At 44.1% G+C, this 288358-nt stretch overlaps 1 protein-coding gene and 1 long non-coding RNA gene across 2 annotated transcripts; one reads left to right on the plus strand and one right to left on the minus strand.

Annotated features, from left to right (window-relative positions):
* Window positions 1-59704: 59704 nt before the first annotated feature.
* On the minus strand, window positions 59705-163155 carry ENPEP (glutamyl aminopeptidase). Its single transcript, XM_073602347.1, has 20 exons — window positions 161680-163155; window positions 142833-142974; window positions 138952-139083; window positions 136132-136252; window positions 132365-132519; window positions 129396-129509; window positions 128011-128145; window positions 124587-124652; window positions 122821-122886; window positions 115720-115871; window positions 110522-110601; window positions 102061-102203; window positions 100169-100224; window positions 88649-88799; window positions 86103-86176; window positions 85772-85873; window positions 82010-82180; window positions 72478-72621; window positions 66985-67066; window positions 59705-62828 (listed from the first exon to the last, which is right to left on the minus strand). Exons 1-20 carry the CDS (start codon window positions 162324-162326, stop codon window positions 62679-62681), a joined length of 2883 nt encoding a protein of 960 aa, XP_073458448.1. The 5' UTR covers window positions 162327-163155; the 3' UTR covers window positions 59705-62678.
* Window positions 163156-168818: 5663 nt separating this feature from the next.
* On the plus strand, window positions 168819-199599 carry LOC141114511 (uncharacterized). The gene is made up of 3 exons (XR_012236919.1): window positions 168819-168892; window positions 190850-190931; window positions 199373-199599. It is a non-coding gene; the product is annotated as an uncharacterized lncRNA (long non-coding RNA).
* The last annotated feature ends 88759 nt before the right edge of the window (window positions 199600-288358 follow it).

Raw genomic sequence — 288358 nt, forward strand, 5'->3', positions numbered from 1 at the left:
GGTCAGTTTTTTCTCCATCTAAAGATAGAGGAAAAAACAGAAAAGACATGGATGTCGCATTTGTGTAGCACCCTCCTAGATAGGTGCTAGGAAGTGTATATAGTTTTTGGTGTTTCTGCTTAACAGAGAAGTAGACAGGCAAATCTATGTGCTGTTTGCTTAACAGAGAGCAGTGATTGATGAGTGAGGTCTGCTCAGTGTGCACTGGGTGCGGTTTAATGCTGGCTTGATATTTTACACTGATCCAATAGCAAGAAGTATTGAACAGTGGGAGGAAACCTAGCAGATGAGAGCATGGATGCAGATACAGCCCTGGCCAATTAGAAGGGGATGTGCCCCATGGAATGATAGGTGTCTGTATTTAAGTCTGAGGGGCTCAGGGTTCCAGTCCAGCCCTCCTCTGAGGAGAGAGGTTCTGTTGGGGAGGAGGCGGCTGCCTCTCCCCAGTGTGGAATTCCATGAGGCCTCAGATAGGAGATCTGAGGGCCTGAAGCCTGCAAGCTGCAACTCAGGGTTCCTGTGAAAGCTGACTGAGGAAGAAAGTCTATGGATCTGGTTGTTTGTCACTGGTATTGAGTGTCTCTTGGACGTTAGGAGGCTACCAGCTGTCCCTGGACATTATGTGAGTACAGACCGCTGAGGGGATCCCTGAGACTGAGTGTGTTGTTGAAATCACCCTCTGGTCCTAGAAGTCAGCATACTGTGTGTGAGCAAAATGAGACAATGGCTAGTGTCTTGAAGACTTCAGTCTGATTGAGTTCTTTCTGCTTTAGAGGGACATATTATTCCATACAGACCCTGTATGGTTCAGCAGATCATCTGCTTCCACATTTCTACAGAGAGAGTTGTCCTCACCTGTGAATAGTTCATTTGGAGTATCCTAATAATCCCCTTCTCCTATCTAAGTTCTCCAAATAAAACATAAAAACAAATCCCCCAGACTGGTCATTGGAGACAACAAGCAGAAGAGTGTGTGCACCTGGCTGTGTGAAATACCGTGTAACTGAAGGCAGGATAATCAGTGGGAAGCCCTGGGGACAAGTATTTCAGCAGTTCCTCTGGGAGCAGTGCTACATATGTGTAGCAAAGTCCCGGGGCCCCTGAAGCCCAATGGTGACCTCCAGAGTTAAGGACAGCTGACATCCTTCAGTGTAGGGTGGGTTACAAGGCATGGTGGGTGTAATGCAAGATAAACAGGTGGGCGCCAGACACTTATTGAATGCAAAGAGAAATATATTGTCTCTTAAACAGAACTGTGGGAGAGAGGATTAGGGCCAGGACACCCTTAGGTAGATACAATGTTAATTGGCAGACTCCGAGACTTCTATAGGTAGACAGCTATACAGGTGAAGGCCTCCAGCAGGACACCACTTCTGTATAGGTAGGACCGGTGTCTCATATGGCAACAATCTTGTAGCTGTTACTAACGATAAAGGTATTCAACTTCCTGCAATACAAACAGTTCTCTTTACCCCACACTCACTCACTGTGGGTCTTCGCTCAACGAGCTCCCAGTCTCTCTCACTAAACTTCAGATCCACTAGCCACTGGATCCCCTGAGCTCTTTCACTGTAGCACTCAGTATATTCCTCAAACATCACCCCTGCATCACTCCTGGGTCCCTGGCTTGGCACTCACAGATACTCCTCAAGCTTCACCCCTGCTGACATGTTAGGTCCCTGGCTTGGCACTCCACATCTGCTGTCCTGCTGGGTCCCTTACTTGGCATTTGCTGCAGCTTCCCCACTTCTTTACCGCCCCCAGTTGGCGAGAAGTCTGCACTGGTACTGGCCTCAGCTTACTCACAATGGTCTCCGGTAGCAAGGTGGATGGTCCCTTTGTGGCGACAGCTTCCCCTCTACCTCCGACCACGACAGGTTCCCCGGCCGGTGGAACCGTTACTTTTGGTTGGACTACAAGCCCGCAGTCCCATCCCTGCACTACTTCTGGATATGCTCTCAAATAGCCTAGCAGCCAGATGTCCCCGGGATAGGCCTTAGGTTTCAGGCCTAGCAGCCTGGGGCAATACGACACACGTCCATCCAGATAGCCGTCCAGGTGGCACAGAACCCCGATCACCTGACTCCACCCAAATAAACAGGCTCTCCCAGCAGGCCAAGGGACCCAAGAAAATTCCTGCCCATTAGCTGAGACACCCCATACATTCCTAATATGTTCTTGCAATGCCCTTGTCCTGTCTAATGCCTCCAGATACTGGCCATCTAGTGACAGAAGAGAGAAGTGCAGCAATTTCAGACTTAGGGTGAAATCAATTGACCTCCTATCAACTGTCCAAGGCAACTATCACTTGGCAAATAAATTTAATAGCAACCCTGCCTAAACATCATTGTGTTACATATGTAAGATCCATTTCTGTTCTGATCTGAGTCAGCAGGGTATCAGTCTAGGATTGCCCATATGAAAGGGTCTTTATCTTATGGACTATAGAAAGAACACAGTGGTGTCCCCCTCCACAGCCAGCCTATTCATTGGACAGTGAAGCTCCACCAGAAGATTGATGAGGTCATCCCTCTGCTCTCTGCTCATCAACACGTTCCTTGTTAGTACTTTTACCTGCAATACACCCTGAGTGCTGTTATATGGGGAACTGCAAGAGGCTGATACCCAGGCCAATGTAGGTATTTATGGTTGCAGTTAATGATAAGTACATTTAACAATGTACTGATTTAAAACTGAATTCCAGTCAGCTGTAAAAATAAATTCTTACAGTAGGGCCCCCAGCCTACAAGGATTAAAAGCTCATTTGCCTGGAGGATTGCAATAGGCAGTAATACTTGCCTTACCCATTGTTCCACAGCAGCCCACACTTAGATGTATGGTTCCCTTCAAGTGCAGTTTTCTTTCTAGGTCTTCTCTCCACAGGCCATCTGTTTTCCACTCCCTTCCACTCATCAAATGCATGCAAACCTTTCACTTCCTGATTATTATGATTGGAACATTTACATTTTTTCAAGTCAGCTCAGCAAAGACATACAGTATCTCACAAAAGTGAGTACACCTCTAACATTTTTGTAAATATTTTATTATATCTTTTCATGTGACAACACTGAAGAAATGACACTTTGCAACAATGTAAAGTCGTGAGTGTACAGCTTGTATAACAGTGTAAATTTGCTGTCCCCTCAAAATAACTCAAAACACAGCCATTAATGTCTAAACCACTGGAAACAAAAGTGAGTACACCCCTAAGTGAAAATGCCCAAATTGGGTCCAATTAGCCATTTTCTCTCCCCGGTGTTATGTGACTCATTAGTGTTACAAGGTCTTAGGTGTGAATGGGGAGCAGGTGTGTTAAATTTGGTGTTATTGCTCTCACTCTCTCAAACGGGTCACTGGAAGTTCAACATGGCACCTTGTGGCAAAGAACTCTCTGAGGATCTGAAAAAAAAGAATTGTTGCTCTACATAAAGATGGCCTAAGCTATAAGAAGATTGCCAAGACCCTGAAACTGAGCTGCAGCACAGTGGCCAAGACTATACAGCAGTTCAACAGGAAGGGTTCCACTCAGAACAGGCCTCGCCATGGTCAACCAAAGAAGTTGAGTGCACGTGCTCAGTGTCAAATCCAGAGGTTGTCTTTGGGAAATAGACATATGAGTGCTGCCAGCATTGCTGCAGAGGTTGAAGGGGTGGGGGGTCAGCCTGTCAGTGCTCAGACAATATGCTGCACACTGCATCAAATTGGTCTACATGGCTGTCATCCCAGAATGAAGACTCTTCTAAAGATGATGCTCAAGAAAGCCCACAAACAGTTTGCTGTAGACAAGCAGACTAAGGACATGGATTACTGGAACTATGTCCTGTGGTCTGATGAGACCAAGATAAACTTATTTGGTTCAGATGGTGTGAAGCGTGTGTGGCGGCAACAAGGTGAGGAGTACAAAAACAAGTCTGTCTTGCCTACAGTCAAGCATGGTGATAGGAGTGTCATGGTCTGTGGCTGCATGAGTGCTGCCGGAACTGGGGAGTGACTCGGTTGAATTGATGATAGGCAACTCCTATCCTCATATTGATTAGTGGTTCCAAATTAATAATAACTACTGCAGTAGGGAACAGACACAAAAGATACGCTCAGCATCTTTCCAAATTACTGTTCTGCTTTATTATGACGCAATTGAAGGTTTTTATGCACATGATTACGTAGGTATCACATTAATATTACAATTGTACGTTTATGGTAACAAGGGGCGTTACATAGGCAGGCTTATTCTAATCAGGACTCAAAAGAATGTAAACATTTACTGAAAACATTATTAGTGCCGTGTGCACAGTGAGGGCAGAGTGCAATACATACAAAATACAATACAATTATATACAGAACTTACAAATTTCCATTACAGTCTCCCCTCTTTTGATCAATATTTTGATCACTAACCATACCTGCTATAACCTTTAACCTGGAACCTCCACACGCTTAGGTGGAGGTAGTCCTGGCCAAAGAGGCAAAAAACTCCATTGTGGAGAAAATAATAGCTGAGCAACTTTTTCATTACCAAATGACTTTTCATTGTGAAAAACAAATGATTGATAAGACATATTTACAGAGTACTGGCTGTACACTCCTGTGGCCAGAATGGCCTTCTAGCTTAATTGTTGGCATGCTGACTTATCAGCATATGTAAACACAGACAATTCTACATAAAATGGAAGACGTACAAAAGACAAATATGACTTCAACATGGCTAAACTATTTTTCAAATATATATATATCCCTTACAATTAAAGTAACTGAATCAAAAAGTACCCTAGACTGTGATCACAAGAGGGAAACAAATCAAACAGAGATTTCTTTAATTTAGTCATTTTTGCAGTGTCTGGTGTGGATCCAGGTGACTTCCTTCAAGATTTGCAAAAACTGTACATGAAATAGATGCTGTATTGAGTCTCCAAACATTTCCTTATATATAAATGTCTCTTAACAATCCACAAGTCACCTGGCTTTAGTTTTAGATCCTTCCAAACTTTTAGGATCTGGAATTGGGGAGAAAACACATAAATGAGTTTGTCAAAAACCTTAAAAGATCAGCAACATTCTCTATGAGATCCGAATGAAGGACTTCAGCTGCTGAGACAAAATATAAGCAAGTGAGTAACACACTCCCAAACCAAATCTCATAGGGAGAGAGTCCAACATCCCCCTTAGGGGCTTCATAAAATATAAGAAAACATTCAGGCAAAAGTTTTCTAGTTTCTTACTCTACTTTGTCCGCTACATTGTAGACAGTAGGGGGTGTAAAAATAAAACCTCAAAACTTCTAGTAAGGACTCTCCTATAAAAATGATTTCTTTTGTTACTCTCTGTACTTTCTGCACTCTATATTTACAAACTACTTCTGATAACACTTTTTACTGTGGCCTTTGCAGTAGCATTTGCCACTAGACATCCAAAAAACATGTCCATACAGACAAAATGCATACTCGTAAGATCCTGACTTGGGCATCTGGATATATCTTTTTGTAATCTCTGGGAGGGATGTTCAGCTTTTGGTAACACCTTTGGTAACAGGTAAAACAAGAAGTGGTGTGTTATAAAAACAACTGTGGAGAACCCTGGCTCTATCCCATGCTCATTTACTAAGGCAGCCATAACTGCTTGTGACTCATGACACGGTCCATGTGTCAAGCTGAAGGGAAAAGAGTGGCTGGCAGACATAAATGATCACCTTTTCCAAAGTCCTGTTTCATAAGAAGTTGCCCCCTGTGGACCACTTGTTCTTCTCGTTCTGGGGTCCTTAAAGTTGAATTATTAATCCCAGCTATACTGGGCCAGAACTAGGGTGGAATCTGTGAGTTGCACAGACCCATCAAGTGTCCGGGACTGTAAATGCAGCATCCTTAGTCACCTGGTCTGCTTCCATGTGTGAAAGTTAATATGGCTACCTCAGCAAGAAGCTGGAAGGCTGAAAACAGCCGATCAAATTAACTTAGCATGCTTTATTGGTTTACCTGCCGAAGTAAAAACAAACTTCTGGCCCTTTAAATGGAACCAAAAGCTCTCTATATCTCGACTATCTATATAAATATACACTCTTTTTACAGCTCACAGGCTTTGCTAAAACATGGAGCTCTGTTTCTTGAGCTGGGGAAAAAGGATCCAATGACTTTGAATACAGAGTATCCTTCTGGGTGATAAACTGCATACTCAAATCTACAAAAAATTAAATATCTGGGTCTTCAGGGAGTGTGTCCCGCACTGGGCTCACAGCAGCTGATTCCTACACCATCAATTTAACACATGTGTCTTTTCCTTTCTTTTGAATAAATGTACGCATTTTTCATTGTTAGATTTGTACATAAACAAACTCATATTTTAAACCTTTCATTAAACAAACATTTAGTTAGCTGTATATTTGCTGCACAGAATGTCGGACCATTAAAAATTAAATGTTTGACCAAAACAATATCTAACTTTGTCTAATAGCACCTTTGCATAAAAGCTGCAGCTCTGATATATCGGGATGAACCCTTCATTACTGGGTCCAGCTTGCATAAATATATTACAATGGCTTGTTTTCTATCACGCTATTTGTGTAAGAACTCCAGTCTCATGTTTCAAAAGACAACTTTTTCCTGGCAATATTATAATAAATGATAACAATACCCTGCGGTCATGGAGAGATGCCCATAAATCCAAAATATTCTTCTGCTTATACCACTGTACTTACAAGAAAAAGGGGCACATCATTTCACAATCCACACTTTCTGCTTTGGATTTCAAAAATAAAAATAAATAAAAACAAAAGGACCAACAATCTGTATGATGGACCAGAAAGCATCAAAAACTATAAAACAACTGGCTGCAGGTGGCATCTATCCTAACAGGGTGTGTGGACTTGATGTGATGGGTCTGTTATATTTAAATTTTATTTATAACAACTCTCACATCATGGACTGACATCAAGTTATTATCAAGAACCTTGAAATTTCATTTTTGTAGAAAAACTTCTTATGTATTCCATCCATCTTGGCTTTGTTAAATATTATGGCAGCTGTATTCCAAATAACAACCTCATCTTAATCTTTTTTTCTCTCAATAAGGGCTTATTGAATAAATGTAAAATTACAAAATTGTTATCTTAATCTAAACTAATCTCATTCATTACAAATTTCCCCATTAACCTCGACTTCATTTCCAACCAAAGGTTGTCTAAACCAGTTTCAATATATCTATATTATTAATAAAATTGTTAAACTCATATTAGAAATTAATACTCATTATTACTTAATTTTACTTAATTTCCCTTTTTTAAATGCACTGTTTCCACTATCAAAGGATATTCAATTTGTGTAATACACGGTTAAATGTAACCTTCATTTTACCATGTTTGGAAAACAGATTCAAAATAATTGTGATCACATTGTTTACCATTAGATTCGTTAACCCGGCACATTTTGTTATAAATGTTTTGTCTAAAAAACAGAAATTGGCATGGTGTCCTTCCAGCTTATCACTGACCACATTCTTTCAGGAGAGCACAAAGGAGGGGGTCACATCTGTGTACATGACACACACAAGCAATAGAACTAAAGGTCCCAGCATTCGCACACACATACACCAATATCTCTCTAAAATCGCTTACATTTTTCCCATTTGTACACAACACATGCATATCATTCTCTCAATTTCTTTTAACTCTCATTTCTCTGTTTCTGACTCTAATAGATGTAGTGCCTGACCCCAAATTCATCCCACAACTTAACATGAAAATGTCCCTTTCTGTCTAGTGTTATTTGTCACCCTTGATCCATCCTGCTCACATAGATAGCTGTTTCTCTAGCTGTTTACTCTGCATGATTCTTAGTCCCTGTGGACTTTTGTGGTAACCCAGTTACCCAATGTGGATCCCTGTCCACTCTAACCATTAATCTAGGGGCTCAGTATAGGCGGAACCGCACCTTTGGTTCATATATAGCGCTCCTCTTGCGCTGGGCATTTTTGAGGGTCTCTTACCCTTCATTCCCTTACTTAATTTAATGCCCATAATGACTGGCCAGTCTTCTCTCTTCTCTACATGTGCCTATACCCTCTTGCCTCTAAACTACTTTATCTAGCAGATTTAGTACATATACCTGTGAGCAGCACTATTCTTCCCTTTCTTATCTATAACACTCCGATGGACAATAGACAGGGACAACATAACATATAACCACCAATCAATACAGTTCGATTAAGGGGAGTAAAATAGGTACCCTTTGTCCCGAAAATGCCTTACCGATCAAGGAAGTCTGATAACTCAAATGTAAGCAAAAGGCTTACCTCAGCCGGCTGATTATCAGAAATTCCCGGATCGTCTCAAGCTCCTCGTTTCGGATACTCAGGGTCACCTGGAATCCCCTCCTAAGGCAAAGCTCGCCATGCTGACTCGGTTGAATTGATGATAGGCAACTCCTATCCTCATATTGATTAGTGGTTCCAAATTAATAATAACTACTGCAGTAGGGAACAGACACAAAAGATACGCTCAGCATCTTTCCAAATTACTGTTCTGCTTTATTATGACGCAATTGAAGGTTTTTATGCACATGATTACGTAGGTATCACATTAATATTACAATTGTACGTTTATGGTAACAAGGGGCGTTACATAGGCAGGCTTATTCTAATCAGGACTCAAAAGAATGTAAACATTTACTGAAAACATTATTAGTGCCGTGTGCACAGTGAGGGCAGAGTGCAATACATACAAAATACAATACAATTATATACAGAACTTACAAATTTCCATTACAGGAGTTACAGTTGATTGAAGGAACCATGAATGCCAACACATACTGTGACATACTGAAGCAGAGCATGATCCCCTCACTTCGGAGACTTGGCTGCAGGGCAGTATTCCTACATGATATCGACCCCAAACACACCTCCAAGATGACCACTGCCTTGCTAAAAAGCTGAGGGTAAAGGTGATGGACTGGCTAAGCATTTCTCCAGACCTAAACCCTATTAAACATCTGTGGGGCATCCTCAAATGGAAGGTGGAGGAGCGCAAGGTCTCTAACAGCTCTGTGATGTTGTCATGGAGGAGTGGAAGAGGACTTTTTTTTTTTTTTTTTAATGTATTATTCCCATCCTTTTTAATTTAAGACAAAGATTTATCCAACCAAACAGGTAGTATAAACAACACATAAAAACCTTCCTTGGTATCCTCATACATTTTACCCTCTATCTCCCCTCCATACCTCCCCTCCCCCCATCACCTCATTCCCTCCACCCTCCCTCCACCTCATACACACACCACCCAAACTACCTAATGCTCTTGTACCTATTCAACCTATTCATACTCCAGCCATAACTTCCATATGTTCTTATATTTCTTCAAACTACCTCTCCTTCTATACCAGAATTCCTCTTTTATAATCATGTCTTTAACCTCTTTTCTCCATTCTGCTACTGTTGGGGGGTCTTTAGCCTGCCACTTCTGTGCTATAATCTTCCTTCCCTGAAACAGGCATCTTATAATTGCGGTCTGGGTATCTTTCAGCATGCCGTTTTCCTCCATCAGACTCAAAAGACAAGTTCTAGCCTCCCTGTCCAGCGAGGACCCAAATACTGCGTTCATTTCCTTCACTATTTTTTCCCAATACCTATATAACTTTGGACATCGCCAGAACATGTGTATCAGGTCTCCTCTCCCATCTCTACAATGCTGATATTTCGCATCCTGCCTCCTACCAAACCTGAATAATTTTTCTGGTGTATAATAAAGTCTATATATCAGGTACAAGTGAGAAACCCCCTGTGACGGTGACAAAGAAATCCTTGGCCCTAGTGCCAGAACGTACTTCCACTGTTCCTCCGTTATTGTGCCTAACTCTACCTCCCATTTAGTTCTCTTTTTAGACTCCACTTCCCCCTCCTGCCCCGCCTTGTTTATACTCCTGTACATTTCTGAAATCAGCCCTTTAGAGCCCCTCGTGTCTACCCATTTCCTTAGCAAGGGCATTTCACTCCACTCTATCTCCTTTCCTCTGAATTGTACCTCCAGGCCATGCCTCACTTGCAAATAGCCAAAAAATAATCTATTGGGCACTGCAAACTCCTCTCTTATCTCTTGAAATGATTTCAACCTCCCTGCCCTATACAGTTTCACCAAGAAGTGGATACCTCTCCTGTCCCATTCCTCTATTTTCCCCATCACATTAAAGCGGGGTTCCACCCAAATTTTGAACAATATCTGTATGTATTCTCTTCCTTGCCTAGATGCTGACATGCCGTTTAAAAAAATTTAAATCGCCATAATTACCTTTTATTTTTCTATTCTTCTTTGCACTTCCTGGTTCTCCTCCCATGGGAGTAGGCGTGTTTCTAGCCTCTCCCAGACTCCTGGGAGCTAGTCTCAGGCTTCCCAGGATGCCACTGAGCATGTGCGGGAATGAGCGGTGAATGCTGGGAGCACAGCATTCACCACATCCAGGAAATAAATGCTTGTGGGCTTCAAATGCCCACAATGAAGATGGAAACCGCCTGCAGTGAATAATATAAGTTATTCTTTCTGACGAAATCTGACACAGGCGGACATATTACATACAATATGTGAATATGTAATGCTGAGAAGAAAAGTTTGTGAATGAACTCAAAAAATAAAAAACGATAGATAGGTGGACCCCCCGCTTTAAGCTCTTCAAAATTTTTGTTGTTCCATATTGGAGAAAACTCAGAAAACCCCGTATATCCCAATACAGCTTTTACCACCTTCCAGCATCTAATCATTAGCTGAGTTGTGGGACAGCTATACCCAAAAAATTCTGCCTCCACTGCTTCCACCACTGTATCGTGGCTGATACTAGTCATCCATATACTATTTCCTCCTACCCTTTCTTCAGACAGATTACTGCCTCTCATAAACTGCATTTGGGCTGCCAGAAAGTAACTCCAGGGGTCCGGTAGAGCCAGGCCTCCCGCCTCCCTCGGCCGCCGTAACGCCTTCAGACTAATCCTTGCCGCCCCGTTTTTACAAATTAGTTCCCTGAACAAACTGTCCATTTTTTTAAACCAATGTTTTGGGATCCAGACGGGGGAATTGTGTATTACGAATAAAATTTGCGGCATCCATATCATCTTGATGAGGTTACACCTACCGGCGACCGAGAGAGGAAAACTGCCCCATACCTGACTCTTCTGTTTTAACTTCACCATTAGTGGTACTACATTGCCTGTTATATACTGCCCCGGGTCTTTTGTTATATTTACCCCTAAGTATCTCATTTGGTTTACAACTTTTATTGAATTTACCTGTCTCGGGAGCGGGTTTACCAGGGGGTCTATTGGCAAGAGAGCCAATTTTTCACAATTAATTCTTAGACCCGAAAAGCGCCCAAATTCTTTAATCAGTTTCATGGCGGGTAACAATGAGGCCTGTGTATATTCCAAAAACAACAGGATATCGTCCGCATACATTGTGACTTTCTCCTCTACACCCCTTCTTTTAAAGCCCTGGAATTCCTGCAACGTTCTTAGAGCCACTGCCAAGGGCTCCAGTGCGAGGGCGAAGAGCAGGGGCGATAATGGACAGTCCTGTCTCGTCCCCCTCCCCAACTGGAACCATTCGGAGCACTCCCCATTGACCCTAACTTTGGCTCTTGGTTTGTCATATAGAAGTCTCAACCATTTCACAAAATTAGGGCCAAATTTAAACTCTGCCAGTACTTTCCACAGATAATGCCACTCAAGGCTATCAAATGTCTTGACCGCATCTAGTGATAGGATAGCTCTATTCCCCCCTTTCTCCGTAGGTATTTGTACATTACCATAGACTTGCCTGATATTCATGCTCACCGATCTATCTGGTATAAAACCGGTTTGGTCTGGATGTATTACTTTAGAGATTATCTTTTTTAGCCTGCCTGCTAGGGCTTTTGCCAAAATCTTGACATCTGTACATAGAAGTGAGATCGGTCTGTATGAGGCTACCTCTAACGGATTCTTCCCTTCTTTTAACAAAATTATGATAGTGGCTTCTGTCATGGACAAGGGCAATCTACCCTCCACCACGGCTCCATTCAGTACTTCCAATAGTTTTGGGAGCAAAACATCCCCATATCTCTTATAGATTTCTATAGGCAAATCATCGGGTCTTGGCGCTTTCTGATTCGCCATTTCCATCACCACTCTTTGCAACTCCGCCAGTGTCAATGGAGATTCCAAAGCATCCCTCTCCTCACTAGATAACGGAACTATTTTCAGTTTTTCAAAGAAATCCCACATTTCTCCCTCTACATCCAACTGTGGGGCCTTGTACAAACCTTCATAGTACTCCTTAAATATCTCTATTATGCCCGGGGTGGATCTTATAATGCTCCCTTCCCTATCCCATATTTCTGATATAGTGGATGAGGGGCCATTTGCCCTAGCTATCAATGCCAAAGTTTTTCCCACTAATTCCCCTTCACCAAAAAGGTTCTGCTTCTGAAACATTTTCCTCTTTTCCTCTTTCTCCAGAGATAGTTTCCTATATTCCTCCTGACCCTCTACCCAAACCTCATATCTAGCTGGAGTTGGTTCCTCCACGTATCTAGCTTCCGCCTCCCTCACCTTTTCCCTTATTCTATGTTCCCTGGCCTGTGATTTCTTTTTAACATAGGAGATTTTCTGTATAAAGACCCCCATAAGGAACGCCTTCAGGGCATCCCAAGTTATACCTAGCGGGGCGGATCCTAAATTCAGTTTTATAAATTCTTTTAGGTTGCCTACAATCCCCCCATCATCCTCGATTACCTTGAGCCAAAAGGGGTTCAATTTCCACTCCCCCCCTCCGCTATTTAGCCCAGTTCTCACTGAAAAAACTACCGGGGAATGGTCCGAGAGCCCCCTTGGCTCGTAGTCCACCCCTACCACTATCCCCAGGGCTTCCTCATTGCAGAGCACTAAATCGATCCTGGATAAGGTGGCGTACGTCCTAGAGTGACATGAATATTGCTTCACGCCCGGATGCCACTTCCTCCAGATGTCCACCCATCCTACCTCTTCACAAAATTGGAGGAGCGAACCCCTAGATACCCCTCCAGAAACCACCCTTGCCGGGAACCTGTCCAAACAGTTGTCCATGGCCACATTAAAGTCCCCCGTCACTATAACCGGCACCCCAGGTTTATCCGCTATAAAGCTTGTCAATTCGCTGAGTATCTCTGTGTTAAATGGTGGAGGCATATATACACTTGCAAGAATGCAGTTCCGACCCTCAATATTACCGTAGAGAAAAACATACCAACCTTTCTTATCCAGTTTACTCTGTCTGCAGGAGAAAACCAAGCCAGTATTTATCAGCACACTTACCCCCCTCGAAAACGAGGTGTGAGTCGAGTGATGCTGTTCCTGATAATTCCTATTCCTCAAAACTCCAACTGTACCTTTATCCAAGTGGGTCTCCTGGAGACAGAGTATCCTGACATCCCTTGTTCTGGCCATAGAAAAAATTGCTTGTTTTTTACACACCTCTTTCACCCCTCACACATTCCATGAGCATATCTTCATACACCTAACTGTGCCTGAGGTTTCCCTCCTACCAATTTTTGTGCCTACCATTCACCTGTTCCTATGTCTTGACTTCACTCAAAATAATTCTCAATCCTAAAACCATTGTGACTGATTTTTGAAATTTTTGTGCTTTTGCTTTTTGTGTGTATTCAATACTTCTTACTTCACTCCAATCCACACCTTTGCCCCCCCCATGCAACCTTGTACATACCCCCTCCCCCCCCCTTCCCACCCTCCCCCCCATCCCATCTCCCCCCCACCAGCCCAACCTCGGGCTCATCTCCCCGGGCTTCTAAAGTGACCGTGTTACCCTCTAACCGTGGGTGTTCCTCCTTCCCCCTTTTACGTTGCTACCCGAACCTTTATAAGAGGGGAATTACCCCCAGCATAACCAATGTGAAAAGGATTAATATCTACTACCCCCCTAAACCCACACCCCTATGAATGTGTCAGTGAAAAAAAAAGAAAAAAAAAGGGGAGGGAAGAGATGGAGGAAAAGAAAAAAAAAAGGGGAAAATAAAAGGAAAAAAAAAGTCCAATCCCCAAATGTCCGTCAGTCCACTGGACAAGGATCCCAAATTCTGTCCTCCTCCTCCCTCCTGATTTTCCTCTAGGACCCTTCACCATGCCGTGACCTTCCCTCATTCTTCTCCAACCATGAGAAAACTTCTGCAGGAGCATTAAAGAATTTCACCTCCCCATTTGCTGTTACCCGTAAACGGGCTGGGTATAATCGCGCATAACCCATTTTGTGCTGCTGTAGACTCCGTTTACATTCTGTGAACTTTGCCCTCCGTCTCTGCAGCTCAGGGGAGAAGTCTGGATATAGGGAAATTCTTGTACCATTGTACTGTATATTTTTCATCTCCCTTGCTCTCTGGAGAATGGTAACTTTATCTCTGAAAAACAGGAGTTTAACAATGAGAGGCCTTGGCTGACCCCCTTAAGATGGAATCCTAGGGGCAACTCTGTGTGCACGTTCAATTGCAAATAGATTGGAAAACGAGTCCTTGCCAAACATAACCCTAAACTATCCCTCCATGAATTCTATAGGGTTATTGCCATCGCTCTTTTCGGGGAGACCCAGAACCCTCACATTCTTCCTGCGTGCCCTGTTCTCATATTCATCCATTTTTCGTAAACACGTATCCAATTGCTCCTTTATCCTTTTGACTTCATGTCTCAATGGGTTCACATCATCCTCCACCTGACTGAGTCTCCCCTCGAGAGCGGTAGTCCGAGCGCATACCTCCTGCATATCCCGTTTCATCATGACTAAATCATCTCTAATACCTCTGAGCTGATCCGATAGGTCCGACAGAGAGATCTTACAGACATTGATTGCTAGAAGAATGTCCTTTAAAGATGGTTCCTGCTTTAATGTCCCCTTGTCCTCTATTATTGCATTGCTCGATCCACTCTCCCTTTCCAGATATGACTGTAATGCAGATTCCGTGACTATGGGAACACGTACTTCGGCTGAGCCTTGACTTTTCCTTCCCCCAGGATGGTTGGTCTGCGCTCCTTGATGTTGCACACCCCCCACCTGGCTACCTTTCTTAGGTGTGCCGTTTGGCGTATGGGCAAAACGCTCCAACTTCACGGCTGCTCCCTGACCTGCTTTATCCTTGGGGCCACGCAGATTGTGCGCCCCAGATCCTTCCTGTACTGTAGTTTCCTCTGACCCTTTCTTTCTAGTCATCTTGCCTCTTCTCACCCCTTGGGTCTTCAAGAATAGCCGGTTATACAGTCTCTGCTAATTATTTCTTCCCACGGGGTGTGCTATTAACTCCAAGGGAGAGCCACCTCCAACCAAACAACCAAACAGACTGTGCAAATGAAGCACCAAACAGTGCACTCGCTCCCCCCTCGCAACAGCCTTTCCAGCCTTCAGCGTCCTCCTCCCCACACTTCACAATAGGGACTCACCAGAGGACGCCCCAAGGGGAAGTTTCCAGGAATCTTATCCAGGGGGACCACAAGCAGGCTTTCCCACAGCACACAGCGCGCAGCACACAGCGTACCTGGGCGATCTTCTTCACACAGCCATCCGGTCAGCCGCTCTGCCCAACAGCGTCCTCCTCCCTGCTCTCTGCCAGCACAGCCGCTCCAATGAATGATCCTGTAGGATGTAGGTTCCTGTCCCCAGGGAGGCGTGTGCCACAGCTCCAGTCAGGTCAGAGCAAAACTGCTGGCTAGTTATCTCCCCTACATCCACGATGTCCGGCCGTCACATACATGGGGGATAGCTATAAGAACGGCCGCTATAGCGTCTGAGCTTCCCGGAAGAGGACTCTAGTGGCAACCTGTGAAGCTCTGGTGAACTCTGTGCCCAAGAGGGTTAAGGCAGTGCTGGAAAACAGTGGTGGCTACACAAAATATTGACACTCTGGGCCCAATTTGAACATTTTCACTTAGGGGTGTACTCACTTTTTTGCCAGCGCTTTAGACATTAATGGCTGTGTGTTGAGTTATTTTGAGGGGACGGCAAATGTACACTGTTATACAAGCTGTACACTCACTACTAGTGTAATTTCTTCAGTGTTGTCACATGAAAAGATATAATAAAATATTTACAAAAATGTGAGGGGTGTACTCACTTTTGTGAGATACTGTAGCTATTAGAAACTCAATTAGCATTACAAATGGACCTATAGTCAAAATGTAAAATTGTATATTTATTTCCACATTATATTTCAATTATTTCTAGCCTACTCCTAACAATCTTAACAATCTTGAAGATTGTAACCTTGGTTTGTGAAGATATCCACACATTTACTTCCTTGAATTCTGTGACATATTCACTATTCCCTGTGAGTAGGTACTGCTGTGTCACACATTAAACAGAGTCTGCCTTCTGCACTACAGAGGTGCTAAGGAGGAGGAGTTTCAGGATTCAGAGTCAGTACAGGAATCGCTGCTTGCAGATAGCAATGTACCATGGGATATGTAGTCCTTAGAAATTGAAAGTGAACAGCAGAGGAGAATCTGCAAAGCATGGAATGCAGGAAGTTGTGCAAAGAGATGACCAGCAGACAGGCAGCACTCACAACATGAAAGGGAATTCCAAGTAAACTTATACTGGATTGTCAAATATATTTGTGTTGCTATTACAGTGGCGATATTATAAAAGGAGTGTATACTCTGATCATAGATTTAAGCCTACATTTTTCATTGAAACACAGTAACCGTTTTAGGCTGGCCATACACATAGAACATTTCTACTACTTCCTGATTAGGGATGAGCTTCGCGTTCGAGTCGAACCCATGTTTGACTCGAACATTGGCTGTTCGATCATTCGCCGAATTGCGAACGTTATGGCCCGCTCGCGCCAAATTCGTGTGGCGCGTCACGGCCCATAATTCACTGCGGCATCGCAGTGCATTGCTGGCTGATGATTGGCCAAGCATGCACTATGACCCGCATGCTTGGCCAATCACAGCGCCATCAGTAGAGAGAGCTGTAATTGGCTAAAGGCAGGTTGGCTTTGGCCAATTATGGCTCAGGGGGTTTAGAACATGCCCCACACTATATAAGGCCGCCTGCACGGCGGCCCTGTTTGGTGTGTTCCAGCGTGCTTAGATAGACAGAGAGACAGTGTCATTTCATTTGTGTTAGCTAGATTAGGCAGGACAGTCAGTGAGTTAGCTGCACTTACAGTGTATTGTGTATATATACATCCCAGGTGTTGTGTGTGTGTGTGTGTGTGTGTGTGTGTGTGTATGTACATATATATATATATATATATATATATATATATATATATATACACACTGTATTCAGTTTAGCTAGATCCGTTCCTGTTATCTTCCTACTGACAGGCAGGCTTGTCTTGTTACAGTATTTACAGCTACCTGAAGAAAATTGGTGGTGTTCTTTTGATCCTATTAGTACCACAGTCAGGCAGCTAGACTATTTACAATTAGTGTAGTGCGTCCTCCTCACAGTGTTCAGTTAAAGCTACAAGTTAGTTTAGTGTGACCTCTGCACAGTGTTCAGCTAAAGCTACAAGTTAGGGTAGTGCGTCCTCCTCACAGTGTTCAGCTAAAGCTACAAGTTAGTGTAGTGCGACCTCTGCACAGTGTTCAGCTAAAGCTACAAGTTAGTGTAGTGCGTCCTCCTCACAGTGTTCAGCTAAAACTACAAGTTAGTGTAGTGCGTCCTCCTCACAGTGTTCAGCTAAAACTACAAGTTAGTGTAGTGCGTCCTACTCACAGTGTTCAGCTAAAGCTACAAGTTAGTTTAGTGTGACCTCTGCACAGTGTTCAGCTAAAGCTACAAGTTAGGGTAGTGCGTCCTCCTCACAGTGTTCAGCTAAAGCTACAAGTTAGTTTAGTGTGACCTCTGCACAGTGTTCAGCTAAAGCTACAAGTTAGGGTAGTGCGTCCTCCTCACAGTGTTCAGTTAAAGCTACAAGTTAGTTTAGTGTGACTTCTGCACAGTGTTCAGCTAAAGCTACAAGTTAGGGTAGTGCGTCCTCCTCATAGTGTTCAGCTAAAGCTACAAGTTAGTGTAGTGCGTCCTCCTCACAGTGTTCAGCTAAAACTACAAGTTAGTGTAGTGTGACCTCTGCACAGTGTTCAGCTAAAGCTACAAGTTAGTGTAGTGCGTCCTCCTCACAGTGTTCAGCTAAAACTACAAGTTAGTGTAGTGCGACCTCTGCACAGTGTTCAGCTAAAGCTACAAGTTAGTGTAGTGCGTCCTCCTCACAGTGTTCAGCTAAAGCTACAAGTTAGTGTAGTGTGACCTCTGCACAGTGTTCAGCTAAAGCTACAAGTTAGGGTAGTGCGTCCTCCTCACAGTGTTCAGTTAAAGCTACAAGTTAGTTTAGTGTGACCTCTGCACAGTGTTCAGCTAAAGCTACAAGTTGGTGTAGTGCGTCCTCCTCACAGTGTTCAGCTAAAACTACAAGTTGGTGTAGTGCAACCTCTGCACAGTGTTCAGCTAAAGCTACAAGTTAGGGTAGTGCGTCCTCCTCACAGTGTTCAGCTAAAGCTACAAGTTAGTGTAGTGCGTCCTCCTCACAGTGTTCAGCTAAAACTACAAGTTAGTGTAGTGCGACCTCTGCACAGTGTTCAGCTAAAGCTACAAGTTAGTGTAGTGCCTCCTCCTCACAGTGTTCAGCTAAAACTACAAGTTAGTTTTTTGCGAGCTCTGCACAGTGTTCACCTAAAGCTACCTGTCGAAGGTTGGTGGTGTTTTCCTGATCCTATCACTACTGCAGGCAGCTAAATAAGCTACAAGTTAGTTTTTTGCGAGCTCTGCACAGTGTTCACCTAAAGCTACCTGTAGAAGATTGGTGGTGTTTTCCTGATCCTATCACTACCGCAAGCAGCTAAATAAGCTACAAGTTAGTTTTTTGCGAGCTCTGCACAGTGTTCACCTAAAGCTACCTGTAGAAGGTTGGTGGTTCGTGATCCTATCACTACTGCAGGCAGCTAAATAAGCTACATCCTATCACTACTTTGCAGCAGGGCTCGTTTCTGCATTCCAACTAGAGTATCTGTGAGGGGTTGCAGTGTTCTGGCACCAGCACCAGTGCCTAAGGCCCAATTTTTCAGCCCCTGTTTAACAGGGGCGTGTAATTACAATTTTTGATGCAATACTTTGCAGCAGGGCTCGTCTCTGCGTTCCAACTAGAGTATCTGTGAGGGGTTGCAGTGTTGTGGCACCAGCACCAGTGCCTAAGGCCCAATTTTTCAGCCCCTGTTCAACAGCGGCATGTAATTACAATTCTTGATCTAATATTTCACAACAGGGCCCGTTTCTGTGCCCACCAAGAGCGAGTGAGGACTTACAGTGTTGTGGCACTAGCACCACCACACCAAAGGCCCAATTTTTCTGCCCCTGTTCAACAGGGGCATGTAATTACAATTCTTGATCTAATATTTCACAGCAGGGCCCTGTGAGGGCTTATAGTGTTGTGGCCACAACAACACCTAAGGCCCAAATTTCTGCTGAGAATATAGGGCAGGCCCCTACTTTCAAACATCCAACTTACAAACGATTCCTACTTGCAAACGGAAGGAGACAACAGGAAGTGAGATGAAATCTACCCCTAGGAAGGGAAATTCTCTCCTGTAAGAGTTAATATGGGAAAAACGTTTCTCCTTTCCACTGATGCTTTATCACCAATCCTTGTTTCACAAAAAAACCCAAATTTTCAAAAAACATTTGTCATTGGGACAAAAAGTGAGGTGAAATCTTCTGAAGAGGAGCACAGACAGCAAAACAAATGTCACAGGGGTGATAACCCTTCCCTATGCTTTCCAAAAAGCTTAAAATAGATTTTTTGGCTGGAGCTAAACACGTTAAAAATGTACCAGTTCAAAATTACAAACAGATTCTACTTAACAACAAACCTACAGTCCCTGTCTTGTTTGCACCACCTGTATACTGCTGTTCAGAGTATATAGGGCCTGGTGGCCCCACGCTGTTCTAAGCATGGGAAACATGCACCACTTTACAGGCATACTATAGACACCCCCAGGTACGATATTTAAAGGAATATTTCACTTTTTTTTTTTTTTTTAACTTTAATCATCATTAAAATCACTGCTCCCGAAAAAACGGCCATTTTTAAAAGTTTTTTTGCATTGATACATGTCCCCTGGGGCAGGACCCGGGTCCCCAAACCCTTTTTAGGACAATACCATGCAAATTAGCCTTTAAAATGAGCACTTTTGATTTTGAACATTCGAGTCCCATAGACGTCAATGGGGTTCTAACGTTTGTGCGAATTTTCGGTCCGTTCGCAGGTTCTGGTGCGAACCGAACCGGGGGCTGTTCGGCTCATTCCTATTCCTGATGATGCAGTTGATTTTTATTGTGTGGGTGCCCCCTGCCCGTAATAGAATAATCAAAGAAGCTGGACAAAAAATTGTACCAGCATTACAGATTCTTCCATCTTGTAGAACATGCAGGATAAAGGAAAAAAATCTGTCAGTTTATGGCCAACTTTACTCTCAATTGGTAGCTACTAATTCTTCCATAACATGCAACAAAATAATTTAAAATGAAAATATGGTCATGGCCATACACAGGGAGACTGCAAGCCTTGTGTAAGCTCTATGTGAGTAAGGTAAGTACGGTATTTAACCACTTACCGACCGTCTCACTCAGATATACTGCGGCAGAATGGCACGGGCAGGCAAAGTAACGTATGGGTAAGTTACTTGCCTCCCGCGGGCGGGGGGTCCGATCGGACCCCCCCGGTGTCCGAGGCGGTCAGCATCTTTCCCCAAGCGATCAGAGGTGAGGGGGAGGCCTTCCATTCGTGGCTACTCCTTCGCGATCGCTCCCAGACAATGACATTCTTCCTCTGCCTCTGAAATGTAAACAGCGGCAGAGGAAGTGATGTCATCTCTCCTCAAGTCGGTCTTTTCCATTCTCGCGCTGAGGAGAGAAGACATCAAGTAAGTGCACCAAACACTACACTAAGAGTAGAACACTCTAGGCACACATTTCACCCCCCATCACCCCCTGATCACCCCCCCCTGTACCCCCTGTCACAGTGACATCAATAGCAGTTTTTATTTTCTGATTATTGCATTGGTGTCAGTTTGTGACAGTTATAAGTGGTAGGACAGTTAGGGTTAGCCCCCTTTAGGTCTAGGATACCCCCCTAACCCCCCTAATAAAGGTTAACCCCTTGATCACCCTCCTTCACCAGTGTCACTAAACGATCATTTTTCTGATCGCTGTATTAGCGGCACTGGTGACGCTAGTTAGGGAGGTAAGTATATAGGTTTGCCGTCAGCTTTTTATAGCGTCAGGGACCCCCATATACTACCTAATAAAGGTTTTAACCCCCTGATTGCCCCCTAGTTAACCCTTTCACCAGCGATCACTGTATAAGTGTTACGGGTGACGCTGGTTAGTTAGTTTATTTTTTATAGTTTCAGGGCACCCGCCGTTTATTACCTAATAAAGGTTTAACCCCCTGATCACCCGGTGGTGATATAAGTTAGGTTTTAGGGTCAGATAGGGTCTGCGTTGCCCCAGGCAGTGTCAGGTTAGCGCCAGTACCGCTAACACCCACGCACACAGCATACATCTCCCTTAGTGGTATAGTATCTGAACGGATCAATATCTGATCCGATCAGATCTATACTAGCGTCCCCAGCAGTTTAGGTTTCCCAAAAATGCAGTGTTAGCGGGATCAGCCCAGATACCCACCCAAGTGCAGTATCGATTGATCACTGTCACTTACAAAACAATAAACACACATAACTGCAGAGTTCGCAGAGTCAGGCCTGATCCCTGCGATCGCTAACAGTTTTTTTGCTAGCGTTTTGATACAGTTGCTAACAGTCAGGAGCTTTTTTACCTGTGAGTCTCACTAGTGTACCACTAAATTTAGAGCCCAAAATGGCAAATCGAAGGTACACTGGTGAAGAGGCCTACACGTTTCTGAGCATGACAGATAGTGAAGAGGAAGTCACTCATCTGTCAGATTCAGGCTCAGAATACGATCCTGTAGAGGACAGGGGCTCCATGACAGATAGCTCTGACGACAAAGTTGTGGTCCCTGCCAAGGTCAGGCGTACCAGACCCCGATCTTCTGCTGTTGTTGAGGTGCAAGAATCGCAGGTCCCTTGTATGGAGCAGAGCAGTACTAGCGCTGCTATTCCTTCTGGTGAACTGGCAAGCACCAGCGGCCTAGTACACCCTGGTCATACATCCAGCACTGCAGTAACACTTGGTGACGTGGCGAGTCCCATAAGTGCAGTTAAAGCTGGTGAGGTGGCAAGCACAAGTAGTGCCCCGCAAGCACCAGCGGCCTAGTACACCCTGGTCGTACATCCAGCACTGCAGTAACATTTGGTGATGTGGCGAGTCCCATAAGTGCAGTTCAAGCTGGTGAGGTGGCAAGCACAATTAGTGCCCGCTGCCACCAAGAAGAAGATGAACACGGGCCCGTCGTGCCCATAGTGCCCTTCCTGTTGCATTCACTAATCCTAATTGGGAACCCACCACTTCTCCAGCACCCGTACTTCCCCCATTCACTAGCCAACCCGGCATTCAGGTGGAAACAGTTGATTTTACATCACTTGATTTTTATTCGCTGCTTTTCACCGAAGATCTCTATAGATCTATTGTGGACCAAAGCAATTTGTACGCTGGTCAACACATCGCCACTATTCCCCAGTCCTCCCTTGCCAGAGATTGGAAACCAATTACGGTTTCCGAATTTAAGATCTTTCTGGGCCTTTCCCTCAACATGGGCATAACTAAAAAGAGTGAGTTGCGGTCATATTGGTCCACTGACCCAATTCAACATATGCCCTTGTTCTCTGCCTCCATGACCAGGGCACGATACGAGCAGATTTTGCAGTTCATGCACTTCAACAACAATGAACTCTGTCATCCTTGTGGAGACCCTGGATACGATCAGCTCTACAAAATTCGGCCCCTTGTAAACCACTTCAACCAACGTTTTGCAGACTTGTTTACGCCCCATCAAGTTGTCTGCGTTGATGAGTCCCTGATTATGTTTTCTGGCCGCTTGTCATTCAAACAGTACCTTCCCAGCAAGTGTGCCAGATACGGGGTCAAGATGTATAAGCTCTGTGACAGGGCCACAGGCTATACATGTAGTTTTATGGTTTACGAGGGCAAAGATAGTCATGTAGAGCCGACAAACTGCTCTGACTACATAGGAAGCGCTGGCAAGATTGTGTGGGACTTGGTGTCACCCTTATTCAGAAAGGGGTACCACTTAGACGTAGACAATTATTACACGAGCGTGCCACTTTTTAGTCACCTTTTTGATCATCAGATTGGAGCATGTGGCACTGTGCAACCTAATCGCCGGGGCTTTCCCCAGTGGCTTGTAGATTCCCATCTTAGGCTGGGGGAGAGAGTCTGCTTCAAGTGTAATAATTTACTCTCTATGAAGTGGAGGGATAATAAGAATGTTTTCGTTCTTACCTCCCTTCATGCAGACACGACGGTCCAAATTCCTACGGCGACTGGTGTTGTGGAGAAACCCCTCTGTGTCCACGAATATAACCTTAACATGGGAGGGGTGGACCTCAACGACCAGTTGTTGGCGCCGTACCTAGTTGCCCATAAGGCCAGACGCTGGTACAAAAAAGTGTCTGTTTATTTATTTCCATTGGCTTTGCTGAACACTCATGTGCTATACAGAGCTTCAGGACAGACTGGATCCTTCCTTATATTCCAGGAAGAGATCATCAGAGCCCTTCTGTTTCCAGACGGTGCTCCACCTCACCTTCCCAACCAAATGCAGTAAGCCGGCTGCATGAGAGGCATTTTCCATATGTCCTCCCGAGTACCCCTACCCAACGAGCCCCCCCAAAAAGATGTCGTGTCTGCAGCAAGCGCGGATATAGGCATGACACCCGGTATTATTGTCCCTCCTGTCCTGACAATCCTGGTCTTTGCATTGGTGAATGTTTTGAACGCTACCATTCACTAGTTGAGTATTAGCGTAGGGTACAGCACTGCACAGACTAGGCACACTAACACAGGGTCTCCCAAGATGCCATCGCATTTTGAGAGACACGAACCTGGTACCAGTTACAAAAGTTATAGTTACAAAAAAAAGTGTAAAAAAAAAAAGTAAAAAAAATAAAAACACAAAAAAATATAAAATAAAAAAAACAAAAATAGTTGTCGTTTTATTGTTCTCTCTCTCTCTATTCTCTCTCTATTGTTCTGCTCTTTTTTACTGTATTCTATTCTGCAATGTTTTATTGTTTTTATGTTTTACCATGTTTGCTTTTCAGATATGCAATTTTTTTATACTTTACTGTTTACTGTGTTTTATTGTTAATTTTTTTGTTTTGAGGTACGCAATTCAGCTGCAGCGCGGATTTATTTATCTTGATAGCAACAGCATTTGCTCCCACGATACATAAAGCCGTGTCGGAGGAGATTTCACCACCACAGTTACATACTTCAGCATATATGCCGAAGCATGGGGGCAGCAGAGGGCGGAGGAACGATTTGCTCCTACCTTATGCGGGAGGATGCCCCCATGCTTCGGCATATATATATATTAGGCACAGGTTGTGTTAAATGTTTTATTTTTTACTATAAAAAATACCCAAGACACTGCGCTTACTCAGTATGATAGCAGCTCACACAACAAACAAGGAGATTTGTAAATAGTGCAGGTGTAAATAGTGTAGCGCTAGTTACAATACAAGGATTTTAAATTGCAAGCAATATACAGACCAAACAATCGTTCATAACCACATATATCGCAAATGATACTATGGAAAACTCCTAATAAGCATCTATTGCGTAGAAAATCTGAAATCAAATAAAAGTCCCAAAAAGATGGTAGTGTTATACACCACATGGATAGCAGGTTGAGAGAAGTGACACAGATATATTGGGTCCCCCGTGTAGAAGCAATGCAGGCTTACCGAAACCGTTGGACTCATAGAAACATATGTCCCAAGAGTCAGTAATGCTTGTATTGCCAACAGGCAATGAAGTGGGGTCTCCCAGCAAAACGATATGGAATCCAGGTGCTGTTCTAGGACTCTAGGCAGAGTTCTTCCATATGTAACTCGATCTCGTGGTGGCCTTCTGAAGAACTGTGTCCAGGTCCCAGTGGTACAGTAAGAGCTGACTGACTGATTTTCACGCCTCTCCCTTCAGGATCATCATCTCCAGTAATCACTTGCACAGCATATACTGCATGTTTTCCTGATGATGGCTCTATTCCTTCTGTTTCAGTTACCTCACCCTGGCTTCGTGATCCACTACCTCCAGGTACAGCAGGGAGCTGACAAAATCTTCCTGTGAATTCAGATGGGCACAGGCAGTGATTGTTGGAAGAGCACTGGCCACCATTCATGCAGGGTATTGGGCAAACCACATATCTGTGCTTCTACCTGTACATCCGCCCAGCGTGGAGACGAAGTTCAGTGTGAAAGCCCGAGGGCTTTCAAACTGAATCGGTGCGCTGGCAGGACAGTAAAAAAAGTCCTGTCAGCCGCATCTTTGGAGCGGTGAAGGAGCGGTGTGTTCACCGCTCCTTCACCGCTCCTGCCCATTGAAATCAATGGGACAACGCGGCTATACCGCGGCAATACCCGCGCTGTACAAACGGTTTTAACCCTTTTTCGGCCACCAGAGGGGGTTAAAACCGCACCGCTAGCGGCCGAATACCGCCGCAAAAACGACGGTAAAACAGCGCTAAAAATAGCGCTGTTTTACCGCCGACGCCCACACCGCCCCAGTGTGAAAGGGGCCTTATAGCGCAAAAAATAAAAACCGCAGAGGTGATCAAATACCATCAAAAGAAAGCTCTATTTGTGGGAAGAAATGGAAGCAAATTTCGTTTTGGTACAGCATTGCATGACCACGCAATTAGCAGTTAAAGTGACACAGTGCCAAATTGTAAAAAGTGCTCTGGTCAGGAAGGGGGTAAATCCTTCCGGGGCTGAAGTGTTTAATAAACCTGTTGTATGAACAAAACACTGGTTCTTCACTTTAACTAAGCTAACTATGGAAGTCTCTTATATCTGCTTTTTTTCCTGGTATTTATGCTACCATTTATGTTTTTTTGATTAGAAGCAATGTTGATGGGCAAATCCAGCTTTCATTTAGGTGCACATGCAGCACCTGTCAGTTTCAGCCACGTAAACAAATGGCCTTTACACAATGTACAGACTTCATCGCTCATGTGAATGACACCTAAATGAGGAGGAAGCAAGACTTGCTCACCTTTTTTTCCAAACGGATTATTAAAAGTGGTTCTGAAGACTGAAGGTTTTTTACCTTCGTGCATGCTACGCATGAAGTTAAAAAAACTTCTGTGTGCAGCTCCCTCCCAGCTCTCCTAATACTTATCTGAGCCTGATCCAGGGGCGGATCCAGAGTCTAGTCTCGGGAGGGGCACTGCCAGAAAATATATTTTTTTGGGGTACATCTATCGGGGAAATGGCTGATGTTGGTGCTTCAATCATCACGGCACCATGGTTGTTATGGTGTCAGGATGATTGAAGCGCATTATTACTATTATTACATTGTTATAAAAAATTAAATAGTTTAACTCACCATAATGCGGAATCAGTGGGAGCCCCGAGTGTGTCACTTGCCACGTCACCTGTCACCAGATGCAGATTGTCACTTGCCACATCGCCTGCCACATGTTGCAGATTGTCTCTTGCCACGTCGCCTGCCACCAGATGAAGATTGTCACTTGCCACCTGCTAAGGTGGTCTCTTGTGTCCCAGAGACAGGCAGCAGAGAGATGTTGTAATCCCCATTAGTATAGAATCCCCCCTCAGTGCAGAGCCCCCATTAGTATAGAATCCCCCCTCAGTGCAGAGCCCCCATTAGTATAGAATCCCCCTCAGTACAGAGCCCCCCATTAGTATAGAATCCCCCCTCAGTGCAGAGCCCCCCATTAGTATAGAATCCTCTCTCAGTGCAGAGCCCCCCATTAGTATAGAACCCCCCCTCAGTGCAGAACCCCCATTAATATAGAATCCCCCCTCAGTGCAGAGCCCCCATTAATATAGAATCTCCCCTCAGTGCAGAGCCCCCCATTAGTATAGAATCCCCCCTCAGTGCAGAGCCCCCATTAGTATAGAATCCCCCTCAGTGCAGAGCCCCCATTAGCATAGAATCCCCCCTCAGTGTAGAGCCCCCCATTGGTATAGAATCCCCCTCAGTGCAGAGCCCCCATTAGCATAGAATCCCCCCCTCAGTGCAGAGCCCCCATTAGCATAGAATCCCCCCTCAGTGCAGAGCCCCCCATTGGTATAGAATCCCCCTCAGTGCAGAGCCCCCCATTAGTATAGAATCCCCCTCAGTGCAGACCCCCCATTAGTATAGAATCCCCCCTCAGTGCAGAGCCCCCCATTGGTATAGAATCCCCCTCAGTGCAGAGCCCCCATTAGCATAGAATCCCCCCTCAGTGCAGAGCCCCCCATTGGTATAGAATCCCCCTCAGTGCACAGCCCCCCATTACTATAGAATCCTACATGTGTCAAGCCACATATACATACATTTTACAGACCTCAGAACAGCGCGGACGATACACACAGCCGTGTGTGTCCCTCGGGCTCTTCCTCCTCCTGTGTGGATGTAAACAGAGAGGAGGGGGAGGCGGCTTCAGCCCGCTGCGCTGAGGGATACAGCGCAAGACCTGAGGAGCAGATCAGGTCAGCGGGCGGTGTTAGCGGTGCGTGCCGCTACCTACGGGTGTCACCCCTCTAGCGGGTGTCACCCGGGTGCGGACCGCACCCCCCCCGCACCCACCTAACAATGCCACTGCCGCTGTCTCTCTCTGCAGAGCCGCCCGGTGGCTCTTTCACCTATTGAGCCACCCGGCGGCTATCTCACTTACGGAGCCGCCCGCCGGCTCACTCACCCGCATTTCTCGGAGGGGGCAATTGCCCCGTTGCCCCCCCCCGGATCCGCCCCTGGCCTGATCTGGATCCAGCGATGTGCACGAGAGCAGAGGCTTTCCTGGATCTCTGCATTCTCATTGGCTCAAAGACAGTAGCAGGAGCCATTGGTTTCAGCCGCTGTCAATCACAGCCAGTGAGGAGGGAGCAGGGGGCGGGGCTGAGCTCTATTCTGTGTGTCAATGGACACACAAAGCAGGACTTGGCAGTGGGCACGCTGGAGTATCCCCATAGCAAGAGGCAATATCTCCACCGGCTGCCATTTTACAGAAGACCAGAAAGCCGAGAACAAACAAGAAGGCGGATGGGTGACAATAGATATTGAGCTGCGGCGCTGCCCACCCCCCACCCCACTGCCGGTCTGTCTGTGACCTGTTGTGGGAAGGGCCGCGGGGCGTAAGGTTGCCACATCATCCCTTTAATCCAGGACACACATTAATTACACAGATTCTGAGGCTGATTTAATGCAGATAAGGCACCACGTGAGTTTAATTACCACCTTAATCACTAAGCCACCGCCCACCGTCATATGACGGCGGGACAAGGCTTCTCTTGTTCTGGGCGGACGTCATATGACGTGATCGCCCTCCCGAGCCACTAGGGGGCGCGCGCGTGCCCGCTGTGTCGCTTGGGACCTGGGCCGGGCACCCGCGATTGCCGGGTAACAGAGCAGGACCGTGGATCTGTGCATGTAAACACATATCCACGTCCTGTCAGACAGGAGAGGAGACCGATGGCGTGTCCCTTGTACATAGGGACACTGATCGGTCACCTCCCCTAGTGAGTCCCCTCCCCCCACAGTTAGAATCACCTCCCTAGGTCATACATTAACCCCTCGATCGCCCCCTAGTGGTTAACCCCTTCCCTGCCAGTCACATTTACACAGTAATCAATGCAATTTTATAGCATGGATCGCTGTATAAATGTGAATGGTCCCAAAAATGTGTCAAAAGTGTCCGATATGTCCGCCGTCCGCAGTCACAATAAAATTCGCAGATCGCCGCCATTACTAGTAAAAAATAAATAAATAAATAAAAATGCCATAAATCTATCCCCTATTTTGTAGACGCTATAACTTTTGCGCAAACCAATCAATATACGCTTATCGCGATTTTTTTTTACCAAAAATATGTAGAAGAATACGTATCGGCCTAAACTGAGGAAAAAATTTGTTAAAAAAAAAAAAAAATTGGATATTTATTATAGCAAAAAGTAAAAAATATTGTGTTTTTTCAAAATTGTCCCTCTTCTTTTGTTTATAGCGCAATAAATAAAAACCGCAGAGGTGATCAAATACCACCAAAAGAAAGCTCTATTTGTGGGGAAAAAATGATAAAAATTTCATTAGGGTGCAGTGTAACATGACCGCGCAATTGTCATTCAAAGTGCGACAGCGCTGAAAACTGAAAAATGGTTTGGGCAGGAAGGGGGTGAAAGTGCCCTGTATTGAGGTGGTTAATTAGCCACAGAACCTGTGTAATTAAAGTGTGTTCTGGATTAAAGGGATGATGTGGCAACCCTAGCGGGGCGGGGGGTGGGCAGCAGCTCAATTTCTATTGGCAGCCACCCGGCCGGCTCCGCCTATTTTGTTCCACTCTGCCTGTTACTTCATTCTGGTGTTCTGTAATGGCGGTGGAGAGGGTCTCCGCTGCTGGGGGGGGAACCTGATGTAAGGGGGGATGCTTCACTGGGGAATACCTGATGTAAGGGGGGCTGCTTCACTGGGGGATACCTGATGTAAGGGGGGCTGCTCCACTGGGGGATACCTGATGTAAGGGGGGGTGCTCCACTGGGGGATACCTGATGCAAGGGGAGCTGCTCCACTGGGGAATACCTGATGAAAAGGGGGGCTGCTCCAATTGGGTATACCTAATGTAAGGGGGGGGCTGCTCCACTGGGGGTTACCTGATGTAAGGGGGGGCTGCTCCACTGGGGGATACCTGATGTAAGGGGGCTGCTCCACTGGGGGATACCTGATGTAAAGGGGGGCTGCTCCACTGGGGGATACCTGATGTAAGGGGGGCTGCTCCACTGGGGGATATCTGATGTAAGGGGGGGCTGCTCCACTGAGGGATACCTGATGTAAGGGGGGATGCTCCATTTGGGGATACCTGATGTAAGGGGGGCTGCTCCACTGGGGGATACCTAATGTAAGGGGGGCTCTACTGGGGGATACCTGATGTAAGAGGGACACCGCTGGGGTACACCTGATGTAAAGGGGGCTCCACTGGGGGACACCTGATGTAAGGGAGACACTGCTGGGGGATACCTGATGTAAGGGGGGCTCCACTGGGGGATACCTGATATAAGGGGGACACTGCTGGGGGATACCTGATGTAAGGGGGGCTCCACTGGGGGATACCTGATGTAAGGGGGACACTCCTGGGTATACCTAATGTAAGGGGGACGCAACTGGGGATGCCTGATGTAAGGGGGACACCGCTGGGGGATAGCTGATGTAAGGGGGGCTCCACTGGGGGATACCTGATGTGGGCGGGCTCCACTGGGGGATACCTGATGTAAGGGGGACACCACTGGGGATGCCTGATGTAAGGGGGACACCGCTGGGGGATAGCTGATGTAAGAGGGGCTCCACTGGGGGATACCTGATATAGGAGGGACACCACTGGAGGATACCTGATGTAGGGGGGACACAGCTGGGGAATAACTGATGTAAGGGGGGCTCCACTGGGGGATAGCTGATGTAAGGGGGTCTCCACTGGGGGATACCTGATGTAAGGGAGGCTCCACTGGGGGATACCTGATGTAAGGGGGACACTGCTGGGGATACCTGATTTAAGGGGGACGCCGCTGGGGGATACCTGATGTAAGGGGGGCTCCACTGGGGATCCATGATGTAAGGGGGAGCTGCTCCACTGGGGGATACCTGATGTAAGGGGGACACCGCTGTGGGATACCTTATGTAAAGGGGACACCGCTTGGGGATACCTGATATAAGGGGAGGGCTCCACTGGGGGATACCTGATGTAAGGGGGGCTTCACTGGGGGATACCTGATGTAAGGGGGGCTCCACTGGGGGATACCTGATGTAAGGGGGGCTCCACTGGGGGATACCTGATGTAAGGTGGGCTCCACTGGGGGATACCTGATGTAAGGGGGACACTGCTGGGGATGCCTGATGTAAGGGGGACACCACTGGGGGAAACCTGATGTAAGGGGGCTCTGCTGGGGGATACCTGATGTAAGGGGGGACACCGCTGGGGGATACCTGATGTATGGGGGGCTCCACTGGGGGATACCTGAAGTAAGATGGACACTGCTGGGGATGCCTGATGTAAGGGGGACACAGCTTGGGGATACCTGATGTAAGGGGGGCTCCACTGGGGGGATACCTGATGTAAGGGGGGGCTTCACTGGGGGATACCTGATGTAAGGGGGGCTCCACTGGGAGATACCTGATGTAAGGGGGACACCGCTGGGGGATAGCTGATGTAGGGGGGACACAGCTGGGGAGTACCTGATTTAAGGGGAGGCTCCACTGGGGGATAGCTGATGTAAGGGGGACTCCACTGGGGGATACCTGATGTAAGGGGGCTCCACTGGGGGGATACCAGATGTAAGGGGAGGCTCCACTGGGGGATACCTGTTGTAAGGGGGGCTCCACTGGGGGATACCTGATGTAAGGGGGACACTGCTGGGGATGCCTGATGTAAGGGGGACACCGCTGGGGGATACCTGATGTATGGGGAGGCTCCACTGGGGGATACCTGATGTAAAGGGCACACCACTGGGGGACACCTTATGTAAAGGGGCTCCACTAGGGGACACTTGATGTAAAGGGGGCTTCGCTGGGGGACACCTGATGTAAAGGGGGCTTCACTGGGGGACACCGCTGGGGGATACCTGATGTAAGGGGGGCTCCGCTGGGGGCACCTGATGTAAGGGAGACTCTGCTGGGGACACCTGATGTAAGGAGAGACTCTGCTGGGAATGCCTTATGTAAAGAGGGACTCTAGTGGGAATGCCTGGTGTAAGGAGGTACTCTACTGGGAATGCCTGATGTAAAGAAGGACGCTACTGGGAATGCCTGATGTAAAGAGGGACTCTACTGGGAATGCCTGGTGTAAGGAGGGACTCTACTGGGAATGCCTGGTGTAAAGAGGGACTCTACTGGGAATGCCTGGTGTAAGGAGGGACTCTGCTGGGGACATCTGATGTAAGGAGAGACTCTGCTGGGAATGCCTGGTGTATGGAGGGACTCTGCTGGGAATGCCTGGTGTAAAGAGGGACTCCTGATGGCATCTAGTGGCAGGTGATGTGGCAAGTGACACGCTCAGGGATTCCACTGATTCTACATTATGGTGAGCTGAAATATTTAATTTTATATTACAATGTAATAATAGTAATAATGCGCTTCAATCATCCTGACACCATAACAACCATGTTGCCGGGATGATTGAAGCGCTAACACCAGGTGTTTGGAGTATCTTTATCTGCTGATTGTTAAACTTTCTGAAATACACATATTTCTATTGTAGTGTAGGATCTGGGCCTGCTGTCCCTCCATCCCTTTCTTTCTTTCTCTCTCTCTTTCTCCCTTTGTTTCTCCCTCCATCCCTCGTTCATCTCAGACTCTAACCAGACCCCCTTTGAGTCACGCCCCTTTAAGCTACACCCCCATTTGCACTTACTTCCAGTAGTAGCCAAAATGGCACTGAGGCCTGCGGTTCACGCCTCACTCTGAATTGTGTTAATATCAGTGGTATAAGACTCGCACCTCATTCTGAGAGATGGCGCAGAAGCGTGCACTTCACGCCTTGTTCTGAGATGTGTTGGTATCAGCCGTGTGAGGTTCAGACCTTGTTCTGAGGAAAGGTTCGGCGAAAATTACAACATCACGTTTGTCATGATGCCATTCACTAAGAATAAGTGCCTACTTCAAGTCTCTGACAAAATGGTACGAGAAAGTAAGAACCAAGCCTTTACTTACAGTCGCCAGCAAAATGGAGCGAAGATTTGCAGACCAAACTGAATAAAAATGAGTACGGTTCAAACCTCACTTTTAGGGCCGTAGGATTAACAAAGCAATAAACGGAACATCACCGTATATATATTAAAATTGGGATAACTGATCAAAATAAGATAACGGGGGCAATACTCGTATCTCATGGAATATAATTCTACTAATATTAATCATGTAAAAGAAATGAACACAGGGTAAATGTTAACCTATCTGATTTAGTAATGGGCCGCAAAATTAACACCTGACATTGAAACCGATTAAGAATAAATGGTCGGTTATCAAATTATGTAATTAAATAAAATGTAAATTAGTACGCGTAAGTGTTTTTACATTTTATATACCTAAGGAGCTGACACTCGAGTCAGGGTTTACATCAATTGAACATATAACCGAAACAAATATGACAAAAATATATAAATTAAATAGAGATAGAACAAGCATCCACCCTGGAACAATAAATATGGAAATCCAGACTGACAATTTAAAATTACATATACACCCAAAATCTCAAATACATTGGAACCAACCAGTTCCTCTAGGCTTTATTTAGAAATGCGTTAATGTCCCACTCCACATTCATTCTGAGTGGATAGTGGGACTGCAACTTGTATATCCAATACGCTTCAAGACATGAAACACCCCTTGTCATTGCTCCACCTCTCCAAGGGGGGATATACCTGTCAATGACAAAAAACTCTGTACCTTTAGGATCACAGTTGTGATGTTCCTTATAGTGTCTCGGTACAATATGTTTGGTGTCACCATTCTTTATTTTGGCAATATGTTTACCTACTCAGGATGTAAAGGTGCAAATTGTACGACCTACATATCGTTTGCCACAAGGGCACGTTATCATGTAGACAGCGTGTCTAGTGGCACATGTGTAGAATCCCCTAACTGGATATATTATGAAAAAAAGAGGGGCGAACAGGTGGGTTTCTTAAAGGTCTCAATATCAGTGCAGTTCCTGCGTAAACGCAGGAATTGGCTTTGTGGGACTGAACAAAGCCAAGATTTGTGATGACAACTGTCTATGGGGATGAAACCATTATGAACAGTTGGTTTGAAATAGGTTTGGAATTTAAATTGGCGTGAGCTGTTCTCAATCTCTAAGTCCAAAAAATGAATCTTAGTATAGCTAAATTCATAAGTCAGAGAAATCCCTAGATCATTGGTGTTTAAAACCGAGAAGAATGATTCCAAGGATTCTGGACTGCCATCCCATAGGAGGAGGATGTCGTCTATGTATCTGGCCCACAAGACCAAGGATGGTCTGTCTTCCGAATAGACGACATCCTCCTCCCACTTGGCCATAAATAGATTGGTGAGGCTAGGGGCAAATTTTGCCCCCATAGCCACACCCTTCTGTTGAATAAAGAATTTTTGGTCAAACCAAAAATAGTTGTGTTTTGTGGCGAACTCCAGCAGCTCGACAACATAATTGCCCTGCATTTCTGTGATTGAGTCATCCCTGTTTAAAAAATGATTGACAGCTTCAATCCCCAAATTATGGGGAATGCAAGTGTACAAAGAGGCAATGTCCGCTGTGGCCAATATGTAATCACCACATATATCTATACTTTCTAGTAATCTGATGGTGTCTCTAGTATCCTTAAGGTAGGAAGGGGTCCGTCTGACTAATGGTTGGAGATAGAAGTCAATATATCGGCCTATCCGCGAAGTGACTGAATCGATGCCGCTTACAATAGGACGTCCTGGAGGGTGGACAGGGTCCTTGTGTACCTTAGGCAAAAAATACATGGTTGGAATTCTGGGTGCAATGGGTATCAAAAATGCTCTCTCTTTCTTGTTTAGAATATTTGATTCGTAACCTTTAGTAATTAATTTCTCTAGTTTAGTGATTTATAGTGATTTAAGACCCACCTTGAATGGAGGGGGACTATAAATCTTCTTAGGTGGTAGTTGTGCCAAATCTCTGAGGACCAAGTCCCTGAAGATACTAATGGCTGGAGCCATGGGAACAGGTGGATTGAATAAGGAAGGATTAGACAATCTCGAATGTACTGTGCCCGAAGCTGCAGCCTGTATAAATCTCTCACAGGGATTAGACACAAGATAACGTTAAATGTTAATCTTTCTTATAAATTTATGGACATCTATAAATGTATTAAACTTATCCAATTTTTTTGGAGGGGCAAACTTGAGGCCCTTGTCCAAAATGGAGAGTTCCTCTTTAGTCAATTATTTAGTGCTGAGATTGAATACTCCTTGGCCCATTGCATTCTTCTTTTTTCTCTGAATTCTCGGAACCTCTCTTGGATCCTTTTTCTCCCCTGAATGTCCTGATTAAAAACCTGATTTGCATAGGCATTATGCTCCTATTAGTTATGTCTATATGGGGGTTGTTCATACTCCTCTTCCATATACGACTGATAGATATCATTGTGTGTATCTTGAAGAGGCGAAAATCTGTTGTATGTGGTTACTGGGGGGGTCATTATATTGGCAAAAATTTGTATTACAAGGGGCTGGGTGGTCATTGTATTGAGGCGTGGAACTATATTGCGAATAGTTACCCTGTTCTCTCTGATAATACGCTTTAGAATCTCGTTGATTTCCTCTAAAGTGACCCCTCCCACCCCTTCTATTAGAGTTGTTACCTCTACTTCTTTGTGGTTGAGATGGAGTATGAAAACTTGTATTTCTACCCCTGTGTTGAGAGGGGTTATTCTTATTATCACGCCCTCTTCCTCTAGGGGTCTGTAAAGATCTTAAATTGGCAATATTGGGTTGATTAGACCCAATCAAACCATTATTAAGATGGTCATAGGGAGGAAGTTGTCCCTGGGGTTGTGCTACAAATACTGTACAAGCAGGGGGGCATTTTCTTTGAGATCTTCTTCATGGCCAGATCTTTCTTAAGGCAGGGGTCGGTAACCTGCGGCCTGTGGGCCGTAACCGGCCCACCTCCGCTAAATGTCTGGCCTGTCAGTGCACGTGATGAATTTACGGGCACCCGGCTACTGGACATTTTAACCCCTTCACGCCGACGGTATGCAAATATGTGGCTTTGGCTTGAAGGGGTTGTACCAGGGTGATGCCTGCAGCTGTATTTAAAATATGAAAAAGTGTTCCTCAGGGCACTATGGCTCCGGGGAACACTTAAGTTAGCTTAGAAAACAACACAGCAGTGGCAGTCTGCCTAATGGGTGGTTTTGACTGAATGAAACTTCAGACTGAGCCATCTAACAGTTGAGTCATTCAGTTCTATGTGTAAGGCAGGCCATAGATTATGTGATTTTCTTTCCTGCAAGGACGAATGAGGGAATCACTCCCACGGAGCTATTGTGTTCTCTCGGTGGGGAGGGCATGGGGAGCCATCCCAGCCAGGAAGAGAACAGTTATTATTGCTAGTGACTATAGTTGCTGGCAATAATCGCATGTTGAAAATCTGACATGCTGGCAGTACCTAGGTCGATCAATGGAGCCTACCCATATATGGTTTGAATCTCGGCAGGTCCCTGCTAAACTAGCTGAGATTCGAACCATCTATGGCTGGCTTAGGTTGCAGTGGTCACTAGAAGACATTGTCGACTAAGACTAATGTAGCGCACCCCCTAAGATGCCGCAAGTAACTGGGATTCCCCAGTCTCTCTTCCTACAGTCTCCCAGTCAGTCCAGTATTTTGTTTTTTTGGGGTTAGGGAATTATGGGATGCCCATTTGACTTCAAAATAATTCCAGGGATAACTTCTCCTATATACAGTCTATATGCAGGCCTCTGCTTCCTCCAGCACCCACTTGCTTGCAGTGCTCTGCTGGCACACTGATGGTGGATCTGACACAGCATTTTGAGCAACAGCCTGTTATATGCAGGAACCCAAGGACCCTTTGGTGTGTAGATGAAAAAAAGTCAGTGTCCAGCATACATGCCTGTTGCTACTGATCCCAGCACCACCTCTTTAGGCACTGCTAGTCTGCCTGGCTGTAACTGCCTCTTTCACTAGCCCTCCTGGCTAAGTTCTCCATAGTCCTCCCAGACTGACACTCTCTCCACAGTCTTCCCAGACTGAACACTCACCAGCCCACCCAGCTGACTTCTCAGGAGATCTCCCAGACATGCTGGCCTGTTCCTGCTGTCCTCTCCTTGCTCCCGTGCCTCCAGGAAGGGGTTCCTTCATTTGTTGTGGGGGATCCTTCCATCACCTGAGCTCTAGGCGCAAGGTCACCACCCCCAGACTAGGGGGCACCCTCAAGGGCGACCGACGGCCTCCTCAGCACTACATCTTCCATCTGACTGCCCCTGCTGGCATGACTCATGCCTATTTATGAAGTTGCCTGTTGGAGATTGGCTGCGGCCCTCATAAATATGCCAAACAGTTCCTCCTAGCTTTTTTTAAGTTTTGGATGCTGTAGGAAACCCTTTATCAAGTGTTTATTATTATTTGTGTTTCCATTGTGAAGATTCACCTTTCTATGGTGTACATTCAATAAACTGTGAAAAGCCAGTAATAAGTGGTGCTAAAACCTTTCACCACTTACCAGGTGATTATCCCCAGTGAGGTGTTTACTAAACGGTGATAAGTCAGGTAGGAACTAAAAATCGGGGGATTTCTTGTTCCTTCTCTTCAACATAAATTCTTGGTGATAAGTACAGAGAAAGTAATCGGAATGGACCTGTTAAATAAATGGTGCAAGGCACAAAAATGTCTTATCATTGTGATAATATGGAGAAAAGTCCCATAGATTTATGACCAAGCCAACATTAGTGATAAAAACTTTTTGGGTGAAAAAACTGAGAAAAAAAACAGGAAGGTAATAATTTAATTTTATGTGCCATAGCAGTGACTGGCATTCTTTCAGTGTGGAAAAATGGCAGCCATCGCTCTAGGGTGTGTAGCCACTAAGGGACCGTGTAAAGATATGTAGCGCTAACATGATGTATGCTCTGTGGTGCAGTGCAAGAAAAAGAAAAGAAGATGACAAATCAAACCCAAAACATATGGGAAAAAAACAACGCGACAGTCAATCACAAAGTGAGAAGCCACTAAGGGACCATCCACCTTATTACCGGAGACTACAGTGAGTAAGCTTGAGCAAGAACCAGAGCAGTCTTATCACCAGCCGGGCATGGTGAAGAAGTGGGAAAGCTTCAGCGAGTGCCAAGCCAGGGACCCAGCAGGTTAGCGGGGATGACGCTTGAGGAGTATACAGCAGGATAGCTGTGGAAGAGCTCAGGAGATCCGATGATGACTGGGATTTGGAAGTCTAGTGAGAGACTGGGAGTTCAGTGATTGAAGACCTACAGTGGGATACTGTTAAGAAATAAGAAACGGACTGTTCTGTTTTACCAAGAGTTATGTACAACTACCTTTAGTGACTGTTACAAGTTCAGTGCCATAGGAGACAGCAGTCCTACCTATACAGACGTGGCATTCGGCTGGAGGCCTTTCCCTGTATAGCTGTCTTCCTATAGTCTTTTGGAGTCTGCCAATTAACATTGCATCTACCAAGGGTGTCCTGGCCCTAACTCGCTCCCCCACAGTTCTTGTTAAGAGACAATAAATCTCTTGTTCGCATTCAAAAAAGTGACTGGCGCCCATCATTTCATCTTGCATTACACCCACTATGCTTGGTAACCCACCTTACAAGGAAGGATGTCAACTAACTCTGGAGGTCACCATTAGGCCTCTGGGGGCCTGGGATTCTGCTACACGTGAATGAGCCCATAAAGGCAGCAACTGAAGATTTGAAAAGCTGTCTGGAGAGTCTGGGCTCAGCAGATTTACAGTGCCTGCTTCAGAGCCCAAAAGCCAATGATCTCCCCTGACAGCTGCTTCTGTACAGAAAGTTTGTGATACATAGCATGCCAGCAGAACAGGAACCTGTGATGTTTTTATGTGGTATTTTTTGACCTTCTTTCTGGGGAATAACCTATGATCCTTCAATGTGGAGGCAAGTGTTACTTGGTTGCCCTTTTAAGGAAGGTTTCTTCTTTAAATACTTCCAGGAAGGGGGATGATTTCACATTTTTTCTGGCAGGATATTATATAAGCTTGGGTTAGAGCTTATCTCAGGGAGTCCAGAGGAGTCCAGCTTGGCTGATGGGAAAAAAAGAGCCAAGAGAGAGTGTGAGGAATTAATCCTTTCTTTGCTATCCTCGGGATCTCTGCTACTGCGCACAAAAAGTACAGTATATAATTTGCTTGAGTGATTAATCGACTATCTCAATTAAAATCTAGTTGGGTTAAGCCTGTGACTGGTTCAAGTGTCTGGAGTGAATCCTTAGTACCCTTGTCGCTGTGAAGTGGGCTAGTGCCCTGTTACGCCTATGCATCCCATGAGAAACACACACTGAGTGGTAGAATCCCGGTGGAACCAACTCTGTGCAAACTTGGTTGGGCTTGGGAACTGTGGTGGATAGGGACCTAGGAGCCCTATCCTGTAACCACATCCAAGACATCAGGCCTGATACAAGAAGTTGCCCCAACTGGAAGAGTGTCGAGGCTACAGGTGACCAGGAGTATGGTGTGTGGGTGTACAGGGCACTTCATGTGTCAGACACATCATACATGCAAAGGAGTACCGAGAGGGATGTGTGTGTCCTGTGAGGTAAGCCTTAATATGCCCTGTTCCAGGCGGGTCCCAAAGGTGAGAATGTGGGTGACTCAGTGTTGCAGTGGGTTTTGCCCACAACCTGGTGTAGTTAACAGGATCACCCTATCAGCTGCTGGTGGCAATTGAGTGAGGTGGGGAAGATCCTGGAATGTTCCAGAATGTTCTAGGAGCTTCAAAAAGCTTTGAGAAGTTGAGCAGGCTTCTTTCAGCACATAAAAGGTTGGGGAAGCGGGGAAGAGCCTGGAATGTTCCAGAATGTTCTAGGAGCTTCAGAAAGCTTTGAGAAGTTAAGTAGGCTTCTTTCAGCACATAAAAGGTTGGGGAGGCGGGGCTCAACACATCCACATGTGAGAAGCAGAGGAGTGTGTTGGCTTGTCTGCTTAGTGAACACTGGACAATGAGGATGTTTAGTCTGCAACCATGTAAATTTGGAGATCTGACCATGGGCAAGTAGTCAGAAATGTGACGCCTTCCTTTTTGACATTGTGCATAGTGCACAGAGAAGGATACACCAAGGGACCTGAGTGCGTCCTGGAAGGAAGGCTCCGCGTGAGAGCAGGTGACTGTGCAGAAAATTTCATCACTGATCAAGGCTCTAACTTGGCAGAGGCTGGATTCCCCATCAGGGCAAGGGTCGAGCCGCAAGAACCCACCAACTGGGAGACAGACAAAACATCTGATGCTGTTCCAGATACAGATCTACCTGAGGCAGCAGTGGCCAGTGATGTGCCTGTAACTGAGGAGCAGGCACAATTATCTGCATTGGAGCCATCGCCTGCAGCAGCAGGCAAGAATCAAGTTACAGAGGACTGTTTGAAGCCCGAGTTGAAGAATGAAATCTCTGAGGAGGTAAAGACTTCTTTTGTACTTTTTGCTAAGACTGAGCTGTCACCTGTGCAGCCTGCTTCAAGGCCCATGAGCTAAACAGAGCCCGTCTTTGTAAAGGTTTCCTCATGTGAAGTGGAACTTGCTCCTGAGAACACAAAGCATCCTGTTATTCCGACGCCTGGAGCCATGGCACAGGAGGAGTGTGAGAGTTGGGACTTGGACAGTTCTGGCTCTGCTCTGGTGGCTACTTTACCGGCATATAATGTGCCTAACCAGGTACCTAATTCTTATCTTCCCCTGGGAGAGGGTCATGCTAGGAAACTGACCAATGTTTTCTGCTTACACCGCTACCTGATGAACATGATCTGGGAAGAATATGGATAGAAGAGGAGAGAGGTGCTAAGGAGCCCAATATAGTGTAGTACAAATTTATTAAAACTGTATGATTATGCACTCACATGGGTGAAGCAATGAAAGGCAAGTCATGGTAGAACAAGTCCATGTCCGCAGGCAGATGGATGTCTCGAGTCAATGGAGGCTTAGTGGAGAGGAGGCCGCTGGAGGTACGGGAAGGGAAGCTGCCGCTGAGAGCAGAATGTGAAGCTATAGGCGAGATGGGAGATAACAGAGCTGCAGCCACAGTTGTTCATAGTCGGATCCAGAGAGCTGAAACTTTGCTGGGAGAAACTGCCGTGCAGCATCCCCCCTCCCCCCTTATACTTACCTGAGCCCAATCGTGATCCAGTGATGTGATCAGGACTGCAGCTCTCTCTTCTCTCTCCCTCCTCATTGGCTCAGGGACAGCATGGAGAGCCATTGGCTCTCACTCTTGCCAATCACAGTGAGTGAGGAGGGAGCAGGGGGCAGGGCCAAGCTGCTTTTTTTGTGTCAATGCACACACAGAGCTGGCTCGGGAGAGAGCCCGCATGAGTGCCCCTCCTTATAGCAAGTGGCTTGCTATGGAGGGCATTCAGTGGGGTTGAGGGCAGGGGACCAAGAAAAGGAGGATCCAGGCTGCTCTGTGCAAAGCCATTGAAATCACTTTAAAAAGGGGGGGGGGGGGGGGAATGTAGGCAGGAGAAACTTGGTTGCTCCTTTAAGGAGGGTATCTTCTTGAAATCCTTCCTGCCAGCAGGACAGGAACCTGTGACGCTTTTATGTGTTTTTTTCTACCTTCTTTCTGAGGAATAACCTATGATCCTTCAATGTGGAGGCAGGTGTTACTTGATTGCCCCTTTTAAGGAAGGTTTCTTCTTTAAATCCTTTTAGGAAGGGGGGTGATTTCATATCCTTCCTGGTAGGATCTTATATAAGCTTGGGTTAGAGCTTATCTCAGGAAGTCTAGAGGAGTCCAGGCTGGCTGATGAATAGAGAAGAGCCAAGAGAAAGCGATGATGTAAGAACTTAATCCTTTCTTTTTTTACCCCTAAGATGAGCATCCATGCTGCTGGGAACAGAAGGTACACTTTCACAAGAGCCTTCCTATTGCTGAATGACAAGGAAATCATTTAACTAAAATGTTATGTAACTACCTCAGTCAGGGCTAGTGCAAGGATTTTTGACACCCTAGGCAAAAACTCATTTTGCCGCCCCCTTGGCTCCACCCCTGACTCCACCCCCTTTGCCCTACCTATGTATACCCCACCTTTTTAATGAAGCACCCATCAAATGCAGCCCACCAAGCCCATCAAATTCAGCCTACCAGTGTCCATTAATGCAGCCGACCAGTGCCTATTAGGGATGAGCCGAACACCCCCCGGTTCGGTTCGCACCAGAACCTGCGAACGGACCGAAAGTTCGCACGAACGTTAGAACCCCATTGACGTCTATGGGACTCGAACGTTCGAAATCAAAAGTGCTCATTTTAAAGGCTAATTTGCATGGTATTGTCCTAAAAAGGGTTTGGGGACCCGGGTCCTACCCCAGGGGACATGTATCAATGCAAAAAAAACTTTTAAAAACGGCCGTTTTTTCGGGAGCAGTGATTTTAATGATGCTTAAAGTAAAAAAAAAAAAAGTGAAATATTCCTTTAAATATCGTACCTGAGGGGTGTCTATAGTATGCCTGTAAAGTGACGCGTGTTTCCCGTGTTTAGAACAGTCCCTGCACCAAATGTCATTTTTAAAGGAAAAAATCTCATTTAAAACTGCTTGTGGGTTTAATGTAATGTCGGGTCCTGGCAATATGGATGAAAATCAGTGACACAAATGGCATGGGTACCCCCCAGTCCATTACCAGGCCCTTTGGGTCTTGTATGGATATTAAGGGGAACCCCGCACCCAAATTAAAATAAGGAAAGGTGTGGGGCCACCAGGCCCTATATACTCTGAACAGCAGTATACAGGCTGTAGGTTTGTTGTTAAGTAGAATCTCTTTGTAATTTTGAACGGGTACATTTTTAACGTGTTTAGCTCCAGCCAAAAAATCTTTTTTAAGCTTTTTGGAAAACATAGGAAAGGGTTATCACCCCTGTGACATTTGTTTTGCTGTCTTTCCTCCTCTTCAGAAGATTTCACCTCACTTTTTGTCCCAATGGATTGGAAAGCATCAGTGGAAAGGAGAAATGTTTTTCCCATATTAACTCTTACAGGAGAGAATTTCCCTTCCTAGGGGTAGATTTCACTTCCTGTTGTCTCCTTCCGTTTGCAAGTAGGAGTTGTTTGTAAGTTAGTTGTTTGAAAGTAGGGTCCTGCCCTATATACTCAGCAGAAATTTGGGCCTTAGGTGTTGCTGTGGCCACAACACTGTAAGCCCTCACAGGGCTCTGCTGTGAAATATTAGATCAAGAATTGTAATTACATGCCCCTGTTGAACAGGAGCTGAAAAATTAGGCCTTAGGCACTGGTGCTGGTGCCACAACACTGCAACCCCTCACAGACACTCTAGTTGGAATGCAGGAACGAGCCCTGCTGCAAAGTATTGCATCAAAAATTGTAATTACACGCCCCTGTTAAACAAGGGCTGAAAAATTGGGCCTTAGGCACTGGTGCTGGTGCCACAACACTGCAACCCCTCACAGACACTCTAGTTGGAATGCAGGAACGAGCCCTGCTGCAAAGTATTACATCAAAAATCGTAATTACACGCCCCTGTTAAACAGGGGCTGAAAAATTGTGCCTTAGGCACTGGTGGTGGCACCCAGAACCAAAAATGTTCTTACAAGCTATCAGCATGATGATTGAGGAGGAAGAGGATAATTACTCAGGGATAGTCACTCAGCATCAGCATAGGCAGTCTTTGAAGGGATCTGAGATTTCAAAAAAAATTATTCGGTTACATCAGCATCAGGTGCTTGGTAGCTGGTGGTGATCCAAGACTCATTCATTTTTATGAAGGTCAGTCGATCGACCGAGTCAGTGGACAGACGCACCCTGTGATCGGTTACCACGCCTCCAGCAGCACTGAATGTGCGTTCCGAAAGAACGCTGGATGCAGGACAGGCCAGTAGCTCAATTGCATACTGTGCAAGCTCTGGCCAGTGATCCATCCTCAAGACCCAGTAACCCAGAGGATTTTCGGTGGGAAAGGTGTCCAAGTCTGATCTTGCCCCTAGGTATTCCTGCACCATGTAAAACAGACGCTGGCGATGGTTGCTGGAACCGATCATACCTTGGGGCTGCGGACCAAAAAATTGTCTGAACGCATCGGTCAGACGGCCACCTTCTCCACCGCTCCTTCTTTGACTGACCGAAACCTCAGCAACACGTTGTCCAGAAACAGGAGTTTGTAACCTCCCAGTCTCTGGGAACGCGTTGCACAGACCTTTCTGCAAGGCCTCCCGAAGATGTTTCATCCTCTGCTCCCTCTGCGATGGCAAGATAAGGTCCGCAACCTTACCCTTGTAACGTGGATCAAGGAGGGTTGCCAGCCAGTATTGGTCCTTCTCCTTGATACCACGAATACGAGGATCCTTATGCAGGCTTTGCAGGATCAGGGAGGCCATGCAGCGTAGGTTTGCTGAGGCATTCGGTCCGGAGTCCTCTGGGTCACTAAGGACAACAACGTCCGCAGCCACCTCCTCCCAGCCACGTACAAGTCCATGTGTTTCTTGGGACTGATCCCTGATGCTGAGTGCCAGGCTCCACCTCCATACTGACACAATCTTCCTCCTCCTCCTCCTCCTCTTCCTCCTCGTCCTCTTCCTGTGTGATCGGCGGGCACGCAGGAACACTGTCTGGATAAAGGGGGCCTTGAGAGCTAAGGAAGTCCTCCTCTTCCTGCCTCTGTTATGCCTCAAGTGCCCTGTCCATTATTCCACGCAGCGTGTGCTCCAACAGGTGGACAAGGGGGACAGTGTCACTGATGCATGCACTGTCACTGCTCACCATCCTCGTGGCCTCCTCAAATGGTGACAGGACAGTGCATGCATCCCTGATCATGGCCCACTGGCGTGGGGAAAAAAAACCAAGCTCCCCTGACCCTGTCCTGGTGCCATAGTCGCACAGGTACTCATTGATGGCCCTCTGCTGCGTGTGCAGCCGCTGCAGCATGGCCAACGTTGAGTTCCACCTGGTGGGCATGTCACAGATTAGGCGGTTCTTGGGCAGGTTAAACTCCTTTTGGAGGTCCGTCAGCCGAGCACTGGCATTATATGACCGACGGAAATGCACACAGACTTTCCTGGCCTGCCTCAGGACATCCTGTAACCCCGGGTACCTGCCCAAGAACCGCTGCACCACCAAGTTAAGGACATGAGCCAAACAGGGCACATGGGTCATTTGTCCCTGTCGGAGGGCAGAGAGGAGGTTGGTGCCATTGTCGCAAACCACCATTCCTGCCTTAAGTTGGCGTGGCGTCAACCACCTCTGAACCTGCCCCTGCAGAGCTGACAGAACCTCTGCCCCAGTGTGGCTCCTGTCCCCCAAGCACACCAGCTCAAGCACCGCATGGCATCTTTTGGCCTGCGTACTTGCGTAGCCCCTTGAACGCCTACGGAGCACCGCTGGTTCCGAGGAAGAGGCCATGGAGGAAGAAGAAGAGGAGGGGGTGGAGGAGAGAGGTGTGTCACAATCAGCATTTTGGAGGCGTGGTGGCGGAACAACCTCCAACACTACTGCACCTTGTCCTGCATCCTTCCCAGCTGCCAGCAGAGTCACCCAATGCGCCGTGAAACTTAGGTAATGTCCCTGTCCATGCCTGCTGGACCATGAGTCAGCGGTAATATGCACCTTACCGCTGACCGCCCTGTCCAGCGAGGCATGGACATTGCCTTCCACATGCCGGTAGAGAGCCGGAATCGCCTTCCGTGAGAAAAAGTGGCGTTTGGGTACCTGCCACTGAGGAACCGCACATTCCACAAACTCACGGAAGGGGGCAGAGTCTACCAACTGAAAAGGCAGCAGTTGAAGTGCTAGCAATTTTGCCAAGCTAGCATTCAACCGCTGGGCATGTGGATGGCTGGGAGCAAACTTCTTTCGGCGGTGCAGCAGCTGGGGCAGGGAAATTTGCCTGGTACAATCTGACGTCGGTGTACCAAAAGCAGATTGCCCACAAGTACTTGGCTGTGACACACCTAATTCTACACCTTCATTCCTCTCACTGCAGGTCTCAGAGAGGACTGAAGGTCTAGTGGGGTTGGAAATCTCAGCTGATGAGGAGCAAGGAGAAATCCTCTTTGTTCTTTGGTGTGGGTCTTTTAGATACGCTTGCCAACGAACTGCATGGCAGGTCAACATAGGTCTGGTCAAGCATGTGGTACCCAAGCGGGAGATGTTTTGGCCACGCGAGATACACTTGAGACATATGTTGCAAATAGCAGCGGTGCGATCTGATGCACTCGTCTCAAAAAAGGCCCACACCAAAGAACTTTTTGAATAACGCGCAGAGACTGCAGCGCCCTGCACATGTGGAGCTTTGGGGTGTGATGCAGTCAATGTGCTGCCCTTAGGCTGGCCCCTGGAGGGCATCCTGCCTCGTTGGTGATGTGCCGCCGCCTCCTCCTCCTCCTCCTCCTCCTCCTCTCTCCTATCAGGCACCCACGTTGAGTCAGTGACCTCATCATCCCCTCCCTCCTCATCACTGGAACAAACCTGGCAGTATGCTGCAGCAGGGGAGCATGACTGCCAGATTGCTGTCCTTCTTGGGCACCCCCTCTGTCCGTGCTCGTGTTACTGCCTTCATCGAGCTCAGTATCATCATCAGAGCCTTTCAAACGCTGGCCATCCTCCTGGAGCATGTACCCAACACTGTGGTCAAACAGTTCGAGGGACTCCTCAGGAGGACATGGTGGGGCTAGGGAAGGAGTCACTGATGACATTGAGCCAAGGGAAGAGGCCGCTGCTTTGCCAGACAAAGTACCCTGGACATGGGTGAGAGAGGATGAGGAGGATGAGGACGGCTTGGTCATCCACTCGACCAAGTCTTCCGCATGTTGCGGCTCAACATGGCCAGCTGCCGAAAAAAAGGCCAAGCGTGTCCCATGGCCACGTGCTGATGAGGATGCACCGTCTCCACGACCAGCACTAGACACAGAGCCTGCTTGCCCTCTCTTATTGGCTTGTGACTGTCTGCCTCTCCTTCTTGGCCTTCCAGACATACTAATGGCCTGTAGCTGCACTAAGCTGGGATATATATATATATATATATATATATATATATATATATATATATATATATATATATATATATATATATATATATATATATATATATATATGTACTGATACTGCAGCTAGCAAAATCAACTGCCTGCCTGTAGTATGAGAACACCACCAACCTTCTACAGGTAGCTTTAGCTGAACACTGTGAGGTGGACGCACCCCACTAACTTGTAGGTTTAGCTGAACACTGTGAGCAGGGCGCACCCCACTAACTTGTAGGTTTAGCAGAACACTGTGAGCAAGACGCACTGCACTAACTGTAAATAGTCTAGCTGCCTGACTGTGGTACTAATAGGATCAAAAGAACACCAGCAATTTTCTTTAAAATACTGTAACAAGACAAGCCTGCCTGTCAGTAAGAAGATAACAGGAACGGATCTAGCTGAACACTGTGAGCAGGACGCACCCCACTAGCTTGTAGGTTTAGCTGAACACTGTGAGGTGGACGCACCCCACTAACTTGTAGGTTTAGCTGAACACTGTGAGCAGGACGCACCCCACTAACTTGTAGGTTTAGCAGAACACTGTGAGCAGGACGCACTGCACTAACTGTAAATAGTCTAGCTGCCTGACTGTGGTACTAATAGGATCAAAAGAACACCAGTAATTTTCTTTAAAATACTGTAACAAGACAAGTCTGCCTGTCAGTAAGAAGATAACAGGAACGGATCTAGCTGAACACTGAGCAGGACGCACTGCACTAAATGTAAATAGTCTAGAAGATAACAGGAACGGATCTAGCTAACCTGAATACAGTGTATATATATATATGCAACACCTGGGATGCATATATATACACAATACACTTTAAGTGCAGCTAACTGACTGACTGTCCTGCCTAATCTAGCTAACTCAAATGAAATGACACTGTCTCTCTCTCTCTCTCTCTAAGCACACCGGAACACACTGCACAGGGCCGCCATGCAGGCGGCCTTATATAGTGTGGGGCGTGTACTAAATCCCCTGAGCCATAATTGGCCAAAGCCTCCTTGGCTTTGGCCAATTATGGCTCTCTGTTAAGGCAGCGCTGTGATTGGCCAAGCATGCGGGTCATAGTGCATGCTTGGCCAATCATCAGCAAGCAATGCACTGCAATGCCGCAGTGAATTATGGGCCGTGACGCGCCACACGAATTTGTCGCGAACGGCCCATATCGTTCGCAATTCGGCGAACGATCGAACAGCCGATGTTAACACGAAGCTCATCCCTAGTGCCCATCAATGAATGTTTGCTTGCTTCCATTCATTCGGGAGTCAGGACACAGACACAGTCCTCTGCCGCTGCTGCGCCTCTGACACTATGTGCGAATGGAGCAACGGCTGCCTGCAGATGCTGAGACTTAGTTGCTTGCTGCAGAGAGAAGAGAGTAGGAACACCAGTGACCGGGCGCCCTAGGCAGCAGTATGCCCTAGGTGGCTGCCTAGTTTGGCTAGTGGTAGCACCGGCCCTGTCCTCAATAACATTGAGTAGGACTGAGCCTGTAGCTGATTCAAGTGTCTGGAGTGGATCCTTTGTATCTTTGCTGCTGTGAAGAAAGATAGTGTCCTGTTAAGCCTATGCTAGATCGTGCATCTCATGACACACACATTGAGAGGTAGGATCCCAGTAGAATCAACTCTGTGCAAACCTGGTCGAGCTAGGGTATGGTGGTGGATAGGGGGGTAGGAGCTCTATCCTGTAAGCACATGCAAGACATCAGGCCTGATGCAACAAGTATCCCCAGCTGAAAAAGGGTTGCTGCTACAGGTCACCACAAGTATGATGAGTGGGTGTGCAGGACACTCCATGTTTCAGACACACCAAACCTGCATGTGTGAGAGTGCAATGGACTACTGGGAAGGCTGTGGACTGTGTGCAATCTGTGAGTTAGGCCTTAGTCTGCCCTGTTCCAGGCAGGTCTCAGAGGAAAACATGTGGGTGCTCAGTCACACAGTAGGACCTGCTGTGCAGTTTCAAAAGCATTCCCCGCATTCTTTTCTTTGCCTATCATGGTGATGTCTCACTGCTGTTTATAACAGCTCTTCACTGAGCTCAAGTTCCAAACTGCTGTTTATTAAACAGCCTCATTACAATGGTAAGACACCACCATGATATGCAGGAAAAAAAAGATAAATTGTGATAATACTAGAATTATCACGGTTTTTCTTTAAGTGGACTTCCACCCAAAAGTGGAACTTCTACTCATTTGTCTCTTCTCCACCTCCAGTGCCACAATTGGCACCTTACGGGGGGAGGGGGGACAGGATACCTGTCTTTGACAGGTATCCTGTTTCCACTTCCGGGAGTCCGGGCCATGGCACGTGACAGCACTGCAGCGCTCCCTCTTCCTCTCCCTGTCGCCGGGCCAGTAGGGCAGAGGAGCGGGGCCCCGTGCATGCGCAGTAGGGTTCCCGGCGTGAAGCCGTAAGGCTACACTGCCGGTTACACTTACCCGCAATGGCGGCGACGGCAGCACCCGACAGCTGATGGAAACATCAGCCGCTGTGCCGACATCACGAGACTCCAGGACAGTTAAGTGTCCTATTATTAAAAGCCAGAAGCTGCAGTATGTGTAGCTGCTGGCTTTTAATTTTTTTTTTTTTTTTGGGCACAACACCGCTTTAAATAGACACCTATTTGTAAAAGTGAGCATTGTCCCTGAGCCAGAAAGTGAAAATGTCAGAGGAAGAAATTAGGGAAAATCCTCCAATGTGGACACCTGTCCTCCCAAAGATGGAACCTTCATTCACATTGGAGACATTTCTTCCCATTTCCTGTTGGATTTCCAGGACACAAAGGGAAATCTCCTAAGTGAAAAACTGCCAGCAAATGATGCAAGTCTATGGGAGTAAAGAGGGGACAGAGGACACTGCTGGGTGGAAGGGGGTCACAGGTCACTGCTATGTGGTAAAGGGGGGGTGCAGAGGACACTACTGTGTGCAGGGGGTGATGTGAAGGGTGGTAGTGGGTACTTCTATGGGGGTAGCCTTGTCCAGAGCAGTGTCCTCTGCCCCTTAACATCACATCCCCCCACACTAGTGCCCTCTACCACACACACACACACACACACACACACACTAGTGTCCTCTGCCCCCCCCCTCCCCTTGCACCACAGCAGTGACCTCTGGCTCCACTTTCCTCCCCTCAGCAGTGTCCTCTGCGACCCCTTCCCTCCGAAAGCAGTGTTGCAAAGCAATGTCACCTACATTCTTAACATCACCCCCCACACATATGCAATGTGTAGGCTGGGTACACAGAGGAGAGAGTGGAAGGCAGCACAGTTCTGGACGGAGGGCGGGAGCAGGAACTTCCAGAATGACTTTTCATATTAACAAACTGGTAAATGGTTGCTTAGGACTGCCCTGTGTTCAAGCAGTTAATCATCTGTGGGTTAACTTAAAAAGTTAAATTTGGCCAGCTCCTCCTCCCTCCCTCCCTCCCTCCCTACCTCTATCCTAAGCTGTGCTGCCTCCCGCTCTCTGCTGTGCACTGATGACAGCAGCAGAGGAGGCACGGTGGAGGAGAATGGGGGGTGGGGGAGAAGCGCCAGCACCTAGAAGGCAGGGGTCAGCAGTGCAGGGACCTGTTCGCAGTTTACCAGTCACCTTTGTGTTGTCGACAGGTAGACCACGATTAATGGGTTGCTGGCCCCCAGTTTAAAAGATGCTGTAAATGAGAGAGTAACTCAAACAGTGTGTACCACATCCAGACAGTGGAGAGAAAACCCCTTGGGACATTTTGGAACAGGTTATAGATAAGAAAGAACAATGGTGAAGGTGAAAAGTGGAAACTACCAAGGCAGAAAAAAGGCATGACTGTTGTATAACAGAGGTAACTCTACCACCACTTATATACCCCAACCTCTTAACCTTACCTTATTAATTGAGACCACACCAAGGTTGGAGTTAACAAGGCCGTAGCAGCCTAATTTATTTAAACAAATATATATATTCAAATTAACATAAAACATTGAAACATCTGTTAATCAACCCATCAATCTCCTAGCGTTGGTCTTTGCAGGAACTTCATAACCATCTGTGGAAAAACAATACTGCACTGCGGTACCTCTCCAAGTGTATTAATAGGCCTCAAGCCGACATGCTGGCTCAGAGACAACCACTAACCGCAGTGCCCCCATTAACACTTTCCAGCTAATCTCCATTAGCTGGAAACCACCATCAGGACCCATAGCAACGATAGTTCCTGAACTCTTCCTTCTGAAATATCTTTCTTCCCCTGCAAAGACCAACACCCGCCACTGCCACGACATTGCAGGATTCAACGAACCTGTCCGAAATGAAAAGCAAGAAATACAAAACAGCCAAAAACAATGAAGCCAAAGGGAGGGTGGGCGGGAACTTTTCCCAAAACTGTGATGACTCATAGGGAGGGGCCTCCCTTTTATCTCCTCTCCAACCCCTCCCCCCCAGCACCAACCTGATACACTCCCTCTCCTGATACTATTACCCTGTTTCCCCAGTCATGTAAGCCCTCCGCCTATGTCATTTCATTTGCTTTGCTCCGGGCTTTTCTTGACTGTTGTATAACAGAGGTAACTCTACCACCACTTATATACCCCAACCTCTTAACCTTACCTTATTAATTGAGACCACACCAAGGTTGGAGTTAACAAGGCCGTAGCAGCCTAATTTATTTAAACAAATATATATATTCAAATTAACATAAAACATTGAAACATCTGTTAATCAACCCATCAATCTCCTAGCGTTGGTCTTTGCAGGAACTTCATAACCATCTGTGGAAAAACAATACTGCACTGCGGTACCTCTCCAAGTGTATTAATAGGCCTCAAGCCGACATGCTGGCTCAGAGACAACCACTAACCGCAGTGCCCCCATTAACACTTTCCAGCTAATCTCCATTAGCTGGAAACCACCATCAGGACCCATAGCAACGATAGTTCCTGAACTCTTCCTTCTGAAATATCTTCCTTCCCCTGCAAAGACCAACACCCGCCACAGCACCCAAAGGAAACACCTTACCTATGGGTGCCCCTCCACACCCGAAGTGCTCTCTAAATACCCTCTTGTAATCCGAACACCCACATGTCAATACCCACCTCATGCAAATACACCCCATCTGCCCTCAGGTATCTCCATTTCTCAAACTCCAATTCCACGTGCCTAATAGCCAATCCCCCATGCCTAACCATGAACTTGCTCACATCCCTATTAATCTTTCTCCTGGCCCTACTAACCCTTTCCACCGACCTGGCCATCCGCCATGTTGTACGAGCCCCCATGTCCGACCAAAACAATGACCATGCCAGGAAAGTCCCTCAATAACCGCCGCACATCGAATTTGATGTCCCGCGTAATGTCCAACATGGACCTAACCCCCAAACCGTTGCCGCCCACGTGCAAAAACGTCGGGCAGCCTGTCCCTTTTTTGCATACCGATACACTTCAGTAACAATCCTACCCCATAACATCCCAGGGACTCCCAACCACGAATACAGCCTACCGTCTATAAAAACCCATATGCCTGCCTTCTTACCCAACCTCACCCCTCCTGGCCCCCCAGAACACCTAGGAATGACCCATTATCCAGACCATTCCTGCCACCGATTCTGAAATTATAAGAGAGCAAACCCAACACCATGACCAAATAGTATTCCATACCACGCAGGGCCTAACATCAAACTCCTCCCCACCCTAATACTTCACAACCCAACCACAAGTTGAGGCCGAACTGCTGTCTGGGACCTCCTTGATTCCCACCACCCAATGCGCTTTTACCGAATCCACATCCAGTCCACTTCTGGCTGCCTCCGTAGCAGCCCCTATCCAAAATGAATGAGAGGAAAACTCCTTCTCTACCCACCCCAATGCCCGTAAACATTTTCTTACAAAAATCATCAACAATATGAAAGCGCGATACAGTAGATCCATCTACATGAGGCACAGCAGTGATCCTGGCACTGGAGCACCTGTACTGACCTCCCTTTTACCCATTTGATCGGTCTTCGATCTACGCAAAAATAAAGCCAACCCATCATCTCCACATATAACCTCGTGACCCCCAATTCCCCCATGAACCTTTTTAAGGACTGACCAACTCCTCTATCCGAAACACCCCAAAGAACGCTAACAAAAAGGGCCACCTTGAACAAGATGGCCTGGTATTCAGATCAACACACTCCCCCAAATATGCTACCATACCCCGCATCATGACAAAGGTTACTGGTCTCCTGGCATCCCTGCGGGCCACCGATCGCCGGTAACTCTTAATCGCCCGTCTCACCCCAAAATCTTGTGTGAAATCAGGTTGACCTTGCAATTTGAATAGGAAAGCTAAACCAGCTAACTTCATATTCACAGCAGGAGTGGACACCCCCTCTTCCCTATGCCTCACCTGAAATACAACACCAGTAAACGAACTGCCAGGCCAGCTGACCCTTCACCAGCCTTTTGAACGAACGCCAGCCCTTCCTTCCATCCCCTTCAGATCCCTGAACGAAGCACCCCACAATTTCACCGCCAGCCCCACCGGAAACAATTCCAGCAACACTAAATTCTTCTTAACTCCCGCTTCAAGCCATGACCACGGCCATGGTCCAGCACTCCACTGACCCTGGAATAAAAAACCCCAAAACCCGTAGAGCCAACAGTATCTGTAATAATTTCCATGTCAAAATTGCTAACGGGCCCTAAAATCCATAGAGCCTGTCCGTGAAAGGATTCCCAAACAAAAAAGGCATGCCATACCCTCAAGTTCTCCCTGTGCGCTTTAACCAAGCGCACAACGCTCGTGGGAAACCTGATCCCGGCTGTACTTGCCAAAAACCAATGATAGAAAAACCCGCCCCCATTGGCCGAATGTGACATGCCAAATTCCGCTTACCCCCGAACGATTGCAGTACTCGCAGCTGACTTTGCGTAAACTAATCACACCTGCAATTTCCCCTTTTAAATTCGCCAGCTTATCTACCGACAACCTGCGTTCCATTGCACCCGAGTCCAAGACAATGCCCAGGAACGTGATGACCGTGCTAGGCCCCCCCGTCTTCTCAGGTGCCACCGGAATTCCAAACCGGTCCGCTCTGTGTTCCCACGTAGCCAGGAGCCCCGCGCAGATTCTGGAAGAAGCTGGTACCATGCAAATGAAATCGTCCAGGTAATGGATGATCGAATTCCCGCCCGACACATCCCTTACAACCCCTCCCACAACTGAGCTAAATTGCTCAAATAGTGCATAGGAATACATAGCAACACATCGGTGGGCATTGGACGACGCAAAATTACTCATTCCAATGACACCCCCAGCAACCGGAAGCTATCCGGGTGAACTGGGGGTAGCCGAAAAACTGATTCCACCTCCACCTTCGCCATCAATGCCCCCTTGCCGTAATGACGCACCCAACCCACCGCAGCAGCGAACGATGTACTACTCACCGAACATGTCTCCTGGTCAATGGCATCATTAACCGACCCCCTTTTGGAAAAGAAAGTGGTGAATCAACCTAAATTTGTTGGGCTCCTACTTTGGCACTACTCCAAAGAGGAAACTACCAAATCAGCGAAACAGTGCAGACGGAAAGGGGCCCTCCATGCGACTTCCCTACTAAGTTCCTCAGAAACTACATCTGGCTGTCGCATGGCCGATCACAAAGTGCAAGACACCGTGGAATCACCTCTAAAATACATGGAATCCTAACGCCAGCTGTGAAACCTGAATCCCGCAACTGAGCCACTTTCCAATCCGGATACCTACCGAGAAAACGGCCACATCCTTTTCACCATCACTGTGGTCCTCCCTCTTGTGTCCAGCCTCTCCAGCACGACCTATTCCTTGCTTGCAACCTCTGGACGACTGATGAGACCATCTACCCCTGAACACTAGTGCTTGTACCGGCACATCCCTCTGAACGTGCAGGTCCTAGCATTGTACTGCCAGCATACCCCTTTTTTGTTGCCGGCCGCCTGTCCCTGAGCCGAAAGTCCACCGGCCTCCCCTGAAAATTAACTGGTGCGGAGCCCACGCAGCCGTCCTCAAGCACAGTCACAGGCTGATGTCCTTATGGTCCCATCTCAACGCCGGCCGGATAACTCTCCACTGACGAAAATGCTCAACATACCTCAGCCACTCCGTGCCCCCGTAAGCTCTATCCGCCTCCCCTATCAAATCCTAGTAACAAAAGAGTGCCGAACAGTGTTCGGGGTTCTTTTTCCCCACTCACCCTTGCACTGATGGTAAAACTCCTGCAGCCAGTTGGCAAATGTCGTCGGGATCAACCGGTATCCCCTCTTCTCTCCGTCCTCCTTTGAATGATCCGGTTTAACCCTATCCAGGTTAAATTTTTGCTAACTGCAGCAGGGAAAAAATCTCCGCATACTCACCCTACCACATCTTTTCTCATACTTCAGGCTTCAAGTGTGCACCCAATGGCCCCTCATAGTAAACATAGACCTCGCATTTTGCAGAACCAGCTAGTCTGATGACTTCCTGTCTGCCCGCAGCTTCCCCCGCCACCACCACCTTGGTCGTCCCCTGCGTAACCCCACCTGTGTTACCTGTGACGGGCATGTTGTCAAGGCCGGAACTACCGGAGCTACCGCACCCCCCAGCAAAATGGCTTGGCCGACTACTCTTGCTGGTGGGACCCAGGCTGACAGCGGGGGCTCTATCCGCATGCCCCAACTTTTGCATCAATTCCTATGTCCCATCAAGAAAACCCAGTAACCCCGCAGCCCCCCCAGCTGCCTCAGCCACTGCCGTCCTTCCCGCCGGACCCATCTGTCCTGCCCTCTTGCCCTATGCTAACAGACAATCCCTCATGATATAAGTGTAAAGGTGACTTACTGGGCTGCACAGGAGTTGCCCCATCAGCCGACCATCTGCTTTCCAACGACGTTGCACTGCACTGCTGGAGGGGGGAGCAGCCTCTTCTTCCGACTCCCAGTTCTCCTGCCGACCTCTGTCCAGACCCCTCTTCCTCTTCTGATGAGAGCCCGCCAGGCATAACAGCACCAGCTGCCGATGGTTCCGCTGACCTCCGAACCCCCCCGCATTGGGTACCCGCTCACCGGCTTCTGGACGGCCTTACCAAGACCAGTGTGTGGGGCCTCAGTCCTGCTGGCCTCCGCTTGCCTGGAAGTCCTCCCCGGCTGTCCCCCACTGCTCCTCCCAAGGTCCCTTGGCGGTGCATAAGAAAGCCCGGGAACCCCTTTTGCTTTGTTCCTCAATGGTAGGCCTCAGGCCGACTGACGTAGCGCTAGGGGCGGGGCCCATGCCCTCCTGTTTCCACCGCCTAGTAGGCCGCAATGCCGCCCCGGAGCCCCCAGACTGTCCTCCTGGTGACCTCCTGTGCTGGAGGGGAGACCGCACAGGACTCCCCCCATCCCGCGCTGCTGCCCACTAGGCCGGGGGTCCCGTCGGGAGTCCCTGACAGGGTACCCCCCAACTGACGCTGTGGCCTAGAGTGACAGTCCGGTGAGAAAATCGCTCCAGCGGCCTGGGCCTACACGCCCGATTGCCCTACCTCCCCCCTGTAATATCACCTGCTGCTGTTCGTGTTAGAATAAGCCCCAAAGTGTCCTGCATCCAACAGGAGACCCTGAAACGCTGCTTCCTCCCTGAGCTGGGCCAAGAGCTGCTCCACCTCTGACATGCTTCTGCTGAACTTTTCCCAAAACTGTGATGACTCATAGGGAGGGGCCTCCCTTTTATCTCCTCTCCAACCCCTCCCCCCCAGCACCAACCTGATACACTCCCTCTCCTGATACTATTACCCTGTTTCCCCAGTCATGTAAGCCCTCCGCCTATGTCATTTCATTTGCTTTGCTCCGGGCTTTTCTTTAGGCCTCAACACAGCCTTGTGTTTGTGTAGCATAAGAACTTGCTACTTATGAGCTAAATCCACTAACTCAGAAACATGCCTCAAAATGATGATGGCAACAATCACTGTTTAAGCATAGACAAAGGAATATCTCAAACAGGTTCAAAGGGCGTTTTGTAAAGAACCAATAGAACTTGATTGGGGTGATTGGCATTGGGAAAACAATGTGGGCAACATTTTGAACAAGCATCTTCTCTAAGGAGTGAGAAGCAAGCAGTCTTTGACCGAGAAGCAAAATGCGATCCTTGATCTGGGGACAAACTTGAACCTGGAGGCCTGGAAATCCACATCCAGAGTCTCCTACCTGTGACAGAGGTTTAGAACCACCTCCTGGTGTTGTTGACTGAGAAATCCACTTACCAGTTTTGAGTTCCGATGATCCAGAGTGGAATTGGGCAAATGGAACTGCCTTGAATGAGGCCACAATCAAGCCCAAAACCTTCATTCAAAAATGGGGTAGTTGGTTGGCTCCTAGACTGTAGAGTCCTAATGTCCTAAAGAGTTTGCTGTGCCGTAAAAGTGTGTATCACCCTATAAAAGGCATGTGTGACAAATTAAAAGAAAAATGGAGTGTCCATATCACAATTCAATGTGCCACAGCATTCAAGTTAACCCATGAAGGGTATGAACAAAAAAGTACATGTTTTGGTACCTAAAAAGGCAGGGTAGTTAATCACCAGTGGTAGTCTGAATGGGCAGAAATAGCCCTTGCAGGGCATTAAACCAGAAAGACTTTGCCACTGCGGCGGGCATACTCCTGCTGGAGTCTTTAAAGACAGTATTGTACCAGACCAGTGTATAATACCACTGGATATGTAAAACACTCTGCTGCTTACATGGAACAAGTGTCTAGAGAGTGTTGCAACAGAGCCCAGTGCCCGCAGGTCACATCACAAGATGACCCTGCGTCTTTCTTTATGCAGTGTTCAGTTGTGGCCTACACAATTATACCAACATTAGTACAAAAACTTCTCACAGTACATTCAATGACATGATAAATGTCATTCAAAACTTTGAATTTTCAAAAGTTTGCTTTCAACATCTGGTTTTGGAGTGAATAAACTTTCCCAAGCAAAACCCACATTCACTGTTAGGAAAAAAATTCCATCTTGCTCCTTGAACTCAAACATTGATTTGCCCCTATTAACAATTAGAAAGTAAATAAACATTTTCAAATAATATTCTAGTAGTGTATGATCAGCTTTTACAGGTTGCCTCCCTATTCCCAGCCTTTGGCTGGACAGTGAAAAAGACGCAACATACTGATGACCTCTGTCATTTTGCTCTCTCCTCCTATCAGCATTTCCCTTGTTAGTACATACACCCTTAAAACTGCATCTCCTTCCAGTCTGAGCTCTGCTGTACAGGGACTGCAATAAGCCAATACCAAATCATATTTAAACAGTACTTGCACTATTTGAGGTATTAGGGCCCTTTAAACACTAGAACGCAGTGCTGGAGACCCGCGTTCCCTGCCGGTTTCCTGCACCGCATTCCAATCACACTGCCCTTGTGATCTGCAGTAGGTGTCAGTACAAAGAAACCTGTGCATTTTTGTGCAATTCACATGCAGTTTCTGATGTGAATGGGCCCTAAATGAATACGGAGCTGCATTTAATTTGTGTATTTTATATCTGCCATTTTTTCAGCTTTAATCAACCCTATAACATGCATGTCCCTTGCCTAGCAAACCAATAGCAATAATTATCAGATTCAAAACGCATAAAAAAATGGCCAACACATACAAAGGAATGTTTTCTTTTAGAAATATTACTTGGCAGAAACAGGTACAAAGCTCACACTGATTTGTTTGAATTTCTGATTTATGCTGATAAGAACAAGATGATTCTTGAAACTGTGCTACACAAGTCAGCATCTGAAGTAGGAAGTCTCTGCAGATGTCTAGTTGTCTAGTAGTTTTTCTCACCACAGACACCTGAATTAAAGGATATTTTTGGATTCCATGAATTTGGATTTCCGTGAATTTGGTTTTATAAACTGATTGGGATCCCATCATCTGCATTAGTATGTGTTATCATCACTTATACCTGGGGTTGATTTAATCAGAGGAACCATTCACTGTACCAAGACCCACTTTTGGAATAGGGAGTGGAAATAGGAGAAGAATTTTACCACTTTTGTGAGGTCTGTAAAGACGACATTTCAGTAGGAATTGCCTTGCTTAAAGATTATTTAATATAGGAGAAATTTTTCCATCCATAGTCCTCAGGAGACTAGAGTCCACTCTTTGGTTTTTTCCACAACAGACTGTCAAAGCCCTCCATTTGGAGTCAACAGAAATATGCCCTCCTAGCCAGGGCCGGGACAAGGGGTGGGCAGGAGTGGGGGGGGGGGGGCTGCCCTGGGCACTGTAGTATCATGTGAAGTGGGGTGGGGCACAAGGAGATTTAGAGGAGGAGATTTGTGTTGGAATGGAGAATATGGGGGGCTGCAGTGGATAGGTATTGTTCTAGGAGGAGATATTTGAGGGGTGCCAAGAGTGGGGATTTAGGGGAATTTGTGTTGGGAGGGGAATGGAGGAAGAAGATGTGTGTTAGGTGGGGTGATTTGGGAGCAATTTGTGCTGGGAGAGGAGGAAGAAGATGTGTGTTAGGTGGGGTGATTTGGGAGCAATTTGTGCTGGGAGAGATGTGTAGGAGGAGGAGGGGGGGGGGATTTTTTTTCTTTAGTGCTCAGTGTTTTTGTGGTGAGATTTTTACTGACACACAATGCTCATACATCTTGGGGGGGGGGGGGTACAGTTTGGCATGTTCGCCCTGGGCTGTAGATTACCTTATTCCAGCACTGGTCTTAGCCACCGCTCTCCAAGTAACCTTTTACATATACTTTATACAGTATTATACAAGACATACCATACAATCACTTAAATAAATGAGTACAAATGCCCTGGAATTTATTAACAATTGTCATCATTTGTGGTCATTATGCTTTTAATCAATGTAATTACAAGAATCTAACAAGTAACATCAAAAGGTTATTTCTTAAGTACAGCTTGATTGTTATACAAAGAAAATTACAGGTTGGAAATATCCAATCATTTTATAATAAACATACCTTGGTTCTTCTCCCTGAATTAATTCAGAATGAATTAATACCATCGCTATTCTTAAAAATTAACATTTTGCATATAATAGGGAAGATTGCTTTAACAAAAAGGACAATGCATTTTAGGAAAAAAAAAAGTTTAAAATTTTTTTTCATTTAGCTTGGTTTCGTGTTTTCCTCTTTGGTTAGGCTATGCAGTCAATACTACTATTGGTTAAGAATTTTGGATGCTGGTTTTAAGAGATAACTTCATTAAAGTGTATGTAAACCATATTATTGATTTCTTAATACATTTCTTTGAAAGTAATAAATCTTGTACATGTGCCTTCTTTTTTAGTGACATTGAGATTTTGCTGTAAATATTTATATCCCTGCCTGTCCGTCTGCACCCCTCAGCTTCTAAACTGAACTACAGGACACTGTGCCTATATATATATATATATATATATATATATATATATATATATATATATATATATATATATATATATATAGTCAGCTTGGCTAAAAAATACAGGTGATAGCCACTTTTTCAGATGAATGCACTATTTAAAAATTAAAAATAACGTTTAAATGTCATAGGGTAATTTGCATTGTATGACTACAAATATGCTTTGTAAGAAGCAAATAGGCTTTCTCAACCATGGTTCCATGGTACCCTAAGGTTCCTTCAGAGGCTGCTAGGGGTTCCTTTAACAATGAGCAATTTCTGCCTTCAATAATTAACCACTGATGCCAATGGTCTTTTTAGCTATCCGTAAGGGGGAAATGTTCCCAGTGACCATGAAATTATTTACTACAGGTACTTATATAGTGCTGTCAATTTACGAAGCGCTTTATATACATATTGTACATTCACATCAGTCCCTGCCCTCAAGGAGCTTGCAGTCTAAGGTCCCCAACTCACATTCATACATACATGTACTAGAGCCAAACTAAAAAAAAAATCGGGTGCAGCTGTGCATGGTAGCCGTACAGCTTCTATCTTCAGCTTGTTCAGTTAAGCTTTGATAAAAAAAAAAAAAAAACTAGAAGCTGATTGGTTTCTATGCAGAGCTGCACCAGATTATGCACTCTCCAGGTTTTAGGAAATCAACCCCAAGGTGACAGCTACAAAACTAACTGGTGCATGATCAAAGTAAGCGCTTACAAGAATATATACAACTTTACAGACATTTCAATTGAGAAAAGGGGCTTGGAAAAATATTGTTTGAAACTGTACCGTTTGAGTCTTGAACATTTATTGACAGCAGTTTATTAAAATGTAAAAAACACAGTCTTGCAAAAAAAAGTGGTGAAAAATTGGCAAAGTTGGGTGAAACCAAATGAAATATTATGCCATATTGTAAAAAGTTAATTTGTTAGTTTTCATATATTGAGGATAATGGACTATGTCTTGATCTTTTAGACTAAAAAAAAATGTAAGTTTTTTAGCAATGGTTTAAGCCTGTACTGGTTCTTGTAAGTGTCTAGTATTGCCTTGAGACTTGTAGCTGGCTTTGCTTTAAAGAAATAAACAGATAGATAGGGGTGGGGGGTGGCTGAACTAGGACATATGGAACATTAAATGGAGAATAAACAAAATCATGAATGAAAATATTGATTAAAAAAAATACAGAAACGGAATAAAAGAAAACAGGAAGAAAAAAAAAAAAAAAACTGATCAAGGAACAAAACAATGAAGAAAATGAGGAAGGAGATAAAACCCAAACAAGACCTGAACTAAAATAAGAGTATAACATAAAAACACTAAAAAAACGGTAATCTCAGCATCCCCCGGCAGCTCCGCCCCCCCCCTCGCACGGGAGGACGGTCGGTCAGACATCAAAGCCCCGCACTTACCCCACCTAGGTAGTGGGCGGGCAGCGTGTCCTATGTGCAATGGTGGCTTCCATCAAGTCTCTTCCTCCGTTGGATCACGGCGGCTTCCGCCGTGCTTCTCCTCCCTCCTCCTCCTAGGCATCCAATAGGATCGCCTGTCCTTTTATCTAGTCGAGTGACAGGCCTGACTGGCCGGGAAGAGGATCAGTGTAACAATAGCGAATACACATTCGCTATTGTCACACAACTGGGCGGGCTCGGAGCGCAGTACTCTGAGCCCCGAGCCCACCTTTTTTTGAAGCCTATTAGAGCTCTAATCACGTGCTTAAAAAAAAACAAAAAAACACGCACCCCCCCCCCATTGGAATCCATGCATCCAGTGCCCGCATATAGATTAGGGTGGCTGGATGCATGGATAGGGGGGCGGTGCCTGTGCGCCCCTAATGGATCGGCCGCCACTGCTCAGCACCCATATAAAAATGGGTTGAATGGATTATGGGAGAAAAACAAAATGATGGAATGAAAGTAATATAAAGGTTTACATTTGTCAGAAATGTAACACAAGTCAGTATAGCTTTTCTTAAGAAGATAAAAAAAAAAAAAAATAGGATTGATTTATTTAAGATGTGTTATGTTCACTTTGCAATTATCCCTAAAGCTTGGTGAATAAGGGGAGACTCTACTGACTTCCTTCATCCAGTGGAATGCTGTTTATTCTTTTCCTTGCACATTCTTTGCAAAGTAAAATTTCACCACATTCACTAAGCTCTGGAGGAAAAATTTCATTGCACAGTCCAACTTCCCTTGCAAAATGAACAGCCTACTTGCATTTAGCAACCCCATTGTGTGTACATTTTAGAAACATAATAAATACAAATATAAGCAGGACACCCTCTCCACTTTTTTTCTGAGACATTCTCTTCTTTAAGACAAAATGGACCTTGGATATGTTTCCCTTCTATAATATTTGATATGTACATTATGCCCCCTCTTTTTTATTTTAAAATAGACAATGCTGACAAATTTTTGAAACATTAGTGATCTTGAAACATTGCTATTAACTATGTTCCTAAGGAACCACATTCTGATCCAACCAGGATTTGATGCCATCTTTGTTATTTTTGACCCACTTAATGTTAGTTGTGACTGTTTCCAGTGCTTGCTGCCTAGGGGTTGCTCCAGCCCCAGCATTTGGGTATCTTTCAAAGAAATTTTTCATCTAGAAAGAAAACACAAATTAAGGATCAGTTAAACTCTTTGGCAATTTATATTCATAAGGAAAGCAAATAGGTGACAATGGAAGGTCATGATGTTCAAGTCAAAGAAGAATCTCAGATGGTTGTGTCCACTGAGAGATATAACCAGTTGGTATTTTTCATGAATTACCAAATATAAGCTAAAAAATATATCCATATAACATATCACAATTTAAAGCTGTATTATGTGATGGCTGCATTCGTTTTTTTTTTTTTTTAACTTTCTCTTTTATTTTTACCTGGTGATTCTGCCAATAACATACTTCCAGTCCCAAGGTAAAAATGATCAGTCGTTGTACTTTATCTATGGGGGAGCTGTGTTGTCACCCTAGGTTTTTGTCCTAAATGGACTACAAACACCTCATCTTCCCTGAATCTACAGTGCATAGAGATTAGGTTTTTTTGTAGTCCGCTAAATTTACCTGAGAATGCCTAAACATTTTTTAAGATTTAAGTTCAGTCTACAGAAAGTTACAAGGACATTTATTTAATGTAAAGGAAGTTACAAGGACAATCATTTTAACAGGTATTTTTCTATACTTTAGGAAAATGTATTTAGTCTGAAAAAAGAAAACAGATGCAGCTATTATATCTAAGGACTGGCAAGCTGCAATATATTATATGTTTGTTTTTGGGTTCAGATATAATTTAAACTACCTCCCTCATTTCAAATGCTGTCTTCTTTTCATTCACCTACCTAATTCCATGCCCCTCCCCCACTCATTCTTTAGCTTTCAATAATTCCTTTTGGTAGAGAAAATAAAGAGCCACAATGTTAAGCAGTTAATTATATGCATGTGTGTAGGGTATGTGATGAAGACTCATGTTGTCTTTTTTGCAGTAGTGTCCCCCGGGACTTGCAGCTGCTTCAATAGATTTTCTCACACAAAGCTTTTAATAAGGGAATCCAGATATTATCAAACTTTGGCTTTCCTCAAGGCCCGTACACATGATGAGAATATCGGACAAAAAAAAAAAAAGCATTCAGAGCGATCGTCTCAAAATCTACTCGTTAGTACACAGCTTTTGAAAGCCAATCACAACAGTTCATGTGAAAATGTCCGAAGGGATGAGCATACATTTTTTTTCTCATACAATAACAGAACAAATGATTTTCATGCAATTAGTATAGTATTTGTACGAAAAAAATGACCATGCTCGGAAAAACGGAAAAATACATTTTAATACAATACAATATATTGCATATCTTCCGAAGTTGTATTCTGTCTTATGAGAATTTTGGTAACTTTAGTAACACCAAAAGTTACAATCACACTTGCTACAAAAATTAGGTTATAAATCACACATGTCAAAAATGCAGGCCAGGAACATTACCATTTTTTTGCATAATGCCAAGAGAATCTCATGCTCATTGGCTAATAAGAACAAATTGTTCTGTAAAATCAATTCTTTAAATCGTTCTACTTAGGTGCCAATTTTAAATGGAGAGTTTGCTGGGTGAAAAACAAGGTTTTGTGTGTAGAAATTTGCTTCTCGTTTGGACTAGAATTTTATCCTAAATAGATGAATTTCTGTAAAGACTTCTGAACTTTTGAAAACGTGTTTGCCAATGGTATTAACAGTGTATATACAGTAACTTCCAAATTTTTGTTTACGATTTAAATTTAACATTTTTAAAAATTCAGCAATATTATCATTGAAAATGATGAAGATGAGTTTGAATGTACAGTGCCTTGCAAAAGTATTCACCCCCTTGGCATTTTTCGTGTTTTGTTGCCTCACAACGTGGAATTAACATGGATTGTTTGAGGATTTGCATCATTTCATTTACAGAACATGCCCACGTCTTTTAAGATTTTTTTGTTTATTATGAAGCAAACAACAAATAGGACAAAATAACAGAAAAAGTCAATGTGCATAACTATTTACCCCCCTGAAGTCAATACTTTGTAGAGCCACCTTTTGCAGCTATCACAGCTCCAAGTCCCTTTGGATAAGTCTGTTTGAGCTTGCCACATCTTACCACTGGGATTTTTGCCAATTCCTCCTTGCAAAACTGCTCCAGCGCCTTCAAGTTGGATGGTTTGTGATTGTGAACAGCAATCTTTAAGTCTGACCACAGATTTTCTATTGGATTGAGGTCTGGGCTTTGACTAAGCCATTCCAACACATTTACATGTTTCTCCCTAAACCACTCAAGTGTTGCTTCAGCAGTGTGTTTGGGGTCATTGTCCTGCTGGAAGGTGAACCTCCATTCTAGCCTCAAATCACACACAGAGTGGTACAGGTTTTGCTCAAGAATATCCCTGTATTTAGCACCATCCACCTTTTCCTCAACTCCGACCAGTTTCCTAGTCCCGACTTCTGAAAAACATCCCCACAGCATGAGGCTGCCACCACCATGTTTCACTGTGGGGATGGTGTGCTTTGGGTGATGTAATGTGTTGGGATTGTGCCAGACATAGCGTTTTCTTTGATGGCCAAAAAGTTCAATTTTAGTCTCATCAGACCAGAGCACCTTCCTCCATACATTCTGGGAGTCTCCCACATGACTTTTCGCAAACTCAAAACGTGCCATTTTGTTTTTTGCTGATAGTAATGGCTTTCTTTTGGCCACTCTGCCATAAAGCCCAACTCTGTGGAGCGTACGGCTTATTGTCGTCCTATGTAAAGATACTCCAGTCTCTGCTGTGGAACTTTGCAGCTCCTTCAGGGTTACCTTAGGTCTCTGTGCTACCTCTCTGATTAATGCCCTCCTTGCCCGGTCCATGAGTTTTGGTGTGCGGCCGTCTCTTGGCAGGTTTGCTGTTGTGCCATGTTCTTTCCATTTGGTTATGATAGATTTGATGGTGCTCCTAGGGATCATCAAAAATTTGGATATTTTTTTTTATAACCTAACCCTGACTTGTGCTTCTCAACAACATTGTCCCTTACTTGTTTGGAGAGTTCCTTGGTCTTCATGGCAGTGTGTGGTTAGTGGTGCCTCTTGTTTAGGTGTTGCAGCCTCTGGGGCCTTTCAAAAAGGTGTGTATATGTAATGACAGATCATGTGACACTTAGATGTCAGGACCCACCAGGTGCGAGCCACTGAGAGCCTGAGACGGCCGCTCCCCACCCCCCCCCACAGCTCAGCGCTCCAGTGAGTGAGGAGGGAGAAGAGCAGAGAGTTGTGACTGGCTACAGCTCTCTGCTCACGGAGCTCTGAAAACCGAGTAATTGGCGATGTTCGATCGCTCGATTTTCAGTGCAGAGGCTCTAGAGGACAGATGGAGCATTGGACCAATGCTGCATCCACCTAGTTAAGAATGAAACTGAAGAAAAAAAGAGAAACCCAAAATGTATGTACCTGTATTTTTCAGGATTTAGCACAGGGTATACCCCAACAGATGCTACCTTAGTATTTATTTGCAGGCCATGCTTATAGAATCCTTAAGTCTTATCCAGTCATATTTCTGCTAACATGGCCCTAACACCTGAACTTATTCCATTTCGAATACTTGAGCACACAGGTTTTATTTCTGTGTCACCCAAACTTACATCTTCTCTTCAAAAACAGGAGGAAGTTGACAGGAAATTAGAACTCAATAGAGTAAATATAAAGGAGAGACAATGAGATGAAGATGAGAGTGTCAACAACTTCTATTATAATCTAGTTTTGTGTGTAAAGGGAAAGAACAATGTATTTTCAATGAGACAATACCATTTTTTTTACCTAGTATGTAAGTGTTTATAAAACATAAGGGCTCATTTGGAAGTGCATTTAGGGGTCAGTAAAAGCAGGCGGTTGAGCCACTTTTTTAAAATCCCCCCAAACCCAAAAGGTAGCCAGACAAAGGTGTAAAAATGGACACACACAACCCAGCTTGGAAACAGGCCCGAACGCCTGCCCTCATAGCAAGCCGCTTGATAAGGGGGCATACACAGAAGAGGAGGAGCCAAGATCGCTGCCAGGGGACCCCAGAGGAGGAGGTTCGGGTCCACCCCGTGCAATACTTTTGCACAGAACAGGTAAGTACAGAATATCATGTTTACCATTTTAATTAAAAAAAAAAAAAAAAAAAAAAAAAGGGCTTTTCAACCACTTTAAGCTTAGTGTGACAGATAAGGTGCAGTGTACAAAAATATAGCATATTTATTTGTACAAAGAAATAAACTTACTTGCCACAGCTGTTCCTCTGTATTAAATGTACCTGAGACTCTTGTAACTATACGACCAAGGTTTCGATCATTGATTGTATATCTATAAGAAAATACAAAGTGTATGTTCATTAATTATTAAAAGTACATATTTTTGGTAATCCTATAAATTACAAATACACAGTGTTTGCTGCAAAAAACACATTGAGTGGTCAAACCCAAATTTTTGAATGTTCCATTTCTGATGTATGTACTTTTTGTGCGTATACTTCTATATAAGCAGGAAGGACTGGGCTGGGGGGAATTTGCCCCCAGGGACAGTACTAATAAGATATGTTTGACTACCGGTTTTCCCTGAAAATAAGACCTACGCCTAAAATAAGACCTATCATGATTTTCTAGGATGGCTGCAATATAAACCCAAAAAAAAGCCTAGTTAACCACTTCAGCCCCGAAAGGATTTACCCCCTTAATGACCACGCCATTTTTTGAGATATGGCACTGCGTCACTTTAACTGACAATTGCGCGATCGTGCAACGTTTTACCCAAACAAAATTTATGTCCTTTTTTCCCCACAAATAGAGCTTTCTTTTGATATTTGATCACCTTTGTGGTTTTTATTTTTTGCGCTATAAACAGAAAAAGACTGACAATTTTGAAAAAAAAAAAAAAACATTTTTTTTTACTTTTTTGCTATAATAAATACCCCCCCCCCCAAAAAAAACCTAAATTTTTTTCATCAGTTTCATCAGCCAATATGTATAATTCTACATATTTTTGTTAAAAAAAAAAAAACGCAATGAGAGTATATTGATTGGTTTGCGCAAAAGTTATAGCGTCTACAAAATAGGGGATAGATTTATAGCATTTTTATTATTATTATTATTTTTTTTACTAGTAATGGTGGTGATCGGCGATTTTTAGGGGGGCTGCAACATTGCAGCGGACAGATGGGACACTTTTGACACTTTTTTTGGGACCAGTGACATATATACAGCGAAAAACAAGGGGTGGGTGCAGCGCTAGACAGTGTATAAATCTGATATTAAAAACAAAAAATGTAGATTTACTTTCAAATTTTCGGAAATGGTGAAAAATCTAAAAAGTGAAAAACTAAGGCAGAGTTCAAATACATTAAAATTGAAAAACTGCATAGAAATAGCATCTATATTAGTATCAAATCCAATATGACAATGGTGAACTCTGATAACAACAGAATAATGTGCTCACATACCAAAATTGATTAATAGTAAACACCAAAAATAAAATTATGTGAAACCTGAAAGGTGCTTATATAAGTTAACTCGGTATTCTATTACTAAGTAAATAGAGAAAATTCACAAAACCATTGAAGAAAAAAAAAATCTGTAATAAAACGACAAAGGCAAAATCCCCAAAAAAATATAAAAAGAATAAAAAAAATAAAAAATAAAAATAAACAGTAAAAATAAACTGAAACACAGTCCCAAATGAGTTGGAAGGTGAACAAAGAAATGTCCGTGTAGGTGTGGAGACAAGATGTTAACACAAAACCATGAAGAAAAAGATCCCTTCCTCCAAAAGGCTTTGCACCCAAAGTGAGTATGTAGTCTCCTTACTCGCAAAAATGACCACCAAAGCTGTCTCACCAAGCTCAGGGAATTTGGTCTCCCAAACATCAATCTCCGAACCTCTCTCTTTTCGGAGATTGATGGTACAGCAAGCAGTAGGCGGAGGAAGCCCGAGGAGATGCCGCTACTCTGATCCATTGTGTTACACCGCGCATTCAAGATCTTTGTCCTGTAAGTGCAATCTATTTGAGCATATTAAATTATTCTTTTAAATACTACACTATGGGCGCATTTCTTGTTTATGTTTCTGAGTGACACGGATCCAGCAGTTTGGGACATCCACAGGTTTTTGGGAGACGAATTCCCTGAGCTTGGTGAGACTGCTTTGGTGGTCATTTTTGTGGGTAAGGAGACTACATACTCACTTTGGGGGCAAAGCCTTTTGGAGGAAGGGATCTTTTTCTTCACGGACATTTCTTGGTTCACCTTTCAATTCATTTGGGACATTTTTTTTACTTTCTATTTTTATTTTTTAATATTTTTTGGGGGATTTTGCCTTTGAGTTTTGTATTTAGGACTTCTGGTGTCAGCAGCTTTTTTATTTGATTTATTTCAAATTTTTTATTTTTATCTCTAGCGCAGCGTTAACTGTTTAGGTTCTTTTATTATTACATTTATACAGCGATCGGTGCTATAAAAATCTCGCAATAGAGCTGTCCTGCTGCAGTATAACTGCGGCGGCTGGTCGGCAAGTGGTTAAAGTCCTTGTAAAATCATGTAATCTGTGCTGTAAAAGATTATCCACATATATAATATCCAATGTGTGTCTTTATATAACATTATTGTGGAAAATACCTTACTTATCCACCGTTGGCTTAGTCCCACTCCGAGCACTGCAGAGGGAGGGCCGCTGATGTCAGCCGGGAGGAGAGGAGGAGAGCTCCGGTGGGTCACGTGACCCACCGGAGCTCTCCTCCTCTCCTCCCGGCTGACATCAGCAGCCCTCCCCCCTGCAGTGCTCAGAGTGGGACTGACATCAGCAGGGATCTCAGCCCATCCCTCTGCAGTGCGGGGAGCAGGTAAGGAGACTCCAGCGGGTCAAGTGAGCGCCCATCGGTACTGTAAATAAGGTATAAGGTATTTTCCACAATAATGTTACATAAAGACACACACTGCACATTATATAATCCTTTTACAGCACATGATTTTACAAGGTCTTTAACTATGCAATTTTGAGATTACAGGATTTTTATAATGCTGACTCCTGAGCTGACAGGGAGAGAGGGGGAGAGGGGAGAGAAGACAGGTGACACAGGAACTTTTTTACATGCCGTTATTACATACGGCAGGGCTCAAAATTTCAATTTTCCTGAGCTACTAGCCAGGTCTCAAGGTTTACGCGCCACCAATTTCCCGACCCAACCCTTACCCTGTCCCGCCCCTAATCATGCCATCATAAATTATCTCATGAAATGGTACCTAAATGTTTTATGCAGAATTAAGTTACAAAAATAAATGTTAACAACAACTTTATCAGTTCCCCTCAGCACAGCCTCACCAGTGCCCATCAATGCAGGCTCACCGTGCCCATCATTGCCGCCTCACCGTGCCCCACATTGCCGCCTCACCGTGCCCCACATTGCCGCCTCACCGTGCCCCACATTGCCGCCTCACCGTGCCCCACATTGCCGCCTCACCGTGCCCCACATTGCCGCCTCACCGTGCCCCACATTGCCGCCTCACCGTGCCCCAAATAGCAGCCTCACAGTGCCCCCATTGCAGCCTTGCCAGGGCGGAGGAAGTGAGAGGGCGGCTGGATCATGACGAGTTAGAGGAAAGCCAGGATCGCAGAGCGGTAAAACACATGACATTGAAACTGTCTCCGCTCATTCTCACACAGCCGCGCCTCCTCCTAACCCCATGCCTGTGATAGACAGAATGCATCCCCACATTGGACTCGCGTTCTGTCTATCACAGGTGCAGGGTTAGGAGGAGGCAGGGCTGTGCGAGAATGAGCAGAGCGGAGACAGTTTCAATGTCAGCTGTTACGGCGTGTTTTACCGCTCGGTGATCCCGCGGCTCTCCTCTAACTCCATGGCACTCTTCCACCGGGAGAACGGCTCCCGATCAACTCCGCCTGCCGGCGGTGCTCGCCCCCCCACTCCCAGGCAGCCCAGCTCCTCGCCAGCCCTCATTTTCCACAAAATGCGAGTAGGCGAGTGGAAAACTTGAGGGCTGACATACGGCATTATGTACATACCGTAAATAAATAAGACATCCCCTGAAAATAAGCCCTAATGTGTCTTTTGTAGCCAAAATTAATATAAGACCTGGTCTTATTTTTGGAAAGATGTGGTAGTAGCCCTGACAGAGAATACTGCACTATTCAGTGGACACACAGTCAGTGACAAATGGTGAGCTTTATATAGCTACCTGCTCCACATGCAGATCTATGAGTACAGCATCTTTGCATGTTTTTCAAAATTTTTTACAAATAAAAGTGCATTTGTGTTCAGCCCCCTTTACTCTGATACCCCTAACTAAAATCTAGTGAAACCAATTGCCTTCAGAAGTCACCTAATTAGTAAATAGAGTCCACCTGTTTGTAATTAAATCTAAGTAAAAAAATAAAATAAAGCTGTTCTTTGAAGCCTTCAAAGGTTTGTTAGCAAAACTTAGTGAAGAAACAGAATCATGAAGGCCAAGGAACACACCAGACAGGTCAGGGATAAAGTTGTGGAGAAGTTTAAAGCAGGGTTAGGTTATAAAAAAATATCCCAAGATTTGAACATCTCACGTAGTACTGTTTAATCCATCATCCGAAACCAGTAAGAGTAACTGCAAACCTACCAAGCCATGGCCATCCACCTAAACTGAAAGGCTGGGCAAGGAGAGTATTAATCAGAGAAGCAGCCAAGGGTTACCCATGGTAACTCTGGAGGAGCTGCAGAAATCCACAGCTCAGGTGGGAGAATCTGTCCACAGGACAACTATTAGTCATGCACTCCACAAAGCTGGCCTTTATGGAAGAGTGGCAAGAAGAAAGCCATAAGAAATCCTTCTTGCAGTTTGCGAGAAGCCATGTGGGGGACACAGCAAACATGTGGAAGAAGGTGCTCTGGTCAGATGAGACCAAAATTGAACTTTTTGGCCTAAAAGCAAAATGTTATGTGTGGCGGGAAAACTAACACTGCACATCACCCTAAACACACCATCCCCACCATGAAACATGGTGGTGGCAACATCATGTTAAGGGGATGTTTTTCTTCAGTAGGGACAGGGAAGCTGGTCAGAATTGATGGGAAGATGCATGGAGCCAAATACAGGGAAATCTTAGAAGAAAACCTGTTAGAGTCTGCAAAAGACTTGGGGAGGAGGTTCACCTTCCAGCAGGACAACGACCCTAAACATACAGCCAGAGCTACAATGGAATGGTTTAGATCAAAGAATATTCATGTGTTAGAACGGCCCAGTCAAAGTCCAGTCCTAAATCCAACTGAGAATCTGTGGCAAGACTTGAAAATTGCTGTTCACAGATGCTTTCCATCCAATCTGACAGAGCTTAACCTATTTTGCAAAGAAGAATGTGCAAAAATGTCACGCTCTAGATATGCAAAGCTGGTAGAGACATACCGTACCCAAATAGACTTGCAGCTGTAATTGCAGCAAAAGGTGGTTCTACAAAGTATTAACTTGAGGGGGCTGAATACAAATGCACGCCACTTTTCACATATTTATTTGTAAAAAATGTTGAAAACCATTTATCATTTTCCTTCCACTTTACAATTATGTGCCACTTTGAGTTGGTCTATCACATAAAATCCCAATAAAATACATTCATGTTTTTGATTGTAACATGACAAAATGTTGACAATGTCAAGAAGTAGTAATACTTTTTCAAGGCACTGTATACATATAAAGGAACTATTAAGTAATTAATGAAAGAAGAAGAAACAAAGTTACCTGTCGACCAAATAGTCCCAGTTGATCCGTACCCAGTCCCATGCCATTTGTTTTCCAAGCTTACTATATACAGCTATGTAATATATCACATTTAGTGCATCTTGGCTTTTAATAAGACTGGTATTATAAATGTACTTCAGGTATCTGTAACAGAGAATGACATTTTGAAATATTTCACTTTTGAGATGTAGGTTTAAAAAGGGAATAACAAATTAGAAAAGTAACAATGAACAAACATTACAGAAATCCAAAACACAGTCCACTATTAACATTTCTGTATTAAGAGTGCCTTTCTTGATTGAGGCCACAGTGATAGTTATCCCTAAAAAAGGGGAAGGACCCCAGTCTGCTCCATTCTTATACACCAAACTCCCTACTGAGCTCCAACATTATAATTCTTACCCATGTACTGGTTGACCACCTGAATAAATTTATAGCCAAAAGCAGGGGCGTCGCTAGGGGGTGGCTTTTGGGGCTATAGCCCCGAGTCTCTGCAGGGGTCCCCAAGGGGAGGGGAGGCTCTCTGGGGACCTAGATTTAAGGAGGAGGCCCTCTGGGGACCCTGATAAAAGGAGGAGGCCCTCTGGGGACCCTGATAAAAGGAGGAGGCCCTCTGGGGACCCTGATAAAAGGAGGAGGCCCTCTGGGGACCCTGATAAAAGGAGGAGGCCCTCTGGGGACCCTGATAAAAGGAGGAGGCCCTCTGGGGACCCTGATAAAAGGAGGAGGCCCTCTGGGGACCCTGATAAAAGGAGGAGGCCCTCTGGGGACCCTGATAAAAGGAGGAGGCCCTCTGGGGACCCTGATAAAAGGAGGAGGCCCTCTGGGGACCCTGATAAAAGGAGGAGGCCCTCTGGGGACCCTGATAAAAGGAGGAGGCCCTCTGGGGACCCTGATAAAAGGAGGAGGCCCTCTGGGGACCCTGATAAAAGGAGGAGGCCCTCTGGGGACCCTGATAAAAGGAGGAGGCCCTCTGGGGACCCTGATAAAAGGAGGAGGCCCTCTGGGGACCCTGATAAAAGGAGGAGGCTCTCTGGGGACCCTGATAAAAGGAGGAGGCCCTCTGGGGACCCTGATAAAAGGAGGAGGCCCTCTGGGGACCCTGATAAAAGGAGGAGGCCCTCTGGGGACCCTGATAAAAGGAGGAGGCCCTCTGGGGACCCTGATAAAAGGAGGAGGCCCTCTGGGGACCCTGATAAAAGGAGGAGGCCCTCTGGGGACCCTGATAAAAGGAGGAGGCCCTCTGGGGACCCTGATAAAAGGAGGAGGCCCTCTGGGGACCCTGATAAAAGGAGGAGGCCCTCTGGGGACCCTGATAAAAGGAGGAGGCCCTCTGGGGACCCTGATCTAAGGGGGGGCTCTCTGGGGACCCTGATCTAAGGGGGGGCTCTCTGGGGACCCTGATCTAAGGGGGGGCTCTCTGGGGACCCTGATCTAAGGGGGGGCTCTCTGGGGACCCTGATCTAAGGGGGGGCTCTCTGGGGACCCTGATCTAAGGGGGGGGCTCTCTGGGGACCCTGATCTAAGGGGGGGCTCTCTGGGGACCCTGATCTAAGGGGGGGCTCTCTGGGGACCCTGATCTAAGGGGGGGCTCTCTGGGGACACTGATGTAAGGGGGGGCTCTCTGGGGACACTGATGTAAGGGGGGGCTCTCTGGGGATCCTGATGTAAGGGGGGCTCTCTGGGGACCCTGATGTAAGGGGGGCTCTCTGGGGACCCTGATGTAAGGGGGGGCTCTCTGGGGACCCTGATGTAAGGGGGGGCTCTCTGGGGACCCTGATGTAAGGGGGGGCTCTCTGGGGATATATATATATACACACACACACACACACACACACACACACACACACACACACACACATATATTACTGTATATACATGTGTATGCCCGCCCAAGCGTATGACTTTCTTTACTACGCTGCTATGGGCTCTAGCCCCAGATCTTTTGTAGACCTAGCAACGCCCCTGGCCAAAAGTATCCATCCAGGTCAATTAGGATTTATTTCTAATAGATCCACTAGTACCAATATAAGAAGAACATCCAGGTTCCTACAGATAGTGGAAGTAAGAGTGCAATCCTTTCTCTTGACGCTCTGGAGTATTCTAGATGAATTTGAGCTAATCTTAAATAATTCATACAACTGTTACATGCATCTCCTCATGCATGTGCCAAATTAACTCTGCGTCCTCATAGATATTCATATAATCATTGGATCAGCTTGGGTACAACCAACCTGTTGGATTTGTCATGCAATTATTGCCGGCAGCTATAGCCGCTGGCAATAATCACTGTGTTCTCCCAACATGGATGGCTTCCTGTGCCAATCCCCCCCCCCCCGTTGGGACAACACAAAAGCTCAGTGTGAGGGATTCCCCCATCAATACTGACCCATGGCTGAAAGAAAATTGCACCATCTATGGCTCGCTTTAGTTATAGCCTACAAGAGTTCACATCTGCCTCACATGTACAGTGCATCCGGAAAGTATTCACAGCGCTTCATTTTTTCCACATTTTGTTATGTTACAGCCATCTTCCAAAATGGATTCAATTCATTCTTTTCCTCAAAATTCCCAATAATGGCAAGGTCAAAAGGTGTTTGTTTGAAATCTTTGCAAATTTATTAAAAGTAAAAAAAAAAAAAAAAAAAAAACACATGTACATAAGTAGTCACAGCCTTTGCCATGACACTCACAATTGAGCTCAGGTGCATCCTGTTTCCACTGATCATCCTTCAGATGTTTTTACAACTTGATTGGAGTCCACCTGTGGTAAATTCAGTTGATTGGACATGATTTGGAAAGGCACACACCTGTCTATACAAGGTCCCAGAGTTAACATTAAATGTCAGAGCACAAACCAAGCCATGAATTTCAAGGAATTGTCTGTAGACCTCCTAGACAGAATTGTATCAATGCACATATCTGGGGAAGGGTACAGAAACATTTCTGCAGAAATCCCAATGAGCAGAGTGACCTAAGCACACAGCCAAGATAACAAAGGTGTGGCTACGGGACAACTCTGTGAATGTCCTTGTCCCAGCCAAAGCCCAGACTTGAACCCGATTGAACATCTCTGAAGATATCTGAAAATGGCTGTACACCAACACTCACATCCAACCTGATGGGGCTTGAGAGGTCCTGCAAAGAAGAATGGGAGAAACTGCCCAAAAATAGGTGTGCCAAGCTTGTAGCATCATACTCAAAAAGACTTGATGCTGTAATTGGTGCCAAAGGTGCGTCAACAAAGTATTAAGCAAAGGCTGTGAATACTTATGCACATGTGATTTCTTTTCCTTTTTTTATTTTTGTTAAATAAACAAAGATTTCAAACAAACTTTTTTACATTGTCATTATGGGATATTGTTTGAAGAATTTTGAGGAAAATAATGAATTGAATCCATTTTGGAATAAGGCTGTAACATAACAAAATGTGGAAAAAGTGAAGCGCTGTGAATACTTTCCGGATGCACAGTATATGTAGAAAGAAAACACACACACACACACACACACACACACACACACACACACACACAGGTGCAAACAGGTAAGAACAACTGGAAACCTGACTCCAGCCTTACTCAATAGTGTAAGCAGAAAACCGTTAGGAAAGAAAAGCTATTGCTAAAAAGAAATCGGTAAAAAAAAAAGGTAATTATATGAACTAAAACAATGTAAACTCGAATCATGAAACAGTAACAAACCCACAAAGATGAAAAAAAAAAAAAAAACAGATCCACAAATATGCATCTTAAATGGCACAGTGTGTGAAACATGTACTGTATATGCATGTGCATATTCATTATAAATTTTTATCAAAAAATATATGATGTCAACAGCAACACCGGATGAAAATAGGAGAGGGGAGGATGCTACTCAAATATCATAACTAATATCCCATTCAAAACTGAGTTCCACCGGTATCCTAGTTTGGAGATCCAATAAACTTCCCATTTACAAAGGAGTCTAAAGAGACAATCTTTTCTATAGCTAGAATTTTTATAGCAGAGAGATTGTCATCAATCATGGCAGTTGTTAAAATGTTTGTAGAATGATTTTGTTCATATATGTTATTTATATGGTTATGGAGGTGATATCGTAATCATCTAGTGGTTCTGCCGACATATTGTATCAAGCCATTACCACAAGTAATCAGATATATTGCATACCTGGTGTTGTAATAAAAAAATGATGGACTCTTGAAAGACCTGGCAATAACAGTAGATTGAAATGTGTCTCCCCTAATAAGATGGTTATAACAAGTGCATTTATTGTCACCACATCTACAATTTCCCTTAAAATGTAGCCAGTTCCCAGCCCCTTGTTTCTTACTTGTAAACCGGCTAGCTGACAAATGGCTTCCTAAATTAGGTGCTCTGGGGGACACAGTTCTTTATCCAAAATCTGTGCGTATATAGTATATATAATAATTTAGGGAGTATTGGTAAATAACACGCCACGGTGGATTTAACTTATTATATTCTGCACTATATACAGGGCTTTTTTCTCAGAGAAAAGGTACAGGAACTCACCCTCTCTGTCCAACTCGCCGCCCCAACCATGCCCAAACTCCGCCCCAACCACACCCAAACCCCACCCTCAGCCACACCTTCCTTAGAGGAGAGATTTACAGCGGCACCAAATAATTGTAATGGAGTTAAGGCTTAGAACTGTGTATCACATAAGGAAAATTCTCCAAAATCCCTCCCAGCTCTCCTCTCATCACAAATCTCCCCCCAGCTCCCCTCACTGCTGACCTCCTCCTCCACACACATACTTTCTTAGCTCACCTTTCATCACAGCAGGGTCCCCAGTGATCCCCCTCACAGCAGGGTCCCCAGTGATCCCCCTCACAGCAGGGTCCCCAGAGACCCCCATCACAGCAGGGTCCCCAGAGACCCCCATCACAGCAGGGTCCCCAGAGATCCCCATCACAGCAGGGTCCCCAGAGATCCCCATCACAGCAGGGTCCCCAGAAATCCTACTTACATTATGGTCCCTGTCTTCTTAGGGCAGCTACAGGATATACACCAGGAAGCTGGGTCACTGAAACCAGGCAAGTTTGAAGGAGAAAGTTCCGTTCTTCTCCTACAATGAAGGACCATGGCCTGGGGGCAGGGCGAACACCTGATTGGTTGATGGGACGCTGGTGATCCTACCAACCAGACACAAGCATTGACAGGGTGAGCAGTGGCGCGGGAGCTGGATGCTGTCACACAGCAGATTTGCACAGACAAGGGCGCTGTTGATTAGGAATCAGCCGCAGCAGCAGAGATAATGAATGGGCATTTGTAAATGGAAGCCCCTAATCTACGCTGATGGTACTAAGCAGAGGCGGACTCAGGCACTGTGACAGCAGGGATTTGGTGAAACTTGCAATCTGACGCCCCCTTTCAGCCTCAAAAGACTCCGCAGAGGGCAAGTGCCTTGTACCGGCCCTGGGCTTCAGTATTATAGGACAGGTTGGAGAGGAGAGGAAAGGAGAGGGCTGCCAGAGGTCCCGAAACGCAGTTCCGGTGAGTTCCGGCTGAAAAAAAGCCCTGACTATATAAAAGGCACCCCTAGTCCTAGACTTAGCAATACCAACAGTTCTGTGTAATGCCGTCGAACAGATGCGATGTAGCCTTAAAATTTTTCCAACCGCTATACCCCAGATGGTAAGCTTGGGGTATTGAGGAATGGGCTCTTAACATAGAGTTGTCTGACAATGGTTTTCTATATAAATCTGATACAATCTAGTGGCCTGATCCTGAAAGGGTCACATCCAAGAAAAAAAAAAAAAAAAAAAGAAGGATGATGTGTCCATAAACTTTTACTTATTATCATTAGGGTATTACAATAGACCATCCAAACCACCAACATTCCTAGAACAAATGAGTAACGAGTCATCAATATAGGGAAGAAATTGATAACAGAATGATATGGATGTGGGCCTGCTCCCACCAACCCAAGGACAGTGGCTAAGGACAGTGAAAATATGGCGCTCATCACCGCCCGGCACTCTCCATCAAAACAAAAGAAACTGTATGAGCAAATACTCCAAACTAAGTAGAAATAATTCCCTGTGGGGCTGATAATAGCTACTATATCATTCTAAATATAACGACATGGCACAAAGTCCTAAATGATGTGGACTAGAAGGACCATAGATTACACACGTCACAGGTGACCCAAACACAATCCTCACTCCACTCAGAATGCTGTCATTTATTAGGGAGGTGCTTTAGGTCCCTCAAATAACCAAGCAAGCTCACATCAAGAGGTTATAGTTGGTGGTCCACTCATTGGCTGAGACGTTCATTAAGCAAACCAGTGCCCGCCACTATAGGTCTTCGAAAAATGGATCGAGTTTCTTATGGGTTTTAGGCAAATGATGAAAAACTGGCATTATCAGGACACTGGGAATGAACATGCCACCCCCTGATGACTAAAGATACCCACTTTAACCTCCCTATCAATAAGGGGATGAAAGAATTTCTAAAAGCCTTTGGTGGAAGCACTCCTAAATTTAATGTGTGTCGACATCTGATAATGGACATGGGGCTTCCTGGCGATAGGTCTCAGAATCAAGGATCACCACCAAGACACCCTTATCTGAATTCCTAATGATACTTATATCCCCACTCAAAGATTTAACAGCAATTTGTTCTTGTGAGTTTAAGTTGTCATTGGTGATACCACCAGCAGATGAAACCTTACAGGCCAGGCGTGGGAATTCTGCTTAACAAGTGTAGCACCCTGGTTGTAAGTAGGGTTGTTAACAAATTTAGCTTGCTAGGGGGTAACTAGCCTGGCTAATTATTAGGGGGGATTCCCTGACTTTTCCCCCAACTCTGGATTTGATGCACCTTTCTCTTTTGTCACTAGGTGGCACTGTATGGTGTATGTGTGTATTTTCATACATACACAACACTCATGAAAATATACACATACCAAATATATTTTTTATATATTTTTTTCTCACACACTCATGTTTTTTTAACTTTTCACATTTTTTCACTTTTTTTCACTGTTTTTACACATATTTTTCTTATTTTCACACATTTTTTTCAGAACACCACACTTACAATCATCCCCACACATGTGGAATGTGTTCCAGCAATCGGGCAAGCTATGTGGAGGTTTTCTTGGCTGGGGTGGGGTTCTTGGCCCCAGCTCCAGAACAGACAACCATTTGGGGTCCCATGCTCCTTGATGCCAGCCAAGCATAGTGCTCCAGCCGACCTGTGAGTATAGATCTTTCCCCACAAGGTCTTTTCTCCCTTTAAAAGGGGTAGAACATATTTGCTAACATTACATATTTATTTATATTTACAGTTTACTTCTGTACTCAACCCCTGATGAATGGCATGTAGCCATTCATCAGGAGGGGTGCTTAGACAAGTCTGGCTTTCATCCATGGGGTGCTTAGACAAGTCTGACTTATTACTTACTTACTGGCCCATATATACTTTTTATACATCCAAAATTCATTGAGTACTATGTAATTACCAATGTGTATGTGTACCTATCTTATAGCAGCTCTTTTGCATATGATGTACGAATGCCTGCCAATAAGAAACCTCTTGTAGTATACTTATTAACATTTGCTATCTTTTATGTGTTGCCAAGCTAATGTATATGTATCCATTATGTTTATGCCATTGTGCATATATATATATATATATATATATATATATAAAAATAATCAGAAGGGTGAGGTGCACTACAGTCTCAGATGGCCGTGCTTAGCAATCAAGCCCTCCCACAGGCTTTGACATAGAAAAAAATCCAAAAACAAGGGATTGCTGCACAAACCGTATTTATTTTGAAATCTTCAAAAGGATAGCACCACAACATCCAGCCGGTGAAGGGCTATTGTAGATAACGCCCTTCACCGGCATGATCTTCTGATGAAGGGCGTTATCTACAATAGCCGAAAACGTTTATTATGGATGCCTGATTTTATGGATGTCGTGGTGATGTCCTTTTGAAGATTTCAAAATAAATACGGGATTGTGCAGCAATTGTGTGTATATATATATATATATATATATATATATATATATATATATATATATATATATATACACACACACACACACACACACACACACACACACACACACACACACACATATATATATATATATACATATATACACACACACACACACTTTTTTTACTATTGTTACAAATAAAAAATGATTACTATATACTCTACCTCCACAAGTCAATTGCCTCATTTAAAGTCCCACACTCCCTTTTTATGTACTTGAACCCGGGATAGAGGCACAAATATTGTGCCTCATTTAAAGTCCCACACTCCCCTCCTCCCCACCTTTTTTGGCTATGAACAAATTAATGGGGTGGCCAACTACATGGCAAATGGAGGTTCAATTTAGAAAAATGTAAAATAATGCATTTGGGTTGCAAAAATATGAATGCAGTCTACTTACTAGGGGGTGGACCTCTGGGGTAATCTAGAATGGAAAAGGACCTGGGGGTCCTAGTAGATGATAGCCTGAGCAATGGCAGGCAATGCCAAGCTGCTGCTAACAAAGCAAACAGAATATTGGCATGCATTAAAAAGGGGATCAACTCCAGAGATAAAACGATAATTCTCCCACAGTACAAGACTCTGGTCTGGCCTCACCTAGAGTATGCTATCCATTTCTGGACACCAGTCCTCAGGAAGGATGTGCTGGAAATGGAGAGAGTACAAAGAAGGGCAACAGAGCTAATAAAGGGTCTGGGGGATATTCATTATGAAAAAAGTTTGTGAGCACTGAACTTATTCTCTCTGGAGAAGAGACACTTGAGAGGGGATATGATTTCTATTTACAAATACCATACTGCTGGCCCCACTAAAGGGATAAAACTTTTTCGCGGAAGGGAGTTAACTAAGACATGTGGCCACTCACTAAAATTAGAAGAAAAAGTAAATGAGGGTAGATGTATTGATTATTAATAGCTTAATTTGTTATCTGAACTTTTACAGTAGGTGATTAAACACATCTGTGTCTACCCTCATTTAAAAAATAAAAATAAAATATTAGGGTACACCTACCCTTTAATGGGAAACCTTTTAATTCAATCTTTTAAGTCACCTTTTCTTTAAATGTATTATTCTAATTTGGAAAGAAAAAATTAATACAGGTTCCATGACACTGCATTTGCAGACTATCCATGTCTACTGACAAGACACCTCCACAGTAGCAGTATTACTCTCTAGACTCACTCTCTTTCTCATCTAGGCTTCATACAGAACCCTATGAACTAGGGGGGGTTCAGCTCAGCTGTGTATTTTTATAAGAGATGAACAGCAGCGGATCAAAGTATGCCCGGTTTCTGCAATGAGCAGATGCTAAGGCTGTGCCTGCTGGCTGAACATGACAACTATGAAATGCAATTGCCATAGTTCACCTTTTCAGTTGACTTAAAAAACTAAAAATTTATTTTTTTCTACTCTCTGGATAACAAAATACATTAATAAAGTACGTGAAAACAGATCTCATTTAGGAAATAAAAAAAAGTGTAAATATTCAAGACTAACTTATCCAGAATTGGAATGTTGTTTGCTGCTGCTAGTCCTTGAAGCAACTTTTCCTTTTCTTGAGCCAATGGCGTTTCAAGGTATTTCTGAAACATGAAATCCCAGGACTGTTCATCATTAGCCTGCTTCATCCCATAGCGGTACACCAATTGCCTGAGATTTACTGCAATGCTGCAAAAAAGAATGTATAGCAATGTAAATCAACCTAAATTCACTCTTAAATATCAAAATAGGGATTTGTACATAAAAAGGATTACATTTATTATAATTAAAGATACACATTGGGGTTAATTTGTTTTGCTGGAGCTGAGAATCTTTACTCTTACCATTTACAATAAATTGTACCTATGTTCACTTTCATTCAAGTACAGATGAAATAAATAAACGTGAATTTGCTTTTCACATGGTTGGAAATTTCAAGAGAATCTTCTTCTATTAGTACAACACTGTAAATCAGGCACATAATAATGTTCTTTGAAGGTCAATAATGAATCAAGAAATTTCTAGATATCCTGGAGAGCCTACAAGACATTTCACTTTACTGTAAAAGTCAGATATGAAGGTATAAAATGTCCTAGAATATTATTTTTTATGGGAAGAGCAGTATACCATGCACATATTTGTTTTTCCCACACAAACGCAAATGTGTTTATTTTGTGAGATAAATACACAGATATATCTATATGTAGAATATTTCTATAATGCAAGTATATATAAACTATACAATTATAAATTATATTCTGCATAATATTATTTATTTTATCTATTGTTTCTGTTTTAAATGACTGCTATGCACTAACAATATTAAATTCTTTAATGTTATATTCCACAAAAAAATAAATCTGCTAATAACACAATTTTACACTTCTGTTCGATGATCTGGTGTTGTTATACTATATTATGCTATTGTAATCTATTCATAAAACAGTTATTGAATGTTATCTCTATAAACAGAGGATTAAAAGGCAGCAGAAAGTCTGTACCCCCAAAATGTAAGAGGCTGATACCAGTTGAAAGGCCACACGATACATAAAGTTGTAGAACACAGTATATTGTAAGGAACATTGTGAAACTCAATGATACAACACATAGTTAAATTAGAACTATAGGAAAAACGTATTTGTTTTCATTTTGGATAGAACAAGGGAGGTTTATAAACGCCGTAAGATTTTTTCTTACATCTGTGTCCCATCGCATCACTTCCTGCCCCCTAGCCAAATAGGAAGTGCAAGGATATCCCTGCAAATTGAGGGAATTCCATTGGGGCCCAGGTCACCAGAACTATTGTCCCCATTAGAAGAGTTCCCCTCCATTACTTTTCTGGGGACAACCCAAAAGTTGGGATTTCTTTTACTTTCACTTTCATTGATAATGGTAAACAGGACATATAGAGGTGAATCTCCCTAACGGGGGGGGGGCACAAACAGCAATAAAATCTGACAGGTGTTCTAATCCCTTGCCACTATCGAAAACTAAAAAAAAGTTTTACCTTTAGTTATACTTTAACATTTCCTTTTTAGGTACATCAAAACCGAACATTTCAAACGCTTAAAATATCACTACTCTTTTGTTAAAAAATGAAATAACATATACAAATGCTAAATAATTAATATGGGGTAGAAAACGAATGTCACTAGTTTATTAGCATTGACTTGAATCCAAAATTATTGTAGAACAACATAGGAACTTTATTGGATACCTTCAAATTATCACACAAAAAAAAAAAAACACACAAAAAAATAAAAGAAAAAGATCATTTTCTGAACAGAAAGTTACTCATACAAAAACACTTCATGATGGAACCATCTACACTCAGCTGATCCAGGGACAGTTGTACAGTGGACATGGGAACCTCAGTGGTACTTTTCAATTTTTTTTTTGATGTGATATACTTTCAGGGTATCCAGAAGTAGCTAAGGATAGTAGCAAAAGCAGGAATACCTTTCTATTTCTCATTTACATGGGCTTCAAGGGAAGGTGTTAGGGAAGGAGTTAGATGAGCATATTTCTAGTTTTTAGGAATGATCACCAAATGTCCCATTCCACCCCCCCCCCCCCCCCCCCGGCTTTATTACTGTGATAAATGCGTTAGTACACATTGGAGTTTAGGGTGGCGGTCTGAGTAGCTTTGAGTTAAAAACAGTGTTTCTTCCACCCCTTCCCAGACATTGTCACTTACAAATGCTTTACAAAGTCGCCAACAGAGTTCAACTCAAACTCCCTGCAACGTCCTTTGAGCTTGCATGTATGGTGTTTGAAAGAAATCTGTAAAGTAATGTGTACAGACACCAATTGGACTTACTATCCCCTTGGAAATTGAATTCTATGATAAAACTGTCCCACAATGCTCAAAGAGAATGACAGAGAGGGCATAGTGGCCAGTTTCCAGTATTGTGAGCTAAATACTTAAAGTGGTTATAAACCCACTTTTTTTTTTTTTTCAAACTAACACCTGCAAGACAAAGGCATAATGAGCTAGTATGCATAGCATACTAGCTCATTATGTAATACTCACCTGAGATCGAAGCCCTCACTGCAGTGGCTGTAGCAGCCAACATCAATCCCGGGGGTTACTTCTGGGTATTGTGGCTCCGATGCTGTGATTGGCCAGAGCTGCAATGACGCCAGTAACAGCACACTCACTGAAGCAAACGGCACGTACGTGCCATTGCTTCAGTGCGCATGTGCCGATGACGTTGGCACATGCAAATACAGGGGATATCTCCTAAACTGTGCAGGTTTAGGAGATATCCTGGGTAGCTACAGGTAAGCCTTGTTATAGGCTTACCTGTAGCAAAAAGTGGTCTGTAAGGGTTTACAACCATGGTAAAGTGATATTAAAGGTTAATTTGTTTATTGTTAAAAAAAAACTAAAAAAAAAAAAATATGTTACCTGTTCTGTGCAATGATCTTGCACATAGTAGTCTTTTACCTCCTCTTTTGGTGGTTCCCCACCAGCACTGTTTGCTCCTTTTTCCTATGAGTGTCCACTTAGCAAGCTGGGTGCTAAGGGAGCACCCATGCGCATGTGCTCCCAAGCCAAGCTGTGTGCATCCATAGACACAGACAGCCCGGCAAGCCACACCCCTGCTATCTCCTCACAAGGGTTTGACTGACAGCAGCTGGAGCCTATGGCTCACGAGCTCTCTCTGGGTGTCTCCTGTGACACCAGGAAGTGAAAGAAACAGTACTGCATCAGTGGGAGTAGTCAGGTAAGTGTTTAGAGATGGAGGGTAGGATAGGAAGTTGGTTTAATTTTTACCGTAATGCAGAGAATGCATTAAGGTAAAAAAAATGACTCTAGAACCATTTAAAAATGGGTGAACTCCTACTTACTGTTGAATCTTACGCTTTGCTGCCTTACTCTAACTGGTCCAGTAATAGAGATTCATACATGCTGTTGAGCTGTATGACTCTACCTAGTCCAGCTACAGCGATTCTTGCAAAAAGGAGGCCCGGCAAGATGTTTACAGGCAGTAATGGTTGAATAGGAGTTATAATTAGGAAAATTAAAGACAAAGGATGATGAACCTTTGTTACATCTATTTCAGTCCCCTATGATGCTGAGAAGTGTTTGCAAAGTTTTGGGGAAAGTTGTGCAAATGCTTTAAGAACACATCGTAAATGTTCTCAAAATGAAAATGATTTCTGCCTGTGTTTTTAGAAGCCTCAAATAAGCATATGATTGGTAATCCACATGTAAAACTAAGTTCGGGTTTCATCTACTTGGTCTAAAAAGCTTAGAAAAAAATTCTACATTACCTTCTACCATTTTTCCAATCCTTAAAAAGTGTGGATGCATTGTTCAGCGCATCAGGATCTTCCATCTTGCATGCAAGTGCCAGAACTAGAGATCGAAGGAGCCTGAAAAGTAGTCAGACCAGATTAAAATCACATGTCATGCAGATATAGGGCTCAGCTACACAAGTGATTTTCATTTGCTTAGTGGCATGAGATTAACTTCCTGTCATTATACAGTATTTGCAACACCTTGATTTGAATGTGTTGCAAATGAGCTAAACAATTAGGATTATATAAGGAAGTAATGCTCTACTGCTTTACCAGTGTCAGTTCCATATTATTTCATACTTACTTGTCTATATCAGTGCCATCATCATTCCAACCAAGTTTGTCTGTGATTGGTTTTACTTGTTTGCGCCAATAATCCTAAAAGATAACATACATGGTACAATTGTTTTAGGCTGAAATTCACAATCTTAATCCGTGAAAAAACAAAACAAAAAAAACTTTAGGTTTTTTATTATTATAGGAAGATTGCAAATTCTATTCATTTGTTAAAGAAAATGCTATTGACACTTGAGGGCCTTAATCCCTTGCGGCTAAAGAAGAATTGTAACTATAAAGTTTGGCACAAATAGCACAATTTCTCATCTCCTCTGGCTTGTTTTAAAGGCTAAGTTCACTTTTTTTTTCCTTCTAAATTCCAGCTCCCCTATGTACCAGTATAGCATTAATGTACTTATTTTGCAAGTATAAAACAGCTTTCCATTAATTCTACACTGGTTGGTTACCTTACTCTCTTCGTAGCCGTTTAAACACACTGCTTCATTACTTCTGCCTTACTTCATGGACAGACTTTAGGTCATGACACAAGAAGTAGTTGACCAGCTGAGGGTGGAAGATGCAGGGTGTGTGCTAATGAGATCAGCTGGTCAACTCCTTCCTGTGTCATGACCTAAAGTCTGTCCAGGAAGTAAGGCAGAAGTAATGAAGCAGTGTGTTTAACCACTTCAGCCCTGGAAGGATTTACCCACTTAATGACCACGTCATTTTTTGCGATACGGCACTACGTTAGTATATCTGACAATTACATGGGCATTCAACGCTGTACCCAAATAAAAGTGATGTCCGTTTTTTTCCCCACAAACAGAGCTTTCGTTTGGTGGTATTTGATCACCTCCGGGGTGTTATTTTTTGCGCTATAAACAAAAAAGAAAGATCGACAATTTTGAAAAAAAATAATATTTTTTACTTTCTGCTATAATACATGTAAAACATAAATATAAAAAAACTACATTTCTTCATCAATTTAGGCCAATATGTATTCTTCTACATATTTTTGGTAAAAAAAATCCCAATAAGCCTATATTGATTGGTTTGCGCAAAAGTTATAGCATCTACAAACTATGGGATAGATTTATGTACTTTTAATTTTTTTAATTGTTTTTACTGGTAATGGCAGCAATCAGCAATTTTTAGTGTGACTGCGACATTGCGGCGGATAATTTTGACCTTAAGTGATACTTTTTAGGGACCAGTGACACCAATACAGTGATCGGTGCGCTAAAAAAAATGCACTGATCACTGTATAAATGACACTGGCAGGGAAGGGGTTAACACCAGGGGTGCTCAAAGACTTAGAAAACACACTTAACTGTGTGGGGGATGGACTGACAGGAAGAACACAGAGATCGCTGTTCCTGATTACTAGGAACAGAAGATCTCTGTATACTTCCCTGTCAGAACGGGGATCTGCCTTGTTTACATAGGCAGACCCCAGTTCTGCCTCTCTGTGGAGCGATCGCGGCTGGCCGTCGGACATCGGGCCCGCCAGACCCACCGATTGGCTCCCCCTCCATACAGTGGGAGCGCGCGCCCACAGTATTTATTGCATGAAACAATGTACAGGCAGGGCTGGTGCAAGGATTTTTGAGACCCTAGGTGAAACCTAATTTTGCTGCCCTCCCCTTGCCTCCACCCCTGACTCCACCCCCTTTGCCCTGCACATGTATACCCCACAAAATGCAGCCTACCAGCGCCCATCAATGCAGCCAACCAGCGCCCATCAATGCAGCCTACCAGCGCCCATCAATGCAGCCTACCAGCGCCCATCAATGCAGCCTACCAGCGCCCATCAATGCAGCCTACCAGCGCCCATCAATGCAGCCTACCAGCGCCCATCAATGCAGCCTACCAGCGCCCATCAATGCAGCCTACCAGCGCCCATCAATGCAGCCTACCAGCGCCCATCAATGCAGCCTACCAGCGCCCATCAATGCAGCCTACCAGCGTCCATCAATGCAGCCTACCAGCGCCCATCAATGCAGCCTACCAGCGCCCATCAAATGCAGCCTCACCAGCGCCCATCAAATGTAGCCTCACCAGCGCCCATCAAATGCAGCCTACCAGTGCCTATCAATGAATTTTTGCTTGCTTCCATTCATTCAGAGGTCGGGAAAAAGAGACACAGTCCTCGGTCGCTGCTGTGCCTCTGACACTACGTGTGGGCCTGCTGATGCTGAGACTTAGTGGTAGCACCGGCCCTGTGTACAGGTACGTTGTTTTGCGCAATAGAGCCGCTCACCATAGTATATATGTGGTGAGCAGTCTTTAAGTGGTTAAACAGCTATAAAGATTGTGAGGTAAGCCGGTGTAGAATTAATAGAAAGCGGTTTTATTTTTGCAAAAGAAGTACATTAATGCTATATTGTTACATAGGGAAGCTGGAATTTAGAAAACAAAAAAAACAAAAAGGTGAACTTAGCCTTTAAGAGTATGTGCAGGCACCCTGCACCTCTATTAGGTATAATGACTGCATTGAACAAGTATCATGCTCAAGTTCTAGTAGAATTCTGTATAGTATTATATTTATACAGGAATGCATAGTTAAACACGTACCTGAAATTTTGGGTAGATGGTAGCGTCGTTTTCCAGCATGTCATTTAGGTAGGAAAGGGCAGAGTTCATTCTTTGCCAAGGCAGATAATCTCCCTCTTTCTGAAGATATTTCGTCAGGTCGAGTGAGATGTTATAGTCTAGCCTTTCAGAACTGTGTAAACAAATGCAAAATGGAATTATATTATACTGTAAAATATGTAATTTGTTCGTTATTAACCAATGCTCATTCTGGAGCACAAATTGACACGTGTTTTTTCAACAGCAGAGCCAGACTAGTTAATATCTACAAGAGAGTCCTCTGATGAACGGTGTAATATTAAAGTGTATCCTAGGCCATTTCTATATAATTTTGAATAGAATGTGAACAGGTTAGAATCACTGTCAGGTTATTATTGTTTATTATTATTTGTTGGTTATTGTTATTATTTGCGTCTCAAGACAGAAAGCAAAAGCACATTTCCTTAAAGTGGGATTTTACTCAAAAAGTGAAGTACTGCTCATTCTCTCCCTACCACCCCAGTCTGTAACTCATGAATGAAATTGTAACTCAGTTGCAGTAAGTTTTTTTTTTTTGGGGGGGGGGGCGCAGTACCTTTTTTTATTGCTACCCGCTTCCACTTTCTCACTCCCCACCTAACCTACACTGTATTGTCAAAAGTATTGTGACAGATGCCTTTACACGCACATGAACTTTAATGACATCCCAGTCTTAGTCCATAGGATTCAATAATGAGTTGGCCCACCCTTTGCAGCTATGACAGCCTCAACTCTTCAGGGAAGGCTTTCCACAAGGTTTAGGAGTGTGCCTATGGGAATGTTTGACCATTCTTCCAGAAGTGCATTTGTGAGATCAGGCACTGATGTTGGATGAGAAGGCCTGGCTCGCAGTCTCTGCTCTAATTTACCACAAAGGGTTGAGGTCAGCAATATGGGCAGGCTAGTCAAGTTCCTCCACTCCAAACTTGCTCATCCACACTATATTGCCAAAAGTATTGGACCACCCCTCCAATCATTTAATGGAGGGGAGATTACGGTGTGGGGTTGTTTATCAGGGGTTGGGCTTGGCCCCTTAGTTCCAGTGAAGGGAACTCTAAAGGCATCAGCATACCAAGACATTTTGGACAATTTCATGCTCCCAACTTTGTGATAACAGTTTGTGGATGGCCCCTTCCTGATCCAACATGACTGTACACCAGTTCACAAAACAAGGTCCACAAAGACATGGATGAGCGAGTTTGGGGTGGAGGAACTTGAATGACCTGCACAGAGTCCTGACCTCAACCTGATAGAACACCTTTACACCATTCGCGGGGCCCTTTATAAGCCCTGGTTCACAGTGACACAAAGTCATGGCAAGTCAAAACACATTAATTTCAATCGGTGCTGTCTTAATCAATGTGACTCAAATAGCAGCGACAAAAAAAGGTTCCTGCACTACTTTTCTGTGACTTTGGTGCGATTTGACTGTATAGGCTGCAATGTTAAATCACAAAACTTGCAAGTAAGTCACGAAGGAAGTTGCATGACTTTGGGGCCGCAGCAGTGTGAACCAAGCCTTACTGTTTCACAATGGGGTCCCCGCCCCATTGTGGTGGAATGCCAGGGCCCAGTGCGACCTTTGTGACCCTGGTAGTTCCGTCACTGGTACATGGATATATCACACATCCTAGGAGGCTGCAGGACCAGTTTCCATGCAGTACTCGATCTTGCTCATGCGATGTGGGGAGCCAGCTGTGATTCATCAGGAAGCCACAGCCAGCTCCCAAATCCAAGATGGTGGTGTGGAGTATCCAGCAGAAGTGAGAAGAATCATCTGCAGGAAGACAGTGCTGGACTCCATGGGCTGATAAGTACCTACAGTCATTTTAGCAGCTGATTTTACTTCTTCAAATACCAGGTGAAGTTCCTCTTTACTGTGACAAAGACAGAAAAACTTGACAAGGGTTTTAACTATTCCCCACTCTTTTCAAAGTTGAAAAAATATTGGTGTTGGATATAGTTTAAGTCCTAATTATTGCCACAAAAAGTCCCAACCACTGCTGCACTACTGCTGTCTTAACCCAGCTGCTGTATGTGAGTCTGTGTCTGCCAGCTTGTATTCATGTCTTATGTCTTATACTCTACTTCTGCCAGTATTTGTCAAAATCTGTCCTTTATAGGCTGCACCTAACAGTGTATTTGTGGTTAATTTACTAAAGGAGAATAGACTGTTGACTTTGCAAGAGAATTTTCTTTTAAGTTACTGAATGAGATGAAGCTCTGCTGATGTGCAGGATCCAATCATGTCCAAAAAAGAAATCCTATTGTTTAAAGTTTCTTTGCACATGATTGGGTATGCCAAAGTGATTTTTGCCCTTTAGGCTGGGTTCACACGATTGCAAATTGGATGCGGGTTTATTCGCATGACAGGAGAGTGTGACCGGCTCTCAATGGAGCCGGTTCACACATCTCCAGGGCGGCCAAGGAGCGCACAGCAGAAGAGTCCTGTGCACTTTGGCTCCATTTCAGGTCCGAAATTCGGACCCAATTCAGACCTGAAACGTTGAGCAGGGATGCACCGGACCCCCTGCTGTGCCCCGCGCCCACCCATAGCGCGAACCCAGCCAAAATGTGCATCTGAACATACAGTATATACAGTGGGGATGGAAAGTATTCAGACCCCCTTAAATGTTTCACTCTGTTATATTGCAGCCATTTGCTAAAATTTTTAAGTTCATTTTTTTCCTCATTAATGTACACATAGCACCCCATATTGACAGAAAAACACAGAATTGTTGACATTTTTGCAGATTTATTAAAAAACAAACCTGAAATATCACATGGTCCTAAGTATTCAGACCCTTTGCTCAGTATTTAGTAGAAGCATCCTTTTGATCTAATATAGCCATGAGTCTTTTTGGGAAAGATGCAAAAAGTTTTTCACACCTGGATTTGGGGATCCTCGGTCATTCCTCCTTGCAGATCCTCTCCAGTTCTGTCAGGTTGGATGGTAAACGTTGGTGGACAGCCATTTTTAGGTCTCTCCAGAGATGCTCAATTGGGTTTAAGACAGGGGTCTGGCTGGGCCATTCAAGAACAGTCACAGAGTTGTTGTGAAGCCACTCCATTATTTTAGCTGTGTGCTTAGGGTCATTGTCTTGCTGGAAGGTAAACCTTCGGCCCAGTCTGAGGTCCTGAGCACTCTGGAGAAGGTTTTCGTCCAGGATATCCCTGTACTTGGCTGCATTCATCTTTCCCTCGATTGCAACCAGTCGTCCTGTCCCTGCAGCTGAAAAACACCACCACAGCATGATGCTGCCACCACCATGCTTCACTGTTGGGACTGTATTGGACAGGTGATGAGCAGTGCCTGGTTTTCTCCACACATACCGCTTAGAATTAAGGCCAAAAAGTTCTATCTTGGTCTCAGACCAGAGAATCTTATTTCTCACCATCTTGGAGTCCTTCAGGTGTTTTTTAGCAAACTCCAAGTGGGCTTTCATTTGTCTTGCACTGAGGAGAGGCTTCAGTCAGGCCACTCTGCCATAGAGCCCCAACTGGTGGAGGACTGCAGTGATGGTTGACTTTCTCCCATCTCCCGACTGCATCTTTGGAGCTCAGCCACAGTGATCTTTGGGTTCTTCTTTACCTCTCTCACCAAGGCTCTTCTCCCCCAATAGCTCAGTTTGGCTGGACGGCCAGCTCTAGGAAGGGTTCTGGTCAACCCAAACGTCTTCCATTTCAAGATTATGGACTCCACTGTGCTCTTAGGAACCTTAAGTGCAGCAGAAATTTTTTTGTAACCTTGGCCAGATCTGTACCTTGCCACAATTCTGTCTCTGAGCTCTTCAGGCAGTTCCTGAGTTAAATATATGAGTTTCACAGCAAAGGGTCTGAATACTTAGGACCATGTGATATTTCAGTTTTTCTTTTTTAATAAATCTGCAAAAATGTCAACAATTCTGTGTTTTTCTGTCAATATGGGGTGCTGTGTGTACATTAATGAGGAAAAAAAATGAACTTAAATGATTTTAGAAAATGGCTGCAATATAACAAAGAGTGAAAAATTTAAGGGGGTCTGAATACTTTCCGTCCCCATTATCTGTAAAAGAACATAATATATAATAAAAAACATCCAAAGTAAATCCCTGCCTCTCCCGACTCGAACAGTATAACGGATATTGCACATATTGGATTAGATGCTACTATGGTATTTTTGTTGTCTAATAGAATACACCATGGGCATTTTTATAGCCACTTTTATGAAGTAACTAGCTATTAATATCTCACCTCACTAGTATTTGTGTAGGGATTATATATTGAGTTATATCTGGCTTTCCTACCTTCTGATAAGAGCTACCTACTAGTTAATTACCAATTTCTTAATGTCAGTATTCTTAAATCCATAGACCATCGGTATCACGCAAATCCCCGGGTAATTAACACGATCCGATATCTCCACTGACCAACCCTGGTGGATCTGACCTCCACCAGGAAGTTGCTGTAGGTGGTTTTTCAGTGATGTTTGATCCTTGCAATAGGGATGAGCTGAACACCCCCCCGGTTCGGTTCGCACCAGAACCTGCGAAATCAAAAGTGCTAATTTTAAAGGCTAATATGCAAGTTATTGTCCTAAAAAGGGTTTGGGGACCCGGGTCCTGCCCCAGGGGACATGCATCAATGCAAAAAAAAGTTTAAAAACGTCAGTTTTTTCGGGAGCAGTGATTTTAATGATGCTTAAAGTGAAAAAAAAGTGAAATATTCCTTTAAATATCGTACCTGGGGGGTGTCTATAGTATGCCTGTAAAGTGGCATGTGTTTCCCATGCTTGGAACAGTCCCTGCACAAAATGACATTTGTAAAGGAATAAAAAAGTAATTTAAAACTGCTTGCAGCTTTAATGTAATGTCGGGTCCCGGCAAAATGGATGAAAATCAGTGAGACAAACGGCATGGGTACCCCCCCCCCCCCCCACAGTCCATTACCAGGCCCTTTGGGTCTTACATGGATATTAAGGGGAACCCAGCACCCAAATTAAAAAAAGGAAAGGCGTGGCCCATCCACGCATATTCTGAACAGCTGTATACAGGCGGTGCAAACAAGACAGGGACTGTAGGTTTGTTGTTTGTAATTTTGTTGAATCTGTTTGTAATTTTGAACTGGTACATTTTTAAAGTGTAGCTCCAGCCAAAAAATCTATTTTTAAGCTTTTTGGAAAACATAGGGAAGGGTTATCACCCCTGTAACATTTGTTTTGCTGTCTGTGCACCTCTTCAGAAGATTTCACCTCACTTTCTGTCCCAATGACAAATGTTTTTTGAAAATTTGGGGTTTTTAGTGAAACAAGGATTGGTGATAAAGCATCAGTGGAGAGGAGACACGTTTTTCCCATATTAACTCTTACAGGAGAGAATTTTCTTTCCTAAGGGTGGATTTCATCTCACTTCCTGTTGTCTCCTTGGGTTTGCAATTAGGAGTCGTTTGTAAGTTGGATGTTTGAAAGTAGAGGCCTGCCCTATATACTCTGCAGAAATTGGGGCCTTAGGTGTTTCCACAACACTGTAAGCCCTCACAGTTACTCTTGGTGGGCACAGGAATGGGCCCTGCTGTGAAATAGTAGATCAAGAATTGTAATTACATGTCCCTGTTGAACAGGGGCAGAAAAATTGTGCCTTAGGCACTGGTGCCACAACACTGCAACCCCTCACAGATGCTATAGTTGGAGCGCAGGAATGAGCCCTGCTGCAAAGTATTGCATCAAATATTGTAATTATACACCCCTGTTAAACAGGGGCTGAAAAATTGGGTCTTGGGCACTAGTACTGGTGCTGCAACCCCTCACAGATACTATAGCTGGAGCGCAGGAAGGAGCCCTGCTGCAAAGTATTGCATCAAAAATTGTAATTACATGCCCCGGTTCAACAGGGGCAGAAAAATTGGGCCTTAGCCACTGGTGGCGGTGCCCAGAACCAAAAATGTTCTTACAAGCTATCAGCATGAAAATTGAGGAGGAAGAGGATTGTCACTCAGCATAACAGGATAGTCACTCAGCATCAGCATAGGCAGTCTTGAAGGGATCTCACATTAAAAAAAAAATATTCGGTTACATCAGCATCAGGTGCTTGGTAGCTGGTGACCAAGACTGATTCATTTTTATGAAGGTCAGCCGATCGACCTATTCGGTGGACAGGCGCACCCTGTGATCGGTTACAAAGTCTCCAGCAGCACTGAATGTGCGTTCCAACTGGTGGACAAGAGTGACAGTGTCACTGATGCATGCACTGTCACTGCTCACCATCCTCGTGGCCTCCTCAAATGGTGACAGGACAACGCATGCATCCCTGAGCATAGCCCACTGGCGTGGGGGAAAAAAAAATGCAGGCTCCCCTGACCCTGTCCTGGTGCCATAGTCGCATAGGTACTCATTGATGGCTCTCTGCTGCGTGTGCAGCTGCTGCAGCATGGCCAACGTTGAGTTCTACCTGGTGGGCATGTCACAGATTAAGCGGTTCTTGGGCAGGATAAATTCCTTTTGGAGGTCAGCCAGCCGAGCACTGGCATTATATGACCTGCAGAAATGCACACAGACTTTCCTGACCTGCCTCAGGACATCCTGTAGGCCCTGGTACCTGCCCAAGAACAGCTGCATCACAAAGTTAAGGACGTGAGCCAAACAGGGCACATGGTGCCATTGTCGCAAACCACCATACCTGGCGTCAACCACCTCTGAACCTGCCCCTGCAGAGCTGACAGAATCTCTGCCCCAGTGTGGCCCCTGTCCCCAAAGCACACCAGCTCAAGCACCGCATGGCATCTTTTTACCTGCATGCTTGCTTAGCCCCTTGAACGCCTACGGAGCACCGTTGGTTCCGAGGACAAATCAGCACAGGAAGAGGCCATGGAGGAAGAAGAAGAGGAGGGGGTGGAGGAGTCACCCAGTGCACGGTGAAAGATGGGTAACGTCCCTGTCCATGCCTGCTGGACCATGAGTCAGTGGTAATATGCACAATACCGCTTACCGCCCTGTCCAGCGAGGCCAAGACATTGCCTTCCACATGCCGGTAGAGACACGGAATCGCCTTCCGTGAGAAAAAGTGGCGTTTGGGAACCTGCCACCGAGGAACCGCACATTCCACAAACTCACGGAAGGGGGCATAGTCTACCAACTGAAAAGGCAGCAGTTAAAGTGCTAGCAATTTAGCCAAGCTAGCATTCAACCACTGGGCATGTGGATGGCTGGGAGCGAACTTCTTTCGGCGGTGCAGCAGCTGGGGCAGGGAAATTTGCCTGGTACAATCTGACATCGGTGTACGGATAGCAGATTGCCACAAGTATTTGGCTGTGACACACTTAATTTTAAACCTTCATTCCTCTCAGTGCAGGTTTCAGAGCGGACTGAAGGTATAGTGGGGTTGGAGATCCCAGCTGATGAGCAGCAAGGAGAGGTCCGCTTTGTTCTTTGGTGCGGGTCTTTTAGGTATGCTTGCCAACGAACTGCAAGGCAGGTCGACATATGTCTGATCAAGCATGTGGTGCCCAAGCGGGTGATGTTTTGGCCACGCGAGATACGCTTGAGACATATGTTGCAAATAGCAGCGGTGCGATCTGATGCACTCATCTCAAAAAAGGCCCACACCAAAGAACTTTTGGAATAACTTGCAGAGACAGCTGCACCCTGCACATGCGGAGCTCTGTGGTGTGATGCAGTCGGTGTGCTGCCCTTAAGCTGGTCCCTGGAGGGCATCCTGCCTCATTGGAGATGTGCCTCCTCCTCCTCCTCCTCCTCCCTCCTATCAGGCACCCACCTGGAATCATTGACTTCTTCATCATCCCCTCCCTCCTCATCACTGGAGCAAACCTGGCAGTATGCTGCATCTGGGGGAACATGACTGCCAGATTGCTGTCGTTCTTGGGCACCCCCTCTCTCTGGGCTCACGTTACTGCCTTCCTCTAGCTGGGTACCATCATTGGAGCCTTCAAAACTCTGGGCATCCTCCTGGAGCATGTACCCAACACTGTGGTCAAACAGTTCGGGGGATCCTCAGGAGGACATGGTGGGGCTAGGGAAGGAGAGACTGATGCCATTGAGCCGAGGGAAGAGGCCGCGTTGGCAGCTGCTTTGCCAGACAAAGTACCCTGAGCATGGGTGAGAGGATGAGGATGGCTTGGTCATCCACTCTACCAAGTCTTCGGCATGTTGCAGCTCAACACGGCCAGCTGCCGAAAAAAAGGACAAGCGTGTCCCGCGGCCACGTGCTGATGAGCATGCACCGTGTCCATGACCAGCACTGTTGCCTCTAGACACAAGGCCTGCTTGCCCTCTTTTATTGGCTTGTGACTGTCTGCCTCTCCTTGTTGGCCTTCCAGACATACTCATGGCCTGCAGTGAGATGTAGCTGCACAAAGCTGGGATGTATAATAATATTATAGATAGAGATATATATATATATATATATATATCTCTATCTCTATCTCTATCTATATCTATATATCTATCTATCTATCTATCTATCTATATACATATACACACACACACACACACACACACACACATATACATTGATTATACTACAGCTAGCAGAATCATCTGCCTGCCTGTAGTACAAGTATTATTAGTATGAGAACACCAGCAATTGTCTTCAGGTAGCTTTAGGTGCACACTGTGCAGAGGACACAGTACACTAACTGTAAATACTACAGCTGCCTGCGGTATTAATAGGATCAGAACACCAGCAATTGTCTTCAGGTAGCTTTAGGTGGACACTGTGCAGATGACACCGTACACTAACTGTAAATACTGTAAAAACACCTGCCTGCATATTAGGAAGAGAATAACAGGAACGGATATAGCTAAACTGAATACAGTGTATATATGTATATATATATATATATATATATATATATATATATATATATATATATATATATATATATATATATATATATATTTTACACAAACACACACAACACCTAGGATGCATATATAATATATATATATATATATATATATATATATATATATATATATATATATATATATATATATATATATATATATATATATATATATATATATATATATATATATAAATATATATACATATATATACACATACACATACACACACACATACACACACACACACATACATACATACACACACAATACACTGTAAGTGCAGCTAACTGACTTGCCTGCCTACTCTAACTTAAATCAACACTGTCTCTCTGTCTATGTCTCCCCGCAGCCGCAACACACTACACAAGGCTGCCATGCAGGCGGCCTTATATAGTGTGGGGCGTGTACTAAACCCCCTGAGCCATAATTGGCCAAAGCCACCCTGACAATTAATAAATTACTAGCCAATCCATTCTTTGTCGGAGTACAAATTTTTCCTGATAATGAAATATTTGCACTTTGAAAATAATGATGCATTTGACGAAACTACTCATCCAGCCCCCAAACTCAAGAAGATTTGGGAGGTATATTAGATGATTATGAAAAATTTCCAACAGAGCTATGTGCCAGATAGAGACATCAGCATAGACAAAAGTCTAATGGCCTACAAGGGAAGGCTCGGCTGTATACAATATATAGCGTCAAAGAGGGCACGATTTGGCGTAAAATCTTTCATGCTATGTGAATTGAGCACTGGTTATATTTTGAATTCTGTCCTATACACCGGTAAAGGAACCATATTTAACCAAAAATACAGTCATTATGGAATGGCAACCTCTTCAGTTCTTTCATTGATTGAGCCATTGCTGAATCAGGGCTATTGTGTAACCACAGACAATTTTTACACATCTCCTGAACTCTAGGAGTTCCTTCTACAGAACAAAATGGATGCCTATGGAACCGTTAGGGCTAACCGGAGTGACATGCCGCCAACCTTTGGCAATAAGAAGCTCAAGATGGGAGAAATGGTTGCCTGGCAGAAAGGCAAAATGATGGCACTGCGATGGCGTGACAAAAAAGATGTGTGCCTAATGAGTACAATCCATAACACCTCTGCTGTCATGGTACACACAAAAGGTGGGAAAGACATCATGAAACCACAAGTGGTTATAGACTACAACACCATCATGGGAGGTGTTGACAGAGCCGACCAGGCAATCACATTTTATCCAGCCATGAGAAAACAAAAAAAAAAAAAAAAAAAAAAATTATAAAAGAAGATCTTCGGGCACCTTCTTGAACAATGCCTATGGAATGCCTTCATTCTTTTTTTTTTTTTTTTTTTTAGTAGAAGTGTGACAAGCCTGCGGTTCATGCTGACTGTTTGGAAAGTTGCACAACGTATCTTTCTGGACCACCAAACACCAATGGCTGCAAACAGAGCTGGATGTCGTGCTGCTGGTGTTGTCAACCCGGAACGCCTGACTGGTTATCACTTTATGGACCACATTCCACCAACTGAAAAAAAGGCAGCACCCACAAGGATGTGCGTAGTTTGTTGCTCAAAGCGTGATGACACTGGAAGGAAAATCCGAAAAGAAACCAGGTTCTATTGTCCATTGTGACTTTGTGCAGTCCCATGTTTCAAAATTTACCATACCCAGGAAGTTTACTGAAGCAATATGACTAGTAATATTGCATCCTTGTTTGCCCCCAAAAAAATGTCAGTGTTTTTGATTTGATTATATTATTGACTAAAATGTATTGAATAAAATGTATTATTATATATTATTTGTTATTATTTTTAGTTATTTATTATATTATAATTTATGATTTTGTGTTTCAAAGTTTATCATACCCGGGATGTCTACTAGACTCTGGTTTGGACAGATTTAAGTGAGTTATTCCTAGGATTTACAGGCCTACAATATAAAAAGCCAAATTTCCATGCAAAATAATTGTACCGCTTTCAGCACCTAAAATCCAACATAATCATACCGCCAGGGAGGTTAATACTGGTTTAAGTAGTCAACCAGAATAGTTGCCTCACTGCTGAATTTTACTAGTAAAAATGGTCGCTGGTGTGGTTATTCTGGCAGCTACATTGCTGGTCTGTCTGACTGTCAAACAGAGTTATCATTTTAATGATAACCCTATACAATGGACTTTTACAAGCAGACTGGTATCCTATTTATGTGAATAATTATCAAAATTCTGAAAAGAAATTCCAGGACCGCGGTGGAATCTGTACTTTGTAACTTCTGACATGCAATTGTGAAACTAATCTGTCACGGTGACTCTCTGGGGCTTTTATCTAAACATTGACTTTGGCAGTTTAAAAATTTGTTTGCATCAGCCAGTGTAGTGAGGTTTCAAGTAATAGCCTTCTTGTGATGAATACTGAATGCGGAAATAATATCATAACTGAGTATATATATGTATTATCTATAGTTAGTTTTGGAGCTGCATGGATAAACAAGTTAAATGCCTAAATCAGTAGGCTACACATTTGACAAGAGATTTATTTCAGTGCTGTGTTATATTTGATTGGAGAATCAATGACAGATGAAGTCTAATGTTTAACGCTTTTGCATGCTAAGGAAAAACAAAACAGGAGGAATAAAGGTCAGCTGTAAAATCACCTTGCTAATGCAAAGACATCATCAATTAATCCAGCTCGGTCTCCAGCACTTAAGTCCTAAAACAAAAATAAGCATTTAGAAAATCAAAAGGGAAAGGGTGACAGCAAAAACACACTCACTTTTTAATGGTGACACAGACATCAGGCATGTTATATGCAAATAAAATTGTGGGCCAAAATAAGTTCAATCAACCTTCAGTGAGCATAGCTCCCAACGGTCCCTGATTTTGAGGGACTGTCCCTGATTTGGAACAATGTCCCTCTGTCCCTCTTTCCTCCTCATTTGTCCCTCATTTTGGTCTGATCTATATAGTTGTATATAAAATGCACTTTTTATCTTTCAAAAAGTGCTTCCCAGTGCTAAACCTTTCATCCAAAGCCAATATAAAGGAATAAAAAAAACACACAACAACACTAGTGGGTTTAACTAATCATTTTTGTTTGTATATTTCTCCTTTGAGGGGGCATGGCAGGGGGTGTGTCCTATGACTACATTCTTTGGCTAATAGGTGTCCCTCGTTCCCATCTCAAAAGTTGGGAGGTATGAGCTACATTGGGTCTACTGAGAACCACATCTATAGAAAGGCCCATTGAAGATCCTTACAGATCCGTATCTTTTTTAGTTCTGTTCCTTCCACATGATATGATTATTAACTTATTTTGCTTGGAAATGCATCTCCCTGCCCTTCCACTTCGGTGCTCTATGCTGGCAAAGCTGAATACTATCCACCCCAAACATTACAAGTGACCTAACACAGATTTTTACTGCAAAAATGGGGGGAGTGTCACATCAGTTCTGTTAGTAAGGGACGATCATTGAAAGCATTCAATCTAGCTCTAGTACCTTTTTGACGGAATTGTAATATTAAGATATTGTGCACAACTGCTGTAACAGGAGAGTGGAGTAAGTTTGATGAAAATGGAGGTTGTGACTGCATATTTATTTGCATAATTTCAATTGAGCTTTAACTCCAGACCAAGAATAAAGCATACTGGTTAAGAAAAATGCCCTAAGGCCTGGTTCACACTTCTGCGGCAGCCCATTCATTTAAAAACACAGGGAAAAGGTTCCTGCTCCATTTTTGAAATCACAGCCCGCATGGAAACTGCAAGTGCAGTGTTGTTACCAATGTGGGAAGCAACTGCTGCAACTTCCAGTGCATGCATCTTCTGCGTTTCTCTGTACAGGTGGTTGCAGCTGTGGCAACAAGTACAGCGGGAAGCACCCGCAAATGTATGAACCAGGCCTAAAACTTTTGGTAGAGTAGTCAGCTGCAAAATGATGTAAGGAAGTGTAGCCTTTAACAACTGCAGAACAGCTACACGTTTTGCACGGGCACAGCAGCCTATTTGAAAATGCAGAGAAAAGATCCCTGATCCATTTTGAAATCTTAGCCCGCACAGAAACTGCAAGCGCAGTGTGGTTACCAGTGTTGGAAACAGCTGCAGCATTTCCTGTGCATGCAGGTGCCATTAGGATCAATAGCACCTGCACGTATCTCCTGCATTTTTCTGTGCGGGTGGTTGTGGCTGGGGGAACAGATGCAGACCCACAGCGGGAACCACCAGCACAAGTGTGAATCAGGCCCAAAACCTTTGGTAAAGTATTCCGCTGCAAAATTATGTAAGGAAGTGTAGCCCTTATCAACTGTAGAACAGTTTAATTCTTCAATTTTTTGGTTTGGGATGTAAACACAAGGGAGTGAGAGCCACAAGTAGCTCAAAAAGCCTAGCTTTGGCATGCTTGCTCTGCATGATTACTACATTTTAAAAGGCATAGAAATAATTAAACAAAACATGAGAATATCCTTCCACAATATAAATGTCAATATGCATACCAATTAACCATTCATAACACATTCTTAAAATCCAACTCTAGTTCACGTAACATACCGTATGGCTTCTCACTAACAGTGCAGCTAGGTCCTGCCAAGTTTGAGTTTCATAATTTACTCGAAAAAATCCTGAGTGTTTATAGTTGATTTTGAAGAACTGTGCATTACTGCTGTTATATGGATTTAAAGTTATCGATGCATCTAAAATACAAATATGTATGTCAGTATGGTATTTATGATAATATGCTAGACTTAAACACTATAATAGGTAAAAAATGGATAGTATATACAATATTCAATCTTTATTCCAATCAATCCTTATCCACCTTCATGGTAAAAAATTCCCACAGTGTTAATACACTGCTCAAAAAAATTAAAGGAACACATTGAAAACAGATCTGAATGGGGAAAAAGATCATGCCGGATATCTATACTGATATGGACTGAGTACTGTGCTAGGAACAAAAGGATGCCACATCGATTGATGGAAACTAAAATTATCAACCTACAGAAGGCTGAATTCAAAGACATGCCGAAAAAAAGGGAAAAAACTGTGCAGCAGGCTAGTCCATTTTGATGAAATTTCATTGCAGCAACTTAAAATGGTACTCATTAGTTTGTATGGCCCCCATGTGCTTGTATGCATGCCTGACAACGTTGGGGCATGCTCCTAATGAGACGACGGATGGTGTCTTGCGATATTTCTTCCCAGATCTGGACTAGGGCATCACTAAGCTTCTGAACAGACTGAGTTGCAACCTGGTGGTATCAGATGGACCAAAACAATGTCCCAGAGGTGTTCTATTGGATTTAGGTCAGGCGAGCGTGGGGGCTATTCAGTGGTATTAATTCCTTCATCCTCCAGAAACTGGCTGCATACTCTCGCCACATGAGGACGGCATTGCCGTGCACCAGGAGGAACCCAGGATCCATTGCTCCAGCCTAGGGTCTGACAATGGGTCCAGGGATTTCATCCCGATACCCGAACCGGGCAGTCAGGGTGCGATTGTCTAGTCTGTAGAGGTCTGTGCATCTCTCCATGGATATGCCTCCCCAAACCATCACTGACCCACCACCAAACCGGTCATGTTGCTGAATGATGTTACAGGCAGCATAATGTTTTCCACGACTTCTCAAGACCCTTTCACGTCTGTGTGCTCAGGGTGAACATTCCTGTTCCTCCTTGCACAAAAGGAGCAGATACTGATCCTGCTGATGGGTTAAGGACCTTTTACGGCCCGGTCCAGCTCACCTAGAGTAACTGTCTCCTAGAATCTCCTCCATGCTCTTGAGACTGTTCTAGGAGACACAGCAAACCTTCTGGCAATGGCACGTATTGATGTGCCATCCTGGAGGGGTTGCAATGTCTATGAAAACTCTACTGTATAGGGTCCAGGTATTGCCCCATACTACCAGTAGTGACATTGACCCTATCCAAATGCAAAAATAGTGAAAAACACTCCAAAAAGAGTAGGGGAAAAAAATGGCAATGGCCTCCACCTGTAAAAGCTATTCCTGTTTTGGAGTTCGTCTATTTGTTGCCCATCTAGTGTACCTGTTGGGAATTTCACCTGTTGGGGGTGATGGCTCTGATGGTGGCACAGTTGAGGGGGAGGGGAGTGATGACTCTGATGAGGGAACAGTTGAGGGGGAAAGGGTGATGGCTCTGATGGGGAAAAAGTTGAGGGGGAGATGGTGATGGCTCATGATGGGAACAGTTGAGGGGGGGTGATGGCTCTGATGGGGGAACTGTGACAGACTCACCCAGGACAGAGGCTTTTGGAGGGGACTGAATGCCAGCCTCTTGCCTACAAATTGTGGGCCCTGGCATTTGGGGGACCCTTGAGGTATTGTTACTTTGGATTTGAGTCCTTGTCCCCCAGGACACACAGACTCTGGGGACCCTGTATATGCCATATTAGAATAGTGACCGATTCATACTGCTGGAACTCATACTGTTAGATGCTAATGTCATCAATTCCAGCTACCTGTCTGTTATCTGCTATAATGTGTTTATTGTAAATAAGTTGAGTGATGGCTCTGATGGGGGAACAATTGTGGGGGAGGGGAGTGATGGCTCTTAAGGAGGCACAGTTGAGGGGGAGGGGGTGATAGCTCTGATGGGGGAACAGTTGAGGGGGAAGGGAGTGATGGCTCTGATGAGGGAACAGTTGAGGGGGAGGTGGTGATGGCTCTGATTGGGGAACAGTTGAGTGCTACACCATTTTTCTCCACATTTTTGTATTGCCAGCATTGGTTTGAAAGCTTGCAGCCGGGAAAATCTATTTAAATATCTTTTTTTTTAAGTTATATATATATATATATATATATATATATATATATATATATATATATATGTCAGTTTTGCTGCAGCAGGTTCTATACACGGTACAGATGAGACTAAGGGGACCCCCAAGGCATTATATTCAAAGGAATTTTTCATTTTTATTGTTTCACATTAAGCATCATTAAAATCGGGGGGGCGTGGCCAACGACCGGGATGTGAGGACGTGCAAAGCCTGAGCTCCGTCCGCCTCACTCAGATCCTTCAACCATCCTGCTAGCCCGGCCGCCATCCACAACCATCCTCACACTTACTAAACTCCCAGGACTCCAGAGCACCTCGGGCCATGGTGAAATACGGTCCGGCCATGGAGGAAACCTCAGGATTCGGTCCGCCATCGCAGCCATGCCCGCCGCAGCAAAATGGCGCCGGCCGGCGCCACGCTCAGAAGCAAGGTCAGCCATCCACCTCCCTGACAATCCAGCAGCATCGAGGGAAGGGTGAGTCACAATATATCCCTGGCAGCAGCCCTGAAAACCCCCTTCTATCCTCCTCCCCGGATGACATAGACTCAGTATCTGATCCTAATGCTGATGTGGCTGCAGGCCCTGCAGAGCCCTCTCTCTCCCAAATTATGGAGGCCATACAGCACAGCCATGCTTCCCTCACCACACAGATGGATTCAATTAAAACTGATTTATCATTCCTGAAGCATGATGTACAAAACCTAAGACATAGAGTGCAAAATGCGGAACAGCGCATAGGAGATTTAGAGGATGACACGCGCCCTTTGCAGGGATCTGTAAGGGAGCTGCGCCAGGCCCAAGATTATATGGCTGATAAGCTTACAGATATGGAAGACCGTCTAAGACGTAATAATCTCCGCTTTCTAGGCTTCCCGGAAGGGGCAGAGGGCAAGGCCCCAGAAAAATTTATGGAACAATGGCTGATGTCAGTATTTGGCGCCAATGTTTTTTCCACCATGTTTGCCATCGAGAGAGCACACAGGGTCCCACTACGCCCCCTGCCCCCTGGGGCTCCCCCACGTGCTATGCTTATTAAGATGCTGCATTTCAGGGACAGAGAAGCCATCATTAGAGCAGCCAGGGAAAAAGGGAACATACTCTTCAATGGTAACGGTATTACTATCTTCCCTGACTTCTCGGTGGCCACACAGAAACAACGTGCCACTTTCCTAGCAGTCAAGAGGCGTTTGCGTGATCTGCAACTACCATACAGCATGCTATATCCTGCACGCCTTCGGGTCATTTATCAGGGTAAAGCCCATTTCTTTTCTGATCCGAAAGAAGCGGCTCACTGGGCAGACACGCTGGGACCTTTAGATCAAAGGAACCTACCACGGAGATCACCCCCCCGATGACCAATATAACCCCTTATTGTTCCAACATAAGCAAAGCTCTTTGTTCACTGATATTCTTGAACTATTGATCTTTAATATCCACAATGAAGATTGCAAATAAGCTCCAGGACATTGGCATTTCCATATTAGCTCCTACTGAACGGTAGAAAGGCAGAGAAGACCAATGCTGTACGTCCCATGATGGAACTGTTCATATCCTTCCACTGGCTGACCAAACTGGTTACAACTAGGGGGGCTGGAACTGGAACTTTTCTATCATCATCCAGCTGAATATTTTGCTAAGGCCGGGCTGAGGAATACTTTGATACACGGGTGGTAGCTTGTGTTTATAATCTCCATTTGTTTAGTGCTACCCCAGGTTGTTGACTACGGGACTGTTCTAAACACCCCCTGCTACGCAGGTTCAAGTTAGGGTATAAAGCTCTCATGAGTTGGGGTATGGGAGCCGGGAGGGTTAGGGTGGGTTGGGAAGGTGGGAAAACCTTTTGGGTGTTGGCATCGTTTATGCCTTGGTTACATGTTTATTACTATTTTATGATATATATTTGCAGGTTCATGGATCAGACCAACCATCAAGGTGCTCAGGTATATGTACTAGATGACATACAAATTTTTCAGACAAATATCCGGAATTGCGCCGCCGCTTCTCGAGGAGCCCGGGGACCCACAGGATGGCTGACCCTGGGGTGTCTCGGGAGGCGGTCGTGCAACCTTTTGTATTACACCCAGAAATGAATAATTTACGTCTGATATCATGGAATGTTAGGGGGCTTAATTCCAAGATAAAGCGTTCAGTGATGTTTGATTATTTAGCACGCCACAAGCCGCATGTGATCCTCCTCCAGGAGACCCATCTCCAGGGCTCCAGAGTTATGGCCCTTAAAAGAGCTAAAATAGCTTATGCCCTACACTCCACCTATTCTTCATTTGCCAGGGGGACGTCTATTCTCATTGCCAAATCAGCACCAATCTCCATTAAACACATTAAACTTGACCCAAATGGCTGCTTTGTCATCTTGGTAATGGAACTTCTAGGTAAACCATATACGGTGGTAAATATTTACATCCCACCACCCTTTACGAGGAAATTCTTTGAAAGGGTGATGGGAACAATACTCGAAATCGCTGAAGGCCCACTAATCATAGCAGGGGATTATAATACGGTGCTAGACAACTCTATAGACAGATTCCGATGTTCTATAATGCCCCCAACGCCCTTAGGATCATATCTCACTCAATTTGACCTGGTGGAGGCCTGGAGGTGGAGACATGCGGGGGTAAAAGAGTATTCATGTCAATCTGACTCCCATAATACTCTATCACGAATTGATCTCTGTTTGGTCTCTTCTAGCATTCTTCATTTAATAACAAGAATTAAGTATCTGCCCAGAGCACTATCGGACCACTCACCTCTGATGGTGGATCTGGCCCTTGACACGCCCTCCTCGTACAGAGTGTGGAGGCTGAGCCCGCTCTGGTTAGAGGATCAGGCCGTGGTGGACCAGAGTTCTGCTGATATGAAAATTTACTGGATAAATAACAAACATAGTGCAGACACCCTGACGGTCTGGGATGCCTTTAAGGCCACCACTCGTGGCTCCTTTACAGCAGCGATTGGGCAAGCCCGCAAGGCATCACAGTCCAGACTAATGGACGCAGAGGATGGGCTCAGGGACGCGGAGATTGCGTATTCTGACAACCCTACCTCTGCGACACACGCCACTTGGCGACATAGGGCAAGAGAGCTGGACTTGGTACTGGTGGAACGTACACAAAAAAAACTCCTATATCAAAGCCAGCGGATATTTGAATTTGGAGATAAAAATAGTAGGTTATTAGCATACATAGCCAGACCAGAATATCAACCATGCAATATTCCCAGAATCAAAAACTCGGCGGGCATAATAGTGGAACAGAGTAGTGATATTGTAGAAGCGTTTGTTGAGTTCTATTCCAACCTATATACAACCAGAGCTCACTATACGATAGTGGAACTAGATGACTACCTCTCCGAAATTTCACTCCCCAAACTAACAGAACTTCAGACAATCACACTTGACGCCCCGTTGATGGTTGACGAAATAGGAGACGCAATTAAATCTTTTGCTAGACACAAAACTCCAGGCCTTGATGGATTTCCTATTGAGTGGTACATGCACTTTAGGGACCTGCTAATACCTCATTTATTAAAGATGTATAACTTTGCCATTAAAACAGGTCGGTTGCCACCCTCCATGTCAGAAGCATTGATAGTGTTAATCCCCAAGCCTCATAAGGATCACCTCTTATGCGAGTCATACCGACCAATCTCACTTATTAACACTGATGTGAAGATTTTAGCTAAAATACTTGCTAAACGATTAAATGCAGTGATTACGACTATTGTGGGGGCGGATCAAACAGGGTTCATACCTGGAAGGTCAACCTCTATTAATTTACGTAGGCTATATACTAATCTGCAGGCAATCCATGACAAAACTGGTACCCGTGCTGTCCTGGCTTTAGATGCTCACAAGGCCTTCGATTCAGTCGAATGGCCATATCTGTTTGAAGTTTTAGCCAAATTTGGGTTTGGCTCTACTTTTATACAGTGGGTACGCCTCCTTTATTTCAATCCTACTGCTAGACTGAGAGTGAACGCATCTGTATCAAGGGCCTTCCAGATAAAGAGAGGTACAAGACAGGGGTGTCCATTGTCGCCACTCCTGTTTGCAATAGCAATAGAACCCCTGGCAGCATTGGTGAGAACCAGTGGGGAAATTAGGGGACTGACGACTGGGGGCCTGGAAGAAAAGGTGTCCTTGTATGCGGATGACATGTTGATATATTTGGAGGACCCCCAGTCGTCACTCCCAACCCTGCTGGAGATCATCCGACGGTTTGGCCATTTCTCAGGCTTTCAGGTCAACTGGGATAAATCTTTATTGTTCCAGATTGACCGAGAGACTCAAGTAGAACTACCTCAAGATTGCCCACTACAAATAGTTCACAGCTTTAGATACCTGGGGGTATTAATTGAACAACCTATCTCTTCCTATGCCAAGATTAATTTAGACCCTCTCATTAGTAGACTGAAAAATACATTGAAAACCTGGAATAACCTCCCGCTTACACTCCTAGGAGGAATAAATATCTTTAAAATGATATACCTCCCGAGATTCCTTTACATTCTGGGCAACTCACCAATTTATGTAACAAAAGCCAAATTTAAGGAAATAGATTCTATAATCACCCAATTTATATGGAGGGGTGGTGTAGTGAGGATTGCCAAGCATACCTTGCAATTGCCCACCCTAGAGGGGGGACTGGCGCTACCGTGTCTTCAAACGTATTATATTGCTTCACAACTAGCACATGCCCATTGGTGGTTCTTCCCAGAGGCCAACAATGCAGCTACTGCTCTGGAGGCAGCCATCCTCACCTCATACGAATCCCTCCAAAACCTAATACATCGCATGTCACTAAGGGGGAGAGAGGGAGTAAAGGTTCTAGCCATGACAATACAGATCTTTAAAATATCTAAACTGCTACCCCCTAGCTCTAGAGCTGTCTTGTCTCCTAATGCTCCATTATGGGGAAATCCAAACTTACCTGAATTTAATCAGAGAACTGACGGGGGATATTGGGCAAAAAAAGGGGTTAAAACTATAGCACACCTGTTTTTAGACAATACATTCCGATCTTTTACAGAATTTCAGAGGGATTATGGGCTTCCACACACGGCATACTTCCAGTATTTACAGATAAGACATACTGCAGCGGCACAATTTGGGCTTCGCAATACAGAGATGCAGCCTTCTCAACTTGAACTCCTACTGACTGACCCCTCACACGACAAACTTATATCGTTTTATTATAAGACTCTGCTACACTCTACTACTTCTAGGCTCACTGCTATTCAACATAAATGGAAATTGGACATACCCGAGCTGACGGAGGAGATTTGGGGGGAAATTTTACCCGTACAGGTCCCCTCTGTCATCTCTTCTAGAGATAAAGTGATCCAGACCAAATTATTGTACAGAGCATATTTCACACCACGACTACTATTTAAACTAAAGAGAGCACCCGACTCTCTATGTCCTAGATGCGGGATGGCTGAGGGCACGTTCTTCCATTTACTATGGGAATGCACGCCGATACGGCAATTTTGGTCAGAGGTTACGGCCCTTATCAGCACTGTAGCCAATATACCAAATATCTGTAATCCTCTTAGATGTCTGCTAGGATATATCGATGATGAAGAGTTATCCAAACATGTTCAATCATTCATACGTATAGTGATGTTTTACGCCAAAAAAACAATAACCATGCATTGGAAATCTAGTACGACCCCGACCGTGAAACTTTGGCTAACTATTGTCAACCAAGCTATACCATTATATAAGCTGACATACGAGGCAAGGGGATGCCCCAAAAAATTCACAAAAATCTGGAACTCATGGGTGAGTTCAGAGAGTACCATACCCCCTGCTTAATTAGTGAACACAACACTGGTTTAAAGATATTGCAACTCCCCATACCTACCTCTTGATAGAGACAATGTAATATAATGCAAGATGTACTGTGTGTATTACTATATAAGGTCAATCTGTATACTTGTCCACTGTACTGAACCTTGAATAATGCAATATTTGATGTGCCTTGTGAACCTGCTTAACAATTATTGTTACTGTTTATAAAACAATAAAAAATTACCCTTTAAAAAAAAAAAAAAAGCATCATTAAAATCACTTCTCCTTCAAAATGTAGCTTTAAAAACTTTTTTGCATTGATACCTGTCCCCAGAACAGTAAAAGCTCTGTAATAAAATCATATTCTAAGCTGAAAATAACACCTCTTACACTGATTTACCTGCCATTTTGTACATTAAAATATTCTTCCCATCTTCATTGGAGGTTGAATAAAACGTCACTGGGATATTCCACCTGTAACTGAATTAGTACAGAAAGAACTATAATTTATGTTGTATTTAGAATTTACATATTCTTCTTTTTCAGACCTAATTTATTTTTGGATTTACATATTTTGTTACCGTTATTATATTTGTCCTTATAGGGTAAATTTATCTTTGGATTAATCATTTGTAGAAAATAGATTAGGCTGTAGTAACCACTGAGATCTTAGTTTAGGAGATCAGACATACAGTATGTGATAAGTGAATTCTAGTTTCTTTGGAATAATGTAGATTTAACTTTACGTAAAAGACATGCTTAAAATTCTAAAACCAAGATAAAGAATAATAATATATTGCAGCTTATCAGTGTTTGGATCTGGTGACTATATTGGCTTTATTTTTCAGGCTTTTTATCTATTTATTTTTACCTGGTGATCCTGCCAGTAACACACTTCCTTTCTTAAGGTGAAAAATGCTCACTTTTTTTTTCTGTATCTATGGATGAGCATCCTCATCTCCCTAGCATATACTTCCTAGTCTAATTCTGCTAGACTAGTACTAGTCATAATGCATTTTTACACTCATCTGTTTTGCTACCCTCTTAGATGCTTAGCGTGATTATGTGCATTTATACATACTCATGATGACAGGAATATATAAATGTTATGATTTGACATAGCCAAGCAACAATCTGACAGTATAGGAAAGAAACAGTTGCAACCTGGCAATGAATAATTAGACCGGTTGGAAAAAAAAAATTCTGATTATCTTTTGGTCTTCATCAATATCAAATAAGCCAAAGCCAACCGTGTAAAGGTATCCTAACATGCTGAAAGCTGAATTTGTAAAAACATAATCTTTGAGCAGTGGTCTCCAAACTTCCAAACTGCAGCCTGGAGGCCGGATGTGGCCCTTTGCTTGCCTTTATCAGGCCCTTGGGACACTATTCCTCCCACTGATACGAGGCACTATTTCTTCTACACCAACAATGGGGCATAATTCCTACCACTGACCCCAACAATGGGGCACTATTCTTCCCACTGACACCAATGATAGGACACTTTTCCTCCCAGTGACACCAACTGCAGGCCCCTATTCCTCCCAATGATAGGGCAGTATTTCTTCCCCTAATACCAACAATGGAGCAATACTCCTCAAACTTCTACCAATGATGGGGCATTCTTTACTCCCCATTGACACCAGGGAATATTTTTCACTCCCACTGGCCACAGTCCGGTCCCCTCAAAGTCTACAGTAAACTGGCCCTTTGTTCAGTTTGGAAACCCCTGCTTTAGTCTTATTGTTCCCTAAAGGAATAGTGTAGTAGTTTTGTATAACATTTCTTTCTTTATTATTGTAAAGCAAAAAACGAATAAAAATATAAGAGTATTTACTGCTTGTTGTTTACAGGCTACATAGCTCAATTTACACAGAGAAGTGGATGATTAATCAGCAGTGACCCATCCAAGTGACTTAACCCATACGGTAGGGCTCAGCCAGAGGTATCAATAACTTATACAGTGTCACAAGGTGAGCATCCACTGCTGTATCGTTTCTTTAGCTAACCCATAGGCTCTGTGAATCCATTGTCATGTACAATATGTTTATTTGCAAAACCACGATCGTGTATACTGTAAAAATTGTAACATGGGGGACCATTAGCTGTCGTGGTAGATGCGTTTGTCAGTGATTCAAGCCAGTCAGGAACTATATTTTAGGGCACGGTAGCCCCTTTTTTTTATCAAAAAGGCAAATGAAAGCTAGCCCACCTGGCTCTCTTTAGCAGCACGTCTGCTCTTTTTCCTGGTCACACAGACCACAGGATTCTTCAATGTGGACGGCTTCACTTTAGCACCCACAGCTCCGCTCTGGCCTTAGTCCTCAGGCCGTTTCACTGCCTCTTGCAGTCACACATGTTCTGGCTGCCTCTTGCCGCCCCTCTGACTCCTGGAGACCTCCTGTCTCTTTTGGGGGTGGCGTAGTCTCCAACTGTGAGCCAAGTGGTCTTCCCATACCCCCATTATAAGGGCTGTGCTCACCTGAGCACACACCCTGCTGTCATCTACAAAATTTGGACACAGGATTGGAGATCCCAAGACACTATGGAATCTCCAAACTACAGAGCCCCATGACGGAATACCAAAACCTGGAGAAAGCTCTGAAAGCAGTTCACATCTATGCTCTGCAGTTTTGCACCAAGCAAATGTGCACACCCTGTGTTCCCCAAACTACCAATTTTACCGTGACAGCATCTCCTACTGTCACAATATGTAATTGTTATACATGTTTCTTTACACAATTATAGTTTGCCTTTAACAAAGTAAGTCATGATTGTTCCTAAACAATCAATCCAATACCCTTTTGTCTGGCTAGCTTTCCATAACCCCTGCAATGGCAGTGTAGTCATTTATTTATCTTGATCGGCTGGGAACACTTCATTGTAGACAATTTGAATACATGCTTTTGGATTGTGCAATGATTGATGTAGGTCACATTATTTTGCCTAAAAATAATTCAAAGCTTTTTGCACTGGATTACATGAATCGTGCCAAACATATGGCTGAACAGAACCTTCTACAATAACTGAAAAATGTGGCAATTTAGAACTGTTGAACTGCAACAGTCTTTAAGAGCCTTTTCAGACGATATTGCACTGCAGTAATGCACGCCCTGCAATGTACTTGAATTAAGAAGCAATGCATTACCACAGCTCATTTTTAATTAGAATCCTGCTTTTTTATCTTTTTGCCTTGAAAGCATTAGGGTGCGTTGCAATTCGTTATAGCATGGGTGTATCATTTTTTTGGGGGGGGGGGGCAGCCATTCAAATAGCAACAGAAATACATAATGTATTCCAGTAAGCTCAAGTAAAGCGTGTGCATTGTGATAATAAAACACAGTCAGAGCCTGCAAGCTACCCCCCACCCCCTTCCCCTAATACATTCCTATTAGCCCATCACTATGAACAAGCTAATTCACTGCCCAGCAATATGTAGGAGGCAGAAGAGGCACCAAGCTTTGTCACAATCAGAAATGCCAGAGCTTTGCCTGTCAGGATGTCCTAAGATTCAACTGTCCTAAAATTCAACTGTAGGACCTGCTCCAGGAATGAGTAAACACCTGATAGCAGATTTTTTCAAAATACCATGGATATGGAATTGCTTTTGGTTATTGGAATGTAAGGGAATAATTGTCACGCCACTGCCCACTTTCCTAAAGTAAATAACCCATTTATTTTTGAGATGTGTTGGAATAAGACGTGAATACTTTTTCGTTTTTACTCTTCTACTTATTGATTCTGTAGGAGGGAATATTGATTTCTTTAGTCCCTTATCACCATATCCTTAATGGTTCAATTTCTTGCTGGGTCCCAAGCTCTACCCCATTAAAGCCATGGTTTCTACACACTGTATTGATAATGGCCAAAAATGCCTTAAACAATGGTATGACGTTTGGATTAAATGGCTCTATATTATTAGACTACATTTGCAATATACACCAGTGGATCTGGATGTGCCCAGGGCATTAGGGCATAAAGAAATAATTTGCATGGCCTCACTCATTGTTTTGAATTAGGAACAATCCTCTTATATTTGGGATATGTGACTTTATATTCTAGTTCACTATGTGCTTAAGGCGTTACTAAACCCAGGATCTTGCATTCACTATATCTGGTCTCCCACAGTACACAGAACATATAAATGCAATTATTTTAGTAAATATAAACTTCTAAATGCCTTTTCTCATTAGCAGTATATAGCAGTCTTGTGACTTCTATCAGTCCAGCCTAGCACTGGTTAAAGCTTGTAGGAGTAGTTTTGTTTCTCCTCTGACTGTCCTATGAGGCTGCAGGACCCCTGATCCCCTGTCTGGACAGTGCTGATTGGCCCTGTGCTGATCACATGCACTATCCCCAAAAAAAAAAAAAAAAAAACGAACCTCTCTAGCAATACACTCCAAAGTGAGCATGATTGCCCCCTAAGGCTCTGTATTTACAGCAGATGGATTGGAGACAGTAAAAGAAAGGAAGGATCAGATAAGACAGGATCAAACAGCCTTCTTACACAGTGCAGAGGATTAACCTCTTAGGTTCAATAGTGAGTATAACAAGCATGCTATGCTGCATATACAGACTGGGTTTAGTAACACTTTAACCGCTTGCTGACTGGCTCACGCCGATATACGTTGGCAGAAGGGCACGTACAGGAAGATTAATGTACCTGTTCGTTGCCCTTTAAGAAGTGGTTTGCGGGCGCGCGTGCTCCGCCACGTCCTCCGTGAGTGTGATCGCGGGTCCCGCCCGCAATCGTCTCACGGAGAGGAAGAACGGGGAAATGCTGATGTAAATCCAGCATTTCCCTCTTTTGCCTAGTGACACTGACCACGGCTCCCTGTAATTGGGAGCCGTGATCAGTGTCGTGTCACACATAGCCCCTCCCCCCCCACAGTTAGAATCACTCCCTAGGACACACTTAACCCCTACAGCGCCAACTAGTGGTTAACCCCTTCACTGCCACTCACATTTACACAGTAATCAATGCATTTTTAATTGCACTGATTGCTGTATAAATGTGAATGGTCCCAAAATCGCACCAAAAGTGTCCGATCTGTCCGCCATAATGTTGCAGCCACGATAAAAAAAAAAAAAAAAAAAAAAAAAAAAAAAAATCACTGATCGCCACCATTACTAGTAAAAAAAAAAAAAAAAAAAAAATTAATAAAAATGCCAAAATGCCAAAATAATAATGCGTTTTTTTCAAAATTGACGCTATTTTTTTGTTTATAGCGCAAAAAATAAAGACTGCAGAGGTGATCAAATACCACCAAAAGAAAGGTCTATTTGTGGGGAAAAAAAAAAGGACGTCAATTTTGTTTGGGAGCCACGTCGCACGACCGCGCAATTGTCAGTTAAAGCGAAGCAGTGCCGAATCGCAAAAAGTGCTCTGTTTTTTGGGCAGCCAAATGGTCTGGGGCTTAAGTGGTTAAGTAGTAGGGGGTTCTTTTTGATTCCTCCAGTCCCTTCCTAGCCCTTTAATGATTGTATTTTCTTGATTTTCAGAAAGAAACCCTTTATTTCTTTATCTAGATGCCCTGATTCTCATCTACCCACGAGTGAAAATAGAAATAGAAATAGAAATTCAAATATAATACTCACTTAAAACTTGAAGGGGGCTCTAATGGATTTGCTTCATAATCCAAAAGAAACCTTTCCTGTGTAACAGTATTTCCTGATGAAACATTAAGCACGGGATAACCCATCTGTCTAGTCCAGGTATCCATTACTTCTTTTACTGGCTCACCACTTGCCTAAAAGAAAATGGTATTTTGTTATGTAATGTAATATATTACAGGCTACCAGTCCTTACACGTGGTGGCTGCATTCATTTTTTTTTCAGGCCTGTGTTCTCTTATTTTTACCAGATGACCCTGCAAGTAACACACCTTCTGTCCTAGGTGAAATGCTTACCTAATGTACTGAATCTCTGGATGAACAGCATTGTCTCCCTGGCATAGGTAATATGTTAGGACTACAGAACAACCTTCCTCTTCTCACCTCAATTACATGAGGTCGTGGGGGGGGGGGGGGGGGGGGGAGGTTGTTCTGTAGTTCACTAGAAAGAACTGGGAAATCAGATAACATTATTTGGGATTTCAGTTCAGTGCATGGGAAGTTACAAGCAGGGGCGTATCTACCACGAGGCAAACAAGGTGTTTGCTTTGGGCGCCATTTTTCAGGGGGGGCGCTGCCTGTACAGGGATGATACCTGCAACTGCAGCTGGGATGATGCCTGCACTGGTTACAAGGACATTGGATTTATGGCAGGTTCAACAGATAGGTGTGTACTTGTTGATAATGTATTTAACTTGAAAAAAAAAAGCAAATGCAACCACCACATCTAAGGAATGGTAAAGCAGCAGAATAATACATTTTTGTTCTTGGGTTTAAATTTACTTTATTTAAGATTACAAAACCGATCTTAAGGCAGATATAGAAGAATCCCAGAAACAAATGCAATCATATGTTCATTAAAAATATATTAAATATATTTTTTTAATGCAAATAGTGTATGTAGTAATTGTGAGTTAGTATCAGTGTCTTGTAATCCCCCTGCTTAGCATCACTCAGACTAGGAGAGGAGCCTGAGTGCTGCATAAAGTCAAAATGGAGTCCATAGCTGTGTGTAAAGCTGTGGGTTTTGCTCCTCCTCAATCAACAATGGGAGGTAGGGAGAAGAGAAGTAGCTAAAGAGCTGCCAGTTGACTATTAAGAACAATGACAGTTTTTTTTCCTCTGAAGACAGGGAATCAGGAGTAGCATAAATATATTAAAACAGTTAAAGTGTATTTGAAAAAATAGGATTTTTTATTACAGCTTACCTGTAAAATCCTTTTCTTTCGACGGACATCACGGGACACAGAGCCACAGTAATTACTGATGGGTTATAGGGTATCACTAGGTATTGGACACTGGTCACACCCTAATCAGGAAGTTCAACCCCCTATATAACCCCTCCCCTTCCAGGGATACCTCAGTTTTGTAGCAAAGCAGTATAGGTGTATTAGAAGAGGGGCGGGACCTCTGTGTCCCGTGATGTCCGTCGAAAGAAAAGGATTTTACAGGTAAGCTGTAATAAAAAATAATATTTTCTTTTCTCGGACATCACGGGACACAGAGCCACAGTAATTACTGATGGGATGTCCCAAAGCAATGCCAACTGAGGGGGGGGGAATCACAACCAAGTAGGGTGCTATCAGACCTGAGGACCTTGTACCGCTGTCTGCAGCACACTACGCCCAAAGGTGATATCCTCATGCCTTCTCACATCCACCTGATAGAATCTGGTGAATGTATGAACTGAAGACCAGATTGCGGCCTTGCAGATCTGAGCCATAGAGGCCTGGTGATGCACTGCCCAAGAAGCACCAATAGCCCTTGTGGAATGTGCCTTGATCTGAAACGGGGGAACCTTCCGTTTCAAACCGTAAGCTTGAATAATCAACTGTCGAATCCATTTAGAAATGGTCGCTTTTGACGCTGCCTGTCCTCTATTGGGACCCTCCGGCAGCACGAACAAGACATCCGTCTTGCGAATCTGAGCAGTTGCCTCCAGATAGGTCTTGACTGCTCTTACTACATCCAAAGAATGTAATGACCTTTCTTCCGAAGAACAAGGTTCTGGAAAAAAGGAAGGTAGCACAATGTCTTGGTTTAGAGGAAAATCTGAAACCACCTTCGGTAAAAAACTAGGATGAGGGCGCAGTACCACTCTATCCTTGTGTATAATCAAGTAAGGCTCTTTACAGGAAAGAGCTGCTATTTCTGATACTCTTCTAGCAGAAGAGATAGCTACCAGGAAAATTAGTTTCCTCGTCAGTAAGACCAAAGGAATCTGACGTATTGGTTCAAAAGGTTGTTTTTGTAACACCGATAGAACCAAGTTCAAGTCCCAGGGGTTTAGGGGCGCCTTAACCGGAGGATTAAGATGCATCACCCCCTGTATAAAGTTTCGGATCAGAAAATGCGAAGCAAGCGGCCGTTGAAACAACACTGATAAGGCCGACACCTGGCCCTTGATGGTACTCAAGGCCAGCTTCATCTCTAATCCTAATTGTAGAAAATTCAGAATTCTACCTATGACATATTTCCTGGGATGCCAACCCCTGGATTCACACCAGGATACATAAGCTTTCCAGACTCTATGATAAATCATTCTGGAAGCTGGCTTCCTTGCATTGATCAAGGTAGATATGACAGGACCTGAAAGCCCACGATTTTTCAGAACGTGGGATTCAATAGCCCACCCGTCAAATCTAGCATTTGTAAGGCAGGCTGGAACACCGGACCTTGAGCTAACAGGTCTGGGTGTATTGGTAGGGTCCACCGGGAACCCACCATCATCCCTGCTATTTCTGCTTATCAGGTTCTTCTGGACCAAACGGGGGCCACCAGAAGTGCCGACTTCCCTTCTTGCCTGAGTCTGCGAAGGAGCCGTGGCAGTAGCAGAATGGGAGGGAATGCATAAATCGGTGAGAACCGATGCCACGGAATCACCAACGCATCCGTCCTGCCTGCAAGAGGATCCCAGGCAACCGGTAGGAAGGATTTCCCCTTCTGTAGGTTTTCTGGTATGAGCCATCAACTGAGGCTCTAACGCATCGCATGCGATAGGTGCATTGGAAAGTTTAATGCCTGCACCTTCCTGTTCCAGGTCAACAGAGTACTGTGTTGCAACAGTTCTGCTTGGAACTGGGCATAGGGAACTGCTTCGAATGAAGCCACCATCTTCCCCTGCAGCCTCATATAAAGGCGGACAGAAAGACCCTTCTTGGCCCTGACTGTCAGAATCAGCTCCCTTAGAGCAGTGATCTTTGCCTGCAGACACTTCAGTTAAGCAGGAAAACTGGGCACATATAGGCCTGCATCTCTGATGCCTATTGATATCAGAAATTCTCCTCCCTGCAGGACGGAGATTACTGTCTGAATTGATTCCAAACGAAAGGACTGCATCCTTGGGAATCGTTTCAGATCTCTCAAATCCAAAATGGGTCTGTCGTCCCCATTTGGTTTTCGGACCATAGAAAGATTGGAACAGAGTCTCAATCCTTGATCCTTTGTGGGAACCACCACAATGACCTCTTGCGACAAAAGTCGCTTTATCGTTAGAAGGAGCGACTGCTTCTCTTCTGGCTTTCTGGGAACACCTGATCTGAGGAAACGAGGAGAGGGACATTCTTGGAACTCCAGTCTGTACCCTAAGGTTACCGTGGAGATCACCCATCTGTCCTGGAAGTCCTTCTGCCAGGGCCCTGAGAGCTGCAGCAGTCTTTCCCCCCACTCGAGCGAGCGGGGCGCCCCTTCATGAAGAGGTCTTAGTGTCTTGCTTAGAAGACCTTTTCCCCCAGGATTTCTTGTGTCCCTGGGGTTGACTCTTGTTTCTTGCCCCAGACGGAGGAGACCATCGTGACTGCCTGGAGGCTGATGCCCCTGGTGCTGGGGAAAGAGTCCGTTTAAAAGAGGGACGCTTACTCTTCTTCTTATCAGGTAAGAGAGTGCTTTTCCCACAGGAGATCGTCTTGATATAATTATCCAAGTCCTCTCCAAACAACCTTTCACCACGGAAGGGAAACCCAGCTAGAAGCTTCTTACATGGTGCTTCGGCTGACCAGTTTTTCAACCATAAGATTCTACGTATATGCACCAACCCAAGCAAGAGGCGAGAGGTTTGCACGATAGAATCTCTAATGGCGTCAACTGCATAACATAAAGCCGCAGGAAGGTTAGCAAACCCCTGGGCCTGCTGTTCAGGTAATACTTTGATGACCTGTTTAACATGGTCTCTTAAGTATTGACAGACTCCAATCGCTGCTACTGCAGGTTGGGCCACTGATCCTGCTAAAGAGAACATATCTTTCAATAAGAAGTCCATCTTTTTATCCACAGGATCTTTGAGCATCTGAGCGTTGTCTACAGGACAAGTCAGATTACTATTTACAGAGGAAATGGCCGCATCAATGGCCGGTATTCCCCACCTCTTAATAAACTTTTCTTCCATAGGATAAAGTGTAGAAAACTTTCTCGGCGGAAGAAATCGCTTATCTGGGTGATCCCACTCAGAATAAAGCAGCTTTTCAAGTAAATTATGAACAGGAAAAGCATGTGCTGCTTGGAAAGGTTTCAGTGACCCCAAAGCAGAAGAGGTTTCTGTAGTAGTTTCAGGTATGGGCAACTTAAATGTGGAACGGACCAAACCAGTGAGGATCTGCACTAAGACTTTCTCCTCTTGGGAAGTCGCAGAGGGTCGCTCTCCACCTGAATCCTCCGAAGAGGAATCATCTGTCCCATCCCGATCCTCTGAAAGGGATTCATCTCCTTTATCCCAGAGCTCCTCTGACTGAGGGTCTTGGGGAGCAGAGGAAGGCCTTGTGCGTTTTCTTTCACTGAGTGAAGATGTAATCGCGGCCATTAGTTTTTTCTCTAATCCAGAAATGGTTGAGGAAAAAACTTCTTGTGTAATATACACAGGGGCTGAAGTGCCGGCAGCAGATGTAGCCCCTAACCCCAATGGCTCTCCCTGTCCAGCTGCCCCTGGTCCCTCAGGAGGGGATGGTGTAGCAGACAGGGGGTCCTCAGAACCTGAACGAGACCCCCTAGTGCCTCTGGTTCTTGGGGTGCTTGAACCTCTTCTACCCATAGTGCAAAGCAACAAGGTGTGAGGTATCAAAAACGAACACTGACTGCTGAGCGATGTAGTCTGGCTAAAGGCCTTGCTACCAAATGCCCAATCCAGTGTTCTTTAGTGAATGCAGCCTAGGGGAATGCCTGTGTCCCACCTTACATGTGACTGTCAGCTCTGTGTCCCTCCAAGGCTCAGAGCACCTGTACAGTGTGCTTTAAATAGCCATGCTTTCTGGCACTGTGGGCGTCTGGGCACGCTGTACTGACGCCCCGCCCCCCCCTTCCCCCCCCTCGTTTTTGAAAAACGAGCGCTTCCCGCGCGAGCCGACCCTTTCTGACAATCCTGAAGGGAGGCTGGGGTTGGGGGAATAAGGCGGAGGCCAGCAGTGATGGGCCCTGAATCGCAATGCGGCTTCGGTGGCGGTAGCGGCTGTGACAGTGCGGTCTCACCCGCCTTACAGCATACCTGAGCCTTTCCCTAGCCTGGGGGGACCATCCCAGCAGAGAAAACCCCCCACCATCTACCTTTGGAGCTGGAGGAAGAGCCAGTGCAGCGGACGCTGAGACAGATCAAACATGAGAAGGTTTTTGCTCTTGGCCGCCCCCGGTGGTCACAATAGGCACAGCATGCATTCACCTTAAAGGAGAAAAGCCACTAGAATTAAAATTCTGTGGAATCTCCTCTTACCTTAACCAGGCCGCAGGGTTCAGTTTACACAGACCCAGCCTTTGCCTCTCACGGTGGGCTCCGTTTGTGAAAAACCGTCAGAGACTGGGGCCCCCATCAGTAGGGGGATCCTTCAGTTCTGGGCCTGTAAAGCACCTCGCCAGAAATTAGGAAGTTTAAAGCCATTTTCTGATCCGCGGGTCCAGCTCTCTAAAAAGAGAAGCGTTACAGGTAAAACCTCGTTTCTTCGGACACGAGGCCCGGGTACCATCCAATTCGGCCATGAAAAGACACTTTGAATGGATCCGGTCGCCTGGCTTGCCCCAGTATAGGATCTTAGAATATTCCTTTTGGAGCTTCAGCACAGGACATCTTTGCACGTCCAACACCTAAGACACTGGTGTAAAAACTGAGGTATCCCTGGAAGGGGAGGGGTTATATAGGGGGTTGAACTTCCTGATTAGGGTGTGACCAGTGTCCAATACCTAGTGATACCCTATAACCCATCAGTAATTACTGTGGCTCTGTGTCCCGTGATGTCCGAGAAAAGAAAGGTATATTAACAAAGGTTCCATTTTCAGATGAATTTGAACACTGGATTGCCAGTGGTTCAAGAATATATGCAGATACTAAGCTATAGATTGTGGGGCCTGTTTACAGGCTCCTTATTACATATATTTATTTATAATAGGAATTTATATAGTGCTGCCAATTTACATTGTGCTTTAAACACTATTCATTGACATCAATCCAGTGGACCACCAATGCTTAAAGCGGAGTTCCGCCTACTTTTAAAGTCTGCACCCCCACATTCATGGTCACATGTAAATGACTCATTCGACCCTTTTTTTTTCCTTTAAGCTTTTTACCTTATTTGAGAAGCTGAAGGTTGTGCTTCCGCTGTACCACGCCACGGCGAGGTACGTCATTTCCACCCACCCATTGGCTCCTGCGATATAAGTGTCATCAATCCCAGGAGTCAATGGGCATCCTCCACTTCAAGGAGTGCGCCGTGTTTTTTTACACACTGTGCAAGCGCGAGATCGGGAGCCAGCAACACTATATCCTGGAAAGGAGCAACGAGTGGGCTTCAGATGCCCACAATGAAGATGGAAGTCCGTGCAATGAGGAGAGCAGAGAGAGTTTTTTTGTATATAGAAAACCTGCTATTAATATTAATTCCATAAAGTTTTGGATTAGTTGCAACCATCGCTGGGGTGTTTTAAAAAACAAAAAAACAAGCTGGAACTACACTTACACTTTCAACCCCTTACAACCCCCCCCCCCCCCCCAACTTTGAAGCATGTCAGTCACAGCACAGGCCATCCTACAGGGAGACTACCCTGCAAAAAAGTTTACACTTGTCAACTATGCAATGGTGTTCACATGTAACATGTTCATGTGGTTTTTACCTGTGCCAGAGAATTCCAGAAGTCATCTGTTTTCGCATTATCATAATGGTAGTTTTTAAGGTAATTCTAAGGAATAAAAATCAATAGAATATTTTAAAGTGTAACTCCGCTTTCATGGGAAAAAAATAGCAAAAAAAAAAAAAAAAAACATATACAATTGCAACACAAGTCATATTGTATTTGAATGTTATTAAAAATTACATTTCCTTTTCAATCTGCAGTGCTGTAATTTTCTGTAAAATGCAATGCAATATGGCTACCTGGAGGTGTTCTGTATACTATCTGTGTACAGAACGCCCCCCAGATATGTCATTTCCTGCTTGTGTGATTGACTCACTGATTTTCCCAGAAGTCTGCACTAAGATACAAATCAGATTTTTGGCACCCCCTGCAAAATTCATTTTTTGTAAGATACGCTCAAAGGTAAAACAAAGGGATGCAGACCCTGCAGCTATCTTCATTGGACCCCTGCTGGTGCAGCAGCTGATTGATAATTATAAAACCACTCCCACACAGAACATGGATACAGAAAAACAAACAGCTATTCCTTCAGAATAAAAAAAAAAAGTGTAGGAATCTGCATTATAGTTTCTCAAAATCCTTGCAACTGTAGCAGTACCCCCGGAGGACTGCTGAGAATTGTGGTCTGTCTGTCATTCTGCAAAGCCCTGCATTCACTCTCAGGCACTCCGAGACATAAGGCAGTCAGTGAACTTTGTTTTTTTTTTGTTTGTTTGTTTTATTAAGAGGTATAACTTGGATGGGGATGGGAAATATGGGATGTCCAGCATGAATACCAACAATCGGTTTCTTTGAGACAACAGACTTGCTTGAAGCTTATTACTCCTTATACCCCCAGCACATCATTTGCTGTAAACTGTTACTCCTAGTCACCCCCAGCACATCACTTCCCTAGGGACAGCTAGCGCTATTTGTTGGATAGGCCTGACACTGACTCAGCCAGGCCTCAGCAAATGCCCTTTGCAGGCTGGGACCTCAGGCCCCACAGGTGTAGCAGAAAAGTCCTTGGGATAGCCACCCTAACTATGGCTACTGACCCCAGTTAGCCCTCTTCAGGTCCTACCAGCCCTCCAGGCTGCAGCTGCCTCTTTCCACTGCCCCTTCCACCACAGTTAGAGGTGGATACCTGGCGTTATCTTCGTGATGATGGCGTACACCTTAATGACATGGGGATAGACATGTGGGCCCTAGGCATTCAGGATGGCATTGAAAGAGCACTAAGGGTGTGGAAGCGCGCTCAAGGGTAGGTTGTACCCTTGCTTGCTGTGGCGGGTGTTGGTCGTTGCAGGTAAAGGAAGAAACCCCCCCCCCAGATAAGGTAAATGCGGGACTCATCGTTAGTATGGGCCCGTTGGTGTATTCCAGCTGATGTTATTTAGCCGGAATTTTGATAAATGGGTGCACTGCGGGCTGTGTTCGGGTTGTCTCTGAGCTAGCTTGTCAGCTGGAGGCCTATTTTCAGTTGAAGATACCGCAGTGCATGGTGGATGATCTTGATGTGATGCTGGGGGGGGGGGGGGGGATGTCCTGCATAGACCAACATTACCAGTTGAGGTTTAACAGATGTTGTTGTTTCAAATATGTTATTTTATAGAAATTTAATAAAGGGGCTGCTGCGGCCAATAAATACTCCAGAAATGGTGTCCTTTAATGGATGAAAAGGGGAGTAATATAAAGTTGGAGTGGGTTGGCGGGGATAGCCTCTGCATTTAACATCTGTTATACTAAAGTAATGTAAACCATACCTGACATCCTAACTGGAATTTTTGTGGAGTAATCCAGTCTTCAAGCATTCTCAAAATGGATGCACCCTAGACAAAAATGTAAGTTAGGCTTTTTAGAATGATACTTTAAATGCACAAGTACCTTTTTTTTTTAAATGCACATTGTAACTTTAAAGACCAATTTGAAGCATTATACAATGTTAGTGTAATGTAGTTGGGCTGCCTAAACAATAGGTGTGGGTCCCTTTTTTATTTTTTAACAGTACTATTTGCTGCAGCAAGGGGTAAAATTCACTGTGCGGTAGCAGCACGCTAGACTAGAGAACTGGGCAGCTGCTATCACACAAAACACCGTTGTCCAGGTCTCCAGCGATCCCGGTCCTCCAATCACCAGTACTTACACTCTGAGATATTGGATCATAGGTAAAGGTTATGGGAGGTTTAGCTAGAGTAACGTAAAGTGGTAGGTAGAATTTAATGCATTTCATTATTTAGGGGTTAGGTTACATTTTAGGGCTTAGGTGAGGAAGAGGTTATGGGGTTGATTAACTAAGGGCAAATAGACTGTGCACTCTGCAAGTGCAGGTGATCCAGATCTTAGTAAATGAAGGAAAGCTCTGCTGTCTTCCAGCATCCAATCATGTGCAAGCCAAAAAGCTGTTTTTTTTTTTGTTATTTTCCTGGCATGTGATTGGGTATGCTTTGCAAAGTTAAGCGTTGCATCATTTACTAAGCTCTGGGGCAACTGCACATGCAGAATGCAACTGCACTTGCAAAGTGCACAGTCTATTTGTAAATCAACCCCTATGTGTCACTGTAAGGTAAGTAGGCTAAAATTCCGTGTCAAGGCATGTACGGGAACATTTTTCTTTCCTTTTATTTCTAGGTTGAAAACCTCATACTATAAACCATCAGCATGGCTTCATATAATGTACCAGTTATGCATTAGGTTATTTTTCAATCAATTATGTTTCTAAGTTGCCGTCTAACGTATTAATGAACACATTTAACCATTTAGGGCTCAGTTCACACTGCTACGCTGTGAATTTGTTCCATTTTTTTGTCCTGTGTGAGGTGCGAATTTACCACCATTTTACCGTGAATTTCAGGAGTTGGACATAGCTGTGACTGATGTTCTAGCCAATGGAATCATAATGTAAAAAAAAAAAAAAAAAAAAAAAGTGTGTACTCCCTGGTTTTTGTGGAGAGTAGTGTGGTGGAATTCGCACATATCTGAACCATCAATGCGATTCAAGAATGATTTACATTGATGTCTATGGAGACCAAATTCACAATGCGACGCAGTAAACTCGCACAAGACCCTTTTTTTAATCGCATTGCATTCGTAGAGGAATCGCAACGCATGTATGTGAATGACCGTTATTGAAAACAATGACTTTAGGGATGACATGCAAATTTAAAGTGTTTTTGGTTTTTGACACTTCGTTATGAACTTGCATCAGTGTGAACCGGGCTGTTAGGCTGCTTTCACACGGGCTGTATGATCATTTATCTTTATGGACCGGCGGATATCAACATGGGTCTGCTGACACCCGCCGGCATCCAATCCGATCCTGCTCACCAAAAACAGACAGATAAGGGAAGCATTTCCCATCCGTCCGGTGGATCAGATGACAGTTAGATGGAAATGGACAGGCACTCTGTTTCAATCTGACAGCCCCATAGAGAACAGCAGAGCAGACACAGACCTGTCATCTGCCTGTTCAGCGGGGATCAGCGGAGAGATCTCCTGCTGAGCAGGCAGGTGCGCATTACGGTGACCACCCATGTGAAACCAGCGCTAAAGAGTGAGACATTTTGTGTAATGACTAAATGGAGAAGGATAATTATGTGGGATGAACTCTAGATTTGGTCCAAAAGCAAGGCTCAAACTAAATTTTGGTTGTTTGGAGGTTCAGCAAACAGGCATTTCAAATGGGTGTTCAGACATAGCGAACCTCCAACTGCTGGGAGAAATGAAATATTTAGCAGCAATATTAATACTGATGCTAAATGTGACAGCTTCCTGCTCTGGGCTCTTGGTGGTTAGGGAGTTGGCAGATGTCGACATCCTGAAAAACAGTAACATATCCTTGTCCATGCCCATTCAGCTGTCAGCCAGGGATTCCCTGTTGACAGGTGAGTGTAAGCATAGAGATAGCGATAGAATCAAAACAACAGCCTGGGGTGATGGAGTACAGCCATATTAGACCAACCCTAGTAGTGTACCCAATTTTACTACTTAGGCTGGGTACACACAGGAAGTTCTTTCTTCTTTTTGTTCAACCCAGCGGGCGGAACAAAAAAAAGCTTACAGACCACGGTACTAACACATCCAATGTTAGTGCGGTGATCTCCCGCTGTGCTTTTGTGTTCTAAAAGGAGGACTGCCTCCCCACTGGTTTTTCAGCGTGCCTATTCAGCAGAAGCCGGTCATGAGAGCTTTACACTTGGGGAGAAATCTGGCCGGGTCCTATCGAACTGACCATTTTTGGCCAATTTTCAGCCCGTGTGTACCCAGCATAAAGCTATGGACAAATTGGTGGACAGATGTGTGGGCAAGATATGACCACTGAACTATATTTATCTTAAAGGAGTTGTAAGGGAAGAAGGTTTTTTTTATCTTAATGCATTAAGATAAGAAAAACTTTTTGTATGTATCAGCCTCCCCAGCACCCCCCTAATATCTTACCTGAGCCCCAACTCTCTCCAGAGATGTTCACGAATGTCTAAGCCGTCCGGGACACTCCTCCTGATTGGCTGAGACACAGCAGCGCCATTAGCTCCTGCGGCTGTCAGTCAGTCAGTCAATCAGGGGAGAGAGGGGATGGATCCGGGTCGGGGCTCCGTGTCTGAATGGACACACGGAGCTCTGACTCACCTCCAGTGCCCCCATAGGAAGCTGCTGGCTATGGGGGCACTCGATAGGAGGGAGGGACCCGAGAAGATGAGGATCTGGACTGCTCATTGCAAAACCAACTGCACAGAGTAGGTAAGTATAACATGTTTTTTTTTTTTTTTTTTTTAAACAAACGAGCCTTCACAATCACTTTAATGACTAGTGCATGAGAATGTCATGGCACATCTGTGCCATTCTTATCACAGTCCTAAAAAAAATAAAACAAATAAATACATGTCCGATTAATTGTTATCCAAAGAATGATCAGTCAAATTTATTATCAAATACTGGATGTATTAGGTAACAATCTTCTCAGGCCTACAAGAAGTTATGATTAGGTTCTAGCACCAATGCTACTTTAGTACAGCACTGGCTGCTGTGAATATAAATACCTACTTTTTATATAATTGCCACATCTACTACCCTTTAAATAGCAGAGCAGCTTTTCTGGAATATTTCATATTTACTAGCTTGCCAGTTTAGGTCTTGTTCTATTTGGAAGCTATAACAAAAATCTCAAAAAATTCCATTAAATGTGACTGAAACCTTGTTGTATGAAATTGCATCAAAGACAGATGTGATCTCTGCTGGGGTCGAGACAGTGACAATAATTGGATGGGAAGACAGGAGTGCATCATCTCTCATTACAGGGAGCAGGTCATCAATTATAATCTGGTCAAGCTGAAAAACAGAAAATATATTTATATGTAGATATTCTGAGGTCTGGGGAAAAAAAAAATATTTTGTTTCAGATCTAGGGGAAAAAGATAACATATTCCTATACTGTATAGTATAACAAAATAAGTATACATCTGGAGTTACATGGAAATTCTACTAGCAGCGCTTATTGCTGTCCAAAGAACATGCAGTAACCCCCATACCTCAACACTTTCTGAATCTCGGACCAGTCCGATCGAAAAGTCCGCCCGTGTGTACGCAGCATAACTCAACAGGGAGTTGTTGTACCTCGACAGAAAGGCCACAGCTTAAAACAAGAGCAAGTGTTCTTTTCTACTTAGGCTGTGGTGGCTTTAAAAATAAAACAAACTGTAAAGCTTTGTATACCCTTTGTCTGAATACACTTGAAATGTATTTAGCTGATTAAAAAAAAGGGTCACTGAAAATGCACTGTACTATCTTTACAGGTACAAGGATGCTCTTAAAGATAGAACTTCACACTTTAAAAAAAAAAAATACTGTAACTGTAACAGCTGGCTCCCCATTTGCGAGATTGAACGGTGCAGTGAGAGGGATCCCCCAGCCTCCTGGGATGTGGGACATGTCCCAGGAGGCTGCGGGTGGGGAGGGGGGGGGGGGGGGGGGTGCAGTATAAGCGGCATCCTTCTCGCCTAGGCGAGAATTGTCAAAAAAAAAAAAAAAGCCCTCAGAAGTGTTTTGGATAAGTGGTGGCACTTTAACTTTTGAGTAAAGGTTTACTTTAACTACTGGATCACACCACAATTTCTGTGTTCCGGATTTGTTTTTGCTTATGCAATTTCAAACGTTTAAGATGCATTTTCAACGCGCTCCAGTGCGTTTTCTCCCCCCTTGTTTTCATAACATAAAAAATCCAAGACAATGTGAATTTTGGTGCATTTTGGATGCGTTTTACTTGTGTTCCAGTGCATTTTTAATATGTTTACATGTGTTCCAGTGTGTTTTCAGTGCATTCCATACAGAAACAATTCAGCAAGTTCTACTTTTGTTGACTGCACTGGAACCGACTGCTCCGGTGTGATCTAGGGCCATTGGAATAAATGGAAAACACTGTCCATGCATTTTTGATTCAGATTAAAAAATGCACTGGACTGCATCTGTTGTAAACCTGCCTTGAGGACAGAGAAAAGAAACCATTTCAAATGTGCACATTTCTTTACAGTATGGTGTGAAAGGTTTTATAACATAACCTTCTCTTCTAAAGTCAAGCTTACCATGTTCCATGTGGGCTCAGCTGAATTCACTCCTGAATATTCAAAGAAGCTGGCAAAGCCTTCATTAAGCCACAGGTCGTCCCACCAGTCCATTGTGACTATGTTTCCAAACCACTGAAAATACAAACACATTAGGAACCTTTATAAACATTCCCTCTGGTCTCTTCTCCCCCCCCCCAAAAAATAAACATGCTTAGAAAGATGAGAAAATCCACACAATATAAAACAGCTGTAAGCTAAAGAGTTTGTTTTCTAAGCAATACCTAATACAAAAATAAGAGGTATACATATGCAGCAGTTTAGTTACTCCAAGGAAAGCATGGTTGTACAAACATAGTATCCTGGCGGTTTGTCGGCAGACTCAGAGAAAAGAAGAGTTTTGAATAAAAGAAATCGTGCAAATGTTTCTCAAAATTAAATCTGAAATACACTAAAATAATTCTTGTCACAATCATTATATAGTATTATCATTACCATAGGCACACAAGACACAAGAGGATATCAAAAATGACTAAATATAAAAGTGTTTTTGTGAAACAGTTTTAAGTGGTTGTAAACCTCAGACATGAAATATGAGCAAAGCATATCCCTCTATAGTGTGTACGTGTCTCAATCCAGAACACCAAATGTCATTTTTGTCTGCCACTTCATTCCTCCACTATCGGCATGAATCCCTTCTGACAAGTTTTCCTGACACCAAGAGAAGAAAAAAGGTGACAGGGGCAGGGGATCTCCAGCTGATTTGACAGCCTCAGCTCTGTTCTTGTGTGCTGTGTGAAGGGGTGTGTCCTTTCCTTCCAATCAGCTCTCAGAGCTCTCCTCACTGAGCTCTGCAGAGTGTAACTTCAGCTCTCAGCCCCCTTTTTTCTGATAGCTCAGACATATTTTATAAATTCAGCACTTTAAACAGATGTAGAGAAGACTGCAGATAAACAGTTACAACTTATGTAGCAGGATTTGTTTTATCTCTGTGAACTACCTCAGGCCAGTCACTTCACTGGATATATGTCAGGGTTTACAACCAATTTAAGCTGAAGATACGCAAAACTGTAAACAAACACCTTACACGAAAAAAAGCATTTCATCTATTTAGTATTCAATTATTTCTAAACCTAGGTAGTAGATGGGAATATCTAATATATATAGTGAAATAGGGATCATATGTACATCTGTGCATCTTAGCTGTGTAAAAGTGTGCATTATGCACATGCAGATGTTTTTGCACATGCAGTTTTTTTTTTATGTCACCTCTTTTTACATTGTATGTAACTTTATTATTGTCACAGGGGTACTTAGACATCCTGTATGTGACAGTATGTACAATCAATGACAGATCTGCTTTATAAAAACATCAGGGTCATAAATAGAGAATAAGACTGTTGAGCTGAGACATTTACTTGCTTCTTCTATAGGGTCATTGAGTATCCCATAAATATGTTTGTGGTGTTCCCAGCTCTCAAACCATCAAAGCCATCTCCACCACAGGGTCCCACCCCTCTACCCAAACAGCAATTTGCCTTATGCGTTCTCCATGATGTTGCCTAATGTGCCTGTCCTATGCATCTAAATCCTCTTACACATGATCTGAATTTCCGACGGGAAATGTGTGATGACAGGCTGTTGGCAGAAAATCCGACCGTTTGTACGCTCCATCAGACAATTGTTGTCGGATTTTCCGCGGACAAATGTTGGATCGCAGGTTTTAAAATTTTCCGCGGACAAATGTCTGTTGTCGGATTTTCCGAGTGTGTGTACACAAGTCTGTCGGACAAAAGTCCAAAGTACAAACACGCATGCTCGGAAGCAAGGACGAGCCAGAAGCGGTCGGTCTTGTAAACTAGCGATCGTAGCGGAGAATTAATATTCGTGACGTGGCAAATTATGAAATCTCGAAATGCAGTGCACAAGTCTCTTCTTCTTTAATGGGATAATAATGAAGCTGCTTTGCTGGTGATACTGATGGAGTTATTGCAAACTCATTTCCAAAGGTTTTTTTTTCCTAGTTATATTAAGAATAATATTATTAGGTTTTTTTTTTTTTTTTGGGGGGGCAAGTTACCACAACACCATTATCCCGTCGTTTTTAAGATCAAAGATACAACTGTGTCCCTTGACAACTTTACATTGTATTTTTTTTAAATGTAACTGCCTACTCCCAAACTGTAATTTGAAGTAAAACACATAGCCAAGTATTATTCTCCACAATTTTTTTACTGTGCATTAAAAAAAAGAAAACAAATAAAATTAGACATGTTATCTGCCAATAGAACTTAACCAAAAAGTGCATTCTATGCATCCAAAAATATAGAAAATATACCAAATCAAATCATTATTCAACCAAAAAAATAATGTCAAAGCAATAACTCCAAGGCCAATAATAAATAACACGTTATCTCCTCCGATTCCGCAACATATCTGGTTGAAATGAAAAGCGCAAAATGAAAAGCGTTGATCAACACTCAAACTTCTACTCAACACAAAATTAGCAGAAGGAGCCCAAAGGGTAGCGCTAAAGAGCTGAAAAACAACGTAGAACATCACTACGTTTGTGTTTGTTGGTTGACAATTCCTTGCCGTGTGTATGCAAGACAAGTTTGGGCCAACGCCCTTCGGACAAAAGTCCACGGTTTTGTTGGCCAACGATCCGATCGTGTGTACGAGGCTTTAGAATGTCCGCAACTTGTTGCCAGAATTGGCAATTTGAGATATTGGGTTTGATTTACTAAAACTGGAGAGTGCAAAATCTGGTGCAGCTCTGCATGGTATCCAATCAGCTTCTAACTTCTGCTTGTTCAATTAAGCTTTGACAAAAAAACCTGGAAGCTGATTTTGCACTTTCCAGTTTTAGTAAATCAACCCTATTGCGTAGCTAGGAAACCAGTTTAGAATGAAACCCTCCAGCACCAATTAATATCTAAAATATTAGTTTTGGATGGCCTAAGCTTTTAAAACTTCATATATAGTCATACCTGATGTACTAGCTCATGAGCTATAACAGCTGCCACTCGTTGTTTATTGACTGTTGCTGATTCATTGGGGTCATAAAGCAGGTTAGTCTCTCTGTAAGTGATCATTCCCCAGTTTTCCATAGCTCCAGTTCCAAAATCTGGAATTGCTATTTGGTCTAGGTCAAGGAAAAAAAGCACACTGTCATTAACATTTGTAATGCAGGCTAGACTACTCAAAGATATATGACAACTTTTTTATCTGATCCTACAAAGATACAACTAAACGAATGAGATGTAAATAATAATAATAATAATAAATAAATGTAACATTTCTCAAAATGCATATTACAACTATTCCAAAATTAGATGGTTTTCCGGAAAAGCCTTATCGTTATGTTAGTATATGCTATGTAATGTAGCAGACTTTTCAGGAGTCATAGAGATCCCACTATTGATTGAAAACATCTCTCATTAATGAACATCTGCAGAGAATAATCCTTTGTCATTTAGCAAATTCTATGTTTTGAGACCCACATCCATACAGACATCCCAACCTCAGTACAGTAGTTCTTCCTGAAGAAAAGAAAAACAGTTGCACATCCAAAGGTTCCAAAATTGCCTTTATTTGAAATCACCGTGATGACACCAAGGACACCAAAAAAAGCAGTCACGTAGACGCGTTTCACACAAACAACTTGTGCTTCATCATTACCCAATAATGATTAAGCACAAGTGGTTTGTGTGAAATGATGAAGCACAAGTTGTTTGTGTGAAACGTGTCTACGCGATTGCTTTTTTGGCGTCCTTGCTGTCATCATGGAGATTTCAAATAAAGGCATTTTGGAACCTTTGGATGTGCAGCCGTTCGTCTTTTCTTCAATTATCCTATGGAGGCGGGTCGGGGCGAGCACTCCTATCAGGTCTTAAATGAGGTATTACATACAACTGGAGCAGAGGATCCTTCTTTCCTTGATACAGCAGTGTTTCCTCCCCTCCGATGAAGCTGTCACCCAGACATCGCACCAGCAGAGAGTTTTATACTAGGGGAGCATAGCCTGATGGGGATTTACAGACACTAGTTCCTCATAAGGTCCACTTGTGATTGACAGCAGGCAGGCAATGGGTTGATCCTTAGCCGATAGATCTGCCAAATCTGTCCACTGACTGCTGTCAATTACAAGGTGAGAGCAGACCTGATGAGAAGCTAGTGTCTTAGCTTTCCCATCAGACTCCACCCACTGCAGCGCCAATGGTTGGGAAAAGGTTGTTGGCTGTGTAGCAATCAGTGACAAGTAGGAAGTATCTGCGAATATGCCTCTCTGCTACACTGTGGACAGGGACAGCCACTCTGCTTGTCTCTGCATACCAAGTTAGAGCAGAGCTTAAAGTGGTTGTAAAGGCACAAGGGATTTTAAACTAAATGAATTCCATGCATGAAAGTAAAAAAACCTTCTGTGTGCAGCAGCCCCCCCGATACTTACCTGAGCCCCCTCTTGATCCAGTGATGTCCACGAGAGCCTCGCCTCTCTGGGGACTCACACTCCTGATTGGCTTTTGGCAGCAGTTAGTGAGCCAATCAGGAGACAGAGGGGGCGAGGCCGAGCCGTGGCTCAGTGTGAGTAGACACACAAAGTCAAGGCTCGGGAGTGCGCCTGCTTGCTGCTTGGGTGCACCCAGCAGAAGGGAGGAGCTAGGAGCATGTGGAACCAGAGAAGAGAATTATCTGGGCTGCTCTGTGCAAAACCAATTCACAGAGCAGGTAAGTATAACAGGTTTGTTATCTTAGAAAAAAAAAACAAGGCTTTACTATTGATTAAATTTGCACGGAATCCGCACTCGGGCTGCACTGAACATATGTGTACAGGCACTATAGAAAGCAATGTTCTTTCACATGTCTTGCGAATTGGATGCGGTTCAAAACACATACAAATCACATATGTGTGAACCTAGCCTAAGACTGTCCCCAGCCATGCTCACCCCCACCATCACAACAGCAAGCCCTTTCATTGACTCAAACCTCCTCGCGTGTGCTCTCCTTTGCTCGTCACATTAGCCCTGAGCTCAGCAATTCTGAAATGAAGGAGTGAATCACACATGTGCAGGTTTCTAAGAGCTTGCTCCTGTAATAGTGGGAATGAGCAACAAAAGCTGTGTTTCCTAGCCATGTATTAGCAACAAGGCACAAGGCAGGGGGGTGCCATCTCTGGAAGTTTTTCAGCCAGGCTTCAGCAGGTAAATGGATGGCTTACACTTATAGTAAAAGTCATTACCCAACTTTAGTCAAAGCTGCACTGTTTAATACTACTGCTGAAAAAGGATCAGTACTAGGTTAAGGGCTAGTGTTTGTGTTTGAACAGCTTACACATTTTTTTTAGTTTAGGGATTGTACAATCATACATGTGTTATGGTAATAATGAGACATAAGCAATCAAAAAGCCTTATTTTTAATTAGTGCATAGCTCAGTAAATCCTTCTTAAAGGAGAAGGTATTCACATGAATCATTCCATCTCATATCCCAAAATATAGGAGAATTATTCCTCATTTCAGGACAGTGAGTGGAGCATTGAAAGAACATTGCTTTACACCCCAGCATAAGAAGCAGAATATCAATGTAACAAGCAACCACTGCGTGATCGAGTGTGATGTCACCACTGACGTGTTTCACCACAACCGACACTGTGTCCCTGCTTTTCATGCTGGTACCCTTCTATTATGAATAAATGGTTTACCATATACTGAATGTTACACTATGGAGGTTCCTTTACTTTATTCCTTATGTTAGCTTGAGTTCTTTGGAGTGGCGAGAAGCTGTGTTACAGTTACCTCATCTCTGTAGTGCTTGGGTGTCAGACCTCCTATAACTTGGGGTCTAAATTTCTGGTAAGCTTCTATGGTGTGCTCTGGGTGGTGGAACACTGAAGCTTGTCACTGAGGATTCACGTTAGCACTTTTACTTTATTGATGATTTTGCATCATTGATTTTTTTATGAACACTCTTGTTGGGCACTATATATATATATATATATATATATATATATATATATATATATATATATATATATATATATATATATATATATATACACACACACATACATACATACATACATATACATACATATACACACACACACATACATACATACATACATACATACATACACGGGGTTATTTACTAAAGGCAAATCCACTTTGCACTTGGAAGTGGATCTGAAGGGGACATGCAAGGAAAATAAAAAACAGCATTTTTGCTTGTACATGATTGGATGATAAAATCAGCAGAGCTTCCACTCATTTCAGAGTTTCCCCTCAGATCTACAGTGACTGCACTTTCAAGTGCAGAGTAGTTTTGCCTTTAGTAAATCTGGGGCCTGGTCTCACACAATGTTGAGTATATGATGTTGCGTGTTTGCACTTCATTCTGACACTATGGGGTTGATTTACTAAAGGCAAATCCACTTTGCACTACAAGTGCACTTGGAAGTGCAGTCGCTTTAGATCTGTGGGGGAAGATCTAAAATGAGGGGAAGCTCTGCTGATTTTATCATCCAATCATGTACAAGCAAAAATGCAGTTTTTTTTATTTTCCTTGCTTGACCCCCTCAGATCTACAGCGACTGCATTTCCAAGTGCACTTTCAGTGCAAAGTGGATTTGCCTTTAGTAAATAAACCCCTATATATTTGAATTAGATAGATAGCACAGCATATATTTGGATATACTTAAATATACTGTACTTAGACATAAATCCAAAGCACTATGCAGGAAGGTTATATTTTCATACATACCCAGTTTGGGTAGAGAATAGTTCATATTAAAGTACTCTTCAAAGTAGTCAAATACAATTTTCGTAGTGTCTGCAGCATATACCGCTGTTTGTTTTTGATTTGGCTGCACATAGATTCTCAGCTAAAATGAAAACAAAAATATTAATGTGGAAAAAAAAAACAGCCTGAGAAATATATATGACAAATTCAAGCTGCTTTGTAACACTGTTGGTAACACATGCTGGTAAATGGATAATAACCAAGTGTACAAGGTCATAACAGGATCCAGAATGATATTTAATCATTTGCAAGTGCACAAAGAATGTGGTGAGAATAGAAATTCCGCACAGTCTACAGGACATTTATACCCAACAGCAGCCTCAGTGTGGGTGTGGTCAGCTTATGACACCTCTATTTCTGCCAGTTACAATTAAGCTGTGCCAAGAGGTGTGTATTAAGTATTTCCAACCCCATGCTACAACCATATGTTAAAGGGGAACTACATTCTCCTATCCTTCATAGCCAAGGAAGCTGCCATCTTAGCCTCTGTTTGATCTGCAGTTATCATTGTGCTTCACTTGTTCTAACACCAACCATTTGATGGCATGACCGTTTAGTTGAGAGCACAAGCAAATGTGAAGTTATCATTTAGGCATGCCCTGACTGTAATTGTTTTGGGAAACTGTCAAATTAATGGGTTTAGTTCCATGTTAATGCATCAGAAGACTGGCTGTACCGGCCTCTAAATAAGTATATGCATTAGTGCTTTCGTTTAGCAAGGGACTGATAACATCTTACCAGTCACTGTACTGTTGCCTGATTATTGAGGTTGGCCATACACATGGCAATTTTTTTCAGCCAATTTCAACGACTTTTGAGCCACTATACATTTACAATCTACCATCCACAAGTTTGATTGACCACCAGAATTGAGTTGGTTATAAAGTCAAAACTGAGAAAACAATTGCCAGCTGCAATACAGTTTAGTGAAAGCTCCAACTGAAGCCGGATTGAAAAGGGAAGTTCACCCAGACTGCATTTATTTCCATTCTGTCTTCTCAAATTCCATTGAAACCACCATTTCTATGTCTTTGATTGCTTTGCTTTCAACAAAATAGTGGAAGCAAAAGTTTAATCTTTATATTTCCCACATGTATGACCAGCTTAAGGTGATTGTAAAGGGCAATTTAAAAAAAAAAAAAGTCATACTTACCTTCGCTGTGAAGCTCATTTTGCGCCAAACCTGCTCTTCTGGGGTCAACCGGCGGCTTTCGCGGCTCCTCCCCACATCTGATAACCCCCTTTGGAGAAGCGCTTCCCCGAGGGGGTTACCTTGCGGGCGGGCTCCCAAGTCCAGCATTTGCGTCTATAGTCACAGAATTCCAGACTCGGCCCCGCCCCCCCGGGTCATTGGATTTGATTGACAGCAGCAGAAGCCAATGGCAGCGCTGCTATCAATCTATCCAATCAAGAGGCGGGAGCCCGTGGAGAGGGAGCCAGCGCGTCCCCGCCGACTGAATGAAGGGGTTCAGATAAGTAAAACGGGGGGGGCTAGGGGGCCGGTGACTGACAAGTGTTTTTCACCTTAATGCATAGGATGCATTAAGGTGAAAAAACACGTACCTTTACAACCCCTTTAAGGCTTCATGTACACTAGCAGCTCCTAAACTTGAGTTTAGGAGCTTTTGAAGTTTTTTTAACCAAAGCTCCTAAACTCAACTCCATAAAAGCCTATGTGTCAATATACTGTTCACATAGGCTTTAGGCAGAGTTTAGGAGCTGCTGTAGTTAGGGGAGCTTCAACCTTCCTCTCCTAAAAAAAGAAGAATGGCATTCAAAATAGGAATGTTTTAACAGCTCACTGCAGGAAAACGCAAATCGCGGCAAAACTGCAGCAAAATTACATGTAGGCGGAGTGTACATAATGATTAAAGGCAGCCATACATAAACTGGGCTGGTTCATCAGGGATTTCAATCCATGTATGGGCAGGCTGGTTATACAGACATTAGTCTAATAATCAAATTCTGTACAAGCAGCCTGTTGGGTTTTTCCTGATCAATCAGTGCTGCTGGCTATAGCTGGCAACATTCATCAGTGTATTCTCATGGCAGGGAATTCTCCTTGCTGACAGAATACAGAAGCTCAGCAGGAATAATTTCCCTATCCACATGGAGTGGGTAATTTTTTTCGTTCAACCAAATGAATATTCTATGGGCTGCTTAAGGGTGGACAAAGAAGAGTAGATGTTTCCCAAAAACAACATCTGTGTGTCTTTGAACAAAGCACCTAAGTGCAAGGATCACTGACAGACAATGTAAGTATTGTAGTTTGAATATTTCCTTTGCTCTAGGGCAGGGAAAAGATTGTGCACTCACAGGAAAGTTTCTCAACACCCCCCCCCCCCCCCCCCAATGCAATAACTACTGATCACAAAAGTATACACCTCTTTGGGAAGGGAATCTGGAAAGTCCAACACCTGGTGAGTCAGTATTATAGCATAATCTTCACCATGAAGACAAAAGAGCACTCCAAGCAAATCCATTAAAAAAAAAAAAAAAAGGTGTTTACCAGATGCACTCGCTATATGCATGTCAAGCCTTAATTTTTTTATTTTGTTTGGGGTGTACCTTTAATGATTATTGTCCCCCCACATGATCTGGGCATCTGATTGACCCAAATATTCCTAACTTGCAATATGGCAACTAATCTGGCAAATATGACTTATTTACAGCTGCCCTTTAGATTAATATTTTGACTTTTACATTCAACACTTAATGCATCAAGATGGATCATTTTTGTTCAATCTAATTAGAACAGAAGGGTACTGACAGAATACTTACAGGGATTCCTCTTTTTGAAATTCTTTCCTCATATGTGAACTGGTGGACAGCAAAGGCAACCAAATATGTACTCATAGGGACTGACTTCTTGAACACAGTTTTTTTCCACCCATTTCCTATGTCAGTAGAAGTCTAAGTGAACAAACAATTTAATATAGCCATTTTAATATTAGAGTATTGTACCAACAAATGTATTGACTACGTCTCATATGAATATAGCAGAAGTTAACAGAATCTTTCATCTCTACTCTTTGAGACTAAAGCCTTGTACACACGGTACAATTGTTGGCAGGGGATTGTCTGTTGACAGACTGTTGTCCTAAAATCTTACCGTTAGTATGCTCCTTTTGACAATTACTGTTGTTTCGGCCAACAAATGTTGGATGACAGGCTAGTAAATTTTCAGCAGACAATGGTTTGACGTCAGATGACGTATGGTCAGTACACAAATCCGTCACACAAAAGTCGGAAGTACAAACACGCATGCTTGGAATCAATGCTCACCAAACAAGAAATTAGCAGAAGGGGCCAAAAGGGTGGCGCTCAAGAGCTAAAATTCCTTGTAGTATGTCACTATGTTTGTGTTTGTTGCATGACAATTGTGTACCGTTAGTATGCAAGACAAGATCCTGGCACACCCCCTTTTGATAAAAATCAGACACTCGGTTGGCCAACAGTCGTACCGTGTGTATGAGGCTTTAGATGTAGTAAATTACTTTGATTAATGTTGTAGAAATGGGAAGTAAATGAGCCGTCAATGGAGATGCAAGAGGTTTAATTTCAAAGGATAAGAAAAATGAGGGGAATAACTGCGCTACAGTAAAATACATAAACAATAACAATTATAGCCGCGATTCATCTATGTAACACAAACACAGTGAAATTAAATGAGAAAAAAGGGGGTTGAATCGCGCTAACACAGATTGGTGATCATATACATCATCACCACACATTTAGAACACGTGTTCTCATCACCTCCCATTGCTGCTGTTGTTTCCAGTAGGACGGGCTGTCTGTCAGCTTCCGGACGGCGCTCCAGACTACACTACATGCCTACTATTGTCTACTAACATGTGAGTTTAACCTTTTACTTATCCAATAAAGTTAATGATTTTACACTATATGGAACCTTTTTTCCTTCTATGACCGTATCTGCAATGCTGTGGGCTGATGTCTGAGTACCTGTCAGTGTGAACATCTTTAGCCTGACCCTGCAGTCTTTGATGTCCCATCTCGGTACAAGGTCTCTGATCCATTGGACGTGGTTCGAAGCAGTATTAACAAACAGCTTTCTCTGATCCTCTGTAACGGGGGGGGGGGGGGGAATCGTGAGTTTCTGGTAAGCGGCCAGTCTGATTTCACGGTGGTGGAGCAAGCACGCTTTTTTCTTCTCACAGCAAGAATTTATGTTTTTTGGAACTTTTTTAAGATACTTTTATATCACTTGGGTGATTTATTTATTTTTTATACATGGACTTATTATTATTACTTTGAACATTTATTTTTGGATTGATTATTCATTTGACATGTATTTTGTATATTATGTATACACTAAAGGGGAACTCTTCACTTAGTTCTAAATATTTGGTTTGGTGATGATGTGTATGATCACCAATCTGTTTTGTGTATGATCACCAATCGGTTTTAGCGTGATTCAACCCCCTTAATTTCAAAGGAACTAAATGGGGAAAACATACAGTATTATGAATGTCCACAAACTATTAAAGGAAACCTTCAAAGGGAGAAATATGTACATGTGCATTGATGGCCTCTACTAGAAATGCAAATTGTGAGGTATTCATGTTGACCCAGCAATTTTTAAAACATACAGCAAAACTAGATCCCAACAGTTCTGACTACTCTTACTGCATGTTTTTGTTCAAGGTCAGTTAGCATTTTTAGAAGATAATCCGATATGACAGCCTATACATTTTTCAGTGTAGGTGTCCATTAAAGTGTATGTAAACCCAAAATCAATTTTTCATTATGTTTAGCATCATGCCTTACTGTATGTGTTTATTAAGCAATTTTTTTTTAAATTACCTTTTAAAAAGAGAGTGCCAATAACAAACTTTGTTGGTGCAGGCTAACAATGCTAATCTACTGCAATGCATGCTCTTTCAGTTGGCCGTTGGGTTGCTGATCAAGGCTATCACATAAGCAGTCCAATGGGGCAGGCTGATGGCTCTGCTGCTAATTGAAAGGCAGAGGCATAGCATTGTCAGCCTGTAAGGCTACTTTCACACTGAGGCGTGCGGGCGCCGGCGGTACAGCGGCGCTAAATATAGCGCCGCTTTACCGTCGTTTTAGCGGTGCTAGCGGGGCGGTTTTAACCCCCCGCTAGCGGCCGAAAAAGGGTTAAAACCGCCCGCAAAGAGCCGCTGCAGCAGCGCTTTGCGGGCGGGTTTGCAGCGTTGCCCCATTGTTTGCAATGGGAAGGGGCGCTTTAGGAGCGGTAATTACACCGTTCCTAATGCGCTCCAAAGATGTGGCTTGCAGGACTTTTATGACCGCCCTGCAAGCGCACCGCTCCAGTGTGAAAGCCCTCGGGCTTTCACACTGGAGTGCATTGAGCAGCTCTTTCGGGGCGCTTTGCAGGCGCTATTTTTAGCACTTTAGCGCCTGCAAAGCGCCTCAGTGTGAAAGGAGCCTAACAGAAAAGGGTTGATTTACTAAAGACAAATAGGCTGTTCACTTTGAAAGGGAAGTTGCACTTTGCAAGGAAACTGGACCCAGAGATTAGTGAGTGACGTGAAACTCAACTGGCTTCCTTCATCCAATCATGTGTAAGCAAAAATTCAGTTTTTTTTTTTTTTTTGCTTGTACGATTGAGTATTCTTTGCTCTAGGGCAAATTCCCTTGCAAAGTTTAACTTGACTTGCAAAGTGAACAACCCATTTGCCTTTAGTAAACCAACCCCCAAGAGTTGTTACAGACAGGATCTCCAAGTAGGAAACTTAGCTCCTGCGAGGGTATCGCTACACAACTCACTGGAAGAAAATAAAAATGAAAAAATACTTACCTTACTCCCTAATTACCAGCAGCTTTCTGCCTAATTTTGCTAACATCACTGAGTTTTTTTCAGTTTCATGAGAAAGCTGAGTAACCTAAAATATTACAGGAAGATTTTCCAGGACTGTACATCCTTGCACAACTTGGGATCCTCAGCTTTTCCAGGATACCAGTGAGATCTGCCCGGAGGCAAGCCAGGCGGAAGCTGGGTGTAAATTAAAGCTGTGAAGTCTGTGATTAACAAGCAGACTGTCACTTTATATGTACTTCTGAGAGTTTGAAAAGACCCTTTAAACTATAAAAAGGTACAATTTGCCTTAAAAATTATTTTTGTCCATCCCTCTTCTGTTCGATGGGGGCGTGATTAGAATGCAAGTCAGTCCCATGATGTAGATGTAGCAATGTTGCTGCATTCGACTTATTTTTCTTTGAGCAGGGCTGGGCGGGTGGCAAATCTGGACCTCCTTAAAGGTCTTCAAAAAATGCACTGCACAAATGATATTAATACTGTCAAAGGTTATGGCCATTCCAGACTGCAGATGTTTTGACCGAGAAATCACTGATTTAGCATTTTCCTCCTTTTTCTAATCTCGGTCTTAAAAAAAAAAAAAAAAAATCTATATTGCCCATTTAAGACGAAAAACCATGCTTACATGTAGTCTGTTTTTCAGCCCTTTCTGAGAAGAGGCTTCAGGTTGCCATGTGATAAAAGGAGGAAGGGAAGTAGTCTATCTTTGTTATTTTGTACAATTCCATGATCAAAAAACAAACTCTACAATTGTGTGCCTTATTTTAAACATAGTGGCCATCGCACCCAATTAACACAAAAACTATTTTAGATTTCATTTTTTTGGGTCCTAAATACATACCTCTTTTGGCATGTTTGAGATTGCATCATAGTCAGCAGGGTGAATAATGGTTATATTATAGGTTGCCTTTTTGTTGGGTTCATCAAAGCAAGGGAACGATTTTCGTGCATCTGTTGGCTCATGATCTGTAGCTGCAATACTCCTGGAGAAAAGAGAGGTTTATTTTAGTCTAATAGATTTCAGGGGTGATTGTGCTGCTTTAATTTTTTTTACAGTTAGTATCTCAACAGCCATATAAGCATATAACAGCGATACAAGTATGTTTCGTAAATTACGGCTACAACATTTTTATCAGATTTTTTTTCCCACTGTGTCACTGTTGGGAAGATTCAGTCTCTGTATATGCCATGCTGACTATTATCACCATAAAAAAAAAAAGGGGAAGGGAAAACCAAAAACTGGTATGCACTTACAACAGGAACATATAAGCCAGTGACAGCTGTCTAAAGGCCCGTACACACGATCGGACTTTTTGACAACAAACATGCACATGAGCTGTTTTGGGGCAACATCCGACCGTGTGTACGCTCCATCGGACAAACTTTTTCGGTTTTCATCGGACTTTTGTTGGCTGTGTGAACGGACAAACTTTCCGGCAACAAAAGTCCGATCGTGTGTACACAAAGCCATCGGACTTTTGTACAAACTACAGTACCTGCCCGCGAGAATGTTTCCAGCATGATCCCATCACGCAGGTTCTCGGCGACAGGGTACTGTGCATCTCGCGCTGGCTGCAATAGGAAAAACACATTTTCCTATTGCAGCGAGCACGAGAGGGAATTCCCCTCTGGGGGCATACCAGGCCCTTAGGTCTGGTATGGATTTTAAGGGGAACCCCCTACGCGGAAAAAACAGCGTGGGGGGTCCCCCCCAAAATCAATACCAGACCCTTATCTGTGCACGCAGCCCGGCCGGTCAGGAAAGGGGGTGGGGACGAGTGAGCCAGGGTTGTCGGGAAGAGGCCCTTGTCTTCATCAACATGGGGACAAGGTGCCTTGGCGGTGGGGGGGCCCGCAGGGCGCCCCCCTGCCCCAAAGCGCTCACCCCCCCCCCATGTTGAGGGCACGCAGGCTGGTATGGTTCGGGGGAGGGGGGGGGTCGCTTGCTCATCCCTACCCCCTTTCCTGACCGGCCGGGCTGCATGCTTGCATAAGGATCTGGTGTGGATTTTGGGAGGGATCCCTACGCCGTTTTTTCAGCATAGGGGGTTCCCCTTAAAATATATACCAGACCTAAGGGCCTGGTATGCTTCCGGAGCGTGGCGTGGAGTTCCCCCTCATGATTCATACCAAACACCTGTCGGCAATGCTTGTCGCTCATCGCGAAAGGAAAAAACACATTTGCGGGACTCCTGCGACAGGGCTTGCAGGTGTCAAATCTCGCCGATACAGAAGTTGACCAAAGGGTGGCAGTAAAGAGCTGAAAAACCACGTGATTTGGTGAAAGTTGGATGAAAAAGTCCTGCCGTGTGTATGCTTAATTAGTTTAAGGAAAACGCCCTTTGTACAAAAATCCACAGGAAAGTTTGCACAAAGTCCTATCGTGTGTATGGGCCTTAAGATGGAAATTCCCTTCCCTTTATTAAGATTTCTGCCTTCTTTCTGTTGCATCTCTGGGACAGAAATTGAAGGAAAATCTCATCAACAGCGCACTATACAAAAAAATTAGTTTTGGACACTCATTCATTTTACCACTACAAGGTATTATATTTTAATAGAAAGGGATCATTTAATGCAACAAGTCAATCAGTATATGAAAACCAACAATCCCTGTTTTTATGCAAAATTTGCAAGAAATGTGTAAGGGTAGAAAGCAATGTGCAGAAGATTAATTAAAAATCTTAAGTGGTAGTGTTATTTATTGCCTTTAATTTTATTTATGTAATCTATTTGGACTTGAGCACAGACATTGTTTCAGCTGTATTGCATTGTACAGATGAGTGACCAGACCTTTGTCTGTAGTTCTCTCCAGCTGTATCAATTTACTCCATATTGGCACTATTTGTTTATGTGGTATACAGGATCTCCATTAAAGTATCCTATGAGCAAGTAAGTATTTTGCATTTTGCAAAGTAGAGAGAGGTCAGTTTGATGCAGTTGGCCAGCCTAAAAATGTAATGCAATATATGCAAACCAAGAATTATTGTTATTAAGCAAAGGTGTGCTACAAATATCCAAGCGTGTATAGCAGCATGCAGAGGCTTAATTATTATTCTTCAATAATATTTATGCCCACATAAATTCTTTCTGATATTTAGGAAAAGCTGAAATATTTTATCCCAACTGGTATGTTTGTGTGGAAGGTCAGAATGCAGGACTTGCTTGCAGACATAGCATAGAGGTCAGAGTCTGCTTTTTTCATTTAATACTCTACCTTTTTTCAGATTATCTGTATTAAGAACTGTGTCTATAGCAACCAATCAGATGAAAGCTGTTTTTTTCCCCAGGAATGGATTTTATGTGTAAGGAAAAAATATGATTGGCTGATTTGGGAACGGCTGACCATACAAGGTAAAATGGATCTACCTAGAATGATGATCTGGGAGACATTTACCCAACTAAAAAAATACTGGGATACAGTATTTCATCTTGCGATTCAGCTGACAGCATTTATGTGATTTAGCATTTCCTTCCCTCTTTGTAACTAGGTGAAAAAGGACCAGGCCCTGTCACAGAGATCTTTATAAAAAATTAGAAAATGTTTTTGATAACAAACACTTTTGGCTGTTGGAAGTGCTCATTACTGCCCCGATATTGAGTTAAATTTTCACTTGACCATAGCCAGCCTGTCCTAAGCAGGGATGACTGTCTAATCTAACCCTGATTTTTACTTATGTGGTCTTCCTCTAAGCTCAGCATTGCTGTTGGTTCTGCCTTCTGTTCCCCCAGCCAACAACTAGGAAGTTTATTTCCAGTGGTGCATACTGGGGGTGAGCATAAATATGTGGGGCTAACTTTGTGAGGGTATCTTTCCCCCAGACTTTGGCCTGGTGAGGTGTGCTGTCTGTAGTCTGTCCTGCTAGGCCAGTAGCATTTACTGGGCTTAATTTGTGCTGAGAGCCGAACTGGGGCCAAAAGTGGTCCTCAGAACCTGTCCTGCCTGATCAAGGGGGAAGTTGAACCAAGACTAAGAACCAGGAAGAAGGCATAAGAATACACAGAGAAGTCTGCTAGCCAGCTGAAGTGTGCTATTTACATTGTTGCCGGTGTTGTCTTATCTGTAAGTGTTGCTTTTGGGTATCTGCTGTCCTTATCCCTCTCTCCCTGTCTGTTTGGAGCAATACAATCTTAAAGTAACATTAAAGCTTTTTTAAAATTAAAATAAACGTGTTATACTTTCCTGCTGTGTGCAATGGTTTTGCACAGAGCAGCCCCGATTCTCCTCTTCTGGTGTCCCCTGCCGGTGCTCCAAGCACCACCTCTTCATGCATTCTCACTCCTGGGCTGCCCTGTCTGTCTCTATTGACGCAGACCAGGTGGCTCAGCCCCACCCCACTGCTCCTTCGTCACAGAATTTGATTGACTGCAACTGGAGCCAATGTCTCCCCCTGCTATCGATCTGCCTAGTGAGGAGGGAGACAGCGGTGAGAGCTGCTGTTCTTGTGCACATTGTGGGATCAAGATCAGGCAAGTATAAGAGGGGATAGGGGGATCCTGCAGCACTGAAGATTTTTTTTATCTCAATGCATAGAATGAAAAAAAAAAAAAAAAAAAAAAACCATTAAGGCTTTAAACTTTAAAAAGATACTAAAGTGACTGGTACCCAGTGTTTCTCAATCCCCCCACTTCTAGCCATGTACTCAGCCCTGGGGTAATTGTCAGCTTTACCGGTCTCTAGGGGGTCTCTCATATAGCACAACCCCCATAAGAGCCGCTGGATAGGATGTGTCCTTTTTTCTTTACCTCAACCCCTCTGACACACCAGTTTGAGTGTACAAACTTACAAAATCACAAGAAAATATTGAAGGCAATACTTAGCACTCAATAGTAGTGCTATACCAAAGAAAACAGGCACCAACCCAGATAGTAAAAGCAAATATATTGTCACCCAATATGGTTGGTAACCGGGCAAGCATAAAATGGAGGAACAAAGGTAATAACACAATTTAGCATACAAACTGATTAAGGACTAGACATAAGATGACATTTGGCATCAAAATCAGAATAAACAGTAGCAAAGCATTGACCAATAATAAAGTTTAATTTACCTAGTGCTGAAACTATACTGTTAAAAAGCATTTATGGTAGTTATTAGACCAACTGTACTGCTCAAAAGAAAAAGGAGGACACTACCAGAGGGGGCAAGGGAACAAATGGGGCTTGCAGAATAATTATTACAGGAGGGGTAGTCCTTTGATATGTTTTTTTAAATGTTTTTCTTCCGGCTATCGTTGGGGCCCTTTATGAGTGTTGGTTCATTTAATGACAGTCCCAGTTAACCTGGATGCAGTATAGGTATGGTATAGTCTTTGCACAGGTGCAAGGTAGATGTGGTTCAGATGCTGTAAAGGTTCAGTATAATGTGGTATAGGTGCAGTCTTGGTTTGGAATATGTGTAGTATGGGTGAGGAATGGATTGGGAACACTTGGTGTCCTGCTCTCAGTATCAGCAATGGGCAAATAGCCCTCTCACCAGTCCCAGGGATGCTGCGGGGACCTCTTGCTTTAGAAGGGGGGCCCCTCAGTCTCTCCCTGAAAGCCTCTGGTGAATAGGGGTGGGAAGCAAAGCGTGAGTGGAGGCTACAGTCTCCCTGCTGCAGCGGTGCAGGTGCTGTGATGTGGCCGGTTCTGCTCTGCTCCTTACTCCAAGTCTCAGGCTTGGATCTCCACTGGTAAGTAAACCCACTGGCAGACAAATATCCAGATAGAGGTGCTCTCTCGCCAACTCCTTCGGTGTCAAGAGGAAAAGCTTTCCTGGGCAGTTTGATAAAAATCATCTCTCCGCTCCTCTTACTGCACAGTGCCTATTTGGGATTTGGATTTTAAGGAGTCTATTTGTCCCATTATATGGCTGCCGTTTCAAACTACAACTCACAGGATTCTCAGCGTGCTGCATATAAGTCTATGGGCTTGCATGGCCTTAGCTCTCCCCCTGCTCGCCAGAGGAGAATGGTGCTGCATAACATCAATATCTCAGTAGATGGAGAGAAGAATAAAAGACAATGAGGTTGATTTACTAAAACCAGAGAGTGCAAAATCTGGTGCAGCTGTACATGGTAGCCAATCAACTTCCAACTTCAGCTTGTTTAATTGAGCTTTGATTAAAAAAAAAAAAAAAAAAAAAAAAAAAAAATCTGGAAGCTGATTGGTTTCTATACACAGCTGCACCAGATTTTGCACTCTTCAGTTTTAGTAAATCAACCCAATGTCTCCTTCGATATTGCTGTAGCTATTACCTGGCTACACTCACATGCCATCGGGAGTCAGGGGGGTGCTACATAAGAAATGTTCTGCTCAGGGCTGGCCCAAGACATTGTGCTGTCTGAGTCCAAGAATGAAATGCTGCCCCCACCCATTAAAAAAATAAAAATAAAAATAAAATAATAACAACAACAACAACAACAACAACAACAACAACCATGCCCACCAAAAGGCCATTATTTTGAATCATGATAATTATAACTAAAATTAAATTTATCAGGAAGTCAGATTTACAGGAAACAGCATTTGTGTATATGCAAAATTATATGACATACTATTATGTTCAATTCCGGGGGGGGGGGCTAGGGGAAGTATAGGGGCAGGCTAGGGTAGTACATGGACGGGCTAGGGTAGTATATGACAGTGGTATCAGTGGCAGTGCTGGTGGGGGGATGGGATCAGTGGCAGTGCTAGGGAGGGATGGGGGGGGGGGGGGTCGGTGGCAGTGCTAGGGAGGGATGGGGGTCGGTGGCAGTGCTGGGGAGGGATGGAGGTCGGTGCTAGGGAGGGATAGGGATCAGTGGCAGTGCTAGGGAGGGATAGGGATCAGTGGCAGTGCTAGGGAGGGATGGGATCAGTGGCAGTGCTAGGGAGGGATGGGGGGGGGGTCAGTGGCAGTGCTAGGGAGGGATGGGGGGCAGTGATCAGTGGCAGTGCTAGGGAGGGATGGGAATCAGTGGCAGTGCTAGGGAGGGATGGGAATCAGTGGCAGTGCTAGGGAGGGATGGGGGGCAGTGCTAGGGCAGGGATGGGAATCAGTGGCAGTGCTACGGAGGGATGGGAATCAGTGGCAGTGCTAGGGAGGGATGGGAATCAGTGGCAGTGCTAGGGAGGGATGGGAATCAGTGGCAGTGCTAGGGAGGGATGGGAATCAGTGGCAGTGCTAGGGAGGGATGGGGATCAGTGGCAGTGCTAGGGAGGGATGGGGATCAGTGGCAGTGCTAGGGAGGGATGGGGATCAGTGGCAGTGCTAGGGAGGGATGGGGATCAGTGGCAGTGCTAGGGAGGGATGGGGATCAGTGGCAGTGCTGGGGAGGGATGGGGGATCAGTGGCATTAGTAGGGAGGGATGGGGATCAGTGGCAGTGCTGGGGGGGGTCAGTGGCAGTGCGGGGGGGGGGGGTCAGCGGCAGTGCAGGGGGGACAGGATCACAGGTAGTGGTACTCACTGTCTGGTTCTGTGGTGTCTGCGGCAGCAGTGACACCTATGCCAAGATCAGGAGACGAGGTCCTCCAGCCCCTTCCACTTCAGGCCTCACGAGTCAGCTGACTTCTAGTCTAGGCCCCCGGCCATTCCGTGAGCTGAATGGGCAGCTGCGAAGAGGCTGAGTGGGTGGCCGCAGGCTCCAGGGACAACCCAGCTTACTGCTGGGATGCACCATCTGCCTGCCTGGACGGCGGGAGACGCAACGCTTCTCTTGTCCGGAACTCCCCTTTCCTTCTCAGGCTGCCCCTTACCCGCACAGCCAACCAATGAGGAGGGGCCGATGCAAATTGTGGACAAGGAAAGATTACTCCTGTGCTTGTGAGGGTGTATTAGGTTTAAAATAGTAGTATTGTGAGCTGTAGAGAAGCTGAAAAGGATGGTGTTGCGTGTCCCACTGCCACCTCCGGCGCCCCTGACTGATGTGTGCTGGTAGCGGTGCCCCTGCACACAAAACTGAAATATAAAAGTGGCCGTCTATTTAAAGTGCCGCCTGGGACATTGGACCCACCAGGACCCATGCTAGGGCCGGCCCTGGTACTGGATCATCTTGAAGGAGCCGAAAAATGCACATTATTGCAACCTTAGAGCGGCTCAAAAAAATAAGGTTTGTTGTGCACTCGGTGAAGTTTTTTTTTTATTATTACACCCTACTATAGTTTGCCATGATGTTTCATAAACAGCAAACAAGCAATAAAATAGCAATGTTTTGAACATAGCATCTGCTAAATAATTTATTTATTGAACCTTGACCATAGTTCTACAGGTTTCTAGCAAGCTTCAAGAGGTACAGTGGGGCAAAAAAGTATTTAGTCAGCCACCAATTGTGCAAGTTCTCCCACTTAAAAAGATGAGAGGCCTGTAATTGTCATCATAGGTATACCTCAACTATGAGAGACAAAATGTGGAAACAAATCTAGACAATAACATGACATTTGTAGGACTTAAGCCCAGTATCCTGATCACACCTTTTATCCCCAAAACTTCCCACCTCCAAAACCTGGTCAAGTAATTTGTGAGGGTTTTGGAGGTGGGAAGTTGGGCCTGAGCCACACTGTCAGTGTCTATAGACATGCACAGCCCGGCTCAGGCTTGAGCCAGCAGTTGTGCCACCATAGCAGCTTCCAATGGTGGCACACCGAGAATTGTAGGAGCTAGTAAAGCCGATGCAGGAACCCTAGAAGAGGAGGGAGGATCAGGGTTGCTCTGTGCAGAGCCATTGCACAGAGCAGGTAAGTATAACATGTCACTTTAAAGGACAAATTTACTAAAAAATAATCTTGTTCTTAAAACTATATCTAGATCCAAGAACACAAATTTAATATATTGCAGTTTACCAGCCTTTAGATGTTTTATTATTTTAACCTGATAATCCTGCCACTAATACCCTTCCTGTCCTAGTTTACTTGCTACTGTATTTGTGGGGGAGCAGTGTTGTCACCCTAGGCTGCTCACTCCTGATTTGGACTACAGCTCACTTCCCCCTCTCCTAATCTCCATAACACAGGGGGAGGTGTGCTGTAATCCAAAGAAGAGAACTAGGCAGGACCGGTAACGCTGGTTGATATTTCAGTAAAGCACAGACACAGTGCACACGGAGTTAGGTCCTCACTGAATTTCTGGCAGGATAAACTGATATTTTTCTGTTACTTTAAAAAAACAAAAAAAACAAACCATATGGAAATGTGCTTATACTGGTGAGATGTTTCGAATATGTTTTTTATTTGTCTTTGGAGTGTGTGAGGAAACCGCAGAACCTGGAGGAAACCAAGGCAGGCCCAGGGAGAACATGCAACTTCCAGGCAGGTAGTGCCATTTATTGTTTTAAACTTTCTTTTTTTTTTTTTTTTTTTTAACATCTTTCAGTTGCTTCCTGGTTTCTGGCCTAGGCCAAAAGGATTTCATAAAATTTCACCTGATAAAAACATTGTCAGTGCATGGGCCACAATATATTCTTGATTATAGGAATGAATTGCAGATGTGTACATGACTGCTGAAAAAAAAAGATCTGGCTAGGAATATCCACTCTTTTACATGGACATCCACCCATCAAGGGATTTTGATATTTGCATCACTTCTCCCAAGAGGCAGCCCACTTTTTATATCAGTGCTGAGGCTCTTAAGAGGAGTATTGAGGCAGGGTGCCAAGATGTCTTAGGATGCAATGTACAGCACCCTGCTTGCCCCTCCCACCGGCTATGATCTATCTGCATTGCATAGAGAAGCACAGAGACTCAGTGATGATGTTACGGAGTCTAAAATAACGTTTATAATGAACATCCATAAAGTGAACTTGAAAAGTGTGTTGATCCAATATTCAGTCTGTGAAGACACCCAGTGCTCCCCACAGGATAGATATAGGGCAAATATATCTGCTTACCAGATTTTAAGACCCTCCAGCAACCTGGCAAAATGTGTAACCCGTGTTTTGCACATTCTGCCAGGTTGCTCATTTTGTCAGAAAACCGCCCCATGCCATGTGACATAATCGTCCAGAGACAGTCTTGCTGGGAAGACTGGGGGAAGAGGCTACAAACCATATGGAAACAAGGGGTTGGATGAAACGTACATCAGGCTAGACACAGAGCAGCGGTGACGTCGAAGCACTCGTGGAGGGTGCCGGACAAACAAATGTTTCCATTTTAGCCTATTTTTATCATTTTTGCTTTTCCTTGATTGGTGATAGCTGTGGGGGATACACCTGTGGAATCCAATTAAGCAGGCTGGATAGCTGATGCGGTTGAACCCCGTAGTGAGGGGTGAAAGCTCACGAATGCGCATATAGACCCCAGAGGGTCTTAAAATCTGGTAAGCAGATATATTTACCCTATCTATCCTGTCGGGCACACCGGGTGTCTTCACAGATTGAATATTGGATCAACACACTTTTCAAGTTCACTTTATGGATGTTGAATAGGGACATTTGGACTATTACGTTTTTTTCCCCTCTTTTTTTTCCATTTTTCATCTTTATTTTAATATAATAGATTTTTTTTTTGCACTTTATTCATTAAGGTTATGTTTTGACAGCGCTACACATTTGATTTAGATTTTTTTGTTATGAGGTGTACATTTTTGTGAGAGCTGCTGTCTGTCACAGAACATCTGTGTCACTTATTAAATTTACTCTATATAAACCTAGCGCATTATCGCTTACATACATATGACCATGCATGCAGGTACCTGGGCAGTTTAAACTTACAAACTGTGCATTTTCTCTCTTTTTAACAGGTTGTAAACCCTTGTTCTCCATCTTCTAGACATAAATGAGCAGTTAACCTTTGCAGTACTAAGTTCAGCCTCATTGCGAGATTGAGTTTTTGGGTTCCCTGAAGTTGTGCTTAAATATTTTTACCAACACACAACTTTTAAGGCCCGTAAACTGACTATTTCTTTCACATAACAGTCATTCAAAAAAGATGCACACCTTTTCTATTGCTATATGAAAGGATCCCTCATGTCTGTCTCGTGTGGTCACACGGCACTAAAATAAGTAATGAACATTTGCAGTCTCATCTAACCATACACACATATACACACACACATACACAGTACCCTCCTAGTTAGGTTGCTAGGGTGTTAGGCAAATTTAGTTCTTTTTGGTTCCTCTGTAGTCAGTGGAGCAGTGGTATCACCTCCTGCACTAACAGTGGGAGGGCATTAAATACCAGCAGTGTGCACTAAGTACATACAGAGTGCAGGGTTTAGTGGTGCGCTGCGCACAAAGTTCAGGGATGTGCTGCGTACAGAGGTTCAGGGGTGCGCTGTATACAGAGTGCAGGCTTCACGGGTGCGCTGCATACAGAGTACAGGGGTGCCCCCTTTTCCCCCCAAATTGCCCCCTTTCCCAGTACAGTGCTCTACTCCCACCCCCAAAATCCTCTTCTTGACAGTACCTGACAGAGAATTGTGGGTGCAGAAGAGCAGAACAGGATACTTAGGAGGAGAGAGTAGTGTAGCCGTGGGGCACGTTTGGCCATGGGCTCAGGAGCTGTTGCTGCCAAGCTACCCATCTATGCAGAGAGGTGGCAGGTGGAGCACAGGTGAGATCACTGCGCAGCTGGAACTGGAAGAGCAGAATCAGCAAATGCAGCTGCATGTACCTTCTACCGCTGGATCCAGTCTGCTTCTATTTAAATAAAAATTCCAACTGGCTCCAAACTTTGCCTGGATAAGTGGCTGCGGGTGTTGCATCAAGCAGTCAAGGAGTTCTTTCTTACACTTGATAAGCCAACATTAACTTGAATGGAAAATAGGACTTTTACTGACTTAAAATCTCTCTAACGGACATTAACTGACAGCTGTAAAAATCACAGATTTTTGCAAACTGTCAGTAAATATACTGATGGTTGATAACCCTAGAGGGAATCCACCCATCTGGGTGGGGATTGCTACCACCATCTGCAGCAGTTCTGATTCCAGCTAATGTTTATCGAGGTCCCACCTGCGCACAGTTCAGAAATCCATGAAATTTTCACTTGACCTGGTCTGGAGAGCTCACTGGAGAGTACCTGGTGGAAGTTAGAAGAGTTCTGGCTGTCCTGTGGCATTGTAAGCATTAATCTCTTCCTCACTAAAGAGAGTGCCAGGTGGATACTGAAAGGAGGCATCCAGTGATCCATTGCCATTGTGAGTACTGCCTTTCCTTTGGGTATTAGAAACAGGAGTAGTCTTGACTGGTATAGCTTTTGAAATAAGGACTGTTAGGGAGGCTTAGCAAGGTGGAATGTCCTCCTGCAAATATGGGATACTCCAGATTCACTGAATATCACCCAACATCTCATCCAAGTTCTTCAGTAATAAAAATCCTAAAAGACATCCCCTAGACCAGTGATGGTGAACCTTGGCACCCCAGATGTTTTTGAACTACATTTCCCATGATGCTCAACTACACTGCAGAGTGCATAAAGATTATGGGAAATGTAGTTCCAAAACATCTGGGGTGCCACGGTTCGCCATCACTGCCCTAGACTGGTTATTGAGTGAATGAACTGTTACTGCTTGCCTGCCTCTGCTCTAACCTTGGGAAAGACAGGCCTAAGAATGGTACTTTGGTTATATTAAATGGCATAATTACTATGGGCGCAGTGGCTGCTTTTGTTACTAGACTCACAAGGCAGGATAGGTCTAAGGCCACAACTCAACTGGGGGGGCACAAAAATCAAAGTCACAGGTGCATATCGGGTACCTTCCACTGCTACTCAGTACAAATAATGCCTCTTTACATGGATTCTGCTCATTCTGATCTGCTGGTGAAAGCTCTGTGAAAAACCCACTTACCCTTATGGGGCCAGTGCACAGACTCCCACCCCCACATCGTGTTGAAGTGCTCAGTGCCTCATTGATCTATTGCTAAGTCTAAGCAGTGTCCTATTCCAAATACTAACTTTTAGAAAAGTATGCACTTGCAAAAAAAAAAAAAAACTCAGGTGCTGTAGAAGCAAACCCTTTAGGCCAGTGGTCATCAACCCTGTCCTCGGCGCCCACTAACAGGCCAGGTTTTATGTATTACCTTGGTGAGATGCAGACTAGAATACTGCAATCACTGAGCAGCAAATTATATCACCTGTTATGTATTTAGTTATCTTGCAAACCTGGCCTGTTAGGCTAGATTCACACCTATGCATTTTTAGTGCTTTTTGCATATTTGCACTACAGTCCATTTAACATGGTTTCCTATGGAACATGTTCTGTAGTGCAAATATGAAAAGCACTAAAAATGCATAGATGTGAATCCAGCCTTAGTGGGCCCTGAGGACAGGGTTGATGACCAGTGCTTTAGGCCATTCAGGGAAAGGCAACTAAATTGTTTTACCTCTTTCTCCCTAGCATATACTGTATAACTTTATTTCATTCCCCCACTGCTCCATTGTGTGTTGGAAGACAAAGGAAATGCTTGGTTCTTCCAGGTATGGATAAGCATGAAACTCACTATATATGATAGTCCTGGTCACCCGGTGTTGTCAAAGAGGAGTCTAAAGCCCTGTGTACACTACAACACTAGCGACTCGTAGCCTAAACAGAGCTTTCCTTTTGCACCCAGCCATTGAATGAAGCGGTTTAGGAGCAAAAGCAAGGTGCATATATACTGCTGGGGAGATTAAAAAGAATTTGTTGCTTCGCATGGGCAAATGTAGCTGTCAAGTCACTATACTTGGTGTGCCCCCCTCCACCTCTACTTTTAACAGGTTTAGTTTGAACCCTCAATTAAAATCAGCTGAATACCTACTTGAATTCACTGAAGTGTGTGCAATGGCTGACTTGTGCTGAATGTGCATGACAGATCTAAATGGGAATAAAGCGTGAGGCTGTGTCTCATCAGCAGCAACTCTGCAGGCATAAGCACTTAAATGTCAAGGGATCCTTCCCACTGTTCTACAGGTCTGGTTTTCATTCTATGAATCACAGGCTTTGTGCAAAATGACTTTTAGTTATGATGTTGTTTGAAAGTAATTTTTTTTGTAACAACCATTGTTGTTTTGTAGCTGTAGGGCTGCAAATATTTATATGACACAGCAGAGCTACTAAAAAGTGCCAGCTAGGGATGCCAGATGTAGTGCTAATTGCCTTGGACACCTGGAACAAATAGAAAGTGTAACTGCAGCCAGCCATGAGAAACGGTGTGGAATTTTTAAACACACAACACAATCTAATGGGCATCAATTCTACACATGTCCTTTACAGATAGCATGCTAGGCTTGCCATACTGGGGCGATATGCGTTTTACCATGTATTACCACGATGCACATTAATGCATGCCATTTTTTTATGGCGTGCTGCGCTCACAGTCACTTTCCCAAACCACAAGTACAGAGGCAATGCACCCGTGCTGCGGTACCATGCATTACGGTGTGATGCACTGATTACAGGTACAGGTCTGCTTGTTCTTCCTTCAAATAATAAAGTTCTTTATGATGGAGCCCAAATTGTACTAGTACTGTCATTTTGGAATTCCAGTTATAGAATAAATTACATACTTGATAATTTGGGAACCCTAATTTCATTCTTTGCTCATATTTAAATTAATGATTTTCTACAGTAAGGCTCAGTTCACACAGGGGCAACCCGACTTACAGTTCGACTTTGCAAGGCAACTTCCTGCACGACTTTCAACGCGACTTCAAGTCGCCTCCAGGACGGGCAACTTTGCCTGTGGCCAATTTAGAGCTAATCAGCTCTTGTGACATAACTGTTGATCCTGTTCTCTTCCTGGGTAAATTATTTTCTTTTCCCTGTAAAGTCGCTTCAATATAGATGAGGATCTGACTTGGAGGCGACTTCCATTGAAATCTATGGGTACAAGTCGCCTTGAAGTAGTACAGGAACCTTTTCTGAAGTCGGAGCGACTTCAGTAGTGTACATTAAGACGGCTCTTATTAACTATAATGGAATTCCTTATGTCCAGCGACTTGAGGTCTGACAAGTCGCTGTAGTGTGAACCGGCACTAAAGGAAAGTAAACTCCCCTGGGGGCAGGAATTTAAAGGCACTTTGACACAAGTCAATTGAAGTAAATTTAAAATAGATGTACTTTTATTAGACATGCATTGGTAAAAACATTATCATGGCAAAAAAAAAAAAAAAAATGTAACATGGGTGACTTTCAATGTTTTTACCAATGTGTGTCTAATAAAAGTACATATATTTTAAACTGACTTTGATTGACTTGTGTCAAAGTGCCTTTAATGTCTCGCCCCCAGTGGATTTTTCTTTCCTTTATTACCCAGGGATGTGGCACCCTATGGAGTTAATCACTGAAATACTTTAAACTGATTTTCTACAGTGCACCTTTAGCCTCTTATCTCAATATCACTGCTGAAGCTAAAGTTTAAAGTGATATAAAAAGCATTTAAAAACAAAAAAAAACAAAAAAAAACAAACCATGTTATACTTACACAGTTTTGCACTGAGCAGCCCCGATCCTCTTCTTCTCGGGTCCCCACCGGTGTTCCTGGCCCCTCCCTTCTGCCGAGTGCCACCAAAGCAAGCAGCTCGGAGCACTCAGGGGAGCTGAGAGAACAGAGCAATCGGCAGTGTTTGATCGCTCAGTTCTCAGTGAAGAGGCACCGGGGGACAGATGCAGCATCGGACCAATGCTGCATCCACCTAGGTAAGTATTAATCTGCAAAAAACAGGATTCACAGGTGTAGTGGGTAGCACTCTCGCCTAGCAGTAAAAAGGGTTGCTGGTTCGAATCCAAACCACACTACCTGCCCGAAGTTTGCATGTTCTCCCTGTGCCTGCGTGGGTTTCCTCCCACACTCCAAAGACATGCTGGTAGGTTAATTGGCTTCTGTCTAATTTGGCCCTAGTATATGAATGTAAGTAAGGCTCCATTCACACTTTTTGATGCATTTTGCATTTTGCAGAAATGTACGGGAATTTTTTTAACATGGGTTCCTATGGAACATGTTCACATCAATGCCTTTTTGTTTCTCTGCATTTTTGGAAAGGGTCAGGGACTTTTTTCATGCAAAATGCAGCGTTTTGCATGTAATAGAATTCAATGGACAAGCATCAAAAACGCAAGTGCACCGTTTTTGCAGCGTTTTTGATGCATTTTTAAATTTTTTTTAAATTTTTTTTTAGACTGTAAAAAAAACAAAAAAAAAAAAACGCAAATCGCGGCAAAAACGCCGCAAAAACGTGGCAAGCATGAAAAAAAACCCTCCAAAAACGCTCAAAAGCAACATGCATAGGTGTGAATCGAGCCTTAGGGACCTTAGAGTGTAAGCTTCTTGAGGGTAGGGACTGATGTGAATGTATATGTAAAGCACTGCGTAAATTGAGGGCGCTATATAAGTACCTTAAATAATAATAATAATAATGGCAAATAGGCTGTGCACTCTGCAAATAAATTACCTTTTTAACCGGTTCCTGACCGGCGCACGCCAATGTACATCGGCAGAATGGTACGGCTGGGCAAATGGGTTGTACCCGTACGTCCCTTTAAGTTTGCTGCCATGCCATCCCCCCACAGTTAGTAACACTCCCCAGGACATACTTAACCCCTCCTTAGCCCCCTAGTGGTTACCCCTTCACTGTCATTTACACAGGAATCAGTGCATTTGTATAGCACTGATTGCTGTATAAATGACAATGGTTCCAAAAATGTGTAAAAAAGTCCGATGTGTCCACCATAATGTCGCAGTCAAGATAAAAAAAAAAAAAAAAAAAAAAAAAAAAAAAAAAAACCTTGATCGCCGCCATTACTAGTAAAAAAAAAAAAATAATAAAAATGCCATAAAACTATCCCCTATTTTGTAAACGCTATAACTTTTGCGCAAACCAAACACTTATTGCGATTTTTTTTTTTTTTTTTTTTTTAACCAAAAATATGTAGAAGAATACGTATCAGCCTAAACTGAGGAAAAAAAAAATTCTCTTTAAATATTTTTTTAGGGATATTTATTATTGCAAAAAGTAAAAAATGCCTTTTTTTTCAAAATGGTCGCTATTTTTTTTGTTTATAGCGCAAAAAACAAAAAAACGCAGAGGCGATCAAATACCACCAAAAGAAAGCTCTATTTGTGGGAAAAAAGGACGTCAATATTGTTTGGGAGCCAGGTCACACGACCGTGCAATTGTCAGTTAAAGCGACGCAGTGCCGAATCGCAAAAAGTGCTCTGATCAGGAAGGGGGTAAATTCTTCCAGGGCTGAAGTGGTTAAAGTAGAATTCTAGAAGCCTAAGATTACCAGATAGGAAAATGCAAGTGTAATTATATGTTTATCATACCTCCACAATCCAAATTCAAAAATCCCTCACGTTCTCCACCTGGACAGTATTAGCTGTCAGCCCCATCAAGTCTATGGAGATTTTCCTACTGGCCAGCTTGTAGGCAGGTGCAGTCTACTTTTTCCACTGTAGGTGATGCTCGTTTGCAGCAGCACTGCAGTTGGAGAGGAAGTCAGGAGGAACATGGTTGCTCTATGGTTTTCTGGGTCACTGGGGAAGCTATCCCATTGGATGCTGCTGCCCCATGTTACTCTGGCAGCCATCTTGGGTCAGGCAGAGCCTATTTAGAGCCCTGGATCCCAAGCTTGGTACACATTTTGCGACTTGGTAGAGTAGGAACAGGTACCCTGCCTGGTAGGGACAGAACTAGCGGCAAGGAAAGGTTCCTGACGAGGAGGGAATGCATGGGGCTTGCAACTTCTCTGGACATTTTCCCACTTGGGGCACTAGATGGCCAGGCCACATTTTGCCCCTCCTAACAGGCACAGCATGCATCAAATTCAAGTACAGTAAAGCCTTCGTTTGAGAGTAACTTGGTTTGAGAGCATTTTGCAAGACAAGCAACATTTTTTAGTAAATTTTGACTTGATATACAATGGATGTCTTGATATACAAGAAGCGTCATGTCACAGTATGAGAAGAGAGGCACCTAAGTGTAGCAATATGGTTACATTTAATGAAGGTACATTTAGCAACATATTGCTACACTTAGAGGCGCCTCTCTTCTCTTTTATACTCTGTAGCTCCTGCTGGATTTTGCTTCTAATCCCCTTGTGGAGGCTTCCATTTGTGGATGGACATTTTAAGGTTACACAACCAATCACATTGCTATAATCTTTTTATATGGACTATGAACTGAATGACTTATAAATAAATGGTTGTGGAACGAATCATCCGAGTTTCCATTATTTCTTATGGGGAAATTCGCTTTGCTATACAAGTTCTTTGGATTACAAGCATGTTTCTGGAACGAATTATGCTATCAATCCAAGGTTTTACTGTACAAGTTTTAGACAGGTACATGAATTTGGCGCATGCTGCAACACTTTTAGAACACATGAGACACTCACAAAGTCTGTCTGCACCAGTCTTTATGAATTCCAAGGATTGTTTTATTTGCATGGGTCCTGCTTGAAGAGATTCACTTACACTTTCTATCCTGGAATGCAAGGTCACCAGTAAAAGAAAAGGAAAATGTTAAATGTTACTGGGAGGTAAGGGCAAATCTAATAAAAAGATGCTCTGCTGTTCTGACTGTTATGGAGGAGTTATTATCCCCTCAAATTGAGGAGATTTCCGCTAACTCCTTGTTGTGTCTTCAGTACAGGAGGCAAAGGTAAATGTCCCCAGTGGGGACACAGAAAGCAAAAATGAAATTTCAGGGATCCTAACCCTTCCTCACTCTATCCAAAACTAGAAAAACTGAGTGGCTGTGGGAGTTCCAATTGTTAAACTTAATCTGGCATGCAAACACAGTTTTAATGACATTTGAATGCATTTAACCCCTGGATGAATTTTATGGTTTTGCAGAAACATCTTTCCACTGAATTTTGATTTAGAGGCCAACTAATTGACTCCAGGGTCCTTGATAAACTACAATTTCCAGTAGACTTGGAAGGCAAATCCTAAAATGACTTAGCCACTTACTCAAATATAATAATAATAATAATAATATCTGCAAAGAATATATTTACCTCTTCTGCTGCCAAAAACCACTCCGATGCTAAGTAATCCACTGCTGAGGTTTCCTCTAAGATCAGAACTTCTGAGAAAGATGTACTTCTGGATCCGCTGCAGTGCTCAGTGGTTCCGTCTGCTGACTTCCACCCATTTTCTTAGAAGTATCAGTCTCAGAAGAATCTTTAGCAGGATATTAGCATCAGAATGGAGTTCAGCGACCAGGCAGCAGGGGAGATAGGGACCCTTTACACTTTGGCCTCCTGGTGTGTCGCATTTTAACATATATCAACATGCTTTGCATTTAGGCAGCCCATTCAAGTGAATAGGCTACTAATATACCTAATTGTACGTTACCATGCATGGCAACATGTTGCAATACATATGTATTCTCTTACTGCTTTGGTGTGCAACTGAAAATAAATGTCACCACAACATGCTGACACATGTAATATGGCCCTAATAACACCCCATGGAACTAAGGTAATGCACATGCGCAATTTACGGTAATGCACCAAGATGTGAACTAAGCAAGAGAACTGTGCACAAAACTTTTTTTTTGGGATACACTGGGAATGGTTACAACCTGCCCCCCTTTATTTGCTGTGAGATTTCCATGTTAGGGACAGAACGTGATGGACAGTTTCCCAGATAAGAACTCAACAGCAATAAAAACCTGGCAGAGTTTTTTTCCCCACTCAATCCAAAGCCGAGGGGGAAAAAAAAAAAACAAAAAACTTAAACTTGTATTCTCACTCTAGCTTTAGGTTTCCTGAATTTAATATACACAATATATAAAAAAATACATTACTTGGTCACGCCATTTTCCTGGTATGTGGTCCTGTAGAACCCCACCAGAGAACCATTGAGTTGACCAGAAAACTGCAGGGTCAGAAGGTAGGTGTCCTCCAGTTTCTCATCATCGGCATTAGGCTGCAACTGTTGTGTGAACTCCATCACAAGATACTCCTGTTGTCTATACTCAAAGCATTGACTGAGTTGTATCTCTTGCCCATTGCGATCCCTCAGCTTGGGCTGCCCCGAGATCCTGCTTTCCCTGATGTGCAGCCATAGATTTTTGTCTAAGCGGGTCAACTTCAGCCAAATTGTCACTGTGCCAGTGTAGGTGTCTTTGTCCATCTCTGGCTTGATTTCCAGGTCATAGTGCAAAGGTCGGATGTGTGCTGGAAGTCGGAAGTTCTTCCAGTCCCCACTGCTGTCATCCTTAACTGGACAAGTCTCAGAAGTTGGAGGAGCAGTGGTGGAGGAAGGTGAGGAAGGTGTAGAAGGCTTAGTTGTGTCATCACATCCATTGGTGTTTTTACATGGCTCTGGATATGTGAGACCTACCCCAAGCCCTACAGCTAATCCCACCACAACCACCGCACCTACGATCATAGCCACATGTTTCCCTTGGATACAGTGCTTCTTGAATCCCTTATCCAAATCCTCGTCCATGTTTATGCTTTCTATTGTTGCCAGAGTGGCTAGCAGCTGTAGCGGTTCACCTAGTCCTCTTCCTTCCTCCTGCAGAAGCCACAATGATGTGAAACTTTTCACCCTCTGCTTTTAACAGCACATTTCTCAGCTCTCCCCCCACTCCTCCTCCTCCTTTTTCCTTGCAGACTAGTTGAAAATAACTTTGTGCTAATCAGCAATAGATGATGGCAGGATATTTATCTTGCCAGGGCATTATCAGTGACTTGATGGCCACATGCAATAATCAGAGCATCTCTAAATTGGAAACACAAGACAGCTCTATCAGCGGACTCTGCCCATACAGCTGCAATGAAACTTTATGAATGTTTCAGGGCTTTTTCCGGAGTTATGAGAATGAGGTAATAAACCTAATGAATGGTTTTATTGAGCTGTTCTGGTGGTATTTAAGATATCTGATATGACAAGGTGATTTGAAAGATCTGCTATTGCTAGCTGTTGTATGCATACATCTTATCACAGGGCAAAATAACTGTTATAAGCAAATTTCTTATCACATTTTAAAAGTGGAACAATGGGTAACATCAGAAAGCTTTCCAAGTGAAAAAAAATGTTGCTAGAAGTTCTTAAAAGGGTTACCCGCAGGGCTTTTTTTTTTTTTTTTTTTTTTTGGCGGAACGTGTCCACCCCGTGTCCTAATCTGTATAGCCTATTGCCCTTGCCTGTAAAAAGCACTGGCGACCACAGAGGGACCGAACGTAACCTGTGTGTACTCTATGTCTGCTGCGCGCTGCCTATAATGAACAAACACTGGCAGCCTCTGAGTTATCAAATGGCTGCAGCTTGTGAGAACAGAAGGGCTGTTTCTCTGCTAAAGGTACAGACCAACTTTGCCGCATTGAGGGGCCAATGGGCAGGGCCATGTGTTGTAAAATCTTGGATGAGAACCTTCTTCCCTCAGCCAGAACACTGAAGATGGGTCATGGATGGGTCTTCCAGCATGACAATGACCCAAAACATACCGCCAAGGCAACAAAGGAGTGGCTCAAGAAGAAGCACATTAAGGTCATGTAGTGGCCTAGCCAGTCTCCAAAACTTAATACTATAGAAAATTTGTGGAGGGAGCTAAAACTTTAAGTTGCCAAGCGACAGCCAAGAAACCTGAAGGGAAGTTCCCAAAACATGGCCCGTTGGGGGTACTTGAGGACTGAGGTTGAGAACCACTGATCTAGAGCAAGACAGCTGATCAATAGTGAAAAAAAAGTTACTCCTATTCAGAATCCGTATCTAAAAGACATGTAGAAAAAGTTGAATATAAAAGAATTTATAAAAACTTTAATTTAAACAACAATAAAATATTGATAAAACAAGTCATGGCTGTAAAAGTTATTTTGCACCAGAATGACATGATACTCCACAATGCCTGTTGATAATACAATAGTCTCTAATGCAGTGGTCATCAACCCTGTCCTCAGGGCCCACTAACAGGCCAGGTTTTATGTATTACCGACTAGAATACTGCAATCACTGAGCAGCAAATTATATCACCTGTGATGTATTTCAGTTATCTTGCAAACCTGGCCTGTTAGTGGGCCCTGAGGACAGGGTTGATGACCACTGGTCTAATGGACCAATCAAGCAGGAATAACCCAACTTGTTTCAAAAATAAGTTTCTTTCTTTGGAGGATGCACTAAATGTACTTCAGTTAGCTTAAAAGTAAGTAATCACACATAACTAGCTATGTCAAACAGTAGCAAAGAATTTTTTCTGCAAGATCACTCAGCTACAGGTAATAAGCAGGGGTGGCGCCACGTGGGTGCGCTGAAGCCCCCCCCCCCAAAAAAGAAAGAAAAAAAAATCTTCAAGCACGCTCATAGCACCCCCAAAAATTCCACTGAGGGTTTTTTTGCATAAAAATTCACACTATTTTTTTTTTTTAAATAATATTGTACCTGTTGTGAATCCTGTCTGAAATTTGGCTGGGGACTCTTTTTGAGGAGGAAGGATATAGCCGCTGATGCTTAGTTAGTCCTGGTGTAAGAACCACCCTGTACTGCGCAGGCGCAGTACGAGCCGCTGGAAATAGCCGAAGTCTGAATAGCTGTAAGTCAGCTGTACATGGCGCCTGTAACAAGGCCGCTCACCACTCTTCGCTCGGCACTTTTTTATTCTATGTCCACTTGGATGGTGGGGCTTGAACCTGGACGCAGGCGCCGTGTACAGCTGACTCAAGGTTTTCAGCGGCTCCGTAGTCGCTTGCGCTGTGCCTGCGTAGTACAGGGTGGTCCTTATGCGTTGGGGGAACTTTCTCGGCAAGACACCGGCTGAGAGGGGGGCAGATTGATTCAGAATGTTGTGCAGAGGTGGTACCTTTTAAAAGCCCTTGTGTCACTTGGTGCCTCTTCATCTAGTGCGAGAAAGAAGGGGGTGGAGCAGAGAGAGTGAGAGCCCAGAAGCAAGGAAGGTATGATGACTGCTGGTTGTTTCCTTGGTAGACCGCTGGGGAGGGAGCAGAGCTGCTGTAGGCAGAGAGCTGAGTCTGCAGTGCTCGTCCTCTGACAGGAGGAGGGGGGTTTCTTTTATGCAGGCAGGCTGTGGTGAGGAGGAGGAATTAGGATGGTTGGCTGTTCTTTTTATACGGGAGCTGCTGCTGATTGCTGAGCCTGTGGAGGGGGAGGGAGACTCCACTCTGTAGTCCTGTTATTTGATTTATGTCAGCAGCAGGCAGTCTGATCTGCTGCAAGAGGAATCCTGTCCTGTGATCTTGGCACTCTGATTTGCCTTAGCGATGTCCAGTTCATGAACGAAACGTTCTTTTGAATCGATTCTTTTCAGTGAACCGATTGAATCGATTCATCCGAGTGAGCTGATCGGTTTGAAACAGTTCACTATAGTGATGTCCAGTTCATGAACGAATCGTTCTTTTGAATGGATTCTTTTCAGTGAACTGATTGAATCGATTCATTTGAGTGAACTGATCCGTTTGAAACAGTTCACTATGCACTCAATACTAGCATAGCAGAGCAGGCCTGGTAATATGATCCTTGAGTGAGAGAGCTTGGCCCCTCCCTGCAACCAATCAGCATGCTCAAGGCACAGTGACACTCAGGAACTGGATACAAACTTAAAACGAGTCAAGACAGAGTACACAGTACACCGAGTTAAAGAATCATACAAGTTACTGAGTTAAAGAACCATATGAGTTGTTAGAACACAGTTCACTGAAAGAACCGTGAGTCACCCCCAGTACTTTACAGTGCATAATGAGGCCCCTTTCACACTTGTGTGACTTGTCCTGCGACTTGGGACTACAAGGTCGCATGACGTGGTAGATTTCCAATGAGTACCAGTCATATCTGTGCGTCTTCAAGTCACAGCGACTTCAAAGTAGTCACTGCACTACTTTGGTCCAATTTTGATGCAACTTGAGGCAGAGACCTCAAGATTACATAGGTATTGCTTCAAATCGCATCAAAGTCACGCTAAAAATCGTGGCAAAAATTGCACGACTTTCAAGTCGCACAAGTGTGAAAGGAGCCTAACAATTGGATTTTACTACCATGGGTACTTCGCCCACCCACGGTAGTAAAATCCGATAATTTTTCCTGTGCATGCGCTGTAAAGACTACGGAAAAATCTGATGGCTAGCAATGTTAACTGTGAAGTTGGTCCATCAGAATGAGGTTCACATGCACAAAAACCCGCTTTTCATTTACACAGCTTTTTGTGCGTCATCAAAATTGATGACACTGGGCTGGCTAATCTGACAAATTGTGGTCTGACAGTCTGACGCAACAATAGGATTGTGCTCTGAGCAAGGAACTAAATACAAGTAAACGTCCCCAGGACCTGCCAACCTTCTGTGAAGAATCATTCTTTTGATTCTAATCATTTAAGAAGGTTGAGTGAGAGCTTTGGTTCATTGCCTGTCAGTAGACTCAGCAAGTGAACTGAAGAATCGATTCATTGAATCGGTTCATTTCAGTGAGTAGTTTGAAATGAACCGATTCACTTAAAAAATCTGGACTTCCCATCACTAATTTGCCTTGGGCACTGGCACTGCAATTATTAGACTGCCCCCCCCCCCCCCCCCCCCCCCCCCCAGATCAGGAGTGCCTGATTTACAGTACCCAAACAGAGCCAGTGCTAGACTATGCTGTGCCCTAGGCAAGCCCACCCCCTTAAAAAAAAATCACTTAAAATTTTTAAAAACAGCAGAAAACGATCTAAAATAAAGATGCTCCATGCATTCCCCACAACACCTATACTCCCAGCACACTCCATGCATTCTTCATACACCCCCTATACTCACAGCACACTCCATGCATTCCTCATACACCCCCTATACTCACAGCACACTCCATGCATTGCTCATACACCCCCTTTACTCACAGCACACTCCATGCATTGCTCATACACCCCCTTTACTCACAGCACACTCCATGCATCCTTCATACACCCTCTATACTCACAGCACACTCCATGCATCCTTTATACACCCTCTATACTCACAGCACACTCCATGCATCCTTCATACACCTTCTATACTCACAGCACACTCCATGCATCCTTCATACACCCTCTATACTCACAGCACACTCCATGCATCCTTCATACACCCTCTATACTCACAGCACACTCCATGCATCCTCATACATCCCCTATACTCACAGCACACTCCATGCATCCTTCATACACCCTCTATACTCACAGCACACTCCATGCATCCTTCATACACCCTCTATACTCATAGCACACTCCATGCATTCCTCATACACCCCCTATACTCACAGCACACTCCATGCATTCCTCATACACCCCCTATACTCACAGCACACTCCATGCATTCCCCACACCCCCTATACTCACAGCACACTCCATGCATTCCTCATACACCCCCTATACTCACAGCACACTCCATGCATTCCTCATACATCCCCTATACTCACAGCACACTCCATGCATTCCTCATACACCCCCTATACTCACAGCACACTCCATGCATTCCTCATACATCCCCTATACTCACAGCACACTCCATGCATCCTTCATACACCCTCTATACTCACAGCACACTCCATGCATCCTTCATACACCCTCTATACTCATAGCACACTCCATGCATCCTTCATACACCCTCTATACTCATAGCACACTCCATGCATTCCTCATACACCCCCTATACTCACAGCACACTCCATGCATTCCTCATACATCCCCTATACTCACAGCACACTCCATGCATTCCCCACACCCCCTATACTCACAGCACACTCCATGCATTCCTCATACACCCCCTATACTCACAGCGCACTCCATGCATTCCTCATACATCCCCTATACTCACAGCATACTCCATGCATTCCTCATACACCCCCTATACTCACAGCACACTCCATGCATTCCTCATACATCCCCTATACTCACAGCACACTCCATGCATTCCTCATACACCCCCTATACTCACAGCACACTCCATGCATTCCCCAGACTCCATGCATTCACCACACCCACTATAATCACAGCAAATGCAGCCAACTGTGCTCCATCAATTGCAGCCTTTGTGCCCATAATATGCAGCCACTGTTCCTGCCCGCTGTCTGCTCGGCACTTACCCCATCGTGGTGGCGTGTCAGGCAGCGAGCTGTGGGATGGTAGCACGGCGATGGATGCTGTGTCCTCCGACTCCTCCATGCGTGTTTTCTTCCTGTATTCCTTGGCGCCAATGGGATCGCCGGTGCCTGGTATTACATCCGGGCCTCCTGATTGGCTGAGAGGCGGTTCTGTGTTAGTTGCTTTGCTAACACACCTGTGAGTAGGGTTGCCACTTTTTCTTCAAGCCAAACCCGAACACTTTTTATTTTTTGGAAAAACACTAGTGACTAGAGGATTGTAATAGACCTGGGACACCTTTGTGAGCTCCAAAGAAAACAGTAACGTGGCGTGCATAGTGCCCCCTCACCCTCCTATCAGGCCCTGTTCTGAGCCACATTCCTGTCTGTATATTGTGTCTGGGTTTTAGGAGGACTGAAACCTGGACACATGATTCAAAACCTGAACTGTCCGGGTGAATCCTGGACAGGTGGTAACCCTAACTGTGAGCGCAATGATTTGTGCTTGCAATGCACCTTTTTTGAAGCCTATTAGCGCCTATGGCTCTAATCGGGTGCTTCAAAAACACCCCCAACACTGTAATTCAGGCGCCTGGAAAGGGGCCGGACGCCTAAATAGGTGGTGGCTACAGCGACTGTGGATAGATTCATGCAATCCATGAATCTATCCATAGTACACAGAGAGGGGGGGGGGGCAACTTGAGCCCAGGTTGGCAATCCGTGGACAACGATCTACCAGTCGATCGCATCCAAGTGACTGGTAGATTGGTCATGGGCTTGCCGACCTTCTGTCACTGATTGTGAATAGAACAAGAGAAGCAGGGCTGGAGGGAGCAGGTGGCCATGGGAACATCAAGCCTGCCTCATGAGCCAATTCCTTGTCCATAGTTCAGGTGGAATGATGCCAATAGCACTCTGCCTCTCATTCTTGGTAGTGGAATCCACAACAGCTGCAAGTGCTGCAAGAAGTTAAGGTCAGTGGGCATAATAGGGCACAGTAAAAGCTATGTGGGCACAATAGCAGCTATATGGGCACAACATGGCATGTGTGCACCTTTGGCTGCTGCCTCTGCAGCTAAAGGGGGTAGGGATTGAGGAAGGTAAAAGTGTGACTCGAGCACCAGATTTTACCAACCCCAATCTCACATATAAAGAAGCTCTAAGGTTACCGCAGCCAAATGCAGCTAAGGGCTGTTTTACAAGTGGAGCAGGCACCACTGTTCCTCTAAAAAGTGATCTAAGAATGTTTGACCGGTTGTGAAAAGGCTGATTCAAAGCTATAACTGCCGTGCAATGCATGCAATTGCAGTTTGGTAGTACAACCATTGTAGGTTTAAACCAGCCAGTGAAGAAGTAATATATCGCCTCACCACCTGTGGAAACATTTCTGAAAAGCAAAATGCACGTAAATCAGTTTTCAAAGGAGCTTGCTCTAAGTTTCTGTGCAATTCAGGGTGGTGCGATTTTGCAGCCTATTTGGCTGCAAATCGCATCAGACTGCACAAAAAAATAGTGCATGCACTACTTTTCAAAAATGCACTGTGCCAAATAACATGATACTGCACTACCTTACCTTTTTTCTCACCCAGTGGGTGATGGTGCCCGGAAGCAGCTGTTAATAGCTTGCAGAGGATTCAATCTGCTTGCAGACAATTCTAAGTAACTTTGTTGATGTGAAATTCTAATAGGGGTCACTTGTATTGCACTTTATATGCATGCACAGATTACACTTTTATCGTTTTTAGCACATATTTAATTTATATATTTATTGATACTTTTTATGCTTTTACTGCTTTCTTTGAATTATTGTGGCATACATTGTGGTGATAATTACCTTTAGCACATTTTGTAGTTTTTTTGGGTATGGGATGTAGCGCTGGTAGATTTGTAATCTACCGCATGTTAGGTAAATTTAGTAAATTGTGTGTTAGGAAGGTTAAAAGTTTGCCTCTGTTCCAGCTTGGCTTACGTTGTGGGTGTTTCCGTGCTGACCGGTTGGTGTCGCTGTTACCACTGGTCAGGGTTGGAAAGGCAACGCGTTGAAGCGAATAGATGCTCCTCTGTCCTGGAGGCACGCCCGGGTATTTATGGGACAGACGCCATATTTTGGGGTTCGTTTTACAGCCACCTGCTGGCCCTCCTGGCCGACAGGTATGCCTTAAGGAGCTACCTCGTGGTCCTCCGATCGGGAGGCCCACGATACAATGGCGCATGGGTGGGTCCAGAGGCTTGTCTGGTGCCTGCCACGGTGGCCGAGGAATGGTCCTGAGCTGTCAGTCCTGTGTGATGAAGCTGGACAACCGAGGAGATCCCAGGGGAGGACCCGTCTTGGAGAGATCACGCAGCGTGCTGGTCTATAGAGGGGCCTGGTGACTCGGTTGGAGGACGTATCCAAAAGTAACTATACAGCATAGTGTTGCCGGCTCGGCTTAAAGGTTCAAGCACTGTGACTGACTTTCACTACAGCAAATCTATACATCCTGTGGCAGAGGATCGTACGGATTTTATTCCCAAACAAGTCTGTGGCAGAGACTTTGATTCGTGCTGCGTACTGGCTGCTAGACCGGTGAGAGAGGCCTATCCAGATGAGCAAGGAGTGTGTCCCATGAGGGGAGCGCATTTCAAATAGTATTTGACTTATACCAAGATATTTTGCCAAGAGAACCCTTTCAGAGAATATTTGAGTTTCTTCTGCGAGTTTCCTTTCTACCTCTTTTCTGCTACTTCCTAAGTCGTTTGTTTAATAAAGCATTGAAAACGTACTCCAGTGTTGGTGCGTGTGCATCCAGGAGTAAACTCAACAGAACCCAGGGAAGCAGAGTGAAGGTAACAGACCAGCTTAAACCAGCAGCTCCACTACAGGGACAACGTGCCCGACTGCATGGTCTGTTATCAATGTGTGACTGAGTTTTTAGATGGTTCTCTGGCTTCTTTGTGGCTGTTGAATTTTAATACTTAACTACTACCCACTGACTTGAGGTTATTGCTGGCCCTGACATATGCTGGGAGCTATAATTGTTGGCCTTAATTGAGCTTATTTTACTTCACAATCTCTTCAGTGTACCTCCAGGCTCTTTTTAGCCTATATAAAGAAGGAAAGGTGGCACACTACAAGCTATAGATCGGGAAGAATCACTGACATTTGGCCACACCCATTTTAGCCACACACACCTTTTGGCAATGCCCACACGCACAAATTTTGCGGCGCGCTTTGCGCGCTACGTCAGCACCCTCTATTTTTCTTAGGAAAAAAAAAACATATGAGAAAGGCGCTCGGAATTCCTGATAGACCATAATTGACAGGCAGGAACGGCTCTAAGACCTTCTAAAATAAAGTGTAAAACAAAGGGTCCATAGATAGGTCCTTTAAAAGCTGTTGATAGCTGGTAAGGGAGATGTGGTATCGCAGTCAGCACAGGGCAGCTCTTCTTAGAAGTGAAGCCAACTTGGAGACATTCGTGAGAAAAAGACAGCCGCTGCGCATGCTCTGAAATGCGTGTCCATTTACTCGGCTGACGTCACACGCTGGTTTAGCGAGCCGCCCTCTCCTTCCCTGCATGAGTGGCGATCCCATCCCGGTCCTCTGCCCTCGTTTGCAGCAACGGAATACCGGCGTCTCACCAGTAGGGATGAGCTTCGTGTTCGAGTCGAACCCATGTTCGACTCGAACATCGTCTGTTCGCCCGTTCGCCGAATTGCGAACGATATGGGAACGATATGGGCCGTCACGGCCCATAATTCACTGCGGCATCGCAGTGCATTGCTGGCTGATGATTGGCCAAGCATGCACTATGACCCGCATGCTTGGCCAATCACAGCACCACCTGAACAGAGAGCCGTAATTGGCCAAAGCCAAGGAGGCTTTGGCCAATTATGGCTCAGGGGATTTAGTACACACCCCACACTATATAAGGCCGCCTGCACGGCGGCCCTGTGTAGTGTGTGTTCCGGCGTTCATTGTCTCTCTCTCTCTCTCTCTCTCAGACAGTGACATTTGATTTGAGTTAGATAGATTAGGCAGAACAGTCAGTCAGTTAGCTGCACTTACAGTGTATTGTGTATATATATGCATCCCAGGTGTTGCATATATATATATATACACTGTATTCAGTTTAGCTAGATCCGTTCTTGTTATCTTCCTACTGACAGGCAGGCTTGTCTTGTTACAGTATTTACAGCTACCTGAAGAAAATTACTGGTGTTCTTTTGATCCTATTAGTACCACAGTCAGGCAGCTAGACTATTTACAGTTAGTGCTGTGCGTCCTGCTCACAGTGTTCAGCTAGATCTGTTCCTGTTATCTTCTTACTGACAGGCAGGCTTGTCTTGTTACAGTATATACAGCTACCTGAAGAAAATTGCTGGTGTTCTTTTGATCCTATTAGTACCACAGTCAGGCAGCTAGACTATTTACAGTTAGTGCAGTGCGTCCTGCTCACAGTGTTCAGCTAAAACTACAAGTTAGTGGGGTGCGTCCTGCTCACAGTGTTCAGCTAAACCTACAAGTTAGTGCGGTGCGTCCTGCTCACAGTGTTCAGCTAAACCTACAAGTTAGTGCGGTGCGTCCTGCTCACAGTGTTCAGCTAAACCTACAAGTTAGTGGGGTGCATCCTGCTCAGAGTGTTCAGCTAAACCTACAAGTTAGTGGGGTGCGTCCTGCTCACAGTGTTCAGCTAGATCCGTTCCTGTTATCTTCTTACTGACAGGCAGGCTTGTCTTGTTACAGTATATACAGCTACCTGAAGAAAATTACTGGTGTTTTTTTGATCCTATTAGTACCACAGTCAGGCAGCTAGACTATTTACAGTTAGTGCAGTGCGTCCTGCACACAGTGTTCAGCTAAACCTACAAGTTAGTGGGGTGCGTCCACCTCACAGTGTTCAGCTAAACCTACAAGTTAGTGCAGTGCGTCCTGCTCACAGTGTTCAGCTAGATCCGTTCCTGTTATCTTCTTACTGACAGGCAGGCTTGTCTTGTTACAGTATATACAGCTACCTGAAGAAAATTACTGGTGTTCTTTTGATCCTATTAGTACCACAGTCAGGCAGCTAGACTATTTACAGTTAGTGGGGTGCGTCCTGCTCACCGTGTTCAGCTAAACCTACAAGTTAGTGGGGTGCGTCCTGCTCACAGTGTTCAGCTAAACCTACAAGTTAGTGGGGTGCGTCCTGCTCACAGTGTTCAGCTAAACCTACAAGTTAGTGTGGTGCGTCCACCTCACAGTGTTCAGCTAAACCTACAAGTTAGTGTGGTGCGTCCACCTCACAGTGTTCAGCTAAACCTACAAGTTAGTGTGGTGCGTCCACCTCACAGTGTTCAGCTAAACCTACAAGTTAGTGTGGTGCGTCCACCTCACAGTGTTCAGCTAAACCTACAAGTTAGTGGGGTGCGTCCTGCTCACAGTGTTCAGATAAACCTACAAGTTAGTGGGGTGCGTCCTGTTCACAGTGTTCAGCTAAACCTACAAGTTAGTGGGGTGCGTCCTGTTCACAGTGTTCAGCTAAACCTACAAGTTAGTGGGGTGCGTCCACCTCACAGTGTTCAGCTAAAGCTACCTGTAGAAGGTTGGTGGTGTTCTCATACAACAGGCAGGCAGTTGATTTTGCTAGCTGCAGTATCAGTATATATATATATATCTATATATCCCAGCTTAGTGCAGCTACAGGCCATTAGTATGTCTGGAAGGCCAAGAAGGAGAGGTAGACAGTCACAAGCCAATAAGAGAGGGCAAGCAGGCTCTGTGTCTAGTGCTGGTCGTGGAGACGGTGCATCCTCATCAGCACGTGGCCGTGGGACACGCTTGGCCTTTTTTTCGGCAGCTGGCCGTGTTGAGCCGCAACATGCGGAAGACTTGGTCGAGTGGATGACCAAGTCGTCCTCATCCTCCTCATCCTCTCTCACCCATGCCCAGGGTACTTTGTCTGGCAAAGCAGCGGCCTCTTCCCTCGGCTCAATGTCATCAGTGACTCCTTCCCTAGCCCCACCATGTCCTCCTGAGGAGTCCCTCGAACTGTTTGACCACAGTGTTGGGTACATGCTCCAGGAGGATGCCCAGCGTTTGGAAGGCTCTGATGATGATACTGAGCTTGATGAAGGCAGTAACATGAGCACGGACAGAGGGGGTGCCCAAGAAGGACAGCAATCTGGCAGTCATGCTCCCTCTGCTGCAGCATACTGGCAGATTTGCTCCAGTGATGAGGAGGGAGGGGATGATGAGGTCACTGACTCAACGTGGGTGCCTGATAGGAGAGAGGAGGAGGAGGAGGAGGTGGCACATCATAAGGGCAGCACATTGACTGCATCACACCCCAAAGCTCCACATGTGCAGGGCGCTGCAGTCTCTGTGCGTTATTCAAAAAGTTCTTTGGTGTGGGCCTTTTTTGAGACGAGTGCATTAGATCGCACCGCTGCTATTTGCAACATATGTCTCAAGCGTATCTCGCGTGGCCAAAACATCTCCCGCTTGGGTACCACATGCTTGACCAGACATATGTTGACCTGCCATGCAGTTCGTTGGCAAGCGTATCTAAAAGACCCACACCAAAGAACAAAGAGGACCTCTCCTTGCTCCTCATCAGCTGAGATTTCCAACCCTACTATACCTTCAGTCCTCTTTGAGACCTGCACTGAGAGGAATGAAGGTGTAGAATTAGGTGTGTCACAGCCAAGTACTTGTGGGCAATCTGCTTTTGGTACACCAACGTCAGATTGTACCAGGCAAATTTCCCTGCCCCAGCTGCTGCACCGCCGAAAGAAGTTTGCTCCCAGCCATCCACATGCCCAGCGGTTGAATGCTAGCTTGGCAAAATTGCTAGCACTTCAACTGCTGCCTTTTCAGTTGGTAGACTCTGCCCCCTTCCGTGAGTTTGTGGAATGTGCGGTTCCTCAGTGGCAGGTACCCAAACGCCACTTTTTCTCACGGAAGGCGATTCCGGCTCTCTACCGGCATGTGGAAGGCAATGTCTTCCTCGCTGGACAGGGCGGTCAGCGGTAAGGTGCATATTACCGCTGACTCATGGTCCAGCAGGCATGGACAGGGACGTTACCTAAGTTTCAGCTGGGAAGAATGCAGGACAAGGTGCAGTAGTGTTGGAGGTTGTTCCGCCACCACGCCTCCAAAATGCTAATGATTGTGACACACCTCTCTCCTCCACCCCCTCCTCTTCTTCTTCCTCCATGGCCTCTTCCTGTGCTTTGTCCTCGGAACCAGCGGTGCTCCGTAGCCGTTCAAGGGGCTACGCAAGTACGCAGGCCAAAAGATGCCATGCGGTGCTTGAGCTGGTGTGCTTGGGGGACAGGAGCCATACTGGGGCAGAGGTTCTGTCAGCTCTGCAGGGGCAGGTTCAGAGGTGATTGACGCCACGCCAACTTAAGGCAGGAATGGTGGTTTGTGACAATGGCACCAACCTCCTCTCTGCCCTCCGACAGGGACAAATGACCCATGTGCCCTGTTTGGCTCACGTCCTTAACTTGGTGGTGCAGCGGTTCTTGGGCAGGTACCCTGGCTTTCAGGATGTCCTGAGGCAGGCCAGGAAAGTCTGTGTGCATTTCCGCCGGTCATATAATGCCAGTGCTGGGCTGACGGACCTCCAAAAGGAGTTTAACCTGCCCAAGAACCGCCTAATCTGTGACATGCCCACCAGTTGGAACTCAACGTTGGCCATGCTGCAGCGGCTGCACACGCAGCAGAGGGCCATCAATGAGTACCTGTGCGACTATGGCACCAGGACAGGGTCAGAGGAGCTTGGTTTTTTTTTCCCCACGCCAGTGGGCCATGATCAGGGATGCATGCACTGTCCTGTCACTATTTGAGGAGGCCACGAGGATGGTGAGCAGTGACAGTGCATGCATCAGTGACACTGTCCCCCTTGTCCACCTGTTGGAGCACACGCTGTGTGGAATAATGGACAGGGCACTTGAGGCAGAACAGAGGCAGGAAGAGGAGGACTTCCTTAGCTCTCAAGGCCCCCTTTATCCAGACAGTGTTCCTGCGTGCCCGCCGATCACACAGGAAGAGGACGAGGAGGAGGAGGAGGAGGAGGAAGATTGTGTCAGTATGGAGGTGGAGCCTGGCACTCAGCAGCAGTCTTTAAGGGATCAGTCCCCAAGAAACACATGGACTTGTACGTGGCTGGGAGGAGGTGGCTGCGGACCATGTCGTCCTTAGTGACCCAGAGGACTCCGGACCAAATGCCTCAGCAAACCTACGCTGCATGGCCTCCCTGATCCTGCAAAGCCTGCGTAAGGATCCTCGTATTCGTGGTATCAAGGAGAAGGACCAATACTGGCTGGCAATCCTCCTTGATCCACATTACAAGGGTAAGGTTGCGGACCTTATCTTGCCATCGCAGAGGGAGCAGAGGATGAAACATCTTCGGGAGGCCTTGCAGAAAGGTCTGTGCAACGCGTTCCCAGAGACTGGGAGGTTACAAACTCCTGTCAGTCAAAGAAGGAGCGGTGGAGAAGGTGGCCGTCTGACCGATGCGTTCAGACAATTTTTTGGTCCGCAGCCCCAAGGTATGATCGGTTCCAGCAACCATCGCCAGCATCTGTTTTACATGGTGCAGGAATACCTAGGGGCAAGATCAGACTTGGACACCTTTCCCACCGAAAATCCTCTGGGTTACTGGGTCTTGAGGATGGATCACTGGCCAGAGCTTACACAGTATGCAATTGAGCTACTGGCCTGTCCTGCATCCAGCGTTCTTTCGGAACGCACATTCAGTGCTGCTGGAGGCGTGGTAACCGATCACAGGGTGCGTCTGTCCACCGACTCGGTCGATCGACTGACCTTCATAAAAATGAATCAGTCTTGGATCACCACCAGCTACCAAGCACCTGATGCTGATGTAACCGAATAATTTTTTTTGAAATCTCAGATCCCTTCAAAGACTGCCTATGCTGATGCTGAGTGACTATCCCTGAGTAATTATCCTCTTCCTCCTCAATCATCACGCTGATAGCTTGTAAGAACATTTTTGGTTCTGGGCACCACCACCAGTGCCTAAGGCCCAATTTTTCTGCCCCTGTTTAACAGGGGCGTGTAATTACAATTTTTGATGCAATACTTTGCAGCAGGGCTCGTTCCTGCGTTCCAACTAGAGTGTCTGTGAGGGGTTGCAGTGTTGTGGCACCAGCACCACCACCACCACCAAAGGCCCAATTTTTCTGCCCCTGTTCAACAGGGGCATGTAATTACAATTCTTGATCTAATATTTCACAGCAGGGCCCTGTGAGGGCTTGCGTTGTTGTGGCCACAACAACATCTAAGGCCCAAATTTCTGCTGAGTATATAGGGCAGGCCCATACTTTCAAACATCTAACTTACAAACGACTCCTACTTGCAAACGGAAGGAGACAACAGGAAGTGAGATGAAATCTACCCCTAGGAAGGGAAATTCTCTCCTGTAAGAGTTAATATGGGAAAAACATTTCTCCTTTCCACTGATGCTTTCCAATCCTTGTTCCACAAAAAACCCCAAATTCTCAAAAAACATTTGTCATTGGGACAAAAAGTGAGGTGAAATCTTCTAAAGAGGAGGAAAGACAGCAAAACAAATGTCACAGGGGTGATAACCCTTCCCTATGTTTTCCAAAAAGCTTAAAGATATTTTGGCTGGAGCTAAACACGTTAAAAATGTCCCCGTTCAAAATGACAAACAGATTCTACTTAACAACAAACCTACAGTCCCTGTCTTGTTTGCACCGCCTGTATACTGCTGTTCAGAGTATATAGGGCCTGGTGGCCCCACACCTTTCCTTATTTTAATTTGGGTGTGGGGTTCCCCTTAATATCCATACAAGACCCAAAGGGCCTGGTAATGGACTGGGGGGTACCGTTTGTTTCACTGATTTTCATCCATATTGCCAGGACCCGACATTACATTAAACCCGCAAGCAGTTTTAAATGAGATTTTTTCCTTTAAAAATGACATTTGGTGCAGGGACTGTTCTAAACACGGGAAACACGCGCCACTTTACAGGCATACTATAGACACCCCCCAGGTACGATATTTAAAGGAATATTTCACTTTTTTTTTTTTTTTTTTTTTACTTTAAGCATCATTAAAATCACTGCTCCCGAAAAAACGGCCGTTTTTAAAAGTTTTTTTTGCATTGATACATGTCCCCTGGGGTAGGAGCCGGGTCCCCAAACCCTTTTTAGGACAATACCATGCAAATTAGCCTTTAAAATTAGCACTTTTGATTTTGAACGTTCGAGTCCCATAGACGTCAATGGAGTTCTAACGTTCGTGCGAACTTTCGGTCCGTTCGCAGGTTCTGGTGCGAACCGAACCGGGGGGTGTTCGGCTCACCCCTACTCACCAGCCTGTGCTCCATCCGCAGCCTGTCTTTAGTCATTGGCAGAGAGCATTGTTCCTTGTTGACATGTAGGTGGCTACTATTTTTTACCGCATTGAATAAAGCAGTTTTAACTAGAGGCGCTATTCTCTCTCTCTTTTTCTCTATTTTTCTTACAGCACCCCCAAAAATTTTGGCCTGGAGCCATCTCTGGTAATAAGAAACATGCCCCAGATATTTTTTACTGTACTAAAAAGTCATGTTGGTGTTCTATTCTTTCCCTTGGGTCCTGACATAACAGTTCAAATTATTAAAAAACCTTCCTTGTTAGATAAGGTTATGTATAAAAACCCATATGTAACCTTATGTTAGAAGAAACACTGGGGTAGATTTACTAAAACTGGAGCACTCAGAATCTTTTGCAGATGTTCATGGTAACCAATCAGCTTCTAACTTCAAGGGGTTGTAAAGGTAAAAGTTTTTTCACCTTAATGCATTCTATGCATTAAGGTGAAAAAACTTCTGACAGAACCGCCGCCCCCAGCCCCCCCGTTTTACTTACCTGACGCCTCGAAAGTCAGCTTCGCGTTCCCGACATCTGTTCCTCCGCTCACCCTGGCCGCTGATTGGCTGCAGTGGATGGATTGAAAGCAGCGCAGCCATTGGCTCGCGCTGCTGTCAATCACATCCGATGACGCGGCGCGCCGGGGGGCGGGGCCGAGTGATACAGCGAGCGGCTATAGCCGCCGGCTGTATCACGGGAGCGCGCCCGCAAGCACTCACCACCGTGCGAGAGAGCTCGCATGAAGGTGGTAAATGCTTGCGGGGAGGAGCTGAGACAGCCGCCGAGGGACCCCAGAAGACCAGGTTCGGGGCCACTCTGTGCAGAACGAGCTGCACAGTGAAGGTAAGTATGACATGTTTGTTATTTTTAAAAAAAAAAAAAAACACCTTTACAACCCCTTTCAGCTTGTTCAATTAAGCTTTGGCAATAAAACCTGGAAGCTGACTAGATTACTTTATAATGTACTTTGTAATTTTCTTTTAAGATAATAAAAATTGATAAAAAAAAAAAAACATTCCTTTTTGCTGGCACATGATTGGTTGATTGACATGCTTTATGTTCTGTACTAAGCTCAGTCTCTATTCTGTTAGCAAATCAACTTGCACTTCGTTTAACCCTTTCACTGCCAGAGCAATTTTTGCGTTTTTTTTTTGCACATATGTTTAACCAGTTACCAACCGGCTCATAGCCAAATGACGGCTGCAGGGCGGTTGGATAACTCTGGGAGCACGTACTATGACGTGATCCCAGAAAACGGCTCCTGTGCGCCCCCCGTCAAATGACGGAGCGATCACATGTAAACAAACCGGCATCATGTCATGATGCCGGTTCCTCTCTCCCCTCTCCCCCGATCGGTACAGAGGGGGAGGGATTGGATGGCAGCAGCGCTGTGGGCTGCATCTGTAGTGCCCACAGCGCTGCTCTGTGACATGTGCAGTCACAGCCATGGATCCTTCCATCCATGCTCAGCCATTCCTCCATGCTCTGCAATACTCTGCAATTCCCTGTGCAATACTCTGCAATTCCCTGTGCAATACTCTGCAATACCCCGCAATACTCTGCAATGCCTCACAATACTCTGCAATACCCCGCAATGCTCTGCAATACCCCGTAATGCCCTGCAATACCCCGCAATATTCTGCAATACCCAGCCATACTCTGCCATACTCGGTGATACTCTGCCATACTCTGCCATACCCAGCCATACTCTGCCATACCCAGCCATACTCTGCCATACCCAGCCATACTCTGCCATACCCAGCCATACTCGATGATACCCAGCTAGGCCATGCTCAGCCATACTCGGCTGTATTCGCCCTCTGTATGTGGCCAGGCTGTGGAAGTCTCACACATGTGGTATCGCGTACTCAGGAGGAGTAGGAGAATCTATTTTAGGGTGTAATTTTTGGTATGTACATGCTATGTGTTAGAAATATTGTATAAATGGACAACTTTGTGCTAAAAAAAAAAATGTGTTTTAACCACTTCCCGCCCGCCGGTCGTCATACAATATCCTTGACTTTGTGCGCGGATATCTGAATGATGCCTGCAGCTACAAGCGGCATTCAGATATCAGCTTTTTCACCTGGCGATTCCCTACACTATAAGAATGATCATAACGGCTGTTCCACTGCTTGATCATTCTTACGGGAGGCGAGAAGGGACGTCCCCCCCCCCCCCCCCCTCCCACCACCCTCAGGTGCTTCTACCGACTCACCGCTACGATCAAAATGAGGATTTTTTTTTTTTTAATTTCAGGCTTCCCAGCCTACAGGTGAGATGTGGGGTCTTATTGACCCCATATCTCACTGTAAAGAGGACCTGTCATGCCATATTCCTATTACAAGGGTGTTTACATTCCTTGTAATAGGAATAAAAGTGATCAAAAAAATTTATTTTTTGGACAAAAGCGTCAAACTAATATAAATAAAGTAAAATGAACAATAAAAAAAAAAAGTAAAATTTTTTTCCCCACGTGCTCGCATGCAGAAGCGAACGCATACTTATGTCCCGCCCACATATGAAAATGGTGTTCAAACCACACATGTGAGGCATCGCTGCGATCGGTAGAGCGAGAGCAATAATTTTAGCCCTAGACCTTCTCTGTAACTCAAAACATGTAACCAGTAAAAAATGTTAAAGCGTCGCCTATGGGGATTTTTACGTAGCAAAGTTTGGCGACATTCCACGAGCCTGTGCAATTTTGAAGGGTGACATGTTAGGTATCTATTTACTCAGCATAACTTCATCTTTCACATTATGCAAAAACATTGGGCTAACTTTACTGTTTTGTTTTGTTTTAAAGCACAAAACTGTTTTTTTCCAAAAAAAACACGTTTGAAAAATTGCTGCGCAAATTCCATGTGAGATAAAAAGTTGCAACGACCACCATTGTATTCTCTAGGGTCTTTGCTAAAAAAACATATATAATGTTTTGGGGTTCTATGTAATTTTCTAGCAAATAAATGATGATTTTTACGTGTAGGAGAGAAATGTCAGAATTTGCCTGGGTGCTCCAGAACGCCTGAAGGTGCTCCCTGCATGTTGGGCCTCTGTATTTGGCCACGCTGTGTAAAAGTCTCACACATGTGGTATCGCCATACTCGGGAGTAACAGCAGAATGTGTTTTGGGGTGTAATTTGTGGTATGCATATGCTGTGTGTGAGAAATAACCTGCTAATATGACAATTTTGTGGGGGGGAAAAAAAAGAAAAAAAAAAAAAGAAAAAAAAAATCTTGATTTTGCAATAAATTGTGGAAAAAATTACAACTTCAAAAAACTCATCATGCATCTTTCTAAATACCTTGGAATGTCTTCTTTCCAAAAAGGGGTCATTTGGGGGGTATTTTTACTTTTCTGGCATGTTAGGGTCTCAAGAAATTAGATAGGCCGTCAGTACTTCAGGTGTGATCAATTTTCAGATATTGGCACCATAGCTTTTGGCCTCTATAACTTTCACAAAGACCAAATAATATACACCGATTTGGGTTATTTTTAGCAACGATATGTAGCGGTATAAATTTTTGCCAAAATATATGAAGAAAAATTACTAATTTGCTAAATTTTATAACCGAACCAAAGAAAAATGCCTTTTTCTACAGAATTTTCGGTCTTTTTTCTTTATAGCGCAAAAAATAAAGAACCCAGCGGTGATTAAATACTACCAAAAGACAGCTCTATTTCACGAGTAGGCACCCCAGCACATGCGCTTACGTTTGTGCATGTGTATATGTGCGGTGGACTCAAAATGTTTTGGGGGGGGGGGATTTTCTGTCCTTGGTGTATTTTTTTTTTTTTTTGTGACAGGTTCTCTTTATCCCCTGTGCTCCACTAAATGTTTTGCAATGCAGATCACATTGCAAAACATTATTTCCCAGCTGAGCTAGCCAGGGACACGAGAGCTTGACCGGGAAGTAATGTCAGAAACGTTGCTTTCTGGGTCACAAGAAGAAGGTGAGGAGAGCGGACGTGTGTCCGCTCTTCAATGTACCCTCCAGGCGCAAGCACCTGCTATGGAGTTCTCGAGCCCGCTGATGGGCAAGTGGAACCCGGCAAGCATGGCGGGGCACGGCGGCGGTAGCAGGGATGTGTGAGAGCAATCGGGTGGCAGCGCCGCCGCACGAATGCTCTTATCTGCCTGTCCATTTCAAAAAGGGTTATGTGTATAGCCCCCCACTATCAGGTCTGTATGACGTACGAACCTGGAGGCGAAAGGGTGAAAGCTAACCATACAAATATAGATTTCCCCATCCATGCTAAACAGCAGCAGCTGTCTAAATACCTGAATGATGACTGCAGCTGAATGCACTCGCTGTTCAGCTGACAATTTTCCACCCAGTTCCTTCAATTTTTTTAAATCAGTTTGTCAAGCTCAGTAGTGCTGAAAGGACCACCTATGGCTGGAATTTCAGCCGATTCAGCAGGAATTGGCTTAAAATCGAGCAATGACTTACAACTTACCACTGCTCCTGTCTGGCCATTTATTGTATAAACATGGGCAGGAGCAGCATTGATGCAGGTGGACATACCAGTATGTCCTGCCACATCGGCCACTCCTGCACGGCGCCATGCTCTGTGATCACTGTGTCCCTCAGCCCTGTACCATGCGATTACTGTGACCAATCACAGAGATCACAGTTATAGCAAAGGTTGCATGCCTGCAGCTTTTGAACAGTTTCAGCTGTGATATGAAGCTGATTACTTACTGCAGTCACTGGGACAGCAGTGAGCAATTGGAGGGGAAAACAGGAAAAAGAAAACAGCAACCTCCCTGAGCAGTACAGTGTCACTATAATAAAATTGTAGTGCTCTGCTGTATGGTGATCACAGACACTGATTACTGCATTGATTTGACTGCATTACTGCATTTGGGTTGACCAGTAATAGAGGGGAGAACTTCTAATGGGGACATTAGTTCTGGTGACAACCCGGATTTCCTCCCACTTCTTGTTTTGGCTATGGGGCAGAAAGTAGAGGGAAATCTCCTCAATGGGACAGTACTCACTAGTACTTACTCTAAAGTGGAAAATAAAAGTTTACCTTTTTAGTTATACTTTAAGCCTAGCTTAGAGAAGACCAATATTAAAATAATGACTACTTAAGTTAGTAACCAGCAACAGTTGAGACAATAGACATTTTAATTAGGAAAATGTACAGTACAGTACAGTATATGTAATACTCAGCACAGTTTACAAAGAGCAGAAATGCAGCCTCGATAATGTACAGCATAGCATATTGAGAGCAGTGGTTAGTATTATATTGGTTACTTACCTGAGGAAACCTTGTGTCCTGTGCTGCTGGCTGTGGCAATAACTGTTGATACCACAATAAGCCCGGGTTCACAACAGTGGCATCTCCAGCTTTCATATTTAGGGGGGGCACATGGGGGGACAGGGACAAAAGTAGGGGGGCAACTATAAAATGCAATTATATATATCTCCTGGGGCCCTTTACTACGACCCCACAATGGCCCTTTCACATGTTCTGCAGTGAATTCCCTTCCTACTGTATTGGGGCCCCCCAGGGTGGCAGAAAACAAGAGATATATGTCACCAGCATACCAAGAAAATATAAGGATCCAAAGCAGTGGGAGAACTATCAGGGTTGCAAAGGTTGTCTTGCCACCGGCCCTGGTGTTCTGCCACTGTGGGGTTCCCCAGCCTCCTCTTGCTGTCCTGCCCCTGCTATTGACAGCGCTGGTCTGAGAAATCAGTCTGTTTTTTCAGTAACTGAGAGCCCTGGTGGAGTCCTTCCTGCAACTCGCTCTTCTCCCTGCCAATGAGGATGCAGGGGAAGGAGCAGATCGGGCGGCCATGGTTGTGTGAGTGCTCGCATTATGCAGTGTCAGTGAGCAGAGGGAGGGGGGAGGAGCACCCGCAGGAGCTGACTGGGGACTCTCTCCCTCTTAGACATTGATTTTTTGTAAAAAAAAATATATTTTTTTTTTATTGGGGGGGGGGGGGGGGGGCACATGGTGGGGCACAGCATAATGTTGGGGGGGGGGGGGGGTCAGGGCCCCCTCTGGACCCCCCCTAGGGACGCCATTGGTTCACAATGACAGAGGGAGGAAATCTTGCGAGTTCACCTGAGCTTGCACAATTTCATTCCCGCATGTCAGTGCAACTGCAAGGGTTCCTGCACAGATGTCTATACAAATCTCACCCTGAAGTCACCAAAAGTAGTACAGAAGCTACTTTTGGGAATTGGTGCAGCGCTGCAAATGCGGCTTCGCACCAATGTGAACCTAGGCTCAAGCTTAGTACGCAGTTTTCATTTTGAATGAAAAAAACTGACAGCTCTGGTCAGAGCCGCTGTACTAACAATCCAATGTTAGTACAGTGACCTCCCTCGCTGAGCTGTTGTGTTCTGACAGAGGGATGGCCCCCTGCCAGAACACTCTGATCAGTGCTCTCTGCCATTGACTGATCGGGAGTCAGTTGGCTGCTGGTTTTCCAGCATGCCCATCCGACAGAAGCTGGCTAAACGTCCGGCTTCTATCGGACCAGCTGTCATACACACACGCCAAATGTCGGCCAGTTTTTATTGAACCGGCCAATGTCACCCAGCATTCGGCCTATGTGCATTAGGTTTTAGACAGACACTGTCAAGCGACAGAAAAATCTGCCTGGAATGGCTTTCATGCTGATGGGTGTTTAAATATAGGAAAATAGATGTAGCGATGTAGTTGCCGCTAGTAACAAACAATCCACCAATTCACCTCGCTGCCAGACTTCATACATCACTTGCAGAGACAATGAACAGTCTTTTTTGCTGGTTTTGTTTTTGTTGTTTTATTGGGGGGGGTACAACTTGGATGGGAAAAGGGTATATGGGATGCCCATAGAATCGATTAATTGCCATAATATTTTAAAGAATATACATTTTAGCACATATTTAGAGCCAGAAGGTATGATGTACATCTGTAAATATTATGTTTCTCCTCCTGCATTTCCATGCAGACTGTTGCTTCCTCTCTGCTCTACTCCCGCAGACTATTTGCTTCCAAGGATTCCTCATTCAATACCGTGTAGAGAATGAGGACACCACTTCTAACCATGTAGAAATGATGTTCCCAGAAACTTCTTTCCTCCTGCACAAAGCTTCTCCTCATGTTCCCCTCCTGCACAAACGTATTCTGAACAATGTCACATCTACTTCTATTAAGGCAAGAAGGACCCACTCTGAATAAGTCCCTTAGCAGGCTCTGGTTGCTCGCTGCCACTGGGCCTGAGGCCTACCTCTCCCCGGAGGCCCAGTAGTTTAAAAGCATTATCTTGGATGGTGGACTACTGTTCCCAACCAGCCCAAACTTGCAAATCCTGTGCCCTCAGGCCACATCGATTTGACACAGATCCCCACAGTCTTTTCCTCTGATCCAGGACTCCCCATCATTCACCGTGTAAATGATGAAGACTTTGCTAATGACCGTGTAGAAGCAAAATTCCCTCACAGACTTCCTGGCACATTCAGCCCTCCACTGTGGTAACACTCACCGACCTTTCACCTTGATGAGGAACTTGAACGGACCATACATTCCGACAGCTTCATCTGCCCCTTCTGCTCCAGCAGTTCTTTATCACCGACCGCGTGGTCACGAAGACAATGCCAATGACCGTGTAGAGGCAAAGTTCCCTCACAGATTCTCCCTGGGCCTCCTCCTGCGATCAGCGCACCCCCCCCCCCCAGATGGGGGTGCCCTCCTGCTGATGCCTAGAATTCCATTCCTCAATTCACTCAGCCGACTTTTTCCCCCAGTGGCATGTTACCTCAGCTTATATAGGAGGCCCGCCTCCCTGCCAATACCAATTGGGGATTGGTCAGGGCTCCCACATGAGCTGCCTGACACTCTAGTTCTAGGCCCTGCCTCTCTTCCAGAACATTCTCCCTGGAAGCAGGGGATGTGCCTCAGAACTAGAGCACAGGTGGCCACACCCATTGCTACTCTGACCACTCCCAGCCCCCAGATCAAAACAGACAGGCATAGCTTGCGGCATAGGCCTGCCTAAATTTGCTGATGTGCTGACTGACAGTACCTAGTAATAAAAACATTGCTAGCACCTACCTATTGATAGAGAATGCTACATTGATATTAGTAGTGATTAAAATGTGGTATTCGTCAACTGCTGAATATTTATATGCTATGCTGTATTTTTAAATTCATTTAGCTAACATGAACAATGTTACACAGAAGACTTTATGACGTAAAGTGCTGAAAATGCTCTCACCTGTTCCTACTCACTCCAGACAAGAGAAAATTGCTGAGTGATTTTGGTAAAGATGAAACTTCTTCAATCTTGCAGTTGCACCTTGCATTCAGGGTGTAGTAAAACATATTACCAGGAAGATGCCACCCTGCATGGTGAAGTATTTATCTGTCATCCTCTTGTCATTGGTGCTTAATACATTTACTTGATTCATCACACAGAAGGTGGAACCAGTGGAGGAGGTTTATTAGACAAATAGACACCACTATATAAAAAGTGTCTTGGGCATACCTCCTAAATTTCTGAAATGGTAAAGAGGGTCACCTATTACCAAAAGTATGTAGGCATAGGACACACTCCCTGCCACGTTCCCTTAAAGGAGAATTATACAAAAAAATAAAAATGATGGTTAAACCCACAAGTGCAATTTTGACCACTACAATTCCTTTATGTTGGCTACTGAAATTTACGAACAGCAAATTAGAAATTAGATGAAAGGTTGAGCACTGTAAAACACTTGCTTATAGAAAAATAGTGCATTTTATATACAACTATATAGATCGGACCAAAATGAGAGACAGATGAGGAGGAAAGAGGGACAGAGGGACTTTTTTCCGAATGAGGAACGGTCCCTGGAAATCGGTTACAGTTGTGAGGTATGGTCCTGGGCCCTGCTCTGGTAAAAACAAAACAAAAAAAGGTCTACATCACCTATCAGCTGCAGAGGACTTTTAGGCTGGGTTCACACTATTCTGAATTGGATGCGGATTTCCTCAATGGAGCCGGTTCACACATCTACAGGGTGGCCGCAGAGCGCACAGCAGAAGAGTCCTGTGCGTCTTTGGCTCCTTTTCAGGTCCGAATTCAGCCAAAAATTCTGACCTAATTCGGACCTGAAACGGTGAACGGGGACGCACCGGACCCCTGCTTTGCCCCGCAGCCATACATAGTGTGAACCCAGCCTTACAGTGCTACATGAATATAGCACAGCCCAGTGTTTCTCAACTCCAGTCCTCAAGGCGCCCCAACAGGTCATGTTTTTTAGAATTACCAAACAGCTGTGGTAATTACTAAGGCAGTGAAACTGATCAAATCACCTGTGCAAAATAATGGAAAGCCTGAAAACATGACCTGTTGGGGCGCCTTGAGGACTGGAGTTGAGAAACCCTGGCACAGCCTTTTAAAATTAACTAGACCGCATCCGAGCATGTATATGTACTTAGCTGGGGCTAGACTTCTTTATAGAAGATCATCTTGATGTGCAAGTTTGCAGTGATTTTGTCTTGAAAAATTTAATTAGGGTTTTGCATTCACGGGCCTTTCACTAACAAACCTTACTCTAACATCTGGAGCTCTGACAATCCTAATGCTAATCCTTGCTAGCCCTAACCATCTGCTTTAAAGTTAATGTTAGCTGTGTTGCATAATCCTTCAGGTTAAACATAATCCTTATCAGATCACCTAACATCTATTACAGGTTGCCTTATCTTACCCTATTGATGAGGTATCAGTGCAAAGAGAAAGGGGAGCTTAAAGGTTACATGAGGGTTAACAAAATTGTAGCTTATTGTGGTGAACATGGTGTGTTACCATCAACAGGGTTATGTAATAATGGCATTTTGAAGCTTGTTTGTTAAAGCCCATCTCCAAGCATAGCACTTCCAATGTCATGCCTTCTTTCATTCTACTTTGCTCTCAGCCATTCGCAAAAAATACCTCCTAAGTTTTTATATTTCCCCTATTTCGCCATCTGTATCCCCTGCTTTAGGGAGTAATGAATGGTGTTCCATAGCTGCAGTCTGTACCCAGTCGGTGATGTCATCATGGCACTAGAGTTCTCTGGTTTGTAAGAAGACTCCACTACTGGACAGACAAAGGAAGGCGTCCATGTTAACTATGCGGTGACATGGACATTCAAAGGAGGGTCTTCCTTCTCTACTGAGAAGAAGATAGAAAACTCAAGACCCTGCATTCCACGTCAATGCTAGTTTAGGTGAGTATCTGATGCATTTAGAATAGCAGCAATAAGTAAGTAGAGGTGCTGCACCAAGGATGAGTGGAGGGGGGAAATACCTAGACTTCCCTTTTGGTATTGTTATTGGAGCCATCTTTTCCTGTTCCTGTTATGTTAAAGTGAAGCTACAGCCCCCCCCCCCCACCAAACAATTGAAAGTCAGCAGCTACAAATACTGTAGCTGCTGACTTTTAATATTAGGACACTTACCTGTCCAGGGATCCTGTGGTGTCGGCACCCCAGCCGATTTTTTTTTTTTTTTTTTTTAATCCACTCTTGGGTGCTGCTGCAGCCATTTCTTGTACGGGACACCGGCAGTGAAGCCTTGTGTCGTATGCGCAAAGTGCGCTGTGCTTTGTGAATGGCCCGGCGAGGGAAGGAGGAGGGGGGCTGTGGCAAGGTCTCCTGGAAGTGGAGACGGGTACCTGTCAAACTGGTACCCGCTGCCTCCGAAAGGTGCCAAATGTGGCAGCGGGGGGTAGAGAAAGCAAACAAGCGGATGTTATCCTTTTGGTTGGAGCTCCGCTTTAAATATGCAATTTGATGCAGCAAGTATGTCTCCTGTGGTCTGCCTCCAGACACTACAGACATAAATACTGCAATAGAACATTACAGGGTGTCTGAAGCTGGTAAACGTAAAGCCCAGGGCCTTAAAAAGGCGCGATTTTTCTGCCCGACGAATCGCTGTAAAATCATGCAAACGGAATCTCAGGACGCCTTTCGCCCAAAAAATTGGGTGCCATTGGAAGTGATGGGAATCACAAGGGCGTCCCATGATTTGCTGCTATTTTGAATCACGGACAGAATCTTGGCGATTCCACCCACGACACAGATCGCTCAGATGTGAACGGAGCCATATCGTAGATAAGGTTCGGATATAGATGTTAATCTGGCTCCCTACACAAAAAAAGGCATGGGAGAAGCACTAAAAATACATGCCAGACCCTTATCCTTGAGAACCTCATGCAAAAAACAAAAACAAAAATTGCTTGGGGTCCCCCCAAATTCTATACCAGACCCTCCGTGTCTGATGGATATTAGAGGAAAACCCCCACATAAAAATGAAAAAAAAAAAAAAGGGGGATATTCCCAAAAATAGACAGACCCTTTCTTATCTGAGCATGCGTGTATAAGATTTTCTTGCCCACAACCTTGGCCCAGTGGTTGTGGCCTGGTATGATTTGGGGGGGGGCGTACCCTTTCCCACTCTCTCTTCTGGCCTGCCAGGCAGCATGCTGAGATAAAGGTCTGGTGTGCTTTCTGGGGATCCAGGGGCGGATCCAAAGTCTAGTCTTGGGAGGGGCGCTGCCAGAAAATAAAGGTTTTCGCAGGCAATTTATTGGGGCAATGACTGGTGTTTGTGCTTCAATCATCATGGCACCATAGTTGATATGGTGTCAGGATGATTGAAGCGCATTATTTCATTTATTACATTTTATTATAAAATGAAATAGTTAAACTCACCATAATGCAGAATCAGTGGGAGCCCTGAGTGTGTCACATGCCACTGTCGCCTGCCACCAGATACAGCTTGTCACTTGCCACGTTACTTGCCATCAGATGCGGATTGTCACTTGCCACGCTGCCTGCCAACAGATGCAGCTTGTCACGCTGCCTGCCAACAGATGCAGCTTGTCACTTGCCACATCGCCTGCCACCATATACAGAATGTCACTTGTCACATCACCTGCCTTCAGATGCAGCTTGTGACTTGTTACGTCATCTGCCTTCAGATGCAGCTTGTCACTTGCCATGTCACCTCCCTTCAGATGCAGCTTGTGACTTGTTACATCACCTGCCTTCAGATGCAGCTTGTCACTTGCCATGTCACCTGCCTTCAGATGCAGCTTGTTACCTGCCACATCACCTGCCTTCAGAAGCAGCTTGTCTCGTCACCTGCCTTCAGATGTAGCTTGTCACTTGCCACGTCACCTGCCTTCAGATGCGGGTTGGCACTTGCCACGTCACCTGCAACCAGATGCGGATTGTTTTTTTGTGTGAAATACCTTTTTAAAATTTATAGCAGACCTGACGTGCCTGAATTATTGATATGGCCAGAGATTACCGACAGTAAATTAATGGGGCATAAAATGTTTACTGGCTGCTAAGAATGCGGTGGGTGCTGGCAACTGCTGCTTCCTTAACAACCATTCACCATGGAAGAAGGAATAAAAACCCACTAAAATAAAGTCCAGTGTTCAGATGAATGCCTGAACAAGCAAGGTTTGGTCCAAACTTATGTTCAGATTGAACCGGGAGATAATCCTTTATTGGTGAGCCTAATTCCAGCTGCTTAATATGGCTCACACACATTAATTTTTTTTTTAATTCTTTTTTTATTTTCAGTAATAAATGGAGCAATATGTTTTCAGGAGAAAGTGACCCCATGCAGGTCTGCAGAGTGAACATTGTTGGAATGGAGAGAAAGGTATTTTTGTGAATACGTTTTATTATTATTATTATAATTTTAAATTTCAAAAGGGTGGATTACAAATGTTCAGTGAACCAAACAAAATTGAAAGGTAAACAGTTAACACAGTATTCTTCTACTCTGCACTTGGATGGTGAGATTTATTAAAGTCCATATACAATATAGTAATATATTATAATAATCCTATTGTTATAATTATAATGGGCCCCCTCCTCATTTTGCTTTGCATTTTCCCATCCTGTGGATTGAAGTAGGTGACGTGGCAAAATTGACTGACTGCAATGTTCCAATGATCTGACACCTATATATTTAAAAAATAAATATAGTTGTAAATAAACACACACAAACATTTGACAAATTCTACACCTGACATAGCCCAGCATTGTAATTCCATAATCAGTGTGGGGTAGAAACCCTTGTCCTCACCAACATGAGGACAAGGTGCTTTCCCAAGGTAGGGGATCCCCCCTGGCAATGCACCCCACATGTTTAGGTCAGTGCTATAAAAATCACTGCAAAAATATATATATGAGGGGCGTAAAGGAAACAATACAAAAATCAAAAAAGAAAATTGCCATTTTTAGTTTTTTATATATATATTTTTTTGTAATTCCTTTATTTGTATAAAGATTCATAGAAAATACAGACATTAAAAAGATACATCTGAGTACATCATCAATAGAAACTTCAACATATGAACCGCTAACAAAGAGCATCAAAGCGGAGTTCCATCCTTTTTTTTTTTTTTTTAAAAAGTCAGCAGCTACAAAAAGCATAGCTGCTGACTTTTAATAAACCAACACTTACCTGTCCCATGGTCCATCGATGTGGTCGCCCGGAGGCTAGCTCCTCTCCCCTTCCTCTTCTCGGCGCCGTCATGGTAACTGTGGGCACCCGGCCGTGATAGCTTACGGCTTCATGGCCGGGCGTGCACTGCGCATTCGCTCTCCTATTGGCCAGCCGATCTTCTGGGACCTGAGTTGTGGGTGAGAGGAGGAGTCGCCTAGGCGGCCGAAGATAGGAAGCAGGAAGTGGAAGTGGGACAGCAGGAAGTGGGACAGGAAGTCCCACGAAAAAATGACATGCCAAATGATACATGTCGGGGGGCGAGGAGTGCTTAAACCGGAAGTTCCACATTTGGGTGGAACTCCCCTTGAAGACATCCCTCCCAGAAGAATTATTTAAATGGACATTCTTCTTATTCCAGTGCTGCCTTAGTGATAGTGCTGCTTATTCGTGCTCCTACTGTGCAAACACTCACCGAATAGCCTCACCCCTACAGGTGACTGTGCGCGGTCACAGTCTTTGCCACTGTGTAGTTCCTGGCAGTTCCAGATCGTGCTTAATGCATTCTGTACATATTGGGGTTGATTGTGGTGCTATTCGGTGAGTGTTTGCACAGTAGGAGCACGAATAAGCAGCACTATCACTAAGGCAGCACTGGAATAAGAAGATTGATTTTAACAATATTGTTTTATCAGAGGAACAATTCTTTTTAAGCAGGGAACCATTTGTGCATACAATAGTACTATTTAAAGCAATATTGTTTCTACAGCAAGCACTTGTTATTCTGAGCACAAGTCACTTTATCAATTTGTATATCAGCAATTTTTTCCTCTCCCTCTCCCCTCCCCCCTCATCATTTTACTAAAGCACTTTTTTTCTTATGCACTTTATTATGTATGATACGATTTAATGGATACATTTGTCATGACTTTATACCTTTTTTCAAATACCAGTATCATATGGTAGACGTTAGTTGCATGGGCAAATCACTTATTGCGAAATCAGTCCCTTTATACACTGTCACTATCTTTTAAGCACCAGAGGGTGTAACATCAAGTAAATGCTATGTAAATGCTATTTATAATGGATAAATTACTCTGGAAATTAGTCACTTTATATTCTTTTACTACCTTTTAATTATTAGGGGTTGTAACACCATGCAGTTCCTACAAAATACTGTTACCACACACTGCTAGTTCACCACCAATTAGTCATCAGAACAGCGCCACAGTTACATTTAATTCTCTCTCTACTTGAGTGATACAGAGCAGGCATGTGCGGTGAGGTCAGTGGCTGGTGACGCACTGGCTAGTATCAGAGCCAGATACACACAGGTTACATACACCGCGGTCGTTCGAGCGAGAGCAATAATTCTGGCACTAGACCTCCTCTGTAACTCTAAACATGTAATCTGTAAAAAATTTCTATCTATATATAATGTTTGGAAGTTCTGATTTATAAGTTATATGAGTTATAACTTCAAACCAGTAATTTCACAGTAAATAGATAAATAATACATTATTATCGTATAACATATAGCATAATATATGTTTTAGCTTGATTATAACAGTACCTTTTGAAAAGCAGCAGATTCTCATTCTCCCTTTTAACTGTGTGAGAAAAAACATGGTATTGAGGGAAAATCTTATACACAGAAACACATGTTATTTCCTTCTAGTTTAGAGGGCTGGGATGGAATGGACCATTTGTGTTTTAGACACATGCCCCTTCTATGACACTATAGTGAGAGGCGTGCCACCACTGCAATATTTTTATTGGACAGCTAGGGCTAATGGTACTTTACCATTGGTCCAAGACTCTAAGCTGTTCATTGAGCTCAGTGTTTCTGACAAGAAGTGAGAGGCACTGTGAGCTCAACCTCTCAGTCTGCTGCAAACAGAGTGTGCCAGCTTGTATTTAAACTGGTCGCTCTGTATGTAGCTTCTGACAGGCTGCACAAGGAGCCCCGTATCTCTGGAACCATAGGTCGTAGGACCCCCAAATTTTTACCAGTGGTGGGGTATGACTTAGGCCACCTCTGTGACCTCAGGTTGCCGAGCTAAGACCCATGAAGCTCGATTTTTTATTTTTTTTATTTTATAATGTTCATGGCAGGTAAGGCTCTGCCTCACCTGTCTCACCTGACTGCACATGCCTAATACAGAGGGTTCCACTTATCTAGTAATCTGAAATTTGGAGCAGGGAGAACAGGGAGAAACGAGAAAGAAAGCGGAGCAAACAAGACCAGGGAAGGAACACAAAAGAAAAGGAAATGAGGATGACCGACGAATTTACAGCAATAGTGCGAAAGAAAAGAGGCAAGAGCCATATGGGAAGGGCTTGCAGTAGAACGAGAATTCGAGGGAGCACTGACATTTTGAGAGTATGGCAATGGCCGAACCATGTCAGGGTTAAGGAATGTCAGTGCAGAAAGTCTTCCTTCAGTTTGATAAGAAGTGGCTCAAAATTGGTTTCATATGGTTTAGATGGGTCAGAAGTGATGTTGGTGCCTAGGTATTTAATCTCCGCAGATGCCCACTGGAAGGGAAAAGAATGCCAGAGACTCTGGATCACGTCAAGGTCCGCAGAGATGGTAGGGGCAGAGGATTTCCCAAAATTTATTTTGAAATAGTACAAAGTCTCATTCACCTGTAGAGCCTTTAGGAGGTTTGGTAGAGAGGTAAGTGGGTCTGTAATAAAAAAGATCAGGTTATCAGTGAACGATGCCACCTTGTGGTCACCCGAGTATTTACAATAACCGGAGATGTTGGGATCATCACAGACCGTGTAGAGGAAGGTTTCCAACGTCAGTATAAATATAAGTTGAGAGAGGGGGTAGCCCTGCTGTGTCCCATTCGATATGTAAAGTCAGACCTGTTCTCGTCGACTTTTAAATTCGCAGAAGGTCGTGAATAGTTCTGCCGTTATGCATTTAAGGCGGGAATATGAAAGATGAGATATACCCCTAGAGACATCCAAGGCTGGGTCCATGGCAAAGTTTAGATCTCCCCCGAAGATCAGGGTTCCCTCCTGAAACTCCAAAAGAGCAGGTATCAAGCTTCATAAAAAGGGGAGATGATCAACATTAGTTAAATATACATTGGCCAGAGTAACCATAGTTACATAGTTACATAGTTAGTAAGGTTGAATAAAGACACCAGTCCATCCAGTTCAACCTGAGTTAGCACCCACAATTGTCCCCATCCCTGCACATTGTGTCCCATCAAGATGCCCATCCACTATATTATTATTTATTTATTTATTTTTTATATATTTAAGGTACCCATGTAGCACCATCAATCTTCGCAGCACTCCACACACACACACACCGGTCCCCACCCCCAAGGGGTCTGCAACCATCAATTCACCGATTTTCCCCTTTTACAAAAAGGAAACAGCCCATTGGATCCTGCTGTATTGTGGACAATGACCAGGGCACCGTGTTCGCCAGCAAGATGCTCACCCCCTTTGATTTTGGAATTAGGGAAGGACTGTGGTAGTCTGTAGAGAAAGCTCTGTTAGAAAGATGAGGGACATGGTTGAGTTTGAAATACTTTTCTTGGAGAAAGACCACCTGCGACTTGCTTTTTTTCCAGGTCCGTTAGGAGTCTGGAATGCTTTTCAGGAACACCAAGTCCCCTGACTTTGAAAGAGGTGAATTTAATGGTGCCCAATGCCATTCCGGTGCTCAGGTATACCTCCCAAAGGAGGGGAGAATGAAACCCGGGAGTGGGATGACAGGGGGGTTGGGGAAAAGGGGAGAGGAAAGTGAGAGGGAACACAAGAGGGAGAGGACATATAGAGAGGGGGGAGGAGAAGGGTAATGAAAAAGGGAAGTGTGCTAAAGGTAACATGTACCAAATCCCTCAGGGAGGACAAATTACTCTACAGGGGGAAAACCCTAACTGGGGTGGTGGTAAGGTCAGGAGGTGAAACAGCAGAGGTGCACAGACTGGAGAACCACAACATGGATAAGAATAATAGACACCGTTAAAAGGAACATTATTATGGATTAAGGAAACAGAGATATTCCCCATCAATCCAGTGATAGAGCGTAGGAGGCCGCATAGCCAACTGTTTTGAGGCAAGAGACATGCAGAGAATGGGCCTCTGACACCTGTAAGTACTTCTGCAAAAAACAAATACATATACACAGGTAATATATATCACTGCAACTGAAAAGGTAGCTAGAGACCAACTGATGGACATAAACCCTAGCCCCCAGGTGGTGAATCCAGGCTGGTCCAAGGGACCCCAATGGAACTAAAACTGGGAGATAGAAAATCGGATGTGTATAGGCAAGGTATATGGTCGTACGTCTCCCCCTGTATGGGTATGGGGGATCCCTTGTAAAAACCGTAAGGGGGTCCTGGGAACCCGCTCATGCCACCACCAGGAGGCCCTTTAAAGAGGCAACAAAGCCGATCTAATCATCCCATACCTTTGACGAGAACCAAGCTACATTAATGAGTCTACTCGATGAGTTCCACGTCCCAGCCGTGTCAAACATTGGGGGCTAACAGGCCCCGAAAAAAATTCTCTGTGACCTAAGATCTTCTCTGGTCACACCCGTCAAAGAAAAAGGGGTGAGGAAATGGCCAGTCTCTGAGGCGGGGAGCCCACTAGCGGGCAAATAGTGATGCATAAAAAGATACTAACACTGAGTAGAGTACAAATGTTTATTGGTATGTAATGGTCATTTCATTGTTTGTTCCTGAGCAACCACCGCACTAGATGGTGGTGCATGTATTAAAAGATGGATCCAGAACACACAACTGCCACGAAAAACAATGATCCAATAGTGAGTTCAAGGTCTAGAAGACTGGACTGAGACATCATCACTTTACATTGAACTGCAACAACCAACTATTGAGAAGACAGGGATCCCACTGCCAAGGAATATGACAATGGGGTACCCTCAGTGTATTAGCCTTCCGAGGATGCTGGGGTGCGTCTGGGTGGTTCATTGCTGGACGTACGGGATTGCGCCCTGCGGATCCTCTGCAGTCTTGGAAAATGTGGGCCTGGAGGATCAAACCGTAGCAGGGATTCCAGCCAATCAGGTACATGGGTCTATCAAGGGATTGAAACAGTGGTTGAAGCTGGTCAGAAGAGCGTAGGTAGAAAGGTAGGAACCTTGCTTCTGGACAATAAGGTGGAAAGGATGACCCCACCATAGGTATCCCCCATGTCCCGGATGACTTCCAGTAAGGGGAGAAGCATGCCCCACATCATACGGGTCTGTCGAGAGATATCTGGGTAGACCCGCACAACAGCGCCATCAAAGTCAATAGGCCCCTTAATCCATGCTCTACATAGAATCTCTTCCTTAACTCCATAGAAGTGCACCCTGCACAGAACATCCCTGGGTGGAGCGGAAGAGGCTGAGGCTGAAGGGGTGGGTCGAGGGCCTTGCACCCGATGGACCCAGTCACAGCTCGAGATCCGCTGTAGGTGCTTTGTCTAGGAGCTGGTTAAGAATGTCAGTCACTGTTACACGCTGGTCAACCCCCATAGTTGCCTCTGGTATACCCCAAAGACAGAGGTTATTCCTCCTGTTCCTATTTTCTACGTCATCAATTTTGAGCTGAATGTCAATTAGATGATAGAGGTATGTGGCCTGATGCGCCTCCAGGGCCTTTAACTGGGTGTCAACTGTAGACGTGGAGGATTCCAAGGTAGCTACCCGCTCCTCCACTGTGTCCATCTGCTGTTTATTATTATGGATCTCCCTAGACAGAGCAGACACTATGCATGCAGCCATTGCTTGGATGTCTTGCCGCGTGGGCAGCTCTGCCAGTGAGTGCCTGATATCCCCCTCGTGCTGTTCCCTGAAGCCCGGGAAAAAGTGGAGCCCATGGGGGAGTCTGCACGCGGCAGCTCCGGTGACAGGATGGGAGATGCCGGGCGTGGTGCAAGACAGGCTCACCTGTCATAGTCACTTACGCTTCTGAGGGCCATCAGAGGTGCTGGATGGTCCGACTCGCGGCGGTGCCATCTTGGATGTAGCAGTGGGTGTGGGAGCCGGTTGAGAGGATGACTGTTGGCAGAGAAAGTAGCCAGTAATCTCAGCAGTCCGAGGCTCCCCAGTAGTTAGGACAGGTATCCGGTTCCCAGACATGGATCGTGGCTTTCTGTAGCAGTTGGGTGTTGCAGTGCCCGGTCCACCCAGAGCTCTCATAACAAGCGTGCGCACGCCGTCCAGACCATACCCCCACAGTTTATAATTTTATTTGACAGAGGCAGCTCCCATTGATTTCAATGGAGTTCAGGTTCAGCAACCCGAAGTTTGGTGAACCCCTGTAGAGCAGAAAACAGGGCTGTTCGGCTCATCACTACCCAGGGCATATGGGAGTTTAAAACAGCGCCTAGCCTAATATCCTCATCAAATCTAATGTCATCAAGAAACTGAAAGCATTTTTTCTATGCAATGAATTCTAGAACAGTTTGTATGAGACTATATTCCTCAGTTTGCGTCAACAGAATCTGAAAATATTTACCAAAATCTATAAATTACAGAGTATACGTTTTACCCATCTACACTTAAGAAGGTCTTACATGGATTGAAATTCATCCGTTTCAGCAGGGACTGTTGCTCTACTGATCAACTTCTGTTCAAACAGGCTGGTGGGTTTTTCCCAAGCGATCAGTGCTGCCAACTATAGCCGCCAACACCGATCAATGTGTTCTGAAGATCGGGGAAGGCTCCCTGCTGTCAGAACACAATGGCACAAAAAGAGTCATTCTCTCACCCACCTTGAATGTGTGGATTGGGGAATTGGGTAATTTTTCTCATTCAACCCGCTGGATTAATGAAAACAAAATGTATGACCTGCCTTAGATACAATGATAAACTATAAAAACTATCAAACATTGACAAAAAAAGAATTAGGCATCAAATACTACTACAGGACAGCAAAAACATTAAAAGCTTAAAGGAAAAAGAGCAGGCCATAGCCCAAAGACCAAGAAAAACAAGGTTGCCAAATTATATTGTTTCTAAATTAAAACATGCCCAGTATTATCTGTTGTAAACTGAGGATAATGGCATTGTTTAGCACACTAAATGAATGCTGTAATTCCTAAATTTCCATTGGATAGCAAATCTATTATTTATTCTATAGAGAAATTCTGAAAAGAGTTAGAAAATCTGACCCTGCTTTCTATTTCAGTGAGGGATTCAAATGGCCATGTCCATAGTGCATTTTGTATTATATTACACTATTACTGGCTTTTACAGATTTCTGATCATTTTAAACAATATACACTCAGTAAGATAAAAATGTAGTAAAATCTGAGGTTATAAAACTCTACTGGGACCAATTCTATCTATTGGTCACATGTTGAAGATATGAACGACATCTAGTCATTTTCAGTCTAATGTGGAAAAAAATGTCTGGTGCTTAATAATCCATTGCTAGGGAACAATTCCAAGCACATATTAATCGAATATGTACCTATCTCCTAGTAGACATTATAAAAAGAATAATGGTCATTTTTTTAAGTTAAAGTGGAACTTCATTCTCTCAATCAACATTGACTACTTTTAATCCTTGTGCAACTAGCATTAGTAGATAGGAAAGAATATCATATTTACTTGTTCTCAACTTTTTTTTTTTTTTACATTTATTCAGTTACTTCCTGTTTTCCAGGCCTAGACAAATGATGCCATACATACCAGGAATCTTCAGGAGGAGAGGAAGGGTTATCTCATCTAAGTACTCCTTACTTCCAGCAGGCCTGAGCTAAGGGCAGATGGATTCTCGGAAGAAAATGCTACATGATCTGCCCTTCCTTAAGATGGCCCACAGCCAGAAATGCTAGGGTGTGTTTTTCAAAGTGATCTCTCAGAAAAATAAATGGCTTTGAACATTAAAAATGAATTAATTTGTGTTTTTGCTTTGTGGTGTTCAGATGCACTGTAGTTCTGCTTTAATTATGGAAATACCAAGCACCAAATCCTGAATATTTCCTTAAGTAAGAATACCCCAATTTCTTGTAATGTAGAATTAAAAGACTTCAGTACCAACAGGCCAGGATTACCTCAGCAATAGCTGGTCTATCCTTGTCCCCTGAATGGCTTTCAAGCCGTCTTCCTTGTCAATGCCTTCTTGTAGAGTAATTAAAGTGGTTGTAAGCCGTTACAGACCAGTTTGTGCTACAGGTAAGCTTATAATAAGGCTTACCTGTAGCTACCCAGGATATCTCCTAAACTGGCATGGTTTAGGAGATATCCCCTGTATTTGCATGTGCCGACGTCATTGGCACATGCGCACTGACACAAACTGAAGCAATGGCACGTTAGTGCCGTTGCTTCAGTGAGTGTGCCATTACTGCGCGCATGCGCAGGAGTGACGTCCTAGCGGCTCCGGGCAATCACAGTGCCGGAGGCGCAATACTCAGAGGTAAGCCCCAGGAGTGATTACGCCAGCCAGTGCTGTGTATGGGCACCACAGAGAGGGATTCAATCTCAGGGGAGTATTACATGATGAGCTAGTATGCTATTCATACTAGCTCATTATGCCTTTGTCTTGCAGGTGTTAGTTTTTTTTGTTTTGTTTTTTAAAACCACTTTAACTGCAGCCAGTAGGGGTAATAATTCTTCTTAAATCTTCTTCTTTTAATGTCCTTTTGGTTGTACAGTTAGAAAATACGCTTTTGCCTATATATGACATGAATTAATTGCTCTGATGTGCATGAAAGATTGCACAGGTGCATTGTCTGGCCCTGCTGCCAGCAGCCTATTAAACTCTATGAGAGGCTGTCAGCTCCTGTGACTGCACAGGGCTGGACAGTGAACTTAGCATTACTAATCAAAAAAGTATCAGAAGCACTAGGTGTCACTGATCCCAGCGCTCTAATGGATAAAAGCAGATTAATGCACTATAGCAGCTATTATGTAAACAGACAATTGATAAAAATGTGCAAAGATAAAAATCGAAATAAGCACCCCAGTGCTAGCAGAATAACTAGAAATATTCAGTGCAAACAATAGCATTAAAAGCCACCTAAAAGGGGGGCGTGGCTAGCCAGCGGAGCAGATGGTCGCACATTGAAACAGCTCCGTCGATTCCTGGGCTTATACGGGATATAATAGCGATTACAAGCCTCGTTTAAAGCCACCAAAGCTAACTAGTGGAGTGGGACATCTCTCTGATGACATCCCGCAAACGTAAAGGACCCACAAAACCGGGAAAGATGACAGATTTCCTCATAGAGCCGCGCCATCTCCAGGACCAAGATGGCGCTGGCAGATACAGCGGAGATACACGAGGACCGAACACACAGCAAGGCCCTAACATGAAGCATAGCGGAGGCTGCGATAACGCTGACCTGCAGGAGCCGACCATCTATCCTCCCCCTCCCTTGGCTTCCTCCAGCCCAGCAAAAAGCAGGCAAAGGACATCATCAGCTCCGCCTGACACTGAGGAGGTAAGCGGACATAATTCATCTATGGATGACACTAGGGAGCTACAGGACTCCATTACTGATTTCCCATCAGTGAACCAGCCAGTCATGGACACCACGCTCAAAGATATGCTGGTGTCCCTTCGTTCCACCCTGCATGCAGACATACTAGCCATAACTCAGCATTTTAAATCAGAAGTAACAGCAGTGTCTAACAGGGTCTCCCGCATTGAGAGCTAAATGGGCGAGTTTGCGAACACTTTTAACGATATGGTCGATGCCCACAACGACAGGGACGATTAAATTCTGAACATCAAAACGAAATTAGCCAATTTGGAAGATAGATCTAGACGTAACAATGTCAAAATAAGGGGAATTCCGGAATCGGTCAAAACTCCAGAACTAAAAGGCTATTTCATCAATCTAATGAAAGCCAGACTTCCAAAAGCGCCATTAGAAGAGCTGGTTGTGGACCGGATTCACCGCCTCCCGAGGCCCAAAAATATCCCGAATCATCTTCCCAGGGACACCATAGTTCGGGTTCACTTCTACCACATAAAAGACCAATTCATGATGGCCACTAGAAGACGCGATGAACAACCTCCTGACCTGCAGGATCTATCCTTCTTTGCAGATATCTCTTTTACAATGCAGCAACATAGGCAGCTGGCTACAATAACCAAACCACTAAACAACCATCATATCCCGTATAGATGGCTGTACCCAGGCCAAGTAATTGATCACCAAGGATGGCAAATCTCATGTGATCGCAACTGTCAAAGAAGGCATCCGACTTATGAAAGCTTGGCGGATTTTGGATCCATACAACAAAGACAACGACCCACAGCACTCACCTCCATTTACCAGGGTCAGCTCCGATATGGAAACAGGCTGAAAACCTATAGCTCTGCTACAACAAATTAATCCCCTGGATGGCCCAGGAGACAGCCACAGAGAATCCTAACCTTTAACCCCCAAGATATAGCGGTAGTCTTCCGCACAGATTCTTGAACGAATCGCTCCTTTTTTATTTTATTGTCTTCCCCCCCCTGTTTTTCCTCCTTGTTCTATATTGGAGGAACAGTGTTTCGGGACTTCCAGATTGAGCAGTTCACCTAACTGACGTTCCCCATCCATAACTCCTTGCTTCATCGCACCTCACCCCTACCCTCGTCAGCAACACAGCCTGAGGACACCGAACTTCACCAATCCAAAGAGAAACAACCATACGATATGTGCCTTACACCTCATCATTATGGCATTCATCATATCCTCACTGAACGTGAAAGGCTTGAATAGCCCACAAAAATGCCAAATAGCCTGGAAGGAAGCAGTCAAGCTTAAGAGGTGACATTATTTGCTTCCAGGAAACTCCATTTTTCCGCAAGCAATCCACCTTCCTTTTAACCATCGCAAGTTCCCTCGTGTATTTTTAGCCAATGGCCCCAAAAAGAAAGGAGGAGTGGCAATAGCCATAAGAGATTCCATCCCTTTCAAACATATTGAGACCCATTCAGATACCTCAGGAAGATTTGTCATCTTGGTCTGCGAGATCTATAAAGTTAAATACACATTGGTTAATGTGTACCTACCTAATACAGGTCAAATACGATTTTCTAAAGAAAATTTGGAAGAAAGTGGAATCCGCTAAACAGGGACATGTAGTGCTTTGTGGGTACTTCAGTGCGGTCGCAAACGGGGAACTAGATGTCTCCAACTCCAAACGCCAAGGATCCCGCAGGGCAACTCTGGCACAATTTCTCTTATCCTCTAATCTCTTTGACGTGTGGCGGTGCCAACATTCGTCTGAAAAGGACTTCACTTTTTATTCCAATGTACACAGGTATTCACGTAATAGATCTGTTTTTGGTAGACAAATGTATGCTCCAAAAAAATTGTGAAATCTGACATACATGTGATATCTTGGTCTGATCATGCTCCCATCTCCATGAGTGTGGGGGATCGCACTGCCGAGACAAGAGCAAACAGGTGGAGAAATGACATTTTCACCCTCGCACAACCTGAAAACTTAAAATCAATCAAACGCTCTGAAAGAGTTTTTTGATATTAATGCTCCCTCGGTGGATGACCCTTTCACACTCTGGAACACCCACAAAGTTTTTATCAGGGGTTTGCTCATACAGATGAGTAGTAGACTTAGAAGGCAGAGGACAGAGCGGCTCAACGACCTGTTAACTAATATACAAAATTTAGAAACGTCCAATAAACATAACTCTACACAAAAAATCAGAGATTCATTATTCTATGATAGACAAGAATTACGGGCACTCCTGATCTCCCAGCAGGAGAACCGCTATCATAAACTGAAAGCAAACAACTACCGATGTGGCAACAAAACGGGGAAACTGCTGGCAGCTCAACTAAAAGAAAAGTAACGAAACATAAAATCCAACATATGATAAACCCCAAATCCAAAAAAACAGTGTCCAATCTTAAAGAAATAGCTGATGCTTTCAGCGACTATTAGGAAGCATACAATCTCAAAGATGACCCAGAGACCGCGCAACCCACTGACGAAATTATATCCGATTCCTTAGACTCAATACAACTACCTAAAGTATCTCAAGACGATTTATCCGCACTTAATATGCCATTTACCATCCCAGAAATTGAAAAGATTATCAGAAGCATGCCCCACAACAAATCACCGGGACCAGATGGTTACTCCTCTGAGTACTACCAGATGCTTCAAAACAAACTCTCCCCAACGGATCTTTGACGCCGCAATGTCTACTGCCTCATTCCCAAAAGAAATGTTGACAGCTACAATTATAACTTTGCCAAAACCAGGTAAAGAACCAACAGCCCCACAAAACTTTAGACCTATATCCCTTTTAAATGTGGATGTAAAGTTGTATGCTAAACTACTGGCTAGCAGAATGTCCTCCTTATTGCCGAAACTCATCAACCACGATCAGGTGGGATTTGTGACAGGCCATCAGGCAAATGACGCGACCGGAAGAATGATAGACATTCTCCAGCTAACTGAAAAACATGGAAGGCCTTCTCTGCTTCTCACTTTGGACGCAGAGAAGGCCTTCGATAGAGCGTATTGGGGATATCTGACTAGGGTTCTGGAAAAATTTGGACTGACGGCACGATCCGTCAGGCCATACTAGCATTGTACTCATCCATTTCTGCCTTTGTTCACAAAGCGTAAGTTCTCCAATAACTTTGCTATAACCAATGGAACAAGGCAAGGGTGTCCATTATCACCACTAATTTTTGCCACGGTAATGCAACCGTCAGCAGAAAAAATCAGAACACACCCCTTCGTTCATGGCATCCCAACCACAGTTGCCATAAAATCTCACTCTTTACAGATGACGTCATTTTGACTTTATCCGACCCCTATGAATCATTAACAGCAGCTCATGAAACCCTATTAAAATTTAGTACAGTGGCCTATTACAAGGTTAATGCATCTAAATCCAGCATCTTAGGCATAGCTATTAAAAATGCAACCAAATTAGCCATTCAAAGGGACTTCCCATACCCATAAGCTCCCAACTCCATATCTTACTTAGGCATTAAATTGACTTCATCTGTCTCCAACCTATATCATGACAAGTACTACCCCTTAATAAGTGAATTCCAAAAGGAACTATCCAGACTCCAGAAACACTACATCTCTTGGAGCGGATGCTTAGCAGAGTATAAGATGCTATTACTCCCAAAACTAACGTACCTTTTTAGAGCCCTCCCAATTACTGTACCGGCATCATTTTTCACCACTATGCAAAAGCAAATGTTCAATTTTATATGGGAAGGGAAGAGAGTGAGGATTCCTCTCCGAATGCAAGGGAAGCAAAAAGCGGCAGGTGGATTGGGTATACCGATACTTAAAGACTACTACATAGCAGTAATCTTAGAACAGACCAGAAGCTGGTTTGACCAGAAAATAACCAAGCCGTGGTGCCATTTAGAGCAAGCTTGGATATACCCTAAACCCCTAAGAGCCCTACTAATAGCCCACAACTAGCTACAATATCGATAGAACACCCAACTATTCAATCCTCTTTACATGCATGGACGTACCTACAAGAAACGTCCCACACATATACTCAATTCACCCAAGTCCCCATATCATTGGAAGCACTTCAGTGGGTAATTCCTAATATCTCACTAATTCACTGGCTGAGCAGAGATATATTTCTACTGAAAGATTTATTGCAAGGGAATAATCTAATGCCCTTTAAAGACATACAAATGAAATACAACATACCCTCGTCGGAATTTCTTACCTGCAGATAGCCTTAATCTATAAACAACTGAATACATTAAATACTCCAATTCCAACTCCAGTATGTACGTTTTGAATTCCCATAATTTAAAGGCTAAAGGCATTTCTCTGCTATATGATTTAATCAATGACAAATCAGCATTTACTAAACTCAACCCATTAATCAAATGGGAAAAGGATATTGGCAAGAACTTCACAAACTCTCAATGGCTTTTGGCAATTAAGTGTAACCGACAATTCTCAAGGTGTTCGAACTATGAGCAGCTGGCAGCGAAGTTTCTAGCAAGGTAGCACTTAACCCCATATATAGTAGCCAAATTCTCGAAAGACAACTCAAATCTGTGCTGGAGAGGCTGCGGACAGGTGTGAAATATGGTCCATATGGTGTGGGCGTGCCCTCACCAAAGAAGTATTCAAATTAATAGCCAGAGTTTCGGGAGTAATCACGTAACCTTCTTCTATTGAAAAAGCTATCCTGAGTAAGGATGAGCCGAACAACCCCCCCCCCCCCCCCCCCCGGTTCGGTTCGCACCAGAACCTGCGAACGGAACGAAAATTTGCATGAATGTTAAAACCCCATTGAGGTCTATGGGACTCGAACGTTCAAAATCAAAAGTGCTAATTTTAAAGGCTAATTTGCATGGTATTGTCCTAAAAAAGGGTTTGGGGACCCGGGTCCTGCCCCAGGGGACATGTATCAATGCAAAAAAAACTTTTAAAAACTTCAGTTTTTTCGGGAGCAGTGATTTTAATGCTGCTTAAAGTAAATTTTAAAAAGTGAAATATTCCTTTAAATATCGTACCTGGGGGGTGTCTATACTATGCCTGTAAAGTGGCGCGTGTTTCCCGTGCTTAGAACAGTCCCTGCACAGAATGACATTTTTAAAGGGAAAAAAGTCATTTCAAACTGCTTGCGGCTTTAATGTAATGTCGGGTCCTGGCAATATGGATGAAAATCAGTGAGACAAACGGCATGGGTACCCTCCAGTCCATTACCAGGCCCTTTGGGTCCTGTATGGGTATTAAGGGGAACCCCGCACCCAAATTAAAAAAAGGTAAGGCCCTTTATACTCTGAACAGCAGTATACAGGTGGTGCAAACAAGACAGGGACTGTAGGTTTGTTGTTAAGTAGAATCTGTTTGTAATTTTGAACTGGTACATTTTTAAAGTGTAGTTCCAGCCAAAAAATCTGTTTTGTAAGCTTTTTGGAAAACATAGGGAAGGGTTATCACCCCTGTGACATTTGTTTTGCTGTCTGTGCTCCTCTTCAGAAGATTTCATCTCACTTTTTGTCCCAATGACAAATGTTTTTTGAAAATTTGGGGTTTTTAGTGAAACAAGAATTGGTGATAAAGCATCAGTGGAAAGGAGAAAAGTTTTTCCCATATTAACTCTTACAGGAGAGAATTTCCCTTCCTTTGGGGTAGATTTCATCTCACTTCCTGTTGTCTCCTTCCGTTTGCAAGTAGGAGTCGCTTGTAAGTTGGATGTTTGAAAGTAGGGGCCTGCCCTATATACTCAGCAGAAATTTGGGCCTTAGGTGTTGTTGTGGCCTCAACACTGTAAGCCCTCACAGGGCCCTGCTGTGAAATATTAGATCAAGAATTGTAATTACATGCCCCTGTTGAACAGGGCCAGAAAAATTGGGGCTTTGGTGGTGGTGGTGCTGGTGGCACAACACTGTAAGTCCTCGCAGTTAATCTTGGTGGGCGCAGAAACGGGCCCTGCTGTGAAATATTATGCCCCGTACACACGGTCGGATTTTCCTATGGAAAATGTCCGATCGGAGCGTGTTGTCGGAAATTCCGACCGTGTGTGGGCTCCATCGGACATTTTCCATCGGATTTTCCGACACACAAAGTTGGAGAGCAGGAGATAAAATTTTCCAACAACAAAATCCGTTGTCGGAAATTCCGATCGTGTGTACACAAATCCGACGGACAAAGTGCCACGCATGCTCAGAATAAATAAAGTGATGAAAGCTATTGGCCACTGCCCCGTTTATAGTCCCGACAAACGTGTTTTACGTCACCGCGTTTAGAACGATCGGATTTTCCGACAATTTTGTGTGACCGTGTGTATGCAAGACAAGTTTGAGCCAACAAACATCGGAAAAAATCCTAGGATTTTGTTGTCGGAATGTCGGAACAAAGTCCGACCGTGTGTACGCCCTATTAGATCAAGAATTCTAATTACATGTCCCTGTTGAACAGGGGCTGAAAAATTGGGCCTTAGGCACTGGTGCTGGTGCCACAACACTGCAACCCCTCACAGATACTCTAGTTGGAATGCAGGAACGAGCCCTGCTGCAAAAGAATTGCATCAAAAATTGTAATTACACGCCCCTGTTGAACAGGGGCTGAAAAATTGGGCCTTAGCACTGGTGCCACAACACTGCAACCCCTCACAGATACTCTAGTTGGAACGCAGGAACGAGCCCTGCTGCAAAGAATTGCATCAAAAATTGTAATTACATGCCCTTGTTAAACAGGGGCTTAAAAATTGGGCCTTAGGCACTGGTGGCGGCGCCCAGAACCAAAAATGTTCTTACAAGATATCAGCATGATCATTGAGGAGGAAGAGGATAATTACTCAGCATAACAGGATAGTCACTCAGCATCAGCATAGGCAGTCTTTGAAGGGATCTGACATTTCAAAAAAAATTATTCGGTTACATCAGCATCAGGTGCTTGGTAGCTGGTGGTGATCCAAGACTGATTCATTTTTATCAAGGTCGGTGGACAGACGCACCCTGTGATCGGTTACAAAGCCTCCAGCAGCACTGAATGTGCATTCCGAAAGAACGCTGGATGCAGGATAGGCCAGTAGCTCAATTGCATACTGTGCAAGCTCTGGCCAGTGATCCATCCTCAAGACCCAGTAACCCAGAGGATTTTCGGTGGGAAAGGTGTCCAAGTCAGATCTTGCCCCTAGGTATTCCTGCACCATGTAAAACAGACACTGGCAATGGTTGCTGGAACCGATCATACCTTGGGGCTGCGGACTAAAAAATTGTCTGAACGCATCGGTCAGACGGCCACCTTCTCCACCGCTCCTTCTTTGACTGACCGAAGCCTCAGCAACACGTTGTCCCGAAACAGGAGTTTGTAACCTCCCAGTCTCTGGGAACGCTTTGCACAGACCTTTCTGCAAGGCCTCCCGAAGATGTTTCATCCTCTGCTCCCTCTGCGACGGCAAGATAAGGTCCGCAACCTTACAATTGTAACGTGGATCAAGGAGGGTTGCCAGCCAGTATTGGTCCTTCTCCTTGATACCACGAATACGAGGATCCTTACGCAGGCTTTGCAGGATCAGGGAGGCCACGCAGCGTAGGTTTGCTGAGGCATTTGGTCCGGAGTCCTCTGGGTCACTAAGGACGACATGGTCCGCAGCCACCTCCTCCCAGCCACGTACAAGTACATGTGTTTCTTGGGACTGATCCCTTAAAGACTGCTGCTGATGCTGAGTGCCAGGCTCCACCTCCATACTGACACAATCCTCCTCCTCGTCGTCCTCTTCCTGTGTGATCGGCGGGCATGCAAGAACACTGCCTGGATAAAGGGGGCCTTGAGAGCTAAGGAAGTCCTCCTCTTCCTGCCTCTGTTCTGCCTCAAGTGCCCTGTCCATTATTCCACGCAGCGTGTGCTCCAACAGGTGGACAAGGGGGACAGTGTCACTGATGCATGCACTGTCACTGTTCACCATCCTCGTGGCCTCCTAAAATGGTGACAGGACAGTGCATGCATCCCTGATCATTGCCCACTGGCATGGAGAAAAAAAACCAAGCTCCCCTGACCCTGTCCTGGTGCCATAGTCACACAGGTACTCATTGATGGCCCTCTGCTGTGTGTGCAGCCGCTGCAGCATGGCCAACGTTGAGTTCCACCTGGTGGGCATGTCACAAATTAGACGGTTCTTGGGCAGGTTAAACTCCTTTTGGAGATCTGCCAGCCGAGCACTGGCATTATATGACCAGCGGAAATGCACACAGACTTTCCTGGCCTGCCTCAGGACATCTTGTAAGCCTGGGTACCTGCCCAAGAACCGTTGCACCACCAAGTTAAGGACATGAGCCAAACAGGGCACATGGGTCAGTTGTCCCTGTCGGAGGGCGGAGAGGAGGTTGGTGCCATTGTTGCAAACCAACATTCCAGCCTTAAGTTGGCGTGGTGTCAACCACCTCTGAACCTGCCCCTGCAGAGCTGACAGAACCTCTGCCCCAGTATGGCTCCTGTCCCCCAAGCACACCAGCTCAAGCACCTCATGGCATCTTTTGGCCTGCGTACTTGCGTAGCCCCTTAAATGCCTACGGAGCACCGCTGGTTCCGAGGACAAAGCACAGGAAGAGGCCATGGAGGAAGAAGAAGAGGAGGGGGAGGAGGAGAGAGGTGTGTCACAATCAGTAGTGGCATTTTGGAGGTGTAGTGGTGGAACAACCTCCAACACTACTGCACCTTGTCCTGCATCCTTCCCAGCTGCCAGCAGAGTCACACAATGCGCGGTGAAACTTAGGTAATGTCCCCGTCCATGCCTGCTGGACCATGAGTCAGCGGTAATATGCACCTTACCGCTGACCGCCCTGTCCAACGAGGCCAAGACATTGCCTTCAACATGCCAGTACAGAGCTGGAATCGCCTTCCGTGAGAAAAAGTGGCGTTTGGGTACCTGCTACTCAGGAACCGCACATTCCACAAACTCACGGAAGGGGGCAGAGTCTACCAACTGAAAAGGTAGCAGTTGAAGTGCTAGCAATTTTTCCAAGCTAGCATTCAACCGCTGGGCATGTGGATGGCTGGGAGCAAACTTCTTTCGGCGGTACAGCAGCTGGGGCAGGGAAATTTGCCTGGTACAATCTGACGTCGGTGTACTGAAAGCAGATTGCCCACAAGTACTTGGCTGTGACACCTAATTCTACACCTTCATTCCTCTCAGTGAAGGTCTCAGAGAGGACTGAAGGTATAGAAGGGAGAGATCTCAGCTGATGAGGAGCAAGGAGAGGTCCTCTTTGTTCTCTGGTGTGGGTCTTTTAGATACGCTTGCCAACGAACTGCATGGCAGGTCAACATATGTCTGGTCAAGCATTTGGTGCCCAAGCGGGAGATATTTTAGCCACACGAGATACACTTGAGACATATTTTGCAAATAGCAGCGGTGCGATATGATGCACTCGTCTCAAAAAAGGCCCACACCAAAGAACTTTTGGAATAACGCGCAGAGACAGCAGCGCCCTGCACATGCGGAGCTTTGCGGTGTGATGCAGTCGGTGTGCTGCCCTTAGGCTGGCCCCTGGAGGGCATCCTACCTCCTTGGGGATGTGCCTCCTCCTCCTCCTCTCTCCTATCAGGAACCCACGTTGAGTCAGTGACCTCATCATCCCCTCCCTTCTCATCACTGGAGCAAACCTGGCAGTTTGCTGCAGCAGGGGGAGCATGACTGCCAGATTGCTGTCCTTCTTGGGCACCCCCTCTGTCCGTACTCACGTTACTGCCTTCATCTAGCTCAGTATCATCATCAGAGCCTTCTAAACGCTGGGCATCCTCCTGGAGCATGTACCCAACACTGTGGTCAAACAGTTCGAGGGACTCTTCAGGAGGACATGGTGGGGCTAGGGAAGGAGTCACTGATGCCATTGAGCCGAGGGAAGAGGCCACGTTGGCAGCTGCTTTGCCAGACAAAGTACCCTGAGCATGGGTGAGGGAGGATGAGGAGGATGAGGACGGCTTGGTCATCCACTCGACCAAGTCTTCCGCATGTTTTGTGGCTCAACACGGCCAGCTGCTGAAAAAAAGGCCAAGCGCGTCCCACGGCCACGTGCTGATGAGGATGCACCGTCTCCACGACCAGCACCGTTGCCTCTAGACACAGAGCCTGCTTGCCCTCTTTTATTGGCTTGTGACTGTCTGCCTCTCCTTGTTGGCCTTCCAGACATACTAATGGCCTGTAGCTGCACTAAGCTGGGATATATATACCAACCTTCTACAGGTGGCTTTAGATGAACACTGTGCAGAGGTCGCACTACACTTACGTGTAAATACTTTAGCTGCCTGCGGTAGTGATAGGATCAGGAAAACACCACCAACCTTCTACAGGTAGCTTTAGCTGAACACTGTGCAGAGGTCGCACTACACTAACATGTAAATACTTTAGCTGCCTGCGGTAGTGATAGAATCAGGAAAACACCACCAACCTTCTACAGGTAGCTTTAGCTGAACACTGTGCAAAGGTTGCACTACACTAACTTGTAGCTTTAACTGAACACTGTTCAGAGGACGCACTACACTAACCTGTAGCTTTAGCTGAACACTGTGAGGAGGATGCACTACACTAACTTGTAGCTTTAGCTGAACACTGTGAGGAGGACACACTACACTAACTTGCAGCTTTAGCTGAACACTGTGCAGAGGTCGCACTACACTAACTTCCCTCCCCCTATTACTGCACTCATCACCTCTTTCTAACTCTAAGTCCACTTGCTAACATACCCCCCAGGATACTGAAGCATGTCCCCTCATACAAATCATATTCTCATATTACCTCCCTCACTCTTCTGCTTCTCCTAATCGCTGGAGATATTTCCCCAAACCCTGGGCCCACTTTATTTAACTGTGCCCAACACACCCATCACCATCACCCTACACCCTCTGGCAGTAGTCGCAATCTACACAATCTAGTCTCCATTCCTCTTCTTGCCAACACCAGCCTCACTCTCTCCTGCGCCCTCTGGAACGCCCGCTCTGTCTGCAACAAACTCACTGCTGTTCATGACCTCTTTGTCACTAATTCCTTTAATCTACTTGCTCTCACAGAAACCTGGCTCCACGAATATGACACCCCTTCTCCTGCTTCCCTCTCCCAGGGTGGCCTTCACTGGACTCACTCCCCCAGGCCTAATGGACGCAAGGGAGGTGGAGTGGGATTCCTCCTATCCCCCCAGAGCACCTTCCAGGTTATTCACCCTCCTCCCTCTTTTTCACTCTCATCATTCGAGGCCCACTGTATACGTCTATTCTCTCCCACTTCCCTAAGAATTGCTGTGATCTACCGGCCCCCTGGACCATTATCGACTTTCCTTGATGAGTTTTCTGCCTGGCTACCCTACTTTCTCTCTTCGGAAATTCCCACAATCCTTCTCGGTGATTTCAACATCCCTGCTAATACAAACATTCCTGCTACTTCTAAACTTCTTAGTCTAACCTCTTCATTTGACCTGAAGCAATGGGTACAGGCTTCTACTCACTCTGATGGCAACACTCTTGACCTTGTATTCTCTTACCTATGCACTCCATGCAACTTCTCAAACAATCCTTTTCCTCTCTCCGACCACCACCTTATTAGTTTCTCTCTCCCCCTGTCTTCCACCACCTTTCCCTCCAATCGCCTAACCGTCACCCGTAGAAACTTTCGCAACTTCAACTCCTCTCTCCTCTACTCTGCTACCGACCACCTCTATGACAAAATCTCCCCCCTGTCCTGCCCCAACCAAGCCATATCCATCTACAATAAATCTCTGTCCTCCACCCTGGACAAGCTCGCTCCCCTTACTACACGCAGAATCAGGCCTCGACCCCTACAACCCTGGCAAACAGATGACACTAAAATTCTCAAAAAACGTAGTCGCGCTCTTGAGCGTCTGTGGCACAAGACTAAGTCTCTCAAAGACTTCAACCAATACAAATCTGCCCTCCAAAAATACTATTCTTTCCTCCACACTGCCAAGCAAACCTATTTTACAACTCTTATTAATACCTTCTCATCCAATCCCCGTAAACTCTTCTCTACCTTCAACTCTCTACTTTGTCCTCCACCGCCTCCCCCCACTGATTTACTCACTGCCCAGGAAATCGCTAATCACTTCAAAAACAAGATTGATACAATCCGTGATGAAATCTCCACTCTACAGGTATCTCCCCCAGCTAAGACCCCATGTCAACAGATACAACTGACACTACCTCTATTCAAATCTACTACTCCAGACGAAGTTGCTAAACTCCTTTCTATCGCCCACCTAACTACCTGTCCCCTGGACCCTGTTCCCTCTCAAATGCTACGGTCACCCTCTGACCCCATCCTACACTCTCTAACCCACATCTTCAATCTCTCCCTCACCTCTGGCGTCTTCCCCGATGCTCTAAAACATGCACTGGTCACTCCCATACTCAAAAAACCATCCTTGGACCCTACCAATCTTAACAACCTACGCCCTATCTCCTTGCTCCCCTTTTCCTCTAAACTCCTTGAACGCCTGGTTTACAACCAACTGAGTGACCACCTCATTAAAAACAACCTTCTTGATCCCCTTCAATCTGGATTTCGCCCTCAACACTCCACAGAAACTGCTCTTTTAAAACTCACAAATGACCTACTAACTGCAAAAACCAACGGACACTATTCTGTACTCCTACTTCTGGATCTTTCAGCTGCCTTTGACACGGTTGACCACCCCCTCCTCCTCAAAAAACTTCACTCCATCGGTCTCCGTGACTGTGCTCTTCAGTGGCTCTCATCCTACCTATCCCAACGCACCTTCAGTGTCACTTACAATTCTACTTATTCCACTCCTCTTCCCTTCTCTGTCGGGGTCCCCCAAGGTTCTGTTCTTGGACCTCTTTTATTTTCAATCTACACCTCTTCCCTGGGTCAGCTGATAGCCTCTCATGGCTTTCAATATCATTTCTATGCTGATGACACACAAATCTATTTCTCCACCCCTCAACTCACTCCATCAGTCTCCTCACGCATCACTAACTTACTAACCGACATATCTGTATGGATGTCACACCACTTCCTCAAACTCAACTTGTCCAAAACCGGGCTTATAATATTTCCTCCCCCACGTGCCTCTTCCCCTGACTTCTCTGTGAAGAGCAATGGCAAAACCATCCACCCGTCCCCACATGTCAGGGTGCTAGGTGTTATCCTAGATTCTGAACTCTCCTTTCAGCCCCACATCCAATCACTTTCCAAAGCTTGCCGCCTCAACCTCCGCAACATCTCTAAACTACGTCCCTTTCTAACCAGTGAAACTACAAAGCTCCTGATTCACTCCCTGGTTATCTCTCGCCTCGACTACTGCAACTCCCTCCTCATTGGCTTACCTTTAAATAGACTATCCCCCCTTCAGTCCATCATGAATGCTGCTGCCAGACTCATCCACCTTACAAACCGATCAGTGTCTGCTACCCCTCCCTGCCAATCCCTCCATTGGCTGCCACTCGCCCAACGAATTAAATTCAAAATACTAACAATAAGTTACAAAGCCATCCACAACTGTGCCCCCAGCTACATCACTAACCTAGTCTCAAAATACCAACCTAAACGCCATCTCCGTTCCTCCCAAGATCTCCTGCTCTCTAGCTCCCTCATCACCTCCTCCCATATCCGCCTCCAGGACTTCTCCCGAGCCTCGCCCATCCTCTGGAATTCCCTACCCCAATCTGTCAGACTGTCTCCAAATTTATCCACTTTTAGGCGATCCCTGAAGACTTTCCTCTTCAGAGAAGCCTATCCTGCCTCCATCTAACAACTGCATTATTTTCTCCATTAGCTCATCCCCCACAGCTATTACCCTTTTGTATAACTTGACCCTCCCTCCTAGATTGTAAGCTCTAACGAGCAGGGCCCTCTGATTCCTCCTGTATTGAATTGTATTGTACTTGTACTGTCTGCCCTAATGTTGTTGTAAAGCGCTGCGTAAACTGTCGGCGCTATATAAATCCTGTATAATAATAATAATAATAATAACAACTTGTAGTTTTAGCTGAACACTGATCAGAGCAAGCACTACACTAACTTGTAGCTTTAGCTGAACACTGTGCAGAGGTCGCACTACACTAACTTGTAGTTTTAGCTGAACACTGTGAGGAGGACGCACTACACTAACTTGTAGCTTTAGCTGAACACTGAGGAGGACGCACTACACTAACTTGTAGCTTTAGCTGAACACTGTGCAGAGGTCACACTAAACTAACTTGTAGCTTTAGATGAACAATGTGAGGAGGACGCACTACACTAACTGTAAATAGTCTAGCTGCCTCACTGTGGTACTAATAGGATCAAAAGAACACCAGCAATTTTCTTTGGGTAGCTGTAAATACTGTAACAAGACAAGACAAGCATGCCTGTCAGTAGGAAGATAACAGGAACGGATCTAGCTAAACTGAATACAGTGTGTGTATGTGTATATATATATATATATATATACATATATATACACACACACAGACACAACACCTGGGATGCATATATATACACAATACACTGTAAGTGCAGATAACTGACTGACTGTCCTGCCTAATCTATCTAACTCAAATGAAATGACACTGTCTCTCTCTCTCTCTCTCTCAGCACGCCGGAACACACTACACAGGGCCGCAGTGCAGGCGGCCTTATATAGAGTGGGGCGTGTTCTAAACCCCCTGAGCCATAATTGGCCAAAGCCACCCTGGCTTTGGCCAATTACAGCTCTCTCTACTGACGATGCTGTGATTGGCCAAGCATGCGGGTCATAGTGCATGCTTTGCCAATCATCAGCCTGCAATGCACTGCGATGCCGCAGTGAATTATGGGCCACGACGGGCCACACGAAATTTGGCGCGAAAAGTCCATATCGTTCGCAATTCGACGAACGGTCGAACAGACTATGTTCGAGTCGAACATGGGTTCGACTCGAACACGAAGCTCATCCCTAATCCTGAGCATCAACATGGTAGAATACCCAGTCTCGGTCAGATCAGTAGCAATTCATATAGTCTTCGCTGCCAGATCCCTAGTGATGTGCAAATGGAAAATCAATACAATACCAAGTATAGGAGAACTAAGAAAGTATAACTTGAATTGGTCTAACTGGAACTCTCTAAACCAAGCAAAAAAAAATGCATAGTTTTATGTATCATTGCTTGGCAATAGTTGCTTTCCTGCACCCCAACCCAACCCCTTTGTTTAAACTAGTTATTGACATAGAGTATACATGTGTCATTGTTTGATGTTAAACGTTTACCCCTATAAACTACAGATTGATTGTTGACTGACAAAGAAAGTAGTAAAGATATTTCAGAGCTCACGTTAAATAAGTTAGGAGTGAGTTATCCCTCCATGAGAAACTGATGGTTTTGTATAAATATAAAAAATCTGTAAGTGCCTTACTGTACATTCAAGTGTAAACCAACAGTGGAAATCTGTGTACATTGTTTTGTGTGTACTCAATAAAAATTATTTTGAAAAAAAAAAAAAAAAAAGCCACCTAAAAAGTCAATCGGTATGCAGAAAAACAAATCCATATAAAGTTTTTATAGTATATGTAGTGTTCCTTATCCCCTCAGTGGTAAAAAAACAAAGCTCCTCATCTGAATACCATCACCAGAAGACACCTCGTGCACGAATAATCCCCGCTGGAATTAAACTCACCACAGATAAGCGATATAAGAGCCTTGTATCACCATACACTCGTAGATGATCTCCTGTCCTTAGATTACTCCAGGAATGGTGCAATGTAAAAAGCACTAGAGCCTGTTATATCCTTAGACTTGGTGGAGGACTCCTGTCCCTGGATTAAAATGGTTCATTCATAGGGCAGTTCATAAAGTGCATCATGCAAAAGAAGAAGGGAACTAGCATAGCATAACCCTTTTTTTTTGGGAAATCACCCGCACACACACAATAATATATGCTTTCAAGAAACACTAGGTAGAACAGCATATGGATAAAACGTCTGTACGGCACAGAGTATGTCGTTCTCACCGTCTCCTAGATGGTATCAGCTGCGATGGGACCCAGCAAGACACACTGAGACTGACAGAAGAGCCGCGTGGTCACTCCCTAACACGTTTCGTCATCACGTCTTTTTCGGAGGGCGTGGCCACACAGCATGGCACGTCTATTATATACACACAGAGGGCAAATCATTAACCCTCCATGTTACAAGATGAAAACTTCATCACTAGCCACACCGCAACCAACAGCATCAAGTGGGGCAGCGGAGCTGTCATGACGAGTCAACAATATTGTAAAAACACAGTTGTACTCATAGCCTCAGTACACTACATATTGTGCACACTTCGGCAAAACTTAAGAAGCGAACAGAAATGTCCTAGTTCTATAAACAATTAAAGCAGAACAAAAACAAAACATCATAAAATTCATAAATAATAGCACAAGACATTTACGCAATTTCCAGTGTACCTGCATTACCTCCCCGTATATAAACTACATCTGCACAAAAGAGGGGCTGTCTTAATGTTATAACATATGAAATATAAAAGCCTTACAATATATATACACCAAATGTAACTTTTAAAATTGCGTATAACATAAAAAACTAAAATTATAATCCCATCACAGATGGGGCAGTGCATAAACCATTTGACAAATGTCATAACAGTGAACCCACATAATATAGGTCGAAAATTAATAAAAAATTACTAAAAAAATACTTTAGCATTTCAGTTTATTCATTTTCGGCTTTTAATGCCATTGTTTGCACTGAATATTTCTGGTTATTTTGCTAGCGCTGTTAGTGCTGGGATGATTATTAGCATTACTAATGTTTAGGGCAGTATGCAACTAGGGGCAAATGACTGGAATGCAAGCAAACTGCATCCTGAGCATTCATATCTGGACGCATACTGCCCTAAACATTAGTACTGCTCAGTGCATTGTCTAGCCATGTCCAGCCAGAGCAGCTGTCAGCTTCTCGTAGAGTATTCTAAGCTACTAGCAGTGGGCTAGACAGTGCGCCTGTGCCTTCCACCCAAACCTTTGCCTATGTGTTCATCGGCAAACTGTAGTTTTGGGAGGGTCCATGTGATCAGCACAGGGCCAATCAGCACTGTTCAGAGAGAGGGTCAGGGGTCTTGCAGCCTTATAGGACAGTTGAAATGCATCAAGGCAAAGCGTAGTGACGTTATCACGATTGTCAAGAAGCCTGGCTGCTCAGTTGGAGTATGGAGGTGGGAGTCTGAGGTTTTCAAAGTGCCCTGTGATTCATTTCCATTAAGCGTTTGAAGTTGGACACTGCTTCTTTGGTGCACTTTACTTGTGTGTTTTAAATAAAGTGTTAGCTTTTTGTGAATATATATCACTATGTGGAGTTTTCTCTTTGCCTTGAGTGAATGAGCCTGATTGTGCCCTTTACCAGATGGGAGAAGCTGGGGCATCCTGAGGCATTTGCTCATCAAGTGGCTGGGGGGAACTGCTTTTTTGACTTTTCGGGAGAAAGGAAAAGGCGCTGATTGACCTATTATATACAAAACGGGTCCACGTACACAAGTGAGAGCGGAGAGTGAATGGTGGTGGAACTCTATCCTATGACGACACTTTAATGGATCACTGAATGCAGTACAATATTTCATAATTTCTCCTAAATCATTTTCACTGCGTGTTTATATATGCATTTTTTTTTCTATGGACTCACTATATGCATTAATGTATTTTATGCTTTATAAGTTTTTTTGAGACAATGTTTTTTACTTTGATCTATTATTTATTCAGTAAGTGTATTTGTTGGTATATTTACACCTGGTTTTAGTACAGTGAGATACAATGAAGTTTTATTGAGTTCATTGTCACATTGCATTGCAGCATGTCAATTTTTTGTTATTTTGCGCTGCACTTTTTATGTCAATACTATATGTATGCTACATACAATGGACGCGTCTTGTAGGTGAAGGTAATTTTACATTTGGATGACTATTCATAATTAAATAAAAGTTGCAGAACAGCATGAAATGGGGGTATTTGGAAAGACACAGTGGTTTTAAGTAAACTGGGCACGCTGAGAATATGCACTATAATGGGTGATTAACTGCTTTCCTACTGGGCACTTTTATACCCTTAGTGAATGGGTCAATTTGTAGCTTTCAGCGCTGTCACAATTTGAATGACAATTGTGCGATCATGCAACACTGGTCCCATATGATAAATGTTATCATTTTTTTTTACACAAATAGAGCTTTCTTTTGGTAGTATGTAATCAGCACTGTTTTTTTTTTTTGCTAAACAAAAGTTTCTTAGTTTCTGTTTTAAAGTTTTGCAAACAGGTAATTTTTCTCCTTCACTGATGTGCGCTGATAAGGCTGCACTGATTGAGACTAATAGGTGGCATTGATGAGGCGCCACTGATAGGCGGCACTAATGGGTACTGCTAGGCAATGGGCATTGATGAGGTGGCACTGGTTGGGCACTGATGAGGAGGCACTGATAAGCACTAATAGGCAGCACTGAAGGGCACTGATAGGCGGCACTGATAGCCAGAACTAATGAGGAGGCACTGATTGGCAGCACTGATGGACACTGATTGGCAGCACTGATGGGCACTATTGGGGCTGTACTGATGATCAGGACACTGGTGATCAGTGCCCTGAATATTGGTGTAGATGTCCCCTTTTACATTTGCCGGCTACCGGCTCTCTTCTCACACTGTGACAGTGTGAGGAAAGGAATGCTGATAACCAGCAAGTGTATTTACATCGTGATCAGCTGTGATTGGACACAGCTGATCATGTGGTAAAATGTCACTGTGATTGGCTCTTTACCCCAGATCTGTGATTGCTGTGTCACAAAGGACACAGCGATCACAGATTGCTCCAAGTGCGCGCCGCAGCGGATATGCGTGGTTCTGGAAGGACATCAATAGACCCTTCCCGAAGCTGGACGACAACGCTGTAGCCATCATTCAGCTATAGCACAGTCGGCATGTGGTTAATCAACTAAATAAGGGAGAAGGTAGACACAGCAGAGACTGGGTATAATGAGTAATTGTAATGTGTGAGAATGCAGTGTGTTTGGTGATTACACATACACTTTACAACAACCAAAGATGTGTGTGTGTGTTGTGTGTACAAACACTATATAAACATTACAAATCATGACTTTAATAAAGACAACTTGCTGTTTCTCTGTTAAAAAGAATGAGATCAGAGCAGAAAAACAGCATGATCATGTGATCCGTTTTATATTTTTGTGCCTTTTATAGCTAGAAAAGCACATTTCTTGTCCAAGAGATGGTTTGTAAGGTTACACGTCCTGCTTGTTTCTTACCTGCTGTACAGCACTCTGTTCACTGCAGAGAGGAATGGAGTGTGTATGGTGAGAGGAGAATTCCAATACTCCCTTTTCACCACCCACATGAAGGCCCAGAAACACCCTCAGTAACTCTAGGACACACCCACATCAACTACCAGAACTGGTACAAGTGACTCCCATAGCCTGTCCTGAAGCTACAGAGGCTCAAAGGATGATGGGACATGTAATGTCAGGATTGGCAAAGGAAGGAAACAGGAAGTCAGAGAACTTTGAAATTCAGCCAGGAAGAGGAGGGACATCACAGACACAGAAACCTGCTGTATACTGCTAAAGTAGGTAAGTTACACATAAACTGACAGTGGGGTTGTGATTCATTTACATGCACCATTCATCTGTTGTTTTGGGGAGGAAAAGCTGGCGTTTTTCTTTAAGGTCAAAATTGAACAAGGAGATAGGCTTATAGTTCTGACATAAGAGCGGATCCTTCATCTATCATCTTTACTTCTAAGCACTCTTTGACTGAAGGTCTAGTGTTTTTTTTACATGATGGAATATGTGTGTAGAATGCTGCCCAAGATTACTTCCTTATTTTTATTTGCAACATTCAGAATTTTCATAATTAAACCAATGAATCAGTGGACAAAGCTCAGGTGGCCAATGGTAAAGATATTTATTTGTTTTTTATGTTTGGGTCTAAGCAAAAGTAAACATTAGTTATCAGTAGTGTTGTAATAACTATGCGTTATAATGATATTATATAAACCAGTTTTGTAACCATCACTTAATAAATAAATTATCAACTCTGCTAACAATTATGACTAAACTTCTGAACTAATAAGATACAGTTGGATGTTCTTATCTCAGGGTTAAAGGGTAAGAGAAGTATAAAATAGGTTGTGTTAGCAATAAAACAATATTGTGCTGCAAAAGAAGAAAACACGGGATATTTAACCACTTGCGGACTGCCAACCGCCGTTATGTCAGCTATTTGAAGAGGAGTACAGATAGCTGCCATAACCCCGGTATCCTCTTCGTCAGCGGGCTGTCCACTTTCAGATAAAAGTGGTCTCTGTGGTGGATTCGTGGCCCTCTTTTCGCATGGGCACGCTGGGCAGTTGCTCGGGGGCCCCACTTGCCTGGGGGGCCCCACCAGCCAAGCATCATTCAGGTGTCACAAAGTTCGCTGCCGCATTGTGCCAGTGCTGTGCAACGCCCCCCCAATTTTACTCTGTGCCCCCCCAAATTAAGTGCTGTACTGTTTTTGTATAACCGAAACAATGGCCCCCGGCTGGCGCCGTGACGTGGCTGTCCGAGTGTCCGCCCACTGATCGCGGAATGACTCATTATTGAGTGGCAGTCTGTCAGGTGACATCGCGTGACGGCCGCCGCTGTTGTTTATGGGAGTTGTAGTCCACAGCGGAGGCTGTGTGCTCAAGCTCCCTGCTTTCGGGGGGTAGTGTCAGTCTGAGTAGAGCAGCGCAGCCAGCCTACCACATGCTACAACTCCCATCACCGCGGTCGGAATCCAGGATATTGTTCCTGCCCCAATACTAAGTATAAAATTGATGCACTTTAAATAAATAGTGCACAATATGCTGCTGCGACTAAGCTTAAATCCAGGAATAAAAAATGCATACATGTGAATAAAATAGATAAATAATTATGGTGCTAATACATGTGTTAAAATAAAAATAAATCTATTTTGGCAATTCTAACACATGTATTAGCACCATAATTATTTATCTATTTTATTCACATGTATGCATTTTTTATTCCTGGATTTAAGCTTAGTCGCAGCAGCATATTGTGCACTATTTATTTAAAGCGCATCAATTTTATACTTAGTACTATTTGTTTGGTTATCTGATCACCCTATATTGATAGCAGCTTTAATTTACTGATTTTATCATAGCACTAACTATATTGGTATATATATATTTTTAACCACTTAAGGACCAGGCCTATTTTTCAGACTCTCTTTTCTTGCTAGAAAATTACTTAGAACCCCCAAACACCCTAGAGAATAAAATGGCCGTCGTTGCAATACTTTATGTCACACCGTATTTGCGCAGCGGTCTTACAAGTGCACTTTTATTTTAAAGAATACACTTTTTTGAATTAAAAAATAAGAGAATAGTAAAGTTAGCCCAATTTTTTTTTTAATATTTTGAAAGATAATGTTATGCCGAGTAAATTGATACCTAACATGTCACGCTTCAAAATTGCGCCCGCTCGTGGAATGGCGACAAACTTTTACCCTTAAAAATCTCCATAGGCGACGTTTAAAAACTTCTACAGGTTACATGTTTTGAGTTACAGAGGAGGTCTAGGGCTAGAATTATTGCTCTCGCTCGAATGATCATGGCGATACCTCACATGTGTGGTTTTGAACACTGTTTTCATATGCGGGTGCTACTCACGTATGCGTTCACTTCTGCGCGCGAGCTCGGTGGGACGGGGCACTTTAAATTTTTTTACTTATTATTTAATTTAATTTTTTATTTTAATTGTCCTTAAAAAAAAATAAAAATTGGGTCACTTTTATTCCTATTACAAGGGATGTAAACATCCCTTGTAATAGAAAAAAGCATGACAGGACCTCTTAAATATGAGATCTGGGGCCTCTCTGGGGGATCTGGGGCCCCTGGGCAATACAGTGCACTGGGGCCCTGTCTACACAATCACGCACGAGAATAAAACTGCAAATTATCAATAAGGCTATATTTATTGGTACTTCCAACAAAATCAGTGTTTAAATATTAACAGATTGTTTGGACAATATAACACAAGCTTGAAAAGCAAGAAATTGAAAAACAAGAAATTACAGATTGAAATGGGACAGTACAAAAGCACTAATTATGTGTAAGCGGGAGATATTTGTAATCTGGCGGTGCTGGAGACTTCTGGTCACCCTAGGCTAGTGACCAGCAGGGCCCACAGGTCAGTGGCCAGCAGGACCCACAGGTCAAAAGCCAGATCCCAACAGGACCCACAAGCTGTGGACCGATGGGTCCTGCTGGCCACTGACCTATGGGTCCTGCTGGGAGCTGGCTGTGGACCTGTGGGTCCTGCTGGGAGCTGGCCACTGACCTGTGGGTCCTGCTGGGAGCTGGCCACTGACCTGTGGGTCCTGCTGGCCACTGACCTATGGGTCCTGCTGGCCACTGACCTATGGGTCCTGCTGGCCACTGACCTGTGGGTCCTGCTGGGAGCAGGCTGCCTCCAGTCCTGGGGGGTGGGTAATGTTGCTCCTGGCTGGGGGTCACATCTACTCCACAGTACTGTTACTGTACCACCAGCGGCGCGCCCAGGCCAGCCACATCACGTGGTGTTTTTACACAGTGTCCAACCAAGCAGAGGCACTGGGGCAGGAAAAAAATGAATAAAAACCAAGCGCTGATGTGGATAGATATGTGTGATATAAATAAATTGTGCTTAACCACTTGCCTACCAGGCACGAACACCCCCTTCCTGCCCAAGCCATTTTTCATCTTTCAGCGCTGTCGCACTTTGAATGACAATTGCGTGGTCATACTACACTGTATCCAAACAAATTTTTTTATCATTTTCTTCACACAAATAGAGCTTTTTTTTGCTGGTATGTAATCACTGCTGGGTCTTTTATTTTTTACAAAAAAAAAAGACCAAAAATTTTGAAAAAAAATAGTTTTACTTTTTTTCTGTCAGTAAATTTTGTAACTAAGTATTTTTTCGCCTTCACTGATGTGCGCTGATGAGGCGGCACTGATAGGCTGAACTGGTGGGCATTGATGAGGTGGCACTTATGGGCACTGATGAGGCGACACTTATGGGCACTGATGAGGTGGCACTGATGAGGAGGCACTAATATGCCACACTTCTGGGCACTGATAGGTGGCACTGATATGTGGCATTGATGAGCACTGATAGGCCGCCGATCGTCTCTCCTCTCCTCGCACTCTGTCAGTATAAGGCGAGGAGAGCCGATTTCCGGCATCTCCTTGTTTACACGTGACCGGCTGTGATTGGACACAGCCGATCACATGGTTAAAGAGCCGCGGATGTGGCTCTTTACACAGATCGGTGTCACACCGTGTCCTAGCAACACAGTGCTGCCACTGTGAGAGTGGCCGTTCTGTGCCGCCATCATATGACAGCGGCCCAGAACAAGACCTGCACCGCCCCGCCGTCATATGACGGTGGGCGGGTGGCAACTGGTTAAATACAAGCTGACACACTCTGTTTGCAGCAGACTGAGAGGTTGAGCTCACAGTGCCTCTCACTTCTTGTCAGAGGCACTGAGCTCAGTGGACAGCTTGGAGTCTTGGACCAATGGTAAAATACCATTGGCCCAAGCTGTCCAATAAAAATGCTGCAGTAGAGGCATGCCTCTCACTGCAGTGTCATAGAAAGGGGCATGTGTCTAAAAGACAAATGCTCCCTTCCAGCCCGCTTAACTACAAGGAAAAAACATGTGTTTATGTATATAAGATGTTTAAGATTTACCCATAATCCCATGTCATTCTCACACAGTTAAGAGGGAGAATGAGAATCTGCTGCTGTTGAAAAGGTACTGTTTTAATCAAGCTAAACCATATAGTGTATGTAAGGATATATTTTGGAAAATGCTGTGCCAACTCTTATTGAACAAGGGGGAGGGAAAAAAAAAAGAAGGTGAAGCAGCCAACACAACAATCTGACTATTGTGAATATATAAAGGACAACAAAGTGTGGCGCTGGAAAGATATTGGTGAACAAATCACAGAACACAATAAATGGTGATAATAAATGTGAAAAATAACAGAAAGGGTATATTACCCAAAAAGTAGTGTTGAGCCCAAGGTATTCCCAAGGGATATGTACCCAGAGGTATCTCCCCAGAGACAAAAAAGAGAAGAATAAGTAAATACCTTGATGAAAAAGTGAATATATGGGGTGTTGGAAAATAGAATGAAACTACATGTATCTCGAAGTATTCATTCGTAATGTAGTGAATATATTGTGGTAGGAATTACCTAAATGATTAAAAAATAAAAGTTAAAATTAAAAATCTAATCCAAGTGTAAAATAAAAAACACCTCAATATAATGAAGGTGAGCTTAACAGTATGTGTCTAACAGATTGATTACATAATCTCACATCACAAGTGTATCAAACAGATAAGTATGTAGACTAGCAATGTCCGTCAGTACACAATGAGTTGGTCTCGGTGTCTAGGTGTCGCTCTAGGTGCTCCCGGTCTTCTCGTGTGTTAAGAAGGGACAATCGGGAACATCTTAGCATGTGGGGTAGACTCTTCTTTCAGCATGACACTATCATCTCCGACAAATAGACATAAAATGCCCTTGCCAGAATTGGTGGACTCACAGGCCGTTGGCGGTGAGTCAGAAAGGCTTGTACCGTATAACGGTATAATAGGTCAAACGATCAAGTTATTCGGATTTGGATCCTGCCGGTAGACTTGGCTTGAAGGAGCGAAGAGTGTCGCCAACTGGTGTATCCCTGAGAGTGTTGGTCCGGACCCAGGTGTCCTTTTGAACCTGCTTGGATTGACCACCAGACACCACCTCAATATCGACCATCCACATGAGAGGGCAAGGAATAAAAGAAAAACTTCCACATAGTGTAAATCCGTTTGAAGTGTTGAAAACATTTTTTGTTAAAAAAGTTTTTTATATCCAACAAATACTAAAAATTGGGTGGTAAAAACTAGGCTCACAAGTGAACTAAATAGCTCAACACTACTTTTTGGGTAATATACCCCTTCTGTTATTTTTTTCACATTTATTATCACCATTTATTGTGTTCTGTGATTTGTTCACCAATACCTTTCCAGCGCCACACTTTGTTGTCCTTTACATATAGTGTATGTATATGCTATATGTAATAATAATAATATTATTTATCTATTTACTGTGAAATTACTGGTTGGAAGTTATAATTTCAAACTTCAGTAATTTTCCGTTAAGCCACCTGCTTGAATATATTTTTGAAAATATAGTAAATTACCTTAAAAAAATATATAATAATTATTTTTATATTACTTACTGATGATAATTAACCCCTTGCCACCCAGGCCAATTCTGACACTTCTCTCCTACATGTAAAAATCTTAATTTTTGTGCTAGAAAATTACTCAGAACCCCCAAACATTTACTCTATCTAGCTTATCTAATCTAATATTGTTATTATTTTTTTTAGCAGACACCCTAGAGAATAAAATGGTGGTCGTATTTAACTTTATATGTTACACGGTATTTGTACAGCAATTTTTCAAAAGCGTTTTTTTTTTTTTAGAAAGAAACTTTCATGAATAAAAAAGAAAACCAGTAAAGTCAGGCCGATTTTTTTTTTTTTTGGTATAATGTGAAAGATGATGTTACGCCGAGTAAATAGATACCTAATATGTCACGCTTTAAAATTGCGCACGCTTGTGGAATGGCACCAAACTTCAGTACTTAAAAATCTCCATAGGCAAAGCTGTAAACATTTTTACAGGTTACACGTTTAGAGTTACAGAGGCAGTCTAGTGCTAGAATTATTGTTCTCGCTCTAACGTGTGTGGCGTATGTAACCTGTGTGTGTATCTGGCTCTCATACTAGCCAGTGCCTCACCAGCCACTGACCTCACTGCACGTCCCTGTACTAAACCCACAACAGTAAAATCTGTCTGTATATGCAGAATAGAATGCTTGTTATACTCACTGTGGAACTTAAGAGGTTAATCCTCTGCATTGTGTAAAAAGTCTCTTTGAGCCTGTATGCACAGATCCTCCCCCTCCTGCAGGGTCTCTCTTGGCAAGGACAGATAAGGCACTGTGAGGGTAGTACTGCTGCACATGCTCAGTTTGGTCTCTAATGCTGGAGAGAACATTTCCTGTCTTGAGCTGAGCTAGCCAGGTCACATGGTAAGACATCACAAATATGGGCTTGTGTACAGATTCTAAATGACAGCCCAGTCCCTCCCTTCTCCTCCATGCCCATTAACTAAAAAAGAACACAGTGGGTGGACTGTCCCATCTTGATTCATGGAAGATCTGCCTCCCATAAAATGAGGACTGAGGACACGGGCTGTAGTGGAAATCTCCTCCTACCTGAACACTCAGCACTTGGGCAGACCCTGTTTATCACGTGACTGTTGTATACAGATCAGCCAAAAAGGTATATAGTGGCAGTATTATGTAAAAAGAAGATTTATAAGCTGTGGCTGTGGGCATGGGGGAGGGGGGGGAGGGAGATTAACCATTTTCATATTACTGAGTTTAGTAACACTTTAAGGAGAGTATGAGCAGAAGACAAAGTGGTGGCCTTGCAAATCTGAGAAACAGATGCCTAATGCTGAAAATCCCAAGATGTACTAACAGATCTGGCAAAGTGTGCTCTGTTTAACATAGAAAGAATATAACCATCTTCTGAAATTCGAATTTCAAATAGAATAAATCTGAATACATAAGAAAAGAATAGAAAGAATAGAAAAAAAAGAATAGAATTGTCTATAAAAGAATAGAAAATAATAAAAATAGAATAGAATATAACCATTTCCCCAAATTCAAATAGAATCAATTCGAATTTGAATAGAATGGAATATAAAAAAAAACACCAGAATAGAATAGAAAGAATATAACCATCTTCCGAAATTTAAATTTTGAATAGAATACATTTGAATAGAAAATAATAGCATAGAAAAGAACAGAAAATATTATAGAAAAGAATAGCATATAATAAACAAATAAAAAAAAGTATAATTAAAAAAAAAATAGTAACGATTAGATTATAATAGAAAGAATATAACCATTTTCCAAAATTCAAATAGAATCAATTCAAATTTGAATAGAATAGATTAGAACAGGAAGATGGTTATATTCATTCTATTCTATTTTTTTTTCTATACTATTGTGTTATTTTCTATTCTATTCAAATTGATTCTATTTGAATTTTGGAAAATGGTTATATTATTTTATTTTATTCTATTGTTTTTTTATTCTATTCTTTTCTATTCTATTTGAATTTCAGAAGATGGTTATAATCTTTCTATTTTATTCTATTCTTTTTTTATTCTATTAATTTCTATTCTATTCCATTCTATTCTGTTCTTTTATTTTCTATCCTATGCAATTTTTTTCTATTCTATTCTAAAAATTTCGAATTTGAAAACTATTCGAAATTGATTCGAAAACTTTTCAAATCGTTCCGAATTTAACTAAACAAATGTATGTAAATAACGAATCGTAGCGAAACAAAACAAACTTTTTCATTCTACGCATGTCTAACTTTAAGGTGAAAGGAAGAATCCATATAAGCAACACCTTGTAGGAAGGCCTTCACTATGGAGTGAGAGTCAAGCGGTCTGTGAAAAACAACCACCCTTGATGGTACTTAAGGTCAGAGAGTGATCCAGACCAGAGTGGAAAAAAGACAAGATTCGTCCCATGGAGTCATTCCTGGGAATTTGCGCAAAAAGTCAATTTATTAGCATTTTAGAGTGTAGAGAGGGCCAAATCTTGAAAGTCCCTGTCTATCAAGATCTGGGATTTAACAGCTGAGTCATTAAAGCCACCAACCGAATAACAGGGAAGAAAACTGGCCCTTGGGACAGAACATCTGGATAATGTGGGAGGGCCCATGGAGAGTGCGCCCGGACACTAATGAGCTCTGGGTACCACATCCTCCTGAGCCAATTTGACACAATCAGAGTTACCAGAATGCCTTCCAACTTGATCCTGCAGAGTAGGTGAGGAAGCAGCTTCAGAGGAGGAAAAGCATAGATCAGGTTAAGCTGATCCCATGGTGTCACTGGAGCATCCACTGCCTTCATCTTGACAAAGCTTGATTATGCTGTTAAGCAAAAACTGTTAACATCAGCACGCTAATACATCACTAGGGCCACGCCTCCCACCTTCCCAGAGCTCCAGAGACAGTGGCTTCAGCATGCGACTATACAAATTATATTGGGGATATTAATGGAAAAAGGAGCCTAGGGCTACCCCAAAAGTTGCCCCTGGCCAAATGGAGAAATGGACTATCTCGGCACCCAATAATTTGACAGTAGTTCAAATAAAAAAATAACATTGATTGGTAAACATTTTTGATTAAAAAAAAAGGAAAGAACATAAAAGTTCAAACATTATAAAAACAATAGTTACAGTTGTGCAACATTGATTTCATAGGGTCAATAATCCCCAATGAGTACTGGGGATACCAATTGTGGCAGATCTTGACACGGTCCTCTACATGTTTCACGGTATATACTGCTTCCTCAGAAGGAGTCAATCAATATTATCTACAAGATAATAAATCATAGTAATAATAATCTTATATCCAATCAGCTATAACAATTAAATTTTTTTTATTTGAGGAAAACATAATTATGCTGGTAGATTGGGGATTTTTTTAGAAGCATACATTGCTTATCCAAATAACCCAGTGGGTGATAGTAGTTGCACGGCAGAGGCACCCGAAGGTAATCCCCAGCACGGCGTACACAGGGGACACTAATAAGCGCTCAAATCTAAAAAGTCTGAAAAAATGTATTTAATAAGCAAATATTCCATTGTACTAAAAAAACCTAAGAAAATTGAGAGAAAGGGAGAAAAAGGAGAGGGGGGGTAAGGAGAAGGGGGAAGAATCGTGAAGGAGGGGATGCGGTGGGTGAAGGGGAGGGGGGGCAAAAGGGAGGGGGAAAAAGGAAGGGAGGAGGGGGGTAGGAGAAGGGGGGAGGAAAGGGGAGGGAAAAAAAAGAGAGAAGGGGGGAAATGAACAAAAGGGGATGCAGGCTCATAACTAGCAGTACGGTTGTCATCAGATGACTGTTAAGCCCGCAGATCACAATATGTTATTTTGATATACATGCATGTGTGTACATGCACCTTTTATATACATATACTGTATGTGTTTTTCAGGGGCTCTGTTCTTGCTGAGATACCCCCTAATCAAGGGAATATTCACAGCATAACCCCTAACTGGAAGCAATATACTGGTATCAGCGAGGTGACTGTGAATCTAGCCCCTGTTCTTTTATCCCTGGGTTGCTATATTGGATGCCTAAGCCAGGGGTCTCAAACTGGTGGCCTTCCAACTGTTGCCAAACTACAAGTCCCATGAAGCATTGCAAGGCTGACAGTTACAAGCATGACTACCACAGGTAGAGGCATGATGGGGCTTATAGTTTCGCAACAACTAGAGGGCGGCCAGTTTGAAACCCCTGTTCTAAGCAGGTTGGTTTATATATTTAAATATTTTCCTCCTTTTTCTGTACAATGGAATAAAATGTTTTATTATATACATTTTTTCAGACTTTTTAGATTTGAGCGCTTATTAGTGTCCGCCGTGGGGGATGAATTACCTTTGGGTGCCTCTTCCGTGCTGCTGCTATCACCCACTGAGTTATTTGGGTAACCAATGTATGGTTCTAAAAAATCCTTAATCTACCAGCCATTCCCCTAATGTATGTTTTCCTCAAAAAAAAAATTATATTGTAATTGTTACAGCTGATTGGATATAAGATTATTATTACTATGGTTCATTATCCTGTAGATAACATTGATTCCTCCCGAGGAAGCAGTATATACCGTGAAACATGTAGAGGACCATGTCAAGATCTGCCACAATTAGTATCCCTAGTACTCATTGGGGATTATTGACCCCATGAAATCAATAATGTTTTTTATAATGTTTGAACTTGTACGTTCTTTCCTTTTTTTTTTTTAATCAAAAATTTTAACCAATATAATGGTAATTTTTATTTGAACTATTGTCAAATCCTTGGGTACCGAGAGTCCAATTCTCCATTTGGCCAGGGGCAACTTTTGGGGTAGCCCTAGGCTCCTTATTATTTATTTATTTCAGGTACTTATATAGCGCTGTCAATTTACGCAGCGCTTTACATATACATTGTACATTCACATCAGTCCCTACCCTCAAGGAGCTTACACTCTAAGGTCCCTAACTCACATTCATACATACTAGGGACAATTTAGACAGGATCCAATTAACCTACCAGCATGTCTTTGGAGTGTGGGAGGAAACCGGAGTACTCGGAGTAAACCCACGCAGGCACAGGGAGAACATACAAACTCCAGGCAGGCAGTGTTTGTAATTCGAACCAGCAACCCTTCTTACTGCTAGGTGAAAGTGCTATCCACTACACCACTGTGCCGCCCATATTATTTACCTATTGTGGATGATGGTACCGTTCCCTATGAAAGATTACCCCTTTTTGATATTGGGGGTATTGCTGAGACTAAAGGAAAGGCAGTTTGGCAGTTTGAATACACCTTGGAGGCATAGAGTGCGGGGATGAAGAACAGTGAAATATGCAGCTGAGCTGATTATTATACAGAAACATGAGATATGTATTCCCCAACTGGGAGACACTAACTTTTTTGTTCATTAGAACTTCCCCATAAAAAGCTCACCCTGCATCTTTTATTACCATTTTCCGCCAGTTACTTCTTATCTATGACGCTTTGCACTAAATAGTTACCCTTCTCCAGTGCCATAGACTGCAATGTCAAATCACAAAAGACACAAGCATGTCGCACAATTTTGGGGTCACAGCAGTGTTAACGAAGCTGATCCTGCAGCAGGACCCTTTTACATGTCCTGCAGAGGGCCCCCTTCCTGCCGTCTTGGGACCTCCCCACGGTGGCAGAACGCCAGGGCCCTGTCACAAGTGCGACCTTTGCAACCCTGGTGGTCCCACCACTGTATTCCTGGATCTGGAGACAACCCTGATTAGTTTATTGTTAAACCTAGAAGCCAGAAGGTCCAACTTGTTTCTCTTGAACCTTGAACCCTTTGCTCCACCCATGAACTTTCTATTTTATCCATGCCTTTGCACTTCCTATTTGCCAGAATATTGTTCTCTCTCTGGCCAATTGTGCTCTCACTCTCGTCACTCCTTCTGCCATTCATATCTTCACTACCACTTGTTACCAACCTTTGGCCTGTTCCTCAACTACACTTCTGCTTGAACCCAACCTGCAAGCACTTGTTACTGACCTTTTGGCTCATTACAGACTACAATTTTGTTTGACCACTACCTGCCATATCTGCTACTGGACCCCGGTTTGCTCCCCTTCTGGTGGGGCGATCCTGAGGACCACGACTTAGTTCTAACACCCAGCAAAACCCATCTCCACTATCAGGAGCTCTGGTGGGCACCGGCTAGTGCTTAGACTCCACACCTTAGGTGAGCCTGTGTCATTAACCAAGGTGACATGCTTCTATACTTATCCAGCTGGTCGCTGGGAACCTCTCTACTGCTATAGCTACCGGTTTCTGAACCTGACCCTTGACCATGATATCCAGAATATTAATCCAGTGCCAAACTTCTCCATGCTGTTCATCTGTGGGAAATCCCAGGGAACCAACGCCAACTTGCAGCTAGTCGTCATAGGCAACCAGACCGTAACTGGATTCAGCGACACTGGAATCACATTAGCCAGACCAGAGGCGATGGAAGAAAAATACATCATCCCAGAGATGTTTCTTACCCTCACCTGAGTTAGGGGGGAACTATCCATATCCAAAGTCTTGAATATGCCAGTCAGTACTATTTAATCACTTATTAAGAAGTGGAAAATTAGGGGCTCTTTTGATACCAAGCCAAGGTCAGGTAAACCAAGAAAGATTGCAGCTCCAACTGGCAGAAGAATTGCTCAGGATACAAAGAAAAACCCACAGGTAACCGCAGGAGAAATACAGGCTGCTCTCCAAAAAGACGGTGTGGTTGTTTTTATGGAGCACAATTCAACGATACTTGAACAAAAAAGGGCTGCATGGTTGAAATGCCAGAAGGAAGCCTTTACTGTGCCAATGCCACAAAAAGCCAATGAGGCATGTCAATGTGTTGTTGAGCATATTGTAACCAGGCTTTTTTGTGGAACTTGTACAGTAAAGGCTTCTTTCTGGCAACTTAACCATGCAGCTCCTTTTTGTTCAAGTATCATCGTATTGTGCTCTTAAAAAACAACCACACCATCTTTTTTCCAGAGCACCCTGTATTTCTCCTGAGGTTTCCACTTCTTAAGTGATTGAACAGTACTGACTGGCATATTCAAGGCTTTGGATATCTTTTTATATCCTTTTCCATCTTTGTAAATTTTCATTACCTTGTTACGCAGGTCTTTTGACTGTTCTTTTCTATCTCCTCATGGCTCAGTGCCTAGCCCGCTTAGTCCATCCATGTGAGAGCTAACAAACTAATTTATTTATACACAGACACTAACTGTGATTTAAAAAGCCACAAATGTGGGAAATTAACCTTTTAATTTCCATTTTAACCTGTGTGTGCCACCTTCTGTGTCTGTACCAAGGCCAAACATTCCAGGGTATGTAAACTTTTTTATTAGGGCCATTTAGGTGATTTCTGTTATCATTATGATTTGAAAAGGAACCAAAAAACGCTGTGATAATAAATGGCTTCATGTGATTGCTATCCTTAAATAAAAGACAGTTTTTTGGCATGATCAGTCATATTTTCAATATTAATGTCAATATTTCACAATTTCTGCCAGGGTATGCAAACTTTTGAGCACAACTGTACCTGCGAGCGTGTTGACAAGGAAGGAGATGTACACTGGGCTTCACTACAACCTTTGCCTGTGATTGACGGACCTTTTAAGAGGGTGGCAGTGGATATTGTTGAGCCTCTAGCCATTCCTAGCAGTTTAGGCAAACATTATATCCTGACAGTTGTTGACTATGTGTCATGGTTATGCAGTAATGTTTGTCTGTCAGCTTACCTCTCCATGTGTTCAGCTTAAGAGGCCAGCCACTCTCACCTGGCTGCTTAAGTAATCTCTCCTCAAAGCATGGCTCCACCCCAGCCCCTATCAGGGAACTCTATATAAACCTGAAAAAAAAGGAGATTAAGGTCTGGTGTGACCTTTTGACACCTCCATCCCTAATAGTGCACAAAAAAACAAGAGAAATAGCCCTGGGACTTTAGATGAGGTGAGAGAGGTTTAGCCAATGTTCACAGCAAACACTGAGACAGAATCAATTTATTAGTTTCAAAATGTAATGTAACAGAGTGGCAACAACAGTGATTGTGAGTTACCCAGCATAATAGCCAATGCACCCAACACAGATGAAAGTAAATATACAAAGATTTATTACAAGTGTTATACATCAATGAGCAACAATAAAAATTGAAAGTTGCTAGGTCAGTAAATACACATACACAATAAGAAAATAAAATGTACATACATATGGACAGGAAAGTATGTAGACATAATGCAGACATCAATAATACCCAGCATGTACCGGCATAAAACAAGCATCAATAAAGCCCTATGCATTTCGCGAGACCCTGCTCGCTTCTTCAGGGGCAGATGCATGAATGTCGTATCTGCAAGTGATAAGATCAATAGATGTATATTGTTGATAAATGGGGGCAGGTGGAATGATTGGCAAGAGAGGTCTGAAACAGAGACCTCATACTTACTGAATGGCTGAGATAAATCACCAAACGCTGGATATCAAGATGGCTGTCGTGTAGTGCATCCAGCTCGGGAGCTGAGGAGGCGGAACAAACAAAAGCCACAACAGTGGAACATCCGGAGGATCAGCACGGTCTGGATAGGAGTATTTCTCACTGCGGTCTCCACTTGGCCCCTTGAAAATCATGTCTAGAAAATGTCTGCAAGGGTGCACATATATCAGAGGGCATAATAATTGCAAAATGAGTTCAATGTATAGGGTTCTAAAATTTAATTTATATATACATACTGTTTTCTTCTACAGTATATAAACCTGTGCACTGCAAGCCAGCCCTGCTGATCAATATTGTGTATCTGGCTTCCGTGTGCTACTTGCTGCGTGTTCTACCTCTGATTCCAGTTACCAATCTTGGCTTGTTCTTGACTATAATACCTGCTTGCTGCTCCGACATTTGGCTATCCCCTGACTATCCTTACCTGCTTGTTGCCCCGACCTTTGGCTATCTCCTGACTATCCTTTGTTGTCGTAGTCTGCTGCTTCCTCTCTACCTCCCTGTAGTCTACCGTGAGCATGAGCTGGGAGGCCCTAGGGGTCGCGACCTGGAGCCGGACTGCAGCTAAATCCATCCCCACCACTAGGGGCCACTGGTGAACACCCGCTGGCTTTTAGATTCCGCGCCCTGGAATATCTCATGCTCTAGCTCCCAGTGTTGTCCGTGTTGGTACTACAGAGTACCTGCTCTCCTGTATCACCTAGAGCTCCATCCGCAGCAATCAGCCGTAGGGTCCACTACCTTGCGGTGCACTCCAGACCCCAACGGGGTGCATCTGTCACCTGCACTCAGGTGACCTGACAGTTTGATCAGCCATGGACCTGGCTGACGTGCCGATACCCGCATATGATGCATTGCAGGGCATAGTCTGCAGACTTGAGACCCAGGTATCAAAGCAGACTCAGGTGATGCGATTTCTCCCGGATCTGGCTTCCCGCTTTGAGCAGCTTCAGGCCTCCTTGGGAACCCCGAGTCAGCAACCTCAAGTACAATCAGTGGCTGCACCTATTCCAGTCGCAGCCACACATTTACTACAACTGCCAGCTCTGTCCCATTTCTTTGGGGACTTCAAGGCCTGCAGTGGGTTCCTCAGCCAATGCACCATTCATTTTGAGCTCCAGCCCCAAAACTTCCTGTCTGATCGGGCAAAGGTAGCCTATATTATTTCCCTCCTCTCCAGTGAAGCTTTAGCCTGGGCTGCCCCCCTGTGGGGGAAAAATGATCCCATGGTTTCCAGCCTGTCCGACTTCTTGAAGCTCTTTCGAAACATCTTCAAGGAGCAGGCTCGGGTTTCTTCAGTGGCCAGTGCCCTTTTACGTCTTCGCCAAGAATCTTCTTCAGTGGGACAATATGCTTTTTAGTTTCGTATCCTCACAACTGAGTTGAGCTGGAACAATGAGGCCCCTTGCTGCAACCTTTTTACATGGCCTCTCTGACTGAGTGAAAGACGAATTAGTGGGAAGAGCCATCCCCACCGGTCTGGACAAAGTAATTTTCTTGCAACCAGATCGACATTCGTTTTCAGGAGAGGTCCCTAGAAAAAAGACGCCAGCACTCCCTGGGCCCTAGCCAGTCTGAGCCCCCCCCCTTCGTTCCCTGGAGCATCTTCTGCCTGCTGAGAAACCTATGCAACTGGGCCGGACCAGGCTAACCCCAGAATTCTGGGCTTGTGTCTCTATTGTGGGGGCAATGGTCATTTTCATGACTCCTGCTCTCTTCGGAAACGCTCGGGTCTGATACATCTGGAAAGTGGAGTATTGGACCCAGAAACATCACCTTCTCGTCTTCTTCCCATGTTCCCTCATGTAGGTGCTTCTCCTAAACCGATCTTTGCATATCTGGATTCTGGGGCTACTAGCAATTTTATGGTTTGGAGAACTTCTTCCATGAAGCTTACCCTTTCGTCCCTCACTACACCACTGGTAGTCTCAGCAATTGATGGCACTGTTCTCCCAGGAGGCCCTATCCGCTTCCAAACTCTACCTGTCTGTAAGGATACTCCACCAGGAGTGGATATCCTTTCTCATTCTACCCAAAGCCCCTACCCCTATTGTATTGGGTCTTCCTTGGCTACAGCTCCACTCTCTACATGTGGACTGGGTCCCTGGGCAGATCCTGGCTTGGGGTCCCTCATGTTTCTTGTCCTGCCTTCTCAAGGTGGCCGCAAGGAGAGACTTCCGGTTGATACCACATCTGTATCTTCTGATCTTCATACAGCGATTACCGGGATGTGTTCTGTAATAATTCAGCTGAGGTGCTTCCTCTCCACAGGTTTTTTGACTGTGCTTTTGACCTTGTCCTTGGAGCAACTCTGTCCAGGGGTCGTACCTACCCTCTGTCCATCCCAGAGACCCAGGCCATGTCAGAGTATGTCGCAGAGAATCTAGAAAGAGGTTTCATCCAGAAATCCTCATCGCCTGCAGGTGCAGGGTTCTTTTTCGTTGCCAAAAAGGATGGTACCTTGAGACCCTGCATCAACTCTCGAGGTTTAAATGCGGTGACTATCAAAAATCGATACCCCTTATCCTTAATATCTGAGCTATTTGACAGGTTGAAGGGCGCCTCGATTTTCACCAAGTTGGATCTCAGAGGTGCATACAATCTGATTCGGATACAAGAAGGCGACGAATGGAAAACCGTGTTTAACCCCTTCCCGCCGACCGAACGCATATATGCGTACTCGGCTTTCCGGGGTTATACCGGGATGATGCCCGCAGCTGCAGGCATCATCCCGGTACCGTTGTTTTCAGCGGGCGATCGGCTACCCGAGTATAACAACCGATGCGGCTAAAAGCCGCTCGGTTGTTATACCGGAGGAGCGGGAGGGGACACCCCCCCCCTCCCGCCGCCTCCCGCCGCTGTTACCGGGCCTCCCGTGCGATCGGGAGGCCCGGTGTCCGTTCCGCTGCCTTCGGCGGCTGGGGGCGGACTGGAACGAAGCTGCGAGCGGCTTCGTTCCAGCCTCCTTGCTGTAAACGCGTAAGCGACGTCATAACGTCACTTCCCGTTTACTCGGCTGCCAATGGCGCCGAATTTAAAAAAGTACACAGTATTCAGAATCGCCGTTTTTGGCGATCTGAATACTTTGAAGTGTAAAGGAGGGATGGGGGGTCTTTTAGACCCCCCATCCCTCCATAAAGAGTACCTGTCACCACATATTACTGTCACAAGGGATGTTTACATTGCTTGTGACAGCAATAAAAGTAAAAAAAAAAAAAAAAAAATTTTAAACACAATTTATAAAGTACAAAAATAAATAAAATAAATAAAAAAAAAAAAAAAATTTTTTTTAAAGTGCCCCTGTCCCCGCGAGCTCGCGCAGCGAAGAAAACGCATACGGAAGTCGCGCCCGCATATGTAAACGGTGTTCAAACCACACATGTGAGAAATCGCCGCGATCGTCAGAGCGAGAGCAATAATTCTAGCCCTAGACCTCCTCTGTAGCTCAAACCTGGTAACCGTAAAAATTTTTTAAAGCGTTGCCTATGGAAATTCAAAGGTACCGTAGTTCGTCACCATTCCACGAGTGCGTGCAATTATAAAGGGTGACATGTTTGGTATCTATTTACTCGGCGTAACATCATCTTTCACATTATACAAAAAAATTGGGGTAACTTTACTGTTTGGATTTTTTAAAATTCATGAAAGTGTCACTTTTCCAAAAATTTGCGTTTAAAACACCGCTGCACAAATACCGTGTGATAAAAAATATTGCAACAATCGTCATTTTATTCTCTAGATTCTCTGCTAAAAAAATATATATAATGTTTGGGGGTTCTAAGTAATTTTCTAGCAAAAAATATGGATTTTAACTTGTAAACACCAAATTTCAAAAATAGGCTTAGTCATGAAAGGTTAATACTGGAGATGGGCATTACGAATACCTGGTTATGCCTTTTGGTTTGTGTAATGCCCCAGCTGTGTTCCAAAACTTTGTCAATGAAATATTCAGGGATCTGCTGTACCAGTTTGTTGTCTATCTGGATGACATTCTTATCTTTTTGGAAAATCTGCTTGTCCACAGAAACCATGTCCACACTATACTTCAGCGCCTTAGAGAGAATAATCTGTATGCCAAGCTAAAGAAATGTTCTGAGGTCCTGTTTCTGGGATGCTTTGTCTCAAGCTTGGGTTTTCGTATGGATCCTGGAAAGGTCTTGGCCATCACCAACTGGCCTCTTCCTGCTAGCCTCAAGGCCACACAGCGCTTTCTTGGCTTCACAAATTATTATAGGCAGTTTATAAGGAATCACTCTTCCATTGCTGCGCCTATTATCGATTTGAACAAGAAGGGTGCGAATGTCGAGGACTGGCCTCCTGAAGCTGTCTCTGCATTTCACGACCTGAAACAGGCCTTTGTTTCTGGACCTCTCTTGAGGAGACCTAATCCTTGGGACCCATTTTTTATTGAAGTAGACGCTTCTTCAATGGGGGTGGGAGCTGTGCTTCTTCAATCCTTTGAGAAGACGTCAACCATGTGCGTTCTCCTCCCAAAAATTTTTTCAGGCAGAGAGAAATTTTGCTATCGGTGATTGGGAACTTCTTGCAATAAAATTAGCGTTAGAGGAGTGGTGTCATTTCTTGGAGGGTCCCCCTCAATCCATAATGATTTTTACTTATCACAAGAATCTACAGTGCCTACAGAATGCTAAACATCTGAATCCCAGACAGGCCAGGTGGAGTCTTTTCTTGTCCCGTTTTAATTTCACGATTACGTACAAAGGGTCGGGCTGATCCACTCTCTAGGTCATTTGACACTTTGGATGAGGAGTCCACCCCTGAACCTGAGCCGATCATTCCGACCTCATGCATTGTTGCCCATTCTACCACCCTAGAGTCAAACATTCCTCCTGGCAAGACCTTCGTCCCCACTGAGCTACGAGCTAAGATCCTTTGTTAGGGACATGATTCCAAGGTGGCAGGTCATGCTGGGTTCATCCGATCCTTCCTGCTCATCAGTCGTCACTACTGGTGGCCTAATCTCTGCTCGGATGTCAAAGACTACGTTAAGGCTTCTCATGTCTGTGCTAAGTCTAAATCCTTCACACAAGCCCCTGCTGGTCTTCTCGTGCCCTTGCCCATTCCTAAGGAGCCCTGGTCTCATATTGCCATGCATTTTATCACTGATCTTCCACTGTCAGAGAATAATACGGTTCTCCAAGATGGCTCATTTTGTTCCTCTTCCTGGTCTTCCTTCTGCTCCTGCCTTGGTTCCCATTTCTGTTTGAGAAATTTTCCGCCTCCATGGGGTTCCTTCTCATATTGTTTCCGGCAGGGGCGTTCAATCTATGTCTTGTTTTTGGAGAGCTTTTTGTAAATCCCTCAATATTGTCTTGGATTTTTCCTCTTCTTACCACCCTCAATCCAATGGACAGACTGAGAGGGTTAATCAGGAGTTAGAGGTCTAGTTTCACACCTTAGTCTCTGCTCATCATGACGATTGGTCCTCTCTACTCCCATGGGCATAATTCTCTCACAATTCTCTCACAACAATCATGTAAATACCAGAAGACACCCTTTTTCACAGTTTATGGAAAACACCCTCAGCAACCTCTTCCCATGACCTGTTCTCCAGATATTCCAGCTTTGGCTATGGCTCAGGAGTCTTTCAATTCTATTTGGGGTGACGTTCATGATTCCCCCCGGACAGCTGCCGTCAAATTCAAAGGCTTTGCCGACCGCCTTCTCTTCAGCCAGGGGACAAAGCTTGATTCTCCACTAGGAACATCAAGCTCCAAATTCCTTCTCTAAAGTTTGTCCCAAGACTCATTGGTCTGTACACTGAAACAAACCGGATTCAGTTTAGAGGTTATAAACTCCAAATTCCTAAAAGCCTCAAAATTTCTAACTCAGTCCATGTTGCCCTTCTGAAGCCTTTAGTCCTCAATAAGTTCTCTCGTCCTCTAACTACCATGGCCCCGGTCTCTGAGGATAATCGGGAGTACGAGGTTAGTCAAATTCTGGATTCCCGACTTCCAGAGGCATTCTTCAGTACCTCGTACAATGAAAGGGGTTTGGTCCTGAGGAGAGATCTTGGATCACTGCAACTGAGGTCTTTGCGCCTCGTCTGTTAAGAAGATTTCATCTGAAGTTTTCCCTCTAAGCCTGGGCCCAGGTGAGGGAGGGGGAGGCCTCGTAAGTCATGGTTATGTAGTAATATTTGTCTGTCAGCTTACCTCTCCATATGTTCAGCTTAAGAGGCCAGCCACTCTCACCTGGCTGCATGGCTCCACCCCAGCCCCTATCAGGGAACTCTGTATAAACCTGTGCACTGCAAGCCAGCCCTGCTCATCAATATTGTGTATCTGGCTTCCGTGTGCTACTTACTGTGTGTTCTATGTCTGATTCCAATTACCGATCTTGGCTTGTTCTTGAATATCCTTACCTGCTTGTTGCCCCGACCTTTGGCTATCTCCTGACCATCTTTTATTGTCGCAGTCTGCTGCTTCCTCTCTACCACCCTGTACTCTACCGTGAGTGTGAGCTGGGAAGCCCTAGGGGTCGCGATCTGGAGCCAGACTGCAGCTAAATCCACCCCCACCACTAGGGACCTCATGTGAACACCCGCTGGCTCTTAGATTCCACGCCCTGGGAAATCTCAAGCTCTAGCTTCCAGTGTCATCCGTGCTGATGCTACAGAGTACCTGCTCTCCTGTATCACCTAGAGCTCCATCCGCAACAGTGAGCCGTAGGGTCCACTACCTTGCCGTGCACTGCAGACCCCAACAGGGTGCATCTGTCACCTAGACTCAGGTGACCTTACACTATGCCATGTGTAAACCAGAGGCTGTGACTCTCTTGTCCCTCTAGGTAGACAAGGTTGCTGATGCTCTGCTGGGAATCTTAACAAACATGGGCTTTCCAGCTGAGGTCATTAGCGATCAAGGCCCCCAGTTTGTGTCCGACTTGATACAAGTTCATGACGCATGATACAGATGACGCATATCATGGTCAGTCCTTATCAATAAACGGCTTGTGTGAACATTTCAATGGCACCTTGAAACAAATGTTACGCACCTTTTGTGGAATCCGAGGGAAAGGACTGGGAACTATATCTGCCTCATCTGCTGTTTGCTCACAGAGAGGTGCCCCAGGAATCCACAGGCTTTTTGCCATTTCAACGTCTGCACAGTTGGAGGGTAAGAGGGCCCTTGTACCTAATCTGTGAGACCTTGGAGGGAAAAATTGCAGACCCAGAGGTCTCTGTGGTGGATTATGTCCTAAAATTCAGTGACAAAATGGAGATGCTGGTGGGAATTGTTCAGGAAAACATGGCACAGGCCCAGACCAGGCAGAAACGTTGGTTATGACCCTAATGCCAAGTGCATGTTCTGCTTCCCCTGCAGCAGAACAAACTCCAAGCAGCATGGGAAGGCCCGTACGCCATCACCCAGCATCTGAATTGCATCACCTATTTGGTCAGGTTGGGAGATTCAGAAGTCCCACAGTGCCTGGGTGTCCCCAGTGTCCTGGTCCCCAAAAAGAATCAAAAGACCAGGTTTTGTGTGGACTACGGGAAGCTGAATGCCAGCACCACTGCAGATGCCTACCCCCTGCCTCGAATTGATGAGTTGTTAGGTAGACTGGCAGCTGCCCGCTATATAACGCCTGTGCTATAGGCTCCAGACTTCACCCACCGTTTCCTAGTGCAGATTGAAGCCTTTGTCTATGGATTGGTTGCAGTCTTGAGCCAGGGGAATGAGGCAGAAGAGGAGCATCCCAACCTCTACCTGAGTCAGAAGCTGCTTCCCAGGGGGGTAGCATATGCCACAATCGAAAAGGAGTGTCTTACAATCTAGTGGGATGTCCAGAAGTTGCTAATTTACCTTTTATCCCTTTCATGACTAAGCCTATTTTTGAAATTTGGTGTTTACAAGTTACAATCCGTATTTTTTGCTAGAAAATTACTTAGAACCCCCAAACATTATATATATTTTTTTAGCAGAGAATCTAGAGAATAAAATGGCGATTGTTGCAATATTTTTTATCACACGGTATTTGTGCAGCGGTGTTTTAAACGCAAATTTTTGGAAAAGTGACACTTTCATGAATTTTAAAAAATCCAAACAGTAAAGTTACCCCAATTTTTTTGTATAATGTGAAAGATGATGTTACGCCGAGTAAATAGATACCAAACATGTCACCCTTTATAATTGCACGCACTCGTGGAATGGCGACGAACTACGGTACCTTTGAATTTCCATAGGCGACGCTTTAAAAATTTTTTACGGTTACCAGGTTTGAGCTACAGAGGAGGTCTAGGGCTAGAATTATTGCTCTCGCTCTGATGATCGCGGCGATACCTCACATGTGTGGTTTGAACACCATTTACATATGCGGGCGCGACTTCCGTATGCGTTTTGTTCGCTGCGCGAGCTCGCGGGGACAGTGGCACTTTAAACATTTTTTTTTTTTTTTTTTAATTTTATTTATTTTTGTACTTTATAAATTGTGTTTAAAATTTTTTTTTTTTTTTTACTTTTATTGCTGTCACAAGCAATGTAAACATCCCTTGTGACAGTAATATGTGGTGACAGGTACTCCTTTACACTTCAAAGTATTCAGATCCCCGAAAACGGCGATTCTGAATAATGTGTACCTTTTTAAATTCGGCGCCATTGGCAGCCGAGTAAACGGGAAGTGACGTCATGACGTCGCTTCCGCGTTTACAACAAGAAGGCTGGAACGAAGCTGCTCGCAGCTTCGTTCCAGCCCGCCCCCAGCCGCCGAAGGCAGCCGAACGGACACCGGGCCTCCCGATCGCACGGGAGGCCGGTAACAGCGGTGGGAGGCGGCGGGAGGGGGGGATGTCCCCTCCCGCTCCTCCGGTATAACAGCCGAGCGGCTTTTAGCCGCATCGGTTGTTATACACGGGTAGCCGATCGCCCGCTGTAAACAACGGTACCGGGATGATGCCTGCAGCTGCGGGCATCATCCCGGTATAACCCCGGAAAGCCGAGTACGCATATCTGCGTACGGTCGGCGGGAAGGGGTTAAGGACGACACTTCACTGTGATTACTGATCACAACCCACTGAGCTGGTTAAATGGAGTTGCTGGGGAATGCCAAACTACTTCGGTGGAGTACAATTTTTTAGCAATATGATTTCACAATCCAGCATAAGAAGGGCAGCATTCATGGCAATGCTGATGGGTTGTCTCGAAAAACCCAAGCCAGCAGGAGTCTGTTTTGCATCAGAAGGGAAATTGCATTTCCCTCCCACTAAACCACCTGAGGGGGAGGTGTAATGATCGTGCGTACTGGGCACATGAATAGCTGTGTGTGTGGCAGACATTTTGCTTAAGTCACAAGTACTTCATCAGTTATTGGGTAGCATTTTGAACCCAAAAACCCCCATGCTAGGTGGCACCAGAGTGGATTAAGCCTTCACGGCCCTCCTATGAGAAATAGAAATCCAAAACCTGTCATAGATTAATGCATTTTAAAGCTAATTTCATAATTGCCAATAATATGCAGGGTAGCCGACTATACTCTGCAGATATTCAGAGATATTAATACTGTTATGGGGCGTACACACGGTCGGACTTTTCGTCTACAAAAGTCCGACAGCCTGTCCGACAGACTTTCGACGGACTTTTGTCGGACTTTTGGTGGACTTGCGGCAGACTTTCTTACGAACGGACTTGCCTACATACGATCACACAAAAGTCCGACGGATTTGTACGTGATGACGTACACCAGACTAAAATAAGGAAGTTGATAGCCAGTAGCCAATAGCTGCCCTAGCGTGGGTTTTTGTCCGTCGGACTAGCACACAGACGAGCGGATTTCTGGGTCCGGCGTAGTTACGACGTAAAGATTTGAAGCATGTTTCAAATCTAAAGTCCGTCAGATTTGAGGCTGGAAAGGTCTGCTGAAAGTCCGCTGAAAGTCCGGGGAAGCCCACACACGATCGAATTGTCAGCCAGCTTTAGTGCGTTGGCGTCCGTCGGACTTTTGTAGACGAAAAGTCCGACCGTGTGTACGCGGCATTAGAAAACTGTATCTGGGACTTGGTCATAAAAGTGGTGACATCCCAGCAACTACCCCATAGACTGGATGATTGGTCAGATGGTCTCTGGCAAAACCCCCTTGATGTGAAGACAAGTGGACTGCAACCACATTGGGACAGTTCTCCTTTTAACATCAAACCAAGGAACACCTAATAGCACTTGTGAGAGCCAATGTACCATTTTTGCTTATTTACCGGGATTTGCAAATATTCTTCATTTTCAACTCCTTTTTATTTCTCTGTTGCTTTATTATCCCTTTGTTTACCTGTAACACCCTTTTTTTGTAAATAGTTTACTTTTTACATTTTCATTATTAAACCTTATTTTGAAAAGTTTTAAACTGTCTCTATTACCCTAACACAAACTCAAAGAATCCCTGTCTCTTCAAGAGTGCCACTGTAGTATACATTTCTGAATAAAGATATTTAGCAGACTATTAGCCAAAGGATTAGCATCAATAATTCCCTCCCTGATTTCCCCTTATCAATCAGGTTTTATACCAGGCAGACAAATTACTGACAATATTAGATTAGTAACAAACATAATTCAAGACGCAAATATCAACTCCTGATCAGTCCTATTACTAAGCCTCGATATTAACCACTTCCGGATCGCCGCACACAGATATACGTCCTTACTAGGGATGAGCCGAACACTCCCCGGTTCGGTTCGCAGCAGAACATGCGAACATGCACATAGTTTGTTCGAACATGCGAACACCGTTAAAGACTATGGGACACCAACGTGAAAAATCAAAAGTGCTAATTTTAAAGGCTTATATGCAAGTTATTACCACCAAAAGTGTTTGGGGACCCGGGTCCTGCCCCGGGGACATCAATGCAAAAAAAAATTTTAAACGGCAGTTTTTTCAAGGGCAGGGATTTTTAATAATGCTTAAAGTGAAACAATAAAAATGAAATATTCCTTTAAATATCGTGCCTGGGGGGTGTCTATAGTATGCCTGTAAAGGGGCGCAGTTTTCCCGTGTTTAGAACAATACCACAGCAAAATGACATTTCTAAAGGGAAAAAAAGTAATTTAACACTGCTTGCGGCTGTAATGTATTGTCAGGTCCCGGCAATATAGATGAAAATCATTGAGAAAAACAGCATGGGTCCCCCCCCCAGCCCATTACCAGGCTCTCTGAGTCTGGTATTGATATTAAGGGGAACCCCGCACCCAAATTAAAAAGAAAAATGGCATGGGGGGGCCCCCAGGAACTATATACTCTGAACAGAAGTATATATACTATACGGCCTGCCCTATATACTCTGCAGAAAATTGGGCATTAGGTGTTGGTGGTGCCAGAACACTGTAACCCCTCATAGTTACTATTGTTGGTCGCAGGAACAGGCCCTGCTGTTAAATATTATTTCAAAAATTGTAATTACATGCCCCTGTTAAACAGGGGCAGAAAAATTTGGCCTTGGGCGGTGGTGCCACAACACTGTAACCCCTCACAGATACTCTTGTTGGGCGCAGGAACGGGCCCTGCTGTGAAATATTTGATCAAAAATTGTAATTACATGCCCCTGTTAAACAGGGTCAGAAAAATTGGGCCACCAGTGGTGGTGATGCCCTAAACCAAAAATATTGTTGGAAGCTAGCATCATCAAGATTGAGGAGGAATAGGATAGTCACTCAGCATAGGCAGCCTTCAAGGGATCCCACATTCATAGAAAAATCAATCAGTTACATCAGCGTCAGGTGCTTGATAGCTGCTGCTGATCCAAGACCGATTCATTTTTATGAATGGGAGCCTATCAACAGAGTCTGTGGACAGGCGCACTCTATGATCCGTTACAAACCCTCCAGCAGCACTGAATGTGTGTTCAGAAAGAACGCTGGATGCAGGACAGGCCAGTAGCTCAATTGCATATTGAGCCGGTTCTGCCCAGTGGTCCATCCTCAAGACCCAGTAACCCAGTGGATGGTCTGTTGGAAAGGTCCCCAAGTCTGCTCTTGCCCCTAGATATTCCTGCACCATGTAATGCAAACGCTGGCGATGGTTGCTTGAACCGATCAGACTTTTGGTGCTGAAGACTGAAAAATTGTCTAAAGGCATCGGTCAGCCGGTCACCTTCTCCACCGCTCTTCCTCTGACTGAACGAAGCCTCAGTAACACGTTGTCCAGCACCAGGAAATTGTAACCTCCCAGGGTCTGCAAACGCATTGCACAAACCTTTCTTCAAGGCCTCCTGAAGATGTTTTATCCTCTGCTCTCTCTGCGAAGGCAGTATGAGTTCTGCAACCTTACCCTTGTAACGTGGATCAAGAAAGGTTGCCAGCCAGTAATGATCCCTCTCCTTGATACCACGAATCCTAGGGTCCTTTCGCAGGTTTTGCAGAATCAGGGAGGCCATGCAGCATAAGTTTGCAGAAGCATTCGATTCTGAGTCCTCTGGGTCACTAAGGATCACATGATCTGTAACAACCTCCTCCCAGCCATGTACAGCTCCTTGGGTTTCTGGGAACTGAAAACTATCCCTTGAAGACTGCTGCTGAGTGTTATCCTCCATGTCCATGCTGACACAATCCTCCTCCTCTTCTTCCTGTGTGTTTGGCGGGCCCGCAGGAACACTATCTGGATAAAGGGGGCCTTGAGAGGTAAGGAAGTTCTCCTCTTCCTCCCACTGTTTTGCCTCAAGTGCCCTGTCCATTATTCCACAAAGCGTGTGCTCCAACAGGAAGACAAGAGGGACAGTATCACTGATGCATGCATTGTCGCTGCACACCATCCTCGTGACCTCCTCAAATGGTGACAGGACAGTGCATGCATCCTTGATCAGTAGCCACTGACGTGGGGAAAAAATACAAGCTCCTCTGACCCTGTCCTGGTGCCATACTCACACAGGTACTCATTGATGGCCCTCTGCTGTGAGTGCAGCCTCTGCAGCATTGCCAACGTTGAGTTCGACCTGGTGGGCATGTCACAAATGAGGCGGTTGGTGGGCAGGTTGCATTCCCTTTGAATGTCAGCCAGCCGAGCACTGGCATTGTATGACTGGCGGAAATGACCACAGACTTTTCTGGCCTGCCTCAGGAGATCCTGTAAGCCTGGGTACCTGCTCAAGAACCACTGCACCACCAAATTCAGGACGTGTGCCAAACATGGACGTGTGCCAAACAAGTGAAGAGAGAAGGTTGGTGCCATTGCCGCATACAACCATTCCTGGCTGAAGCTGGCGTGGTGTCAAACACCTCTGAGCCTGCCCCTGCAGAGCTGACAGAACCTCTGCCCCAGTGTGGCTCCTGTCCCCTAAGCAGACCAACTCAAGCACCGCATGGCATCTTTTTGCCTGACTGCTTGCGTAGGCCCTTGAACGCTTATGGAGCACTGCTGGTTCAGAGGACAAATCTGCAGAAGAGGCCATAGAGGAAGAAGGAGGGGGTGGAGGAGAGAGCTGTGGCAGAATCACCACTAGCATTTTAGAGGCATGGTGGCAGAACAAGCTCCAACAATACTGAACCCTGTCCTGCATCCATCCCAGCTGCCAGCAGAGTTACCCAGTGCGCCGTGAAGGAAAGGTAACGTCCCTGCCTATGCCTGCTAGACCATAACTCAGCGGTAATATGCACCTTACTGCTCACCGCCCTGTCCAACGAGGCCAAAACATTGCCTTCCACATGCCGGTAGAGAGCCGGAATGGCCTTCCATGAAAAGAAATGGCATTTTGGAACCTGCCACTGAGGTACAGCACATTCCACAAATTCACGAAAGGGGGCAGAGTCTACCAGCTGAAAAGGCAGCAGTTGCAGTTTCACAATTTGGCCAAGCTAGCATTCAGACGCTGAGCATGTGGATGGCTGGGACTGAATTTCTTTTTACGGTTTAGCAATTGGGGTAGGGAAATTTGCCTGCTAAAATAAGAAGTAGGTGTACTGATAGCAGATTGGCTGCAAGTACTTGGGGCACCTATTGCTATACCTTCATTCCTCTCAGTGCAGGTTTTTGAGAGGACTGGAGGTATAGAGGGGTTGGAGATCCCAGATGAGGAGCAAGGAGAAGTCCGCCTTTTTCTTTGATGTGGGTCTTTCAAGTGCTGTTGCCAACGGACTCCATGGGAGGTCGTCATATGTCTGGTCAAGCATGTGGTGCCCAAGCGGCTGCTGTTCTGGCCACGCTTGATCCGCTTCAGACATAGGTTGCAAACAGCAACGGTACCATCTGCTGCACACGTGTCAAAAAAGGCCCACACCAAGGAACTTTTCAAAATCAGCGGGGAGTCAGCAGCGCCCTGCACCTGCGTAGCTCTGTGGTGTAATCCAGTAGGGTGGCTGCCCTTAAGCTGCCCCCTAGAGGACATCCTGCCTCATTGGAGTTGTGCCTCCTTCTCCTCTCTTCTATCAGGCACCCAAGTAGAGTCAGTGACCTCATCATCCCCTCCATCCTTGTCACTGGAACAAACTTGGCAATATGCTGCGGCTGGGGAAATATGACTGCCAGTTTCTTGTCCTTCTTGGGCACCCCCTCTCTCTAGGCTCACATTACTCCCTTCCTCAACCTGGGAACCAACATCAAAGCCTTCTAATCGCTGCACATCCTCCAGCAGCATGTACATGTACATTGTGGTCGAATAGTTTGGGGGACTCCTCCGTGCATGATGGTGGGGCTATGGAAGGATTCACTGTGGACAAGGAGCCGGTGGAATAGGCCGCTTTGGCAGCTGCATGGAATGCAAACTACTCTGAGCCTGGGTGACAGAAGATGAGAGGATGAGGATGGCTTTGTTAACCACTCCACCAACTTTTCTGCATGTTCTGGCTCAATAACACGGCCAGCAGCAGAAAAAAAAGGACAAGCGTGCCCCACGGCCACCTGCAGAGGATGCACCATGTCCACGACCAGCACTGTTGACTGTAGACACAGAGCCTGCTTGCCCTCTTTTAGAGAGAGAATACACTGCGTCTGCCACTAACTGAATAACCTGTCTGCTTAATCTAAATCACACTATCTCTCTGTCTATGCCAACAACACTACACAGAGCTGCCATGTAGGCAGCCTTATATAGTGTGGGGCGTGGACTTAGTGCCCCTGAGCCATGATTGGCCAAAGGCACCCTGCCTTTGGCCAATTATGGCTCTCTTAGCAGGGGGAGCTGCGATTGGCCAAATCATGCAGGTCAGGTGCATGCTTTGGCCAATCATCATACAGCAATGCACTGCGATCATTATGGGGCATTCCGCGGGCGCTCAAATTTTCCGCGAACGCGCCATAATGTTCGCTGTTCTGCAATCGGGCGAACACCTGATGTTCGAGTCGAACTTATGTTCCACCCGAACATCAAGTTCATCCCTAGTCCTTACTTTCAAGGAGGATATCGTTGTTATGGCAGCAGCTAGCTGCCATAACCCCGGTATCCTCTTGTTTGGCTGGCGGTCCGCTTCCAGTTAAAAGCGGTCTCTGTGGCAGTTTCACCACTAGGTCACTTTTATCGGCGGCGGGAGAGGGGCCCCCCTCCCGCCGTGCTGCGGTGCCCTCCGCCGCTTACCGGAGCCGTCGGCAGCGGCGGAGGCGATCGGATGTTGTGCCTTCCTTGCCATGGAGACGAGTGAGGGGAAGATGGCCCCCATCCGTTTCCATGACATTGCAGGGCAGAAGCAACGTCAAAACATCACTTCCGCCCATAGATCTTAAAGGGCCATTTTTTTAAATTCTTTTTTGAAATTACAATTTTTTTTTTTTATTATTGCATTTTAGTGTAAACATGACATCTGAGGTCTTTTTGACCTCAGATCTCATATTTAAAAGGGTCCTGTCATGCTTTTTTTTTTCTATTACAAGGGATGTTTACATTCCTTGTGATAGGAATAAAAGTGACACCATTAAAAAAAAAAAAAAACAGTGTAAAAATAAAAAATAAAAGGTAAAATAAATAAGGAAAAAAATTTCTTTTTAAATGTGCCCCGTCCCGCTGAGCTCGCGTGCAGAAGCAGACGCATACGTGAGTAGCACCCGCATATGAAAACGGTGTTCAAACCACACATGTAAGGAATCACTACAATCGGTAGAGCGAGAGCAATAACTCTAGCCCTAGACTTCAAAACATGCAACCTGTAGAATTTTTTAAATGGCGCCTATGGAGATTTTTAAGGGTAAAGGTTTGTCGCCATTCCACGAGCGGGCGCAATTTTGAAGCGTGACATGTTGGGTATCAATTTACTCATCGTAACATTATCTTTCACAATATTAAAAAAAATGAACTAACTTTACTGTTGTCTTATTTTTTTAATTCAAAAAAGTGTATTTTTTCCAAAAAAAGTCCACTAGTAAGACCGCTGAGCAAATACGGTGTGACAGAAAGTATTGCAATGACCACCATTTTATTCTCTAGGGTGTTAGAAAAAAATGTATAATGTTTGGGGGTTCTAAGTAATTTTCTAGCAAAAAAATGTTTTTAACTTGTAAACAACACACACAAATAGGCTTGGTCCTTAAGTGGTTAATAAGGCATTTGATAGTGTATCCTGGAATTTCCTTGATATAGTGCTGAAAAGATATGGTTTCAAAGGTGAATTTACCCACGCCTTTCAAGCTCTTTATCACAACCCATCCACTAGGATAAGATTACCAGGATGTAATTCAGACATTTTCTGGGCAGGGGTACATGTCAGGGATGTCCCCTTTCTCCATTACTATTCGCTCTAGCGATTGAACCCTTAGCCACAGCAATACTACTACACCCAGACATCAAAGGTTATACATCTAACAATAACACTTATAAATTGAGAATATATGCAGACAATATGATTTTATTCCTCACACAACCCAATAGAGCATTACCAAACCTATTACATACTCTTAAAACATTTGCATCATTATCAGGCCTAATGGTGAATGTCTCCAAATCTATCGGTATGCCAATAAACATTTCCATCTCATTAAGACTCCTTACGCTCCTCATTCAATTTTACCTGGTCGATGGAGTCTCTTCCATACTTGGGCATCTTTCTCACCCCAAACATTAATAACCTATCCTCAAAAAACTACTTACCCTTAATACAAAAATTAAGGTCGATGCTTAAAATGTGGAAATCTTTCAAAATATCATTTTTAGGCAGAATCAAAGCAATTAAAATGACAATTCTACCAAAGATATTATACCTATTTAGGGCACTCCCAATTAGACTAAATAAAGTAATGCTAACTAAATTCCAAACTGAGATTAACAAGTTTTATATGGTTAGATTCTCACCCACATTTATTGAGACTAGTATTATATAAATCACAAAAGAGTGGAGGACTGGGCCTCCCAGATTTCTGGTTATATTATTTAGCTGCCAGATGGTCTCAAATTGCACAATGGCATATTCTCAACCCCAAGATCCCATGGGTTAGGTTTGAGAGAGACTCAATTCTACCATATTCTATGTCAGGTATATTATGGGGAAACAAGATTTCATACCATACCCTAGACATTCTTAACCAACTAGTCTCACAATCGTACCAATTATGGAAACTACACAATAAAAAATACAAACTTACATCTAACACACCCCCACATGCTTCTTTTGTAGGCGATCCAAAATCTCCCTAAATACTCACGATGCTGGAGACTTCTCATGGTGGACTAACAACAATCTGACATCCCTCTTTAATTTCATAGAAAACAACTTTACCTCATTCTCTTCACTAAAATCCAGACATCAAATTCCCAATACTGAGTTTAATAAATTCCTCCAGATTAGACACTTTTTTAACACATATTTCACATCCACCATCATTCTTTGAAAACATACAGTGGGGACGGAAAGTATTCAGACCCCCTTAAATTTTTCACTGTTTGTTATATTGCAGCCATTTGCTAAAAGCATTTCAGTTCATTTTTTTCCTCATTAATGTACACACAGCACCCCATATTGACAGAAAAACACAGAATTGTTGACATTTTTGCAGATTTATTTAAAAAGAAAAACTGAAATATCACATGGTCCTAAGTATTCAGCCTCTTTGCTCAGTATTTAGTAGAAGCACCCTTTTGATCTAATACAGCCATGAGTCTTTTTGGGAAAGATGCAACAAGTTTTTCACACCTGGATTTGGGGATCCTCTGCCATTCCTCCTTGCAGATCCTCTCCAGTTCTGTCAGGTTGGATGGTAAACGTTGGTGAACAGCCATTTTTAGGTCTCTCCAGAGATGCTCAATTGGGTTTAAGTCAGGGCTCTGGCTGGGCCATTCAAGAACAGCCACGGAGTTGTTGTGAAGCCACTCCTTTGTTGTTTTAGCTGTGTGCTTAGGGTCATTGTCTTGTTGGAAGTAAACCTTCAACGCAGTCTGAGGTCCTGAGCACTTTGGAGAAGGTTTTCGTCCAGGATATCCCTGTACTTGGCCGCATTCATCTTTCCCTCGATTGCAACCAGTCGTCCTGTCCCTGCAGCTGAAAAACACCCCCACAGCATGATGCTGCCACCACAATGCTTCACTGTTAGGACTGTATTGTACAGGTGATGAGCTGTGCCTGGTTTTCTCAACACATACCGCTTAGAATTAAGGCCAAAAAGTTCTATCTTGGTCTCATCAGACCAGAGAATTTTATTTCTCACCATCTTGGAGTCCTTCAGGTGTTTTTTTAGCAAACTCCATGCAGGCTTTCATGTGTCTTGCACTGAGGAGAGGCCACTCTGCCATAAAGCCCCGACTGGTGGAGGGCTGCAGTGATGGTTGACTTTCTACAACTTTCTCCTATCTCCTGACTGCATCTCTGGAGCTCAGCCACAGTGATCTTTGGGTTCTTCTTTACCTCTCTCACTGTTCTGTCCACCAGATGTCTTGCTGATGTTTTATACTGGCTATTTGTACCTGTGTTGTTAAATTTACATGCAAAATGTGTAATTTACTTCTACTACTTCTACTACAATCATATGTGGTGTGCAGGCTCCATCTAGCGTTCCTTTTTGGTATTGCTGCAGCTCTGTTTATTTGTTTAATGTATGTGTAATAAAGGAAGTTGTCAGCGAGCAGGGAATTCTGGGTAGAATCTTAACAGTAAGTGAACCATCCACCATTCTTTTCAACACATTGTAGGAAGCAAGTCATGTCTTTCTCAATCTATCGTCATCACCCCTTAGAGAACTTAAAAAGTACGTTTTTATTATCTCATCATGTACTATATATCGTTGTTTATGCAATGTATGCTGTTTTGTATGTGATATTGTACTTATTGAGGTCTATTTCTGTTATTTTGTAGTTTCACCTGGCTTGTTCTAAAAAAATGAGATCAAAGAAATATGGTATCTACAGTTATTGGGATAAGAAGGTTTAGCTAGCTGTCCCAGAGACAGAACAGTGAAATTTTTAAGCTGACCTCTGAAGGGAAAATAAGCCGACTTCGGAAGTCTGTACAGCCCGGGGCTACGCAGTATTCATACAATCAGAAGCCATGAAGAAACAGGCCTGCGGCAGGCGAAGCAAGCAGCCACACTACACAGAGAAGCGCTCTGTCAAGCAGCATCGACAATAGAATGGTTTCTTTACAGCAAGACAGCTTCTTCCCTGCAGCCATGTCTCACAGTGGGACATCTTCTTACAAAACACGTTCACGACCAAGCTCATCTAAGTCATCTGTCGCAAATGCAGCAGCTATCGCCCGTTCAAAAGCTGAAGCAGCAAAAGCCAGGGCCGCATTCGCAGACCAAGAGTTGCAGATGAAAAAAGAAAAGGCCCGCCTTGATGCAGAAAAGATGAGACAGGAACAAGAGAGAGAGAAGGAAAGAGTATGCTTAGAGCAAGAGAGAGAGAAGGAAAGACTACGCTTGGAGCAAGAAAGAGAGTACACATGGAACAAGAGAGAGAGCAAGAAAGAGTACACATGGAACAAGAGAGAGAGAAGGAAAGAATACGCCTGGAAGAAGCGCTAGCCCAGCAGGAAGCATCTCTGAAATTGCAGCAAGCTATCTTAGAAGCTAACATGGAGAAGCTGGCAGTAAAAAGAGACGCTGCTGCCGCCATTGCAGAAGCAGAAGCTTTAGAAGCAGCCGTCTACGATGAGCCAAGAGTAGGCAGCAGCATACCGGGTCTAGAAGAGGACCAACAAGATTCTTCGCAACGTATGTCAGATTATGTCTACCAGCACTGGGACCCAAGCAGCATCCCACAACAAGAAATTAAATATGACGTCAGTGAGTCACATCAAATAAAGCAACAACAAGACGACCTGGGACCCCAGCACTACAAGCAAGAAAAATCTGACAGAGTTCCAGACTTTCCAGTTCCAATCAAAGCGTCTACTCCACAAGGTACCCAGCCTTCATACAAGCATCAAACACCAGTCTTCACTCCAAAGGTGTATGCAACGAGCCGGTACGAACTGCCAACCTTATGCAAGTTTTAACCCAGTGCGCCTAAAGAAGAGACTTTCACCAGATATGCCTTTACACTGCACCACAATACACTAGCAGCCTACCCCAATGCCAATCAGGCTACTGTAGACTTTGCCAAGTTCCTGGCCAAAAGAGAGTTAGTTACCCAAGTACTTGTCAAATTCAGTGATCGCCCCCAACACTACAGGGCGTGGCAATCCTCTTTCCAGAGTGCCATTCAAGGTCTAGATCTATCCTGCAGGGACCAGATAGACCTCCTCGTAAAGTGGCTTGGCAATGATTCTGTTGAACATGCCAAAAGGATCAAAGACCTTAACATAAACCACCCTGAGATAGGCCTTGCAAACATCTGGAACAGACTGGATAGATGTTATGGCTCACCAGAGGCTATAGAGAGTACACTGTTTAAAAGAATAGAAGACTTCCCAAAAATACCTAGCAGAGGTTACCAAAGACTCAGAGACTTCAGTGACCTGTGTATGGAGTTACAAGTTGCTAAAGCAGAAGGAGACCTACCTGGCCTTTCTTATCTTGACTCTGCTAGAGGTATTAACTCCTTAGCACAAAAACTTCCTTATGAGTTACACGAAAGATGGATTACTCATGGCTGTAACTACAAACGAAAACACAATGTGCCTTTTCCACCCTTTTAGTGAGTTTGTGGACTTTGTAGACAGACAAGCAGGAATGAAAGATGACCCCAGATTCATTTTTCCAGTGTCTTATAACACTTCTTCTGGTCCTAAACAACTCAGAGCTCCAGTAGCAGTGCACAAAACTAACATTTCTTCCCACAGATTTGCACAGTCTCAACCAGAGGATCAAGACAGTGACCCTACTAAGTTCTGCCCTCTACATAAGATGCCACATCCTCTTCTAGAATGCAGAGCCTTCAGGACAAAGACCATCCAGGATCGCAAAGCTTTCCTCAAAGAGAACAACATCTGTTACAAGTGCTGTTCTTCGTCCACACATTTCGCCAAGGACTGTAAGGTCAGTGTCAAATGTACAGAATGTGGCAGCACAGAGCACAACACAGCCTACACCCAGGGCCTACTCCAAGAACTTTCCCACCTGTTCATTGGGACAAGGAGCAAGGCGGGGAGACCAAAGACTCTAGCACAGACGCCATAGCAATCACTTCGCAGTGTACTGAAGTTTGCAAAGGAAGTACAGGTGGCAGGTCCTGCTCTAAAATCTGTCTTGTGAGAGTTTACCCAAAAGGACGCAGGGACAAAGCAGTCAAGCTCTACGTCATCTTGGATGATCAGAGTAACAAGTCACTAGCTAGATCTGTTTTTTGACATTCTAAACCTTAAAGGCCCCAGTAGTCCTTACTCCCTTAGGACTTGTGCAGGTACAGTGGAAACGGCAGGGAGAAGAGCTGACAGCCTACAAATTGAATCTATGGATGGTAAGACATGCCTACCCTTACCGACCATAATAGAGTGCAACCAGATGCCAGACAACAGATCAGAGATTCCCACACCAGACGCAGCAGCTCCCCAGACTCACTTGAATCACATAGCACATCTCATACCAGAACTAGATGATCAGGCTCAGATAATCATACTCCTAGGGAGGGATATCTTACAAGTCCACAAAGTAAGAAAACTGATCAACGGTCCTAAAATGCCCCATATACCCAAAAACTGAATCTCGGGTGGGTCATTATAGGTGATGTTTGCCTGGGAGGTGCACACAAACCGGCATCTGTTGGTAACCTGCTCACTAGTACCCTTGAGAATGGTCGTCCTTCTCTTTTCCAACCCTGTCAAAATCACATCCTCATAAAGGTGCTACCACACAACAACCCTGTACCTCTTCCCTTCCTAAGTCCCCTCTGTGATAGCAATACCTATGACAAGGACCAAAGCGACTTAGGAAGCACAGTGTTCAGGAGAACAAAGGAAGACAACCAGGTAGCAATGTCCACTGAGGATAGGCTCTTCTTAGAAGTTATGGAAAGGAGTATGGAGAAAGACGGACTAATAGCTGGGTTGCACCTCTTCCCTTTAGACCACAAAGACAATGTTTACCTAACAACAGAGAACTAGCATATACACGTCTCACTTCCCTAAGACACAATCTTCAAAGGAAACCAGAGATGAAAGAACATTTCTTTTCCTTCATGGAGAAAATATTCCAGAATGGTCATGCTGAGCCCCAAATCTCAAAGACTCAGAGGAATGCTGGTACTTATCCATATTTGGGGTCTATCACCCTAAGAAGCCAAGGCAGATTAGAGTGGCGTTCGATTCTAGCCCCAAGCATGAGGGTGTCTCTCTAAACAATGTCCTTCTTTCTGGCCCTGACCTGAACAACAGACTATTAGGAGTACTTCTTCGCTTTCGCAAAAATTCAGTCACATTCATGGCAGACATACAGCAGATGTTCTATTGCTTTCTTGTTAAAGAAGAACACCGTAACTTTCTGAGGTTTCTCTGGTTCAGGGACAACAACCCCTCTGGAGACATCACAGAATACCGCATGAGGGTGCACATATTTGGCAACAGTCCTTCCCCTGCAGTTGCTATATATGGCCTCAGACACTCTGCTAGAGTGGGGGAGTTAGAGTATGGGTCAGATGTCAGACAGTTGTGGACAAGGATTTCTATGTAGACCATTGCTTGAAATCACCACCCACAAATGAAGCCGCAATCAGTCTCCGCAAAAGAACTCAGGCAATGCTTGCTTGTTCCAACTTAAGTCTCCACAAGATTGCTTCCAACAGTAGAGAAGTTTTAGAAGCCTTTCCTGTCCAAGATCGTTCTAACGAGTTAAAGGACTTAGATCTAGGCACAGACTCGCTTCCCATGCAAAGCAGTCTTGGTTTGCTTTAGGACTTAAGATCTGACACGTTTACTTTCCAAGTAAACACAGAAGAAAAACCTTTTACCTGTAGAGGTGTCCTGTCTACCATAAATAGCCTGTATGATCTCTACCATCCAGGGTAAAGCACTACTGAGAGACTTAACCTGTGAGTCGCTAGATTGGGACCACCCTCTCCCCACCGACAAGAAGAACCTATGGCTACAGTGGAAGGACTCACTAACAGCTCTATCCAACTTTAAATTTCCACAACCTTATGCTCCTCTGTCATCTGCTAATGTTTAGATGCAAAGACTGTTTTTAGATGCTTCTATTAAAGCAATTGCTGCTGTAGCTTACCTGAAAACCATAGACACTAAAGGACATTGTCACATAGGGTTTGTAATGGGGAAAGCAAAACTTGTACCATTTCCCGAACACACCATACCCAGGCTGGAACTTTGTGCTGCAGTATTGGCTACAGAGCTAGCTGAACTAATTACAACAGAGACAAACCTAGAAATTCAAAAAACTGAGTTCGACACAGACAGTAAAGTAGTTCTGGGTTACATCCATAATGAAACAAGGCGTTTCTACATCTATGTAAATAACAGAGTGTTTGAGGATAAGGAGATCCACCTGCCCAGAGCAATGGCATTTTGTGCCTACAGACTGTAATCCTACAGACCTATCTACCAGATCTGTAGCGGCCAGCCGTCTTGAAAGTACTTTGTGGTTCACAGGTCCCACCTTTCTACACAATCTAGACTGTAACGTTAAGTACCTCTCCACATTCTATCTAATAGATGCAGATAAGGATCAGGAAATTCACCCTCAGGTTTCTATCGCAGTCACAACAACTTCTATTAATCAGTTTAAAACCCACCGTTTCAGCAGGTTCTCCACCTGGAGGTAACTAGTTAGAGCTATCACTTGCTTAATCCACATAGCTCAGTCCTACAAAAAACAACCATCAACTCATGACAATTGCAGAGGTTGGCACCACTGTAGGAAAGTCTACTCAGCAACCGACCTAGAACTATCTAAAAATTGGTTATTATCTGTTGTACAGAGAGAAGTCTTTGCCAAAGAGATCGATTGTATTCTCAACCAGAAACCTGTTCCTAAAGACAGTGTTTTAAAGAAACTTGATCCAATTCTGGATGAAAATGGCACGTTGAGAGTAGGAGGTCTTTTAAAAGAAGGCAAGTTAGAGTTCTCAGAGAAACATCCTTTAGTGATCCCTGGTCACCATCATATTGCCTACTTACTCATTCAACACTACCATGACCAAACCAAACAACAGGGTCGACTGTTTACTGAAGGAGCCTTACGAGCTGCTGGACTGTGGATAGTCGGAGCCAAGAGATGTGTGAGTAGGCTCCTCTTCAAGTGCATTATCTGCCGAAAACTTAGTGGAATGTCACAGACACAAAAGATGGCCAATTTACCATCTGACAGACTTAGCATGGATCCGCCTTTCACTAATGTTGGACTTGATGTTCTTGGTCCCTGGTCTGTCGCCACCCGGTACACAAAAAGGGGGCACGCAAACAGTAAATGCTGGGGAGTCATATTTGTCTGCATGTCCATCCGAGCTGTCCACATCGAAGTGATTGAGTCAATGGACACTTCAAGTTTCATTAATGCTCTTAGACGTTTCATTGCAATCAGAGGCCCAGTGAAACTCATTCGCTCTGACAGAGGTTCTAACTTTGTAGGAGCAGTAAAAGAACTTCAAATTCCCTCTAACTTGGAAGTTCTCAGAGTAGAAAGATACTTGAGTGAACAAAACTGCACGTGGATCTTCAACCCACCTCACTCTTCTCACATGGGAGGTGTTTGGGAGAGGATGATAGGCCTAGCCCGCAGAATTCTTGATTCTATCTTCCTACAAGTAGGAACTGCAAGGCTTACTCACGAATGTTTAGTGACATTTGTGGCAGAGGTTACAGCTATCATTAACTCCAGACCTTTGACGTCAATTTCAAGTGACTCTGAAGATCCAGTGGTCCTCACACCTGCCATGTTACCCACGCAAAACACTAGCCTCGCCGGTGCTCCAGCTGGAGAGTTTTGTGAGAAGGACCTTTACAAATGTAATTGGAGACAAGTACAAACCCTTGCCAATACCTTCTGGAGCTGGTGGAGGGAACAATATATCTACTCTACAAGTAAGGAGAAAGTGGCACACTGAAATGCCTAATCTTAAACCTGGTGATGTTGTGCTCATGAAAGATTTCTAGGCACTAAGGATTATGTGGCCTTTAGGTTTGATCACCAAAGTACTGCCAAGCAAGGATAATCGTGTCTGTAAGGTTGAGGTCAAGATCTTTCAACAGAATGAGGCTAAAGTATTCTTGAGACCAGTGACCAAACTTATTCTGTTGCTTTCTATGGAGGACTCTGTTAATGACATCACTTGATGTCAGACGGGGAGTGTTCTGTCCACCAGGTGTCTTGCTGATGTTTTATACTGGTTATTTGTACCCGTCTTGTTAAATTTACATGCAAAATGTGTAATTTACTTAAGACAATCATGTGGTGTGCAGGCTCCATCTAGCGTTCCTTTTTGGTATTGCTGCAGCTCCGTTTATTTGTTAAATGTATGTGTAATAAAGGAAATTGTCAGCGAGCAGGGAATTCTGGGTAGAATCTTAACAGGAAGTGAACCATCCACCATTCTTTTCAACACATTGCAGGAAGCAAGTCATGTCTTTCTCAATCTATTGTCATCACCCCTTAGAGAACTTAAAAAGTACGTTTTTATAATCTCATCTTGTACTGTATATCGTTATTTATGCAATGTATGCTGTATTGTATGTGATATTGTACTTATTGAGGTCTATTTCTGTTATTTTGTAGTTTCACCTGGCTTGTTCTAATAAAACTGAGATCAAAGAAATATGGTATCTACAGTTATTGGGATAAGAAGGTTTAGCTAGCTGTCCCAGAGACAGAACACTTACCAAGGCTCTTCTCCCCGATAGCTCAGTTTGCCCAGACAGCCAGCTCTAGGAAGGGTTCTGGTCATCCCAAACATCTTCCATTTAAGGATTATGGAGGCCACTGTGCTCTTAGGAACCTTAAGTGCAGCAGGAATGTTGACTTCAACATTCCTGTTAATCTTAACACTCCCACTACTTCTAAGCTGCTGAGCCTAACATCATCTTTTGACCTAAAACAATGGACACACGGTCCTACTCACTCTGTTAGCAACTGCCTTGACCTCATATTCTCCTACCTATGCACTCCGCACAATCTCTTCAATATTCCTTTTCCTCTCTCTGATCACCACCTTATTAGTTTCACTCTCTCCTTATCTTCATCCTTCTTGCCTTCCAACTACCAAACTATTACCATAGAAACCTTTGCCATCTTAACCCTTCTCTTCTTTTTTCTGCTACAGATTGTCTCTACGACAAAATCTCATCCTTGTCCTGCCCCAACTTGGCCACTTCTGTCTACAACAGTTTACTGTCATCCACCCTGGAAACCTGTGCCGCCCCAAATTTAACACTGAATCAGGCCCCGACCGCTACAACCCTGGCAGACAGACAATACCAGAAGCCTCAAAGATGTAGCTGCGCTCTTCAGCGTCTGTGGCATAAGACTAAGTCACAGCAAGATTTCAGCCAGTATAAATCTGCTCTCCAAAAATACCATTCCTGCCTTCACACTGCCAAGCAGACCTACTTTATCACTCTCATTAGCACTCTCTCACACAGTCCCCGTCAACTCTTTTCTACCTTTACCACTCTACTTCGTCCTCCATTATCTCCGCCCACTAACTTACTGCCCAGGAGATTGCTAATCACTTCAAAAATAAGATTGAGACAACTCTTTTAAACCAGTTAATATAAAGAAAGTCACTAAACTTTTTTCTAACGCCCACCTAACCTCCTGCCCCCTGGACCCTGTTCCTTCTCAAATACTACAGTCTCCATCTGGCTCTATCCTACACTCTTTAACTCATATCTGCAACCTCTCACTCTCTACTGGCATCTTCCCCAACCCTCTAAAATATGCGCTAGTCACTCCCATACCAAAAAAGGCCTCACTAGACCCCGCCAATCTTAACAACCAAAAACCCATCTCTTTACTCCCTTTTGCCTCCAAACTCCTTGAAGGGTTATTCTACAACCGACTGAGCGACCACCTCATTGAGAATAACCTTCTCGATCCCCTTCAGTCTGGATTTCGCCCACAGCACTCCACAAAAACTGCCCTCCTAAAACTCACAAATGACTTACTAACAGCCAAAACCAACAGTCATTATTCCATACTCTTAAGCCTTGTACTCACGATCGGATTTTCCACCGGGAATTGTGTGATAACAGACCGTTGGCCTAAAATCCGACCGTTTGTATGCTCCATCGGACAATTGTTGTCGGATTTTCGGCAGACAAATTTTGGATGGCAGGCTTATAAATTTTCCGCGGACAACAGTCTGTTGTCGAATTTTCCTATCGTGTGTACACAAGTCCGTCATACAAAAGTCCAAAGTTCAAACACGCAAGCTCGGAAGCAAGGACGAGTCAGAAGCGGTCGGTCTTCTAAACTAGCGTTCGTAATGGAGAATTAACATTCATGACGCGGCAAATTATGAAATCTCAACATTCAGCGCTTTTTTTTCTAGTGATATCAAGAATAATATTATTATGCTATTATGTTTTTTTTTTGGTGCAAGTTACCACAGCACCATTATCCCGTAGTTTTTAAGATCAAAGATACAACTATGTTGGTGTCCCTTGTTAATTTTACATTGTATTTTTTAAAATGTAACTGCCTACTCCCAAACTGTCAGGTGAAGTAAAAACAGATAGCCAAGCATTATTCTCCACAATTTTTTTATTGTGCATTAAAAAAAGAAAACATATTTGACATGCTATCTGCCAAAATAACTTAACCAAAAAGTGCATTCTATCCATCGAAAAATATAGAAAATATAACGAATCAAATCCTTATTCAACCAAAAAATAAAATAAAAGCCTTGTGCATGTGTCCTGCTTCTTAATATAGGGGGTCAACATAGCCAAGAGTTGGTGGAAGCAGGGGTCCGTCATCCGGAGATAATTCTGAAAATCATCCGGGTTATTCTCCTGGAGCTCCCGCAGCAAAAGCATATGACATAATTGGTCACAATTAATAAAGCAACCAAGGTCCAAGAAATCCTCCTCCTCCTGTTCCTGGGCTGGACTTGGGTCAAAGCAATAACTCCAAGGCCAATAATAAATAAAACATTATCTCCTCCAATTCCGCATCATGGCTAGTTGGCGAACAGCCATTCAGGAAGGAACTGAAAAGCATGAAAAGAAAAGCGCAAACTGAAAAGTGCGAAATGAAAAGCGCGAAATGAAAAGCACGAAATGAAAAGCGGGAATCAACACTCACCAAGCTTCTACTAACATGAACGTACGTCGCTACGTTCGTGTTTGTTGGGCGACAATTCCTTGCCATTTGTATGCAAGACAAGTTCCTGGCCAATGCCCTTCGGACAAAAGTCTGACGTTTTGTCTGCGGAAAATCCAATCGTGTGTCCGAAGCTTTACTCTTGGACCTTTCCGCTGCCTTTGATACAGTTGACCATCCCCGCCTCCTCAAAAAACTAAATTTGCTTGGTCTCCATGGCGGTGCTCTCCGTTGGTTCGAATCTTACCTATCTCATCGCACCTTCAGTGTCACTTACAACTCCACTTCCTTCTCTCCAACTCCTCTTACCGTTGGGGTCCCCCAAGGTTGTATCCTTGGACAGCTACTATTCTCGATCTACATGTCCTCCCTGGGTCAGCTGATAGCCTCCCATGGCTTCCACTACCATTTATATGCTGATGACACCAAATCTATTTCTCTGCCCCTCAGCTCACCCCATCAGTCTCCTTACGCATCACTGATTTACTAGCAGACATATCAGCCTGGATGTCAAACCACTTCCTCAAACTGAATCTATCTAAAACCAAGCTCTTAATATTTCCTCCCCCACGTGCCCTTTCCCCTGACTTCTCTGTCAAGATCAATGGCACATCTATCAATCTGTCCCCACATGCCAGGGTGCTAAGGGTAACTTTAGACTCTGAACTGTCCTTTCAGGCCCACATCCAATCCCTGTCCAAATCATGCCACCTTAGCCTCTGCAACATTTCCAGAATATGCCCCTTTTTAACTAATGACACCACCAAGCTTCTAATTCACTCCCTGGTTATCTCTCACCTCGACTACTGCAACTCCCTCCTCATTGGATTACCTTTACATAGACTATCCCCCCTTCAGTCCATAATGAATGCCGCTGCAAGACTCATCCACCTTACTAACCATTCAGTGTCCTCCACCCCTCTCTGCCAATACCTCCACTGGCTTCCACTCACCCAACAAATAAAATTCAAAGTACTAACAATAATTTGCAAAGCCATCCATAACTCTGCCCCCAGCTACATCACTAACCTAGTCACAAAATACCAACCAAGCCGCTCTCTTCGGTCCTCCCAAGACCTCCTGCTCTCTAGCTCTTTTGTCACCTCCTCCCATGCTCGCCTCCAGGATTTCTCCAGAGCTTCTCCCATCCTTTGGAACTCCCTGTCCCAATCTGTTGGACTGTCCCCTAATCTATCCATCTTTAGACGATCCCTGAAAACCCTTCTCTTTAAAGAAGCCTATCCTGCTTCTAACTAATCCTCCATCAGCTCATCCCCCACAGCTATTACCTTTTGTATCAATCGACCCTCCCTTTTTAGATTGTAAACTCAAATGAGCAGAGCCCTCTAATTCCTCTTGTACCAAATTGTAATGTAACTGTAATGTCTGCCTTTATTTTGTTAAGCGCTGTGCAAACTGTTGGCGCTATATAAATCCTGTATAATAATAATAAAGGAATGGAATTGCTATGGTATTGTTGTATGGTTTAAAGACCACAGGCAGGGTTGGTTTTACCATTAGGCACAATATGCAAATTTTCATTGTATAGTTATTGGCCTCACATATTTTTAAATCTTCAGCAGACAAAGTTACCACCTCTTAGGGAATAGGCATATGGCTTACTCCTGACCTTGCTCCTGTGTGATGCCTTGGTACCTCGCTGCCCGCTCGCTGCTGACTCAAGCTATACTTCTAACTACGCTCCTGTCTCCTGTTTGGCTTCACATTACCTCTGAGTGCCTGCACTGGCTGCCCCTCATCCCAGCTCCAGTGGACACAGTGTGCTCCTGTCTCAAGACAGCGGGAGTTCCTTCAAGTCACGTATCCTGAACCTGCAAGCCTGGTGGAGTGCCCATTTAACCTTAGCTGATCTACCCAGCATCATTGCAGTTCCTGACCTGATGTTCTGCCTGAATCACTGAGTCTACAGTTCCTGCCACAAGCTCTGCAATCAACACCTACAGGCACTCGTGTTCCTCTTGTCCCTTGGCACCATCTGTTCCACTCTCAGTGGGGCCTGGACTGGAGATGCAAGAGAGGCCAACCTCGTCATTTCATTCTCTTACCAGGTATGTGACAGTTCTATATCGAATATTACAAAATATATCCTAATCTAAAAATGAATACAGACATGTGAGTTTTAATATATCCATCTGGCAATAGCCGCCGACATGTTTCACATTAACATTGATCCACTAGTAAAGTGTATGGGTGGCATGAAACAAATCTAAGAAGTCTATAGCAGAATAAAGGGGGCTATGGCAAATACATGCATTACCTCAAACTCATGCATAACTGCCCAGAAAAAGGCCAGAGCGACATTAGATCCTAAGGCAATGCTGTGGTGTTGCAAATAAAACTGTTCCTGAAACAAAAATAAATTATTAATCCCCTTTGTGGGGGCATTTTTGCATGATTTGAGGTAAAGTACATATTTTCCAATGATCTTCATGTCAAGCATAGCAGCACCTATTGGCGCTATATAGACAATGTGTTTGCCCTCTAGCAGAGCGACATTGGAGTTGTATATACAGTGGCTTGCGAAAGTATTCGGCCCCCTTGAACTTTTCAACCTTTTGCCACATTTCAGGCTTCAAACATAAAGATATAAAATTTTAATTTTTTGTGAAGAATCACCAACAAGTAGGACACAATTGTGAAGTGGAACGAAATCTATTGGATATTTTAAACTTTTTTAGCAATTAAAAAACTGAAAAGTGGTGCATGCAAAATTATTCGGCCCCTTTACTTTCAGTGCAGCAAACTCACTCCAGAAGTTCAGCGAGGATCTCTGAATGATCCAATGTTGTCCTAAATGACTGATGGTGATAAATAGAATCCACCTGTGTGTAATCAAGTCTCTGTATAAATGCACCTGCTCTGTGATCGTCTCAGGGTTCTGTTGAAAGCGCAGAGAGCATCATGAAGACCAAGGCAGGTCCGTAATACTGTTGTGGAGAAGTTTAAAGCCGGATTTGGATACAAAAAGATTTCCCAAGCTTTAAACATCCCAAGGAGCACTGTGCAAGCGATCATTTTGAAATGGAAGGAGTATCAGACCACTGCAAATCTACCAAGACCTGGCTGTCCCTCTAAACTTTCAGCTCAGACAAGGAGAAGACTGATCAGAGATGCAGCCAAGAGGCCCATGATCACTCTGGATGAACTGCAGAGAACTACAGCTGAGGTGGGAGAGTCTGTCCATAGGACAACAATCAGTCGTACACTGCACAAATCTGGCCTTTATGGAAGAGTGGCAAGAAGAAAGCCATTTCTCAAAGATATCCATAAAAAGTCTCGTCTAAAGTTTGCCACAAGCCACCTGGGAGACACACCAAACATGTGGAAGAAGGTGCTCTGGTCCGATGAAACCAAAATTGAACTTTTTGGCCACAATGCAAAACGATATGTTTGGCGTAAAAGCAACACAGCTCATCACACTCAACACACCATCCCCACTGTCAGACATGGTGGTGGCAGCATCATGGCTTGGGCCTGCTTTTCTAAAGCAGGGACAGGGAAGATGGTTAAAATTGAGGGGAAGATGGATGCAGCCAAATACAGGACCATTCTGGATGAAAACCTGTTGGAGTCTGCAAAAGACCTGAAACTGGAACAGAGATTTATCTTCCAACAAGACAATGATCCCAAACATACAGCAAAATCTACAAAGGAATGGTTCACAAATAAACGTATCCAGGTGTTAGAATGGCCAAGTCAAAGTCCAGACCTGAATCCAATCGAGAATCTGTGGAAAGAGCTGAAAACTGCTGTTCACAAACGCTCTCCATCCAACCTCACTGAGCTCGAGCTGTTTTGCAAGGAAGAATGGGCAAGAATTTCAGTCTCTCGATGTGCAAAACTGATAGAGACATAGCCCAAGCGACTTGCAGCTGTAATCGCAGCAAAAGGTGGCTCTACAAAGTATTAACGCAAGGGGGCCGAATAATTTTGCACGCCCCACTTTTCATTTTTTTATTAGTTAAAAAAGTTTCAAAAATCCAAAAGATTTCGTTCCACTTCACAATTGTGTCCCACTTGTTGGTGATTCTTCACAAAAAATAAAAATTTTATATCTTTATGTTTGAATCCTGAAATGTGGCAAAAGGTTGAAAAGTTCAAGGGGGCCGAATACTTTCGCAAGCCACTGTACATTTCATGAACTGATGAATGTATAATTAACTTTAATTTGATGGTGGACACATTCCTGAATACTTTATTATAAACTGGTCATCGCTGTTTAAAAACTGACCTATATAACAAAAGCAAGGCAAGGAAGGATGCAGAATAGTTCCTTAAGTAGGAACACAAGATGTTTAGCTGAATGTAAGATATGTGTGCAGAATGGAAATAAAAAAATTACTGGTACTTTATCAATGCTGATTGACACAAAGCCAAACTTTTGCAATTTTATAACTGTACATTAAAATCTGCATAATTCCTCTCTACAATGCATTTTCCATTTTAATGCTTCTGCCAGCTCTTAGTTGAGTCTCTATAGGAATATATGAAGAATGTACTCCAGAAACAAGAACAGAAAGGTTTATCTCGGGTGTCAGAGAAACACTGAGGTGTTCCTTTGACATGTTGTAACACCCAAGGTAAAAGGATATTACTTTGCTAGGTGCATGGGCATCAGTAGAGATCCTCTGGGGAATCAAACCCAGCCCCACTTCTAACCCCCACCCCCCAAAAAAAAATGTCAATGTCATTGCTAATGTATGGAATGTGTTTGCTAGGAAACGTCCTATCCAGTGTCTGAAAGAAATGACACACCTAACTACACTTATACAAACACCTGTCATGCAATCTACATTTTGCAAATTTCTTCTACATTTCTACGATGTTACCAGGTTTCAGCCTACTGACTTTGAATTCATCCTACTTCCTTTTTTTTTTTTTCTCAAGTTTTTATAATTTACACAACTGAAATATCTGAATAACTGGCCTGTGTCACTGAGTGTAACTTCTTGAACTTCTCAAACTATGCCTAGTCTTGCTCAAATGAACAAACACAAACTGCAAGGTCATTAGCAAATGTTCTCAATTTACAACAAAATTGCTAAACAGCTAGAATCACCATGCCATAAAAAGTCATATAAGCGTGTAGATGTTTTACAATGCTGTACCTGTTTATTAATGAATGCTTAACCATCAAAGAATAATGCAACTAAAGAGAAAAAGTGCACACCAAACAAACACGTCCATAAGTTTAGGGGAAACAAGAATGAGGTAGTACTAAGTATTACCAAAAAGGGCGGACTTTTTTAAGAAACAATGGAGAGAAGACATACTATAGACAAATTTATTGAAATTAACATTTAACAGAATAATAAAAAATGGATAAAAATGTAATATACATGCATCTATGTTTTTGTGCAGTGAGCCCTTTTACGCGTTTCGCTGTTAGGCTTCTTCAGGTTAGGCTTCTTAAGATGAATGATGCATTTAGAAACTATGAATAGGTCAAATATAGCTAAGTCTATGAGCAGGGGCAGATGAAATTTTGATATTCCTGGTCTGAAAGAGGTAAAAAGAGGGGGCCAGAAGGCGTCCAACATATACAGATCCTTAATTAGGTTTCAGCAGTGCTGGTGGCACATGTAAAGCCTGACAGCATATCACTGTATATCCAGGATTTCAGTAAAAAGAACGTGCCCCTGGGAGACAGTGGATTGCTTCTAAATGCATCGTTCATCTTATCGTGGCTATATATGATATTGTATCCCACACTAAGATAGAGAAACATATTCTCTTATCTGTTTCGTCTTTGAACCTTGGCTGTGTCCTGAAGAAGCCTAACGGTGAAACGCGTAGATGTACAAGGGCTCATGGCACAAAAACATTGATGTATATAGATTACATTTTTATCCATTTTTTGATTATTCTGTTAAATGTTAATTTCAATAAATTTGATTGTCTATAGTATGTCTTCTCTCCATTGTTTCTTAGCTTAAAATGTCGGCCCTTTTTGGTAATACTTAGTACTATCTCATTCTTGTTTCATCAGAGAATAAGGGTCATGTTCACGGTTAAGCATAAATTGTTAATCAAAAACTATTTGATTAAAAAGGGGTAAAAGTAAGAGCATTAAGTCGTCCCCATATGCTGCGACTTTATGAGTATGTTTAGTGGTATTGAGGCCTGTGATCTTGGGATCCTTTCTAATATTGTGCAGGAATGGTTCTAGCGTCAATATAAAAATAAAGGGGACAGGAGGCAGCCTTGTTAAGTGCCATTGCTTTTAGAAAAAAGTGTAGAGACTGCTTCATTGACTTACACAGTGACAGGTGGTTGGGATCACAGGGCCCTTATCCATGCCAACATGTTGGACCCTAAGCCTATATGAGTCAGTGTGGCCATAATGAAGTTTCATCTCACCCTATCGAATGCTTTTTCTGTGTCAGCGGATAAAAGCAAAAACGGTCCTTTTTTCTCTTGGACCGAGTGGATAGCTTTTAGTACCCATTGGTTGTTGTCTGGATGTACAAGGAGTGGGATATGTGGTAGAAAATAGCTGGCAAGGATTCTAGTAAAGATTTTAGGATCCTTATTCAATAGGGAAATGGGCCTGTAACTCTGACACAGCTGGGGATCTTTATCCTCCTTGGGTATAACTGTGATGGTTTCTCGTAAGGTATCTCTTGGAATGGCATCGCCTTTCAGGATAGAATTTTAGGCTTCACAAATCTTGGCCCCAAGATGTCTTAGAAAGTTTTATAGTAAGGAAGAGCAAAGCGACCTGGAGCTTTGCCAGCTTTTATAGCCTTAAGGGCTAAAGTGAATTCCTCAACAGAGAGGGGGCATTACAGGTCTTGAACTGCACCTTTAGAAAGACGAGGCATCCCAGTGGTTTGTAGATGATGACTAATGTCAGATTCCATGGATGGGGACCCTGCATTATCAGAGGTGGTAGGTTGTACAATTCAGAATAAAAGGACCTATTGGACCCAGGTCGCTGGTATGGATGGCGAGTCCTTGACCACTGCGTCAGACCCAGTTTTGAATTGGGGGATATAATTCTTGGTGCACAATTCACAAAGAGCTCTTGCCAGTAATTTTCCTTGCTTTTTGTCATATTCATAGAAGGAGCATCTACACCTGACTAGCTTCGCCTTAATCCTATCCGTGAGAAGCTCTTTGAGCGTGTTTCAAGGTGCATAGTACACAGTAAGATTTCCAGTTGCATACAATCATATTCCAAATGTGTATGTGATTTGCTAACAGTTGATGATAATAAATCAACTCTTTTTCGACAATAGTGTGATAAAATCAAAGGATAAGGGTATATATAAATTAATACAATTCTAAAAGTGTATGCAGTCCTCAGTTGGGAAAGTTCTTGTAATGCGCATGTGCTAAAAAAAACTTTCATTAGAAAGTAGAACTTTCGTGGTCACGAACAACCGTTCCTTTAAATACAATAGAACATGTATGATACAGTAATGTATGGAAGAATAACGCATGTATATTTTGTGTAAATTTTGTATATTCTGCAAACTGTATTTGCAGGCTTCATTCATAAATACATTGAAACAATATTATTGCAAAGAATTTTCATCATTGCCTATTTGTCCATCAAACACCTGTCCATTCTTTGCACATAATGTCAGGTCCAGCACACCTACCAAAGTAAAAAAACTTTTTTGTTTTTAACAAAATTGTTCCTATTTAACCCCCTGTTCACTTTTAAGTGATTATAACTCCTGCCTCTCCCTTTTCCCCTTTTTGTTGATTTCTTTTATAATTTGTAAACTTTCTTGTTTTATTCATTTTGTTTGCTTGCTTGCTGCAGGCATCATTCAGATATCTTTTTTTCTACCAGTGATTCCCTGCAAAGTAAAAACAATCATAGCAGCTGTTCAGCCGCTTGATTGTTTTTACAGGCGGTGGTGTTTCTACCTTGCAATCAGTGAGCCGGAGAATGAATCGGCCAGCGGTCATTTACCATAGAGCTGACCAAGGACCAGATGGTCCTCGGCCATCTCTATGACCTTCAGAGGCCGGTTGCGACGTTATGACTTTACCGTGTTTTTAGCTGCAAAGGCTAAGATCTTTTTTTTTTTTTTAATCTCAGGCTTTCCAGCCTAGAGGAGAGACGTGGGGTCTTATAGACCCCACACCTCTTTGTCAGGAAGACCTGTCATGCACTATTCCTATGACAAGGGATGTTTACATTCCTTGTAATAGAAATAAAAGTGATTAAAAAAAATTAAAGGGAAAGTGTAAAAATAAAAATAAAATAAACAATTAAAAATAATAATAATTTAAAGCGGCTCCGTCCCCACATGCTCGCATGCAGAAGTGAATGCATATGTACGCATGTGAAGTATCGCCCCAAACGTTAGATCAAGAGCTATAATTCTAGCCCAAGACCTCCTCTGTACATCTAAGCAGATGACCTATAAAAATGTTAAAAACATCGCCTATGGATATTTTTAAGCACCAAAGTTTGGTGCTATTCTAAAGCTTGACATGTTAGGTATCTATTTACTTGGCGTAACATCATCTTTCATATTATACAAAAAAAAAATCAGACTAACTTTAGTGTTTTGTTTTTTTTAAATTCATGAAAATTGCTGCGCAAATACCATGTGACATAAAAAGTTGCAATGACCGCCATTTTATTCGCTAAGGTCTCTGCTAAAAAATCATATGTAATGTTTGGGGGTTCTGAGTAATTTTCTAGCAAAAATAAATATGATTTTTACATGTAGGAGAGAAGTGCTAGAATTGGCTTGGGCTGGAAGTGGCTAGCGTAGTACAGTGTCACTATGATAATAATGCACTGCTTTGGTCACAGTATGTAAAAAAAAATATATATCATTGAAAAAGCAAAAAAAAAAGAAAACGTTTTTTTAAAATATGAGAAAAATTTAAACTATTTTTTTTTCACATACTGTTGCCGGTCAATGTCCCTGATCACACCCCTCACATTTTTGTAAATATTTTATTATATCTTATCATGTGACAACACTGAAGAAATGACACTTTGCTACAATGTAAAGTAGTGAGTGTACAGCTTGTATAACAGTGTCGTCATGGAGGAGTGAAAGAGGACTCCAATGGCAACCTGTGAAGCTCTGGTGAACTCCATGGCTAATAGGGCGTACACACGGTCGGACTTTGTTCGGACATTCCGACAACAAAATCCTAGGATTTTTTCCGACGGATGTTGGCTCAAACTTTTTTTGTCTACACACGGTCGCACAAAGTTGTCAGAATTTCCGATCGCCAACCACGCGGTCACGTACACCACGTACGACGAGACTAGAAAAGGCCGGTTCAGAACCAAGCGCGGCACCCTTTGGGCTCCTTTTGCTAATCTCGTGTTAGTAAAAGTTTGGTGAGAGACGATTTGCGCTTTTTCAGACTCGTGGCTTTCAGATCGTTTTCTGCCGTTCAGTTTGTGCTTGTGGGTTTGTATCTGCTCTTCAGTGCGTGCAAGCAAGTTCCGCGTGACTTTAAGTAGTCATTGTATTCTTGTTCGTTCGTTACTGGTTTTCAGGTCGTTCTTCACAGGCCTTGCTGTTCTTCAGTGCGTTCTGTTACTTCGTTCTGAGCAGCCGACCGTTTTCTAGCCATGTTTCGTATGCGTACTCCTCGTAGAGTTCGTGCTGTGCGGGGGCTTGGTGTTGGGGTCCTGACCTTGACACAAGTACAGTCCATGAACAGGGTGGGGAGGAGTTCATGGACCAAGAATTGGTTGCTTCAGCGTGACCAGTTCTCTCATATGCCTTTGCTCCGTGAGATCCATGAGAATAATCCTGATGATTTCAGGAACTTTCTCAGGATGACGGACCCCGTGTTTCACCGTTTGTTGGCTTAGCTGACCCCCTATATCAGCAGGCAGGATACCTGCATGAGGCAAGCCATCACTCCGGAGCAGAGGTTGGTCGCTACCCTGCGGTATTTGGCCACAGGGAGAAGCCTGCAGGACTTGAAGTTCTCGACAGGCATCTCCCCCCAGGCTCTGGGTATCATCATCCCAGAGACCTGTTCTGCCATCATACAGGTCCTGCAGAAGGAGTATATGAAGGTAAGATTTTTATCCTTTTATATCACATTTTATTGTATTGAATGTTTGCTAATATATTGTATTTCTTTCCTCATTCCCTAATTACCATGATTGTAATATGCTGTGAATGTCCCCTTTGTCCTCATGCATGCTGGATTTTTATGTAATTATTATTTTAGGTCCTTCATACATATTTGCCCTTCAATAACCTCCCCAGCATGGTGTCTCCTGGCCTATATTCACCTCATGTAGTCACTTAACAATGTATTTTATCAGCTCTATAGTAGTGCTTTACCCCGAACACCCCCTAAAATGTTTGGAAATGTTATTTTTGATTTAAATTCTGGCAGAGTGCCAGATGCTTTTTTTTTGTTGGTGTCCCCAAATAATTTTTTGTAACCCTCCCTCCCCCAACTGCTAAGTCAGCTGATCCCAATTCTCTATGTATCCTCAATCATCTATCTGCTGACTTTGCCAAACCCATACACACTATACCCACCTCTTTACTGGTCAGATTTATGGATGAATTGCCCAAAGCATGTAGTGCAAGGGCCTGCCTGTATACTTTCCAATGGTACTGTTTCAAGTTTTTGTATTCTATTATTATCTTGTTAGGTAATAGCAGAATGTCCAAATGTCCTCAAATGTGTACAATGTGTATTTATATCTTTGTATTATGACACTTCTTACCTGTCCAGTGGTCTGCCAATAGCGTAACTAAGGAGGGGCTGTTCCAAGTAATACCCATTATTTAGGCATTCAGCTCCCAATGAAGTGAAGAGGGTTACCTGTCCAAGATTCCCCCCCCCTATAATGTTAGAAATGGCCCATGAGAGGGGGGGAGGGGGAATATGATAGGTGTACCTTATACTTTGGCCTTATTAAATTCTCCTTACTAAATGCTTTCTGGAGGTTGCCACATAATGTTTGTGCCTAATCTGCTTGCCATGTTTCTGTGAAAAAATAGTAATGTTTATTGTTTTTTCCTCAACAGTTTCCTTCCACGTCACAGGAATGGCAGACTGTGGCCTCCCACTTTGCCCAGCGGTGGGACTTTCCTAACTGCGGAGGGGCAATTGATGGGAAACACGTCCACATCGTCCCACCACCCAACTCGGGGTCGTACTATTATAATTACAAGGGGTTCAATAGTATAGTGATGTTGGCGGTGGTGTCGGCTAATTACGACTTCCTGTATGTGGACGTGGGGAAGAATGGCCGGATGTCCGATGGTGGAGTCATCGCCCAGACGGAGTTTTACAGGCATCTCCAGAATGGCAGCTTGGACTTGCCAGCTCCAGAGGACAATGTTGAAGGACTCCCATTTGTGTTCGTTGCTGATGAAGCGTTTGCGCTGGGGGACCACCTGATGCGGACCCTCACCCTGGAACAGAGGGTTTTTAATTACCGGCTGGCCCGAGCCCGAAGAGTGGTGGAGAACACATTTGGAATCCTGGCCAGCCGGTTCCGACTATTTCTGACACCCATCCATATGGCGGAGTATAAACTGAACCATATTATACTGGCATGCTGTGTTCTCCATAACTTTTTAAGGAAACATTCGGCCAACTATGCTGGCTCAGTTGGGCCTGAGGCCGGAATCCTACATCAAACCACACTGACGGCGCTTGAAAGTGGCCGTCCTGGCTTGCCCTCCCTGAGTGCCCGTGATGTCCGGTTACGCTACCTGGAATTCTTTGTGGGTAGGGGGGCTATCAATATGCCAGACAATCTGTGAAGCCTTTTTATAATAAAAAAAAAAGAAATTCTTGGTGGACATTTACTGCTTGTGTTTGTTTTAGCTGACCCTGACAGAAATGTGTTAAGTCCAGAAAATGTCGTGATTGTGTAACCTTAAACAAAGCACTGTTGGCTGTTATTTCCTAAATGCAAAAACACATTTCACTACAAGTGCACTTGCAACTGCACTGAAACTGCACTTGTAGTGCAAAGAGGATTTGCCCTTAGGAAATAACACCCATTTTTGCAGAAAACAGCAATTACATCACCCCAAAAGTGTTGTATTGTAGTGTTGAGACAATAATCCACACATTCTTGAGTAAGCAACTTTTTTATACCTGCACAATCACATGTGCATTTACCAAAGGTTTTTTAAAACAAACCAACATGTTTGTTGTATAACAATTTTTGCAGTAGCATTATCAAAAATCAAAATGTCCATTTCAGATAAAACAGGCCTGTGTAAAACCAACAAGAAAGCCAAAAAACTTGAACTTACAAAGTTCACATTAGGTAAAACCTGAAGGCTATATCAGACATCAGTATTTAGGAACTGGGTTTGATATAGCATTCAGATGGGGGGAAATCACCCCTGGAAAAGCCAAATTTGGAAGATGCACACCAATTTAGGAATGTCAACATGTGCTATCTGCCATCAGGGGGGATCAAGGGACGTGTTTTGGGGGAGCAAGCCCTTCCTCAACGCTACTTTATAATTGAGGAAGGGGTTGCACCCCCAAAACGCGTCCATTGATCTCCCGTGATGGCAGATAGCACATGTTGGCACACTGTGTGCATCCTCTAAATTTGGCTTTTCAAAACATTGCAAAAATATTTAAAAGATTGGACCACAATCCAAAAAGTGATTTTGTGGGGTTTTAAATTCGCCCCAAAACATCAGTGATGTTATTATTTTTTTTAATAACATCATTGATTTTTTGCTGTATGTTTTGCAGTTCGACATTACACCCCATGATCTCCCCGATCAGGATCTGGGCACTTTCTGATGTGAAACGTTCTGGATCCACAACATCACGATCACCTAAAAAGAGAGAAAGAAAACAAAAACAGGTCTCAAAAATCTGCCACCATCCATCTCTTTTACCTGAGCCTGTGGTCGCAGACACTCACCTGTTGTGGTGCCAATCTTCACCACATCTTCTTCTTCCTCCTGCTCTTCTTGGGTTGGTGTTAGTTCCCCTTCTTCCAGAGGTGGAGGGTCTATGGTCTCCTCGGATGAGGGGTGTCCTCCGAGTCTTTTCTCCCCTATGTAAAACAAAAATGGTATAATTAGCACACAGATATTTGATGGCAGAACTAGAAATAGGAAACATTGCTTGGAAGTGGGGTACAATTGTCTATTTTAGCCGAGTTCCAAGATGTATTTTTTTTATTGGCCTTTGTCAAGCTGCAATACTTTACCTGTTTAGTACAAGCTTCACAGATGGAGACCCCCCTATAGTATACACTGGAGCACCTGTGTGGCCCCCTAATAAAAATGGTGTTCTTGTGTCCCACACTAGTGCTCCAGTGTCCAGATGTGAAAACAGCTGCTCAGTGTCCTCTCCTTACACAGAATCTTACGTACTACGTACGATCTGTGAGCGGAGGAAGGAGCATTGGACGCGCTGATCGTAAGAACGAAGGTAAGAGACAAACTTGTGCCTATACTGCTTCTACATTGAAGCCTATATTGTAACAAGATTAGGAGAGTTTTGTCTGACATTAGGCTTTGTCTTGTGTTGTGTCTTGCAGTGAACATGGATATCTTAGTGAAAGACAATGACTTCATGTCAGTATTCATAGATATCTTAAGGGAGCTGCCATGTCTGTGGGAGATTAAACACCCCCATTACAAGAACCAAGCAAAGAGGAAGGCAGCACTGGTGCAATTGTGTGAAATTGTGAAGCAGGTGATCCCCACGGCAGACATCACCTATTTAAAGATCTTAATTGGTGGCCTGAGGAGTACATATCTAAGGGAGTGCAATAAAGTCCAGGATTCACAGAGATCCGGAGCAGCAGATGACATCTATGTCCCCAGGATGTTGTACTACGACAGGCTGCATTTTCTGGCAGGCCAGACTGAACACAGGCCATCCCTCTCCAGTCTTCCTTCCACGCTTCCTTCCCCCCCGGCTGAGGCTTCTGACGCCCAACCTGGGCCTTCCAGGCAACATGTAGAGGAGCCCAGATTGAGCCAGGTATAGCATTCCTCTAAATATTTCTGCTTGTCCAATCAATGATGTTACCTAGATGTTAGTTTGGAGTACTAATTTAGGATTGTGATTGATGAAGCAAAACATTACAACCATGTCCCTTTTTCATACACAGGGAAGTCTCAGCCAGGAGGTGGCTGGGCCGAGCCGGCTGGCTGATCTACAGGTCCCTCCACCCCCCCTGAAAAGAGAAAGTGGCAGTAGGAGGAGTGCCCTAGAGGAGGCTACTGGAGGACTCTTTTGGAGGGCTACAGAGGTCCTGGGAGCACGACAGACCGTGGAGGAGGACATTGCTGCCACCATTGCCTATAAAATGCAGAGGATGGAGGAGGGCCAACAAGTCTTGTGTGAGGCGCTCATATTGGAGGCTCTTAACAAAGGTATGAGGGGCCAAATGACAGCTCAGACACACCTTTGCGATGGTCCTCCTCCTCCTCCTGCAGGTCCTCCCAGTCTTCCTCCAGGTCCTACTCCTCCTCCTGCCACATCTCCAACTGCACAGCCACAGCCCAGAATGAAGCGTGAAAGGAAGACCAGAAAGTGAGGACCCTGGATCCAGTCTGGTCGGCCAAAAAATGCAGCCTCTTGTGGTAACACAGCCTGGGGACACACATGTCATCTGCTGCTATCCGGATCTCTGCGAATTCTGGACCAGACTTCCCTCCCTTACATATGGACTCCTCAGGCCACCAATTTTGATGTTCAAGAATTGATGTCTGCCCTGGGGGTCCCAGGCTTCGCTAATTTCTCCTGTTGATCCAGTGTTGCCTTCCTCTTTGTTTGGTTCTGAGCCCTTAATAAAGGATTTTTGTTTTGAATTATACTCTCCTATGTGTTTTACTTCAAAAAGGACAGTTGGTTTGTGAGGATTCAGGTACATTTCAAATATACAATGTGAAATGAACAAGGGACACCAACAACAAACAATCTCCTTGAGATTAAATAATAAAAGATATCAATGGTGTTGGGGTAACTTGACACACAAGACACACACAAAAATATTCTGGAGTAAAAATAAAAATAACATTGAACAAAGATCAGCCTTTGAAAAAATTCAAACATTAAAAAAAATAAAAGGCTTAAAATCCCAAAAAAGAATAAATAAAAAAAAAATTCAGTCAGATGTGACAACTAATAACAATATATTCAGGGAATCCCAATAAAAAAACAAAAATAAAACTTTGTGAGAAGTGTGTGTGAATATGAGCAGCAAAACTACTTAATTCTTGTCACATTATAAAGAAGAAGAGAGTGCGCTGTATTAAACCATTTTTAACATTGCAGCGTGACGAAAGTGCTGTATCCATTGCGAACGCTAAGTTTACCAGAACGAGCTGTTCCGTCTTGGAATTTCTTCTGAGCATGCGTTGCACTTTGTGCATTGGAACAGGCCACACACGGTCGGAATTGACGCGATCAGATTTTGTTGTCGGAAAATTTTATCTCCTGCTCTCCAACTTTGTGTGTCGGAAAATCCGATGGAAAATGTCCGATGGAGCCCACACACGGTCAGAATTTCCGACAACACGCTCCGATCGGACATTTTCCATCGGAAAATCCGGCCGTGTGTACGGGGCATAAGCGGGTTAAGGCAGTGCTGGAAAATAATGGTGGCTACACAAAATATTGACACTTTGGGCCCAATTTGGACATTTTCACTTAGGGGTGTACTCACTTTTGTTGCCAGACATTAACGGCTGTGTGTTGAGTTATTTTGAGGGGACAGCAAATTTGCGCTGTTATACACGCTGTACACTCACTACTTTACATTGTAGCAAAGTGTCATTTCTTTAATATTGTCACATGAAAAGATATAATAAAATATTTACAAAAATGTGAGGGGTGTACTCGCTTTTGTGAGATACTATAGATGATGATGCTGTACTGCTCTGTTGACAGTATGTAAAAAAAATAAAAATAAAAAAAAACAACTTTTATTTAATTTCTTAATTTTTCGAACAATTGTGACAAAAAATTACATCTTCAAAAAACTCATTGTGTCTCTTACTAAATACCTCCGACTATCTACTTTCCAAGAAGGAGTCATTTGGGCGGTACTTACATTTTAGGGCCCCAAGAAATGAGATAAGCAGTCAGTACAGTAGGACTGATTGATTTTCATATATATATATATATATATATATATATATATATATATATATATATATATATATATATAAATATATATATATATATTTATATATATATTTATATATATTTATATATATTTATATATATATATATATACCATAGTTTGTAGACTCTATAACTTTCCTACAGATTAAATATACGCTGATTTTTGTTATTTTTTTGGACTGTATTTATGAAGAAATATTATTTATTTGCAAAATTGTATAACAGAAATGAAGAAAAACGTGTGTTTTTGTTTTTCAAAATTTTGTTTTGTTTATTTTGCAAAAAATCTGTCTCAAAAAATGATAAAAATTTCATTTGGGTACAGTGTTTCGTGAGTAATTGACATTCAAAATGTGACAGCTCTGAAAGCTGAAAATTGGCCTGGGCTGGAAAGGGGTGAAAGTGTCTGGTATCGAAATAGTTAACCACTTTAGCCTGAGTCTATTTTTCAAACTTGTTGTTTACAAGTTTTAAAATCATTTTTTTTGCTAGAAAATTACTTAGAACCCCCAAACATTACAAACATTATATATTTTTTTTCTAATACCCTAGAGAATAAAATGGTGGTCATTGTAATACTTTTTGTCACACCGTATTTGCGCGGCGGTCTTACAAGCGCACTTTTTTTGGAAAAAATACACATTTTTGAATTAAAAATTTAGACAGCAGTAAAGTTAGCCCAAATTTTTTGTTTATATTGTGAAAGATGATGTTACACTGAGTAAATTGATACCCAATATGTCACGCTTCAAAGTTGCGCCCGCTCGTGGAATGGCGACAAACTTTTACCATTAAAAATCTCCATATGCAATGTTTAAAAAATGTTACAGGTTGCATGTTTTGAATTACAGAGAAGATCTAGGGCTAGAATTATTGCTCTCGCTCTACAGCTCGCAGTGATACCTCACATGTGTGGTTTGAACATTGTTTTCATATGCGGCCACTACTCACGTATCCGTTCGCTTCTGTGTGCGAGCTCGGCGGGATGGGGCACATTTAGAAAAAAACAAAATCCTAATTTATTTTACTTTTTATTTTTTATTTTTACACTGTTCTTAAAAAAAAAAAGTGTCACTTTTATTCCTATTACAAGGAATGTAAACATCCCTTGTAATAGAGAAAAATCATTACAGGACCTCTTAAATATGAGATCTGGGGTCAAAAAGACCTCAGATTTCATATTTACACTAAAGTGCAATAAAAAATAAAAATAAAATGTCGTTTGAAAAAAATAAAAGATAAAAATGTCTCTTTAAGAGCTATGGGTGGAAGTGACATTTTGACGTCGCAATGGCATGGAGCCGGGTGGGGGTCACCTTCCTCTCACTTAGCTCCATACCACACACAGGAATGGACACGATCGCCTGCCGGCAGCTCCGGTAAGCGGTGGAGGGCACCGGAGCGTGGCGGGAAGGGAGGGCCTCTCCTGCCACCGATAAAAGTGATCTTGTGGTGAATCCGGCGCAGAGACCACATTTATCTGAAAGCGGACCGCCCACTGAAGAAGATGTTCAATAGGGTTTAGGTCTGGAGAAATGCCTGGCCAGTCCATCACCTTTACCCTCAGCTTCTTTAGCAAGGCAGTGGTCATCTTGGAGGTGTGTTTGGGGTCATTATCATGTTGGAATACTCCCCTGTGGCCCAGTCTCTGAAGGGAGGGGATCATGCTCTGCTCAGTATGTCACAGTACATGTTGGTATTCATGGTTCCCTCAATGAACTGTAGCTCCCCAGTGCCGGCAGCACCAGACCATGACACTCCCACCACCATGCTTGACTGTAGGCAAGACACACTTGTCTTTGTACTCCTCACCTGGTTGCTGCCACACAGGCTTGACACCATCTGAACCAAATAAGTTTGTCTTGGTCTCATCAGACCAGATGACATGGTTCCAGTAATCCATGACCTTAATCAACTTGTCTTCAGCAAACTGTTTGCAGGCTTTCTTGTGCATCATCTTTAGAAGAGGCTTCCTTCTGGTACGACAGCCATGCAGACCAATTTGATGCAGTATGCGGCATATGACCTGAGCACTGACAGGTTGACCCCCCCACCCTTCAACCTCTGCAGCAATGCTGGCAGCATTCATACGTGTATTTCCTAAAGACAACCTCTGGATATGATGCTGAGCACGTGCACACAACTTCTTTGGTCGACCATGGCGAGGCCTGTTCTGAGTGGAACCAGTCCTGTTAAACCGCTGTATGGTCTTGGCCACCATGCTGCAGCTCAGTTTCAGGGTCTTGCCAATCTTCTTATAGCCTAGGCCATCTTTATGTAGAGCAACAATTCTTTTTTTTCAGATCCTCAGAGAGTTCTTTGCCATGAGGTGCCATGTTGAACTTCCAGTGACCAGTATGAGAGAGTGAGAGTGATCACACCAAATTTAACACACCTGCTCCCCATCCACACCTGAGACCTTGTAACACTAACGAGTCACATGACACCAGGGAGGGAAAATGGCTAATTGGGTCCAATTTAGACATTTTTACTTAGGGTGTACTCACTTTTGTTGCCAGCGGTTTAGACATTAATGGCTGTGTGTTGAGTTATTTTGAGGGGACTGCAAATTTACACTGTTATACAAGCTGTACATTCACTACTTTGCATTGTAGCAAAGTGTCATTCAGGGGCGTAACCAAGTGGGGGGGACGGTCTGCCCTGGGTGCCACACATTTGGGGGGGCGTCAGTGGCCGGGTGGCATTGCTATGAGGGTGCGCTCTGCAGGTCGGATGACACTGTCTGACAGAATCCCGATGGCATCCCTGGTTCTGGCTGCTCTGTTTAGTATTTTTTTTGTCAGCTGGAACACCCCCATCGCTGCGGCCGAAATAGTATAGTCTGGTTTCTGTTTTCCCCTGCTAGCTCCACCCACCACTGCTGAGCAACCAAGCTGAGTGTGTTATCATTCAGCGTGGGGGTGGCTGCTGTTACACACTGTGTCCACACCATCTTCCGGAGTCCGGACCTCCCCAGCTGAAGCGGAGAGCCTGAGGTGAGCTGGTGATAGGGGGTGTGTAGGTTGTGAGAAGAGGCTGGAGGAGTGTGTCTGCCCTGCCATCCTTACTGTGCTGGTCTGACAGAGAAGGGGGGGGAGGTTGCTGTGTCCACCACCACCCAGTTATAGTGTAGCTGACCTGATAAGGGGGGGTTGCAGAATGCAGGCGTGTGCTATGTACAGGTTGCAGAATGCAGGCGTGTGCTATGTACAGGTTGCAGAATGCAGGTGTGTGCTATATACAGGTTGCAGAATGCAGGCATGTGCTATATACAGGTTGCAGAATGCAGGTGTGTGCTATGTACAGGTTGCAGAATACAGGCGTTTGCTATAAACATGTTGCAGAATCCAGGCATGTGCTATATACAGGTTGCAGAATGCAGGTGTGTGCTATATACAGGTTGCAGAATGCAGGCATGTGCTATGTACAGGTTGCAGAATACAGGCGTGTGCTATGTACAGGTTGCAGAATGCAGGTGTGTGCTATATACAGGTTGCAGAACACAGGCGTCTGCTATGTACAGGTTGCAGAATACAGGCGTTTGCTATATACATGTTGCAGAATCCAGACATGTGCTATATACAGGTTGCAGAATGCAGGCATGTGCTATATACAGGTTGCAGAATGCAGGCGTGTGCTATATACAGGTTGCAGAATGCAAGCGTGTGCTATGTACAGGTTGCAGAATGCAGGCGTGTGCTATGTACAGGTTGTAGAATCCAGATGTGTGTACAGGTTGCAGAATCCAGGCGTGTGCTGTATACAGGTTGCAGAATCCAGGTGTGTGCTGTATATTGCTGTGTGACCACCACCCACCTATAGTAGCTGAGTTGTGAGCTTACCTGGTAAGGGGGGGGGGGGGGTGTTGCTGTGTTCACCAACCAGGTATAGAGTAGATGAGCTGGCCTGATAAGGGGGGGGTGTCTGCAGCCCAGGTGACATACATTGACTTACACCCACATCTTGCAGCCATCAGACCCGCCCAGCAAGCAGCAGATCACAGCAGCATCTTGCCATCCTCCCTGCGGCCATCAGATCCCGTCCACGGTCCAGCAAGCAACACGCCTTGTCAGCAGGTCAGTTCCAAAATCCGAATCAAATCATCAATGCCAATGATGCCACCAGCCGGCTGGCCAGAGACCCGAACAAAGCCGGATTTGTCTTTGATCGGGTCTCCGATGTAGAAATCTGGAAGCGACAGCAGAGTGTCACTTCTGGTTTACTCGTCAGCCAACAGTGCCATTTAAAAAACAAAAACAAAGCAGAAATAAAAAACGCTGATCTTGGCAGAGGAGGGTGTTTTTTGTGGGTGTTTTTACAGTTGTGGGGGGTGCCAGATATAGGATGGGCCCCGGGTGCCAAATGCTCTAGGTACGCCCCTGGTGTCATTTCTTCAGTGTTGTCACATGAAAATTGATTCATTCATATTTAGGGGGGGCACATAGGGGGACAGGGACAAAAGTAGGGGGGGCAACTATAAAATGCATCTATCTATCTATCTATCTATCTATCTATCTATCTATCTATCTATCTATCTATCTATCTATCTATCTATCTATCTATCTATCTATCTAAATATATACTGGGGCCCTTTACTACGACCCCACAGCGGCCCTTTCACATGTTCTGCAGTGAGCTCCCTTCCTACTGTATTGGGGTCCCCCAGGGTGGCAGAAAACAAGATATATATGTCACCAGCATACCAAGAAAATATAAGGATCCAAAGCAGTGGGAGAACTATCAGGGTTGCAAAGGTTGTCTTGCCTCCGGGCCCTGGTGTTCTGCCACTGTGGGGTTTCCCAGCCTCCTCTTGCTTTCCTGCCCCTGCTATTGACTGCTCTGGTCTGGCATCTCTTGGAATTTACAGGTTGGTTCTTCTGTCCTAAGGATGGGAGAAATCAGTCTGCTTTTTCAGTAACAGAGTCCTGGTGGAGTCCTTCCTGCAACTCGCTCTTCTTCCTGCCAATGAGGATGCAGGGGAAGGAGCAGATGGGGCGGCCGTGGTTGTGTGAGCGCTCGCATTATGCAGTGTCAGCAAGCAGAGGGAGGGGGGAGGAATCACCCGCAGGAGCTGACTGGGGACTCTCTCCCTCTTAGACATTGATTTTTTGTAAAAAAAAAAAAAAAATATTTTTTTTATTGGGGGGGCACATGGTGGGGAACAGCATAATGTTGGGGGGGTCAGGGCCCCCTCTGCCCCCCCCCTCCCCTTAGGGATGCCATTGCAGACTCCAAGTGTAACAGGATGGGTAATTGGCTGAATGAGCAGACAGAGAGTAACTGTACCTTGCAGTTTAATAAACAGAAGCAAAGTTAGAACCAATAATGTAAACCAAGGCCAGAATGACAAAGAGCATGCATACACTACAGAGTAATAAAAACACATAATGAAAACTGCACAAATATGGACTCTTCATTGAGCCTCAGAATGTCTGTGGCCAAACCAAGATAACATAATGCTGCATAGCATAATCTCTATAAACCTCTTTAGCAACAGGAAGTCTATTTGAGAATCACCACTTCAGTAAAAAAAATTCAGCACACAAACATCTACTTTAATGTATCCTTTTAAACAGCATCCCTCTCAGTGAAGTCCAGGGTATCTCTCATAACCCAGGATAACAGCTGGAGATATTCCAGGTATGAGGACACAGGGAGACCACCTTAGTTGAATTGGAATATTCTAGTAGCAATTGGGTTCTGGTTAGGTGCTGCCCAGAGTAGCTAAGTCTTCCACAGAAGCTGAGTGCTATTTATTATACAGTACATGGATGCCCATGCACTGGTTCTGACAGCAGAGGGCCTCTCACCTACTGCATCAGGAATGGACAACTACCTCTGCTGCATCAGGTATGGACAACTACCTCTGCTGCATCAGATGTTGCCTCTTTGAACGGCTGAGGGAGGAAATCAGAGAAATATATTTTCATAGTGAAAAAATAAGTCTCTGCCACATAAATTTTCCATGCATACTAATCCTATCCCTTTTAGCTTACATAAACCAATCCTAGCCTGCTTTATGGAGGAAGGTGCAAGGTCACTGTGATGTCACCTCCACCTCACTTAGAGTACAATCCACAGGTGATTAATTCATACCGCAGAATTCAATCAGTATATAGATTTGTATATAACAAGAAATCTAACAGTTACACTCATTTCTTTCTCTGCACCACCCACTGTGTTCTGGGCTATGATAAGGCAGGCAACCTGAATGGGAATACCTGTTGTCTGCCTGGGCCTGTATGCTTGGCTTGTTGTGCTTCTAATTTGGTGGCACTGTGAGTGCTCACCACCTCTCACTTCCTCTCCCATATCTATCTCTGGCAGCTAAAGGCTGATAACCTCCTTTTGACACTTCTTTATATCCCATTCTCCTTTATATCCTAATCTACTTTTGAAATGCTTTTAATCACAGGGAAACTGTGAGGTCAATCAATAGTCTAAGGTGCACAGTTACATGCAAGATAATTTTCAGACAGTTACCATCATGCAGTAATGGGCACATATAGGGTTGAACTCCAAGTACATATAAAAATACAGTAGATAATGCAGTTATGTATTCAAATAATCATTATAATAAATATTTTTAAATGCTGGGACAGTAAAGTAGAAGTAATGGCTAAAACAGAGTTCAAAGTGGTTATAAAGCCTAAACATTTTTTACCTTAATGCATTCCTTGCATTAAGGTAAAAAATGTTTAGGCATTGATTTTGGCCCCTCACCCCTCCAATACACTGGGAGACATTGGTTCCCAGTACTGTCAATCAAAGCCAGTGTCAAGTGAGCGGGGGCAGGGCCAAGTCCCGCTGTCTGTGTCAATGGACACAGCAGTGGGGCTCGGGAGCAAGCACGCATAAGTGCCCCCATGGGAAGTGGCTCCCTGTGGGGGCACTGGACAGAGAGGAGGCGGCAGAAGCGCCAGAGGGGGACCCCAGAAGAGGAGGTTCAGGGCTGCTCTGTGCAAGTAGTATTATTATTGCTATTAGGCTAGATTCAAGGAAAGGGGGCATGGCATGAACAGACACGCTGACTGAGCGTACTGCTCAGTGATCCCCGAGCTCCAGGAAGATAGGTTATGGTGTTCAGCAGGCTCCAGACCGGCTAAAGCATGTCCACACACGGTCGTACTGCTGCACTCCCGCCTGGTGGTGGCGGGAAGAGCCAGGCTAACGGGCTTAGAGCTTATCTCCTGGCGCAGAGTGCTGATCCTGGGAGCGCAATTAAAGATGTGATCCCCCCGTACAGGGCCGAGGAGTGACTGGCTTTGGAAGGGGTGTTGCAGCAAATTGCAATGGCCAAATACCTCTGAGCCCAGAGCAGAGCTGTACAACACTGGAAAGGGATCTCCCAGGAGAAGGGAGAGACACCTTATGCTGGTGGAACGGAGGGTCTGGAGGGGGGGTGTATTGGAGGGGACCCAAGTCTGCAGGAGGTGGAGAGAATCCCAGGAGGGACGGATGAATCCCTGGAAGTTGAAAGTCATGGTACTACAAAACCAAGCCGTGAATCAACAAAAGACTTGTGATGAATCCAGAGACAGCCTCTATAGGGCAGGTGCAGTATGTTAATCCTTTGTATCGTGATTTTAATAATGAACTAAGTGCATCTCAATCAGTTAATAGTGGATTGAGAACATTTGAGAGCACTTCCTACAAAGAAAGACATTCAGTTACTTATAACTGCTGTTAAATCATCCTGCAAACAGGCTGTGAAGGGGTTAAGGGAGGAAATAGGGACACTGGGGCACAGGGTAAAGGAACTGGAAATGGGCCAGGATGATATTAGGCAAGGAGTGGCTGATATCCAAGGTATGACAAAACATCATGAGGAAGTGTTAAATTCTCTGTTAGATCAAATGGATAATCAAGAAAATAGAGATCGTAGGCAAAATATACGTATAAGGGGCCTGCCTAAAATAAAACAACATTTTGAATTGCTTCCAAAGGTAATCAGTCTGTTCCAGTTAATTCTGGGGCCATCTGCACCAAATAAGACTGAAATAGACAGAGTCCATCGTGCCCTTGCCCCTACCCCCCCAAAATGCAGAAAAACCAAGAGATGTCATTTGGAAACTACATAGATATCCAGTGCAAGAAGCCATCATTAGGGATGAGCCGAACACCCCCCGGTTCGGTTCGCACCAGAACCTGCGAACGGAACGAAAGTTTGCGCGAACTTTAGAACCCCATTAAAGTCTATGGGACTAAAACGTTTGAAATCAAAGGTTCTAATTTTAAAGGCTAATATGCAAGTTATTGTCCTAAAAAGGGTTTGGGGACCCGGGTCCTGCCCGAGGGGACATGTATCAATGCAAAAAAAGTTTTAAAAATGGACATTTTTTTGGGAGCAGTGATTTTAACGATGCTTAAAGTGAAAAAAAAGTGAAATATTCCTTTGAATATCATACCTGGGGGGTGTCTATAGTATGCCTGTAAAGTGGCGCGTGGTCCCGTGCTTAGAAAAGTCCCTGTACAAAATGACATTTTTAAAGGAATAAAAGTAATTTAAAACTGCTTGCGGCTTTAATGTAATGTCGGGTCCTAGCAATATGGATGAAAATCAGTGAGACAAACGGCATGGGTTCCCCCTACCCCCCCAGTCCATTACCAGGCCCTTTGGGTCTTGTATGGATATTAAGGGGAACCCCGCACCCAAATTAAAAAAAGGAAAGGCGTGGGGCCCCTAGGCCCTATATACTCTGAACAGCAGTATACAGGCGGTGCAAACAAGACAGGGACTGTAGGTTTGTTGTTAAGTAGAATCTGTTTGTAATTTTGAACTGGTACATTTTTAAAGTGTA

The sequence above is a fragment of the Aquarana catesbeiana genome, linkage group LG01 (genome assembly GCF_042186555.1).
Source record: "Aquarana catesbeiana isolate 2022-GZ linkage group LG01, ASM4218655v1, whole genome shotgun sequence".
NCBI lineage: Eukaryota > Metazoa > Chordata > Amphibia > Anura > Ranidae > Aquarana > Aquarana catesbeiana.

Excerpts from the sequence above, each read along its gene's own strand:
- ENPEP (XM_073602347.1), bottom strand. The coding sequence starts at position 162,326 with ATGGACGAGGATTTGGATAAGGGATTCAAGAAGCACTGTATCCAAGGG. Across the intron at positions 100,225-102,060 it reads TGTTAGTGAGAAGCCATACG|GACTTAAGTGCTGGAGACCG; the intron begins GTATGTTACGTG and ends TTTTTGTTTTAG. Across the intron at positions 85,874-86,102 it reads GATGGCACTGATATAGACAA|GCTCCTTCGATCTCTAGTTC; the intron begins GTAAGTATGAAA and ends ACTACTTTTCAG.